Here is a 288,358-nt window from a genome sequence, read left to right as displayed (position 1 = left end):
GGATGCAGAGGTACAGGCGCTAGGAAGACAAAACACAAGTACAAACCAAACTCCTTTAGCAACCCTTCTTTTTCCAACCCAGCTGCACTCATTTTGGATTTAACTTCTCCACCATGTGCCTAGCAAATTCATCATTGTGAAATCTCATTACCCCACAAGATCCAGTCAGCCTTGATGCTCACACCTCCATAGTCCTCTCTGCTGTCTGAGGAAGGTGGAGCCATGAACTCCTCAACCTCCATTTAAGGAGAGGAGACCAGAGAAACATTTCCTCATTTCCCACTGGCTGGACACCTTGATTTCTTTGACTTTTCCATCATGCCATGTCCTAGCACTTATCACAACACCTAGCACATAGTTGGGGCTTAATATACATTTATTGACTCTTGACAATCAAGCTCTTAACCAGCTTGCATCACCACCACCACCACCTTTCTGACTAGTGCTCTGCTTCCTTCATCCTACAGCCTCACAGGAGCCAGGGAATTGTAATTTCTGGTCTATAGATGCCAAAAACTCACAGCTAACTTCCAGTTCTGTGGTGAGATCTTTAACCTCCTAGTCCAAGCAAGACCTCAAATGATGAAACTGCTAAAGTATGATGGGCTTAAAGCAAGATGACACCTCGTGGCATGTGTCTAACAAGAAAGGAACGTTAGTTGGAAAGCTGCTGCAGAGGAACACCTTTCTTCAAGCCCAGATGTGCCTTTCCTGGCACTAGTATCTCAGGGAAGCCTGCAACCATTCCTTTAAATCTGAAAGCTTCTGGTTGTCTGAGAACCCCTGGCATTGCCAGTGGTCAGCATCAGTCCCTTAGGTCCACTCTGGCGTAACAAGAAACCTGGCAGATGTTTCATGTAGCACTCTTCAGTTCATCTCTCCCCAGTGTGCTGCAATTAAGCAGCTCCTGTACATTACTCTGTGCTTCTTTCCCAGCACTTTCCCATATGTTCTCCATATGCTAGAAGGTTCACTGAGTGCTAACAGTACCTCAGTGCCCACCTGATTAGAGCATAGTCCCACTATGGCCTTACTCACCTGCCTGAAGACAAAGCCACATCCTTGAGTGCCATCAGCAGACTCTCCCCTTCTACATAGGCAAAGGACAAGTTGATGCAGCCTGAGGAAAAGAATCTCCTGTGAGCGTTCTCTTATTCTTCCCTAGACCAGAGAAGGAAGAGGATGGGATACAGGCTGCAAAGGGAGGGAGGCAGACCTGGATAGTGTTGCACTGGGTCCCCATTCATCACCACATCAGGAAGGTTGCTCATTATCTTTTCTACCAATCTTTCTGCTAGCAGGGAGATCCTCTTATGGTCATTCTGAAAAACACAGGAGAGTGTGACAGGGACATAAACTGTCAGGTCATATGAGATGTGCAAAGGAAGTTAGTGAAGAACACTACTATCCTGCTTTAAATATGGTGCTCAGAAATATCAGGCTCCTCCCTGGTCCAAGATGTTCAAAAAATAGTCCAAAAAGACCCAAAATGAAGAAAATGGTTCAGAATTACAAAACGCCAAAGCTGGGAGAGACCTCAGAGATCAGATTAGATAGTCCCAGCCCCCTCACTTTGAAGTCAGAAAGGTTCAGTGAGTCGTCCAAGGTTACCTAGCTATTCAGTGACAAAGCCAGCACAACAATCCATTTCTCCTTCCAAAAGAATAGATCCAGGAGCCCAAAGAAACTCCTTACTTAACAAAAATCCAGCACAAATGTCTGAGGGTCCTGGGGGGAGAAGAGGGGTACAATGGCAGGGCTGACTGAAACCCCACCATGTTTCAGTCATCTTTATCTATGCTCTCACTAAAGGTGCCTAATGCAGGGAGAGGAGCTTTCAGACTGGGAGCCATAGAATGAGGGTGAGAAGCAGCTAAGTGGCTCAGTGGATAGAGTGCCAGGTCTGCAGTCAGGAAGACTCATCTTCCTGAGTTCAAAGGCAGCCTCAGACACTTAGTAGCTGTGTGACCTTGGGCAAGTCACTTAACCCTGTTTGCCTCAGTTTTCTCGGCTGTAAAATTAGCTGGAGAAGGAAATGGCAAACCACTCCAGTATCTCTGACAAGAAAACCCCAAATGGGGTCATGAAGAGTTGGACACGACTCAAAAACAACTGAATGACAATAAAGCATGAGGGTGAAAGTGATGGGAGGGAGTTTCACTATACCTCCATCTCTTCTTGTGCCAGTTCACAGGCAGCCCCCATCCCAACCACTAAGGGAGTGGGCACTGTCCCAGAGCGCATGCCTCGCTCCTGGCCTCCGCCACTCTGCACGGCTTCCACACGCACTCGGGGCCGACGGCGGATATAGATTGCACCAACTCCTAAAGAACAAAAGGAAAGAGAGAAATTGGGTGAGAACAAATACTGACCTCAAAAATGGTGAAAAGCATCCTACTCTGATTATTTCTTTATTCAGTCTATTCTGCCCATACCACTGTACTCTATGCTTTCTGCTCAGTGTTTACAAATATAATTTATGTTGCCAATTAGACCATATGCTCCTTAAGGTAGTGACCATTTCTGATTTTCTCTTTTTTTAAACTTAGCACACAGTGGAGAGTGCTTTTTGTACATGTTAAATATTCTATCAATGATGCTGTCTAGGGTATAACACCAAACCAACAGGTAAATCATTCCAGAATGTGAAGTCAGACAAGACCTCATTTTCTGTCTCATGTCAGGTCTACAAGATATCTATGCAGTACAATGGCACAGAAAGTCCTATCGTAGGAATCAATTCCAGAGACACATTGGATTTTGGGTGCTTTTGAAGTAGAAACTAGGGGTATACCAGGTAAGCTGAGCCTCATCTGGGAGAAGAAGGGAAAGGCAGACTGTAAAATGTTTCAAATCCCAGCTGACAGCTGACCTAATACCATCCTACAGTCATTTCTTCTTGGGACAAATGTCAATAAAATGCCATGCTTCAAACAGACTCCCACTGTGAGGTTTATATAATGAGAGACGTCAGGATTTTCTGTACCTTTTGGGCCATAAATTTTATGACCACTGATGCTCATGAGATCAATTTTCATGTCATTCACATTGAGTGGGATTTTTCCAACTCCCTGGGCTGCATCCGTATGGAAATATACTTTTCGGGAACTGCAAATCCGTCCTAAGGAGACAGCAATAGGATACATGGTGGGTTGTTCACATGCCCTATGGCAGTATTATTCTGGCACCTTGGATCCCACAAAAAAGCAGGAAGTACGCCACCAGTCTCTAGGCCGGTAGCTCTGCTGCTGAATGACTGACTACCAACATTCTGCCATTCAAAGCTTTTGCTTCCTTGGCTTTTAATTTTCTTGAACAGAAATGAGAAAGAATGAGGGAAAAAAAAACAGAACCACTTAGGCAATGATTACCTCATTTTCTTATGAAAAACACCCCTTGAACATATACCACTTTCTCTGCATTTTTAGATTCCTAGAAGATACAGAGAAGCAATATCAATGATTCCATGTTATAGCTGTGCTTAAAGTCAAATGGTGTCTATAAAAGGGCTTCATGAAGAACCGGTCTACCAGCCAAGATGAGTGCCTGAAAGGAGGTCGGCTGCCCAGCTCCCACATACCTATTCCAGTAAAAATTCAAAAACCATACCAGGCTAAATAATAATCAGTAAATCCAATGAGAAAAAAGAGTATGTGACTTCTTCCACCCCAGAACTATAAAAAAAAGATAGCCATAAACCCACAGAAAATAGGAAAGGGGGTCACCAGCAAAGTCAGCACCAGCCCAGCCTAGGCAAACAAGGTGGTAGCCATTTAGCCTGAAAAGAAATATGTGTAACTTGTAAGGCTCTGTATCCTGAGATAGTAAGAATGGAGGCTCCCCTGGGAAAGCCCCAGGGTAGTCTAGACCCTTGAAGTAACTGTAAATAAGTAATTACCACTACGGTCCTAGAAGTGGTCAGATGTGGACACTCAGGGATTCTGAAGTTCCTAACACTGTCCTGAGATACCATAAAGAGACCTAAAAATTTAATGCTCAAAATCTAGAGGCTCACCCTAGATGGTGGAAGTCAGTGCAGAAACACACAGCAAGAACAAGGAGCACCGACCATTCCACTCAAAAGTGCAGCAGGGGGCAGAACCCAGCCCTGGGACAAAGCCCTGATTTAGGAACTTAGAAATAAATAAACCAGAGAAGATCCTAATAATGATAAAGAATTATTGTAGATCCAAGATCAACCTATAAGAACAAAGTAACTCTAAAACAACTGTAAGAAACTCAAAGGAAAAAATGGATTTTCTACAAGTACCACATGAATGTTTAGAAGAAATGAAGCCAGGGGCAGCTAGGTGGCGCAGTGGATAGAGCTCCAGCCTCCAAGTCAGGAGGACTTGAGTTCAAATGTGACCTCAGACACTTGACACCTACTAGCTGTGTGGCCCTGGGCAAGTCACTTAACCCTACTGCCTAGCCAAAAAGCAAAAAAAGCCAAAAAAAAAAAAAGAAAAAGAAAAAGAAAGAAATGAAGCCAAGAAATTTTTTTAAAAATCAAGCTATCAATTTTTTTAAATAGATTTTTATTGAGATTGTTTTTACATTGCCTAGTTTCCCCCATTTTCCTACTCCTCCTGCCTACCTCCCTGAAACATACCCCTTATAACAAATCATTAAAAAAATGAAGAGGAAAGACATGATCTGTTCTTGATGAAACCATTCTGTTTCTTTGTACTCACCTTTTCCTTTTCTAGGTATTCACTAACCATCTCTTTAATGATCCTTTAGAGAAATTTCCCAAGAATTACTTTCAGGCTCATTGTCATACAGTTTGCAGACTCTGTCTTTCTTCCTGCTTTTTTTGAAAACTGGGACATTTACTCTTTTGCTATCTTGGTATGTCTCCTGCTTTCCATGATTTTTAAATACACTGAAAGTGACTCAGGAATTGTATTTTCCAGTTCTTTTAGGACCCAAGGACAGAGTTCATTTGGGCTAGGTAACTTGAACTCATCAGCTAGGAGGTATAGTACATAGTGTTTTGGCCCTGGAGTCAGGAAGACCTGAGTTTACGTGAAACCTCAGGCACTTATTAGTGATGGGTCACTTAACCTCTGTTTGCCCAGTTCTTCCTCTGTAAAAATGGGATAAAAATAGCACCTCCCTCCTTCCCTTCTGGTTTCATGAGATAATAATTGTAAAGCATTTAGTACAGTGTCTGGTACATACTAGGTGCTATATAAATGTTAGCTATTATTATTATTATCAGGGAGAAGTGAGATATCTATTCCCTATTAGTCATTTTTGTCCTCTCCTTTTCAGTGCTAGGGCAACCTATCAATTGATACACACATATTAAGTGCCTACAATGTGCTAAGAGCTGGTGATACAAAATGAGGCAAAAGACAGTTCCTACCCCCAAGAAGCTCACAACCTAATAAAAGAGATAACAGGCAAGCAAATATGTACAAACAAACAAATAGGAAATAATTAACAGATCAAAGGCACTAAAATTAAGAGGGGTTGGGAAAGCCTTTTTGTAGAAGATGGGATTCTAGATGAGACTTAAAGAAAGCCAGGGAAGGTAGTAGGTAGGGATAAGGAAGGAGAACATTTCAGGCATGGGGGACAGCCAGAGAAATATCTAGAGCCAAAAGACAGAATGTCCTGTTTTTGGAACAGCCAGGAAGCCAGTGTCAATGGACTGAAGAGTAAGAATAAGACTGGAAAAATAGGAGAGGGCTAGGTCATGAAGGGCTTTGAACCCAAGTAAAGAATTTTGTATTTAATCTTATAGGTAACAGGGAGCCAGTGGAAAATGAAATAAAACCTATGGAAGAAAGATTTGGAAAGAAGATTAACAGCTTGGAACAAGAGGTACAAAACCTTAACCAAGAAAAAAAAATTCCCTGAAAATTAGAATAGAACAAATAGAAACTAATGACAACAAAACCAAAAGGGTGAAAAAAAAACTGAAGAAAATGTTATATATGTCAGCAAAAAACAATTTACTTTGAAAATAGATTTAGGAGATCTAGAAGTATCACTATACTATCTGAAAGCCATGACCACAAAAAGAGCCTACACATTGTATTTCAGGAAATCTTAAAACAAACTACCTGATCATGAAGGGGGAATTAAAAAGAATAAAAAGAAAAGCAAAGTAAAGCACTGGAAAACAAAGGGGTGCTTATCAATCAAGGAACAGCTGAACAAACTGTAGCCTATGAATGTAATGGAATATAATTACAATGTAAGAAATAATAGAAAAAAATGGTTTTAGAGAATCCTAGGAAGTGAACTAACTGATCCAAACTGACGTGAGCAAAACCCAGAGAACAATTTATACAAGGACAACACTATAATGAAAAACAACTTTGAAAGACTTATGAACTGTGATCAAAGCAATGACCATGTCTTCAGAGGATATAATGAAGCATGTTACCCAGTTCCTGACAGAGAAGTGATGTATCCAAGGTACAATAAGAGACATACACACATTTTTAGACATAGATACTGTGTAGATATACTTTACTTGACTATGCTATTTTTTATAAAGATTTCTTCTCCCCACTCTGTTTTCAATCGGTAGTAGAGGCTGGGTAGTGGTCAGGGCTAGCAATAGTGATACCAAAAAAAGAGGACCACTGAAACATTTAAAGACTGCATAGAAGTGAAAAAAAGGAAGTTTATGAAGGAAGCACAGACAAGCAAGAAAATTCTGAAAGTACCATGTTCAATTTATTGTATCTTCTTTAAGAAAGAAAACAGTATGAAATGGAGACTCACAGTTTTATACACAATCCTCTTTTTGTGTTCTGCTGTTTATGTGGGAAATGTTCATTTTTAAGAGGTACTTAAGGTCAGAATAAAAAAATTTTTTAAAAAGAACTGACTTAAAGGTAAAGGATTTGGAAAAGCAGAGGAACAATGAGTATTTTTTTATGCCCAACACCAAAGATGCCCGGCATCTGCCCATGACTAGTGTCTAATCAATGCTAATCTACTGTTCAGTTCAATGGAGTGGCTGGGCTTCCCCAATGCCTTGGGATAGAAGAATTCCGCCTCACCTTTAGAAATCCATACCAGACCATAGCAAGAAGTGCCTGTACTCTATGACAGGATACTAGATGGCTTTTTTCCTTCTAATGCCAGGGGGCTGGCTACCACTCCAGTGCTGCTGACCTTGGCAGGAAGCAGAACTTGAAACACTCACCAATGTCTTCAATAGGTTGCCTCACTCCAATTTCATTGTTCACAGTCATGACAGAAACAAGGCTGGTGTCTGGCTGGATTGCTGCCTCCAGGTCCTAAAGGGATAAAAAATGGGGTAGAGTGAAGGGGAGGAAGGGAAACTTGATCATACCTTTCCCTTTTCAGCATACAAGCATTCCTAGCCTTAGAAAATGTAATCTCCTCTGATTTTCATGGGACGCAAGCTGGCTGGTGAGCACTGATAGACAGCAGGACTATAAACTCCATAGAGTTGGGCACTATATCTAAATCAAATGTTATGAACAACAGCATCTATCAATCCATCAGCAAAAAATTAACTATCTGTTATGTGTACGGCCCACGACTAGGTGCCAGGGGAAGCATACCAAGAAGTCTAAGATGTATTTCTTGCCTTCTAGAATCTGACAGATCCATTAGGACAAAGGAACTATAGAGAATTTCACAGATGGAAAAGACAGCAGAGGCCATATAGTCCAACCCATTTTAGGAGGCAGGAAGCTGGGATTTGTGATTGTAATTTCAATGATGTAGGTAATTCCCGGTGAGAAAGCTCTTTCTACAAATTTGGATCAGCAACTGTTTTGCATGATTTCCTTGGAGAGATGATTGGGCCACTGAGAGGGTAAGTGATTTGCTCAGGGTCACACAGTCAGTGTATGTCTGAGGTGGGATTTGAACCCAGATCCTTCTGACCATGTCTGCTATTTATCCATTACCCCATTCTGCCTCTCTTGCACATGCCAGATATCCACATAGGATTCTCCTCAACAACATCCCCACACACAGTCATCAGGTTTTCCCTTTAAGAGTGATACTGAAGAGGAACCAACTGCCTTAGGAGGTATTACATTTTGGTATCTAACATGTTCTTTACACGTAAAGGGAAAACAATGAAAATTGGCAAATAATTGCCATGTAAGCAGCTGGAAATACATCATTAGAGGAAGAGGTCATATTAGGCAGAGGGGGAGAGAGAGGGCTTCATGGAAGGGGTAGGACCTATATTGGACTCAGAGGGGAAAATGCATCCTCAGCTTCAGAGCATGGAGGAAGATGTGCATGGAATGTTGGCAATACAAGTAGCAGACCAGCCCAGCCTCAGTGAATGGATCCTGTTGTAGAGGAACAGTGGGAGATAATGTTAGGAATCAGTTGCAGCTCCATTCTACTCCCTCTTCAGATTATGTTCTTTTCTGAGGGGCCTTCTCACCTTCAGATCAATGATTCCATTCTTCTGCACTGGGAGATAAGTGACCTTAAAGCCCTCAGCTTCCAGAGAACGACATGAGTCCAGCACACATTTGTGCTCTGTTTGTGTGGTGATCACATGCTTTTTCCGTAACTTGTAGAATCTGGCCACCCCCTAGAAGTTGGTGAGGAAGGGAGAAGATGCTTAGGCAGAGAACAATGTCTCTTATTCCTTTAGGGACTAGGGAAGGTACAAGAGGGCAACAGAAGAGAAGTTTTCACAGAGCCTTATCCATTGTGTGGCAGTTCCTAAGAATACACAGGACAGTTTCTTTACCTACCTCAACTAAGACAGTGGCATTTTGGATTACATTATTTTCAGACTTCCCAGGGTAAACTTTTCCTAAGTGCCAAAGGAATTTTTGTATTTCTTGCCCAAGTAGGAGGAAATAATTTTCATTTAGAGAAAAGCGTAGGTTGTTTTCAAATCTCCACTTTCGTGCTGTCATTTTAAGGTACCAAGAGGAGGATAAAGACAGGATTCTAGCTGCTTTAAAACCTATTTGAAACTTCCTGTCGAGGCCAAGGTCAAAGGAGATTGACATTGGCAGCAAAGCAACAAAAGGACAGTGTGTGTATGAGGTGGGAGGATGTGACAGGAATCTGTAATTTATTTTTGTTCCCCTGACATGACAGCAGTCACCCAGTCTTCTATTTGGTAGAGCCAAAGGGAGTATACACAGCTGACTAGTGAAAGGGGAATTTTGCTTGGATTAGGATTGCATTCACAGAAACCTACACCTAGGTCAAAGGAGTCATAGAAAAGATTAAACTAAAAATAACAGAGCTTGATTATGATTGAAAGGGAAAGAGGTAAAAGGGGTTGAAGAAAAAGTCTTAGGTTTGTGCAACCAGCCCCATAGGATAAGACCACTGGACCACGACCTGCACTTCATATGGAGGCACACACTTAAGGAAGGTGTGAAAACACTTGTAGGATTCTACCCTGGCCAGAAGCAACAATGGCAATGGGGAGAGGCAGGAAGGAGGAAGTTTTGCATTCATATACACCAGAATGGAGCTGCAGGAACAAGTGGTAGAGAAATGTATGAACACTGAACTGAAAAACTGGAAAAGGAAAGCACACACCCTCCTTTACTGTAGCATGCCACACAAACAAGTTATTATAATGTAGGCCAGATGGGGTTGGAGAGGCTCACTGCAGCTACTAGAACAAGAAGGTGTTAACCCAATCAAATGTCCACTGTATACTTCCTGGATTAAAATTCAAAGACTACAGAGAAAATATCTTCTCTCTTCAGAGAGAAGTCTTCTACCTATACTAGCAACTTCCTAAAACGTCTCATTGAACATTATGTTCTCTCAGCGTGAAGTTCCAAGATGTGAAATGGTTTGGGGAAGTGTTACAGAAGGTTACAAAATGGAGGTGAAGGCCATATTTGGGTACCAGAAGTGGGGAAGGTTGGGATGGGAACTTCTAAAGGCTGAGCTGTTACAGAGAAGTCATCTCAGATCAGAAAGGTACTGGCATGCTTAATCCCCCTGACCTTAGCTGTTGGTCTTCGATTCACTTTTGTACTGCTTTTTCCTTTGTCCCACTTCCCCATTTTACCTTAATTGCTATATTGTTGGATTCAGTGGCTCCACTAGTGAAGATAATCTCTCGGGGGTCAGACCCAATCAATGATGCCACTTGCTGTAAAGGAAGAAACAGTTACTTAACACTTGACATCAATGACAAAAAGTGACCACATTAGACAGAACTGGCAAAATCTAGCTCCTGGAAAGGAAAAGGATAGTACAGCAGAAAAGATCCCCCATCATATTGTGATCACTATTTCTATACTTCCTGGCATGGTTATAAATTTTGTTCTTAATAGGGTTAGAAAGAAGTACAGAGTATGTTTTAGGAATCTTTTTGGGCCCCTGTAACCATTTTCCCTTCAAGAAGACAAATATTCTCCCTCCAATCATAAAAAAGGCCCAAATTCACTTCTGTTGCCTGGATCCAAACTGCTCTAAGTTCTCACTCCCATCCCCCTTGATTCTCTTTATTCTTACCTGGCGTGCATGCTCCACAGCAGCCTCACTTTCCCAGCCATATGAATGAGTCCGAGAGTGCGGATTCCCATAGTAGTTGATCAGATAGGGGAGCATGGCATCCAATACTCGAGGATCCTAGATACAACATAGTCCAAATTAGAGTCACTCCAATAGAGCTTCTTTCCACTAGTTGCTTGTTCTCATGGTGTGCCAAGATGGTTTAGCAGAGATCTGACTCTTGGGTCAGCATGGGAAGTAGGAACAGGGAAACATTCCTTCCCCTTCCAGAGTAACCTTTAATCAGATCTTGCTTTAAATTATATTAACAATTAGATTTACATAGCACATCCAGTCATTTTGTTCTTAAAACAATCCTAAAAAGTATACATGGCAAGTATTATTACCCCTGTTTTACAAGTGAGAAAAGATCTACGTAGAGAAATAAGTTGCCCAATTTTGGGCATTGGCAAATGTTTCTATTATATCAATTACCTTTCATTTGTCCCTTACAGTTTCCACATTACTTTTATACCTATTGAGTTTCATGAAACTCAATATTTATTAAGACCTTACTAAGTACATGACACAATTTTAGGTGTTGAGCACCTAAAAACATTACCTGCCTTCAAAAAGCTTACATTCTAGTATGAACTGTTATTCTACCCAACCTACTCCCAGTCCCAGGAGCTCCAAAGGAGCACTGCCAAGCACTTCTTCAGAAGCTACAACACTTCAAAAGTTGCTGCAACCCAAGCTGCTGCCCACCATGGGAGTAGTGGCTTGCACATCCATGTAGAGAGGCCGAAACACTGTCTCCTCCGTGGGAGGAACCACATCTGAGAAGCCAGGTGGGTGAGGTGACTGGTCTAGCCCTGGAAAAAACAGAGGGAGAAGAGGGTCTTGTGTGAAGGCTGTTGGGAAGAGAAGGCGAAATCTAAGGGGAAAGGAGAGTCTGGCTGGCTGAAGGACGAGGGGAAGTCACAGGACATCTTCGGCACAGGAAATGGATATGGGAAAATGCATCTTCTGGAATAGAAGTTTTGACAGATTATGAAGTTGGCTTGAGGCTGAGCCCGTCTTTATTAGGTGGATAGTCTGAGTAGATGCGGGAAGGTCAAAATTGGTGGACTGGGGTGGGCTGAGGGTGTGGCTCAGGCAGGTGGTCCGCCTGAGAATGGAGGTGGGAAGGCATGGTCTGGATGGCAAAGCCTGTAAGAGGGGTGGTCTCAGGGCAAAGTGGGAGGATCTGGTTGTGGGGTGACTAGTGAAGAGGGTGTGAATGGTGAGGGTGGACTTGGCAGAGTTGGGAGGGGTCTGGGGTCGGCCAGGAAGGGTGGGGTCCGGCCTCTGGCCGAAAGTGGGGGCAGGTGGGTCTCGACTGAGTAGATCAAAGTCGAGGTCGGTTATCCAGCGAGGAACAAGAAACATCGCCACACTCGAGAAGGGCGTTAGGAAATGTATGTGAAGGTATGGGGGGGATTGGGGAAAATGGGGAGGTGGGGGGAGAAAGTCAATAGCCAATACCGCGCAAGCGCAGTCCCCGACGCGGAGGGGAGGGGCCCGCGATCCGGGTCGCCACTCTGCACGCAGCCCTCCACAGCATCTTCTCCACTGTCTCCCAGGGCCGGAAGTGACCTCTCACTTCCGTTTCATACGACCAGGAAGTTATTACTCACCGCCCCGGAAACGACACTAACCTCCCGCCTCCCGAGACGTAAAGCGGAGCGACTGAGGCCGAAAGCGAGGTGAGCTGCTGTTCGGGCTGGGCTGGGGGCGCTGCCAGAGACTGGGAAGGGGGACCACGGTGCGGGACCCGGAGTCCGCGTTCACCGCCGCTTGCCGGTCGAGTTCTCCCTTCCTGGGGGATGTGTGGACGGCGGCTGTAGTCCTGGCCTTGCCGAAGGCCCCGGCCCCTCCTTAGATCCAACCCTGCCCGTCTCTCCCCGCACAGATGCCAGTAGCCGTGGGTCCCTATGGACAGTCCCAGCCCACCTGCTTCGACCGAGTGAAGATGGGCTTCGTGATGGGCTGCGCCGTGGGCATGGCGGCCGGGGCGCTGTTCGGCACATTCTCGTGCCTCAGGTGAGGGCGGCCTTCGGCACCGTCCCGGGCTTCGTCTCTGATCCTTGGCTTGCACAGGCCGGCGGGTCGCATTCGGGGGGTTCCAGGAGCTGGAGGGGCCAAACTGGGGCGCGGGGGCGGCAGGTCGGCAGGCGCTGGGAGGGCGGTGTCGGGGCCTGGTGTGGCCGTAGCTTCGGGTCAAGGGGCAGGCTGAACTCCTAGGGAGGAGGCGCCTGGGGCCAGGAATGGGGAGAAGACGATAGGTCTGGAGTCCTTGAGCCTCTCCCTACTTAGCTCCATTCAGGCTTACTCCTCCAGGATCGGGATGCGGGGCCGGGAGCTGATGGGCGGAATTGGCAAAACCATGATGCAGAGCGGGGGTACCTTCGGAACGTTTATGGCCATCGGAATGGGCATCCGCTGCTGACCGCGGCGGCTCCAGCTCTCCTCACACCCCCTCGCACCTCCTTGTGTAATATAATAAAAGGCTTTGAGTACGTGCCAGTCTTTACTTTCGGGGTTTAGCGCCAGACTATTTCAAAAACGGGTCTTTCTTGTCGGCCTGGATTTATGTCGATAATCTCTGGCCGCTACCCACATGTAGGACAGAGCAACTCAAGATACTTCATTATTTCCGCCCACTCCCTCCATTTCACGGTTCCAAGTGGAAATTTAGACAAGATGGGGAAAGATTTGTGGTATTGTAAAGCAATGGCTTTGTGATTGGAGGACCTCCTGCTTGCTTAGCTGTTACCTTAGACAAGTCATTTCATTTGCCTGGGCCTCAGTTAATTATTTGTCAAAAGTGAATCATATAATTCCAGAGGTCTGAAAATAGCCAAAAAGTGATAGGAGGAATCTCGATCCTAAAATTATTTTTCAGTCATTGGCTGATGCATCCGAGGGAATCTCTAACCTATTTTCTGAAAGGCCCGTTAGCTTATGGAGAGTGCATATTAGCAAGTCCACACTTGTTGCTAGTTTTTATTTTTTAAGTCACTGCACAAAAAAAGGGAAAATTGCCAGGATATGATATAATAGCAAGGTATATGGAGATTTTTTTTTTTTTGGTTCTGTTGTGTATATGAAATCTTTAATGTTTTTTAATGATGGGCAAAATAAAAATGATACAATTTACTCAAGAACTTGAAATGGCCCAAGGGTGTGACAAGCTGGACAGAAAATGAAGTGATCTACAGAGTAGGTGAATAGTGTGGACTCAGAGGAAAAAATTAAAAGTGTGATATTGAAGTGGTACAATTTGAACAAATCACGTTTGTTAAAATGTAAAATATCGGGGCAGCTAGGTGGCACAGTGGATAGAGCACTGGCACTTAAGTCAGGAGGACCTGAGTTCAAATCTGACCTCAGACCAAACACTTGACACTTACTAGCTATGTGACCTTAGGCAAGTCACTTAACCCCAATTGCCTAAAAAAAAAAGGTAAAATACCAAACACTAGATCAAGCTTCTGAACTGGTATATGTAATTAAACTGATAGCATTTTTCATCGACTGAGATTTCTGAACCTGTTTTTCTTAGCCTTTCTAATGTTAAAAACAAAACAGTAGTGCTAATATTTAAAGTTCTCAAGTCTTGGGTGTCCAAAATGTAAATTCCAAAGAGAAAACCAAGTTTTTAGAGAAAATTGAGTTCACACTGAGAAACGCTAAAAGTGAAATGATGGCAGGACACGTAGGTGGAGATAATTGCTTAGGCATTTTGTAGAGATGTGTTCAGGAGAGAAGTCTTGCTTTGAAGGTACAGGTTTTTAAGCCCTTTAATAAGTATTGATGCCATGAGTCTTCCAGTTAAATCTGTGCCTACCTTGGAACCTTTTGAAGTCTGAAACTAGCCCACTAGAGTTCTCTTAATTTCTTCTATTCAGACCAAACTTAGCAGATAGTTCATTTGATAAGCACTGGGAGAAAGAAAAGCATCTGTGGTCTCATTGCTTGGAATGCAAGGTTCTTAAAAATTCGTGGGCATAGAAGCCATTCATTGGTCAAGATAGCTCCTTTGAAGGCAAAAGGTGCCAAGTTGCCTATTGTTTGTAACAAATGTGCCATAAGAAACGTATTGATAATTTCCTTTTTAAAAAGTTACTCCTTTTGAACTTTGGCACTATTGAGTAGTAGGTACTTGGCTTCAATCAAACTTCAGAGGGTAAGGATTTTTGTACTTGGGGAGTCAACAAATAAAACTGTGTTGAAGATGACATCAAGTCCCCAAGGCTGTGTGAATTTCTATTTACAACTTTACCAGTAGCTTACACCTAACTACACTCCCACAAAAGCACCTTTGGTATCAACGTACATTGTGTTGAACAGATTGTAAAGTTCTTGGCTATTAACAGGAAACCCTCTCTTAACTGAGACAGTACAGGAGGGGCCAATGTGGTAGGGTGTAAGAGCTCTAGATTACAGTGAGATTATGGGTTTAAATTCTACTTTCAGTTGCATAACCATATAAAAAAGTAAAAACCTATTAAGTTTCATCATAAGAAAGATGGAGGTTAACACCTCTAGTACTTCATAAGTCATGAAATATCTAAAGAGACACTAATGATTGTTGGGATTTTTAGAAAGGAATATATAGGAGGCAGCTAAGTGCTGCAGTGTATAGAGCACCAGTCCTGGAGTCAGGACCTCAGTTCAAATATGTCCTCAGACACAGAACACTTACTAGGTGTGGCTCTGCGCATGTCACTTAACTTCAAATTACCTCACCAAAAAGAAAGAAAAAAATGGAAAGGAATGTGTACTCCTCAGTCTCAATATACAAACATGGAAGATTTTATCCTACCAGTGTTAAATTTGTACAGAGGAAAATCCAATTGGGGTTGGAAAAACTGACTTGAAAGTGGACAACATAGCAAATAATATTTAACAGATGATGAATACAGATTTCAAAATTAAATCTAGAGGATCATGTAATCCAGCCCTCTTTATTTTACAGATGAGGAAACTGAAGCACCAAAAAGAAAACTGACATAACTGATTTTTGAGAGGCCAGATCTGGCTTCAAATCTAGTATTTTCCCCACTATATCACGCTGATTTGGTTAAAAAAACAAAAAACAAAAAAGCCCCACCATATCTTACTTTTATTTTTGACCATCAGAAAATATAAATTAAAATCACTCATGGCCTTTTAAAGAGAATTTTATTTTGAGTGGTTCTTACAAAGATTGTTGCAATATGAAAGTCATTTGTTTGATAGAAATATCAAGCTGTCTTGTCAAACACACTGAAGTAACCCAAAAATATATTTCAGAGCTCACAGAGCTTAAAAAGAGCAAAGATTATATGCAACCAGACAAAACCTATTTCTGCATTTCCTGTTTCCTGCTCAGACTGTGTTGCTTACCACACTATAATCTGTACATTTGAGGAAATGCAGGGATCATTTTGTTTGGAACCTTAGACACACCAGAACACACAATATTTACAAAGAAACTTTTACAGATACATTAATTGAAAAGTTACCATCAAGAAATTGAATTTTTGAATCTCCCTTTCTTGCCAATTGTTTATCATAATGAAAGGTGAATTACTGACCAAAGTCAGGACTCATTTAGTTGTCTGAATTTCCCATATACAGAACACTAAATAGGTATTCCAGAAACCATATTTCTGTTAAACCATTAGCCAAGTGTCAAAATTCATTTAGTGAAATGTAAAATGTAACTGCTGCATAAAAAGTTAGGCTTCTGAAACATTAAAAACGTCATTACATCCTTGTCTGCCTTTTACAGAAAGTACATTTGTCTAAGCTATTTCTCAATTCCTACAGATCACCTTAGTCAATGTTCTAAATGTACATTTACAAGGCAGAACAAGAAAACAGCTTTGTATACGGTGGAAATTGCTAGTTAGGGAGAATGAGCACACTGCATTCCTGCTATAACAGCTTTCTCTCCTCCAGGCTAGGTAACAGGAATTGCATACAAATGACAGTAGACCCTTTCCTTTTGTTTTACCTAAATAAAAGATAACTCAGGTTTGAATCCTCTTTAAAAAAAAAAAAAAAAGCTATGTACATAAGGGACTAAATTCTCCTTCATCGTCGAACGGGAACCAGTAGTTGTGTTGCTGTCATGGAATCAGGGAAAAGGTTGTGGTAAGTTGGAAGAGGTACATATGCAGCTGTAATCATTTTACCTGTTGAAGAAAAAAAAATTTAATGTTTTCATTTCTCTTCAACATTTTAGTTGTAACAAGTTACAAGAATTTTGGATAAGACTTACCAGCAAACCATCTTCCATGCAATGCATTTACTGCCGCAATGGCTGCAGCAATTGAGGGGCACTTCACATACACATTGCCCTGAAACCCAAGAAAGCCAATTATTATTAGAGTGCAGGCCCTCTATAGGCTTCTTCTAGATTAAGTCTGAAACCAATTGTATTCCTATCTGTGTGCATTTGCTTTTTATCCATTTCATTAGAGCTATGTAATAAACATGAGAAAGTAACTTTTCACCTAGATTCTTATACTTTGTGATGGCAGGAAGTGCTGCTGTCACTCTATTTAAGGGAAGGGAAAACAACTCCAGAGACATGAAAGTAAACCAAGTTTTATTAATTTCCAAAGCTATTAAGCATTTCATTGTGTGCAAGATGGGGTCCTGTCCCACCACAGCAGATAATACCTTATAAATCCAACTTTCTCAATTTGTCTATAATTTTCAAAAGTTGCTTTTGCAACATCAATTTATTTTCTGTTGGTACACTGTCTTTTCTGCAACTTTTAAGTTGCAAATCTAATTAAGCATCAAATACTTCAACAGCAGGAAGAAAACACTTTGCAAATTCCATCTCTATATAATATAATGATGACATCATTTGAGAATTAAAACATTCAGCAGAAACCTAACAATCACCAACAAGTATGCTGTCAATAAGTCATTTATGTATTAGGCACCTACTATGTATTAGGAACTCAGTACTGAGTTTTGGGAGATAAAAATACAAAAGACAGTCTTTGCTCTCTTCAGCTCACAATCTAATGGAGGAGACACAACATGCAAATACTAACTATACACAAACAATATGTCACACACAGGATTAAACTGGAAAAATCAGCAGAGAAAAGGCACTAGAATTAAGAATCTGGGAAAGACCTTCCTATAAGTGGGATTTTAGTTAGGACTCAGAAGGCAGGAGTATTCTCTTGGAATACTCAATGGTTAGTTAGAATGCCAATTAAGTTATTGCTACTGTTTACCCCATTCAGAGCAGAACATACCTGAGCTGAATTTTTATCAACATAAATATGGATGACTCCTCCATGTTTGTTACATTCTTCAATTACATCATCTTTAATCTCTGTATCCCAGCCAAGTTCATCTTCCCTGTAAAAGACAAAGGTCAAAATTATGATTTGTATAAATAAAGCTAAGGTTTCTGAAGCTATTACGTATGTCTAAGACAAATCAATTTCCTCCCAACAAATCCCACCTCTTTTATCGACAAGAAATATATTGAAAGCACTTAAGAGTAACCAGTATAATGTCCAAAATCCACATTCTTCCTAAATTTTTCTAGCAACTGTAAATGGTCAAAAATTCCAACAGTAATTTCATAATATAAAGATTGACCACAGGGAAAGAGAAAAATTTAAAAATTCAAACCACTGGTTAAATGCTATGTAAGTCTATGACAAATCTTTTTCTTTCATAGAATATACTCCAATTTCATGCTCTGAAATTCATAGAAGATGTGCTCTAAACATTGAAAACAAGACCAACAAATAAAATCGACAAAAGCAAGGATTTTAGATTTATAGATATTCTGCAAAAATTCATTGCTTACGTTTGAGGGTTAAACATATTGGAAAGCTGGAAACACTGTGTTGCAAGAGGCTGCACAGAAGCGGCTGCAGCTAGAGCTGTAACTACAGAGAAAAAAGAAGACAAGACTTTTGCTTTAAAATCCAGTAAGCTAGTCACAATTATCCACCAATTTTACACCTACTTTGTGACTCATTTTATCCAAAGTTATATTTATTTTGGGGAAAAAGTGATTCAATTTCTGAAAGACATTTGTGGTCTTGCCCAGCATGTATTACTTTAAAATGAAACTCATTTTCAGAAATATTTGAAAACAAAAATTCCAGATCAACAACCTGGAAAAGTTAAAGGAAAATATGGAGAAGAAATTGGGAAGCAATCCCTACGAGAAAGGTGGAAAATGTGATGGGGAAAGATAGGGACTATATTGAATGCTCCTAACCTAGGGTTTATCAAGTAAATGTTCAGTTTAAAAAAAGAAAATCTTACTTCCTGTTTCACTGTCATTAACTCTGTACAGGCCCCTAATAACTACCTGCCTGAAACCAACAATAGCAGCCTAATTGTTTCTGCTTATCCTCAATTAATTTACACCTGAGCCCCCTTCCCCCATGCACTGCTTCATATTGCCAGCAGATAAATATAATGCACCTGGCCACTTTTCTGGGTTCAAAACCCTTTCAGAGTTTCTTGTACTGCCACTGAATAAAATTCCAACTCTGTTTTGGTCTTGAACACCAGACTAATATCTAGCACCATGGAATCTCTAGATCAGTTAACTTTTATGTGTCATGAACTCCTGGATCAGTCTTTTGAAATTCTGGAATCATGTTTTCAAATATATACAATTAAAAACACATAGGAATAAAAAGAAAACTAATTATAATTAAGATTCACAAAATATTAAACAGACAAAATCACAGATAAGTTAAGAACCCCTGCTTTAGGTATTATCACACACAGTCCTTTATTCCAACTATTTCGAGTTCCACCAGAATAGATATTCATCTCAAACTATCTATTTGGCTTTCTAGGTTCCATTCCTCAGCTTACTTTCCCTTAGGTCTGGAACAAAATGCCTCTGGCTCCTGAAATTCTGCCTTTCTTAACAGCCCAGCTTAACGTTAAGACCTCCTTATTTTACCCAATCAGTGAGGATTCCTTTCCCCCAGTTCATGTACTGTTTTTTTCTTATGTCACTATGTATTAAAGAACTTTATGTTTCTCAACCCAGCTGGTATAAGCTGTTAATTCATTAAGATTGCAGACTGAAGCTTAAGATAAGCGGCCCACTACATACCATAACAGTGCCCATTACATATTAAGCACTAAGAAACTGAAAGAATTATTTCTAACTCAGAGGATGGAATGGTAGTCAACAATTTTTCTTTACATGTCTTGAAAACACAGAATCATGAAAACTATGGCTTCTGTCAGAGAAATGAGTGAAACCCAGTCTATTTTACTTGATAACACAATAAAATTCAGGAGAGTAACTGAACTTCACAGTATTGGCAAAAAGCAGACGGAAGAAAAGGCTGACTGGGTTGCATCTTCTGTTAGACACAGGAATTCCTATGCAATTCACTATGTTTAGCCTCAAAGATGAGGTATACCTCATCTCAGTTGTACACTACTTGGAGGCTCACTGGAGTCAGAGCAGAGCCTATCCTGAAGTCAAAGGGCCTTTCACCCACCAGGCCTTTAGACACTTGGAAAAAGGTTCCTGTAGGAGAGAGGGTAGAAGGACCACCATCAAAAAAGGACCATTTATTCACCCAAAGCCATGGTACCCAGGTTGCCAGTCAAGATGATATTTAAAATTTCAAATTATTATTCCAGTAAAATTTTGTATCAAACTATTTTATATGTCAAACAAAGATTAAAAAAAGTTGAAAACTTACCCTCACTCTGTTGGGAAAGTCTGGTTTGTAAATCTAAAAAAGAAGAAAAGATGATACTGGCTCAATGCAAGAATAATGAGAACCTCATAAATAGGATGAATTGAAGAAAATATCAACCGATATGCAAAAAGAAAGGTATATAAAAATCCTTTAAGAGGAACTAACAGCAAAACCTTTCTGGTTTATTCCAAATTAAACACTGAGGTCTTTATGTATCCAAGTGGATAATACCATTTGCAATTAATGGTTTAGGGTCACTATACTATTTATTTTGAGCCTCTTACCCAATCCTTCTCCTTATTCTCAGTGCTCTCAAACACCCACATAACAAATCCACACATACACAGAATCCACCTCAACAAGGAAATCCCAGTTTTTTGGGGGGTAAATGGGGAGGGTTACAGGTGATAGGGGGAAGGGTACCAAAAGAATAAAAATAAAAGCTAGATGAGTGAAGGAAACTAAATAATTTAACATAATTGACTACTACTTCATCTTTAACAGTATGATCCTCCCCCCCCAGAAAAACTTTAAAACATAGATCCTAATCGTATTTGTTAAATAATACTGGTGCCTTTTAAACACAATATCTTCAAGTAGTAGCATTGGTGACTCTTCAGGGACCTTTCTTTTTTTACCTTTACTCAGCCTATCCCTAATTATGCTTGCCATGGCACTTACAGGTATTCTTAGCCCAGATGGTGACAGTCACTAAAGAGATGGTTGCTGTATGCTGAGTAATCATAAATTAGTAGAAAGCACAGATTATGACTAGGTACTTTGCTCAGCATATAGAAAGTGCCACAAAAAGTAGATATCTGAATGTTGTCCAATGAGAATAAGAATTTTCTCAATCTACTTTGTAGTTTTCTACTGGAAAGTAAATGGTTGTCCCTAAACTACTCATTCAGGGGTAGACAGATGGAATTCTAAGAGGCAGACCTGTGTAACTCCAGGAATTCACACAGTGCCTTATGAAAAAGGTACAGGTTTGGTGAGACTAAAACATCAGACACTAAAAATATTCTTCAGAAAAGAAATTCTACTATTTCGGAGGTAGGTATATTTTATCTTTAAACTCCCTTGGCAACTATTGTATATTGAAAATGTTTTCAAGTAGGATAGAAAAATATACAGTATAGCATCTGGCTTTACAAGGCCCATGCCCTCAAGGGATCTGGTACCTCCCCCACCCCAGAAGAGATCACAGCCCATCCATATTCTGTGTCTGGTGACTGATTCTTATCCATGCCTTTACACATATCCTCAAAATTAGCTGTACTCTAGCCTTAACATGTGTAGATAATAGTGTAACATTTAAGCTATTATTTCTTACGACACATAGTAAATGCATTTAATACATTCTTGAATTAAAAAACCTAAAGGAATTCTAACTAAAAGATAAGGAACCACTTAAACGAATTCAAAGGAAGAAAGAAAATGATTTATAAAATGAGGTGGCATATGCTACACAACTGTTTCCAACGTGGTAAACTTATATGGTTTAAGAACATTAATGATAAGAAATGGCGAGAGGGGGAGAAATCACTTAATGGCTGGGCTTCAAGTTTCCTCAACTGTTTAAAAAAAGGGGGGGGGGCGGCAGAACGTTCCCATTCCAGCTCTTAATATATGACAGCTTGATGAAATGTGGGCTGATAGAGTGCATTTGTAGCTAACAGAACTAAAGTTATGTAGAAGTGATTAATGGATGTCACCTACAAGAACTCCTGCCTCTTTGGCACTAGGCTTTATCCTTGACCAATTCCTATTCAGACTTTAATCAATGAGAAAGACAAAGAGGTTCCATTCATGAAAGATGGTTTTAGTTAGTCCAGTATTAAAAAGATCCTGTATTAATTACCGCAATATTTAAGTTCATTTATTTTAAAGTTTGGGGAAGCAAGGTGGTGCAGTGGATTGGCCCTGGAGTCAGGAGGCCCTGAGGTCAAATCTGGTCTCTGTAGACCCTGGGCAAGTCACTTTCCAAAAAAAATCCCTAAAAAGTCCATTCTACATCCTTATGTTAATAATAGCTGCACTTTTTATGGCTCTGAGAAGCAGTTAAAGCATTAAAAAAAGACAAATCAGCAGGAAATTAAAGGAAAGCTAACTATTTGAAAGCATTCAAACAAAAAAATCTAGGCAAATAGTGCTAGTTGAATTAAAAAAACTCAAGAATTGAAAAATTAGAGATTTAATTCCTACCTGCTACAGCTCCAAATGCTAAAGATCCACTCATTTGCAGAGCCTGTTGTGCTGCTGGAGGAATCTGTAAACCTGTACCTATAAAAGAAGCAGTAGGTAATATTTATGTTAACCTTGTCTTTTAGAAAACAAAACAAACAACAACAAAAAAGCAAACAGTGGAGCTGCTATTCCCTCCCGAAGAAATAAGGTTTTTATAATTAAATATGTCTTGACTACAATTAGAATATCCTTCCTATTACAGCAACCACTTCTCAGCGAAAGTCCAAAGTATACAGCAAGGGCCTGCAGGTAACAACAGATTTCATTGTGATATTCCATTAACTTATAGCCATAAAGGTATTTAATTACTGATTCATGGTCTAGTTCATTTATAATCAAATATATAATTATTTGAAACAACTTGTGCCATTTTCTCTTACCACAGGATAGAATCAATAAAGAAGTGCTGTTAACCTTTAAGAGCCAGGGTTTATATGCTTCAGTTTCTGACAACAGTGCCCAGAACACAGCACCAGTAAATGCTTGCTCACTGATAGGTGATGTCCCCCTTACATCTTTTATACTCTTTTAGATCCTTGCAAGAAACTTACCTTCTGCAAGCCTTGCCATTAATTGGAGACGACCAGTTGTTCCCAAGTCAATTCCAGTCCGTTCCAGTTCATCACTATCCAAAAATGAACTGGCACTGGAAGCATCAGTACGCTCAGTGACATGACCAACTTTCATAGGTCTGCCTGCTAATTCAAATCCATTCAATTGTTCCAATGCCTTTTTGGCACATTCTGAATCTGAAAACTATAGAATTAAAATTGTTTTGTAAATTAATCTGTATATTTAAGTAAACAGGATGTTTAAAGCATATACATATAATACTAGAAATTGCTAACTTTTTTTTTTTTGAAAAGCACTTAAATTTATGATGTATTTGCAGTGAGGGAATATATTTTAAATGATCTCTGATCCCAGATTTTTACACTCTTTGAACTCCAAGAAGACTATGAGCACCACATCCTTTTGAAAAACAGAAACTCTGCAAAGGGATATAGCCCAATCCAGAATTCTCCACCACAGATGACAGCCTCTTCTCATGTGGAGGCACAGGATCAGGCCTCATATAATAAACCTACTGAGTCCCACTTTATCTCATAGGCATGCTTGGGGGAAAAGTGTGCCAATCAAATATTTCATAATTATCTTTCAAGGTATTAGGCCAACTCACTAAAAGAAATTCTAACAATCTTTTGGTAAATTTCCCCCTTAATGTTTTTTCTTTTTCTTTCTTTAAAGTGGTTTTCCACGCACTCAAATTCAATCTAACAAATATATATTAAATGCTTACTATTTGCGAGGTACTGTACTGAGGCTGGAACATACAGACCATGAAGCAGAGTAATATGAAATCAGGCTTAAAAGGCTGGTTGGAAAAATTAGGAGGCTATTATGATAGTTCCAAGAGAGGTGATGAGGACCTGACTAGAGTGGCGGCGGCTATGGGAGTGGAAAGAAAGGGAAAGCTGTGAAATGCTACAGAAATACAATCAATTGAACTTGGCAACTTATTAGATACTGTGTTAAGGGACTGGGGGAGAAGAAAGCGTTAAGAATGACATTGAGGTTAGGAATCCAGGTGACTGGGAGTACAGTGAAACCATCAATAAAAACAGAAGTTTGGAAGAAGTGCTTGGGAATGGGGGAGTGTACATGACGCTAAATGCTATTTGGAGCATGTTGAATTTAAGATATCAATGACACATCCCAGCAGAAATGTCTACCAGGCAGTTGGCTGCATGAAACTAGCATTTTGATGAGATATTAGAACTGGATATATAGATTTGGGAGTCATCTACAGCAAAATAACTGAACCCATGGGACAGATGAGACCACCAAGGGAAACCGTGTAGAGATCACCATGAGAGTATACAAGTAAAATCTCCTTATATTCAACTCCACAAAACATCCAAATTCTTTTGTCGTATTGGAATTTTGTTAGAACTGAATCACATTTCTAGCCTGCAGGACCTAGAGAAAAAAAAAATGAGTTGACACCCAGCCTCAGTATATCTCAATGGTTTTAAAAAAAAAAAAAAAGCAAACTGCAATTGTAAGAATGGAATTTAACTGGGAAAGAGCAGTGTTGTCACACATACAAAACCACTCTTTCCTTCTGCCTTGCAGATCTTTTTTTCATCAGTGGATGAGTTGGGTAGATCTTTGTTTACTATGTTTTAGGAATTTGAGATAAAATTAAATTGTCACAAGTAGAATCTTTCTTGAACATTTATAATGTTAATGACAATTAGCTTCAAGACTATTTTCTTGTTTCCAAAACAACCAGTACCAAAAATGTTATGGATAGGCTAAATTTGTAGAATGATGGAGTGGACATGAAATGTATTCACAAATTCAAGGAATATTAAACATTCAAATCTATTTAAGCAAAAATGTTGTTTTTAGCTTATGTATTTAAAGTACACTTCTATATAAATCCTGTAACACATTAGAAAGCTGTTTAATTTTAGGCAAGCCAATTTACCTTTTTGAGCCTAAATGTTTTCACTTGTAAACAAAAAACTGTTATAGAATATGTCTCTAAGCTAATTCTCAAAAAAACTGTGTAATCCCCAAGATTCCAAAAGGACAATCAAATCCAAATTCACACATTTGGGGGACAGGAGGAGTAAAACAGATTAAGACATTTTGAAAAATTCTTATCATACTAATTATTATTAATGAAATTATGTGTGTACGCCATGTTCAGTTATGTATGACACTTTATTTTCATTTAGGGCTCTGCAGGCAGTCAATGTAGTAAATCTTTCCCTGGCCATCGAGCAATTATCTCCAGAAATAAAAGTAAGTGAAATTGAATAAAGCAAATAAAATGTTCACTCATAATCAGATTTCAATCCAGGAAAGCTGGATTGAACTTCATGATAGGGTTGATGAACATAGGGTTACCTAAGTAAATGAAAAGAGCAATCAAAATTGTAGAAAGAATATTTAAAACCAGGAAACATGGATTTAGAGTAGGAAAGGGACCACAGAGACAATCTGTTCAACACATTCATTTTACAGATGAAGAAAATGAAGACCAAGGAGGTCACATTACTTCTCCAAGGCCACCCACTTAGTAAGTGGAAAAGCCAGGATTCAAGCCCAGATCCTGTTTCCAAATCCACCACTTTCCCCACTGTACCAGAATAAAAGACCTTTATATATTTAATTGCTTCCGAAGACCACCATATACTAAACTCCAAGAGGCCAAGATTGGATCTAAACTTTGTGTCCATAAAAGCCTAAAATCAATAAACTCTGCATATATTACATTTTTGTATTCTCTGTAATCATTTCTATTCATTATAATGCACCAATATATTCCCAATTAGCAACTCAATGCAACAAGCATTTATTAAAAGTCCACTATCAATAAATGTACAAGAATTTACTAAATGCTTATGTGTAGACAGTAGGCTAAGTGCCAGTAACAATACAAAGAGAAAAACAGTTTGCACTCCTTTAAATGTTGGGAAGAAACAAAATTATTTTCTAATATTTCAACTTAAACACTAGAAAATACTAAAGTAGTAGATATTCATATAGGATTTCCTCCTACTGCAAATCAATCAGTAATCAGGCTTTACTCTAAAATAAGACATCAACTTTAGACCCTGATATTGGCTAATATTAGAATAATCAAAACTTACCGTAATAAATCCATATCCCTTAGATCGACCAGTTTCACTATCCATCATCAGCTGGATGCTTTCAATCTGAAATTGGATCAGATAACTGACTGTAACACATGATGAAAGTTAGTGTTAACAGCTCAATGAAAATGTGTTAAAATACAGAATAAGGCTAATATTAAATAGAAACTCTAAAATTTTTTTTAAGAGGCATCCATGTTTAAACCAAATATCAGAAATTTCCAACACAGAGTCAAGTCTTTTCTATCACCTTCCTAATCAAATATATATCTTTTAAAACATTATCAAGTTTCTCTGATAAAGGATTCATTTTTCAAATATATAGGGAGCGGACCCAAATTTGTAAAAATAAGAACCACTCCCCAAGTGATAAGTGGTCAAAGAATATGAACAATTTTCAGAGAAAAAAAAATTAGAACTATTAAGTCACATAACATATGCTCTAAATAATAATGAGAAATTTAAATTAAAACTGTGTTGTAAGAAATGACAAAGGAGTGGTTTTGGAAAAAACATGGCAAGACCCATATGAGCTGATGCAAAGTGAAGTGAGCAGAACCAAGAAAACATTGCACATAATGGCAATACTTTAAGGATGATCAATTGTGAAAGACTTAGCTACTCTGATTAAGATAATTCCAAAGGACTGAGGATGAAAAACACTATCCATGTACAGGGACAACTGATGAATTCTGAGCACAGATTGAAGCATACTTTAAAAAAGTTTTTTCTTGTCCCCCTCCCCCTTTTGCAATGTAGCTATTAATATGGAAACATCTTTTGCATGACTTTGCATGAATAATATATTGCTTGCCTTTAAATGGGTGTGAAGCAGCTAAAGGGAAAGAATTTGGAACTCAAATTAAAATGAAAGTTAAAAGGACTTTCTATGGACAGTGCCATAATTTTTCTGTTCTGTGAGACCATTAATATTTCAATTTAAATTATTAATATTAAAGTCAGGAAATGCACAACAGGTCCTTGGGGTAAAGGATTCAGATTAAGTTACTCAGTTTAGATTAGAAGGACTGAGAATTTGAAAAAGAACTCACCCTGCCAAAAGGCTCAAAGATTCCACGAAGCATATCTTCAGTTATGTTAAAGTGTAATGATCCTACATAAAGCCTCATGGGTCCAGCACTTCCTTTCTGTAGGTTATTTGCCATTGCTGCTGCTCTATTCTTTTCTGCCTACACACAAATGAAAACCGACCATTAACAATGATTACAGGCAAAACACAGCAAAACTGAACATTCTGATGTTAAGATGATTCCAAAAATGTTAAGCGGTATTTCCTCAATCACATTCACGCCCATTTATCTAAATTTTATTTGGCTAAGAACCCATTATATACAAGGTAATCAAAGTTAACTACATTATTTTTTGGAGACTATATGCCCTGATCTGCTCATTGATAACCACGTTGCTCCTAACCCTAGTTCTTTTGCCTCAGTAACCCAAAACTGTAACTTACTAAGCAGAAAATGTTACACACATACACACTTAACAGTGAGTGTTAAATATATCAAAATCAAATGAGATATTTGTAAAGCACTCAACACAGTGCTTCCGTAGGAGGTACTATATAAATGTTTATTACTTTCCCTCTTTCCTAAATTGTCATCCAAAAAGGAATGTCTAAGACAAAACCTTCAACTTTTAATTTTGTCATAGATAATCTTAAATAGTGGAGTGTCATTTATAAAGTACATTCATATTTTTTGTGAAATAGGGTAAGTTCACTGTATTAAAACAGATTTTTAGGCAAAATAGAAATTAGCAACCTGACCTGATTTCATTGACGTTATTCTTTTTAAATAAAAGATGGACAATTAAACATGCTAGTGTTCTTATCTGTTAAGTAAGTTGTGTATAAGATATTAAGTATAATAGTATTAAAATCTCTACAAATTGCCCACTCCATAAGCATGTGATGATTTTAAAAATACTAAATATTGTGTTTCTGTGATGTAAGACTTCTTAATTAGTTAAGCCAACATTGACAATAAATTTATAATCATGGTAAACAAGGGAAGTGGCAGAGAAAAACTGTAAATAGACCATATCAAAACTCTAATAAAAATTCCCTAACTAGCAGAAAATTAAATTACCTGTGAGGCCTGTACAATGATAGGCACTCCTAAGACACGCTGGCCAGTTAATCCTATTGCTAGAGGCACTGAGCTAACATCAACAAACTCTACATAAGCAATTCCTTTGGATCTTCTGGAATTTCTATCAGAAATCATTCTTACATCACGGACCTGTAACAAAAATAGGTAGAAAAGTAAGCTTTATAAAACTAGAACATTGGAGTTAGTATTAATTCTATACCTTTACATTTGGGCAGAGAAAGGCATCCTATTTTCTTTCTTAGAAGAAATACTATGTTTAACATGCAAATATCCCCAGAGAGTTTATTTTAGCTGGAATGAAAAAAGAGTAGATAAGTGGTGAGGGAGAGTAAGGGTGACAGTAGCAATGGGGCCCAGGGCAGAAGTTGTTCTGCATTCTACTCAACTCAGATTATCAATTAGTTTTTACTTACTTAATACTATAATACAGGACACAGTGCCAGCCAAATGCTTGTTGATTTATCACAAAGGACTATTTCCATGTCCTGGCAGTGAGGTCATATGAACAATGCCTTAATAATTTGGTTCCAACAAATAATTCTCTAATAGTTCCCTTTTAAGCAGGGGTTTTTTAGTCTATTTTTTGTGTCAGGGCAGCCTGGGAAAGCCTATGAAACCCTTCTCACAGATTTTTAAATATTAAGATCCCTCAGTTTTAAAGCACAGTTTATATGGACAGACAACCAAAACATTAATATTGTTTCCTAAGAATCAAATGTATGTCCAATTCTTTTTTACAATCTCAAACTTCTTAATCACAAATACAAAATTCATTTATAATCTCAAAAATTTCCAACAAAAGCTTCACCCTTTCCATTTTTCAGGTACTGAACGTTTTTTGGGTGTCAGTTTGGTGCCATTCATCCTGAGGTCACATTATAGATCTAACCCCCTCACATTTTACAAGAGAAAACTCAAGCTCAAAGTAAGATTACTTGCCAAAAGTCAGAAAGGAATAATAAATGGCAGAGTTAAGATCTGAACCTAAGCTCTGACTCCAAATCATCTCTTCCTTTTACTATAGATTATGATGGGAAAATATGGTTTTCAACTATAATGAAATAACTTTGATATGCTGAACATAACATTACTAAGTTTACCTGAAATTTATTAAAATATTTATTTCTTCCTTATTATTCTTTTCCCCTCCACCACTTTTCCCTCCTAGACTTATCCTTGCTTCTAACCATTTGTAATAAACAAGATAATTACCTTTCCTACAGTAGAAAAAAACTCCTCCAGATCTCTTGGTCTAATTCTTGCTGCCAGCTGCATGCAGAACACAGTCCTAGCATCTCTTTCCTCTGGAGTAAGGTTGTCAATAGGTTCTCTGAAGAGAGAAACTAAGTTAATACCTGCTTAAATTCTAATCACAAAGTTAACAGAATTTTAGAATGTGAAGGAAAGGACCTTCAAGATAACTCTTAATAGTCTAATTCACTCAATTTATAAGCGGCCAAAGTGGTGAAATAATGTGTCCAAATTAGAAGTAAAACCAGGACTATAATTCAAACTCCTAATCTAGTGCTCTTTCCACTATAGCACACTGCCTGTTTCAGAATAAACTGGAAATTAAAAGTTCTTTATGCCTACAACTATCTCCACAAAGATACCAGTTGCATAAATCAAAATCCATGACAATAAAACCTCCCCAGATAATTTTTTCATTATCATCTAGGGAACGAAGCTTTTATTCCTATAATACCACCTAAGCAAGACTCATCCCAGTGTACATTCCCAAATACTATCAATATGGGTTGGCAAGCTTGTCAAAGCAGCTCAAATATATTTGGGGGTTGAGATGTCCAGTGAAAACCCTTAGGTTTCACCATATATAATTAGAAACTCAAGGTTTCTTCTAATATACTTCACTACAACCACCCTTTGAAAATGGGAGAGCTCTTCAATTTTTATAACTGAAGTTCTTTGAAGATGAATAAACATAGGATGGGGCAGGAGAACACTGTAGTGTATTTAGGTTTTAAAGAAATCTTTTCAAGGTCCTATTTTAAAACCTGCTTCCTAGCCCCAAAGAAGCAAATTAAAACAAAATAACGCATCTTTCTCAGATTAAGAGGAATATTCTGTCTTGGATTATCAACTGCCATTTACACAAGGAAGTGATGTCTAGGAATAAATGGGCATTCCTCTATACTGAGAGTCCTCTTCAAGGACACTGTAGCATTTAGCATTAAGAGGTATCATACCAAGTTTGAGAATTACACTAAACTTTTTTTTTAGATGATTGTAAAAACTATAGTGTAAAGCTTAAGCTGAAAAGAGCATATAAGCTACTCAAATGGGAAGAAAGTGAAGTATGGGGGAGGAATGATTAAAATAAGACTCAGCTATCAACAAACGAAAAGGCTCAAGAGTCACTGTAGGTGTGTTTCCTTGAAGTTAGCAACCAAATGTACTCTGGTGACTAAAAGGGCCAACAAAATACCAGGCATCATCAAGAATCATACTGGAAACAAAGTAGTAAAAATGAATGCCTGACCTTTTATAAAAAATCAGTCAATTTCCAGTATCTACCCCTGAAATGCTATTTTTAAATTCATAAAATGTAATCCTGATGACTGCACTTCAAACAAGACAAAGAATTGGCACAGCTGGAGAAGATCCAGAGAATAACTATCAGGATACAGGGATTAGAGGAATTTCTTTATGTAAATATAATTAAAATAGACATGACCATGAAGGGCATAGTAGGATAAAAGCTTTTCTGGCAAATCCAGAATTATATGGTATACACAAAAATTGGAATTAAATTATACAAAGTAGTTAAAAATAAAGTACTACTTTATATAATGAATAAAACTTCCGTAAGTTATCACAAGTCTTATTGTGAATACAAATTCCAATTGAGGGCATGGATAAATTCATGGATGATAAATGCCTAACAGATTTCTCAGTGAAGCAAAGAAAATTATGTGGATTATTTTTTTCAAGGTGGAAGGGTATGGGGAAGAGAATATAACCTTAACCTTCTGAGGATGTCATGGACGGACAGAACACTAGGTTGGATGGACAGTTGGTCTGATGAAGTCTGATACTTCTTATTTTACAGCAGCAAAGAGTCAATTAGGAAAACATCAAGTCTAAGAAAACAAATTAGTGGTCTGACTCTATCTCCTGTGTCACATTAAGCTAAATGCAGTATTAAATTTGAACTTTAATAATTTTCACAATATTGAGTTAACACATACCAATAGCAGTGCTATTGTTATGGGGACTTGTAGTTCATTAAAAGGAAAAGTTCTTTTTTAGATACACCATTAGCACAGTATAATTTTGGCCCTTTTTAGTTGCATAATTATTTTTATAAAGGGAAAAATGAAAGCTGTCAACAACTTGCTGGGATTTTGGGTATCTTAGTAAACATGGGCTACAAGAGTAAACTTGCAAAAACAGCAAGGTATTATGTGTATACCAAATTATTAAACACAGTTAAGTTTTTCAGTATCATAAATTGCCTAAGTTTTAGTAAGGCTGAAAGCTTGTGAGAAGATAAGAAATAGGGACAACAGCTACCTCACAGGGCTCTTGTCTTTTCTGAATGGACTTTTGCTTCTTGAGCGGCGTCTGCTGTAAAGTTAAAAGTTTCAGAAGTTACCCAAACAGGAACACCACACTAGTTACTTGAAAAACAATTTTTTTTAAAACAATTCATAAGTATGTTTAAAAACCTTAATTTGATGCTATGAGGCAACCCAATCTTTCCACGGATGGCACTGTTAAATTTTGGTCCGGAGCTATAAAGAAAAACACAAAGATTACAAAGGAACCCACTTATCTTAAAATAGTTATTAAAAACAAGTTCACAGATCCAGGTTAAGAACCCTTGCTGCTCTAGGAGATAATTTCTAGTATTCTGTGCCACAAAACTGTACAATGATCACCAATTTTTAATAAGAAAATGTTTTGTATTGCTCCCCTAACTCCAGGTTTGAGAAAAATTTCATCAACATCTGAAGAGGGGCTTTCATAGAGATTACTTTGCACTTTTATTTCAGGACATCAGTTTGGATTCAATGAATTTTTTTAAAAAAAGGCCTTTATCTTGAGAACATAATGAAGTGGTATGTTTGAGCTATTGCCTAGCTTAAAGTAATTTACTTTTACTTTTATTTTAAAAAACCAAACAAAACAAAACAAAACACCCCACCAAAGAAATAGCTGGTCTGTGTCAGAATTAACTATGGGGTGTTTAAAAGATCCTTTAAATAAATCTTAGCACCTAATTCACAGATGTCTCAAGTATAAATGTTACATGTTTAAAAGATTAAAAATATCTTTTAGTCAAGGGATAATAACCACTAGCCATTTTTCAGGGATGGGTGGTGGTGGTGTTGGAATTAAATCCATAAAATTCCATTATTTGTCCTTTCTACTTTAATAACATACCAAAAAATAAAGTATACAATTAAGATGGCTAAATCTCAGGTGGTAGATTTTCAATATTTCTACAATGTTCAATCATTAAAATGTAAAGCAAAACGAAACAAATTAGTAGTACTTTTCATTTTAATAGCCCTGCCCCATTATTTTAATGTGAACTTCTGCTAAGTAAATCTCATTTTACATGGATTTCTTATAATAGGAAAACAGTGGAAATATTTTTTGAACATAAACTATGTATTCAAAATAAAAATCTTTATAAAAACATACAATTAAATATTAGCAGTAATACCACATTGCACAAAAGTTTATTCAATCTCTATTATAATTTTATACTATTTGGAAAGTTGCTAAATAAAATGCTGAAGTTTAAAAAAAAAGCATATAGTGGCAGAACTTGTTTTTTTCAGATAGCAACGATACTGTCCTTTCATGCCCAGTTTATGTAGCAAATCATTACTTTTCAGTTTATAGCTACTATTTTTATAGGATTTACTGGGGCCCACAGACACCAATCCTTGAATTTTACGAAGACTGAAAAGAAGCCCAGAAAAGTAGTTATATCTTACAAGGGAGATTCACAGAGCTAATTAATATAGAGCCAGGTCTAGACGTTATGGGCTCTTCTTGATTTTCAGTTTTGTGTGAATAAGAGTTACATATATTGTTATTATAGTGGGAATTCCTTAAGAGTTAGCTATTTGGCTTTTACCTACTTTAATATGTCTTATTTTCCCAAACACTGAAAATCAATCAGCAAATCAGTTTTTATGTTGACCATTCTGTTTCCAAGTGCTTTGGCTTTAAACTTTTGTTCCATAACCTCACTGTAACATCAAACATGGCATTATATGCAAATTGTCATGTCATTATCAGGAAACCCAAACAGTAAGAAACACAGATTTTTCAAGATATGTGTAGAAAATGGGAAAAAAGGGTACCCTAAAATCCTTTCAGATTAATTAAAACTTTAGTCAAAGTAAATTCCATTGTGTATGTTCTCTTGTGTGACTTAATATTTGAAAGTAAGAAATATCAAGCAATATGAGTATTTACTAACTGAAGGATTTGTAATAGTTAACATACAGTCTTCTCAAAGATGAAAACATAAATACTGCTTAGAAAAAGTCCTTTGTCATTTGCTACATCTATTCCTGAAATTTTTTCTTTCTTGGTTTGGACCACAATGACATCTATTCATGAACTTGGTACATCATACATAGCACTTTGAGTCCACTGTCGATAGCCAGAAGTCCATTATGTAAAGTAGAATATAGTTTAAATAATGTTATTTTTACTAAGCTTTTGAGTTTTTTTCTTTTCTTTTTTTTAGGGGGGATGGGAAGACTGGAGCTATTTGATCTTGCTCAGGCTAAAAGTATGGTGACCAGTCATAAGCCCTTTCCTACTACTGAATGGTACAGGAGCTTTGACCTGCTTGCTTCATTTCTGACTTGGGCTGGTTTGTCCCTTTTTATGCAGCCTAGTTAGTGAGTTCTCCTACCCCTGGAGGTGCATAATTCTGGTGCTGTACTTTGTGCACACACCCAGTTAATTTAGTTCTGAAGTGAATCAGAACTCCTAAGTTCAAGTGATCCACCAACCTCATTCAGCCTTCCTGGTACCAGGGATTACAGGCATGAATCACCACACCTCGCCAAGTTTTTGGTATTTCATTTCACTACTTTTAGCTTTTGAATGTCATTAACCCTATGTTGCCTTTAAAAATCCGTTAGGATCCCTCAAATTTAAAGATATATTTCTTTTATCATTATTTTTAATAACCTGATTTTCAAAGAATTACACCAAGTAAAAGAATGAATCAAGAACATGATGTAATAAAATTCATAGGGATTACATACTAGGGACTTCGATAGCGGCCTCTGAATCGGCGTTCTCTACTTCTAGAACGACTTCGTCTTCGTTCTTTGCTTCGGCTACGTTTCCGTTCACGGCTTTTGCTCTTTTTCCTTTCCCGGTCTCTGCTTCGTTTCCGTTCCTTACTTTTGCTCCTCTTTCGGTCATGACTTCGACTTCTACTCTTGCTTTTTTTTCTCCTGAAAAGAAAAGATTACATTTATTTTGCAATTTCAAAATAAGTCTAATTTCCCTTTCTTTGGCTTCACTTATTTTACTTTTATAAAATTTCTTTGATATAAGTCACTCAAGAATAAACCTAAAAAAAAAAAAGAAAAAAAAAGCCTTCCCAAATAGAATCAACATTTTCCCCAAACCCTACTTCTACCTGCTACAAAACTGTGGCATCAAAAGTTTGCCATTAAATGACCTCTTATACTCCTACTCAATGCACCTGCTGATAGATAGAACTTCCTAGACCATGGCAGAAGAATGGAGATGGTTATGAGGTCCTCCACTGGTTAATACTTTAAGTGGCAGGGAAAATCAATTTCTTTCTTCAAGTCTTTAGTTGGTATACTGTCAACTCATATTCTAGGATAGGTTCAAAAGTGAATTTATCTAGTCAAATTTAGGCCAACCTATATGTAACTAGTGAACTTGACCTACTGCATATGAAGAAATATATTACCAAAACTAGTAATTAAAATTAAGAGTTGTAAATGCAGTTTAACCATTATTTAGATAGATGATAACACAAAAAACTCCCACTAAATATTGCCCTACATTTAACCTCACTCAACCCTTAGGACTTAAATGTCTCTTCTTTAAGATATGGGAAAAAAAAGTCCATAATCAAATTTATTTTTATTTTGCTTCGAGGATAACAAATAACTTACAAAGCACTCTGACAATATCCTAATGCATAATCAAATTCTTTTAACTGATATGCCTAGTTTGCTGGACTTAGTTAATTGTTACATGTAAGGATGTGTACTGAATTTATATTTTCTCTTGTGCTCACATCTTGGATGACCAAGACAGGAAGTGGTTAAATTCAGTTAATTGACCTGATAGGCAATTTAGGGTCCAATTTAAATAGATTGTCAGTGAAACACAGTAATACTGCTAACATCACTAAAAATTGCAAACTGATCATATGCTGCCCTTTCCTACAATAAACTCCCCATACGTACAACCCAGTTAATTTGCAGAATGAAGCATTTGTATTCCTCCCTAACCCACCCAAGTTCAATACCTAAAGGTAAGATATCCTTTCAACACCATTTCGGTAAGAAAAAGAAAGAAAAGAAGTCTTCTTTTCCCCTCTAAAGAAAGTCAATTTGCAGTGGCTGAAAGTTCAGGTATTCACTACTAGTGACATATTCTAGGCCCTTGTGTTATTTTGAAATGTAAACAATTTTTAATCCAGATGAAGAATTTTAAATGCAGAAAGTAGCATAGGAGCAATTACGATCTGCCTCAGAGATCCTGGAGGCAGGTCATCTGGGAATGCATTGAAAATAGAAAACGAAGACACCCACCTTCTGGAATCTTGAAACCCACACTCCAATCACAAGGAGATGTAGAGCTTTCCAAGGAGGCAGAAACTTTGTCTAAAATTTCAAGATAATCCACCTGACTGTCAGAAATTTATATGCTAGTAGCACATGTCAGAAAATTAGGCTACACTCATTATTTATATAGACGTCATCATAGTAATGCCCAAAAAGGCAACAGATAACATTCCAACTTTGTTGTCTGGAAAACCTGACACTGTTATCATATAGGTTGCTGAAGGATTTTTGAGAGTAAGAATCAAAACCTTTATTTTTACTCAACAGATAGGGCAGGTCAACTAAAAATAAGTAAATAAAGGCATGCCCCACAAATACTATGTAGATTTGGATGAAGGCATCTGCTCACTGATATCAGGCCATTAAACAGCTAAATGAAGTGGACAACCTCTTTATGTACTTGTCATTGGCCCCAAGACCAATTCAAAGAAAGGGCTGCTACCCCTTTCAACAGCTGCTTCAAAAGGTTCTTGTCCTCATGGCAGCTCGTCAGGTATAAAAGGTTGCACTGACTAGAATAGTAACATACTATACCAATTAGTTAACTGAATTATTTGAATAAAAGCTTAAGTATTTAAGTGTTTCTTTAGAAACCTAAATCAAATGAAAGAGATTGAAATTAAAATCTATGTAATAGGACAGACCTTGCTACACCTAATTCCAAGACAATACTTAAATTCTTATTTTAATTCTGTACAATCTTTTAAAGTAGGCCACTTGCTGGCTTAGGTTTTTGTTGAATAACGTCTGTCATAATGTCTATTAAAACCTGTACGTGAATTTGCCTTATTCCATATATAGGGAAATTTCAATTTTAAACATAACGCACACTGGTATTTGAAGCTTTTCTAAGGAAGGAAAATCATTTGTTCAAATTTTGTATAATACCTATACTAAGGTAGCCAAAATATTCCATTTTTGTTACCTTCATCTTTGTGCCCATCCTTTAACACCTTATCAAATATTTGTATAATGCATATTATGTCACATTGGCTCCACTGGCTATAAATGCATTAACCATACCTTTCCTTCAGATCAACTAAATATACTGATGTAAAGGTGTCCTATTATGTTTCTGGCTCTACACTTTACATGACCTTAAATATTTTAAGAATTAAAAACCTTTTCTCATTTAACAATATTTTTACATGATGCATCTATTTGAATGTAAGCTCCTTGAGGGTAGAGACGTGGTTGGTTTTTATCTTTTTACTTGCATAGAATATATTAGGTGTTTTATTTTTGTTAAACTGCTTCTGCTAAATTCAGAGTTATTCTTCAGAGTGAATTAAATCATATTCACTTAAATCCCCAACTTGCACATGTTTTTATTCCCACTGATATTACTGGCATCAACCTTGGTCAAAAAGGTCAGATTTAATTGCCATGTAATCAATAATTCAATGTCTTGATTATCCCAAATATGCATTTTGTGGTTCAAATTGCTTTACCAAAGAGAGAGAAATCAAACAAGTATGTATTTGGTCAAAATGCCTAGCATTTATTATTATCTGAACAAGACTAGAACATACACAATATCTTGGAATAATGGGCAAGTTACTTTTTTCAAATATACCCTTAAGAAGCAAATAACAGTAATATCTTCTTCCTGTTATCTTTTAGCTACAATTTAAGTGAGCTCCCTTGGTTTCTTGTTTACAAGCTTTTGTAATGGGGATAGCAATGTCAGAAAAATGGATCCCTGTGATTAGTCATCCATAATGATTATCTGCATCAGAAACCTTTGATACCATGTAATTTTAGTAGAGAAATATTTTATAAGCCATTAAATAATCTCACCCCACTTCAGTTTCTCATTTAAAACAACCCCTATATTAAAGCAAATTGTCTACTTGTCTTCTACACAAGCCTAGAAGGCTCTTTTCTGTTCTCTTTAAGCCACTTTAATAAGAGTTCTACCATATCCATTTATTTACTTCAAGTCAGGGTGTAAAACATTATCATAATGCTTGACTAAGTTTGGGATTAAGATGAAACAAGGTTTACATCTAAATCCAAAGAGATGCCAATAACAAGGAATACTGGGAACGTATGAAAACATTCACTCCTTTAAAGAATTACTGCCCACAACCAAACAAAGTTATTTCTTCATATCCATTTAGGATGTAGGTTGCTTTTCCTCTAACTGAAACATGATATTCAGGCACAAATTCTTCCCATTCAACTGCATTCTTAGATGTTTTTGCAGTTACAGAAATTGCCAATATCCCAAGGCTGTACATAAAACCCTTCAAGGCACATTGGAACCCTTTCTGAAACACCTGTTTGTTTCTGAGTACATAATTCAATATTAAGCTAACGGTAGTAAAACCCCACAAATAATAAACTAACTGTTCCTAATTTCGCTTTGTGACAACTGCATCCTAGAATTCCCAACTGACATTATGTAAAGGCAGGATATTCTATTTAAGTTACTCCCGTCTCTCTAATTCAATAGGGACTATAATAGGTTTTGGATATTATACAAAAATAAAATTTTCTGGTATAGTATATCCAGATAATAATAATGATCTATTTCATTAACAAATTAACACATCTATTTTATGGAAATTATATCTACCTACCTAACAGAGTTGTTGTAAGGATGCATGAGGTAGTGTATAGTGAAGAACTTTGAGCTCTTAGGAGGAAAAGAGCCAAAAAAAGAACCAAATGAGTATTTATAATCATTTTTGCAATATGTATTATATGCGTCATGACTACAATCAAAAATTTTTCAATATGACACATTTCAAACACTACCTGAAACACACATTTAATGCTGATATAAGACTTCTAAATAACAACACAGGCATTAGAGCCGAAGGGAACTTCAAGAAATTATTTGCTATGACCTCCTTTAAACAGGTCAGACTACCCAGTTTCTAACTGGAAGGGTGTGTGTCCAAAGCAGATGTATTACTTTGGGTTCTTCATATACCCACAGAAAACAAAATGCTTCAGGTGAAGAAACATAACTTGAGGAAGGGAGAAATTGCATTAAAACTTTGTATTGTGATTACAAAAGGGAGCTGAGCAACTTTCAACTATTTTTGGCTTTGACAATAGTATTATATGTATGATTTGGGGAACTTAAGTTCTTTCAGTGCCCTAGTTTCTCCTTTTAAGTTCTTAAAGCACATTTTGCTCTGCCATAAGGTTCAGAAAGATGATGTTGTGAAGATACAAGAACACAGGAGCAATAAATTTTTTAAAAAATAATAATAAAGACCAGCAAGTAGATGAAATCTCAAAAAACTGCCTATTAAACTTCGGTTAACAACAAAACACAAAGTAGGTCAAGTTCTAAAATAGGCAAAACCAAAAGGCTCCAGAAGGAAAAATTTCCTTTCTAAGGCTCCAAGTAAATAAAAGACACTATCAGTAAGTTCTTGCCTATTATCTTTAGGTTCCATGCTTTAAATAACAAAGTTTATCCCCCCTAAATCCCTTCCAAAAACTTACTTCTTGCTACGCTCTTCATGGCCGTTAGCACTGCTCAACTTGTTCTCATCCTAAGCAGGGTTGATAGAAGAACATCATGAGGACGAAGTGGAAACATTTCAAGTTGTCAAAGGGTAAAGGGAACAGGAATAAAAAAATACAAGACAATTTAAAAACTAATTACTTATTTATAGTTTAATTTGGAAAGCTATAAGAAGAATTTAGATGGGTATGTTTAACCACTTTGCTGTTTACATTTTAGGCATACAATAAAAAGCAAGAATTATGCTGTCCATATAAAACAATTTAAGCTTTAGGTATCTTTTACAAAGTTTAAATAAGTTATCCTATAGATTTATAGCACTGAAGTGGTTAAGTGGATAAATGTAATTTCTATAAAACATAAAGACTCATGTTTGAAGTTTTATTCCATGTACTATGTCCCTTTCATCAGTACCACGGCTATATTTCTGCCTAAGCCCCAAGTGGCCATGCTAGCAGCCAGCCACTATCGATTTCCTGTGACCGATGCCATTCCTGAGATCTTCGCCCATTTTCGTTGGAGGGTTGGGACTGTAAGAGCTTGATGCCACCTCTGTCACACATCTCGCCCTGAAGCAAACAGGGATTCACACTGCTTTAGTAATGTTGACTCCCAAGAACCCAAGAAAGTCATTAATAATCCACCAGTCCAGCCTAAACATTCCCTATTTCCATACCTGTTTTACATGGAAAAATATCCATGTTAAACTATGGGTAGCACAAAAATCTTAACATTACACATTATGAAAGTAGCTCTTTCAAGATTCTATGTTATTACTTAAAACTAAGTATACAGTGTTTACAGCTAATAAATACTCATCCACAATTGGTACCACATGGTCGAGCTACATACTCCAAAACAAATAGCGGTTTTATTTTTAAAAATCACACCAGTTTTATTTTAATTTTATTTACACCAGTTGTACTAAGAGTATAACTGCTAACTTATAAAGTCTACAGTTTGTGAAACCAGTGATAATGCATGCATATAGTTAACATTTTCACCACCATCTGGTGAAAGAATGAAAAGACAGTATAGTTTTGCTGCCATAGAGAAATGGGTCAAAAACTAGCTACTCTACATCATCCAAAACATTTTTAAAAAAAGATTTTGTGTGAAATATTATAGCAGGTCCTAATTAAGTTATTACAAAAGTGAGGACAGTACAAGTTTTAAAATAACACTGCACTGTGATACTGCCTCTTTAATTTGCTAAGAAATTTCTGTTCAGGGATCCAAGAATTTATCATGTGCTTTTAACTTAGTAGCTGATTGTAACCTGACCTGTTTTTAAGATTTTACTATCACCAGTCGTCTACACCAAAAAAATAAGATAAAAATACAAATCTCACTCATTACATGAGTTGAGAAAACTTTCCTCATTAAAATATTTACTTGCCACAGACTGGTAAATAAGATTATTCTTGGACCCCTGCTATTTTCCCAAACCACTGCATTCACCTTCTTGCTATACCAAACTGGAGCTGGTAATTCTTAGTCGAGTCATTTTACCTAGGGGACCACGGTACAGCGATAAGTCACTCAATTACTACCTTATGATTGACAGTTCACACTGGAATCAAAGGTGAATTCATGGGAGTAGAGGTGAGATATCGTTAGGCAAGTCTACAAAGAGAGATAGATGGGCATTTATTCATCACGCTGAAGTGAAACTACTGCACAATATTATTACATCAATAGCATATATTTACTTTGTAAGTTACATGTAATGCATCTCTGATAAGATAAATCATGAGGGCTCCGGGGATGTTAGTTTACATTTCAGCAGTAGTTTCATGAATAATGCTAAATTAAGGAATATATAAAACCTCACCGACATGTTTTTCTCACCTTCTTATAAGGAGCCTCAAGCATTGCTTCTATATCAATATCGTCTGCCATTCTTTCACAACACCTACAAAAAAAGCAAGGGCTTTTTCATTAAGCTTGCATTTTACTTGACTGAGTTGGTTTCGTTATTAAACTCTGGAAACAGTTCTTTCCCAACATCAGAAGTATCCTCAAGTTGTTTAGTAACCTAGTTACTTAATAACGCACTTCAATGCCGGGCAACAGGGATGCCTCGGTCAAGCAAACTGCCTGGGACAAGAACACAGAGAGGACTGACTGCCTCGCATGTCATAGATGCTTGGGGTGGGGGTGGGGTGGGTGGCCTACCTCACACTAGCCGGCCTACCTCACACAGGCCGAGGGCCGAAGGGGGAACCGTGGGCACCTACAAGTGGCTCACCAGCTTCAAGTAGGGACACCCAGGGCCAGTCCTTGCCGCTTGCCATATTAAGGGCTGAGGGAAACTCCCTTAGGAAGGGCGGGGGGCTCTGCCAGGGCCGCGCTCGTTCCGCGCCATGTTGAGAGGTCACGGCCACCCCAAGCGCCCCAGCCTAGGCCTACGATTCCCGGAGGCGGCTTGTCGACGTCCGCGCTGGGGCTTCCCTGCCTCGAGGCTTCAATGCAGACCCTAAAACTCCTCGCCAACCTGCCCGAAGGCGCGGCAACTTCCCCTTTGGCCCCCAGGCCTTTCCTTTAGCTCGGCTAACCCCTTTGGAGCTACCCCTCCCCCTCCTCCTTCCCCTTCGTGGCCACCCCGGCGGCTCGGCGCGGCCGCAGGGAATCCGAGTTCCCTCGGCCCCCGGGTGGGGCCGGATCCATGCCTGGAGAAAGAAAACGGTAATGAAAAGGAGGGTTTAGAGAGCTATCGCCGAGACCTCTTACCTGTGCGGGCTCTCGAGCAAGTGTGGTGCTCGCGTTTCGGGGAGGCGCTGCCGCCGGGGCTACTGTTAAGCCGCTGCGGCCTGGGCCCAGGCCGCGGTCCGTCCCGCCCGCCCAGCCCGAGTTTCGGGCGCAGAGGGCGGCAGGGCCGGAGCGGATCTAAAAGAGAATAATGGGATTAGAAGAGCCCGCGCGGGTGAAGCAGAGCGGCGGCTTGCGGCAAATCGGTATCCAACCGTGCGACAGTGACTGCAACTCCCTGAAATGGCGGCCGCTGCTTTCCCAGTCACACACACTCACGAACACACATATACACACACGCAAACACACACACAGACGGGGCCACACAGCGCCCCCAGCACGGGCTCTCGCGAGAAACTGCTCTGGCCAAAGCGCTGACCCATTGAAATATCGCGAGAATCTGCAGCGGCTAAAGAGCTGCTGCACAATCTCGCGCAAGAGTTGCGCCAGAGACGTGCCCACCCTCCTCCCTCTCTCTTCCCCTCCCCCTGGAAAGACAACTTCTAAATCCTCCCTCCCTCCCACCCACCCCAGCCTAGGAAGGGTGGAAATCTCGCGAGAACGGAAAGGCGCGACTAGTAGAAAGTCTGTTGGCTAGGCTGCAGTCAGTCTTTTTCGAGACCCCCCCCACAGCGAATGGTGTTTGCCGCTGCTGGGTTCCTCCTAGCTTGGTGGGGTGGGGGAGAGTTGAGGGGGGGAGTTCTTTCCCCGCTCCATCCCTGGCTCTCCAGATAACTGTCCAGGTTGCCATGTGGCCAAAGCTCCATGTGGTCATAAGCGAAAACGACCATTTTTCCCGTTAGCCAGTGAAATCCTCGGGGTGGGGGGAGGAAAGCAAGGCAGGAAGACTCCTGGGAAAGAAGAGTAACTGACTAGGGGAAAGGGGCGGGGGAAGGGCACGCGAGAACTGGGGCGGGGGGAAGGGGGCGCGGGAGAGCGGAAAGTGGCACGAGCAGCCTCTACCCTGCTTAGCTTTGTCACTAGTTTGTGGCACTTGGCGTCCGTCCAAGTCGGGTCCCTGGGGCTGGCGAAGACTGTGGTTGCTATTGTTCCTTTCGAGGGCCCCCGTAGGGCAGGGCGGCGGCGCACAGTACAGCAACAATCTTTCTGCTGCTCGGGAAGGAAGCTCCCCTAAGCTCTTTAAACATTACTCGGGAAGAATAAAGGCCTTGGCCGGTTGTATTACACCTGTGCCCCACCTCTCTTCCCTCCCCCACCCATACCAAGAGATTTTCCACTGGCCTTAAGTTAAATTCTGAGCCTCTAAGTGAAAACTTTAAAAAGAGCACCTCCTTATATATTTTCAGTTGGAAAGTAAGTTTGGCTTTACTCTTCAAAATAGAAAGCCTCCTCCCACCGAGTAGGGTTTAACTGCAGTTAATGTTTTGTGTAAATTCAGTGTTAGGGGAAGACTGGTAAGTTTTTGTAAAGGTAATGTATTTTGTACTCATTTCTATTGTAAATAACTCCCTTCCTTTATTCCTTTTCCTAAGAAATCCAGCTCCTTATTGGAAATAAGCTCCAGCTTTCTGGAGCAAAAGAGTGTAAAAGAAAGGAAAATAGCTTTTGCTAATTAGATATTTAAAACTGAATGTCACAGAGACATCTCAAACTCAATATTTCCCAAACAAAACTATCGTTCTCCTAAACCCAGATCTCTTCCAAATTATCCTTCCAGTGTCCCATAATGTCAGCATTTTCCTCGCTCCTTGTTCTGCATTCCAAGTATTGTCTAATCATGTACCTTCCAACTCTGCAACATCTCTGATTCTGTTTCCTTCCTAACATAGCCACCACCTCAGTTCAGACTCTCATCAGTGACTTCTGTCTGATTGTTGCAATGGCCTATTACTAAACCCAAACCACACAGCTTGCCATAATGATTTTCCTTGAGCACGGATCTAGTGTTCTAGTGTGTCACTTGACCATGTCACTGAACTACTCAAACTTCTGTGGTTCTTTTTTACCTCTATGATTAATATAAACTCTGCCTTTTAAATACTGCATTTCTATGAAAAAGCCAAAGTGGTCTCCCTGTACCTTATACTTAACGGCATTGCGGGTTCTTGGTGTGTCAAGTCTATAATGAATTCCTCTCTCACCTTCATAGAATCCCACCCTTCTTGGTAAAATCAGCTCATGCACTACAAAGCCTTTTCAATCAATCAACAAACACTAAGTGCTAACTATGGGCTAGGTACTGTGCTAAATACTGGAGTTGCTCAGTAAGGCAAAAACTGTCCCAGGCCTTGAGTTTACACAGATTGGTGAGAGACAATATATAAATAGGTATACTCATGATACATACTTTGTAGAGGATAAGAGGGGTGGCTGAAATTGGGGAAAGGGGATGAGGTATATAATCAAGAAGGCCTCCTGCAGAAGGTGGTATTTGAGCTGAATTTTGAAAGAAGCTTATCAAGAGGCAGAGGTGAGGAGGAAGACCATCCCAGGAATGGAGAGTCAGCCAGTCCCAAGGCAAAAAATGAAATATTTGAACAATGGCAAGTTGCTTGCATACTCCCATCTACTAATGCCAGTGTCCTCCCTCCCAAATTACCTCTTTATTTTATATTTATTTTGGACTTATTCTGTATATATTCTGCTTCTGTTTTATATATTACACACACACACACACACACACACACACACACACACACACACACACAAATGTTTTCTTCCCTCATAGTTCCATGAGAGTTGGAATTGTTTCTTTGTAGTTCCCATTGCCTATCACAGTTCCAGCCACATTATAGATACTTAATAAGTGCTATTTGATTGACTGCCAACTGTCTCTTTTTATCCTTAAAATAGATGCATAAATACAATCTAAAGGGCATCTGTTAATCCTATTTATTTTATGTAGGGCATCTTAACTCCATTTATTACATATATTATATATACATATAATAAAGAATAAAGTTCTTTACCCGAGGTCACACAATTAGTAGTAAGAAGTAAGAAGTAGAATTTAGTTTGGAACCCATTTTTTCTGACTCTAAATTCTTTACTTTTTTACCTATAAAACTTTTTCTGAAATTGTTAAGAACCCAGGTGGCTCAGAGTTGAGCCTTATGGTATTGGGTTAATATTATCTAGAGGAGGAAACAAATTTTTTGATTATATCAGCCTTAGTTTATAGTACCCTTAAATCACTTCTCAGTGTACTTAGAAGATCTTGGCAATTTGGAAAAACACTAAATTGATGAACGTGCCCTAAACAAAGACAAAAAAAAAAGCCCCAAATCTAAGATGCTTCTTGCTTAGTCCTTTGATTCTAAGTGTCAAAGGAAATAACATAAATTTGAACTTTCACTTTGTATATCATTACTCTTCAGATCACCTGGTTTCTGTGTCTCCAGTCCGTGCTTTCTTAGAAAGATATTTAATCATGCAGTTGGGAGGCTTTTGGGGTAATAGGAAGAATGTGAAGGTATTATGTTTTCTGGCCAACATTCTAGGCTCCTTAAAGTACAAACAATGGAACACATTACATTTTTAGAAGCCTAGATATGGGAGATTTTATAGAGTAAACTGAGTGAGGCACACAGTCAAAGAAAATATGAACTGGGGCAGTGAGGTGGCAGGAGTGAATAGCACGCTGGCCCTGGAGTCAGGAAGACCTGAGTTCAAATCTGTCCCCAGACACGTAACTCGCTAACTGTGTAACTCTGGACAAGTCACTTAACCCCAATTGCCTCACAAAAAAAAAAAAGGAAAATATGACCTTTTTGGGAGAAGATGTTAAGAATGGACTTGTTGCATTTGATCCCAGAGCTTGTAAGGTCTTTGGCCATAGGTTAAATTAATTAGAATAGGATTTTTCCTGTTTCCTCACCTTGAAGGCTGCATAACCTAGTTGAATATCTCCCATCACCCTGTTTCACCTTCTCCAGCAGTGTCCTTGGCTCTCTGTGGATGCCCCTTGCAAAACACACACACACACACACACACACACACACACACACACACACACACTGAATTGACTGAATTTCTTAGATTTCTTCTGGGTGCTGAAATTGCTACCTCACATTTCTGAAGGAATAACAGGAGCTAGTACAGGAGAAAGCGACAGGAAAAAAGGACATCTTTATCCTTATTTGATGATGATAAAATGGCTCACATTACATGTAAGCCATAATAAAAAGAAACCTGATAACTGATGTAGGAATTATTGCCATCACACAACATATGGACAAAGATTAGTTTTTATTTAACCTTAATATGATCCTACTGATAATGAATCTTAAGATGGCACTAAAAATAACTAATGTTTCTATATTTGTAAACATCTCATTTAATCCATATAGCCACGAGAGAAAAGTATTATCATTTCCATTTTGCACATGAGGAAACTGAGGCCTAGGCTTGTTAAAGAATTATTCATTGTTAATATGGCTAGTAAATGTCTTAGGGCAGAATTGGAATTCAGGTTTTCCTTACTTTAGGTCTTTTCTCTATCTACTATACCACCAAGCTGCCTAATTACTAAGTGCAGAAAGTAGGATCTGGATCTAAGGCACTCCCAACTCTTAAGTCCAGCACTTTTTCCCACACCACATATGAAATGCGATAAAGCATTTCAAAGAAAAGTCCTCTTAGGTAGACTGAACAGTAAGTATGAAATTCTCTGATTGTTACAGATCTTACAAAATGAAAGTCCTTTAACACAGCTCCGTTAAGAAGGGTGTGTACAAGATCTGTGTCTATAGGAGATTTTAAGTACCTAACTGAAAGTTAACTGTAAGCTAGTAAGGAGAAAAATATCCTCAGGATACTGCTCACACTGGAGCCCTTTGAGGCAAAATTTGATCACTGTGAGGAAGCAAAGGCAAACTACAAAGTAATTGACATACCTTCTTACCTCTCAAGGCAGCCATTCCACTTTTAGATAACTCTGATGGTTGGGAAGATTTTTTTTCTTATATCAAGCACATTCAGAGGAAAATTTAGGTCTGATGTAGGAAAGAAATGCCTAATAACTAGATATAAGGATGGGTTCCTGGGAGGAATAATGGGTTCATTCAAGTCCTTTAAGCAAAGACTGCATGACCACTTGTTGGGTATGACTTGGAAGAGATAATTGTTCAGTTTGGGTCAGAAGATACCTATGTCTAAAAAGATGAGTCTCATTAACTCAGAGTGAAGAAAGCAGAATTAGGAAAACAATATACACAATGACTACAACAATAATGTAAACAGGAAGAATAAAAGTAAATACAAAAGTGAACGCTGTAATTATAATGACCAAGCTTGTCACTAAAGAGGAAATGAGAAAATGTACTTCCTTTCCTTCTTTGCAGAAGTGGAGAACTATGGGTGTGGATCATTGTATATATTGTCAGACTTGGTTAACAAATTGGTTAGTTTTGTTGAAATGCTCCCTGCCTTTCTTTCTTTTCTAATTTTTGTTTTAAGAGATGGCTGTCTGGGTAAGCATTACAGCAGGAACATATTAAAAATGTAGGTGATGCAAAAACAAGAGATCAGTTTTTTAAAAAGATGGATCTTATAGAATCAATAACATTTGAGGACTTGGAGGAACCTTAGAGAACATGTATTTCAATTCTCTTAATTTATTAGGAACCCAAAGCTCAGAGTTAAATGACTTGTTCAAGGGCTTATAAACTAAGTGATCAGGTTCTACTTAAGTACCTGAATAAAATATCTAACTTAAAATATAATATTTTACTGTGCAGCAATTATAAAAACGTAAACTTAGGTTCACTGAGCTAGATACCTTCCTCTGAAATCTGTATACATTTCGTATTTAATGTTCTATATTCATGTTGCTTTCTCCCAATAATCTGTAAGCTCCTTTACGGAAGAGACCATTTTGTCTTAGTATTCCTAGCCTTTTGTGCACAGTTGAACTGAATTGGAAACAAAAGATAAAATTGATCTCTGTTCAAGAAACAGATCTGGGTTTTAGTTCCAGTTTTGTCATTTACTAGCTGGGTGAACATATATACATAGATACATACACATACATACATATACACACACACATATATAAAACTTCTCTGAGCCTCAGTTTTTTCATCTATAGAGTGGGGATGAGAATGCTGGAAACTGCTACTTCCCAGGGTGGGAGGAAAGTTTTGCTTTGTAAAATGTAAAGAACTATGGAGTTTTAATTATCTTTTTGTGCACTATTGGTTCCGTCTCCTAGTCCACATCCCTGGGCTGTAAGAACCTTCAGGAAGATTAATTGACACATCCTAGCCTCTTTGTTGCCTTTGGGTGATATCTTAATCATTGACTCAGAGTGACACATTCATGCCAGAATTGAGAACTGGGCAATATCTTAACACTGTACTCCCAACTACCTTCAGTTACACTTTCAGATACAAATTGGATCCTGTACAAACGGATGATCCTAGACTCTCATTTTACACCAGGAAGCAGCCAGTTGGAGTAGAAAATGTGCTGGACTTGAAGTCGGGAAGTCTCACTCTTACTAGCTGGTCAATTGTACGCAATCATAAACTTAACCTCTGTGAGTTTTCTCATTTGTGAAATAGAGACAGTGAAGCCAGGCATACTTTCTCAACAACGTTGTAGTGAGGTTTAAACGAAACAATGTATGTAAGTAGCATTTTGCAAAGCTTAAAGCGTATAGATTGTAGTTCCAATTACCTCGAAGATTCTTTATGAGGGTGGAACGAGATATTGGTGCCCACACATGCTAGAGCTGGAAGAGTTGAGACTTGGTTGACCAAAACGGGGATGATAATAATTTCATTTATTCACCACGGTGTTTTGAGGAAGGTACATTTTACAAAGCATTATTGCATAAATGTGGATTTTAGGGCCATTTGGATTTCAGAGCTTTATCATTCCGGTTCCAGTTGTCCGAATTGTGTGGTCTCTGATTCATGGATGCTTTTGCCCAAACTTCAGAGTGCTGTATCAGTGCCAATTATGCGTTGTTGTTTCAGGGCTTGACTTTTTTTTTTTTGGACATCCACTTTGAAAATTCTGTGGCGTCGAGTGGGATTCCGAAGTGAGCAGAGGAGGGTCTGGAGACCGTGCCGTCTCCATGGTAATTCTGGGAGTCGCCGATGCGGGTTCGGGGAAGGTGAGGCACTTAGCCGGGGAAAGTGAGGTGGGGGGAAGAGGGGTGGGGGGGGCGGGACTCCTCCAGGGGCGAAGGCGCGTGGGCCGAAGGAGCTGCGTCACGCTGTGGTGGCGGTGCTTGGGGTGGGGGGAGGGAAGGGAGGAGCGGAGAAAACGGGGGGGGGTAATGCTGGGCGCGCCCCTCGCAGATCACGTGACGCAGAGCACGCAGTCGCCTTCTGTCCGTTGGTCCTGGAGCGGCGCAGCCGGAGCGCGGCCGTGAGGTGAGCTCGCGGCGAGGTTGGGAGGCCCGGGCCACCAGCGGGGCGGGGGCGGGGGCCGGGGCCGGGGGGCGGGGGATGAGCCCTGGAACTCTGGTCCCGAGGCTACTCTGGCTTACTCCTCCGCTCGAACCCGCTGCCCACCCGCACCCAGGAGGCCAGGGGACTTCTGCCGAGAGCGTGGCGGGCGTGAGAGTGGCGCCCAATCTCCGGGGCGCCGGGGGGGACTGACGGCGGGCTCGGCCAATCGGCGCCACCCCGGTGGGGGCTGGTACGCGGCGCCGCGGGGAAAGGAGCGCGGAGCTGGCCGCGCGGGGAGGGGGACGACGGGCTGTGCTGGGCGGCTTCACTACCGCATCTGTTGTCTGCAGCCTCGGCTCTGGAAGATTCCCCCCTTTGCTCCACTCTGCCCTTTGGCGGGCAGTGCACCCCTTTTTGCTCCTTGAGGGAATGCACCCCCTTTACTCCTCCTCCCCATGGGGGAGTGCACTCCCTTTACTTGTCTCGTGGGAGGAGTGTGCCCCCCCTTTGCTCAGCCCTTTTCCCGTCGGGGAAGTGCTTCCCCCCCCTTTTGCTCACCTCTTTTCTCTATTGGAGAAGTGCGCCCCCCCCACCCTCGCTCACCTCTTTCTCATAGAGGAAGTGCTTCCCCCTCTTTTCTAAGCTCTTTTCAGCACGGCGAAGTGCGCCTCCCTTTTTACTTTACCCCCTTTTTGCTCAGCTCTTGCCCTCGGGGGAAAAATGCATCCCCCTCCATTTCTCAGCTCTTCCTCACGAGGGCAAAGTGTGCCTTTCCCCTTCCCCTTTGGGAGTACGTTCAGCCTCTGTGATGGACTCTTCTCACTGAGGCAGCACACTCCCATTCCTTGGCCCACGCTCCAAATGATTATGGGGAAATGCAAACAATCTCCCTCCCCCCACGATTTCCAAAGCTTTTTGTACAGAAGAAATAGGGCTTTCAGGCACCCGAGGGCCTTTTTCTGGATTCTACGCCCTTGTGCTTTGCTTCGCTTAGGCAGTTGAGATTGACCTCAGCTTTGCTGATCGCTGTGTTGCCTCCCCCACCGCTGCAGCTCCAGACCAGGGCCACCCACAGGATTTAGGTAACTGCCACTATACTGCCTGAGGTGGTCTGGAGTCAAGGACAAGCTGTTCTCCCAGTTTCAGATTCATTCAGAATTGAATCGTTTGGAGTTGGAAATAACCACTTGAGGTTCTTTCTCCGGGTTCTCTTCTTTCTTCTCCTTACCCACCTATGGCAGGAAATCATCCCTGTTTCCTTCAGGTGAAATCTTTTTTGACAGGAAATTCTTTTTGAACCACTGGTGGTAAGAAATCCCAGATTCTCTAGCTCAGCTTCGTGGCTCTTCTCCACGTTTCCTCTGCCCCTTCTCACCAGGAAGAAATCCCAGAAGTGCCATTTGGCGGCTGTTTTTCCAGTGTCACCCCTGGACAACTTCGGGATAACATTTCATGTTCTGCATTAGAGGAATATGAAGTATTGACTGTAAGGTGATTCCTTTGCCCTTTTCTGGCCACTTTGCCCGCATCCCCCTTTTCCCTATTAACATATGGTCTCTTCAGAGATAGTCAAAGTTTGCTGTATTTCGAATATTCCTCAAACTCTCTTAGTTTGAAATCCTCCCTCTCTTTCCCTACTTTCTCCCTCATCCCCCAATTGCTGGAGTTATAACTGCTTATGGGTAGTGACATTCTAGGGAATAGACAGTAACTTCTGGCCTCACTCCCTGTTGGGAGGCATTTGTGTGTCCAGAAGGAAAGGGAGATGTTGCCTTACTGTTGTCTGAAATTAGGCAGAATAGCATTTTCATTTGGAGGAGCATTCATGATAAAACTCCTCCCCCTCCCACATTATAAGAAACTCAGTATAAAAAACTTTAAATTAACCAGTATTTTCAGAATTAATATTCTGAAATGGCATAGTAATAAAATGTGGGTTTATATTATATATGTATGTTGCCCATATAACAATAAATTATAATAAATTGGAATTTTAAATCAGATCATTTACATCATTAGGGAAGAGGGGTGTTATATTTTAGTTATTTCTGAGCCATAACTGATAAGGTATTATGTATAAAAAGTATTTCTGGGTTCTTTCTCTTTAACTGACTTTAATCTATGAGTTGAGCCATTCTGTATTTCTTTTCTTTTATGGGTTGCTCTGGTCTTAAAGCATTTTACAGACAAAGACCAATTTTTTCTTTGTTAGATGTTAGGTAGCAGAGGTAAAGTATGATGGGAGTTAGCCATTGTCTTCTCTCCTTTTCTGACTTACCCACTTTTACTTAGTTGAAAAAAAAAGTCAGAAGTTCTCTAATCGTTTGCCATGAGTGCTGTCAGAATTTTAAAACATCTAAATATTTTCTTTTGTGTAATGAAGACAATTCCAACACAAATTATAATACGGTGACACTGTATGTCTTAATACATTTTATTATATTAATTCAATGTTAATAAAAATTATTCTTTGTCATAAGTTAAAAAATTTTGTGTATTTTTATTTCTCTAATAATGGATTTTGTGGAGGCTATCATCTTAGGAATAATGAACTATAGGGGACTATATTTGATTTCTCAACATTCTTCTGTGGGACATAGCACCATCACCTTTCCATGTTTGGCAGATGTACAGAGAGCATTTCCCAGGAAGGTCTTCTGAATTTGTGAGAAGTTGGCACAGAAATGAGGCCAATTGAAAAGAAAGGGAACTAGAAAGCTCCATATTGAAGGGCATTTGATATATTAACTTTCTAATGCTTACAGGAAAGTGACTTTTTTTTTAAAGCAGTTGGGGTTAAGTGACTTGCCTAGGGTCACACAGCTAGTAAGTGTCAAGTGTTTGGTCTGAGGTCGAATTTGAACTCAGGTCCTCCTGACTTAAGGGCCTGTGCTCTATCCACTGCGCCACCTAGCTGCCCCAAAATGCCTTTTTTTTTTTTTTTTTTAAAGGCAATTGGGGTTAAGTGACTTGCCCAGGGTTATGCAGCTAGTAAGTGTCAAGTGTTTGGTCTGAGGCTGGATTTGAACTCAGAACCTCCTGACTTAAGAGCTGGTGCTCTATCCACTGCACCACCTAGCTGCCCCCATTAAGTGACATTTCTTAAGAGGCACAGTGGAACCCTCCCCTCTTGATGAGAACATAGAGTTCAGAGTGAGAAAGAAAAGTAACACGGTCAGAGCCTGAAAGGCACCTTAGAGATTGTCTAGTAGAACCCCTTAATTACTGGTGAGGAAACTGACCCAGAGAAGGAAAAGGATAATGTGACAAGTTGTCTGTAAATCTGTTTGTTTTTTTCCATTGAAGAAATCTTAGTTCTTCCTTTTCCTACTTTCTACTGCTTCCCACTATTGTTGTGATCCTTTGTCAAAGACAATCTTACTCTGTGGCCTAATCTGTGTAAGACTGCTTGTCTGGAGCAGCCTTTCTCTGGACCATCAGTCTCACATGAGGCTGAGGTTAAAACTGTAGGAATCGTGGGAATTACCTTCCTTGGAGATACCATCTCATCTTTCTCCAACTAGTTAATATGACCTTAGGCTTTTTTACCCACTTACTCAGTAGTCTTACCACTCTTGGTAACTTCCATCTCTTTTCTGGTCAGTCTTTTCTTGATCCGTTCACATCCAACATAACTTTTTCCTTTCTCCATGTTCAATGTCTGTTGTCTGTGCCAGAGTCCTGTAGTTCCCTTACCCCCCTCCTCTATCAGTTCATGTACTCTATTAATTCAAAATTTGCTTAAAATTTTTCAAGAAAACTTTTATTTCAGACACTTTAGCCAGTACTTATATTCTTTTTCGCTTCGCTTTTAACAGTCATATATGGTATACACGGCATCCCAAACGTCTTAGGGGAGTTTTAAGCTACTGATGCTGTTCAAGCTTAAAACTGAAGTAATATTTTTGGGACCCCCATATAACAGCATTACCTACCCTCATTTGGACATGAAATACAAGTGTATTGATAAAATTTGATATATATATATATCTGGAAAACATGTATGTTGATATGAGGTCCTTGGCGAACTAGATTAAAAGGAGGGTGGTGAAATTTTACAACAAAATAAAGACTATTAAGCTTATTTTAATGCCAGAAATGTTTGCAGCATTAAAAATTTTGGTTCTCTGAACAATTTAATATTTAGTATTTTGGAGGAGGGAAATACTGTTAGTATTGACATTTTCTAATGGAGCATTAGGTTTTTCTACATATTTTGGGTGCTCTGATGTGTTATGTTTTCATACCTCTTTGAATAGTTAAAAAAATGTTTTCTCTGAATCATCCTCTTTCCCTTCCACTTAAGTTTTCTGCTTATGTTGGAGAAGCTTCCCTCAGGAAAACCTGTTTTGTCCTTGCCAAGGCAGATGAGTTAAAAGTTGCATCTATAGAGTTGCTTTTCTTTGGCTGTGGGGAAGGAGAGGGTGTGCAGATTGCCACAGTGCCCTTCCAAACCTGTGTGGAAAGTTGGAGCATAGAGCAAGTTGATTGGTTTTTCTTTCCTTGGAATCAAATGGGAAAGCCCATTTTCTGAAAATTAAAAAGAAAATCCTAAATCTGAACGCCACTTTTAGAGAAACAGTTAAATTGCTTTGCAAACAACTTTCCTGTCTTTTTGGCTAGAATGATCCGTCCAGCCACAAAGCCTGCAAAAATCCTGGCAAAAGGAGGAACTTCAGGGAACAGGCTGTGCTGGGCACACTGGGGGTGGATGCTTGAGAGGTTTTTGACTGCTTGGTTACTAACTCATAGAAATTTAGACTTATCAATTTTGATTCTTGTTGGCCCAAATACTGCATCTTGGGCAGGTTCAATTATACACTTTTTTTTCATGAATTATAGAAGTAATGAGCTTGTGAAACTTCATAAAATCTCAGGAGCCAGCTATGACTCATACTGAGTATAAACAGGGTGCTTGTGTGGAAGTAGGTGGAGACTGGAGGCCTCTAAGTGCTGAAAGATGCAGTTTTGCATGATAAATAAAATGTCCTATTTGGAGTCAGTAATATCAGGGTTGGAATCCTGACCCTGACATCTGTTATCTTTTTATCTGTGGGCAGGTATTTAATCTCCCTGATCCTCAGTTTCTTCATCTGTAAATGGGATTAATAATGTTTGTATTACCTGTCTTACAGAGTTGTGAGGATCATGTGAAATAATGTAGGTAAAGTATTTGGGAAACCTTAGATTGCTATATGCATATCAGCTTTATTATTAATAAAGAAGAGCAGAACCAAGAGAGAGAAGGGTGGCTTTAATTTTAAGCTGAGCTTGTATTATCAGAAACTCAATCCTGGATCCTGAAGTCTCACTTCCCAATAATAAAGATGAATGTGTGTCCCCCCCCCTCCCCAAAATGGCCCTACCTGCAAAATATGGAGAGTGACCCCCTCTTCTCCCTCTAATAGTTCATGGATTTGGTCTGGTTGTGGTTAATGAATGAATATTTTCCACGGATTGTGGAATAGCTTACTTTGCCTCAGAAGGATAAGTAAGTGCCTTCAGGGACCCAGAAATGAGTGATTGACATAGAGTAGGCCTGGTCTTGCTCCATTTGTCCCCTAATTTTTTTCCCTGCTTCTATGTACTTCCCTTTAGTGTTAGAAAAGGAAGAAATTTCCCAACTGTTTCACCAAGGTGCTATTGTTATTTGGGTAGGGTGGAGTAATTAGGTATACTTCTCTAGGTGCTACTGGTGCCTGAGCACCCAGTTTTCCACTTTCCTTTGGGAGGGGCCTAGTGCATTTTTTTTTGCAGGATAGTGGGGTTTTTTTTTTTTTTTTTTTTTTTTAGGCAATTGGGGTTAAGTGACTTGCTCAGGGTCACACAGCTAGTAAGTGTCAAGTGTTTGATCTGAGGCTGGATTTGAACTCAGGTCCTCCTGACCTCAGGGCCTGTGCTCTATCCACTGCATCACCTAGATGCCTCCTTACAAGGCATTTGTAAGAGTTGGTTCAAGAATAAATTTAATAGGAAACACTGACCAACTGTTTATTAAATATAGTTTTTGTACGTCTTTAAAAGGAGCAGAGTTTTTCTTTGAGGAGGCATTATAATTCATTTAAAAATACTGATGGCCGTAAGCATAATGGAAAGAGTACAGAGCTAGAATTAAGGAGACCAGGCTTCTCTAGTCCCATCTCTCACACTAACTTTGTGACCTTAGATAAGTTTATCACTTTAACTTTCTGGGCCTCTTGTTTCCTCATCTTTGAAGTGTGGAGGCAGGATTAGATGATTCAGTTCAATTCACCATGTATTTATTGAATACTTACTATGATGTAACCACTAGGAATACAAACATAAAAAACGAAACTATCCTTACCCTCATGGAACTTGAATTCTTTTGGGGGGGAGAACACAACATATATTTAGATACATAATATCTCATATATTAAATATAATACAAAGTAATTTTGGAGTAGAGAGTAAGCATTAATTACTGGGAATTCAGAAAAGGTCTTCTGAGCTATAGGAAGTGGTGCTGGAACTGTGCTCTGAAGGAAACTAGGGATTCTGGGAGATGTAGGTGAGAAGTGAAGGCCTTCCAGGCATGTGGGACAGATAACACAGGAAGCACAGGTATAGGAGAGGGGAGCCATGTCTGAGGAAGAGCAAGAATGCCAGTTTGGCTGGGAAGTAGAATGTATGAGAGTGAGTAAATATGTGATTATAGTATTTAAACATAAACTGAAGGGCTTTAAATGCCAAGCAAAGAAGTTTGTATTTTACCCTAGAGGCAATAGGGAGCCAATGAAACTTCTTGAGCAAGGGAGTTATGTAGTTAGACTTGCGAATTAGGACTATCAACTTGGTAGTTGTGTGAAGAGGGACAGATTGAAGATGAGGAGAGGTCACTTAGGAGGCTACTCTTTACCATCCACCATCTGGCATATGATGGTTGGGGGACTAGCCCAGTAGAATTTTGCCCTAAAAGATTTAACTCCTTCCCTGCAAATCCTATCCCGGGGCTCCTTTTGTCCTGATTCATGCCTGTCTCAGTTGCCCACTTCATCTAGGTCTGGCTTCAGTCAGGCTTCACTTCACTGTCTACCATCTCCCCTGAGCCATTTCTGTACTGCCATGAACTCAAGCTCCTTGTCCTCACCCCCCCCCCCTTGGGTTCTAGAACCATAATCAAATCAACTCTGTCATTGCTTCTGAAAGGATGTGTTAAATTGCTCCCCTATGGCTGCACTCAGCATCACTGTAGCTTTCTGAACCAAGATACCTCTCCCAGACACCTTTTCCTTATATAGTATGTGACATCTCCTTCATTAGAGTGTCAACTCCTTGAGAACAGAGACTACCTGTGCTTTTGTATTTGTATCTCCATTGCTTGGTATATAGTTAGTGTTTAATAATCTTTATTCTGCTAGATAGTTCAGGCAAGATGAAGGGCCTGAACAAGGGTGGTGGTTGTCATGGAGAGAAGTTAGATATGAGGGATGTTTGGAAGGTAGAATTGTTGGGACTTTGCATGTGATTCAGGATGATATTGATGATGTTAGCTAACCTTTATATAGAGATTACTATGAGCCAGCACTGTGAGAACTTCTTTACAATTATATCTCATTTGATTTTCACAACAACTCTGGAAGGTAGGTGCTATTATTATCCGCATTTTTACAGATGAAGAAACTGAGGCAAACAACGGTTAACTATCTTGCTCAGGGTTGCACAACTTGAAAGTGTTTGAGGCTTGATTTGAACTCAGTTCTTCCAGTGTCTAGGCCTGGAGCTCTATTCATTGGGCCACCTAAGTGAGTCTCTGGAGTGATAGTGCTGCCCTCAAAAGAAATGGAATATTATAATGGGGGTGGGGGGAGGGGGGGAGGTGTGGGTTTTACAGAGAAGGTGATGATTTTTGTTTTTGGTTAAGGCAAGTTTGAGATTCATCTATGTAACATGCAGGTAGAGAGAGGTCATCCAAGCAGAGGGTGATGTGGGATTGATGCTTAGATGACTGGAGACTTATCTGTGAAACTTTGGTATAGAGACAATAGTTGAATTCATAGGAGCTAGAGAAGTAGGCCTAGGATAGTACACTGGAGCCCACCCCTGTTGCTGGGACAGGACAAAGATGATGACATAGTAAAGGAAACTGAAAAGTCATAGTTAGTCCGGCAATAACAACTAGCATTGATATAGCACTTTAAATTTTGCAAAGCTTTACAAATATTACCCATTTGGTTCTTACAATAACCCTGGGAGATAGGTACGATTATCCACATTTTATAAATCAGAAAACTAAGCCACATGGGTGAAGTGACCTGCCCAGTGGTCACACAGCTCGTAAGGATCTGAGGCAGAATTTGAGCTTAGGTCTCCCTGACTCCAGGCCCAGCTTTCTGTCCACTGTACCACATCAGCTTAGGTAGAAGAATGGGGATGATATCTTAGTTCTCTTCCAGCTCTAATTGTATTTGATTCTAGACCTTTATGACATTTTCAAATTGTTTACCTCATCTTCTTCGAAGTACATGTTAGTTCTATTAAGTAATCTATTAAGGAAAATAAAACAACTCTAAATTAAGTGAGCTGTGAACTGCAAATATTTCAGGCACTGGTAACAGATGGAAATAACTTGAGGACACAGCCTCTTTTTGTTCCCACCCAGTGTAAGATCAGCTAGGAGAGGAAATTAGCCAGGTCCTAGGCAATATTGTCCTTGTCCTTCCTTCCTTTCTAGCTATCCCTATCCCCTTGAGGGCCCTTTTCTTTGCAAAACTTGAAAACTGAAGTCAGACTTTTTTTTATTAATTTCACTTTTGTGTAAATTAATTTCAGTTACTCTTAACCCTGCCAGCATTTGTTTTTTTTCTTTTTTAAATAGTATTTTATTTTTTTCCAATTACAAGCAAAGACAATTTTCAACATTCGTTTTTATATGATTTTGAGTTCCAAATTTTTCTTCCTACCTGCCTACCCTCCTACCTCCCCAAGATGGCAAGCAATCTGATATAGGTTATACATGTGGAATCAAGTAAAATATAGTTCAACAGTAGTCATATTGTGGAAGAAGAAATGTAACAAAAGAAAAACTACATAAAAAAAGAAAATGACAATAGTATGCTTTGATCAGACTTCATTAGTTCTTTCACTGGATGTGGATAGCATTTTCCATGATCTTTTGGAATTGTCTTGGATTATTGTATTGCTGAGAAGAGCTAATTCTGTTGCTGTTACTGTGTTCTGTTGTCACTGTGCTACTGTTGTCTCCTAGTTCTGCTCACTTCATGTAACTCTTTCCAGGTTTTTCTAAAATCCTCCTACTCATCACTTCTTGTAGGACAATAATATTCCATTATATTCATATATCACAACTTGTTCAGCTGTTCCCCAGTTGATGGACATCCCCTCAATTTCCAGCTTTTGCCTCCAGAAAAAGAGCTGCTATAAATATTTTTGTACATGTGGCTCCTTTTCCCTTTTTATGGTCTCTTTGGGATACAGACCTAGTGGTGGTATTGCTGGATCAAAGGGCATGTACAGTTTGATTGTTCTTTGGGCATATTTCCAAATTGTTCTCCCGATTGGTTGGATCAGTTCACAACTTCACCAGTGCATTAGTGTCCCAATGTTCCCACATCTTCTTCAACTTTTATCATTTTCCTTTTCTGTCATATTAACCAGTCTGATAAGTGTGAGATGGTAGCTCTTGCATTTCTCAAATCAATGGTGATTTAGAGTGTTTTTTCTTCATATGACTATAGATAGCTTTGATTTCTTCATCTGAAAACTACCTGTTCATATCTTTTGGCCACATATCAATTGGGGAATGATTTGTATTCTTATAAATTTGATTCATTTCTCTATATTTGAGAAATGAGATCTTTGTCAAAGGTACTTGCTAAAAAAAAATTATTTCCCAGCTTTCTGCTTTTCTTCTAATCTTGGTTGTGTTGGTTTTGTTGTGCAAAAAAACTTTTTAGTTTAATATAATCAAAATTTTCCATTTTGCATTTTGTAATACTCTCTATCTCTTGTTTAGTCATAAATTCTTCCCATCTCTATAGATCTGACAGGAAAACTACCTTGATTTCCTAATTTGCTTATGGTTATACCCTTTATGTCTAAATCATAATACACTTATCTTCTGATGGAGATATCATTCATGATGAATTTCAGAAATCATATGTAGCTATTTTTTGAAACCTTTAGATGAGGGATTAGTCAAAGTAGTTCAATTATGTATACATTTTATAGTAGACCAGACCTGTGGTTTCATTAACATGGGAAATTTCTTCTACTAATACAGATTGGCAACCAGTGTATATCAGTGTCAGGATTTGAACATAAGTTTTCCTGACACTGAGGGTGCTGTGGGACTCCTTTTACTCTGCTATGCTACCTGTCTTAAAATACACTTATTTTAATATCAATAAATTATCCACTTCTGACAAAATTAGATATTATTGAATGTGAAATTGTAATTTTTTTTTCATTTACAAAATATTGTGTTGTTGAGCAGACCATTGCCATTTTGAAAGTACAATTATAAAAATCATCAGTTTATATCATAGGAAATAAAAGAGTTTGCCCTTTTTTGGTCCATTATCAGATGAATTTGGGTGGCATTAGCATTTCTGTTTCAAACCTCTGATTGTAGAATGACAGGTTTTAGCACTCTTACCTCCCTCCACTCTCTGAAAAATGGAAAGGTTGTTAGGGGGAAAATGAGGCTCTAAAACCTCACTAGACAAAAGTCAGTTGGCCTTTTTTTGTTGTTGTTGTTGTATTAGGCAGTGGGGTTAAGTGACTTGCCCAGGGTCACACAGCTAGAAGTGTTATGTGTCTGAGACTGGATTTGAACTCAGGTCCTCCTGACTCTAGGGCCGGTTCTCTAACCACTGCGCCACCTAGCTGCCCTGTCAATTGGCCTTTTAGAGTGACTTGGCCTTGGGAGATAGAACGGTAATAATAGTAGTAGCTAACATTGTTGTGTAGGAATATAATGGAATGCTGTTGTGCTGTTGCGGAAATGATGAACAGGTGGATTTCAGAAAAAACCTGTGAAGACTTACATGAACTGATGCTGAGTGAAGTGAGCAGAACCAGGCAAGAGAAGATTGTACATGCGATCAATTATGATAGACTTAGCTCTTCTCAGCAATGCAATGATGTAACACAGTTCCGAAAGACTCATGATGGAAAATGCTCTCCACATCCAGAGAAAGAACTATAGAATCTGAATCTAGATCAAAACATACTATTTTCTTTTTGTTTTTTCTTTCTTGTGGTTTTTCCCTTTTGTTCTGATTTCTTCTTTCACAACATGACCAAGGTGGAAATATATTTAATATGATTGTACATATATAGCCTATATCATATTGCATGTCATCTTGGGGAGGGGGAAAAATTTGGAACCCAAAATCTTATAAAAGTGAAGGTTGAAAACTATAAATAGGGGCAGCTAGGTGGCACAGTGGATGGAACACCAGCCCTGAAGTCAGGAGGACCTGAGTTCAAATGTGGCCTCAGACCAAACACTTGATACTTGCTAGGTGTGTGACCCTGGGCAAGTCACTTAACCCCAATTGCCTAATAATAAATATAAAAATAGAATGTCCTTTGCTTTTAAAAAAAAGAAAACTATAAATAAAAAATAATAGCTAACATTTATATAGCACATACTATGTCCAGGCACTGTACTAATGTATGTAAGAGAAATAAATGGTATAGTCACAGAAAGAGAGCTTGTTAGGAAAGAAGGTAATGTTTGAATCTCGCTTTCAAATATTAGTTGTGTGACAGTGGGCAAAAGCCATAAGCCTGGTTTAGAACAACTTCAGGGTAGAGGACTAAGAGTAGGAAGATTATTGAGGGTAACTATGCCTATTAAACATCCAAGCTTGCCCTTTCATTAAAAGTAGACTGGCTAGTTTCAGATGACAGAATAAGTTGGTATTAATATTTCCCTTTATCAGCCATTGACACTTAACCAAAAAATATTATTGATATCTTCTTTTTTATATCACCTACATTTCCAACTTTACTCCTTCCTCATTCTCTCCTAAAAATAGTATTAACCCCCTCCCTTATAGTAAATAACCAATATATTGAGACTAAAATACTGACAAAATCTGATATTACATGAAGTGTTTCACACCCATGTTCCCTCATCTCTGCAAAGAAGGGTAGAGGGGCGTCTTCTCATTTTTCTTCTCTGAGGTCCAGCTTGGTCACTGTAATTTTACAGTATTTGATTTTGATTGTGTTGTTTTTATTGTTCCTTCCATTTCCGTCGTTGTCATTTAAATTGTTTTTCTGGTTTTGCTTTGCTGTATCAATTCATATTAGGCACTATTTACCTTGAATTTTTGTCTAGTGTTCCACAAGTTCTCTTCACATGAGGATATCAAAAGAACTTGTTCTTATCTTGCTTCCTAAACTAAGGAAGCTTTATGCCCAAGCTGACCTTCCAATTTTCTACAGACTTACAGACTCTATTACTTTGAGACTCTGTTGTTCCCAAAACACAGTGGAACCTGGTCTGTGGTTAGTTACACCTGTCAGCCTTGGAGCCATTAACTCTGTCTTCTTACCTCCACCCTTCCACCTCCTTTGCTCTAAGCATCTAGGGATGAAAAGGAATGCTTAGAACTGGGTAGATTTAATCCATATTCAGGGAGTACTCATCAAGAGTCTATTATGTGCAGAATGCTACTAAAGTAGCCTTTATCTTGCTGCCAAAATAATTTTTCCTTTGCATAGGTTTGGTCCTTCCTCTGCCTCCAAATCTTAAATGCTTATTGCTTACCAAACAAATTTAAAACTCCTCTGCTGGCATCCAAGGTCCTGGTGCTCAACCTTTCTTTCCAGCCTTATTTCACATTAATCTCCTCTGTGTATTCTCATACAAACAAATAACTTCTCTCCTAGCCTCTCTCTAAAAACAAAGCAACCCCAAACCTCTTAAACCTACACACCTGCTCTCTAACCCTTCGAATCAATATTTAGGCTATTTTCTATTTCCTCCTCTTCATCTAGTGAGTTCCTATCCTTTATTGAAGAGTTAAGTCAGCCTACAAAGTACAGAATAACATTTTATAAAAACCTTCCACTCAAAATAAATCTGTGACCTCACAGATTCAGGAAAAGGAGTTCCACCAAAGTAGATCATAACCTATGCATCTTTACCCTTCCAGTGCTCATGTGTTCATGTTCTATAAGTTTAACACAAGAAGCCTTCCTTCTTAATCTTGATATAGAAAGGGTGCCAGTGGAGCAGGCTGTCTGTCCACCTGCCATTCCTCGTTGCCACGTGATCAGCCCATTTTCTTTTCCTATCATATGGTTCCGTGATGATGTTTTTTATTCCTTCTCTTCAGCATTCCTTAATTGTTTCATGTTCCAGACTGCATAAATCCACCATTTGCCTTTTTGTCACTCTCTGTGTGATACTCATTTTTAATTCTGTGGAAACTGTTATATTTCGTCTTACTGCCATAAAGCTTGATCTAGCCTTTGCTTTCATGAGAAGTTTGGGGATTAGTAAATAAGTTGTAGTATCTTGAAGGTAATCAAACCTCTCTCTTCCTTTTTCATTCTGGGCTTATCTTATCCATCTAATGAAGGAATTCTTAAACTTTTTTGGGTCATAGACCCCCTTGGCAGTCTGGTGAAGATTATGGATGCCTCAGAATAATGTTTTTAAATGCATAAATACATAGGATTATGACGGGAACAAGATATATTGAAATACAGTTATAAAAATATAAAAAAAAGTTTATGGACCCTAGGTTAAGGATTCCTGATCTATACTATCTGTCCCATATGTACACACTGCAGGACCAGTTGTGTAGTACTTCTGTATTATACCTCTGTTATACTGGGTTTACATGTGTATTTATAGTACAGATGGTTGTCTATCTGAATGCATGTTGAAATCTAAGCGGTAGATAATTCTTTGTCCACTTGATCTTTCCTGTGTGAATGGACAGGTCAAACACCTTTGATTATAGTTGATTTCTAGGAAGTTCCGCTGTATTCTGGGGCTTAATGAATTCAGCACAGTATCATCCGCATACAGCATCTGGAGGACTTCACCATTGACCAAGAATGCATTTTTTACCAGAAATTTGTGCTAGGTCTTCTATATTGCATTGGCAAATGCATTTGGAGAGCATATGACTTCCTGTTTTATATCTCACCTGATGTTTAATATCAGAGAGTTAATAGTTAGGGTTATTTTGTTATATCTTTCAAGGAATCTTGAATGAATGATTTTGATGTATGGATAGTAGACAACTTATTTTAAAAACCTGTAAGGCAGCTTAAAGAAAAACAAATGCTTTTTCATGACCAATTAAAAAGTGACTCATAAAGATTTTGTATAGATGGGCGAGTAGTTAATAGGTCAGTAGTTATTGTTCATTTGGTTGCTTTAAGAAATTTTTTTGTACTGATACTTTTGTTTTTATATCACATATTTCCCACTCTCCTTCCTTTCTCAAAAATACCCATCTTACAGGCAGCTAGGTGGCGCAGTGGATAGAGCTCCAGCCTTGGAGTCAGGAGGACCTGAGTTCAAATTTGGCCGTAGACACTTGATACTTACTAGCTGTGTGACCCCAGGCAAGTCGCTTAACCCCATTGCCTAGCAAAAAAAAAAAAAAAAAAGAAAATACCCCTCCCAGAGATCTATTCCTTATAATAAAGAATAAAAAGGAGTAAAGAAAAAGTTCAGTAAATCTAGTTCACATATTGAAAAAGTCTGATATTATATGCAGGTCTAACAGCCTAATCCTCTACTGGTAAAGAAGCTAGGTCCTTCCTTTATTTCTATCTTAGGCCCAACTTTGGTCATGATAATTTAATAGTATCTAATTTTAATTTTTTTGATGTTATTCTTTCCATTTACATTATTTTAGTTACTGTATGTTTTCTAAGTTACACTTACTTCACTTTGCTACCATGGGAGTTCATGCCCTCATTACTATCTACCTGGATTATTGATACTGCCTTACACCTTTAGAAGACTTTCTCTCACAAAGCTGTGTGAATTTTTTTCTTTTGCGTAAATCTGGTCATATCACTGCTCAAAATTCTTCAGTAAATGTCAAACAAATTTGAAGTTGTCTGACATTAAAGGCCACCCACAACTTAGCAACACCTTACCTTCCCAACTTTAATTCATGTTTCTTCCTTTCATTCTTCAGTCAAATCCTTTTTCCCCACTAAAATGCAGAACAAGTGAAAAAACAACCAACTCACTGCTTTCTCATGTCTCAGCCTTTGCTAAGCCTGTTCTTTACAATATACATAATGGCTAAACAAGGGCTGGAAAGCCCTCTTTTCTTTTCTTGTATTGTTGAGGGTCAACTTTTCCTTTATTTTATAAAAATTTTTAATCATAAAACTTAATAACCACTTAAGACAAATAATCAATTATATACAAGGAATAACATCTTTTAATTCTTAATTGTGTTGATATTTTTTGTTTCTAAATTACCTTTGTTTTCTAATATAGTCCTCCCTCTTTTCCTGCCCATTGATCTATCCCTTGTAATATAGATTTTTTTTAAGAGGAGGAAAAAAGAGTTTCAGCCAAACTAATCCATATTAATCATATTTTATAGTAATGCAATATTTAAATAATAGATTTTTTTAAGGGATAGATTTAAGGCATGCATTCTTAGGATTTAACAAAATAGAACTAAATATTAACAAATGACAAAAAAGAAATATATTTTCTTTGTGACCCTTAACTGAGTCCTTCTCAAGCTATTCTGTCTTATGTTCTCTTATATATGTATGAGAACAACATACAGACTCATGTATCTAGATGTTCAGTCTTTTTTTCAGTCATGTCCAACTGTTTGTGACCCCATTTGGGTTTTTCTTGGCAAAGATGTTAGAGTGGTTTACCATTTCCTTCGGCAGCTCATTTTACAGATGAGGAAATTGAGTCAAACAAGGTTAAGTGACTTGCCCAGGGTCACACAGCTAGTGTCTGAGGCCACATTTGAACTCAGGAGGATGTCTTCTTGACTCTGGGCTCAGCGCCACCTAGGCGCCCCATGTATCTAGATACATATCTATATTTAGACATTCTGTCTCTTTCTCTCTCCCTCTCTCTCTCTCTCTCTCTCTCTCCCTGTCTCCCTCCCTTCCTCCCTGTCTCTCCCTCCCTCCCTTCCTCTCTCTCCCTCTCCCCTACCTTTCTTTTGAAGTCCAACTTGAATACTACATTCTTTAGGAAGTCTCCTTGATCCCACAGGTTGCTAATGAATGACCTCCCCTTTGAATCCTTGTATAGCACTTTGTTTTTTAATTGCTGACAATGAGAAACTTAGCTGATTTTTAAGTCCAACATTAGTCCAGTAGTTCCTAAGCTAAAAAGAAAGAGAGCAGAAGAGATTGATATTTGCTCAAGAGATGGTCATTAGTGAGGATAGTTGAGTGATAAAGAAGGAAAGAAGTGGTAAGGGAAGAGTGGCAGCTGATAAACATTGCAAATGGAAGGCTAGGGGAACCAGTTAGTAGGGGTTTGATAGAGTATCTAGGGTTAGAGAGAGCTAAATTCAAAAATTCTATTGCTTATTTTTTGTTTCTCTGTTACTTTCATTTCTGAATGTCTCTTCCTTCTCCCAACTAGTGAGCTATCCCTTGTAACAAAAAAGAGGGAGGGGAAAAAAAGGAGTTTGAGCAAAACTAACCAACATATGAATGGAATATGACAGTTTGGCAATGAGAGCAGTGTAGTGGAAATGATAGTGTCAGTATAGGGGAAAGAGTGCTGCATTTGGAATCAGAGCATCTGGATTTGAATGTTGACTTTGCCACTTTGCCACCTGTTTGACTTTGGACAAGTTATTTTATTTTTCTAAGCCTCAGTTTACTCAACTGTAAGATGAGGGGGTTGGACTAGATGATCTGTTCCTAAGGTCTCTTCCCACTCGAAAGCTAGGAGCGTATGCATTCTTCCACACCCATTCCTGCAAAGAAAGGAGAGAGGTGCATTTTGAAAAGGGAAGAAAGTGATAGAAAAAGAAATAGCTAACAAGTGAAATTCCATATACTTTCTGTATTTCTTGTTTTCCTGAAGCCTGTGTTTTGAATGTTGCCAGTTTGTGTTACTGTTGATATACTTTGAGTAGATTGTGAGATGTTTTCCTAAATATTTAATTGGCTTTTCAGGAGAAGAAAAGCAACCTTGTTGATGACCCAAAATGACAAAGCATCCACCAAACAGAAGAGGGATCAGCTTTGAGGTGGGAGCCCAGTTGGAGGCCCGTGACAGATTAAAAAACTGGTATTTTATCCTTTACTTTTATTTTTTTTTCTCTTAAAGTAAAAGGAGATTTGTATGACTAGGTTTTTCCAGAACTGTAGCCAGATCTCTTGCTTGAGTTGTGCTACCCAGTGATGTATAGAAAGACAAAAACAATTTTATTTCAATAGTCTTTTGTCCCCAGAGCTTTTGGTTCACAGATCACTTCAGTAGGGCAAAGAAGGAACTACTAAATCATTTATATCACAACCAGACCACTCCTGTATATCACGTCCAAGAATATCAACTTATTGGTTTCATTGAATGTCCTGTTCTTGTCTTTACCTCATTTGTCTTAAACTGAGTTCATTATCTTCTTCTCCCACACTCTCCCATTCTGATGTTCTCCATTTTTCTTGTTTCTTCAATGGGCAGAGGACAGACATCATCTATTTTTCATAGTATTTAAGTAAAGTAGAGCACTATGATAGGTATTTGTCAGAAGGGAGGATGCAGAGATGAGTAATGATGATGATGATGATGATAACAAACTCATTTACGTGCTGCTTTAAGGTTTGCAAAATGCTTTGCTCATAAAACAAACCTTATGAGGTAGAAAAGCATTATTATTTCTATTGAAATGAAAAAACTGAGGCTTTGATAGATTTAGTGACTAGGTATCATGGATGCCATATCTCAGCTCAGAAGTGTCTGATCCCAGATAGTTTGATGTCACATCTAGCATTCTATCTGGTACAGAATCAAAGCTTCGTAGTTGTTTGTTGTTTGATTGATTATACACTACCCTAGAACCCCTGCTCTTGTGGGTTTACATACTAATCAGGGAATACAACGCATGTATAACACATACACAAACAACTGTAATACAAAATGGAACAATTTGTAAGAGGGCGTACAAACAAAATACTCAAGAGTAGCATAACAGGTGCCCAAGGGAGTCACAACAAAGTGTACTTCAAGGACCTCAGAAGCACTGTAACCTCATATCTCCTTTACTGTTCTGTCAGATTTCCCTGACATCATTTTTTCAAGCTTTAGCCATCAACATTTCCATACTGTTGTTCCTTTTGTTCCTTGGTCTTCCTTCACTTTTATCCCAGGATCCAGACCTAGCTCAGGACATCTAGAAAGTCTTCCCTATTTTACTTAACCTTAACCCTCCTTGATGATGTGTTTTCTTTTGTTTTTCCTTGCTCTTAGATACCTGTTCCTATAGGAAACCTTGATTAACTAGCACCTAGAATTCTAGCATAGTAAGATATTCATAGGAGAAAGCAGATAAGTGAAAAGAATTGGAATTCTGATTTGGAATCAGAGGACCTAGGTTCTATTACAGCTCTGCTATTAACTACCTATGTGATGCTGAACATTGAACTTTCTCTCTCTGGGACTCAGTTGTTTCCTCTGTAAAATCAGAGCATTAAATTAGATGGTTTTTGCTGTGCTTCCATCCACAGCTCTATGATCCCACCTTGATGGGTCCATCAATGATGTCACCTTGATCTTCAGTGGTCATAATCTGAGGTCCACAAGATGGCAGTGTTTCTATTAGAAAATTAGAAATTAGATTAAGCTAATGATCTGGAAAAGAAAGTTGAGTTGGAACTAGGAATTTGAAGTAATTATGAATACCAGAATAAGAGCATATTGTGAGTCTTGATAAAAGTCAGAGAACACTAATTATTTTGCTGTTTAAAAAAAAAAAACTTAGAAGACTGATTTAGCCTCTCAGTAACTGATTTTACAATAAGGTAGCTTTGTTATACTGCATCTTCTATTGATGAAAAAGATGGAAGTAACTGGAAATCAAGTTAACACCAAGAGTATATTCAGCTGAGCAGATTCTAGGGTAAGTCCTATAAATACAAATCTATATTTTTAAATGAAGATAACAGAATTTCAGTTCAAAAGGAAAAACAGGCAAGCAGGACACCTTTGAAAGTACCATGTTGAATTTTTATATAAAAACACTGTTTTTATATAAATACACTATAGATTCAATCCAGTGTTATAAGAACACAATTCAGAATAAGAAAAAAAAAACTTAGGAACTGCTAGAAATATTCAAAAATGGAATGGTCTACTTTTGTGGGGTAGTTCCCTTATAATGGAGGTCTTACCAGAGGTTTGATGTGATTACTTATTCTTGGTGTGGTGGTTAGGATTTGTGATTTGGGTAGGGGTTAGAATAGTGACTTTAGGTTCCTTCGAGTTCTGAGACTATGATGCCATTAACTACATAGTATAATAATTGATCATAATGATGACTCTGAATCAACAAAAGGTTAAATGATCATCAGTGTTCTGTTTCCTATGACAAGGGAGTGATGACTATATTTTACTTTATTTTTAAAAGTTTTATTGATGCCTATTTTTTTTATATCATTTCTTAACAATATACCTTCTATAGAGGGAGCAGGAAATAAACATTCATATAGTGCCTACTATATGCCATATATTATGCTGTGTTTTTATAACTATTATCTCATTTGAACCTTACAACTCTGGGAGGTAGGTGCTATTATTGTTCCAATTTTACACTTGAGAAACTGAGGCAGACAGATTAAATGACTTTCCCCTGGTCATACAGCTAGTACATGTCAGAAACTGGATTTAAACTCCAGTCTTCTTGACTCCAGACTCAGCCACTATTTGCCTCAAGAACTCTTATAACTAAGAAAGCCTTTAGACAGAATCACCTGTCTCAGCAGCTGCATCTGACATTATTAGCAACATTTTACATTTGTAGTTCACCAGCTCTACTAAGAGGAAGAAAACATATTTCATCAGTGGTAAAAGGAATGGTTTTAGAGAAGACTTGGGAAGACTTATATGAACTGATTCAGTGTGAAGTGAGAACCAGAATAGTTTATAGGCTAACAACAATATTGTAGAGACAGACAACTTTGAAAGACTTCAGAACTCTGAGTGTTCCTGACTCCTGATGATAAAGCATGCTGCTTGTGTCCTGACAGAGAGTGGAGAGACTGCACATTGAGACATAACATTTTTTGGATGTGGCCGGTGCTGGAATTTCTTTTGCTTTATACACTCTCTCTATTGATATGTATATATGGATAGATGTATTTGTACAAAGGTTTTTTTTTTTCCCCCATTTTCTCTAGTGGGCAGGAGAGAAAGTAGATTTGTAGATTTGAAAAAGATTAAATTTGGGGGCACAAGGTGGCACAGTGTATAGAGCTCCAGCCTTGGAGTTAGGAGGACCTGAGTTCAAATGCGGCCTCAGACACATGACACTTACTAGATGTGTGACCCTGGGCAAGTCACTTAATCCCAATTGCCTCATCAAAAAAAAAAAAAAAGAAAAGAAAAAGATTAAATTTAATTTTTAAAATACATTTCATTATTGGTTCTTTGGAACCAAGATTAGTCATTCATTTTAATCTGAATTCTAATATATTTCAATATTCGTTTATATTACTGTGGTCATTATATATTTTGTTCTCTTGGTACCTTTTTTTTTCCCCCAGTGAGATCCATATAATTTCTTATGGTATATTGTATTGTTAGGGTGTATTATATTAATGTTCTACAATTTGTATAGCCATTCTTCAATCAATGGGCATCCACTTTGTTTTCCCCCTTTATGCACAAAAATTGATAAACTCTTCATACTCTTTGTCCAGGTGATCCCATTACTGTGCATATATTCCCAGGAGCTCCATTAAATAAAGGTCACCTTTCTTTCAAAACCAAATATGCATAGCAGTACTTTTTGTAGTAGCATCTAATAGAATAAATACTTTTTGATTTTGAATTTAACAAACACAAAAAAAAGAACATTTCCATATATAAAGGACAATAGAAAGAAAGAGGATTACATGTAAAAAATTCCAATCTCTATCATGTATAGCTTGCTTAAAAAAAAAAACAATTAATTCAACATGTCACTTTTTTTTTTGGTTTGTTTTTGCTAGGCAGTGGGGTTAAGTGACTTGCCCAGGGTCACACAGCTAGTAAGTGTCAAGTGTCTGATCTGAGATTACATTTGAACTCAGGTCTTCCTGACTCTAGGGCGGGTGCTTATCCACTTTGCCACCTAGCTGCCCCCAACATGTTATTTCAAAGCTATCCTGCTTCCATCGCTGGCCCCCAAATCATCCCTCCCTCAAAAAGAGAGAAAAACATAATCCTTGTAACAAACATAGTCAAATAAAACAAATCTATGTTTGTTATATCTAAAAATAGGTGTAATTCTTCACCTTGACTTGAGTCAGGAGATGGATGGGTAGCCTACTTTTTTATCCTTTCAAATAGTGGTTAGTCATTGTACTGATCAAAGTTATAAAGTCTTTCAGAGTTGTTTTTCTTTGCAACATTATCATTACTGGTTCTGACTTCACTCTGAATCATATCATACAAGTCTTCTCAGGTTTTTCTGAAACTATCATTTCTTACAGTGCAATAATATTCTATTACATTCATTTACAGTGACTGCTTTCCTGAAATCCCTTCAGCAATAATCATTTTCCTTTTTTTGTCACCTGTGCTAATCTGATAGGTGTGAGAGAGAACATTAATTTGCACATCTCTAATTATTAATGATTCGGAGCATTTTTTAACATGGCTGTTGATAATTTGGATTTCTTCCTTTGAGAACTGCCTGCTCATGTTCTTTGATTAATTTACCTGCTGGAGAATGATGGTCGTTTTTACATAATCAAATCAGGTCCTTTATTAGAACTTTATCAAAGAAACTTGTTTCACAATTTTTTCCCCCAGTTAATTGTTTTTCTTACCATTTTAACTATATCAATTCTGTTTTTGCACACCATTTCAGCTTTATCAAAATTGTCTGTTTTATCTTCTGTAATTCTGTCTATTCCTTATTATTTTCTGCCTTTCCTAATTTGTTTATGATATGACTGTATTTAAGTCATATATCCATTTGCAGCTCAACATGTTTCCAGTATATTTTAGAAAAATTTAAATCACAAAAGATTGAAACTGGTTTGTTCCTTTAAAGCTTTGACTTTGTTATTCAGAAAATTAAGTAAGGCAGGGGTTTGGGCCATGTCAGATTTGTGAGGTTTGTCATTCAGGATACTGAAGTGGCACATGGGGGTAGGTGAGCACACGTAGCCAGTTACAGATAGGGATGGGTTAGGGTTCCACTGAGTTCCAGTTATTACTACATTCTCCTTAACTTGCACAAATGCTGTCATTTTATTATATGTAGGTATTTTCTCCATAGTTAGAATATAAAACTCACTGCCTTGTGTTAATAAATATTTGTCAAATGAAGGAACTCTGGTTTTTTAATGCTCCTCTCTACCCTTCCAGTTTCTAGTCTAATATGGAGTTTTTTTGTTTTGTTTTTTACTGAATTTATGAGGCAACAGAATATTGCAGAAAAAGCAGACTTGGGGAAGACTTGGGTTTGACTTTCTGCTCTGATACAAGCTGTGTGACTTTGGGTAGCTCCTTTCCTTCTTTTAGCTTTACTTTTCTTCATTTGTGAGGGAAAACTACTTTGACTACCGACCTCACAGAGTTGTTAAGAATCAAATGAGACACTTTGTAACCTAAAATTGAGAGGGGGTGTGTGTGTGTGTGTGTGTGTGTGTGTGTGTGTGTGTGTGTGTGTGTGTGTGTGTGTGTGTGAGAGAGAGAGAGAGAGACAGAGAGAGAGAGAGAGAGAGATAGAGAGAGAGATTATTAGGCTTAGGAGCAATACATGCTCCTCTAAATGTAACTATGGCCAAAGGGCTATAAAACTGTGCATACCCTTTGCCCTAGCAATACCACTGCTACTAGGTCTGTGTCCCAAATGAGGTTTAAAAAAAAAAAACCAAAAAGGAAAAGGACCTGTATGTTCAAAAATATTTATAGCAGCTTTTTTTGTTCATGGCAAAGAATTGAAAATTGAGTGGATGCTTATCACGTGGGTAATGGCTGAACAAGTTGTGGTATGTGATTGGGATGGAATATTATTGTGCTATGGGAAATGATGAGCAGAATGCTCTTGGAAAAGCCTGGAGAGCCTTGCACGAGCTGATGCAAAGTGGAATGTAGTGTGTACAAAGTATTGGTAATATTGTGCAATGATCAACTGTGAATAACTTAGCTATTCTCAGCAATATAGTGATCCAAGATAACTCTGAACGACTTATGATGAAAAATGCTATCCATCCCCAGAGAAAGAACTGATGGTGTCTGAATACACATTGAAGCAAACTTTTTTTAACTTTATTTTTCTTGAGGTTTTTTTCTGTTTTATTTCAAAACATGATTATTATGGAAATGTTTTGCATGACTACATGTGTATAACCTATATCAAATTGCTTACCTTCTCAGTGGGGGGGGAGGAAGGGAGAGAATTTGAAACTTAAAAGTTTTACAAATGAATGTTAAAAATTGTTTTTGCATGTAACCGGGGAAAAGTAAAATACTAAATAAAAATTTTTAAAAAGCTAAAAAAATATAAAATTTTTGTACAACTCAAAGTTAAGGGGGAAAGAAGTTAACTGGGAAAAATTTGCATTAAACACTTGAAATAAAAATGTGACATTTAAGTTATAAGGAACTGACAAATCTTATTTTAAGTGAATTTTTAACCATCATGGAGAAATCTTTATTTTACTTATAAATATACATACACATATATACATCTGTTTTTACATTTATTTTCTCAATTACATGTGAATAAAATTTTTTAACATTCGTTTTTTAAAGTTTTGAGTTCCAGATTCTTTTCCTCCCCTTCTTGAGAAGGAAAGCAATTTGTTGTAGATCATATAGTTCAGTCATTAAAAACATTTCCATATTAACCATGTTGCAAAAGAAAACACAGACCAAAAAAACCCTAAATAATAAAGTAAAAGTGTGCTTCAATCTGTATTCAGACTCCATCAGTTCTTTGGAGATGGATAGTCCTTTGGAATTATCTTGGATCATTTTCTTGCTGAGAATAGCTAAGTCATTTACAGTTGATCATCTGTGATAGATGATTAATTGGACCCCTATTTTATTCCAGTCAGTATAATCAGTTTGATATGATTCCATAGGGGTAGTGATTATAAGTTCTGATATTAGGCCTCAGAGCTTTGAACTGCATATTGTAAGTTTACTTGCTTAATCATATAGGAAGCTAACTAGAGGACCTCTCCCATTATTTTTCCTTGTTAGGGTATCCAGGCCTAGTGTGACAGAGGTGACTCAATTACATGGAAAGTCCCCCAGCTATATTTGTTGCCCCTCCATCCCTTGTCATCCCTCTATTGCCCAAGTGACTCTGGTTGCCAGCCTGTGGCCTGCCCTTCTACCAACCTAAATTGGCCCTTGTAGATGTTTTGACATCTGCTCATCAGCCCAACTCCGTGAGCCTGCTCATTGACTTTGGTAGGACCTCCTGGAAAGTCAAGATAGGTCTGTTAAGGTCTGCTTGGTAGGCCGTTTGTCAGCCAGTGAGATTCTGTATTTTGTGTAGACCGTCTTGGAGAGTCATGGGCGAGGTTTATCCACCAATCAGAATCTGTATTTTTGGCCTGCTCTGCCTGTACTATCCAGGTACCAAGCACTATAAAACCAAGCCTCTGGAGAAAGGAAACATCTCAAGTCATTAGGAAGATCTCAGGTCTACTTGCCTACTTCATTAGAGGGGGCCATGGACCCTTTAATAAAGTGCCATTGGCTCAGAGCTCTGCCTTAGTGATTTTTCTTGCACCTTGGACAATTTTGAAAATCTTCACACATCATACAGTATTGCTGTTACTGTGTACAGTGGTTTTTCTGGTTCTGCTCATTTCACTTTGCATCAGTTCATGTAAGTCTTCCTAGTTTTCTCTGAAAGAATCTTGCTCATTATTTTTTATAGCACAATAGTATTCCATCACAATCCTCTACCACAGCTTGTTCAGTCATTCCCCAATTGGTGGGTATCCCCTCAATTTCCATTTCTTTGCCACTACAAAAGAGCTATTGTAAATGTTTTTGTATATATAGGTATTTTCCTTTTTCTTTGATCTCTTTGGGATATAGACCTAGTAGTGGTATTGCTGGGTCAAAGGGTGTGCACAGTTTTATAATCCTTTGGGCATAGTTCCAAATTGCTCTCCAAAAAGGCTGGATCAATTCAGTAGTATATATTTTGAATATTCTAATATTAAATAGTGTTCTATTACTTTAATTTTTAAAAATAAAGTTTTTTTTCTTTTGACTTAGGTATCCAGCTCATATACAGGAAATTGACTATGAAGAAGGGAAAGTACTCATCCATTTCAAACGTTGGAACCATCGTTATGATGAATGGTTCTGCTGGGACAGTCCTTATTTACGTCCATTAGAGAAAATACAGTTAAGGAAAGAAGGGTTACATGAGGAAGAAGGATCTTCTGTGAGTAGAAAATTATGCATTTTGTGAGCTTTCATTCCTGGAACATGCTAATTGCTAGCAAGTTGGCAGTATATGTTGACCCTTGGACTAGTCCAAATAACTTGCTAAAGACGCAATATCTCCTATATTCCTCTTTTTGATCCTGAGACTGTTGGCCACATTTTCCCCAAATTCAAATGTTGTGGTTGATAAAGTACATCAGATGGCCATTTGAGGTTCATGATGTGGAATATAGCTTCTAAAAAGTTTTAAACAAACTCTTGGCTGTCTATATTAGTAGGGAGGCAGGCACACCCTAAGTGTTTCACTTCTGTAGACAATTCTCAAAACTCATTTTAGCCAAAAGCTTTGGTCGTCTTCCTGAACTCTTGTCATGAGTCCTAACTGATATCATGGGTGATTGATTTTCACCTCTTTACTGTTGTTTTATTTTTCAGTTAGAAGTGAAATGACCATAAGGTGAAAGGCACTTATTTTATCCCTATTAAGTATTTTAAAATCCCTAACATTTTTATAATGCTTTGAATTTTCAAAGGCCTTTATTATTTCGTCTTATTGAGGTCACATTTTTGGGAAGGTATTATCTCCATATAATAGGTGAGGAAACTGAGGGACAGAGTGGTTATAACTTGCCTAAGGATAACATCGTTTAATAGCAGAGTAAGGACAAAAGCCCAAGTTTTTAGGTTCTTGGACCCATGTTCTTTTGCTGAAGACTTGTTTATACTATCATTTATTCATTCATTAATTATTTGTTGAGTGCCTATCATGAAAAAGTTCCTTTTTCTAGAGTCTTTTTTAGGAACATTACCAGACCTTGAGTAGATTTATATTGATTATGTTTATATTTCTAAATGCTAATGCAGTGCATAGAGCTGTACAGAAAAAAGTGAGAACAGTCTTTGAAACTATTATTGCAGTAATTAGTAATAGTATTATAAAGGTCCTGGGAATTATTCTTGTTATTAGCAGCAATAATAGCAGTGATGGTAAACTTTGAAGCAGTAAATTATCCATGGTGCTAGTGATATTTTAGGGAGTCAGCTTTGGGTTCTGTTTCTAGCTCTGTTTCCTGACTGGGCAAGGAATTTACACCCTCTTTTTCATTATCATCACTTAACAATGCAGTTGGAATTTCTGACCCATCTCTAACTTAAAAGGAGGTTTTAAGAATTGATAAGAGCATACATAGTTTTCACATTGAAAGGGACTTAAGTATCATCTTTTTACAGATGAGGATACTGGGGACCATAGAGGTTGCATAACTAGAGTTAGAGTCATACAACTAGGGTCAGAGTCCAGAGCTGGAATGCTGCGAAATGATTCATTTGGAGAAAAGGTATTATATAACTGGGGTTTCTTCTGTTAATGCTATTTCTCTCAAGCTGAAATAGATTGGCTGTCCTGAAGCTTTTAGACATATTTTACAAAGTTAAGATTAGAAGTGTAAAGTGATTATTTAAAAGCACTTAAGCAGTATTGTTGAAATGCTACACACTGATCAGTTGTGTTGGTAACAATCTCTTATTTTTGTAGGAATTTCATATAAATGAGCAGGTACTTGCTTGCTGGTCTGATTGTCGGTTTTACCCAGCCAAAGTCACTGCTGTTAACAAGGATGGTAAGATATAATTATTTGTTTTGCTGGTATGGTTGACTTTAAATTTCACTCTTTGGTTGAGGTATAAGGGAGTTAGAAAGAATAGAAATAGATTGTGATTCTCAGCAAACATTTACCTCCAAGATATCTCCTTTCCTTTTTCCCATCTCTAAAATACAGGTGGGTAAAAGAGGAAAGTGTGAGGAATATAAAGCCCTTTATCCCAGGTTAAACTCAAGCTTGAGAAGTGGATGAGATGGTTCGACTATTGCTGTTTAAGTGGGAAATTCATACATCTCCCTATGTAGCCAAAACAATTATAGGGCACTAAAAACAGTTTGGATTTAGGAGTCAGAAAACCTGGATTCCAGTCCTTGATGTCCCATAAACTCACTTGTGCTCTGGGGCAAATGATTTTTCTTAAGTTTTTCCTGTTTTACTGTTTCCTTTTGCAAAATGAGGGGATTGAATTGGATAATCTCCACTATCCCTTCACTCAATCAACAGATGTTTATTAAGCACATACTATGTGTTAGGCCCAAAATGAAAAGGTTCCTGGCCCTTAAGGATCTTACATTTTTGGAACTGATAACATGTTCATAAATAATATTTTGGGAGGAAAGACATGAGGATCTGGGGGGAATTAGGAAAGTCTTCATGGAAAATGTGTTCCCTGCCAGCTTGAATAATAAGTGTCCTATGATTTGTTACATTGGCCAGGTCCTCCTTCCTCAGAAGAATGGGACTGTACCAAACAGCTTTTAGTAGTTATTGAATTGTATGATTCTACCTTTGGGTTTAAGAAGCATGTAAACCAAGGAGAGCTACTATTACCCTTGTTTGAGGTAGACCATAGGATCATAGATTTAGAGCTAGAAGGGACCCTACAGGGCATTTAGTAGAATCCCTTCATTTTACAGGTAAGGAAAGTGAGGCACATAGTAGTTAAATGACTTACCTAGGGTCAAAGCTAATCATGTCTTCCTGATTCCAGGTCCAGTACCCTATCCACTGTGTCATACTGCTTAAGGTTTTGATGGGCAAATGCTTTGAAGCCACCCTTGCTGTCTAATTTTATCTAAAAATAATCCAAACTTGTTTTATAACTTTATGTATATATCACGTTAATCTAAATTCTGCCCTTATTATACTTTTAAAAAGACACACTTATCTAATTAGATGTATTATTCTTTCTTTAGCACAGTCTCCATTATTAAGCATCTTTTCCCTTTTCTTTTAATTATGTGTTTCAGAACAGTTTCACATTTAACAAAATGATGTTTTTACAGATGAAATTTGGATTTTAGTTTGCTATTGTATGAACTGATTGACTTTGGAGCAAGTCATTCTGGAACTCAGTTTCCCCCTTTGTAAAATTAGGACTTCAAATTAGATGACTTTTGAGGTCAACTCTAGCCCTAGCACAGTGATTCTTTTTTTTTTTTTTTTTTTTTGGAGGGGTTACAAATTTTCTCACTTCCACCCTCCCCATCCACCCTCATTGAAAAGGCAGGCAGATACGGGTTATAGATGTGTAGTCATGCAAAATACTTCCATAGTAATCCTGTTGTGAAAAACTAAGTATATTTCCCTTCATCCTATCCTAACCCCCATTTATTCTATTCTCTCTTTTGACCCTGTCCCTCCTCAGAAGTGTTTGCTTTTGATTATCCCCTCCCCCAATCTGCCCTCCTCTCTATCAACCCCCTATTCTCTTGTCCCCTTCCCCCCTTATTTTCCTGTAGGGTAAGATTGATTTCCATACCTCATTGTTCATGTTATTCCCTCCTTAAGTCAAATCCTATAAGAATAGGATTCACTCATTCCCTCTCACCTTCCCCCATTTCCCCTCCACTGTAAAAGCCTTTTCTTGTCTGTTTCATGTGAGATATTTTACCTCATTCTACTTCTCCCTTTCTCCTTCTCCCAGCATAATCCTCTTTCACCCCTTAATTTTATTTTCCAGATATCATCCCTTCATCTTCAACTCACCCTGTGCCCTCTATCTATCCATACATACATATATTTTTTTTCCCTCCCACTACCCTAATACTGACAAAGGACACATGAGTTACAAATATCATCTTTCCCTGCAGGAATGTAAACAGTTCAACCTTAATAAGTGTCTTATGATTTCTCTTTCCTGTTTACCTTTTTCATGTTTCACTTGGGTCTTGTATTTGAAGGTCAGATTTTCTATTCAGCTCTAGTCTTTTCCACAGGAATGCTTGAAAGTCCTCTATTTCATTGAATGACCATTTTTTACCCTGCAGAATTATACTCAGTTTTGCTGGGTAGGTGATGCTAGGTTGTAGTCCTAACTCATTTGCCCTCTGGAATATCATACTCCATGCCCTCTGGACCCTTAATGTAGAAGCTGCTAAATCTTGTGTTATCCTGATTGTGTTTCCACAATACTTGAATTGTTTCCTTCTGGCTGCTTGCAAAATCTTCTCCTTGACCCAGGAATTCTGGAATTTGGCTACAGCATTTCTAGGAGTTTTCCTTTGGGGATCTCTTTCAGGAGGTCATCAGTGGATTCTTTCAATTTGTATTTTGCCCTCTGGTTCTAAATTCTCAGGGCAGTTTTCCTTGATAATTTCCTGAAAGGTGATGTCTAGGTTCTTTTTTTGATCATGGCTTTCAGATAGTCCAATAATTTTTAAGTTCTCTCTCCTGGATCTATTTTCCAGGTCAGTTGTTTTTCCAATGAGATATTTCACATTCTCTTCTATTTTTTCATTCGTTTTGATTAGTGTTACAGTGCCTTGATTTCTCAAATTGTTACTAGCTTCCAATTTCTCCATTCTAGTTTTTAAGGAAGTATTTTCTTCAGTAAGCTTTTGGACTTCCTTTTCCATTTGGCCAATTTTGCTTTTTAGGGCATTCTTCTCCTCATTGGCTTTTTGGACCTCTTTTGCCATTTGAGTTAGGCTATTTTTTAAGGTGTTATTTTCTTCAGTATTTTTTTGGGTCTCCTTTAGCATCACTGTCAGTTTTTCCTCTACTTCTCTTACTTGCTTCTCAAAATCCTTTTTGAGCTCTTCCATGGCCTGGGACCAATTCGTATTTTTCTTGGAGGCTTTGGATGTAAGAGCTTTGACTTCATTGTCTTCTTCTGGTTGTATGTTTTGATCTTCTTGTCACCAAAGTAAGATAATATAGTCTGACTGTTTTTGCGCTGCTTGCTCATGATATCAGCCAATTACTTGAGTTATAGACTCTTTGTTAAGGTAGGAGTCTGTTTCCAGTGTGGAGAATGTACTGTCCCAAGCTTCAGGGGTTTTGTGCAACTGTTTTCAGAGATACTTCTAGGGGCCTGTACATTTTCAGTTCTTTGAAGGTGCTGTGATCAAGGGTGAGATGTTTACTCCTTTCCTGTCCTGTGCTCTGGTCTATGAGCACTCTTTTCTGTCTTGGAACTGTGAGGGGGGTTTCCTCTCCACAGCCTCTACAAGCTGCACCACGCCAGCGCTCCTTCTTGCCCCAAGACCGCCACCCAGAACTGTGACCCAGATCCAGGCATGGGCAAAGCAAGAGATTCCTGCCTCAGCACAGGCAAAGAGATCCTTGCAATCCTCCTGTGATCAGCCACTCGATTCCCCCTCAGTCTGTGGTCTGGAAGCTTAGGAGGCAGCCACAGCCAGCGCTTGGGACTTGAGACTGAGACCTGGTTTCTCTCTCACCAAAGTCACAGACTTTTCCCACTAACCTTCTAAGTTGTCTTTGGCGTTCGTGGGTTGAGAAGTCTGGAAACTGCCACAGCTGCCCGCGTGATTCAGTCCTCTGAGGCCTGCTCCAGGTTCACTGCAGCTTGTGCGCCCACGCCAAACTGCGCTCCTCTCCCCGCCTGGCGCGATGTACCTTTCTGATCAACTATTCAAGCTGTCTTTGGCTGGAAATTTGTTTCACTCTGTCTTTCTGTGAGTTCTGCTGCTTTAGAATTTGTTCAGAGCCATTTTTTATAGGTATTTGTCGGAGTTTGGGGGAGAGCTCAAGAAAGTCACTGCTTTTACTCCACCATCTTGGCTCTGCCCCTCACAGTGATTCTCAAAGTGTAGTCTGGTGACCTTTAGGGGGTCTCTGAGGTCAAAACTATTTATAAAATACTGCTAACATGTTTTAACTTCTAATATGGTAAATGTTGATAGATATAACCCACATAAACAAAAGCTCTTTGGGAAGTCCAGTAATTTTTAAGAGTATAAAGAATCCTGAGACCAAAAAGTGTGAGGACTGTTACCCTAACCACATAGAGGGGAGGTTTATAAAACATTTTATGATGGTGATGGTTCTCATTGTTAATAATTCATTTGAACCCATAATAATATATGATGCTATAAAATGGGTTAGTTTACTTTGTTTTCTAAGTTCTGATTTCTGCCAAATAGGTTTCCTTTAGATAACTTGTAAGACCTAACACAAATAGAGGAGACATTTGGCTTAGAATAGGCTGTTATGAAGGGCTATTGTCTGGAATCCTGTAAATTCATTAGTATCCTCCCAGTGAATGAGAGTGGGGAGGTCTCAGTAATGTTGGGGATTACTGGAAGGTGAATAGCCTTTTTATTGAGGGTCTTTACAGGGAAGTAAAGACATAGTAGGTGGGAAAACAGTATCTGGGGGCAGTTAGGTGTTTCAGTGGGTTGAACATTGGCCCTGGAGTCTGGAGGACCTGAATTCACATCACTTACTAGCTGTGTGACCCTGGGCAAGTCACTTAACCCTGATTGCCTCAAAATAGAACAGCAGCTGGGAAATAAGAAACAGAAATGTAATTTAGGGACCACATCTGGGGATGTTATTGGTAGTTTTTGGTTTTGACTTAGATAATGACTATTTAGACATCCTACTGAAAATAATTCTGTTAATTTGGGGAAATTTTGATTTAACAGGTGTGATTCAATTAATACATAACTAAACTTTGAAGTAGGTCAGTGACTATCTGGGGGTTGTATTTCTCTCTGTTACTGATTTAGACATTGTGCTACTGTGATTTAGTTTCATTTGTCACATGGGTATTACTTGACACTAACCATGAAAATGGGAGAAAAAATGGTCTTTAAGAGAAAATCACTATTTAAATACTCATCAGAAGTGGTGTGTTCTGACAGTAGTATCTGGAGGGAGAAGGTAAGGTGTGAGGCAGAGAATCTCAGCCTCACTCAGATTTTTCTTTGGAATGAATTCCTTGCCTTCCTGAGTTTGTGTAGGAAACTTGGTTCAGTATTAAAGGAAATTGGTACTTCCTAGGTTATATATCTCACTAGTTGGTAGGATGAGGCTGAGGAGCCGGCTTGGTTGAGTGGAGGGCCATCAGAAAGCTAGGCTTTGACCGGATCATCCACTGAAAGGCTACATCACTCTTGGAACATCTAAGGCTTTCCTAGCTACCTTATCTTGAAAAATACATGAAAACTTTCTAGGCTTGCTGTTTTATTGATATAGGGAAATAAACTTCTCTGTTTTACTATGTAGCTATAAAATTGAGTTGAAATCCCTTTCTTCCTTAGCAGTAGTGGGTTAATTTCATGGAGAGGTACGAATATCACTGGGCCAGGGAGGAGAAGACAGGAGTTTCATTTCTGGTCCTGTAGCTACTAGTCATAAGGCTGTGGCATAAGGCTATATCTCCTTTCTCTGGATCTCCGTTTCCCTATATGTAAAATAGGGATAAGAACATTGGACTTTAAAATTAAGGCAATCTGGGTTTGAGTAATAGATCCAGTGCTTCAGTTTTCTCACCTCTAAAATTGGATGGTAACACTCACACAACTCCTTATAGGGTTGTTTTGAGAAAAACATTACATAAGTGTGAGCTACTGTTATTGTCTCCCTCATAAGTAAGTTGTAGAAATGTGACCTGTGGTTAAGTTGTAGAAATGTGACCTGTGACTATTTTTAAAAATTCCCAGTAGCCTTGTTAGCATGGATGGGTAGTGTATTTTGGATAACTAGACAAGTGCTCTTTAGAGCCCTTCGATCAGGAAACCTTATATGGTTGATCTCTGACCCCTTTGTTTCTACTACCAGCCCCCTCTCCACAGGTGACAGGAAGGAAGTATGGTCACCAGTTGCTGTGCCACCTGTGCAGTTCAGCACTCTCCCATTCCCAATCCAGTAAATATTAATAGGTGCCTGTTGTGTGCAGCCCCTATGCTGGGCACTGTGTCAGTCACAAGACTCTGGGGAAATCTTAAATAGCTGCTTATCTGCTGCTGCAGATCATCATCTGTGGCGTTAGAGACAAACTGAGGACTCTTGTAGTAGCTTGATAAGTGTGGTTTCTTATTAAGCAGTTTTTCCACTTTGTAGTTGTTGCATTTGATTATACATTTGGAAATGGAGTAGTTGGAACTATCAACACTGTCTTGCCTGTGGACAAAAGATGAACTCATGTAGTATTAAGGTGAGGCTCTTCCCTTTTAAATGAGTGAATAATTTGTGGAACTAGAACTAGCTCCTCTTCTTACCTGAAAGCAGGAGGCAATACTGGGACGAGAATAACTCACTTAAAAGGAAAAGTGAAGGCAACCTGTTTGAAAGGTAGGATAAGTGTGCATTTGGAAAATATTTAGTTACTTGGGCCAGTGAATACGAGATCTTATGATTATAGGATTTAATTTTCTAGTTGAAACATCGACTCTTTCTTTGCTGTTAAACTGACTGTGACTTTCGGCCTAGTCCCTCTGGTTTTTAGTTGCCCTAGTTTCTTCCTCTGTAAAATGAAGGGTTGGACTTAATCAGAGGTTCTTAACCTACGATCCATGTACCTCCAAGGGATCCTTGGATAGATTTCAGGGGGTCTAAATTTGGAGAGGGGAAATTAATTCGTTATTTCCATATAATCGGTTTATTTTGTAATCCTGTGTATTTTATTTAAGACATTGCTCTGAAAAGAGGTCCATATACTTTACAAGACTGTCAAGGGAGTCCATCACACAAAATAAGAACGCCTGGCTAGACGATTTCCAAGATCCCTTTCAATTTTGTCATTCTGTGATGGATGGGCAGCCTGCTGTAGTGGAGAGAGTACTGGCATGCCAAGTCAGGGAGACTTGATGTAGAATCTTCTCCTCAGATTGTTGTTACCTGTGTAGTCACTTAATCTCTCAGAGCCTCAGTTTTTTTAATCAGTAAAATGGTGATAAAAGTAGCACCTTGTTTCATAGGATTGTTGTGAGGATTGCATGTATATAAAATACTTTGCAAAACTTAAAATTTTATGTAAATGTGAGCTATTGTTATAGTTCTATGAATGTTGATGAAAGTTGCTGATCTAGCCAGTCTAATGACCAGACATTTGTTTCCATGTTGCTTACTTGTCCATAGATTAATTTGTAATTGTACCTTCTGCCTATCCACCTTCTTGAATTACTGGGTGCATTATATTTGGGTTCATCCTTTGGCATCTTTGTAGTTGATCACTGGAAGTGTTTTAAACCCTGGCTCTGTATATATGCAAAAAGGTTTGAATTGAAAAAGAGTTCTGAGAACCTCAACCTTGTGGAATGCCAGGAGTATGTTTTATATGTTGGTGGTAATCTTTTTAATTTTGTCCTTATCCTAAGATCTATTACTCTAATTCTATATACCCAAGGAAGTGTGGAGGATAGTGAAGGACAAATTAATTTTTTATCATTGTTTGAAATTTCAATCCTTCTTGTTTCTTAATTCTTAAAAATCAGAGGAGAGTAAACTATTTGTGCACTACTACTATATAGATGTTGCTGTTCAGCCGTTTCAGTTGTGTCAGACTTTTTGTGACTCCTTTGGGGTTTTCTTGGCAAAGATACTACAGTAGTTTACTGTGTCCTTCTTCAGCTCATTTTACAGATGAGGAAACTGAAGCCAGCAAGATTAAGTACTTGCCCATGGTCAGACAGCTAGTAGTGTCTGAGGCCAGATTTGAACTCAGAAAGATGAGTCTTCCTGACTCTAGGCCTGGCACTGGGACACCTAGCTGCCTACTACATAGATAGTGAGGATAATTTTCCTTACTTTCCATTCAGACACAGAAACTGCCATCTCTTTGAAAAACAAACCCAAACAAATCCAAACTGCAAAATAGATCTCTGCAGAGCCAAAAGGCTTTAGCTATGATAAAATTGTCAATGGCTAAGTGGTATGTGGGATTTAGTAGGTTGCCCCCTAGTGGGTAAATAAAGTAATATATTAAAGTCAGTGTACTTAAGTAGAAGCTGCATTATTCAAGTATAAATTTACTCTGTGACCTTGAACAATTCATTTTTCAGCTGGGTTCCTGTTGCCTTCTATATAATGAGAGGATTAATCTTCTGTGAATGAGTAAAGTAACATGTGACTTAACTCCCTTTTCTGGGAACATTAAAAGTAAAAGACAGTTTTTGTTATTTAGGGAGTTTATAGTTACTTGGATTAAGAGTCTGCTAGGTGGTGTAGTGATAGAGTCAGGAAGACCTGAGTTCACATTTGCCCTTAAACCTGTGAGCTTTGTGACCTTGAGCAAGTCACTTAACCTCTGCCTGCCTCAGTTTTACTCATATTTAAAATGGTAATAGCACCTACCCCGCAGAGTTGTTGCAAGGATAAAATGAGATAATATTTGTAAAGTACTTTGTAAACCTTATAACTTTGTATAAATATTATTATTATTATGAGAAGGATTTGAAAAAAACTTCTATAAAAATTGAAGGGAACTGAATATTAGCAGTGTTGAGCTTCAGAGTTTTCATGTGTGTTTACATTAGGTCTGATTTCTATATGTGTCTTTTTATCCCCCCTCCTCCTTTTGTCCCTTTTTTCCTTTTGACCCCTTATAGTACTCTTGAATGGGCTTAGTTCTGAGATATATGGAGCTGTATGTTTAACATGGAAGAGATGATGGAAATATATAAATAATGTAAAGCGTCTATCAGTGGGTGACTTTCCTAAGGAAGAGTGGGCAGGATTGTGGTCAGGTTCTAATATTAGAAACCTCAAGAATTATAAAAATTTAGCTGCATATGTATTATTTATCTACGTGGACATGTTCAGATAAATTCCTCTTCACCTTAAACCACTTGAGACAAAAGTGGCATTTTAATTTTGAAAGCTCCTTTCAAATTCCCTTAGATGGGGACTTGTTTATTAAAGCAGGCAGGGGAATAGAAATCAACAGAGACTATTAATTCCACTATTTTTTTCTCTGTAAATTTTTACCCTCTACATGAAACTCTCATTTTTGAGTGATGTGTGTTATGTGGTGGTTGGGAGGTGGGGGCTATTTGTTTAAAAGGTAGGTTAAAGTTAGATGATGCCCTTCAGTTTTCTGGTGCCTTCTCCATGGGAAGAGTGGCAGGGAAGGGAATGGGGGTCTCGGATCATAGTTTTTTTTTTTTAAGGTTTACAAAGCACTTTGTTCACAAGATTGAGTGCAAAGGAGAGTAGAGTATAAAAAGTCTGAATAGGGCAACTGGAGTCACATCAAGGAGGGTCCTAAATGCCAGAGTAAAGGGCTTATATAAAGTTTTGAGTAGGGGTAGTTATAGACTTAAATCTTTCCAATATCATTTGGACAGATGTATAAAGAATGGATTGGAGAGGCAGAGAGAATGAAAGGATTAAAAAATAGTATTACAATAGCATAGGGAAGAGATTAAAAAGGAGGAAGGGGGAGGGCAGGGGAAGGAGAGGAGAAGGAGGGGTGATGGAAGGAAAAAGGGGAAAGGGAAGAACCATTAATTAAGTGCTTACTATTTGCCAGGCACTGTACTAAGTGCTTTACAGTTATCTCATTGCATCATATAGTTTTTAAGGTCATTGACAAACATTAATTTAACTGTTAGTACGCAGTGTGTGATCCTTGTTCACTGATATTCTGTCAAATATTGAAAGAACCAGAGGAAAGTCTTCATTATGTTGGGTGGATCTTCTGTAGAAGATTTCCTCTAAGATGTGGAAAAGAATCCTTCAGGATGAGAAGGCATGGTGAATTTGTAGTCTGCACCTATAGAGGGAATACACACCTAGATGAAATCGTGAAACTTTTGAAGAAATATTTGCTAATCATAAGAGGTTTTTTTTTTTTTATGGTTGTTGGTTGGTAATGCCTACTATATGCCAGGCAGTGTGCTAAGTTCTGAAGATACAGAAAATGGCAAAAGACAGTACCTGATTTCAAGGAGCTCACAGCCTATGAGGGAGACAGCATTAAAAACAACTGTGTTCAAGCACTCTCAGATCATGAAATGAAATTGTATAGAGGAAGAAGAGAAGAGAGTCCAGCACACAGTCCTGTGGTTGTACCAGGGTTAATAGACATGACCTGGACAGAAATCCAGCAAAGGAGACTGAGAAAGAGCAGTCAGATAGGTAGGGCGAGAATCAGGATAGTGTCACAGAAAACTTAGAGGTAGGAGATTATTAAGGAGAAGGTGATTAACAGTGTCAAAAGCTGTAGAACAGGCAAGAAGGATAAAGATTAAGAGGAGGTCATTAGATGTGACCAGTAAAAGATCGTCAGTAACTTTGGAAAGAGCAGTTTTGGTATTAGTTTGATATCAGAAACCACACTGTAGTGGAAGAAGAGACCGAGAGGAAAGGAATGGGACATTCTGGACTGTAAACAGCCTTTTCAAGAAGTTTGACCACAAAAGGGAGGAGAGATGAAGTGGTAGCTAGCAAGGATGGACTTATCAAGTGAGAGTTTTCTGAGGATGGGGGAGACATAGTCATGTTCATAGGCAGTAGGTAAGCAGCCAGCAGACAGGGAGAGATTGAAGATAAGTGAGAGTGGAGATGATAGAGAGGGCAGTCTGCTGGAAGAAACCAGGTGGAATGGGATTACTTGTGTGTGTAAAAGAGTTAGCCTTGGCAAGGAAAAGGACCTCCTCTTTGTGTGATACAGGAGTGAAGGAGGACTAGTTGCAGAAGCCATCAGGATGAAGAGGGCCAGTGAATGGCCTCAATTTTTTCGATGAAATATGAAGCAAGGGAACAGGGGAGCCATGGGAGGTTTAAGGAGGAATGAAAAGGTTTGGAAAAGCTGGTGTGGTGAGTGAGGTAGTGAGTTAATGAGGGAGGTATAAAAAAATTTCCATGCTGTAGTGAGGACCCAGTTGAAATTACGTAACATAAATTTGTAGTAGATTTAGTCAGCATGTTTTTGTGATTTTCTTCAGCTTCTTTCAGTGACACAGGAGTAGGAGTGAAGACAGCAGATGGTGGGAATAATCCAAAGCTGAGGCTTGGCAGGGCAAGATCAGCAGTAGCGTAAGGAGTCAAGAGGTTTGAGAAAAGAGGACAGTGTAGAGTTGATCTCATTTATTAAGGGTTCAAGATGGGGAGTACAACCAGTGCAGAGGTGATGGTCTGGGAAAAAGCTGAGGGTTTGAGGGATTGGAGGTCATGTTAAATTGAAAAACAGGGTTTGGGGTTGCAAGGCAGAGGGAGAGGTGGAATGACAAGAAACTGATTAGGTAAGGGAACCTTAGAGTTCACAAATATGGAAATAGTACATTTGTGGATGATGGTAAGATGAAGGGTATGATCATTGTGTATGACTTATGTGTAGCGAAGGAGTGGAAGAGTAGGTCATGTGAAATGAGTAAGTTGATGAACCATAAAGTTAGGGTGTTTGGCAGAATCAATATGCATGTTGAAGTCCCCTAGTATGAGAGTGGAGGCAACTAGGTGGCTCAGGGAATAGAACTCTGGGCTTGGAGTCATGAAGATCCGAGTTCAAATTTGGCCTCAGGCATTTATTAGGTGTGTGATCCTGGGCAAGCTACTTAACTCCGATTACCTTGCCAGAAAAAAAGGCTATGTAACTTACTTAGGGCACAAACTAAAAGTCAGCCTAGATTCAATTCCCCATGCTGTCTCACACTGCCCTGGCTCCCAGTCTTCTATGTTGGCACCTTTGGCTACTCAGACAGGAGCTCCTGGGCATACAGTGACATAGGGAAGCATGGAAATTGCCCAAGCTAGTAGGGGTCAAGTGTCTGAGGCTGGATTTGAACTCTGGTCCTTCTGACTCTAGGGCTGGTGCTATATCCACTGTGCCACCTAGCTACCACTATCATGTCGCCTCCCCCCCTTCCCCCCGAGGCACTTGAGGTTAAGTGACTTGCCCAGGGTCACACAGCTAGTAAGTGTCAAGTGTCTGGTCTGAGACGGGATTTGAACTCAGGTCTTCCTGACTTCAGGGCCTGTGCTCTATCCACTGCACCACCTAGCCACCCCCATGTAGCCTTTCTAAGCTTTAGTTTCCTTATGTGTAAAATGGGGGTAACCCATCTCATGAAATTCTTCTAACCTAAGGATGATAACTGACATTTATATAGTATATTAAAGCTCCCAGAGTACTTTACATTTGTAGATTATCTTATTTGATGCTTATAATGACCATCTGAGGTAAGTAACATAGGTATTGTTTATCCTTATTGTTACTAATAGAGTCATTATTGTTAATGAGAGAACAGGCATTAGACTCAGAGGATATGGATTAAAATTCTACCTGTGTGGTCTTGGACAAGTCACTCCCCTATTTGGGCTTTGGCTCTATCACTAGTAAAATGATGGAGCTGGATCAGATGCCCTGATGTCTCTCCCAGCTCTCAGTCCATTTTCTTTGGCCTATCTGTGAATGTCTGCTGGACTCTCACTGGCTTGAGCTAAGCCTTTGTGGGAGGAGCACTTCCTTTCTCAACTATCTCACAGGTGAATAGTGTCTATCTTTCAGAGGTTCTGGGCCTTTACTGTTGGAATGCAAGTGACATTTAGGTTAAATTGTGTTACAGTTAAGTAATTTCTTCGGTTGTAGCATTGATTTATTCTGGTTTGTGTATTAGTGCAACTAGAACATCCTTAGACTAAGTGCCCCTGAAATTTTCCATAGGAAAAATATCAATTTTTAGGGCCAGGTACTGAACCTGTTAGGAGAACCAAGTCTAAGAGGCTGAAATAGGAACGTATTTCTGTGCCTTCCTTCCTCTCTTGTCTACCACTACGTCTGAGGCTGTCTCCAGTCATCCTGATCTATTTATTGCCACTGGCTCCAAAGGAGAGAGTAAAGCTGGTGACTTTTCACAGCCCTGCCTCACTTAAATCCAGTTCACTTGCAAGTCATGACATCATCTTCCCAATGTTATGGTCCACTTTGAGAACGAAGGACAAACACCAACTTATTGTTAGTGTGGATTTCTCTAGAAATTTCTTCTTCCATTTGCCATTTGTGTATAAGGTCTTTTACAACTCTGTTTTTTAGGTAACTGCCTTGGCCTAGTCTTTGTCTGGGCAGCTTCCAAACTCTGTGACCTTATATTGGAAAAGGATGTGAATTGATGAAGACACAGAAGCATTAAGTGTATCCTACTTAAGATCTGAGAAGGTTCATTTTTAAAAGGAAAATTTTAATTTGATTTGTTTTTAAAAATATTACCTACATTTCCAACTGTATGCCTTCCCCTTCTAGCTAGCTGTTCCTTATAATAAAGAACAGAAAAGAGGGAGGGGAAAATTCAGCAAAACTAGTCGATATATCAAAAAAGTCTTATGTTGGATGTAGGTGTTCCACACTCCATACCCCCCATTTCTTCAGAGGCTAGGGAGAAGGTATCTTCTCATATCTTTTTGGAGAATGTTCCTTTAAAAAAAGTTTCTAAAATTAGTTTTGGCAAAGGGAACCAAATGTTGTTGTTGACAGACATTATAATTTTAGAGATATATTCCCAGGGGTTACATTTTTACAGCTTGTCAGATATCTACATGTAAAAGTATAGAACTGGGACTGCCATCTTCATTCTCAGGTGTCATTCTAGTCAGGTGCTAATGTGATGTCATTTTTTCATATATTCTCACATTCTATTTTATTTTACATGTTGCTTGGGAAACATTTTTCAGGTAAAAATTACCTAATTTCAACCCTCTCTTAATGTCAGGAATTTTCTAATTGGAAAACTTAACCAATGGTAAGTAAGAATCCATCTATTCTATCTGATTGGTAAATTTGGATCAGCACAGGGTAGGTTGTTTTTCACTTCCAGGTAGTATGGTTGGACAAAGCACCCGTGTGGCCTTGAATGAGTCATTTAATAGTTTTCTTTCCGATAAATGAAGAGATTGAACTACATGTCATAGATTCCTTCTAATTCTGACATTCTGTGATTCTTATGTAGAGGTGACAATGCACAAGACCTATTTCAGAGATGAATCTATCTAGAATGGAGTGTAGAGATCCTTGAGTGTTAGGTTGAGGCATTTGGACTTAGCCTGTTAAGTAAAAGGGAGGCACTGAATGTATGAAAAGCACTCACTATGAGCCAAACACTGTGCTCCTTGCTGGAGGTACAAATACAGAAATAAGGTAAATAATTCTTGCTCTAAAGAAGCTTATATCCTAATGAGGGAGACCACACGTGTAGGGCAGTGAAAAGCCAGGGAAGGGAATTTTAGTCTGGAAAGTCGCAAGCATCTTGAGTAAAGCTATGGTAGAGGAATTTACTAATATACCCTTTGCAGAGCAATGGCAATACTGATTTGATTGTTTCTCAGAGAAAGAGGTGGAGGGGAGTTTGGTGGCACGGGTGTGGCTGTCTGGGGCTAGTTGGAAATAGAGGAGAGCCATTGGAGTTGACACTCATTCACTCACCAGTCAGAACTGCTCAGCCCTCAGGGTAGAAGTTACAAAGCTGAAGGGTATTAAATAGGCCTGTGAAAGTTGAAGTAGCTCCTGTGTTCAAGGTAGTTTGAAGGGGGGAACAAGTGGGAAAGCTTGGAGTTATGAAACGTCCTCATAGTGGAAGGACAGATATGTAGTTCTGTTAAGTGTTTGCTTCGTTGCTTAAAGAGGCTCCCGGGGCTCATCATGCAGTAGGGCCAAACTTTGTGGGTACTTATATTTGTGTAGAGGCAGGATGTAAGGCATGCTGTGAGTTGTAGGATGGAAAATGTAGAAAATCACTGGGCTCATGCAGTAAACTTTGTTGAATTTGGCAGTATTGTAATGAAATAATTTATAAATTTGCTTTTAGGTGAGTATATACTTTCCACCTGAATCTGAAATATGCATGTACTAAATGGACTAGAGCTATGGATGTGAGTGAAGAGCATCTGACTAGAAGTTTTGACTCTTTAGTTATAAATATTATTGTATCATGGAGCATAATTTATGTATTCATCTAGTAATGCAGCTGTGTTATTATGAACAAGGCTTTCTTTTTTGTAGATATGTGGGTGAATAGATGAGATTTCTTTCATAATTTTTAAGAATTATGTTACATGGGGCTTCCCATAGACCTTTCAAAAGGATCTGTCTCCAGTTGTATATGTTCACAGTTCATTGTAGAATAAACAAGTGGACATTTGCCCTGTTTTCTTCTTTAAAATAAATTTTTCTGTATTTTTTTGATTTTTATATTACCTACATTTCCCCTTGTTTCCTATTTCTCAGAGAACTAACCCTTGTAATGATAAATTAAAAAGAGAAAAAAAGTTCAGCAAAACTACCTCATATATAAAAAACCTGAGATTATATGCAGTGTTCTAAACCCACGATCCCCCTACATTGGCAGAGAAGCACCAGTCCCATACTCTTTAAGTGTTTTCCAGTAAAAAGCTCAGGTGAATTTTTTTTTATTTTACTAAATCACAAGAGAAACAAATATGTACATGACATATGAATATATTTTTGTAAGATCTTTTTTTTTACATTCAGTTAGTACTTAAAGTATTTGTCCTGACAGATAAATGAACTCAAGCGCACAGTTGTAAGAGTTTAGTATTTCCCAAGTAATTTTTAATTCCTACAGATGATGTGTGATGGTAATTCTGTGTTTTTGAACATTGAAAAGTTGTTTCTGTAATTGAAATGCAAATGTTAAACTTATGATGTATTTTTGAATTTTAGGTACGTATACTGTGAAATTTTATGATGGAGTAATTCAGACTGTCAAACATATTCATGTCAAAGCTTTTTCCAAAGATCAGGTGAGAATCACAGTTTTGTGCTTTGCATGTAGTTTGAATAATTCCAATGTTTTAGTTACTTAAAAAAAATAAAGACATTGGCTTTGTTTTGATGATAGCAAAAATGTTTATCCTCTCATTCTGACACAGATTTCACAGTAAGAAAAGAAAGCATTTCTGAGTAAAATACTTGGTAATAGGTTTGATTTATAATTCTCTTTAACTCAGAGTCCTTAGGATGCAAACACATACTTAGTTGTCAACTTCTGCATTTCCTTGATCCTTTTTTTCTTTCCTTTCTCTTCACGTAGAGCCATTTTTATCCACTCTACTTGAGCAAGTGGCATGAGGAGACCTGAAGAACGTTTCTTTTTAGGTTGTTTTAGTGCCCTGGGACGATAGTTGTTATTTTCTTTGTTATCTCATTCTTGAGCCCAACAGGACTAATTCCTTCTCAAAACTATAGTTTGCTCTGGCCCTTTGGAATATTTTTTCCCTTTAAGTGAATTTTACACCCATTACCTAATGAAGCTTTTGGGGAGAAAAGAGAGGATTTAAAATATGGGTGATGACTTTTTTTTTCTAGAATTATAATTTTTATTGTTAATATTAATTGTTGAAATATTTTAAGACAGCCCAGGTTTTTAATGAACTTTATTAGTAAATTAGTAAAATTGTTTGTTAATTATCCAGTGAAGCTACTCACTTCTTTAGTGGTGAATCAGTATAATAGTTCTCAGTATTGAGTCTTATGGAGTCTTGTACTTTGATAATTAAATGCTTCTATTTGCCTTATAAGTTTAGTAAATGCTTCTCTAAATATGTTACATTATAAAAGGAAACAACTAATCTATTGAAAAGCGGACCATTAAAAAATTCTGGTGTTTCAACTAATTGTTCCTTTCTGTTTAATGATATAATCCAGAGGCACTAAATGGGACTCTGAGTTACAATTAAACCTCATTAATTCAGGTTCTTCTTATTTGGGATTTATAAAGCAAATAATTTTGTTGTGGGGCTTAAAATATACTTTTCTTTTAAGAAGAAAGTGGTTTGCTAAATTAATAACGAATCTCTTCATGTGATAAATGTAATTAATATTACTCTAATGTAAGCCCTGAACACACTCTGGAAGGTTTTCCTATACTTCCTAATAGGTTCATACCCCTGATCAGTTTGAATGACGGCCTTTCTTTCTCTTTTTCTTTTTTCTTTTTTTTTTTTTTGTTGCATGGCCTCCAAGGTACATGAATTCCTTTAGCTTTTCTGGCTTGAATTAAAAAGCAAAACAACACAAAAAGCCAATCCTTTAGTACTTTAATCAACTAAGACACAGCTTTACTAGTTAACCTGACTGGCTTAGGTAATTAAGGGAAACAAAAAAAAAATTAATTTTAAAAGTTTGGTTAAAAAGGTCACATAGTTGTAGAAATAACATTTTTTTGATCCTGTATAAGGAACCCTCACCCAAAATCTCATCCAGTGTGTTGGTGTTGCTTCTCTCATTTACCTCAGTTTTTGGGGTAGGTGTGCGATTGCCCGAGAGTCATTTGAATCCCTTGAAGACTAGGATTCCCTGGTACTTCTGCTCTGGATCTAGGGCCAGCTTGGCTTGGAAATAGATGGATAGAAAGGAAGAAAGATAGAAAGACAGAAAGACACAGAGAAAGAAAGAAAATTTATTATGTACTAACTCTGTGCCAAGCACTATGCTGAGGGGCACCTGTGGCAGGTTTCTTTTCAGGTCACTTCATGTGGATGTATGTCTATTTTGTCTGTGCACAGTTTTGGTACATTATAAGTATTTAAGTGATATTTATCTTATATTGTTATATTGAACTTTTCATCTAGTACATTAATTGATCCAAAATGGTATATTTTGTTCTCTCTTTTCCTTGTTCTTATTGGTTATAACGGTTTCAAAAAGAATGAGTAATAGTAAATAGTAAAATGAGGAATAGATTAGGAAAATCTTTTTTTTTTAAATTATTATTACCTCTGAAAGACTTTATTTACTGTAATGTTAATGTCTTACTTGAACCTTTGTCGTAGGAAATAGCCTCTTTTTCCCTTTCCCATGCCATCTCTGGTAGAATGATTTGATTCTTCCTTGCCCAGGGCTAAACTTGCTGTAGCCTTTTTGGCTAGGACAGTGGCATCTGCCTTGTCAGAGTCTTTGAGTTCTGTGATTCAGGTTCTCTGATGCTTGAGGATTTGTAGACTGATGGTCTTATATTATTTAGAATTCTTAGCCTGGATCTTTGTAATGAATTTTGTCTCCAGATTAGTTGTTATTTGGAATGAGGACTGACAGATGATTCCTTTCCCTTTGTTTTCTCTATGCTTTTCTTTCTAAGGTAGGGGCATTCAGAGAAAGTATTTTTGATATCAGAAATTTCAGAGACTATGGGTTCAGAGACTGTGTTTTTGTTGATAGATAGATATCCTTCAGAGATAATAACAGTCTGCCACTTAAAGGCAGAGATGAAAATTATCTTGGACACATAGCACAGGTCCTTGGTCCAATCATGACCTTTATCATACTCCATAGGCTCTTTCCTGGTAAAGGAGCTCGGCCAGAGAGTAGTGATGGTCGTTTAAATGCACTCCTTCACTTGGTAAGGATCGCTTTCAGGTGCCTCACAATTGACACATAGTAAAAGCACCAAGGAAGAGTTTGGGTACTGCATGCATATTTTCAGCCTCTCTGATGATGCTTCTAAAAACATGGACTGAATATAGATTTGTGTATTATTTTTAGTACTTAGCAATTTCTGCATAAGGTAGTAAATGCTTTACAGAATTGGAGAACTGGATTTCAGATGCATTACTTATCAGAAATATAGGAGTATGGCAAACTTTTTTTTTTTAAGTCTTGAAGATTTTTTTTTTTTGCAAGGCAATTGGGGTTAAGTGACTTGCCCAGGGTCACACTGCTAGTAAATGTTATGTGTCTGAGGTCAGATTTTAACTCAGGTCCTCCTGACTCCAGGGCTGGTGTTTATGAAGATGTTTTTAAGAACGGTATTTGAATGGTTCTTTTGAACAATTCAGTGTTAGATGGAGATAGAACAAATGTTATCTTATATTTATTTGTCTTTAAATCTTTGTAGAAGCCTTCCAATACAAGACTGTAAGTAATCACAAAAATATTTCTCACTGCTATTTTGCCTGTTTTAGAATATTGTGGGCAATGCCAGGCCTAAAGAAAAAGATAACGAAAGCTTTTCATCTCCTGATAACCGAGAGAAGTTTAAAGAGCAGAGAAAAGTGCCTGCTCATGCTAAGAAAGACAAAGATGACAAGACTTTAAAGGCTGAAAAGAGACCCAGACAGCCTGACAGAGAAGGAAAGTTAGTCAGTCCTGAAAAAGGGAAGGGGTCTGAAAAAGGTCTGCCGAAGAATGAGAAAGAAGACAAGGAGAATATTTCAGAAAATGACAGAGAATATTCTGGGGAGACCCAGGCAGACAAGAAGCCAGAGAATGACATTGTGAAGAATACACAGGAAAATCTAAGGGAGCCCAAAAGAAAGAGAGGCCGGCCCCCTTCCATACCTCCATCTGGTGAGTGCTGAAGAGCATGCGTGTGGTTGCAGAAACTCATGACTTTTTCTATAGGAAATGGTCTGTTTGTTGTGGGTGAAGTGAAGTTGTGGCAACTATGACACAATTATCACTGGCTTGGAAAAGTTGTTCTGTAATGTTCAGATGCTGTCTCTGTGATCATAAATGTGCAAACAGAGTTGAATTGTGCTGTTGTCCTTAAGCAGTGACATCGCAAGTCAACAGATTTTTTTTTTTTTGCAGCCCACATGCACAGTTGCATTTGGAACTGCAGTGATAGTTATACAGAAGAAATTTTCATGCAGACATAAACTATTTCAGCAAACTCAGATGTTTTTTGCTGTTGCATATTTGAGTAATTTCATTTGTGTCACCTTATTAGCAACTGCTGAAAGGAAACTCAAACTAAGTCAATTATTTATCAAAGAGAAGAGTTTTAAAATTAATTCAAAACAGTGTAAATATGATAAGAAAAGTTAGGTGTATGGGTCAGGATACATTGAAGGATGTAGTCGAGCTAGGAAGGAGGAGTGACATGAACTTTATAATCCAGGGGCAGTTTTCAAAGATGTTTTGGAAAACTGCGGAATAGTACAGTATTTAATCAATCCTTAAATTGTGTCTCTTTGTTCCTAGACAGAAGGTAATGTGCTATAGCAGAAAAGGATATCAAAACAGAAGTCAGTAAAACTGGGTTTGAGTTACAGCCCAAAACTTGCTGTGTGTGACCTGGACCTCAGTTTTCCCCCTCTGTAATATGATAGGGTGAATTCGATGACCTCTAAGGTCCTTTCTAGCTCGGTAATAGTCTATTCTGTATGGCAGTGTTTTTTGATGCAGTGTACAGATGATGTTAAGTAAAATTTTGTTACAACAGACTCTTAAGAGATTATTCAAATTATTTTGTTGCCTTGGAATTTGTTGTAGTAAAAATTGCTTGAATGAGTTCTGTTCAGTGAGGTTTGGGAGATCCTTGTTTTTGGTTGTAATGGATGTAATCTGTATTTGACTTTGGAATGTGTTTTTGTATACCCTTTTGAATAATCGTATGTTGTTTAGACATGTATGTGATCATGATGTTCACAAATCTAAAAAAAAAATTAACACTGTGAAATGAAATCACTTCTGAAGAACCAGGAAGTTATCTAGTTCTTCCATTCTGTTTCCTTATGCCCTACTTTATATGAGAGAAAGGGTGGAGAGGGGGAAGGGGGAAGAAAAGGAGGCTGAGAGGAACAAGGCACAAGCTTTGATGGATGAAAATCAGCTTTAGATGAGATTTCCTCCTCCTTCTCTAAGCTAGTTGTCTTCTTGGCTCTTAGCCTTCTCGAATAGGTAGAAATAATTAAGTATTTTTGCTTAAAAACAAACAGTAATATCAGTAACAGACATTGCTAAATTATGCCACTAAGAATTAAGAGAGCAAAGAATAATGAAAAATTCTTTGCCAAGAATAATGAAAAAATAACTAGAGAGTGTACCATAACAGCAAATTCAGTTGATCTTTATGGAATTATTTGTGGGACCCCATATGAAAATATACTCATATTTCTTATATTCATACCAGGTAACTTTAAGTTACCTGATTTTCCAGATAGGGTTTGAAGGCCATAATCACATGAAAAAGTCTAGGACTTAGACTTTATGATGTTGTCTATACAACATTTCTATTGTATACTCACAGTCAGTCATTTTACTGAGAGTTCCTATGAGAGTTTAGAAGACTTTGGGAAGTAGCCTGATAAAGTGGAAAGAACCTTGGCTTTGGAGTTAGAGGTTCAAATCCCAACTCTAGTACATTCTACCTGTGTTACCTTGGGCAAGCCATAGCTTTCTTGGGACTGGATTTTCTCATCTGTAAAATGAAGAGTTAGGACTAGAGAGCTTCTGAATGAGGGCTATTCTAGCCCTAGGTCTGTGATACTAAAGGATAGGAGAAATGGCTTTTTAAAAATCATTACATTAAGTCAGGTATTAATTTAGTTGGTTGTCATAGCACTTTGACACTTCAAAGGAAGTTAATTGTTTTGACATGTTTGACCTCCAAGGCTTAGGGGAACGTGAGTGTGAGTTGGGGTAATGAAGGTCTATAATAGGAGTAAAACATAAAAGAGAAGTGGAAAATCAAAATGCTACTTGATATTAGTCGTCTGCAATGTATCAGCAGCTCTTTTAAGGATAATAGCATTATGAATAGCTCCTTCTACCTTTATAAGAGGCAACAGCGAAGGAACAAGAAAAATTGAACTTGCTTTTCTTAGCTAAAGCAAACAAATTAGCTGGTTATAAGGTAATTTTCATAAAGAGATGTATGTCCTTGAATGTGTCAATGAAGTTGGCTCAGTTCTCCTTGTTTTTTAAAATTTGCTTTGATTTTGTAGAACCAAATTCCCAAACTTTGCAACCAATAACATTGGAATTAAGACGCCGGAAAATATCAAAAGGAACTGAAATCCCATTAAAGCGCCCCAGGCTTGAAAAAAATTCATGTGAGTATTTTGTGTGTGCATAAGAGAGAGAATCTTTAGGTTGGTTGATTAGAGCATGATTTTGATGAAGCTAAACTCACAACTTTTATCTTACATTACTCGATTGTCTTGCATATTTGAAGCTATTCCATGGTATGATGTGGGGCTAGGCTGGTGCAAACCCTTAATTGATGTTAGAAAAGTGAATATTCAACTATGTGCTATTTTGAGGGTGGATTAATAGCCTTGTATTTATACACAAAGGATAGTACATTTGATTTTGAATGTACCATGATATAAGTTTAATGACTTGCTAATATTTTTAGTCTCTCATTCTGAGCGAAATGCTGAATAAACCACATTATTGACTTTGGGAATTGTAACATAGAATTTGGGACTCTTGGGGAGTTTCCAAATAGATCTTAATAGCTAGGATTTGTGAATGACCCCCATTACATATATTTTCAGACTATAAAATCTTTATATAAGTAAAATTTTCCTTTGGCAACAAGACCACAACCTTTTAAAAAATATAAAATGGGAAAATGTTTTCTTTTGTGTACTGGAGTAAGATTCCATAAGCCTTTCTGTGAGATACTGAATAAGAAGTTAATCCAGCCAGAAAGTCAGTCTTAGCTTTGATATATCTATGTTAAAATTAATCACAACTAACTACAACTCTGTTAATGGTTTTTAGCTCAGGAAAAGCCAAAAACCTACCCAGAAAATAATGACAAAGACTTGACCAGGAGACGATCATCAAGGCTTTCTAATAGTGGAAGCCATGACATCCTAGATGCAGACTTGGTCATATCAAATGTGGGTGATAGTGCTGCTTCAGAAGATACTTTGCTTCTTGCCAAGGAATCAGAAGAAGGTAAGTATCTGTCTATAATGTACCAGTTTCCTGCTCTTCTGGTGGCTAATATGTATAAATTAAGGAAATGGAGTTTATCAAACCTTTTTATATGCCTTAAACAAATAAGAAATCCTCTTGAAATCAAATTCTTCAATGTGTTGCAGTGATTTCCCGATACATTATTCTTTACTAAATTGGTTGAGAGATTTTCTAAATGTTATAGTCAGGTTTCAATATCCTTATGGTAAGAGTTTCAGAAAGTTGGTTTAGAAATACATTATTGATGTGATTCTGCTACTCTGTAAAACAAACTTAGATTGTATTTCCTATTCTTTATTCTTCTATATTTTCATCCTCAGTGACTCAGTTTCTTGCTTTAGTTAGCTCCTCCTTCGTTTCCATTTAGGAATGATATCAGTCCTAAATATGTATTTATGTAATTTCAGCTTTGGTTTTTAACAACTTAATGCTCATTGTGAACGTTAATCTTTGTTAGAAAGTAACTGGCTGTCCTCATCATGTGTTGTCATGCAACTGCCTGTTCCATGATTTTTGTGTAATGTTTTTGACTGGCAAATGTATGGTTGCCAAGCTTTCATTTTTTTCTTTTAGGTCAGTTAGAATCTCCTGTCCAGTCTGATAAAAGCTCATCTGAACTAACACACCAGTACTTTGTGGATGGATTGGGGACTGCAGCATTTGATTTGAATTGCAATTCAATGGAAGACAAAGCTGTAGATGCTGAACTATCCTCTCCACTTGCTGAGTTGAAAGAGATTTCTGCTGTAACAGGTTCAGATTTAGCCCTGACAAATACAAGACTTGAATATCTTTTATTTATGATGAGTTACTGATAAGAGCTTTCTCATAATTAACTTCTAAAAGTACATATTTCTTTGCTTTTGCTTTGATTGCTTAATTAAAAAATTCTGCTTAACTTCTAAGAATGAATTTTCTCTTTCACATAATATATTTGAAGTTGCAAACAGTTTGCATGTGGTGGGGTTTACTTTCAAATAGTGATTGCAATTCAGCAGATTAATGCACTTAACAAAATTTTATTTGGGTATGAAACCAAAATACTTCTTTCCCTCTACACCCTTCCTTCTCCCAAATGTTGAAATATTCTAAAAATAATTGGACAAAACATTTTGAATTTTGTCTTTGTGTATTGTGTGAAGAAGGTTAAACAGTTGAAATAGAAAGAAAAGATGTTTATGTAAATTTGAGCATGTCTTGAACATATATTAAAGCCCCAGGTCCTACCGGGCAACCCTCTTTTCCAGCAGAACCCAACAGGGATATCTATTGTAGTAGAGTTAATATTACTCAAATGGAAAAATTCAAGGGAAAATATGTGATAGTGGATCCATCCCTACTTCAGAGTTTATTCCATCTGGAACCTAACTATGAACTGAGTTCCTGAGATGGTTTTGACTCTGCCTGGTGAGCCAATGAAAAAGATCTTGTGAGAAATATTTTTGCAGTCTCGATTTTTTTCAACATAATCTGAATTCTTCTGACTGCAGGCATGTTCACTGACTATCCCTCATGCATTGAATGTGTGTTTTCTCTCTGTCTATCTCTGTCTTTCTGCCTCTCAGTCTTCTATCTCCGTTTCTGTCTTTTACACACACACACACACACACACACACACACACACACCCCTCCCCCTCCATTTCTCCTTCTCTCCTCTCATTCCCCTTCTCCCTCTTCCTTTTCCTCTCTCTCCCTCTCCCTGTTCTGCTCCATCTATCACTTTGTCCCTCTCCACCTCCTGTTTTCTCTGGCTTCCTTCAGGTCCCAGCTAAAATTCCACCTTCTGTAGGAAGCCTTTCCTCTTAATTTTAGTGCCTTCCCTCTGTTGGTTATTTTCAATTTGGTACCCAGTATATAGCTTATTTTTACGTAATTGTTTGCATGTTGTTTTCTCCATTAGATTACGAACTCTTCAAGGGGATGGGATACCTTGTAACTCTCTTTGTATCCTCAGTACTTCAAACAGTGCCTAGCACATTTTTGTTGTTCAATCATATCCAACTCTTTGTGACCCCATTTGAGGTTTTCCTGTCAGAGATACTAGAGTGGTTTGCCATTTCCTTCTCCAGCTTATTTTACAGATGAGGAAACTGAGGCAAATAGGATTAAGTGACTTGCCCAGGATCACACAGCTAGGAAGTGTCTGAGGCCAAATTTGTTTCATTTATTTATTTATTCTTGCAAGGCAGTTGGGGTTAAGTGACTTGTCCAGGGTCACACAGCTAGTAAGTGTCAAGTGTCTGGTCTGAGGTAATATTTGAACTCAGGTCCTCCTGACTCAAGACCCGGTGCTCTATTCACAGCGTCACCTAGCTGCCCCACTGAGGCCAAATTTGAACTCAGGTCTTTCTGACTCCAGGCCAATGCTCTATCCACAAACAACACATTTCAAAAGATATTTTGGTGTAACAAGTTTTAAGGGCCTTAGACTTGTTGTATTTAATATATTCCATAGGCCTTTATAGCTGCTTATTAGGTTGTTTAATCAGTTTTTATTGGTTGATTAATTGTAACAGAGAATTTCACAAATAGACCCAGATGCATAGTTTAAAAATAAATCCGATAGAGTCTTTGGTAGATTATCTAGTTTGCTGGTATTTTTGAGAGGGACATTAGAAAACAGAGGAAGGCTGTGTGCAGTTATGGTCCCACAATTCAGGAGTAACAGTTAAAAAAAAGTCAGTAGATATTAAGAGCTTCTCATAATAACATAGCTGTCTGTTATACTATATATTCAGCAAGCCAGTTAAAACATTTTTTTAAAAAATCAATATCAGTCCCATTTTGCATTTATAATACTGTAAGACCCTGGATTATGAAATTAGGTTATTTATTTTAATGTCACAAAATAGTGTTTTGTACCAAATGTAATAGTATTTTCATAATATTGAATATGTGGGCCAATACTGTTTTTTTCCTCCAAAAGTTTAATTTCAAATATGAAGAATAATGTAACTCTTCAGTGGAATTTTATTCTATATAGACAGCGAAAGGTGAAATCTATTTAAAAAACCAAATTTTGAAAGCTGTTTTGCACTAAATACATTTTTAGACCTTTATAGCTGCTGTATAACTTGTATAAATGTGGTTTCATAAAAACTGCTTGAAAAAATTGACTTCTCCCCAATATTTATTATGTCGAGTAATGTGGTGCAGTAGATTTGGAATCAGAGGAGGGGTTTGAAACTTGCCTCTGCTGCTTACTCTCATTGTAACATTGGGCATGTCTTTTTAACTTTCAGGGCTCAGTTCCCTCAGCTGTAAATTGGAGGGTTAAATCAATCAGTAAACATTTAATAAGCTCTTACTATGTTCCAGGGACTGGGAATACAATGAATAAATAGGGACTAAACGAGACTGGGAATACAAATACAAAGGTGAGACAGTCCCTGGTCTTATGGGGCTTATCTTCTACTCGGGGATACAATATGTTCACAGAACATAAATATAGAATATATGTAAAATAAATAAAAGTGATGGGTGAGGTTAACTAACCAATGTGCTTAACAACTGGGGTAGTCAGAAAAGGACTCTTTAAGGAGGTAGCAATTGAGCTAAGCCTTGAAGGGAGCTTCCCAGAGGCAGAGTTTAGGAGGTAGAACATGTTGGAAATGGGGTGCAGCTTGTGCAAGGTATGGAGGCTGGACAGAGACTATTTGGTACTGGGGACTATAGCTAGGCCAGTTTGCCTGGAGCATAGGGTACATAAGGGAGAGGAATGTGTAGTCAGCCTGGAACGATAGGCCGGAGTCAGATTGTGAAGGGCCTTAAATGCCCAATGGAGGAGCTTACCTTTCATCCTAGAACCCATCCTAGAGAACCATGGAAGCTTTTTGAGCAGAGGGGTGACGTGGTTTGACCTCTGCTTTAGCAATGTCAATTTGATAGGTAGATGGGGGATAGAGAAGAAAGCAAAGAAATTGGATGCAAGGAGGCCAAAGTAGTAGACTATTTTAGCAATCTGGGTGAGGAAAGCTTGAATTATTTTGGTTGTACTATAAGTGGAGGGGAGGTGAATATGAGAGGTGTTGTGTTGGTAGAATTCCATAGAATTTGGCATCTGATTGGAAATAGGTGGTAAGAAGGAAGAGTTGAGTATGATTCCGTTGGTTGAGCACCCATAAGGGTGGGACCTAATAGTAATAGGGAAGAGGGTGAGTTTAAGTAGAAAAATAATGAATTCTGTTTTGGACATGGTGCATTTTAGCTGCCTTTGGGACATCCAGGTGGAGGTATCCAGTAGACAACTGGAGATGAGGGACTGGATTTCAGAAGAGAGAAAAGAGCTAGTTCTCTTTATCCTAGTTTCCTTTTGGCTTTCAATCTTTCAAAGTTGTCTTACCGTGAGGGACAGGACTCTTTCTTACTTGAGGATTTTATTCTACTCAGCTAGATGATGATCTGAGGTTTTCTCTTGTTTGCATCAGAGCTTTCTGCTTATCATATCCAAATAATTAAGAGTTGACTACTTACTGACATTTTTGAGGGGGAAGCATTAAAAGCAGGTGGGTCAATTAATTAATTTCAGTTTTGAACAAACCCAGGCATGTTGTTTCCCTATTTAGCTCACTTTACCTGTACTTTTATTCTATATTTATTGTGCTTTGTTAAGCACTTTATAAAAAGCACTTAGAAAAAAATGGTCCCCATTTGTAAATATCTTGAAGTCTGATTTTGGACAATGTAATTTGAGATAGATTTTAAAAAATGAAAAGACATGGATAGAGCAGACATATTATTTTAAAAGTTTATTGGCTTTATACTTTAGGGTCTACCCTCTCACCATTCTTTTAGTTGTTTCTGATATTACTTGGGTTTATGAAGATGACCAAAGATAGTTTGGGTAGGGGAAATTAAGGCAATAACATCTTATTTACCATTAATATTTTGATGTTTTCTATTTCTTAGAGTCTTAGGTTTGGGACTCCTTCGTCTTAATAATAGTAATTTATTTACACTTGTGTTACTGGAGTATGCAGAGTCCTGCCCATTTATACGTAGGCTAGATGGGCTGGGCCCAAGTTTTAGAAAATTATTTAAAGCCATTCAAAATCAACTAATGTAATTTGAGCTAATTTGAAAGAGGACTTAAATAATAGAAGTATCTGTTTACTTGTGGCTTGACTTAAGAGAAATTAACAAAAATAATAAATACATGAGAATTTTCTTATAAGCCAGTCTGGTTTTTAGAACTACTGAAAACTAGGTGAACTTGTTCCATTTTGGGCAAGGGTTTGTGTTGTTTGTGTTGTTTTGTTAAATTCATGTTGGAGTTAGTATCCCAAGTAGTCATTCATCTATTCCTCTCATAAATGGTGAGCTAAAATTGGGGACTATCCAGATGGTCCATCACAAGATAGATATCCTGTCTACACCTGAACAGGATTCCATACACTTGCTCTAAAGAATATAGATTAGATCGGCAAAGGAGGTAAGTGGGCACCTTGTGAAAAGAGAAATTACAAAGGACAGTCTGATTGTTTCCACTGTTTCCTTTAGAATGTTAAATGAAAGGCCTTTGGTAAATTGGGTACATTTATTTGGAAGATTTATGGGAAGACTTTGGCAAGCATTCTACAGCATGAGAAATATGTAGATCTTTTGCAATTCGTACCATTCAAGTAAGTACCCAAATAGATGAGATCACAGATCCATCAATATATTAATCATTACCATATCTGCCACAAAGTTAATATTTTTCTTTATAAAATTAAAATTTTGTTGATATCTTCTGTTTTTGTATCTTGTAATTTTTTTTCAGATCAAAAAGTTAAACCTTGTTTCTTAGTGCCTGTTTTGAGCTTATTTTCTGTATGCTTATTACATTTTGGGTATTTTGGAGAATACAAGCTTTGATGAGCACCTAGGTTTCCTTTTTTTAAAAAAAAATTAGTATCTTATTTTTTTTCCCAACTACATATAAAAACAATTTTTAACCTTTTTTTTTTTTTTTTTTTTTTTTTTTTTACAATTTTGAGTTCCAAATTCTCTCCCACTCTCCCTCCCTTCCCCACTCATTGAGAAGGTATTCAGTTTGATAAAGATTATACATATGCAATGATGCAAAACATATTTCCATGTTAATCATGTTGTGAAAGAAAACACAGACCAAAAAACTGCCCAATAACAACAAGAAAAATAAAGTAAAACAAAAACAAAAACCCATCTCTCTCTGAAGGTGGATCTCATTTTTCATCATTAGTCCTTCAGAACTATGTTAGCTCTTTATATTACTGAGAATAGGTAAGTCATTCACAGTTGATCATTGTATAGTATTGCTGTTTCTGTGTACAATGTTTTCCTGGTTCTGCTCACTTCACTTTGCATCAGTTCGTTTAAGTCTTTCCAGGTTTTTCTGAAGGCATTCTGCTCATCATTTCTTTTTTCTTTTTTTTTGCTTAGCAGTGGGGTTAAGTGACTTGCCCAGGGTCACACAGTTAGTAAGTGTTATGTGTCTGAGGCCGGATTTGAACTCAGGTCCTCCTGAATTCAGGGCTGGTGCTCTATCCACTGCGCCATCTAGCTGCCCTTGCTCATCATTTCTTGTAGCACAGTAGTATTCCATTACATTCATATACCACAACTTGTTCAGCCATTCCCCAATTGATAGGCATCCCCTCTGTTTCCAGTTCTTTGCCATCACAAAAAAAGAACTGCTATAAATATTTTTGTACAAATAGGTTCTTTTCTTTCTTTCTTTCTTTCTTTCTTTTTTTTTAAATCTCTTTGGGATACAGACCTAGTAGTGGTATTGCTGGGTCAAAGCATATGCAGAGATTCATAGCCAGTTGGGCATAGTTCCAAATTGCTCTCCAGAATGGTTTGATCAGTTCACAGTGCCACCAGCAGCAGCACCTTGGTTTTCAAGAAGCTTCTTGTCTTATTAAGGAACATAAATTTTCTGTACCAAAAAAACTAATACAAGGTGGAATGTGGTCAGTGTCAGAGAAGAGGCGCGTTCTCTCACTTGGTCCTCAGTGATCCTAGTGGGATGGTGTAAGTAATATCTCATTTTATAGATGAGGGAAACTGAGGCCTAGTGAGTTGAAGTGACTTGCTTGGAGTCACAAAGTTAGGAGGTGGCAGAGATTGGATGAGAATGTAGGTCTCCTGATTCTCGTTGCAATGGTTTTCTTCCTCTCCCCCTTGTGCCATTCTTAGCAGAATGAAAACCTATGTTTTATTAATAATGCTCCAAGGAATTTCTTGTTAATATAAATAAGACTTGTAAGATATTTAAGTCAAACTTTTTCAACAAGAACATACATACTTAAGTTATTGTAATGTTCGACATTGCTCTTGCTGCCACAACCTCCCCTTCTCCCCAACAAAACAAAACTTCATTCCCTATTAACTTCTTGGACCATGTTCTATCCTTGAGCAATTTCAGAATTTTCTGGTAACTCTCTTATTGCTGTCATAGATAGGCAGCTAGTTCCAAGTGGCTTAGTATATAGCTTTACTAATAGTTCAGTAACTTTGAGGAGCATCATGACATCCTGAAGAATGAGAGAGGATGTTTGGAACCTTGTTGTCCTCACTAATGTGACAAAGCAAGCTACCTGTCTTTTTGCAATAATAGCCCTCCCATTGACTTTCCTTTATACAGGATATTCCAAAAGTCATAGTGCAATTTTAAGCTTTAACAGCCCTGTATTTTCACATATATTCAGCTAGGAGTTTTCAGTTTTTTCATTTGCATTGATTGATTGGATTTTTTTCCTGTGTGAATTTGTCTTTGAGGAAGACAAAAACTTGTCTGCTTCAATCTAAAAGTCTGTGTCCTGAAATAACTTTATTATAACAGTGAAGGAAATGATATTTTCTTCTCTGGTGGATTTAACCAGCATTACATTAGGCTGCTCAATCTCATTCAACACTTGGTCTTAGCAGGCCTTCTTCATTTCCTGTTTGTCCCAGGAACAAAAATATATATATATATATATATATATATATATATATATATATATATATAAGTAGTTATTTTGTTGTCCATAGTACTTTTCCATAATACTAGCCTCAATGCTGAATTGTCTTTTTTTAAAATTAAATTTATTTATTTTTAGTTTTCAACATTCACTTTTATAAGATTTTGAGTGCTAAATTTTTTACCTTCTCTCCCCCTTCCCCAAGATGACATTCAGTCTGATATAGGCTATACATGTACAATCACATTAAACATGTTTCCACATTAGTAATGTGAAAAATGAATCAGAACAAAAGGAAAAAAATTACGAGAAAGAAAAAACAGAAATAGAGACAATAGTATGCTTTGATCTGCATTCACACTCCATAGTTCTTTCTCTGGATATGGATAGCATTTTCCATCATGTGTCTTTTGGAGATGTCTTAGATCCTTGCATTGCTGAGAAGAGCTAAGTCTATCAAAGTTGGTCATCGCACAATATTGCTGTTACTGTGTATAATGTTCTCCTGGTTCTGCTCACTTCACTCAGCATCAGTTCATGCAAGTCTTTCCAGATTTTTCTGAAATTCACCTGTTCATCATTTCTTATGGAACAATAGTATTTATTACATTCATATACTACAGCTTGTTCAAAAGCTGAATTGTCTTGTCTTTGCTGTGTTAAGTTTGAGTTGAAGATATTCAATTCAACAAACATAAGTAACTAATATATCCAGAGCTCTGTGGTACATGGCAAAGATAAGCACGACATTCTCTTTGACTCATTGAGCTTTTCATGGGAGGGAAGATACATCCTCGAGAAATACGAGGCATATTGTGATAATCCATTAGAAGTACAAACTTTTGTGAGAGTTGAAAGAACAGATTTTTTTTTTCATGGACTGATAGAGGAAACAGCTTTTGAAAGCTGAATATATGAAGGAAATAATGCAGATTGTGCCCTATTTTTAAATTATAACTTATTTTGTAACAATTTGACATGCCAAATTAATGAATAATGATAACTACAAAAGTTACTTAATAGAAAGACAATAGTCTTATTAAATATTTTAATATAATATTGCAGTTACATCTACAGTGTGTCTTTGGGAACCCAGCCATCCTGTATTTGGTAAAATCTCTTTGCAGCTTGATAGCCGTCTAATTGTCTCCAATTTTATGAAGAAACCAGCCTCAAGAGATAGTATAGTATTTTAGAATAGTGCATTCAACTGGTAGTCGGTGGACGTCAGGTTCAGTTTCTGACTCTGCCCCTGTCTGTGATGTCTCAGTCTCCTGTGTTACAAACATGGAACATATCCTCCAATTCTTAGATACCATGTGGTTTCTACAACCAGCACTTCAGTTAATTACATACTAGATGATCTTTGAAGTCTTTTTTAGCTTTCAAATGCTATGATTTCTATTGATTATTACTGTCGTTCTCCATTCTAGCTCTATCCAGGCCAATCCTGTATTATTGTTTTGCCTAGCTCTAGTTTTGGCCTTAGTCTTCCTTTCTTTATCTCATCTCTAGTCTCTTAAGAGCCCCACTTAGTTTCTGTTCCTTCCTTGTCCTTGCACCAAGCATTCCATAATACTGTTTTTAAAAAATTATTTTTTCAAATGAAGATCTTCTTCTCTCTCCCACCTCCTCCCTACTCCCAATTTGGAAAACAAGAAAAGCAAAATTCTCCATTACAAACACGTGTAGTAAAGCAAAACAGATTCCTGCATTGGCCACACACACATACACATACACATATACATATATACACACACATACACATATACATACATATATGTCTCAGTATGCACTCTTGAGTCCATCACCTCTCTATCAGGAGAAAGGCAGCCTATTTCATCATAAGTCCTCTGGAAATTAGGGAAAAAAATACTTAAAAATTGTAACTGAGGCCACTAATTTGTGTATTAATATTACATAATCAAAACAATGTTGATTGCTGCTGTTATAATTCTTTTTCTAGTTTTTTTTTAAACTTCATTCCCTCTTGGTTCTCCTTCCCATCTGACAGCACCTTTTTAGTTTTTACTGGCTTATCATACATATAACACTCCCCTAAATGTTGTTCTTTAAGTTTTGTCCTCTTCCCTTGTATCGCTGGATTATTAATTGGGTGACCTCATGAGTTCCCACGGGTTTATGGTCAGTAAAGTATGTTTTTAATTATTTTGCATAGTTTTAAGGTTTTTTTATGTGCTACTACATGGTTAGGTTTTATAAAGGTGCTATGCACAGCTAAGAAGTGTTCCTCTCTATTCTCATTCAGTAATTAGAGATCTGTAGTAACTAACTGTTCTAAAATTCTGTTCATGTCCTTAATTTCTTTCTTGTTCATCTTTTTCTTAGATTTGTGTAGGTCTGAAAGGGGTACATTGATGTGCTCCTTTATTACAGTTTTACTGGCTATTTTTTTCTATAATTAGATCAACTTTTTCTGTAAATATTTAGATACTATTCCTATGTATTTATGTTAAATATTGATATTAACTGTTTGTGATACCTTTAAGCATAATTTATTTTACCTCTTAATTTTTTAATTATGACTTTTTATTATTGCATTGTCTAAGATTATGATTTCTCCTTTTTTGAGTTTACCTGAAGCATAGTAGATTTTTTACAAAATCCTTATTTTGAGAGAAGCACTTTGTAATCTTTTTTTGGTATATTTTTCTAGGTAATTATTTTTTCAATTAACCTTCTTTACTAATCTACCTCTACCAATACTTGTGACCTTTACAATCCCAACTGAACAAATTAAGAAACAAAACAACTAAGTCCTTCAAAGCTGTATATTTTGGCAAAACAAATTCTACAATAGCTACGTCTGAAAAGTATGCCTTTTCCTTGCATTTTATGTTTGTCAGCTCTCTCGTTAGGACACGATTGGCATGTTTGCTCTTCATTCTGTTAAATTTAGTTTACGCTTCATTAATCAGAGTTCTGAAGTCTTTCAAAGTTTTTTTTTTCTCTACCGTGTTATCATTATATAGATATTGTTCTTCTAATTCTTCTTCTTTCACTTTACATTAGTTATTGAAGTCTTTCCAGTTTCTTCTGAAACTGTATGTTTCACCATTTCTTTTTTTAAAACTAATTTATTTTTAGTTTTCAACAATCACTTCCATAAGCTTTTGAGTTTTAAATTTTCTCCCCCTCCCTCCCCAAGACGGCATATAATCTAATATAGGCTCTACATGTACATTCCTATTAAACATATTTTAACATTAGTGATGTTGTAAGTAAGAATTAGAACCAATAGGAGGAACCACCAGAAAGAGGAAACAAAACACAACAGAAGAAAAAAAAAATAGCAAATAGTATACTTTGATCTGCATTCAAACTCTATAGTTCTTTCTTTGGATGTGGATAGCATTTTCCATCATGAGGCCTTTGGAGATGTTTTAGATCCTTGAATTGCTGAGAAGGTTTAAGTCTATCAATATTAGTCATTGCACAACATGACTATTACTGTGTATGACGTTTTCCTGGTTCTCCTCACTTCACTCAGCATCTGACCATACAAGTCTTTCCAGGATTTTCTGAAGTCTGCCTGTTCATCATTTCTTATAGCACAGTAGTATTCCATTGCATTCATATACCACAACTTGTTCAGCCATTCCCCAACTGATGGGCATCCTCTCAATTTCCAGTTCTTTGCCACCACAAAAAGAGCTGCTATAAATATTTTTGTACATGTGGGTCCTTTTCCCATTTGTATGATCTCTTTGGGATATAGCCCTAGAAGTGCTACTACTGGGTCAAAGAGTATGCACATGTTTATAGCCCTTTGGGCATAGTTCCAGATTGCTCTCCAGAATGGTTGGATCAGTTCACAACTCTACCAGTGATGCATAAATGCTCCAATTTTCCCACATCTTCTCCAACATTTATCATCGTCCTGTTTTGTCGTGTTGGCCAATCTGATAGGTGTGATGTGGTACCTCAGAATTGTTTTGATTTGCATTTGTCTCATCAGTAGTAACTTAGAGCATTTTTCATATGACTATAGACAGCTTTAATTTCTTCATCTGAAAACTGCCTATTCATATCCTTTGATGTTTCATCATTTTTATGGCACAGTAACATTCCATTATGTTCATGTGTGACAATTTGTTTAGCCATTCACCTGTAGGAGGATAACCCCTTTAGTTTCCAATTTTTGACTACCACAAAAATTAACTGCTATAAACGTTTTTGTACATCAAGGTCCTTTTCCTTATTCTTTTATTTTTGCGGAAAGGAAGCCAATAGTGGTATAGCTAGAACAAAGAGTATAGATGGGTTGTTAACACATTAATTTTTCACTATCTCCCCAAGTGATGGACACTTACTTTGTTTTCAGTTCATTGTTGCTATAAAAATGTTGCTGTGAATAGTTTGGTGTGTATGGGATGGTTTTGCCTCTCTTTATCCTTCTTTGGACATATGCCAAACAGTGAGATCTCGGGATTGAAGAGTTAGTACATTTTGGTCTTTAAGTGGTACCATCTTAAAGATCATTCTTGTGTGTGGGAGATGAGTACCTTCTGGCAGGAGAGCCCAAGGAAGCATTTCTCTGGATCCTTGGGTCAGTCAATGCTTTCTCCGTTGGCAGTGCTTTTTTGTTTTGATGATGGGCTGTGACGCTAGCTCTCTCAATTTGAGATATTATAAAATGTTACTGTCATGGCTGCTTATTTTCAGAGGCTGTGCCATACACAACTTCTAGTTAGTTTTGAAGAGCCAGTTTTGCTTTTTTTTTACCCACAAGTTTTTGCTTTTTGTGGGAAGTATTGACTCATTCAACAACATTTATTAAGTGCATGCTGTGTACCCAACACTGCTCCTAGGAAGTGATTTGAAGATATAAATAGCTGTCCTGCCGTGAAAAAGGCTACTCTCCTATGTGGAAACAACATGTGTATGTCCAAGTGAATACAAAAGAAATGTAAATGTAATATATCTGGAACACTACTGTGCTATAACAACTGAAATCATCAGGAAATGCCACCTTAAGCAGAATGTTTCTTGAAGGAGTCCAGGGGTTTCAAGATCAGAGGTGAGGAGGGGACAGCCTAAGGCTTGGAGGCAGTAGGTGGAATGTGGTGAAGGGACAATCATATGTAGGCCCATGGAGCTTCACAAAGAGTGTGTTGATGAGACTAACTCAGCCTGGCAAGATAGCCTGGACTTCAAATATCAGACAGCCACGTGACACCTAACAGAGTATCCACAGTGCTAGGAACTAGTGTATACTGCTATTTATTTAATAATGCAGTCAAGTAACACTGTGCCCTCAATTTAAGCATTCCAGTGACTTGAGTAATTAGTCATAACACAGTGTCCACTGTGTCTGTAATGTTTTGTCCTTATATCGTATAGGATACTGTTCCTAGAACCAAAAAGAGAGAAAGTCTTGTTTTCTTCTTCCCATGTAACACTCTCTTGAGGCATGCTGGGGGGGATGGTTTTACTATAATGTTTATTTTGGTTTCTCTATATGTTCTTTGCTGTTTATTTTTAGTTATTTTTTTTCCAGGGCGGTATTATATTTAAACACTTTAATTTTTACTGGAAAGCAACAGTGTAAAAAAGAAATTTTCCCAGTGACTCTGCTTTTCTTTGTGATCTTAAAACTTGTTTTTTCAGGAAGCCTTAATCCCAGATTTTCTTTGTTTTTTGTTACTGTTATTTTCTTAGAGGAATAGCTCATCCTCAGAGTTTGTTTATTTTAGCAGTCAATTACTGCTAGAAAGAGATGATGTTGAATAAAAGGTTTGTTATGCCTTAAGCAAAATGATATTATTCTTTTATTCTATTTCTTTGTTCTTGCATTTCTTCTTTATACTAATTTGCGCATTCTTTTAGCATTTTATGGATTGGTCTGGCTCTTGTGTGCCTCACATTGAACATGTTTGGAGCCTCCCTATTCTCCCTTGTGAAGGTGAACTAAAACAGTTTGAACATTATTCTCTGCCTTTTAATGTATCTGTTGTTGCGGGACTACGTTATAAATGATACTGAGTTTCTCTGTGATCCTGAGTGTCATTCCCAGTTTGAACATTTCAAGATTATTCTCTGCCTTTCAATGTATTTATTGTTGTGGCATGTGTTGGGACTGCTTAATAAGTGGTATTGACAGCAGTTTCTCTGTGACCTTGGGTGTCATTCTCATCCTGTTCAGGTCATTAACAGATAGTACTGAGTCAGAGCCCTGAGTTCTTAGAGACGGATGGCTCTGCTATAACTTCTGCGGTGTGTAGCTTTGCTTTTATCCCTAAAACTAATGAGTTTGCTAGATGAACATTCAAAGCTGAGTTTTTTCTTTGGGAAAGCACTTATTTGTTCTGTTTTTTCCCCAGTCATCTCATTATTTGATTTGCAGTGAATTCTGTTTAGTTGCTAATTTTGTCTTGGGGAGAAAAATGGAAAGCAATTTTTAGGTATTCTTTTCTTAGATTTTGTCTTTTAAACAAACCTCTGTCATGCTGTGATAATTTAAAGAAAAGCTTTCATCTTTAAATTATAATTATATTGTTCACATGTGATCTAGTGTTAGCTTTGAACCATTTAGAAGTAGAAATTATTCAAAAGAAAGATTTAAATGGAGAACTTTCTGTTTCAGTGAATTTGTTTTTAGAAAAGGAAATACTAGGGGTAGCTAGGTGGCGCAGTGGCCCTGAAGTCAGAAGGACCTGAGTTCAAATCCGGCCTCAGACCAAACACTTGACACTTACTAGCTGTGTGACCCTGGGCAAGTCACTTAACCCCAGTTGCCTTAAAAAAAAAAAAAGGGAAATACTAGAATTGCTAGAAACTTAATTGAACTCACTGTTTAAAAAAATAGAGGAAATCTTTTCATTTAGGGGAGAGAATGTGTGAGTGAGTGAGTGTGTGTGTGTGTGTTTATACAGGGAAGAGGGGCAGCTTGGTGGCATAATGGATAGAGTACTGGGCCTAGAGTCAGGAAGATCTGGGTTCAAATCCAGCCTCAAATGCTTATTGGCTCTGTGACCCTGGACAAGTCACTTAACTTCTGTTTGCCTTAGTTCCTCATTTTTAAAATGGGAATAATGAGGCTCAAATGAGATAATGTTTGTAAAACTTGCCTATCCCTCCCCTCTCTCAGATTGTTGGTGAAAAGCCAGTTTTATATATTCTTTGCCATGATAATCTGTAACATGTATAAGATACTTCCTCTTCTTGAGAAAAGGTTATGTATAAAATAAAGTTCTTACATGTTATGAATTATTCTTAGTATTTTATGTATCTTATCATAAATTTATAGTTTTACATTTACATTTTTGGAAATTTGAGTCATTTTATTTGTATGTATTTAATGAAACATTTTTTATATTTCTTAATGTTAGCTTAGTAATGCCAGATCATTTCACTTTAGTTTTACTTTAATACAGAAACAGTAGCTCCCAATAATTTGCTTCCAGAGAAGTGTTCATTATCTACATTCTACCATGGTTCCTAATTCAGATGAATCAGATTGTTTATTTTTCCTATTTCACATATAGTTCTACCATCTTAAAAATTCAGTACCAAAACTTAAATTTTATTTAACTCTACTTTAGTAGAGATCTTTTTGAAATTTCTTAGTATGCAAACATTTTCTTTTAATTAGTCTACAAAAGTGCTGCTGAGTCCATCCATCCCAGCCCAGAGTCAGAGTGATGGTAACTGCTGGCCCAGAACATCATTAAGAAATAGATGTAGAGGGGTAGCTAGGTGGCACAGTGGATAGAGCACGGGCCCTAAAGTCAGGAGTACCTGAGTTCAAATCTAGCCTCAGACCAAATACTTGACACTTACTGGCTGTATGACCCTGGGCAAGTCACTTAACCCCAATTGCCTTGGGAAAAAAAAAAAAAAGAAATAGGTGTAGGTTCAGCTTCTTGTTAATTCTTCCATTCTCGTAGCTGCCCTTTTTTTTTTTTTTTTAATCATTCTGGCCTCTCTTCCTTCATTGCTCGGCCAACACCTACCCCCCACCCCTTTCCTCCCATGGTTGCATCTGGTTGAAGGGCTCCCTTGGAAGTGCAGGCTGATTTGTTGTTTCACAGCTACACATGCTTAGTGTTGCATATCAAATGATGTTTTTTGCATGCATGTTCTTTTGTGTTTTGCCTGTCAGATGTCAGCTAATAAATATAGGATAAGCAACAGGGATCTTTGTTTTTATTCTTACAGTAACAAATACTTTTAAGAGAGATGAATTTGTTACTTCAAAAGCTCCTACTGTCGACCTAGACCACAAGTTTAGATGCACGTTCATGGACTGTTTAAAATTCTTCCGCAAAGCTAAACTCCTGCACTATCACATGAAATATTTTCATGGAGTGGAGAAGACACCAGAACCTGAGGAGAATTCAGTGAAGAGGCACGTCCAGACAAGAAGTTCTTTAGCGTCTGAAAAGTCCAGTCAAGATGGTCTTACCAGAAAGCGGATCACCTCTAGTTCCTTGCGTAAGTATCTGGGTACCATATTGATTAACAGAGAGTTCCTGATGCCCAATTCTTATTGACCATTTTTCTTTCTGCTGGTAGAAGTGGAAAGCATGCATTGAGGTCTTCTGCCTGTTTCTCTTATTGATTACCAGGGCAGTGACCACAGTATTAGAATTGCCAGCCAGCAGACTGTGGCCTGTTGAAAGCATTGCCTTCAGAAGCAAGAGGCCAGAGTTCTGTTCTGTTCTCCTCTGCTTCCTGTTTGGACCTCTCTTAGGCAACACATCTGTAAAATGGACATCCTATCTGACCCACTTGAATGAAACTGAAATCCTGGATAATCTCCAGTTCTGGGATCTATGATTTAGATAATTTAGTCAACTAAATTATTTAAATAAATAAATTTAAAAGCACTGAGCTTTCTGTGACCTGTGCTTTGCTTTTTCCACAAATATATTAAGTTTTTCATTGAGAAATCCCCCGTCAACCTTATAGTAAGCCTTTCTGCAGATTGTGTAAGTGCTTCCCAGGCTAACACAGTGCCTAATGTACATGTGCTTAGTGAAGCATGTGCAATTTTGTTTGTTGTAAATCCCTCCTGAAGCATTACCTACATGCCGCTATGAACTCTTTGCTGAAAAGTGTCTTCTCTGCTTCCATCGTGTTTCAGATGCTACAAGGACTGCTAGGATGAGGAATAATACAGCAGTGATCTGAGTCTTGCTCAGATTTCATGTATAGTTTTACTAAGGTGTCCTATTGGGTCTTTAATTCCCTGGAATTGCTGTAGACAAAATTCTCTGACAATATTGTTTTATTTAAAATGAGCTGCCAACTATTCTGAGAGTTCTCTAGTCGAGATACACACACACACATATATATATATATATATGTTTATATTTTAGCATCGATGACTCAGTTGTGGTTGCCTGACAGCCTGTGTAAGTTCTCAGAACCTTCTGAAATAGCCCAGGCAGTACCCCTGGGGGAGGATCTTCAGAGCCTGCTGGTGCTGCCCTTCCGCAGCTGCTCTGCCTTTGCCTTACCTTCTTCATCTTACCACTACTTTTCTCTTCTTTACTTTGTCTCCTCTAATCTCCATTCTTTGAGTCAGGTCAGATCAACCTCTGTAATGTTGCTGGGGTCTTGTGATCCTAATAGAATTTCTAAACACCTTATCTTGGACATATAAGCATTTGGAATAGTGTTCAGTTTGGTAGCATTTTCTGACTTTTTGGTTTAAAGTTGTTTAAATTTGATTAAAGATGGCCTTAGATTTATTTCTGTCTTTTATCATTATTGTAAGCTGATAAATTCTCTTAGAAATAAGTACATATTGCTTAGTTTAAAAAAAAAAAGATCGTTTGCTGAGTGATGTTGCTTGCTTTTTTGAAGGGAAGAGTAGCAACTCATTCCCATTTTATTAGTTGTGCCATCAGTTTTATACTGTATTCAGCACTAGTAGAGTCGCTTAGTGGTTGGGGGACTGACTTTGGAATCAGGAAAAACTGGCTTCAGGTCCTGCTTCTGACAGTAATATTTGTAAGTTTATGTACAAGTCACTTAAATTCTCCCTCCCCATGGCAATTCTCTTAAGAGTAAGTGACTAACAGTACTCTAATTTTCACTGGTGGACTGGGAGGGAGTTTTCTTCATTGACGAAATCACAGATCTGGAGGCTTCTCCTTCACCTTTTCAAAACCGACATATGCTACATAGAAATACGTATTAAATGACACAACTGTAGAACCCTTCCCACTCTTTACTTCCACCTAGTCTCCTTCCCTCACTGATCTTCATTTCCTCTTATGTAAAATAAAGTGTGCTCTTTATTTTTAAAGTTCTTTTTAGCTCAGTTCTCTTCCTCCTACTTCAGCCTCTGCCAGATCTAAATATAGATCCATCAATGAATGCATTTCTTGTTGATGAAACGCAATGTGGGCTTATATGTGAGAAGATATCTTAGGTGCTTGTAAAAGGCTCCTTGACCTGCTGGCTTTTCCTAGGGACTTTCTCACCTTAGACATTGAAATAAGGTGAATCTGGCAACTTAATGAAAGAAAGAGTTTAAAGGGAATAGGAGGCAGCATGATTTAAGTAAAAGAAGGAGGGCATGAAAAGCTTCTGGACTCATGAATGGGTAATTTTTTGGAAAATCACTTTACTTTTATCAGAAAACATTCAGAAATGAATAACAAAAGCAAGCTTTTTTCCCCTTCTTCTGAATATAATGCTTTTTGTGCTCTTGGGGTCTGGGAGGAAGAAAGGAAGTCAGTCTGGGTCAGGTTAGAGGACTAAGACTGCTTTGCTCCGGTGTTGAGGAATCTGGTTCTAGACTGTTTGCTGGAGGCAACGACAATTAAATCTTCCTTAGACTAAGTGGGCAAATTAAAAAAAAAAAAAAAAAAAGCCCACCTGTAATGGCTTTTAAACTCAGAGTGCCATGGACCTACTCCTGGAAGAGATAAGTGGGCAAATTAAAAAAAAAAAGCCCACCTGTAATGGCTTTTAAACTCAGAGTGCCATGGACCTACTCCTGGAAGAGACCTTAAAAGCCATAGAGGCCAACTCCCTCCTTTTAAAGATGAGGAAACTAAGGTCCAAAGAGATTGGCACTTGCCTGAGGTCTCAAAGGTCATTAGTGGCAGAGATGAGATTCAAACTAAAATCCTCTGAGGCCAAAACCAATGCTTTCACTAATGTTGACAGATATTTGAGGGAGAACAGTGTGGAGCCCACCCATGAGGCAGCAGTACAAAGCCAGCAGCATGCTGAGTAAGCTATAAAGGATGATATTGCATCCCGCCAGAATATTTGGCATCCTGACAGAAGCAACAAGGACTATCCTTTTGGGTAGGGTGGGATGTGGGGAGGGAGTAGTGCTGTTCTGGGAATATTCTAAACCTTGGAAATCACAACCCAAGAATAGTCTATCCTTTCTTTTCCTTGGATTGTAAAGCTTTACTTTGGAAGAATGAGGTCTGAGAGACCTGTGCCCGCCAGAAGAGATTTCTCTGGGCCATGTCCTGTTAGCGCTCATGGGCCTACATGGAAAGGTCTCACTGTGTAGCATAGGATAACAGACGATGACGACGACAACAACAACAAAACCCTACCTCATTAGGCCAACAGGTACTTCATGTAGTTGCTTTAGGTTGGGAACACTTAGGTAAACTATTCTTTTCTCATGGATAGGAGAGGGGTAAACTATCTCCCTACCTTTACATAGCTTGCTTCCTCCCTTTGGAAAAATTCAAGAACAATTAATGTATTACAAACCTTCCTTTACCTCTGAAAGAGAGAAAACAAATTAGCTACTTGTTAAATATTTGAGAGGAGTGATCATTTATTACCTGAATCCTCTTGAGAAGAGGGTGGGGCAGTGAGGCGGTGGGGCTTGGTAGGTCTTCGTAGGTCTTCAAGTAGCTGAAAAGCTGTCCTTGGGACATTGGAGCAGATTTGTTTTGTGTAGTTCTAGAGGTTATAGCTGGGTAAAAGTTATGGGGAGGTAGAGTTTAGCTCAATATGAGGAAGACTTTGTAACAGAGGAGGGGGTGGCTTTGTGGTACAGTATTTCTTCTGTCACTTGAGATAGCCAGCCCTTTGATGGCAGAGGCAGGGCTGTCACTGTAGGTGCTTCATAAATGTTTGTTAAATTGAATTGGTGTTGTAAAAGGAATTCATTCATTCATTGGTCAACTTTCAGATTCTATGATTCTCTGACAATAAAAGTATATGTTTGTTAACTTTGATCTTACACATTGGTCTCGTAACCAAAATTGCAGTGATTGTGGAAAAACAGGTCCTCTTATCCACTGTGATTGTAGAGGATTCTAGTCTTAGAGAAAATAGCACATGCCACTCTTAACTTCAGGATGGGCTGTACTTTTTTTCTTAATCCAACGTGAAAAATCCAGAGTGTGGCCTATGACCTATGTTATTTTTTAGTGTGTGCATACATAAATGTATTTCTTTTCCTTTTCAAAGAGATTCCATTTTAGAGGTGTGGATTAAATTCAGACGAGTGAGGTGAATGTATATTTATAAAATGATTGCCCAGTTTGTTTTGTAGGTATTTGAATAACCACCAGCTATCCCTGGAGTTAGCTAAGCCTTGCCTTTACTGGGTTGTTTCTGTACTATCTTGTGTTATTTTGTTTAAACAAAAGAGAATTATAATTTGAAACTATTAAAACATTGCATAAAATTCATATCCCATTTCAAGGAAATATAAAGATTATATAGTTTCTTTCATTGTGAAGGAATATAAAATATTAAATATTGAAATAAGTGGGCCAGGAGCTGAGGCTTAGATGCCTTTGTTTTACATGGAGAATTTTGTTGTAGTGATCTCTTTTCTGATGGAACACAGAACATGGCCTCAGTTTACCACATTGAGCTGTACTGTATTACCAAACACTTCCAGAAAAAAAAAGTTTTAAAACCAAGATGTGCTTTATTTTGTTTCCTTGGACAAGGGGGTCAGTTCTGGGGCAACAGGCCAAGTGGGGCACGCTAGGCCTCTGGACTTCCCCTGGTTGGGGTACAGCCTGATCTCTCCCATTCCCGCTCAGGTGGAGAACAGAGATCTTTGCAGCCTGGAAGGAAAGGAGAGATCAGCAGCCAAGTGGAAGCAACACCTCCATTCATGTAAGTTCACACACCTCATTGGTAGGATAATCACAAATTGGAAGAATCATAGAATCTCAGAGTTGGAAGGGGAGGGAAGGGACCTCAGAAATCATATAGTCTAGCATACTTATCTTGCAGGTGAGGTCCAGCAAGGGGAAATTCCACTTGCCCAGTGAAGGTCACATGGGAAGCTAATGTCAGAGATAAGACTAGAACCTAGGTTTCCTGGCTTCTGGCTTTGTATTCTTTTTGCTGCAACATAGTATCATCTCCAAGTTCATAAATTTTTTTTTTTTCCTACACTGAAGTTCCAGGACTTCCAGATATATAATAGGTCTATAGGAATTAAAGTTTCCGTTTATCAATCAGGCAGATGGCTTGGCCCTGGGGGGAAAACCTGGGTTTTCTATATGTTTAAATGACACACTTTTACCTCCTTTTCCTGTCTCCCCTTCACTCTTTGCCATCCCTCTCAATTTCCCCTCCTGCCTTATGCTGCCAATTAATACCTTAGATTAGACTATACCCCTTCCTAATTCAAAATTTGTGTTCCCCTTCCTCAGGGGAATGACTAATCTGATAAATCAAATAGCCTCTAAGGTATGAATGACCCAAAATTGCTTAAAGTGTATTTTGTTTTGGCTACTCCAAGGAATGCATTTCTAGTGGTAGAATTTCAGCCATTGGGGTAGGGGGCCCTTAGTTGGCCTCTCTCTCTCTCTCTCTCTCTCATTGTTACAATGTATGTGAACACTCATTAAACCTTACAAATAAGATGAGCCCTAAGCTGTTCTAACCATAGTAGGACCTTTTATTACAGCTCCTGTTTCATGGAAAGTTGGTTTCTTATTTTCAGGCTGAAAATTGGATTCATGGTAAAATGATTTTTTTTCTGTAGGACAATAGCTATAACACATAGGAAAAGTAGCTTTGGATGAGATCCTGCAGTCCAGAGTAGATTAACCAAATGAGAGCTGGAATACTTAAAGAGTGTGGATCTAATTGTTTTCTTCTTTTCATGCCTAGATGATGGCATAATAGAAGCACCTTTAATGGGAACTCAAATGCCCTCAGTTCTCAGGTGCTACTAACAAGGTCTATGACCTTAGGCAAATAGTTGCCATCATACAATTCTCATTTCTGTCATCTATAAAACAACAGGTTTGAATTGGGTAAATTCTAAGATTCTCTACTAGCTTTGACACTATATACTGTTATATATACATATACTGTAACATTTCTAATGTGTAATCCTGTTACATGAGGGTTATACCCATTTGGTTAGTCTTTGTCCTCCCCCTGCCCCCCCCCCCCCAGTCATTCATTTATTCCTTCATTTAAAAAAATTTGAGTTTCAAATTCTCTCCCTCCCTCCTGCCCCTCCCTAATTCATTGAGAAGGCAAGCAATATGTTACCTATTAAGCATGTGAAGTCATGCAAAACATATTTCCATATTAGCCAGGTTGCAAAAAACCTAAGAAAAATAAAATGAAAAAAAGTATGCTTCATTTGGCACTCAGAGTTTATGAGTTTTCTCTCTGGAGGTAGATAGCATTTTTCGTTACAAGTCTTTTAGAATTGTAGGATTTTGATTTTTCTTTAGTATTGTTTTTGCTTACTTGACTTAGCTAATTTTGACAAGAGTGATTAGATCAGGGCTTTTAAGGTTCAATTCAGCAATTTACCATATATTTATTAATTGCCTACTATATTCTAGGCCTGATATTCAGTGCTAGTAGAGATACAAAGATAAATATGAAATATTTCCTACCTTCAAGGGGCTTATAATCTGGTAGGGTTATACAACACATAATCATAGTACAAAATAAAGTTTAATTATGTAGAAGTATAAACCACATGCTGTTTGCATGATATGAGTAAAGATCATTTACAAATGGGCTGAGGTCAGAGAAAGCTTCATGGAGAAGGTATCATTTGAGCCTGGCCATGAGGGTTGAATAGGATTTCATTTTTTTCCAATGGTAGGAATCAGACTCAAGTATTTGTGACTTCACGGATGATTCCACTGTTGCAAAGACTTAGGTAGAAGAGTTAAAGCAACATATATTTTAATTACAGTTTCTCCATTTAAAAATAAATATTAATAATTCATCTGTGTGTTGTAAAGTACTTTATGTGCACTCTTACGCTTGAGGAATTAGTTCTTTTGGTGGATGTCCTATTACCAAGAATAGGCTCCATCTGTAGCTAAGCCACTTTGGAAGGTAGGTTTTCTCTTTCAAGCCATAAAAGTGCTTGTGTTGTAACACTGTATCTTTTCAGCAGGACTAAACAAACTTGTTTATACATGGGAACCTCATCATTCCCTGTTAGAATTTGGATGTGTTGATTTCTTGGGGGACTTTATAATGTGAAAGAGCATATTGTTTGATACTTGGTAAGTTCATAGAATTAGTACCCTGACTCCTTAGCTCATCATTTGTGGCTATTCAGTTTTTCTAAATTTTTTCTAAAATTCTAAAATTTTGTTTAGAAGTACTGGAGTTTTCTGGCTCTCCTTAACTTTAATTAAAAGCTTATACTGGGGAAATAGATCAACTTTTAAAAATAATTTTTTGAATGAAAATGACATATAGGTTGATGCCTTATTTCTCTTCCTGTTTTGTGGCTTTGGAAATTCATCATGGTTCTAGTATATGAATGATGTAGATTGTGTATCTTCTGGTTTTAAGTAGGGTAAACTTGAAACACAGAGCTGATATTTTTTTCAGGTTGCTGAATGAACTCCATTGCTTACATTTGGAGTTGCTGGTTCATTTTAAGTAATTCAATTAAGAACTGTTGTGATTCTCAGCTTTCTGAGCACAGGCCTTTTCCTACAATGGTGGGTTCTGAAATACTATCTTTATGTGATATCCTTGGTCACTACTTGGTAAAGATTGCAGATTTTTACAAGTAGTGTTTGGATTTACAAAGACTGTAAACAATCATGGGAAGATTGTGTTTGGAGTAACAGTAGTTCTCCCCAGACCAATATTTGTTTTTCTGGCTTCTCTCTTCAGACTCTGTTTTAACTTTGAGATTTTGCTTCATGTTTCTAGCAGTCCTTCTGATTGCCTGTATTTCCTGGTGTAGAACAAGAAGAAATTTGTAGATTGTAAAGTAGGAAACTGAAATAGCTTCTTCCTGTGTGTGTGTGTGTGTGTGTGTGTGTGTGTGTGTGTGTGTGTGTGCGCGCGAGCGCGTGCAAGTGACAAATGGAGTCATGAAACAGGATCACAGTCTCTTTTGGACATGGAGGCTTTCATCAGAGGAAAGGTACTTGCCAGTACAATTCAGATCTGTGACTCACACCTTCCAGGCTCTGTAGCTGGAGGTAGAGAGGCCTTTGTAGAAAGGAATTTTTCGATAAATCCACTTCTACATTGTGGGGCAAATTTGCAAGGTACTGAATAGAAAAAGTTTTCAGTGTTTGATGATTATGAGTGAGTACCAGTTGCTATCAAGTAGTGAATGATCATCGAAAGCAGGGTATTTAGGACAGTCAGTGGAAAGAGCTCTGGAGTCAGGAGCCCAGCTTTGAACCCTAGGTTCTCCTATTTAGTACCTGTGGGATCTTGAGTACATAACTAACTTCTCTGGCTCTCAATTCTTTATCCATAAAAAGACGTCTAAGTTTCCTGCCAGCTCAAAATCCTACAATTCTTTTTTTTTTTTTTAAAAAGTTCAAGTATTTGATTTGTAAGCCAAAATCCAACTCATTTACAAATACATGTAGTTAAAAAGAAATTTCCACATTGACCATTTCCAAAAATATTTGTCTCATTCTGCATTCTGAGACCTTCATCTCTCTATCAGGAGGTAAGTAGCATGTTTCATAATTAGTCTTCTGGAATCCTAGTTGATCATTATGCTGATAAAATCAGCACATTATTATTCCATCACATTTATGTGTCATAACTTGTTTATCCATTCCCTAATTTATGGGCAGCCCCTCAGATTCTCATTTTTTGCCACCTCAGAAAGAGCTATAAATATTTTTGTATATGCTTGGAGTTTATATTGCTTAGAACTCATCCCTCCCTTCATCTGTCCTTCCACAGATTGTCTCTTCTCCCTTTACCACTTTCTCTCCTGTTTCCCTGTTCAGTGAGATGTATCTTCTTTGCTCCTTTGACCAATTCAGGTGAGGGCTAGGTTCAAGTATCAGCCACTCCCTTCCCCCCCTCCTCCTTGTTTGTATAAATGTCTACTCCTTCACCCTGATTATTTGAGGTAATTGCCCCTAATCTTCCCTTCCCTTTCTCCATCACCTTACCCTGTGTATTCCTCTTCCCCTCCCTTTCCATTCTTCTCTTAAGATCATGAAGACTTAACAGAACCACGTTCAGACCTTCTGTCCATTAGACTCCCTTTATGACCTCTGATGATGATAGGGCATGCATCATCTGCTCATATTAGAATGTAACCAGTTTGTCATTGTTTAGCCTTTTATCCTTGTTCAATCATGTTTATCTTTTTATATTCTTTTAAACTGCTGTGTTTGAACATTAAAGTTTCTATAGAGCTCTGATCTATTCATCAGGAAAGCTTGAATGAAAGTACTTTATTTCTTTAAAGGTCAATTTTTTTTCTCTGTAGCATTATACTCAGTTTTTCTGGGAAAGTTATCCTTGACTGTAAATCCATATTCTTTGCCTTCTGGAATTTTGTATTTCAAGTTCTCAACTCCTTTATAGTGGTGGATGCCAAAACATGTGTGATCTTGACTGTGGCTTCTTGGTACTTGAATTCATTCTTTTTTGGCCGGTTGCAGTATTTTTTCTTTGTCCTGGAAGCTTTGGCTGTGATGTTCCAGGGAGTTTTAATTTGGGGCTTTTTTTCAGGAGGTGACCAGTAGATTATTTCAGTTTTGCCTTTTGGTTCTAAGAGATCTAAGTTTTCTTTTAAGATTTGTTGAAGTATGCTGTCTAGGTTCTTTTTTTTTTTTTTTTTTTTGGTCTTGATAATTGATTTTTTTTCACTTTTACTTCAAAGGAACTAAAACCAAAATACAAATAGCTTACTTTGGTTCTTTACTATAGAATACAGTCCCAGTTCCAGGTTCAAAACCCTATTCAGGCTCTAGTCCCAGGTACCCAGACTTATCAGGGCTTTCCTGTCAGGCTACAACATCACATCTAGAATCCTGGCTGCAAGAGTCATCATTGCTCCAACTCTCAAATCATCTACCTGGTATGGGAACATAGTAAGGGATTTGGTGAAGTAGGTAGGGTGTCTCCATGTTAAGCCATTTTAGCATGCTTGAAAGGTCCCATTATACGTTTACCCTTGTTTAAAAATGTGAATGAATGTATTTTGATTAACATAAGTCCTTGTCCTAAATTCAGAACAGTTCTCTAGTGGTCTCTGGGGAAGCAGAAGCAATTTCCATTCATTTGCTTCTCTGGTGTCATACACTCAAGTTGCAAAACAGGCAATGTTATGTTATATGATTGTATATACGATCCCACATTTACAAACAAAAATTTAATTTATACCCAAATAACAAGTTTTACAGATTCACAAAAGCAACGTTTCACAGAGTTTACCAGATATTTCTGCTTGCTTAGCCTTTGCCTTGCAGGGCCTTTCTTTACCCAAAAGTGAAAAAATAGGCAAAGAAAACTATCTTCCCATTTCACAGGAAAACCTGGTCCACACCTTAGGTGGAGCTCTCCCCACAGAGATTTGGGAGTTATTGTTGACTAGAGGCTTAAAATTTTCCTGGGTAGAAACTCTTCCAAGATTCCCTCAGGGCATTGGGCAATCCAAGGAGGGGGTCTAGGCAGTCTAACGGGGGTCTGGACGATATGTCCCTTTCTATATAGGACACAATTCTCTATGAGTCCCTCTATACCATAGGTGATTCCCACATAGGCAATCAAAAATGAAAAGTTTGCAAAATTCTCTATGAGTCCCTTTGTACCATAGGTGATTCCCGCATAGAGGTCTGGGCAAATTCTCTCTGGGTTCTTATTCCAAAGGACCAGAAATTCCCCAAGTGGATCCATGCTTCTGCTAGAATGAACCAAATGGAATTTCACACTCATACCTGGACAAAAAAGACAAGTAGGAGCAGTTGGAGAAGTAGCAAAGAAAGGCAGCTACTTGTGGATTTTAGGCACAAACATTCTATCTGAAGAAGATTGGGTTATTTTGCTTTCACAAAAGGCAAATAGTCTAGGTTGGTTTCAATGCTAAAGAACAATATAAATATTTTTACAAGATAGTAGCAGTCTTGTGATACTAGATTTCTCTTGTTCAGTCATTTCAGTTGTGTCCAATTCTTTGTGACCCCATTTGGGGTTTTCTTGGCAAAGATACTGTAGTGGTTTACAGCTTTTACAACTCATTTTACAGTTGAGGAAATTGAGGAAAACAGGGTTAAGTGACTTGCCCAGAATCACACAGCTAGTAAGTGTCTGAGGCCCAATTTGAACTCAGAAAGATGAGTCCTCCTGACTCCAGGCCCAGAGCTCTATGTACTTCACCACCCAGCTGCCCTTGCCAGATTTCTCACATTAAGCTTAATATACAGGACTCAGTAATACAGACTGTGTAACTGTTTTAATACTTGTATACAGAAGTGTCAGTCCTTAAATAGTCAGGCAATCAAAAATGAAAAGTTTGCAAAATTATGCCAGTGTAGCCGACTGGTAGTGTTCCCTCAAGGCATGTGCGCACACATAAATATGTGGATCCTCTAACTTATCTCCTCGTTGCTGTGACCATATCCTTTCCTCTTAAAATTTTTTTTAACTTCTCAGCTAGGACTGTGGTATATCATTTGGAATACTTGTCTCCTCCCAAGACATTAAAAAATAAAAATAAAAAGCAGCTCCTAAGAAGAATTAGGGTGCCTCCCTCATTTTACAGAGGAAGAAAGAGACTTAGTCAAGGTTACATAGTCAATTAGTGGAAGAGCTAGTGTTAGAAGCTAGGACTGCTCATTAGAAGTCTAATTCTAATTAGACTTAATTCCATCCCATTGGCCTCTCAGGAAGGCCTGATTTTCATTGCTGTTTTTTGGGTTTGCACGTTAGTTAACAGTGTAGCATTTTATTTTAGCAAAATGACATTTATTAAATGCTTATTGTGTGCCAGGTACTGTGCTAAACACTAGGTAAAAACGATTCCTGTCCTCAGGGAACTTACATTCCAATCAAGCAGTCAAGATGTGCACAATTCAGTGTATGCAAAGTGATGGAAGATAGCCTTATAGGGGAAGAGGCACTATCAGGTGGGAATGGGTATTGGAGGGGAGAGGAGGCAGGTCTGAGAAAGACCTCCTGCAAGAGATGGTACTTGAGCTGAGTCTTAAAGGGAGCCACTGCTTTTTTGAGACAGAGGTTAAGAGGAAGAACTTTGTAGACATGGGGGTAGCCAGTGCAAAGGCACGTAGATGAGAGAAGAGCTTCAGGCATGAGGAAGTGCAAGTAGGCCAGTCTGGCTGGACTCAAGAGTGTGTATAGTAGAATAATATCTCAGAAGCCTGGAAAGATAGGAAGAGGCTAAGCTGTAAAGACCTGCTCGAGTAAAGAGTTTATATTTAATCTTTGAAGTAATAGGGAGCCACTGAAATTCAGTGAGTAGGAGGTGACATTATTTGGACCTGTGTGTTAGAAAAATCACCTTAACAGCTGTGGATGGTTGGGGGAGGTGAGATAATTGAGGCAAGGAGGCTAGTTTGAAAGCTGTTTCAGTGGTCTGTCTGAGAGGTGATGAGGGCCTGAACTTGCTTGTATGAATGGAGAAAAGGAGAAAGTGATGTTGTGAAGGAAGAAATTTACAGGATTTGGCAGTGGATTGTGTATATGGGGTGAATGAAGAATTGAGAGTGACACTGAGGCTGCAAATTCAGGTGATCAGAAAGGAAGCTGATGCCCTTGACAGTAGAAGGAAAAAGGGATACGAATCAGAGAAGAAAGAACTGAAAGACTTGTCAGATTTAAAATAATGCTTAAAATTCTTTTCTCTCCTAGCTGTAAAAGACAAGGAAAAGAACAAAGAAAAGAAGTTCAGACAATATGTAAGATTAAAGTCGAAGAAAAAAAAGAAAAAGAAAAAGAAATCTAAGCCTGGTAATATTTTTCCTTTGTGGAAAAGTTGTTTGTAATTGAATATGGGGGCGGAATATGAGAGTGGGTTTTTTCTTAGTCCTCTCAAGTTTGGGCAGTGTATTCAAAGTTGCTGCCTAATCTCTGGAGGTGAGGAAGCACTTTGTCTTTGCCCCGATTTTGGGATGCTGTAATCTGATAAAATGAGTTTAAAAGTTAATCTCACCCCTTTCCCAAACCCTGCCCACATCACATTGCTGAATATTGAGGTGGTCCTCAATTCTGGTTGTAGAATGCAGAATAGATGAGATTTGCCTGTGTTAGTTTTGAGACCTGGTTAGTATTTGTAAGTTTATTCCTGATGAAATTCACATGAGTTGATCTAGATTTATGTTGACATAAAATGATGATAACCAAAATTTCCACATATTGCACTGTTTGTCTGCTAATTAGGTGAAAACTAGGGCTGGCTCTTGAGGGATTGATTCTTCTCACACTCCCGAAGTTATAGGGAGTTATTCTCAGGCAGGTTCAGCCACTCTTAAGAAGGACTGATCCTTTATAATGTGAAAAAAGGCTAATGGAAATATTTTGGAAGAAAATCTTTCTATGTAACTGATGTTTGCACCACAAAATTCTGTAGTTCACAAATTGTACTGTGTACTTGCTGCTTATTTAAATTCAATACAGGTCTATTTGTCCATGTAGCATCATTCACTCCTGATCTTGTTTTACTTACAGAATATTCTTGCAGTGAAGATGCTAGTGATGTTTCCCAAGAGTGTTCACCTCCCAAGCCGTTTGCTGTTACCAGATGTAGTTCCTCAAATAAATCTGGTATTTCCTTGAGTACATTGGTCCATAGCTCTGATTCTGGAAATCACCGAGAAAGAGGAAAAATACCTGGTAAGAATGAGCATATATGTCCCATTCATTTGACTTAGAAATATGAATAAAGGGGGGGTACCCTTATCCCAGTAGAGAGCCCAAACCTCTGAGCCATGTAAGTTTTTATAGGCAGCAACATGGAGGAAACTTTAAGGCTGCTCAGAATCCAAACTTAGAGAGGGTTTATTTCTTTAGAAGTAAAGACCTTTATTGGAGGTTGCTTGAACCCCCTGTTGACAGATATGTTTCTGTAGTAGGGAATTCTTCCAGAAAATGCTTCATCCATTTTCTAGCAAGGTGAGTCCTTTTCATTCTGAAATTGTGTGGTTCTGTAATGTCCACCACACTAAAATAGGTGACTGTGTGCTAAATTTAGCTTGCTTCATTGTTTATAATACCCCAACAACAAATTAATGTCATGGTTTGATTTTAGGAAATGGAAGGAAACTTTTGGCAGGGATTCCTTTAAAATAAGCCAATCCGTGAAACCATTTTCTTTCCTCCTCCACTCTTTGCTACTGCTAATTGTCCCACCTCTGCTTAATTGAATTTCTCTTTACTTCCTTCGAATTGAAACTTTTGTCTAAAGGTAATAGAAGCCACGTTATATTGTTACTTTGCCTACCAAATTTGGAAAGTAGAATAGCAAATGGTTAAATTTTTCTCTTTCGTCTGACCAGCTTATATAAGATGAGATCCAGGAGATACCAAGAAGACCTCCTGAGAAGCCACAGCCTGAGGTTGATAAATTCATCTAGGTGCTGTGACTTGAACAAAGGATATCAGTTCTTTATGATTATATTGACTTCTTTTAAATCATTTACCAACTGAAAGTACAGCAGTGTTGAGGATTATTCATACTAGTCCTCTCAGGGATAACAGAGAAAATGAAAACCTCTTAGGAGTGAAAACAAGACCCCTGCTGGCTGTCTTTTCCTCATGCATATGTATAAATATTATCTAAGCTTCCCCTGCTTTACAGGAAGTACAAAACTGAAGTAGGGGCCACCTTTTAAAAAGAAGTGTTAAGGGGAAGGTCGCTTGGCAGAAGATATGGGGAACTGTGGGTATGGAACATTGCATACCTTTTTACACTGGGTCAGAAGTAGCAGAAACGTGGTTTTGCTTGATATGGATTTAAAATTTTTTTTCTTTGTTACACAGGAAGACTGGGGGTTTGGAGGGAATGGTACATTCTAGAAATGACTTTGGTGTAAAAACAAAAGACATCAATAAAACTTTTTTAGAAAGAAAGAAAGAAAAGATCTCCATACTGTGAAAGTGGGAAATCTGTGATATTTAGGTAAATTTACCTGCAGACTTGTGAATGTAAGAAAGTCAACATGTAATAAGACCAATTAAAGATAAAACAAAAAAAAATTATAGTCACCCTTTGATTGTCCATGCTCCTGGCAGGAAGTATGGTTAATAAAAAATAAATAAAAATAATTTAAAAAAATAAAAGTATGGTTAATAAAAATCAGTAGGGATTTCTGTATTTGTAGCTCTTTTATAGTGTTAAGTTATATAATGGCTGTTAAATATTACACTTATATTAAAAAAACTAGTATTTTATAATTTTTTCATAAATCAGATTCTTTTTTTTTTTTTGCTTTTTGGTGAGGCAATCAGGGTTTAGTGACTTGCCCGGTGTCACACAGCTAGTAAATGTGAAGTGTCTGAGGCTGGATTTGCACTCAGGTCCTCGTGACTCCAAGGCCAGAGCTCTATCCACTGCGCCACCTAGCTGCCCCAATGAATCAGATTGTCAGAGCCTTACTGTGAACAGAACTCTGGTAGGTTGGAAGTGAATGAGGTGGGGGAGAGATTTGGAGTCACAAGAAAGAGAAAATACTTTATGGTACTGTGGACATGCGTACTTGCAGTTCAGAGACCTGGCTTGTTTTTATGTTAACATAAATCTAGATCAACTCTGGCTTGTTTGCTCTCCCAACTCACTAGCTGAGTGATCATAAACATTTTGTTTCACCTTTCTGAGTCTTGATTTTCTTCATCTGTAAGATGGGAATATATCTCAATTGTAGATCCTTTTATAGTCAGCTAGTTGATGCAGTAGAATGCTGGGCCTGGAGTCAGGAGGACCTGAGTTCAAATCTGGCCTCAGACACATAACACTTACTAGCGGTGTGACCCTGGGCAAGTCACTTAACCCCATTGATTAGCAAAAAAACAAAAAAACAAATTTGACTTCAGACACTTACATTAGCTGTGCAACCCTGGCCAAGTTGCTTCAATTTATTTAACTGTAAAATGAGGATCAGAATAGCACTTGCCTCATAAGGTTGTTCTGAGAATAAGAGGAAGTACTTATAAAGTGCTTCGCACAATGCCTTGTACACAGTAGGTGCTTTTATAGAACTGGTTTGTGGATAATATATGAGAATGTATATAAAGTGCTTTTATAACTGCAAAGTGATATAAAATTGTAAAATTATATTAATATAGTTGTAAAATATTAAGTATTCACTCTTTCATCCAAAGAACATATACTCAGCAGTTGCCATTTCTTTACCCACATGCCACAGAAGAAGATAATGTGAGTGACTCTTCTCCAGAGAGTTTTCTCTGGAGTGATGAGGACTGTAGCCATGATATTGATGTGACCACTAATCCAGATGATGATCCTGATGGAGAAGACAACTTTGACTTTGAAGTCGTTCGATGTATTTGTGAGGTCCAGGAAGAAAATGACTTTATGATTCAGGTATGTGGATGCAATTTTTTTTAAAAAATAAGGTTTGTAGTTATCCCACAGATCCTTTCCCCTCCCAGAGAGCCATCCCATATAACAAATAGTATTTTAGACAGGGGAAAAAAATCACCACAACTGATCTATACATCGAAAAAGTCTGAAAACATATGCCATGTGTAACACCTGTGGACTCCCCACCTCCACGGAGGGGTGGAGTGAGGGTGTCTTCTCATATCTTTTCGTTCAAGTCCTGTAGTGAGTGTTGGGGAATAAAACTGTAAGGAAGCTGACTCTACCCTGGAGGAATGTATATTTCACTGTAAATAGAGAGTTAGTGGTATAAAAGGCTCTCTTATGCTGGGCGTGGTGGGGCACACCTGTGATCTTTGCTACTGGGTAGGCTAGGACTGGTGGATCTCTTGAACTCAGGAGTTCTTAGCTGCAGTGCACCAAAGCCAGTCAGGGTTCTGGACTAAGCTCAGCATTACATGGTGAGCCCCAGAGCAGGGAACAAGGAGAGGGTTTGCTTTGTGATTATTCCCTCACTGCTAGCATCCTCCTCCTACGTTCCCTATCGCTGCCTGTTTCTATGTTGAATTTGAGGTATTTCTATAGAAATCTGTATGTATGTTTACGTTTGTCTGTGTGTATTCATTCTCAGTGTTATGTTTGTGTAGTCATTCAGCCCAACTTTGTTCAGTTCAGGTAGGAATTAGGTTCATCTGATACCCATTCTCCTCATCCAATTCTTTGTTTAGATATTACTCTTGGGGTATTCACCCCATTTATAAGAAATAGCACATTTCACCCCCTTCCTCTTCCTTTTAACCTCCTTTCTAATTTCCTTCTTCAAACCCGCAGAACAGAACCCTTTGAAGACTTTAAGGTTGTGGAGGGTTTGTTTCTTCTCCTGTTATTAAAATGTTAGTCCTTTGCTATACAACCCCTTCCAATTGTTGGAATAAATTTAACTTTCTAGGTTTCTTTGTACTCTTGTATTTGCATTTCAAAGTTTTTACTCAGCTCTGTTCTTTCCATTAGGAATGCTCAACAATTTTGTATTCCTTTAGAAGTTCAATTTTCCCACTGTAGGACTACACTTAGCTTTGCAGGATGAGTTATACTTGGTTGCAAGCTCATACCTTTTGATTTTGGAATACTCTAAGATATTCTGTTATGGAGAATAGAAGTTGCCAGGTCTTGTGGGATCCTGACTTTGGTTCCATGGTACTTGAACTCTTTCTGTCTCCTTATAGTATTTTTTCCTCTGATGTGGAAATTCTGGATTTTGCAATGATTTTCCTGGGACTTCTCCTTTTGGTTTTTCTCTCAGAAGGTGATTTTTGAATTTTTTTTTTTACTTTGTCCTCTGATTCTAATATATGGGGGGGGTTTCATATGTGATTTCTTGAAGATCGGGACCAGACCTTTTTTTTTTTTAAATCATGGTTTTCAAGGAGTCCATTGTTTCTGAAATATTCTTGACTTGTTTTTCAAGTTTTTATAGATTTCTCTATGTTTGTCAGTCTTTTGATTTTTGTTCTTAGTTATTCATTCTTCTTTCAGTTCTTTATGCCAGTTTTTAAAAAATCTCTTTATTTTTTCTAGTTATTCATTTTGTTCTTTTTAGAATTCAATTTTATTTTCAGTTCCAAATTTCCTTCCTCTCACTTCTCCCTTCTCACCTATAGAAGACAAAAAAAATTGTTACAAATATGTTTAATCAAGGAAAATACATTCCCTCATTAACCATGTCCCTTAACTCCCTAACCAACTCCCTACCCCCACCCCCATCTCCCACACACACCAAAGAAAGAAAGGAAGGAAGGAAATATGCCTTGATTTGCACTCTCAGTCCATCATCTCTCTATTGGAAAGTGGATAGCATGTTGGAGGTGTGGTTGGTCATTGCATTGATTAAATCTTTTAAGTTGTTTATTTTTGTAATATTGTTGTGAATGTATAAATTGTTCTTCTGGTTCTGCTCATTTCACTCTGAAATAATTTGAAAAAATAAGTTTTAAAAGGTTTTTCTGAAATCATCCCCTTTATCATTTCTTGTTACACAGTAGTATTACATCACATTCATATATTGTAACTTGTTCTTCCGTGGACAACCCCTTAATTTCTAATTCTTTGCTACCATGAAAAGTCTGGTATAAATATTTTTGTCCATATGGGTCCTTTTCCTCTTTCTTTGATCTCTTTAGTGTATTGATCAGTGGTGTCACTGAATCAAAGGATATACACAGTTTAATAGCTTTGGGGGCATAGTTCCATATTGTTTTCCAAAATTGTTGGACCACTTCAGAGCTCCAGCATTGGTGCATTAGAAGTACCTGTTTTCTCATAGCCAGATATTATTTGTCATTTCCCTTTTTCCATTTCCATTTCATTTCCATTTTTCCCTTTGTTAATCTGATGGACATATAGTGTCAAGTCAGAGTTATTTTAATTTGTATTTCTCTAGTTTTGAGTGATTTAGAGCATTTTTTCTTGTGGCTGTTAATAGCTCAGATCTCTTTCTTTGAAAATTATCTATTCATTTATCCTTTGATCAGAATGGTTCTTATAAATTTAATTCTCTATATAGTTTAGAAATGCAGCCTTTATCATAGAAACTTGCTGCAGAGATTTTCCCCCCAATTTCCTATTTCTCATCTAATTTAACTGCATTGTTTGTGCAAAACCTTTCTGTCAATTTTACTTCCTTTAATCTTCTCTATCTTTTATTTGATCATGAACTCCTTTCCTATCCATAGATCTAACAGGTGATTTCTTCCATGCTCCTTTAATTTGTTTATAATGTCATCCTTTATGTTTGAGTTATATACCATTTGGAAATTATTTTTATATGTACAGTGTGAGGTGTTGGTCTATACCTAGTTTCTGCCAGACTACTTTTTCATTTTTCTCAACAGTTTTTGTTGGGTGAGTTCTTACCTCAATAGTTGGGATCATTGAGTTTGTCAGATACTTGGTTACTATGCTTGTTTGCTTCTGTGCATTGTGCACCTAATCTCTGTTCCACTGATCAACTTCTCTGTTTCTTACCCAGTACCCAATTGTTTTTATGATTATAACTTTGTAGTATAGTATGAAATCTGATGCTGCTAGGCTTCCTTCCTCCCCACTTTTTTTTTTTCATTAATTCTCTTGATATTCTTGACCTTTGGTTACTCTAGATGAATTTTATTATTTTTTTCTATCTACGAAGTAAGCCTTTGGGTTGATTGCTATGGCACTGAATAAATTAATTAATTTAGGCAGCACTGTCATTTTTATTATATTGGCTTAGCCTACTCAAGAATGTTTTCTCCAGTTATTTTAAATGGAATTTCTCCTTTTATCTTTAAATGCTGAATTTTGTTGATCATATGCAGAAATACTAATGATTTGTGTGGGTTTATTTTATATCCTGAAATTTTGCTGAAGTTGTTAATTGTTTCATTTAATTTTTCAGTTGACCTTCTAGGGTTCTCTAAGTAAACCATTATATATCAGCTGCAAAAAAGTGATAGTTTTGGGCTTTTTTCTTTGCCTTTGCTTATTCTTTAAATTTCTTTTTCTTGTCTTATTATGCTATTACTAGCATTTCTAGTCCAGTATTGAATAATAAATAATGCTTTATTCCTAATCTCACTGGAAAGGCTTTTCAGCTTATGACCATTACAGATAATGCTAGCTTTTGGTTTTAGACGGATACTACTTATCATTTGAAGGAAATCTTTATTCCTCTTCGTGTGTGTGTGTGTGTGTGTGTGTGTGTGTGTGTGTGTGTGTGTGTGTGTGTGTGTGTGTGTGTGTGTGTGTGTGTGATGTTTAAACAGGAATGGCTGTTGTATTTTGTCAAAAGCTTTTTCTGCCGCTATAAATAATCATATGATTTTTGTTGTTTTTGTTAAAAGTGTGGTCTGTTATGCCTAGAGTTTTCCTGTGTTGAACTAGCCTAGCATTCTTGATATATATCCAACCTGATCATAGTGTATGATCTTTGTAATACATACCTTTATTCTCCTTACTAATATCTTATTTGACATTTTTACATCAGTATTCATTAGGGCCTATAGTTTCCTTTCTCTGTTTTGACTCTCCTTGGGTTAGTTAATCAAGACCATTTTGGGGTCATAGAAGGAATTTTGTTGGACCCCTGTTTTTACCTATATTAAAAATAGTTCATATAGTATTGATATTCTATAAATGTTTGTAGAATTTGCTTATAAATCTATATGGTCTTGGGATTTTTTTCTTTAGGAAATAGTTTATAGCTTGTTGAATTTGCTTTTCTAAAGTAGGGTTAAGTTCTTTATTTCATGTTCTGTTAATCTGGGCAATTTTTATTTTTGTAATCATTTCATTTAGATCATCAGTTTTATTGGCATATAGTTGGATGAAATAGATCTTATAATTGATTTTATTCTTCATTGGTTGTTAATTCGCTTTTTAAAGTTTTGATAATGATAATTTGATTTTCTTTCCTTGTTAATAGTTGCTTATATATTGTTTTGTTTGTTTTCAATAAACTACCTCCTAGTTTGTTTGTTTTTTTAATTTTTTGCTTTCAGTGTTCCTTAATCTCTCCTTTGATCTTTAGGATTTTTATTTTGGTGTTTAATTTTTCTGTTAAAAATTTTCTAATTAAAATAGATTAGAATAGTGACTTTTTCCTAATTTGTTGTTGTTTCTTGCCCAGTATATTGATCTGCTTTTTTTATTGATGAATATGTTTAGAGATATAAAAATTTCCCTACATACCGCTTTGGCAGTATTCCACAAATTGTAGTATGTTATCTCATTGTTGTCATTGTCTTTAATGAAATAATTGATTCTGTTATTTGTTCCTTAACATGCATATTCTTTTTTTTTTTTTTTTTTTAACTTTTTTGGTTAGGCAATGGAGTTAAGTGACTTGCCCAGGGTCACACAGCTAGTAAGTGTCAAGTGTTTGGTCTGAGACTGGATTTGAACTCAGGTCCTCCTGAATCCAGGGCTGGTGCTCTGTCCATTGTGCCACCTAGCTGCCCCTAACATACATATTCTTTAGGATTAAGTTATTTAGTTTCCATTTAATTTTTAATCTTTGATTCAAAAGTCCTTTATTGAATGTAATTTTTTTAGTAGATTGTTCTTTCACTTGTTTCAGTCATGTCTGACTCTTTTTGACCCCATTTGGGGTTTTCTTAGCAAAGATGCTGTAGTGGTTTCCCATCTTCTTCTCTAGCTCATTTTTTACAGATGAGGAACTGAGGCAAATACACATTAAGAGACTTGCCCAGAGTCACACAGCTAGTAAGTGTCTGAGGCCAATTTGAACTCAGGAAGATGAGTCTTTCTGACTCTAGTCCCACCACTCTATCCCCTATGCCACCTAGCTGCCCTATGGCATTATGATCAGTGAAAGACACACTCAGTATTTCTGCTTTTCTGCATTTATTTGTGAATTTTTTATGCCCTAAAATATGTTAATTTTTTGTGAAGAACCATGCCCAGCTGGGAAATGATGCATTCTTTTCATTCCCATTCATTATTCTTCAGAAGTCTATCATATCTAACTTCTAAAATTTCATTCCGGTGTTTAATTTATTTTTTTATGTTTTTGTTAGATTTATCTAGGTCTGAGAGGGGTAAATTGCAGTTTCCACAATGTTTCTCTGCTTCACATATCTGCTCCACTCCAGTTCAGCCTCCACACAGTTCCAAAGTGATTTTCTTAAGTCAGGTCTTACCCATATCACTTTTCTAGTTAGTCAGAACTTCACTCTTTGGAATTCAAAGCTCTTCCTGACTTCATACCAATTTGTTTTTCCAGCTTTATTACACATTACTCTCCTTCTGACACTCTATGTTCCAGTCATACTGACTTTATCATTATTCCTCATACATGACTCTCCATCTCCTATCTCCAGGATTTTGCACTGACTGTCCTTCATGCTTAGAATACCCTCCCTCCTCTTTTTTGCCTTTTAGCAAACCTGATTTCCATCAAAACTCAGCTCAAGTGCAGCCTTCTACATGAGGCCTTTTCTGATCCCCTTAGCTGCTATTGCATTTCCCCATTAAAAATTGCCTTGTATATGTTTTGTATATACCTGAATATGTACATTTTGTCTTCCCTCATAGAAGGTAAACATCTTTAGGATGGGAACTGTTACTTTTATCTTTATATCTTCTGTGCCTCAAATGGTGCTGGCACATTGTAGCACCTTAAATGCTTGTTGATTGATTCTATACCTTCAGAAACTACTTTTATTTACTTAATTTTACCTACTTATATTTAAAAGCTTTTTTTAAAAAAATCATCTCTTTAGTGATTCAGGTGCATTACTTGGATGCATTTGTATGCTTAAATACCTTCCTCACATCCCCTGATGTGTCTTTCCTAGGATTTCAGAGTTGGAAGAGAACTTAGAGAACAACTAGTCCTCTTCTCATGCAGTGCATGAACCGCTTCTTTGGGGATGTCGCATAGGTTATCATTTAACTTCTTGAACACCCCCACTGAGAGAAAGCCCCTTACTTTCATAAAGCAGTCCATTACAGTTTCTAAGACCTCTGTTTGCTAGAAAATTCTCCTTTCATTGAGCTGAAATTACCCCCTTCTGACTTTTCACCCATTAGTTCTAGCTCTATCTAAGCACAGATGTTTTGAATGATTTACTTATAGCTATAATGGAAGGATAAGCATTAGAGACTAATGAAATAAGCAGCCTTTCAGCAACACAAAACTGACCCTGGTATATTGCATTTTGACAATATTAGAAGAAAACTGAGATGCATTGCCCTGTGTGTCCCATATATGAAACTTTTTTGAAAGTCAATTAAATTTGTGATTTCAATTAAGTGTGATTAACATTATATCCAATAATATTGACACGAAACATTTACTTCTCCATTTATCTCATTCTTTGAGGCACACCAAAAGTCTCATCTCTTCCATAAAGTGTGTCTCTCAAACTTACTTTTATTACTCTCATTTCTGAACTCCTTTAAGCACTCAATTGTGCTTTACTTGTTTCATGTGTGTTTCTCCCTCTCTCTAATGAGGTCGTGAGTTCCTTAAGGGAGGCACTACTTTGTGTATACTTTGATATCCGTAATTAATGTTGAGCACATTGAAAACCTTTTATTGATTGATTTCTCTTCCCCTTCCCTCCCCCACCTTGGTTGACTGATCATTTTCCCTTAAAACATGAACAGAAATGAGAAGAACCTGTGTGAATGCTGTTAGACTAGCTGTGAAAGTCTTACTTGTTAATAAATAAGCCTATAGATTGTGTGAGGGAAAGGCTTCCCAGGTTGGTTGTCATTAGAATATATTTGACATCTCTGCAATCTGACTTTGTTGCTTAATTTCTGCAGTGTGAAGAATGTCAATGCTGGCAGCATGGAGTGTGCATGGGTTTGCTAGAAGACAACGTGCCTGAGAAATACACCTGCTATATTTGCCGAGATCCTCCAGGTATAGATTCCTAGGGTTACACATTCAGGATGATTTTCTCAATATTTGTCTGTATACGCAGTCTAGTTTTTGAGGAAGAAATTTCTCTGAGTGCTTGTAGTGAACTAAACTTTATTGGCATGAACCCTACTAATTAGTAATTTGTGATAAGTTGAAATTTATATTCGTTCAGTCATCACCTTAATCGAGAGTGAAAACTAATCTTGTGATCCAGATTCACACAAGGCCAGGAGAATGTCTACAAAACTTAGTCTTTGGGATGCCATAAACAAACACCACACACTCACATGTTTTTGAATAGTTAGAAAGTGACACATTTTGTTATTCATTTAAGGTGGCCATTGTGAATCATTACATCCACTTAGGCAAATCACTCTTGGATCTTTGGCTCTGAGTTTCCTTTTACAAAATGAGGGGTTTGGACTGACAGTATGATCTTTTAGGTTAATTCTTACTCCAGTAGCACATAGTCAGAACCTATTTAATGCTTTTTGAATTGAGGCCCTCCAAGACTCTTGTAGGCAATATTGTTGAATTTCTTCTTATTTTTGAAAGGAACAAAGAGTATTTCTTTGAAAGTGTTTTAAGTGTTTTCAGTAATCCAGTCAGTTGTTACCTCTACTTAGCCTAGATTAGTGAGCCTTTACTTTAAAACCAAAAGCTTAGATTGTTTACTTATAGAGTAAATAAATATAATTATTTACTGATGATTCATAATTTTACTTTGCATTCTTACCTTTTAACAAATTATTTAGCACTTCTTGATGCAAATTCCTGACTCCTCACATTCTTTTCATGTTTCTTAAACCCCTAAATCTGTTTTCTTAATGAAATAGGATGTGAACTAAACCTTTCTTCCACGTTATCGTCTTGCAGTAGTGTGAATTAATAATTATGGGAACAAACATAAAATTAAGAGAAAGTGTACTTAAAAATCAATAAATATAGTTCCTCAGGAACTAGTATGAAGGTAAACCTGAGCCTATTTTAATTGAGTAGAAAAGGCAACAGAACTTCTTTAAAAAATTTTTTCAATCAGCAAAAATCCATATTCTCACCTTCCTAACACAAACACTGATGGAGAGCTACTGATGGACCACAGAAAGGCCCTGGATGTTCCCGTTTGGCCCAGGTCCCTGGCATTTGCCTGACGCACTTGGCCTTTGCCAGTTAATAATCCTTTCAACTGTCCTTGCATTGTGGCTTTAACCCTGTCCCAATCTCCAATTCTCTGTTACCTCTAACCTAGCCCAGTCCTTCATTGTCAGGCTGCTTCTCACCCTTAATTCCATTTAGACCCCTTCTGTTACCTCCCAGTCACCCCAGACTACTTGTCCACTCCTAGATCACATCCAGATCTTCCCACAGTCTTTCTGTGTAAAAGGTCCATCTTTTCTCCATTAAATTACTTAGATTTTTAAAATCTGTCCCATCTCAACTGATGTTTTATGTTTCTGAAAGAAGGCTTGAGTCGAAATCTTTTGAGACAGGACCTGCGTCTTTTGCTCTTGAATTTTGGGGTTCTAAAATCTACTTATCCTAGCCTGACCTTCAGCTGCCTTTCAGACATTTCAAACTGCATATCCAGTAGACATCTTAAACTCAACATGTCTAAAAGTAAACTCATTTTCCTTCCTAAATCCTCACTGCCTCCTACTTTCTCTTTTACTTTAGAGGGCAACAGCATCCTCCCAGTCCCTCCATCTCACAACCTAGGTATCACACTAACTTCCTCATTACCTCTCACCCCTCCACCCATGTGTCCAATCTGTTGCTAAGGCCTGTCATTTTCACCATTGCACCACCACTCTGGTGCAAGTCCTCATCTCCTTGTGCCTACTACTGCAGAGACTGCTGGGTCTGACTGTCATAAGTCTTCCCCACTCCTATCCATCTTCCATTTGGCCATCAAAGTGATTTTCCTAAAGTGTAGATCTGACTATTTCATTCCTCTGCTCAACTACTCAACAAGTACAAAATCCCCTGTTTGGCATTTAAATCCCTTTATAACTTAGCCTCCTCCTATACTTTCCAGTCTTCTTACATCTTACTTACATCCTACTCCCCACCCTTTGATCCATTGACGCTGGCCTTGCTGTTCTACAAAAAAGACACTTAGATGTCTTGGCTCTGGGCGTATTCTCTGGCTATCTCCAGTGCCTGGCATGCTCTCCCTCCTCATCTTTATCTGCTGTGTTCCCTAGGTTCTTTTAAGTCCCACCTTCTACAGGAAGCCTTTCTCCAAACCTCTTAATTCTAGTGCCTTCTCTCTGTTGATTATTTCCTATTTATCTTCTGTATGGCTTGTTTGTACATATATATTTGCTTGTTGTCTCTCCCAATAGATTGTGAGCTCCTTGAGGATAAGGACTATCTTTTGCCTCTTTGTATCCTCAGTGCTTAGCATAATGCCTGGCATATTCCAGTAAGTTCTTAATAAATGATTTTTGACTGTCTAATTAGACTCTCTCTATGACCCCTGATGATGATAGGGTTCCTAGGGGACACATATCATCTCCGCATATTTGAATGTGAGCAGTGTGTCCTTTTAACTCCTATGTTAGAATGTCACAGTTTGTACACAGCTCTGGCCTTTTCATCAGGAATGCTTGGAAATCCTTTATTTAATGAAAGGTCTGTTTTTCCCCTTCAACATTATGCCCAGTTTTACTGAATAAATTATTCTTGGCTGTAAGCCCATATCTTTTGCCTTTTGGAATATCATATTCCAAATTCTCTACTTCTTTGTAATGGTGGCTGTTAAATCAAAAGTGATCCTGACTGTGACTCCTCACTACTTGAATTCTTTCTGGCTGTTTGCAGCATTTTTTCTTTTACCTGGAAGCTTTGTATTTTGGCAGTGATGTTTTTGGGAGTTTTCATTTTGGTATTTCTTTCACAAGATGACCAATTGATTATTTCTTTTTCTACTTTGTCCTTTGATTCTGATGGATCTGGACGGTTTTCTAGATTTTTTTTTTTGTGAGGGTGGAGTCATGGCATTTACAGAGTCCAATGATTCTTAAATTCTTTTCTCCTTGATCTGGTTTTCTAGATCGGTTATTTTTCCCATGAGAAACTTAACATTTTCCCTCTGTATTTTCAGTCTTTTGACTTGTTTTGATCTTTCTAATTGTCTCATGGAGTTACTGGCTTTTATTTGGTCCATTTTAATTTTCAGGGAGTCTGTTACCTAGTCAAGTTTATTGTACTTTTTATGCCAGGCTGTTAATTCCCTTTCTGTTCTTTCTTCTTTCTCATTTCTTTTCCACTTTTATCCTCAAGTGCTCCCATTTCATTGACAAAAACATTTTGACTTTTTTTTTTAACTCTTGCTTCATTTCTTCCAGAAATTCTCTTTGAATTTGTGCCTAAGCTATGGTTTCCCTTGAGCCTTTGCTTGTAGATGTTTTGGAGTTATTCTCTTCTTCCTGGTTTATATCATGAGCTTCCCTGTTAGTGGTATTAGTTTTTGTTTGTTCACTCTTCTAACTTACTTCTTGACTTCAGATTTGTTGTTAGGACCTGGTTCTGTGTACTTCTTAAGGGAAAGTCTGGGCTGGTTCTGGGTATAGAGTGTTGTGTTATATTTTACGATCTCAGGGACAGCTCAGTCTGGGGCCCTACAAGCTTTCAGTGCTCCCCAAATGGTCTAATCCTGGGTAAAATCTTATTGCTATCTCTCTGGTCTCAGCTCTGCCATTTCCTTACTTAGGTTTTGATCTGAACAACTGTGGACTGCTACTGGACTTGGATTCTATTAGGAAAACTGTTGTTCAGAGTCACAAAATTGTAGATTCCCTCCAGTCTGGAATTTCTGCCAGGCTGGCCTCAGATTCAGGGACTGAAACCCAGTTCTACTCCTGAAGTGTGAACCACACCCTGCTGTGGTTTCTGAACTTCATTTTTCTCAGAATATTGTCCAGGAACTCTGATTCCATTCTACTCTAGATCTGAGACCCCGAACTGGATAGTAGGCAACAAAGTTGTCACTTTTAAGCTGTCCTTGTCATAGTACCCTGATATGAGTCTGGGGCTGCCTTGGTATGGATCTAAGACTTTTTCTTGCCTTGGTGCCCAGCCTCTTCCTGGGCATTCGAGTGCTCTTTAAGGCATGCCCCTGACCAGACTCTGTCCCCAGTGTCTCTCTACCTATCTCCATATGTTGAGCAGGGTTGAACAAATGACTCACTGTGACTTTGTTCTGGATTTCCCCATCAGGATTCACTCTAGTGTATTACTTAGGTCTGTTTTGCAGAGTTTAGTGGAGAGGAACACATCTGCATTGCTTCCTGCTACTCCACCATCTTGGTTTCACCTCAAGCACCAAAACTTCTCTGCACTATCCATTTTGAATAAGTTTTTCAGGTCCATTTTAACAGGTATTTTGTCAATTTAAAAGCTAAAACAGTCCCATTCCAAACATTCTGCTTCCTTCCTGCCAGAAAAATGAAGATGTTCTTGGCAGTTAATTTGAAATGCTATTGCTTTTTCTAGTCTTGATCTCTGCCAAACACAGAATGAAGAATTAATACCTTTGGTGACCATTATTTATTGCTGAACACATTTTCTCTTGGTTAAAAAGAGAATTCTATACAGTAGAGTATAAGAACTTTGGGGCTGCTTTTGGCCTTTCTGGATAGTTGGTGACCCAGACATCATTCTTCTTGGGTTTGGGGCAGCTCCAAATTCAGAGAAGTCTGTGTTGAATGCAGATGTTTGTTGACATATTTGAAATTCCACCGTCTGCGTGGAAATGAACATACTTTGATAGATTTGTAATCTTATTGATGTGAGTACTCCACCCAGCAGTGTAAGCCATCCATTACAACTGTTGTCCTTATCCGGTACAAGAATTGGCTGTGTACTCATAAATTTTCTATGGGACGGGGGTTCCCTGTAGTGTACTGTGGACATTTTCTAGATCCACTGAAATTCTCTGGATACCAGTAGAGTACATGGGCTATTTATTGATTTTTCTAGCGACATAACTACGTAACTTTTTCAGTCATACATCTCTCTGATGACAATTTTTACATAGCTGCTTCTGTGAAGTTCTCCATGTAATAGCCATGTAATAGCTTAGCACACTTGTTGCGAGCTTCTTCATTGCCTTTAGGGTGAATTATAGTTTGAATTCTTTGAAAATTATGGTATTTGGTAGCTCATGGCCATATAGCATCAGTGGAAGAATATAGATGCTAAAAAGATGCACTTTTGTTTAACAGAATTGTGGTATTTCCTAAAAGCAATATGAGCCTCTTGTCCTATTCCTTTTAATTTGGGGGGCCCTACCCATTGCCTATTCACTGTGCCTGTCTTTAAGTTATATTTAGCGATGGACTGTCTCTATGGGTTTCCATCCAACTGCATATCACATTGGACAATAAGTCTTTTTCATCCATTTTGTTTTTAAAGTGTAAATAGTTAGTTGAACTCTTATCATGAATCAAGGATCTCATTTGATAGGCTCTGTAACATTCTAAAGTTTGATGTAACTTTCATTTTGTCATTTACAAATAGGAACATTTGGAGGACTTCATTATACATAATCTCTCTTTCATTTGGACATTGTGTAACAATGGAAAATAACTTTGGCAAGTGCTTATTTCCCTGCTTTATACTTTGCTTGATATTACTAATCAGAAGGTTGTTGAATAAAGTTATCTCTCTTTTGAAGAATCATGTATGATTTTGACATTCATTGGAAACAATTACACGTTGATAAATGAGAACCTGTAAGGTGGCATTTTGTTCTATATTTTAAAAATAATTGACAAATATAGTAGGACTCTGTAATCCTCAAAGGTCTCAATCAACTGAATATGTGAAGTCAGGCATTAAGCATTTGTTAAGTGCCAGCTGTGTTCCAGCCCCAGATACAAAGATGTGGTGATGTAAAGAAAGCCCAGAAGATAGTCCTTGGTGTTAAGGAGTTCACAGTCTAATGGAGCAAACAGAATGCAAACCAACTATGAACCAATCAGGTGTAACAAGATAAAGTGGAGATAATCAACAGAGGCAAGGCACTAGAATTGTAGGGTATCAAGAAAGGCTTCCTTTAGAAGGTGGGACTTTATCTGAAACTTGAAGCCAGGAAAACCAGGAGGTGGAGATGAAATGGGAAAGAAGAGTAGATAATGGGGCTAGCCAGGTAAAATGCCTCAAATTAGGCAATGGAATGTCTTTTTCTTTTTTTTCTCCTCTCATTCTATTTATTTCTCAATTACATGTAAAAGCAATTTTTAATATTTTTTAAAATTTGAACTCCAAATTCTTTCCCTCTCTGCCTCTCCTTCTCCTCCTTGAGAAGCCAAACAACTTGATACAGGTTATACCTATGCAGTTATACAAAATGTATTTCCTTATTAGCCATGTTACAAAAGATAACATAGAACAAGAAAAACAAAGAAAGTTTAAAAAGTATGCTTCAACCTTTATTCAGGCTGTCATCCATTCTCTCTCTGGAGGTGGATACATTTTTCATCATAAGTCCTTTGGAATTTTCTTGGATCATTGCATTACTGAGAATAGCTAAGTCATTCACAGTTGATCATCATACAGTATTGATGTTACTGTATACAATGTTCTCCTGGTTCTGCTCACGTCACTTTGCATCAGTTCATATAAGTCTTCACAGGTTTTTCTGAAGGCATACTGCTCATCATTTCTTACAGTATAATAGTATTCCATCATAATCATCTACCATAACTTGTTCAACCATTCCTCAGTTAATGGGTATCCCCTCAATTTCCAATTCTTTGCCACCACGAAAAGAGCTGCTACAGATATTTTTGTACCTCTAGGTCCTTCCCGCCGGCCCCCTTTTTAAAAAATCTCTTTGGGATATAGACCTAGTAGTGGTATTACTGGGTCAAAGAGTATGCAGAGTTTTATAGCTCTTTGGGCATAGTTCCACATTGCTCTCCAGAGTGGTTGGATCAGTTCACAACTCTGCCAGCAGTGCATTAGTGTCCCAATTTTCCCACATCTTCTCCAGCATTTGTCATTATCCTTTTCTATTGTATTAGCCAATCTGATAGGTGAGATGTGGTACCTCAGAGTTATTTCAGTTTGCATTTCTCTAATCAATAGTGATTTAGAGCTATCTAGAGTAATATAAAAAGTGCTCTAAAATCACTTTAGATTAGATGGAGTATCTTGATTGAGGAGCAACCAGGAGGTTTGATGTTACAGCATTGCACAAAATGTAAGAAGTGAGAGCAGAGTGTAAGAAGATTGGAAAGGTAGGAGGGGGCCAAATTATGAAGGACTTTGAATGCTAGAATTTTTTAATTTGATGCTGGAGGTGCTGAGGAACTACTGGAGGTGATAGGGAGCCACTGCAGATGATTGAAGAGGAGGGGTGATAGGGTTAAATTTAGGAAGATCACTTTCAGTGGAGGATCATCTGGCATGAATGGGCAGAGACTTGAGGCAGGAGATCGACCAGCCTGCGGTTGCAGTAGTCAAGGCACGAGGTGATGTTGGCCTTTAATGTAGTGGTAGTAGTAATGGAAGAGATAGGGAAGTATATGGGAAAGAGGTCAGACAAAATTGACAGGCCCTGGTAATAGATTGAATATGGGGTGTGAGGGAGAGTGGAGAGTTGAGGATGATCCCTAAGTAATGTGATATGACAGGGACAATAGTGATACACTCAATAGCAATAGGAAGTTAGGAAGAGTTTGGGTTAAATGATAATGAATGATAATGAATTCTGTTGAGTTTACATTCATGTGGAGTTTAAGATGTCTGCAGCATATCCAGTTCAAAATAACCAATAAACAGTTGGAAAGGCAAGATTGAAGGTCACACTGAGATTAAGGCTTTATGATTAGATCTGAGAATCATCAGCATAGAGATGATAGTTGAATCATGGGAGCTAATGAGATAACCAGTAGTATAAAGGAAGTATAGTATAAAGGGAGAAGAGAAGAAGGCCTAGGACAGAGGCCTGTGGTTGGCACCCGGGGTTAGCTGGAGTAACCAGGACAAAGGTCCAGCAAAACTATTGGTAGAGCTACGAACTGGTTTAACCGTTCTGGAAAGCAGTTTGGAACTATGTCCCATAAGCTATTAAACTGTGTATGCCTTTTGAACTAGTGATACTCTTACTAGGGCTGTACCCCAAAGAGGTCAAAGAAAAAGGAAAAAGACTTACATGGACCAAAAAAATATTTATAGCAGGGTTTTGTTTTTGTTTTTGTTTTTTTTGTCATGGCAAAGAATTGGGAACTAGGGAGTGGCCTATCAATTGAAGAATGGCTGAACAGGTTATGATTGAATGTGATGGAATGTTGTTGTGGTATAAGAAATGGTGAAAGAGATGGTTTCAGAGAAATCTGGGAAGACTTGTATGAACTCATGCAAAGTGAAGTGAACAGAACCAGTAGAACAGTTTATACAAGAACAACAAGGAACTTTGATCAACCCAGTGATCAACTACAATTCCAAAGTACTCATGATGATTTCCAGATAGAGAGCTGATGAACTTGAGTACAAATTAAAACCCCTCCCTTCTCTTCCTGTTCCCCTCCTGGTCCTCTCCCCTCCCCTTTTGCAATGAGCTTTGTTTTTCTTGCCTTCTCAGTTGGGTAGAGGAGGGAGAAGAAAGAGGGAGATTATTTATCACTGAAAATGTAATTTGAATTTCAGAAAAATCAAAGATCCAGCAAAAGAGACTGAAAAGGAGGAGTCAGGGAGGTTAGAGGAGAATCAGGACAATGTCACGTCTTGAAAACCTGGAGAGAAGAGATTGATGGACAGTGTCATATATTACAGAGAGGTCAAGAAGGATTGAGGAAAGGCCATTGGATTTGACAGTTAAGAGATCATTAATCACTTTGGAGACATTTCATTTGAATGATACAGGCTTTGCTGTAGAGTTAAGAAGAGAGTGAGAGCCAAGGAAGTGGAGGTACTGAGAATAGACAGCCTTCTCAAGGAATTTAGTCACAAAAAGCACAAGAAATATGGAACGGTAGTGGGGATAGAAGGATCAAGTGAAGGTTTATTTTGTGAGGATTGGAAAGGGGCCAATAAACAGGGAGAGATTGAACATAAGTAAGAAGATGGAGATGATGGAGGGAGCACTTTGTTGGAGGAAGTAGGATGGAATGCACAAAGAAGTGTTATACTTAGCAAGCATAGCAAGCCTTCTCTTCCTGTGATACTCGGGTGAAGCAGGACTAGTTGTAGAAGGCATCTGTGCATGAGGAGGAGAAAGCTCTTAGTGAATGGCCTTCATGTTTCCAGTGGACAGTGGAGGCAAGGGGACAGAAGAACCTTGGGAGGATTGAGGAGGGATGAAAAGGTTTGGAAAAGCTGGTGTGGGGTAGTGGGATAGTGAGTCAGCCAGGGAGGGAGGTATAAAAAAAATTGCATGACTGGAATGAGGGCTCAATTGAGATCATGTAACCTAAGTTTGTAGTGGCTCCAGGTGGCAGGATTTTCTTCATCTTCTCTCAGCAGCACATGAGCAGGAGTGAAAGGCAGCAGATGATGAGAGTGATCCTAGGTGGAAGCTTACAAGGGAAGATCAGTGAAAGGATAAGGTGTTTAGGGGCTTGAGAGAACCAAGGGGTCAAGGTAGGGAAGGGAGGAGAGTGCCACTGCAGAGTTGATGGCCTAGGAAGGAACTGAGGGGATTGAGGTATTGGAGATCACAGTGAGGGTGACAAACAGAGTTTGGGGTTGCAAGGCAGCAGATGAGGTGGAATGCCAAGCTTGTGATTAGATAAAGGAATTTCAGAATTCATGAACATGAAAGTTTTACATTGTAATAGCAACATTGAATGGTATGTCCATCTCTGTAGCTGAGGTGGTATGGAGGAGTAGGTCATGGGAATTGTGGAGAAGATTGTAGACCTACTAGAGAATACCATTTGTGAGATCCCTTCCCTTCCCTTCCCTTCCCTTCCCTTCCCTTCCCTTCCCTTCCCTTCCCTTCCCTTCCCTTCCCTTCCCTTCCCTTCCCTTCCCTTCTTTCCTTCGTCCAGGATACGTTCCATTCTTGTACGTAGAGGGTACATGTTGAATAAAGGCAGTAAAGTATGATGAGTAGTGCCTTGTACTTGGAGTCACAAAGACCAGATCCAGCTGTGACTCTTAGGAAGTGACTTTGCTGAGTCTCACTTTCCTCATCTGTAAAATTAAGGAGTTTGTTACCCAATTGAAATCTATTTTATGTTTTTGATTACCTTTCCAAAGGGTGGAATGATCATGGTTCTTATGTGATTTAATTTAAGAACCATTTGAATAATCATCTAATTTGTATACTAACATGAAACATAGGCAACTAGTTGATAAAATGGATAGAGTGCTGAACTGGAGCTAGGAAGCGAAAATTTCAAATCTGGCCTTAAGACACTTAATAGCTGTATGACCGTAGCAAGTCATTTAACCTCTGTCTGCCTCAGTTTCCTCCACTATAAAATGGAGATAATAATAGCACCTCCCTTATAGGGTTGATGTAAGAACCAGATGAGATAGTTCTAAAGCACTTTGCACAATGCCTGGAAAAAATAGGTATTCAATAAATGATTGTTCCCTTCCTCCTCGTTTAAAAAAAAATTAAGGAGTTTGCTTTTGACTTCCAAGGTCTTTTTCATCTCTGAATCTTAATTTTACTGTTCTTTGATTTGCATAAAGATTTTATAGAGTAAGAACAAAGACAAAATGGATTTGGTTGTTACTGATATTTTGGTTACCTTTTAAACTTCGAATAAAGATCATGATCTTTCCCCTAAGCATTTACGATATTGTTCACTCATCTGATAGCTTCAGAATTGTTGCTTTAATTCTTCCCGAAATTTGTCAATTTCAGCAAAGATATGCTCTGTATATACTTAGTATATATACAGATTCTAGCTTTTCTTTCTGCTTTGCTTACCTTAGTGCCATTTCTAATTTCTTATGTAGCACATTAGTGACTGTGATGCTAGAGTTAAATAGTTCAGTAGCTTCACCATCGCTGATGTATAAAAATGTATACACTGTTGATATAAGAATTTAAAAAAAAAATCATTACAGATCTTTTCACTTTTGACTGTGGTTTTCCCTCAAATTTTGACTTAAAAAATGCCCTTAGGATGATCTGACTTATTTGCGACTCTTCCCAAATTTTCATTAAATTTGTTCTCTCTATACTCACTCTCCCACCCCTCCCATGACTCCCATTGCCCCTTTATAAGGCAGAACTGCTGATAAGCTTCTACCATGTTTCTCTGGAAAAGTTTTATAAAGAAGTTAACTTCCTAAATTGCTATTGCCCTTGCCTACCGTGTCTTTTTGCTGTACAAAGATGAGATTTTAAAGTTCTTTTGATCTCCTTTGTTTTGTCAATTAATTTTACCCCTGGATAAACTTAGGGAAAGGTGATCATCTGTATTAGTTTCCATTTCTTATCTATTTCCTGTTTTAATAGCTTACCTAACAAGGTCAGGATGGATTTGCCTCAGTTGCAAGCTATCTCAATATTTTTATTTTTCAGTTTTTTATTTTTATCTCTAACAAATTTTTAGCCTGATTGATATATCATTGATTTGGAAATGATTCCCATGTTGGTAACCAGTCATATTCTTTCTTTAACAATATTTAGTTTGGGGGGGCAGCTAGGTGGCTCAGTGGATAGAGCACCAACCCTGGATTCAGGAGAACCTGAGTTCAAATCTGGCCTCAGACACATAACACTTATTAGCTGTGTGACCTTGGGCAAGTCACTTAACCCCATTGCCTAGCCAAAAAAAAAAAAGCAAAAAACCCCCCAATATTTAGTTTGGGCATCTAGATGGTGCAGTGAATAAGTTCTGGCCTTGGAGTCAGGAGGACCAGAGTTCAAATCTGACCCGAGACACTTGACACTTACTAGCTGTGTGACCCTGGGCAAGTCACTTAACCCTGATTACCTCACCAAAAGGCCAAAAAAAATTTTTTTGGGGGGGAGGCAGCTAGGTGGTGCAGTGGATAGAACACTGGCCCTAGAGTCAGGAGGACCTGAGTTCAAATCTGGCCTCAGACACATATTTATTTACTAGCTGTGTGACACTAGGGAAGTCATTTAACCCCATTGCCTAGACAAAAAAAAAGAAAGAAAGAACAATATTTAGTTTGAAGTTATTTCATGTTCCCCCATGTTCAGCACCATCAGCCTGATTAAAATATAATATTCACAATATGCAGGTGTGTTTTTTTATAGTCTATTGGAGTTTTGTCCCTTTCATTTCTTACTTCTATACCATGTTTTCCAACATTTTTCACCTTCCTTTCTGTCCAGTGATCATTAGTATCCACATGTATTTTGATTAAACTTGAAGAATCTTATTAACTTCTTTGTAGAATTTCTTCAACTTCTCATCTTCCAGATGATATTAACATATAAACTATAATTATTTTTGTGGCAATTGTATGCAAATTGTGATTTGTGCTGAATACAACAGTGAGATGATTAAATATCCTATGAAATAATGTTTCTTTTTGCTTTTGGACATTTTATTTGCTTTTCTAAACAAAATCTGTGATCTTTCTTTCCAAGCATCTGCTTCCTCTTTTTTTTTTTTTTTTTTTTTGGTGAGGCAGTTGGGGTTAAATGACTTGCCCAGAGTCACACAGTTAGTGAGTGTTGTGTGTTTGAGGGCAGATTTGAATTCAGGTCCTCCTGATTTTAGGGCTGGTGCTCTGTCCACTGCGCCACCTAGCTGCCCCTAGCATCAGCTTCTTATTGTCTTATTTCTTTTATAGCAAGAATATAAAGATTGGTGTATGATTAAGTTCCCTCAATAGTATGTCATTAAAAAGGTTTTCATATTTACAATGACAAAAATGAAATTAATTTAGATATTTAAAAATAATGTGATTCTTAGCAGTCTGCTCCCTTTTGTGACCCGCTACTTTTATTACAGAAATGGAATGGGCTTCTTCACCAAGAGCCTCTATAGTTGGAAAGAAGAGACATGTATGTTTATAAGAGTTGGGGGTATAGTCACATGGTGACAGCAAGGGATGACCTGCATACCCCATAGATGTCTGTGCCTGTGGGTAAAGGGTGGAGGGCGTGAGAAGGACCCCCTTTGGAAGACTTGTTTAAAGAACCTGGAGGAGTAGCAGATGGGATAGGGGGCAGTAGCTACATTGTGATCTGTATCATTGGAGGGAGTACTCATTCATTGCAATCACAGATCCATTGAAGTAGCAAAGAGTGTTTCCTAAGTGATTGAGTCAGAAAGAGTAGTCATGATTGCTGTTATTCACCTGAATAAAGGAATCCTATTAAGGAATTTTGATTTTGTGACTTCTTTTTGGGCGAAGCTCTTGACCAGTGTCACTTGATCTACTCTGCTCAGCTTCCTCAGCTTCTGTTACCATCTTAAACCCAGAGGTGCTGGGAAATATATCTTCCCAAAGCCAGTGTTAGAAGGTTTATTTGTGAATTATGCATAAACAGTGTTGTCTCCATCCCAGTCTGTGTCTCGGTATACCTCTAGTATTGGAAGTGTTACATTTTAATCACTCTTAATTCTTTCTTCAGGTCAGAGACCTGGTGTAAAGTACTGGTATGAGAAGGAATGGTTAAGTCATGGCCACATGCATGGTTTGGCATTTTTGGAAGATAACTATTCCCATCAGAATGCCAAGAAAATAGTTGCCACTCATCAGCTTCTTGGTGATGTGCAGAAGGTGATAGAAGTTCTACATGGGCTGCAGCTAAAGATGAGAATTTTACAGTAAGTGTAAAGTGGCTTTTTGAAAACATTTGAGTTGTCATGTACTGGAAGTGAAAAATGTTACAAAACTCTCAGAAAAAGAAGATATGTCTGTAAGAAGAACAACATTTTCCTCCTAACCTCTAATTTTAGAAATGAAATGGTCAGAGGGAGATAAATTGTGACTCTGCTATGTTTGGGTTGCTCTAGAAATAGGATGGGTACAGTTGTGAAGTAAGTATGGTTCCTATGACCTGGGTGGGAAGGTTTCATATTCAGTGAAATGACTTTCCCCCTTAATTTGTAATATCACACTCGATTCTAAATAATAGTTTTTTAAAAATTAGGTGTACTTATTAGACTGTAGAAGCTAGCATTCTTTTCCCCAACCATCTGGGAAGAAGACAAGTTCAAATCTGGCCTCAGAAACTTATTAGCTGTATGATCCTGGGAAAGTCACTTAAGCTCAGTCTGCCTCTGTTTCCTCCTTTGTCAAATGGGGATAATAATAGCACCTAGCTCCCAGGTTGTTGAGAGGGTAAAATGAAATAATATTTTGTAAAGTGCTTTTATTAAATTATAAATGCTTTTATTAAATGTTGTCTTTTCTCTGAAATGTCAAAAGACTTCTAATTTGAATATTTGGGTGATAATGATGAGTTAAAAAGCATACTAATATTTCCACTTTGTCATGATTATTCTCTTTGGAACCATGTATGTGAGGAAGTATAGGATAAGTGTGAAATGTAACCACTGGTATTTTGCATATTGCTGATAACTTGTCATTCCTTAGGCAGCTCGTAAGTGTCACAGACTTTGTATAATCAAGTAACAAAATTTTGTTAGGTGAATTTTTGTTTGGAAGGTCTCTCTTTTTGGACTAATGATTTCCTCTGTGATTTACTGATTGGATCATATATATATAGGCTCTTCTTCCAAGCTTGTATGTATGTAGTCTTCATGACATGGGATCCCTCTGAGTTACTCTAGAGAACTTTTCCTGATTATTTTCCCCTCAGGAGCAAAGAGCACCCTGATTTACAGCTGTGGTGTCAGCCCTGGAAGCAACACTCCAGGGATGAGAAGTCTCACCCCAAACATGTCCTTCACATTGAAGATAAGAAGAAGGAGGATGTGCCGAACTATAGAACTTTCAGTGGGACAGTAGAAAAAACACTGCCCTTTCCTTCCATGGAAGAGTCTTATATCACCAGTGAACACTGTTATCAAAAACCCCGAGCCTATTATCCTGCTGTAGAACAGAAGCTTGTGGTAGAGACAAGAGGGTCGGCTATGGACGATGGTGTTAACCCCATCCGGGAGAATGGGGATGATGTGCTATCAGAAAGGTTTGGGTGGGAGTTAGATCAAGAAAAAATCAAGTTGCAGAATGAATTGAGACATACTTACTCAAAGGTATGTTTGTATCTCTTGAATTTCCTCAATATATTTAATATTTGTGTCATATGAAATAACCTACTTTGTTCTCATGGTTAAAGTTTCCTCAGACCCAAACATTTGTTTTGTATTTGCTGGTGTTTAAATTGAGTATGAGGCCAGTATATGTGAGTGACATGGTCACGTAGAACATGAGAGCTGGAAGAGACTTCTGAGGCTGTCTGGATGGCAAGGGACTTATCTAAGGTCACATAACTAGTTTGTGACTAAACAAAGACTAGATGCTACTTCTCCTAAACTTGAGGCCAGAATTCATTCTACTGTATTACACTGCCCTATTTCCTTCTTCTTTATGGAGCCATACACAGCCATGACCATCACCAAGTGAAGAGTGCAAGAGAGGAGTGATGCTAGTGACTCTACCATGGGATAAATGTGGAGTGTTGTAGTAAGTTTACACCATTGTGGCAGCATTCCATCAACCAATACCCAATCATTTCTTAGGATAGATAATCTTTTGGAATAGAAAAGCAGCAGCACCCCACTCAGCCCTTCACCCCATTTACCTGTGGACACTTAATCCTGACCATGCTTTTTACTTTTGAAATTCAACTTTTAGAGTGTGAAAATGTTAACAGCATGACACTTTGTTCACAGCATGACACTTTTAGACACTCAAACAGCTAGTTGCTACCAAAGAACCAAGGATTTCATATTAGCATTATAAGTTAAGTCTAACTTTTATTAAATATATATTATATATTCATATATTATATATATTAAATATATAATTACATGTTTTGTAGAACTATTATGCTGTAAGTTCTGTGATGGCAGAGACCATGTTTTATTAATCTTTCTTTCCTCTGAACACCAAGCACATTCAGTAAATATTGGTTAAATAAAAATGTTATTATTTATTCAACCAAACACAGGGCAATGGTAGATTTAAGGTTATTCATTACGTAGGTGCAGGCTTTGCAAGGATTTCTTCTATCTAAAATTCATTAAGAATCCTGTTAAAGGAGAGTTCATGTTTTATGCGTGCCTTAGACTAGACAAACCCTGAAGGTCCTTCCAGCTCTAGAAGTCTGGATTGCAAAAAGACCTTTTGCTGACTTTTAAGCAACAGAAAGTCAGTCTCTCGCTTGTCCTTTCCCAAAAAGCTCCGAGGGTCGCAGAGGGAATAAGAAGCATCTCTCTAGGGTTCAGGGTCAGGACAGGTCATTTTTGTAATCTCTTCCCAGCTCCCTGGCCCATGGGTAAAGTCGCAGTGGCCAGAGTTCATTCTTGCTCTTTGAGGTGACCTGAACTGTCACAAGGGAACCAGGTTCTTTCTGCCTTAGGAAGGGGAACTCTTGTAAGAGAATCAAAAACTGTACCAGTATTTATTCATAGAATTCAAACTGGGCGTCCTTTTTCCAGCTTTTGAAACAAGTATTTGGGGAGAGAGGGATCAGGGCTTGTGAATGAGCCCTTCAGTAGTAACACTGTGTTGTCATTCTTCAGGTGAGGGAGTGTGCTTCTAAAAAGGCCCCCTCAGAGGAAGTCCCCACACTGAAGCTGTTGGAAAAAGACAGGGAGGGAGTAGTGAACGCTCACCTCCAGTGGCAGCTCAATTTGCTCACACACGTGGAATCTCTGCAGGATGAAGTCACACACAGGATGGATTCCATCGAGAAGGAGCTGGATGGTAAATCTCTCCTTTTTTCAGAGACCCCTGGGACACAGGCAGGGCTTTGATCTTGTTTTCAGACCCTTGTGCCTGCTCCTTCCCCTAAACAAACAGACCCGTCAGCTCCACGGGCTTCCTCTGCTCTTTCACATTGGGGAATTCTAGTACTATTTCCAGTTCATGGTGCCTCTTCACCTGTCTCAACAGCTTACTCAGCGTGATGTATTAAGTGCTTACTATGTGCCCGGCCCCACACAAAAGAAACAGCAATACTTGAAGTACTCAATGAATCCAAAGATTTCCTGAGGAATAATGCACGGTTCCTATGAGCCCAAAGAACTGGCCATAGAACTCGAGTTCCCCAATGTGGAAGGAAAGGATAAGAAAGAGCCTGTGGATCTTATGTATGTATGTTTGCTTGGGGAAAGAGCAGGAACATAGGCACTTAATACATCATGTTGAGTTGGGAACATGGAATCTTTAGGTCAGGAATATCAACGACTGAGGTTTTGAGTTATGTTCTAGCAAATCAGTGCTGTAAATGGTGAGACAGTGCCAACCTTCATGGAACACCTACTGAGTGACCTGTAAGTAACGGCATGGTGATGTAGGATGGCTCTGTATAAGTATTAAGAGGTTAACCGATTTGGGGCTATTAAGGAAAGCCTTCTTGGAGATTATTCTTGAACTGGGTTTTGAATGAAAGTGGCTTTCAGTTAATAGAGATAGGGCAGGAATGAGCTTGACAAAGAAATTCACCTGACTGGAATGGGGAGATAAATAAATTGAGGATCATGGAGAAAGATGGGCATGACCACTGTCCAAACAACGTTATAGTGTGTAGGAATTGGTCAAAGGAGGGAGTAGAATAAGGTTATGATTATCATGCAGTATTTTGTTAGGAAACCCAGGAATTTATCTCATGAAAGCTTAGCTCAAAAGATGGTGGACCAGGTTTATGAAGTACCTTGAATACTAAACTGAGGTGTTTGGGTTTTATTTTACCAGCTATTGAAAGCCACTGTAGGATTTTAAGCAGGGCAATAACGTGATGAAAATGGTAGCTGGGAAGACCAATGTGATCTTTTAGGACATATTGAAATAGGAGGTGGCATGACCAGACAGAAGGCGCTTTCTGTGATTTGAGAGTTAAAGTAATGAAGGTCAGGACTGGGGTTGTGAATTAGAAATGGAAAGTGATGAATGAATTGGATTTACATTTGAGAGCTGAAGAAGAGAATCAAAGAAGATGCTTAGAGGATTCTTTGGTATTTGAAGTTCCTTGATAATGCATTTTTTTGCGGGGGGGGCTAGGCAGTGGGGTTAAGTGACTTGCCCAGGGTCACACAACTAGTGAGTAGCATGTGTCTGAGGCTGGATTTGAACTCAGGTTCTCCTGAATCCAGGGCCAGTGCTCTATCCACTGCGCCACCTAGCTGCCCCTGACAATGTATATTTTTTAAAAAGGGTTTGATGTTGATGTGTCTTTGTATGGTTGTGGTCCTGGGATGTGATCTGAATTTCCCAAGTCACTGCTGTTATTTGTTATTCTGGGTTAAAAGGCCAATTACATTCTCCCTGAAGATCACTTTTGTTCTTCAGTTTGGTGCACTTGAGTTAATAATAGGAAAAAATGTTAGAACCCAGAATCTAGCAAGTAAATGGGAAAGAGATACATGGAAAAATTAATGTATTATGAAGCATAAACCTAGAATCCACAGATGACATTGATATTCCCATTTCCCTGAGGAAGGTACAAAAGGTAGAACATCAAACCCTGTGTAGGATTCAGCCCCTAAAATAGAGGAAAATCTTTTGCTGGTTTCCTGGATCCTTTGGATCAAGCTGATTTATTCTGTGCCGACGAAGTTTTGTGTTGACTCCACCAAAATAACCTTTCTTTTGAGCCACCTGGGAGGAGGTAGATCATATGAGTGACTTTCCTCCTTAGGTCTCATATTGCACTTTTATTTTGCAACTCTGTATATTATTTTATATTATTCTTGTTTGTGTTATCACTGTTTGTGTCTTATTCCCCTACTAGACTAAGAGCCCCACAAGGGCAAGGACCGCTGACTCAAATTTTTTCTCTTTGAGCATCTAGCATGCTTTTTTGTGTCCAGTAATACATATTTGATTGAATATGATGTTCTTCATTGCCTCCTGTGCCTTTCTGCTTTGATTACCTTCTAAGTGCAGCTACTTCTGGGGAGCAGCAGGGGAGGTATAACAGATAAATCTCCCTCCCCTGGCCCATAGGACATAAGGCAGGCTTGTTCATTTTAAAGTATAATGAGGCTTATTCATCAATTCATATTATTCAAGTACACTAAATCAGCTCTCTGGAACATCTGGGGAAAATTAAAAATGTGATTCCCTACTCTCAAGAAACTTTATGGTCTGGTATATCCATGTGAAAGGTACCAGAAGGCCCCATAAGTGAGAGGGTACAAATGACAGCAGTATGACACTGTAGTAGGAATGACATTGGAAAGGTACTGGATGTAAAAGCAGAATTGAAGTTCAAATACTTGGCTCTACTACTTGTAGTGCCTTCTATCACTCTGAACCTGCTAAATTTGAGAAATAGCATCATGTGGAAGATTTGACATTAAAGCATCTAGGTTTGAATCTGGATCTTCTCCTCCTTGCTTAAGTGAACAAGTTATCTAACCTTTCAAGCCTGTTTCCTGTGCTTTAAAATGAGGAATCTACTATAATCAGCCAGGGGCTTTTAACCTGTTTTTGCATTATGGACCCCTTTGGGGGTCTCTCCCCTCACGTACACAAACTCTTTTTCTGTATGTATGTGTATATAAATAGTTCAACTCCCTCATTTGAGAAGAGAGTCCATAGGTCCATTGACTTATGGACCCCCTTCTCAAAATAATGTTTAAAATGCATATAAAATACATAGGATTACAAAGGAAACTTTTGGGGATTTGGTGGTGATTATGGACCTTGGGTTAAAAAAAACCCTCTTGACTAGATGATCTGTGAGGCCCTATCTTTATATCTTGGGATCCTTGTGAGTTAGAGGCAGAGTGTTCTAGGAATTCAGTGGGTTGATTGCTCTGTGTTAGACTAGCTGGAGAAGACTTCTTTGAAATGGTGGAACTTGAGGAGGATGAGTAGAAATTGAATAGATGGAAAGGGAAAAGGAATTCTAAACAAGATGTCAAAAACAGAGACAGAAGTGGAAATGAGTACAGTTCAACCAAAGTTCAAGTGTCTTCTTTGTACAATGAACATGCTATGGGGGGGAATGGAGATGGCTGAGAATGCATATTAATGGAGCGTAAAACCAAAAAGTGGCATCATAGGTGGCACTGCTTATGGGCCAATGAGGTTTGGAGTTCTTGGTTACTCTCAAGGGACCTTGGAAACCAGATTAAGGAGTTTGGTGACCCCATACTGCCAGTTGCTTAATAAATGCTTGTTGATTTGAGTCACTTCTTCCATTAATCCCGACAGAAAATGTTCACATACCAAGTACAGAGTTCTGAGAAACATTTTAACATTCTTAAGGAAATGCTGAAGGCTAACCAGGTCTATCTCTTTGTCTTTTGTGCCCAGTTCTGGAGAGTTGGTTGGATTACACGGGAGAGCTGGAGCCACCAGAGCCATTAGCCAGACTCCCTCAGCTCAAGCATTGCATAAAGCAACTCCTGACGGACTTGGGAAAGGTGCAGCAGATTGCCCTTTGTTGTTCCACGTGAGACTGACCTGAGTACTGCCCATTCACCATCACCAGGATGTCTGGAGGTGGCTCTTTGTATATTTAAACAAAACTTGCATACTGAATGCATGGAACATGGATTGACTTCAGGGAATCCAGGCAGAGTGTGGTGGACGCAGGGCAGGCACCTTACTCATATCAAGGCTGCTGAAAGCAGGGTGTTCCAGTCTACACATGCTTCAAGAACAGGAAGGCAAAGAAGAAATGTTAAGATTTCCTCCTTACACACAAATTGTTAAATGAAAATAATTTTTTTTTTGCACAAACTTCACTTTAAATCGTGCCACTGATAAAGGAGTAAGAGCCAAAAATGTTTATTTGAAAATGGTTATAATTCCTATTCTGCAGTTTATTTAATTGACTTGTGTTTCAGATTGGATCACAATAGCCTTCCTGGTTGCTGTCTCAAATGGTATTTAATCAGTGGAAGTTTCAATTTTGAGCTTTGTGAGAATGTCCTTTTTATGACTTAACTGTTATATGGAGGTTAAATAGTACAGGCCCAAAGCCTGCACCAAGTACTCTAGATTGCTACAATAAATGACCATTTGGGCTGTATTCACCCCCTAGTAAATGATTATTTTAGTTCATCATGTCTTTAGCATGAATGACTTACTATATGGTACTCGGGAAAATCAACTTAGTCTGAGCTTGTTCTGTTCCCAACCCCAGGATGTGCCTGGGTTTTTGCTTGCATTAGGGCTAACAGGCTCCTTGGGGGGAGCTGGGGTCTCACTGCATGTGACCTATGTTAGGTATTCCAAACTGTAGCGAGGTCTGTAACCCAGGGCAGTATTTTCTACCCACCTTGTTAATATTTGATAGCTCCTATTCACTTTTGAAATGTAGATTTTTTTCCCCAAAGTTATAAACTTACTGTAAAGATTCGTTACAAAAAGAGGATGTGCTTTGGGGAGTCAGCTTATTTTATATACTGTAAAGACCTGGACCCTATGTACTGCTGTAAGCCTCCCCAGAGATTCATCTTTAATAGTATTTCCAGATACCCCACAATCCTTTTTTTTTAAATATACCACATTTTAATTTCCAGGTGTATCTTATTTTGTGAGATCAAGGTGATTATGCTGCCTAAATTTCAGGTACAGTGTCATTTAGTACCTTTGAGAATGATGTATTTGTGTTACTTTTGCAGCCATCAATAACAGTCCCCGTATCTTCTTGTGTTGCCTATGGTGCAGTGCAGGGGAATCCTCCTTGTGCTTTTAGATCTTTTCCACTGTTAGTTTTGCTCATGATTATACCACTTAAACATCAAAGCACACTTGTCCATTAGCATTTGACAGTTAATTAATGGTTTATGAATCTGTAATATTATATGCTGCAAATATTTACTATGTAAACTTGAAATAGTCAACATCTTAATAGGAATGGTAAGATCTGCGATGAACCTTTGGATTTAAGTCTTTGGGAAAGGTCCAGATTGTTTAACTTGGAAATGAGGGCCCTGGGGAAAGGATATTTCCTAATTCACAGTAAAATAAGTATGGTAGCCATACAGCAGAGAATCCCAGTGGCTATGACACTTTAAAGTTCATATGACTCTGCTTTAAGAAAAAAAAAGTCTTTCCCATCACTAATGCTGCTGTATGAAGAAATGCTTAGTATATTAATATTTAAATTAGAAGTAATTAACTGGACAGCTGTTTCACAACCAAGACAACTGAAAGGAAACAGAATGAACAGCTGTTCTCAGAGATTCCTTTTGCAAAGTTCCACCTGAATACCAAATGTGGGTAATCTAGAGGCCTCATTAGTAAGTTAACATTGAAGGTAGTTAATTGGGTTGAAACGGGTTAGATTTTTTTACAGAGCTGGGAACAGAAATGAAAAATTCCTGTTGAATTCTGCCAAGTGGCCATTTTTGTTTTATTCTGCTGGATAATTTTGAAAGGAAATAAAATTCCATTTCATTTAATTCAATTTGTCAAGTAGGATTTGTCTTCCTGAAAAGAGGCAATAAAAAAAGCAACAGGGATTTACTCAGCTGAAGACTTACAGTATGCCCCTTTTCAGGTTTCCTTTGGAAGAGGTTCTATTATGTTAGGATGGTACAGGGCTACTTAGGGCCTCCATCTCTGAATGCTGGACCAAGCTTAGTTAATCTAAAGTTGGAGCACTGGAAATAATTACTGCTGTTACCCTTAAGAAATGTTTAGTTGTTGTACATTACCTAAATTTGAATTTTGTCTCTCTGGATGAAGGCTATCCTACTAAAATTGCCTTGGCAGAAGCAGTTCTGGTTTGACTAAATTTTGTTTCTTTAAATCAGCGATGGGTGAATGCAAGGTAGAACCTTGATGAGATGAGCCAACATTGCACTGTGGAGATGTAACTGTTTGTTTACGCACTATTAGAATGGAGGGCACTGTATATAGAAGTTTTGCTTTGGAGCAATATTTACAAAACATGGAAACCTCTTTATCTGTGTTTGGAAAAAATAAATAGGTTTTTGTTGTTTTATGTATTAGTGCTTATTTATTATCCCACCACATAAATCCCTCAATAAAACACTATAGCTAACTACTGACATTTTCTGTAAAACAAGATTTTGCATATAGAATCCTAATGATCACATAAAAACCAGCCAATAAAATCATGGATCCTCCAAAATATGCCATACCCAAGTAAGAGATGGGTTGCTGTGAAGACAAAGTAACCTTACAACTTAATGCAGGAAATCAGTCTGAATCACAAAGGAAGACAAGAATCCTTTTCTGGTTAATAATTTAATGCTTTTTAAGAGGGTAAAAATGCCAGGAGCACCTGATGCTTGCCAGTGAAGTAAGGAAATACAGTGTCTGCAGAAGCACCAAACTGGCTATGATTACATTCTCTAGCTCCATATACTTTCAGCTGTGACATAAGCCAAATGTTACAGCATGTTTCCCAAAACTAAAACAAAAAAACGTAGCTATTAGCTTTAAATTAGTTATGTGTGAATATTTCAGACACACTCCAGAATAACTAGAAAAAAAAGGCACCAGCTAGGCACAACTGTACCAGAAGTGCCCACTGCTGATCCCAGTCACTGAAACAAATGTTGAAAATAGTTCACTAAGGCTGCCAGTCCTGGGGGTTCCACCAGCACTGGGGCACAAGCTCCCTAGGAATTCCACTCCAGGTAATAATGGCCAAGGGCAAGAAGCACATATTTCTCCATATTGTTGATGGCAGAGTGAAGGGCTGAAATAAAAACAAGTGGTTTGCGAGTTGTAATGAACAGGAAATCCATTACATTTGGCTCAGTGGGTAGTACCAACCCTGTCGGCTATCAAACCTCAACTATAGGTCAACTTCGTTTCTGCAATAATAATCTCTTACTGAACACTTAATGGATTGGGAAATTACCATACAGTCAGTATGAAGGCATTCTCAAACAGTGCACAAAAAGCCCCGATTCCAGTATCAATAGTGTACCCTAGGCCAACTCTTGGATCTCCCTGAGCCTGGTTACTTAAAGAGATATAATGCATGTAAAAGGCACTACTGAAAATAACACGAAAGGGACTGAGAATGAGCTTTTCATTCCTCCACAACAATTTGCTACAACAAAAGCCTTTACTATGAAATAAGGGCGCTAGATAGAAACTCTATGGTCCCTAGCAGGTCCTTTAACCTTTCACGAAAAATAACACTAATAGACATGGGACATCGATCAGGTCTCTGTACACGAGGTGCTCCAGCAGAAGGAATAGATGTCTACTTTCACAAGACACTGGGACTGAGCAGAGTTAACTAAAACGACCCACTGAAGAAGGGGGCACTCGGCAGTCTCCACCCTGGGTGCCCTCCCCCCAATTAGCTACATGGAAAAGGGATGGAGGCTCCCAGGGAGCAGAGAACCAAGAGTCGAAGGAAAGAGTCACAACAGGCCACGACTGCCAAAACCAGGTTTCATTAATGCGGTGGCGGGTGCGAACACAGACAAAACAACGGTAGCTCGGCGGCCCCCTGGAGGAGGGAAAAAGCTTCAAGCTCGGTACCGGGAGACCCAGTGCGGCCCCGGGGTCACCATCGCCGCCTGCGCGGCCGGCGGGGCCTCGGGCTCCCGCGTCAGCCCGTGATACGGACATCTCCACGGCGGCCTCGCCGGCGGGCCCGGATCTCCTCGGGCAGGATGGCCATGAGCTGCTCCTGCACCAGCATCTCCACGATCTGCTCCTTGGTTCGGACCTCGGGCCGCAGCCACTGGCGGGAGAGTTCGCGGAGCTGGCGGAACGCCTCGCGCGGCCCCGCCGCCTCGTGGTAGCGGAACTGCCGGAAGCGCTGGCGGAACGTCTCCGGGCCGGGCCGGGCCCCCGAGGGGCCGGGGGCTGGGGGCGAGGCCTCGAGGGCGGCGGGGGGCCGGACCGGGGACGGGGGCAAGGCGGCGGGGACTGCAGGGCCAGGGGGCGCCGCCGCGGCCTCTGGGGACTCCAGGCTAGCGGCAGGCTCCTCCAGCCTCACCGGCGAAGCTGCTTCTTTCTCCAGGGGCGCTGGGCTAGACCGGCCCATACTCGCCGGCTGGGCCGCCATCTCGACGGCTCCTGGCGTCACCCTTTGTTTCGCGACTTGGGGCTTCTCGGCGCCTGCGCTGAAGCCAGGAACCCACCGAACCTAGAAAGAGGAGAGGAAGCGCTTTGCGCCTGCGCCTGGGTCAGGCTTAGGGGACGGGGTAGAAAAGGGGCCTCGACAGTTCTGGGACGAGGAAGGCTCTCGTCGCAAGAAGGAGGTCGAGATGATAGCTGGGAAGGAGCCCCGAGGGCGCTTTACCTCCTCACGTCGGGATCCAGCAGCTGCAGAAACAGGATTTTAAACCCGGCGTCTGTGAAGCGTTTAACGGAAACGTGAAGGAAGCGGAAAACTGCGAAAGCGGAAGCAGCTTCTCTATGGTCGAACGCTCAATCGAACCTCCAGTTTGCACATCGCCCCCTGGCGGCAGAGGGACGCTCTAGGCGCGGAGCCAGGTGTGGGAAATTCAATTCAGCAAACAGCACATCTGGGAATAGTCAGTGTTGGAGGGGTTGTGGGAAAATAGAGGCGGGCGGGCACTGTTGGGGCTGGGAATGGGTACAGCCATTTAGGAAAGCAGTTTGGAATTATGAAGATAAACTATAATGTTTGACCCGGAGATTCCACAGTTAGACATATGTACTTTCAAGGAGATCATTGATAAGTACAAAGTACCCATATATACAAAGATATTAATAGTAGCACTTTTTGTGATAGCAAGGAATTGGAAACAAAGTACATGCTTATCGATTGAGGAATAGGTAAATAAATTAGGTACATGAATGTAATGGAATATTATTAGTCTCCTGTAAGAAATAATGAACATGACTAATACAGAGAAACAGGGAAAGATAATACGCAAAACGATGCCAAGTGAAGTAAGCAGAGCTAAGTAAACAATATATAGAACTAAAACAACCACACACAATCAAAAGTGAATGTGGCAAAATTACTAAAACCAGCATAATTCCAAAGAGCTATAAGAAGATAATCCCACCCCTTTGTAGAGGTGGGAGGTCTACTGCTCTACAAAGTACTCTCTTGATCAGTTATACTGATTTTTTTTCTTTAAAAATATTTGTTATATGAGATGGCTCTCTGAGGAGGGAAGGGGGAAATTATGGTGATTTTAAAAATAGCACAAAAGTTTTTTAAGAGCCTGCTGTGTGTATTTATGTTGAAATGAGAAGTTTTAATGATTTGAACAAAGAAAACATTTAGAATTCTATAGGATCTAGAGCTGAGATGGACCAGCATCTTTCTTTTATAGATAAAATACACCTAAAGAGAGAAAATAACTTGCCCAAGACCACAAAAGTAGTAACACTGAGCCAAAACAGGTCCTCAGTCTCCAAATATGGGGATTTTCCCATTTACTCACTTTGATCCAGACCCCACCCTCTTGCTACTTAGCCATTACATCTCCCAGTTTCCCATTTTCAGTCTTTCCCTATTGGCTGCCTTGCAAACATCCTCAATTCTTGCCTCCCCTTAAAAAAATTTCCTTGACAAAAGTATCCTCTTCATCCCATAACAATCAAGAAACATTTATTTGTTCCTTTTTTTTTGTTTGTTTGTTTTGGTGAGGCAATCAGGGTTAAGTGACTTGCCCAAAGTCACATAGCTAGTGAGTGTTATGTGTCTGAGGCTGGATTTGAACTCCTTCCTGACTCCAGGGCTGGTGTTCTATCCACTGCGCCACCTAGCTGCTCCCATTTATTTGTTCTTTGTGACAGGCATTTAGGCACTGAGACTACAAATCTGAAAGTAAAACAGCCCCTGCCCTCAAGGGGATACAATACAATATTAGAGAATGGTAGTGTGGGAAGGAAGTTTTGGATTCAGCAATTAGTCACAGGATTTGTTGATTGCAAACACAGGGCAGTAGATTGTCACTGTTTTTTCCAGTAGAAAAGGTAGTACTGAGCTAATTATTGTTCCCTAGACAGGAGGTGAAAAATGTGTGGGGATGGGGGAGGCATGATAGGGTTATGTGGAAGAATAGATGTTAAGGTTCCCCTTCTGGACGAGCTCTAGTGAATATCGGTCTAGGAGGCTGGTATTGGCTAGAAAATGCTAAGATAAAAATGGGTTGATGTAACTACCAATCCAGGCAGCTTTAGTTGCCCTGAGCAGTCTGAAAATTGAGTGAATTTACTGGGCTGGGAGGTTAAGCTCTGGGAAATTGCTAGAGTCATCACTACTTACTCATTCTTCAGCCCCTGGCATTCTAGTTTCTTATCTCACCAATCAACGGAAGCTTTTTTTTTTTTTTTCCCAAATATCACTAATGGCTTCTTAGTTGCTAAATTGATGTTCACAAAGAGCAGATTTCTTCACACCAGCCTTCAGACTTCGTGACTGGTTTTTTTGTAGCTTTTGACATTTGTCCACTCCTGTGTTCCTTTCTTCTTTGGCTTCTCCTTGCTCTCGCCTGATTCTTTTCCTACCTGTCCAACTGTTCCTTTGGAGTCTCCTCCGCTTCTTCTAGCTGGGGTCTTGTCGTTCCTCCCACACCTGAAGTCCTTGGTCAGTCCTCACCTCTTACCCAATTCTCCTTTGGGTGATCTCATCTGCATCTGTTTCAGTGATAGTTTCAGTGATCACCTCTATGCAGGTGACTCCCAAATATCCCCCGAAAACCTGTGGTCCAGAACCAAAGTTCTGGGTTTCTGCAGCCTGATTTTAATCACTGTGATTAGTGCTCCGCCTATGGTTTCTCCAGGTATTATAAGTATATATAGCACCTGTCTTGGTCTCTGCAAAAAAAAAAAAAAAAAAAAAAAAAGTGAAAAGACCTTCCACTCTCAAGCAAATGCTCAGTCTAGTAATACATACAATAGAAGAGGAGTTCTTGACCTTTCTTGATACTTCAGTCACTGAACATTTGTTTGTTTAGAGCCATTTTTTGTTTAGAGCCATTTTTTACAGTTATTTGGAGGGGTTTGGGGAAGAGTTCAAGCAAGTCATTGCTTTTACTATGCCATCTTGGCTGTCAATAAACATTTATTAAACATCTACAGGCGCAGTGCTAAGTACTGGAAATACAAAGAAAGGTAAAAGACATTCCTTGCCCTCAGAGAGCTTACAATGTAATGGGGTAAGGCTTATAAAAAGAAGCTGAAAAGAACCAGGGGCTGAGGGGAAAGGGAAGGAAAGGTTCTGGTGGCATGTTGAAGTCAGTATGATGAAGTCCTGTCTAGGAGATGAGTAGGAAATGATGAGTTTGCCACCCAGAGTGCCCTCCTTAAATGGAAGATTTGAGAAGAGCTCTAAGAGGTTCACCCTCCGACCTTTCCAATCAGAGGGAGGGTGGGGCCCTAGGGATTGGTACTGAGGAGGTGTGAGCTTCAGAGTTGCCGTGATCTTGCATGGAGATCCTGATGAAGTCCTTGGAAGCAGCCTGGTGGGAAAAGATAAGATGACTGCCCTGGATCTCCTTAAACAGAGGATCAAGGAGAAGCCCTCTGATGTCCATGCTCTACCCTTTCCAATCAGTCCGGTGAAACCTATGCACCTTTTCTCAGATAAATGTATACAGATGTATAAAATAAAACACCTAGGATTATAAAGAAAATCAATTATGTTGGAAAAATAATAAAAATTTTTTAAAAATTAGTTTACAGACCCCAGATTAATAAATAGATAATAGATTTCTTTTTTGGGGGGGAGGCTAGGCAATGGGGTTAAGTTACTTGCCCAGGGTCACACAGCTAGTAAGTGTTATGTGTCTAAGGTCACATTTGAACTCAGGTCCTCCTGAATCCAGGGACAGTACTCTATCCACTGTGCCACCTAGCTGCCCCTAGGTTTCTTTTCATTCAGCAGAAAATGCAAAAGGTGAAAGACTCACTCTAGTCCATAAACAGTCAACTCTTCTTTCTCTTCTGAGGAGCCCTAACTGCCCGAGGAGAGATTCTTAGTAGTACTACCCTGTGATTTCCCACTTCCTCAACTCCTGTCTTCCCACTCCAACCTCTACCCCTAACAAAAGGGAAAAACACTTGCAGATTTTATATATATTTATATCTAGAGATATAGATAGATATAGTTATATAAAATTTATGAATATATATATATATATCCCTGTAATGGGAAGAGTATGTGAGGAAGACCCTTAGCACATTGGATGCTTACAGGAAGGTATGGACTTGGATGGTTATAGCCTCCATTGTTGAATCAATACTCACAATGCTGATGTAAGAGGTCCATAGGCATATTGGAGTTTCTATCTAGCTTGGTGGATGGAGGGAGAGTTGACCTCAGTCAGGAAGCCCTCAATTCAAGCCCCATCTTGGACACATACTGGGGTAGGGGTGTGCTATAGCCAGCTTGAACTCGGCTAATGCTACAAATTAAGGCTTGATTTATTGTTTTGTTGATTATCCAGACTTATGAAGTGATGGAGAAAATGTTAATAATGCATTTTAAAATCAAAAGTGTGTCATGCATTTTCAGAAACATTTACCAGCACCCCCTGCACTGATTATTTGACCCCAGGCATGTCACTTAATTTCAATGCCCAAGACAATTCTCTAAGACTGTAAGTTACAGACGAATTGCCAATCTGTAATGGTAGAAGAAGACAGGGAGGTCACTGTGCCAATGAAACCACAGGTGTAGACCAAAAATGATTGTTATTGTGTATTTTGTTTTCTTGGCCACTTGGCTCTCCATGAGTTCATGCAAGTATTCTTATGTTTGACTATCATCTGGCTTTTTCAGGCTTATTACTTGTCTTCTTGAATTCTAGGGTCCAAACAAGTTGGCCTTCTGGCCGTTTCCCATACTTGCCATACTATCTCTCATCTCTGGACCTTGGTTGTAGGTCCCCTGTACACTCCCTCTTCATTTTTACCTCTTAGGATCTCTGGTTTCCTTCAAAGCTCAGCTCAAACACCACATCCTACAATGAAGCCTTTTCCCCAACCTGCTCTCCCTGACCCCTGCCACTAGTACCTCTTGAAATGATCTTATATTTATTTATATGTACTTATGTTGTATACATGTTGTCTCCAGTAATAGAATGTAAGTCTCTTTTTAATTTGGATGCCAACTAGCACAATGCCTGTCATATGGTAGGCACTTAACAAATGCTTATTGATGAAGGACAAACAAGAACATTTATCTTGTATCTTTGATCTTTTTCAATTTCTTGGATCTTTCTCAATAACCCCAGTAGAATAGAAATTTCTTGAGGGCAGAGAGAGTTTCATTTTTTGTCTCTGTATCTCCAGTGCCTAGCACAGAGTACGTGCTTAATTTTGAGAAACAGACTTCAAAGGTTGATTTATTGAAACTCCCTTTGCATAGTCATTCCTTTCTTTGTGCCTCAGTTTCCTCATATTTAAACTGGGGATAATAATGTCTGCAGCAACTTCTCTTCTGAAGCCTGATGATGGCTGGTGCACATGACTCTGGATCCTTGAAGGCTATATGATATGAGGGTCATGTAAACTGGGTTTAAGCTGGAAAGGCTTTGAGTCTGGGCCCAGTGGTCAACTGTACTCTTTGACTTCTTGTCTCAGGAATTCTTAGCTAAGTAAGACTCTTTTGCTAAGTTGACAGAAGAGGGAGTAGAATTTTTTTTGGTCACTTGAAAGTCTTCAAGAGTTGATATCTGTGTTGTTGGAGGGGGCATCCGTTTGAACATTACACTAATTACATTAGATTACCACTTTCAGAAGGATCTTTGTAAGAAATGCTTACCCCACTGAGCTGTGGGAATTATCTGTCATATGAATTGTGATGTGCAGAGTACTCTGGAAAAGTTAATGATAGAAATATCATTATTTAAATGGGGAAGATAACACCAGAATTTCTATTCTGCTTTAAGATTTGAAAAGTGTTTTCCTCAAAACAGATGCATCAGGTAGGAAATTGATAATTTTCCCTTTCTTTAAAAAAAAAGTTTTATTGATGTGATGTATTTCTACCTCACAAACTTACAGATTGCCGTTTTGAGAAAGATCTCTTGCTCATCTGTAGGGCGAGCCCCCCCCCCCCCCCCCGTCACTGAACAAAATAATAAAAGAAATCTATTTTCTCTCCCTCCCACTCCTCACTCCATTAAAAAAGAAAAAGAAAGAAAAATACATTTCCTGTAACAAATATACCTGTTTAAGCAAAACAAATTCCCTTTGTGGTAGTATACAAAAATATGCGTCTTAAGCCGCACCCTAAATCTCTCCTGGCTCTTGTCATGATGGGCACGTTGATCCTCTGCAATCAGGAACAATCATCGTATACTGATTGTAGATCTCTGATCTTTCCGCTCCCCTCCTCCCCTTTTGCAGATGAGGACACTGAGGCTGACCACAGAAGCTAAGAAACATCTGAGGCAGAATATGAAACCCAAAGGCTCCCAATTCCAAGCGTCAGGAACTCTACCCCTACATTGCACTGCGTCTTCAAAAACATTTTGCACTGCTTACTTCGGGAGCAGAGTTTAAACAATTTTGAAAATAACTAAGGCCATCTCGGCTATATGTAGGAAAGGGTGAGCCTGCGCATGCCCAGATCACCCAATGCCTTAACTCTGGCACGTGGTGAAAGAAAGAGGCGAGCTCTTTAGGCCAGTTTTAAAGACCTAGGTGTTAACAGCCAATCAGAAGAGGCTGTCCCCACCCACGTGTGAGGAAAGGCAGCATTGGTCCCTCCATGCTGGGCGACGTGGGCATGCCCAACAAGTCACTTGACACCGTGCAACTCTTGGAAAGTTGTTTACTGGGGGAAAATTAACCAACCTTAACTGTGGGAAAAAACCCCCTATGCTCTGTATTGTTTGAACAGATATTAAATCTAACCTGCATTCTCTCTTTTATATTCAGTTTTAGTTGTCTGTATGATGTCACCTATGTCTTGTTAGAGGAATATATGTTCAGGGAGGACCAGCACTTCAAGCCCTTTGCAGGGCTGCTCATTTGCCTTTGGTTTCCTCCTGCCACCCAACTCTCACCTGTGGCTCCAAGAAGCTGCAGCGTGTGGCCATACCCCGGTAAACCTCAACAGAGAGGCTAAAAAGCATGTGAAGACTTCCTCCGGTGGCATGGGTGGATGAGAACAATTTGTTCCAGCAGCCATGAGAGTGGCTGAAGCAGGTGCTGTGAGGTGTTTAGAGCCTGGTCAGACATCAAAGACTCAAGGTCATCCACTGCATCCGGGCCATCAAGGTTGTCTTGACTTTTGACTTGCCACTGGACTTCAGCACCTCTGGAAAAGAGAGTGAGGCTAACGACTTTGCAACTCTGCCTAACTTAAATCCAATTCATAAGCAAGCTACAACAAACAAGCTTGTTAGAGCAGATGTTTTCTTAATTGTTTGTATTACTTATAGTTTATTAGTAGCCAATTAGAATAAAGCTTTCATTTGATGTTGTTGCTTTCTATATGAAAGACGCCTTACTGTAAACCATAATTAGAGTTTGTCCTCAGGGTTGTCTCACTGTGTATTTCTGTTGCATTGCTTGCAAGTAAAAAAAATCCTGTGACTCTGTCATCTTAAAGAGTATTTCCATCAGGTATCACAATACCTCACAGGGTTGGTGTAAGAAAAATGCTATGTAGAGAATTACGAATCTCTGGTCTGGAGGGTCAGGAAACTTGGGTTGTGATCTCAGCTCTGCCATTAACTTAATGAGTAAAAGCTAGGCAAATCCCTTTTCTCCACTTTGGGCACCAGCTTCTTCACCTGTAAGATGAACAAGTTGATTGATGTCCAAGGATGAACCAAACTAAAATACTCACCACTAGATTGGCGCTAAGCTCTGTAGCTGTGATGATCTGTCACTAAATAGCTCCCTTTGTGACCTCATGAGGCTGCTTCCCTGGTGACTTTTTTGAAGGGTTGATAAGAGGTAGGGAGCTAGGGATAAAAGCTCCATCCTCAGGCTTTCTGGGGGCTATTTTTTGCAGATTTAATGGGAATGGGGAAGCAAAAGTTGGGTTCCATCTCTTGTGATGATGAATTTTTTCAATTTTTGTTTAGGAACACAAAAGAAGGCAAGAAGGAAAAACCCAAGGTATATCTAGGGGGACTTGGGAAGAGGAAAGTGGTAACACATTAAAGGTACTAGGAAGGCAAAGAAAAAGAGGTGCTATATGGGCTTTACATTTTCAAAAATGTATGTTGATATCTATTGCTTTTATATCACTTTAATTTCCCAATCAGAGATGTGTCTACAAGATTTGCAGGGTATACCCAGGCACATCCTAATGTTTCAAAAAAAAAATTACTTTGCATTTCAATTTAATTGTATGATAAGCTCTTTTAAAGCATGGATTGTTATATTATGCATAAGTATGATGACTAAGTTTAATTAAAATTTAGTTTCTTTAATTTGATTAATAAAAAGTAATATACCTTATGGTTGAGTAGTCAATAGTTTATCTTTAAAAAATAAATAAAACTGCCTGGGTGCACACTAATGGAATGTGCTGCACTCAGCCTATGTTCCCAATAAATCCCTCCCCCTTCCAGAAAGTCATCCTTTCTAACAAAGGCCTTTTGCCATTGACCTCCTCCCCACCTGAGTCTGAGACCTAGAGCATTCTGAATCAGGATTTCCAGAATCTAGGCCCTTAGTCCTTTAGGAAGTTAATCCACTCATCTTTGAAGCTTGAACCCTAGGGCCCAAATAAGCTAAGAGATGACTAAGTATGTGCAAACTAACTAGCCTACTCAACCCACTATCTTCTCCTAGTCTGGGTAACAGACCTGGCTAGCCCATGTAATAGATCATGCTCAGTTTCACATCCCATCTAGTCAGCTGTCCAAGTCATTTTTCCCCTCCTCTGTTTAGAGATATAGATGTACATATACATATATGCACATACACATACATCTTTTTATATATACACATACATATATATTTATATATGTGTATGTATGTAATATTTCAATCAACAAAAATTTGCTTTTTTCTCCTTTCCCAACCCCAAAGCCTTAATTGAGAACAAAAGAAAAACAAAATCCTGTTACCAACATATACAGTCAGGCAAAATAAATTTCTGCATTGTCCACATCCAAAAATAAATACATGTCTCATTCTGCATTCTGAGTCCTTTACTTTTCTATCAGGAGGTGGGTAGTATGTTTCATCATTAGACCTTTGAAATTGTGATTGGTCCTAATTCTGATCAGAATTCCTAATTCTTTCAAAGTTGTTTGTCTTTATCATTTTATTGTCTTTTATTAATTATTCTCCTGATTCTGTTTACTTCAATCTACTTAAATTCACACAAGTTTTCCCAGGGTTTTCTGAAACCATCCTCTTCATCATTTCCTGCAGCATAGTAGTATCCCACCACATTTATTTAACTTGTTCAGTCATTCTCCAATTGATGGGTACCCCGTCAAATTCCTATTCTTTGCCACTTCGAAAGTTATTATTTTTGTACATCCTTACTTAGAATTTCTTTTGATTAGGACTAAATCCTTCCCTTAATCTACCTTCCTTTTAATTCCCTTTTCCCTCCTTTTCCCTTTCTCTTCTATTTCCCTGTTGAATGAAATATATTTCTGTACCCAATTCTGTATGTGTCTATTCTTCCCTCCTTTGACCAGTTCAGACGAGAGGCAGAGTTGGCAAGTAATCATTCTCTCCACAAATGAGGAGAGTCTTTAAATGCCCAGGCTTGAACGCCAGGTTACATCTGTGAGGGGGAGTGTTGATCAAAGTGAATGCCCACGTCAATCCCATCCACATACATATTTATAACTATATCTTTTTGGGGGAAATGATTTTGGACCTATGATTTTGTCATTCCCACTGTGGAAACTAATTCCAACCAATGCAGCTCTGTTCAAGTCTCCTGCAACTTATAGGCTTAGAGAGTTGCTTGGGAGCACTGAAAGTCTAAAGGACTTACCTTGATCACCTAACTAGTATGGAGAAGCTGTCCTTGTAACCACTGTACCACTCTGCCTCTCCTGGAGAAAATATAGTTACAAATTTAAAAGTGTAGAGTAGGATTTTGTTTTTGTTTTTGTTTTTGTTTTTGGTTTTTTTTTTTTGTTTGTTTGTTTTTTTGTTACTAAATCTCCCTAGTTCACCCAGGCTAGCAGTGAAACTGGCCTGATTCCACCACTAATTGACAGAAGTTCTGATCAGTGCTCCATTTCTGACCTGGCAGAATGGCATCTTCCTAGGCAGACTGGTGGCTTCTCAATCCCAGGGGCTCACCATTTTGGTGCTGGACTTAGTATGGACACCCCAATGGGTTTTAGACTATTGCAGCTCAGAACTCTAGAGTTCAAGTGATCCACCAGCCTCAGCCTCCCCCATAGCAGGGATTCCAGGAGTGGTCCACCAGGTCTAGCTGAGTTTTATATTTACAGAGCACTTTAACTTCAAACATCTTCAGTCTGATCTGCATAACCATATTGGGAAGTAGATTGTGTAAGTATTATCATGCCCATCTTAGTAGATGAGGAAACTGGGGCTCAAAGAGACTGGGAAGCATACAGTGCGGAATCTTTGGAGGAGCCTTAGAGATCCTGCCCTCTCGTTTTACAGTTGAGGACCCGGAGGCTCAGAGAACAAAAAGGACTTGATCATAGTCTTACACTGAGTTGGTGCCAGTCAGAATTTGAACACAGGTGTCCTGACTCCCACTCTAGGACTCCTTCCACTTCACCAGGCAGCCTGTGAAGTCAGTCAGTGTTTGGTGACTGTCTGCTGCAAGGACTTCTTATTAGGTGTGATGTATATGTGTGCTTTGGAAGTGAGGGAGCTGTACAATGTATGCATCTGGGTCCTACGGTGAAAAATGCAGATGGCACCTGCCTTGAAGATGCTTAAAGTCTAGTAGAGGGCATGACCTAGTGGAAAGAGCAAGCACCGGGTCTCACTGAAGTCAAAGGACCTTGTTTCAAATATCAGCTCCGTTGTGACCTTGGGCAAATCACTTCTCTGGGCCTTAGTTAACTCACCTATAAAATCAGAGAGTTAACTAGATAACCTAGATGGGCCTTTTCAGTTCTCAATACCATGTAAGAGGGCACCCAGATGCTTGAAATGAAATCAGATTTCCAGACCTAGACAAATTACTATGGCAAGGATCTGAAAGAACTCTGATGTGATCATGGATCCCGTTGTTGTTACTTTTTGCAAAACCAGAGGGACATGATTGCTGCTTAAATATTTATCTATCTGTCTTTCTATCTATCTATCTATCTATCTATCTATCTATCTAATGTACTATCACATGGATTCAGAAATAGACTTGTTTTCTATGGTTCCTAAGGGTAAAACTAGGATCCATTTGGGTAGAAGTTATTCAATAAATAGAAGAACTTTCTAATAGTCTGAGCTGTCTAACTATGGGATGGACTATCTTGAGAAGTAGTGAGATCCCCATTACTTGTGGTGTCCAAGCAGACATCCAGGTACACTGTAGAAGGGATTTGTGCATTGAGTTTGAATACAGACCAGATGATCTCTGAAGTTTTTTGTTTGTTTAAGTACCTACTCTGTGAAGAGTCCTGTGCTGGGTGCTGCAGAAAATAGAAAGTTTCAGTAAGACTTGGTTTTTGCTCTAATGGTCCCTCTCCTTGCAGAGAGATAGCCATATAATAAATAATAATAATAAGTGATCACTTTATTACAGAGGTTCAAATAAAATGCTTTGTGAGGTTCAGTGTCTTCCAAAGGTAAAGTTTCATGGAGAAGGTGGGATTTGAGTTCTTGTGAAAAGATGAGTGGGAAGAAGGAGGTGAGAGGGGAGCCTTCCAGGCATAGGAAAGAAATAGTGTGAACAGAGACATGGTGGTGAGAGTCCTCTTTTGGCTATGGGGTTCTATGACTTCTGCTGTTAGTGAAAAGGGTAATTTGATAAACTCATTCTTATTACAGTATTACTGACTTAAGCTAGCTCTGACAAGGGTATTTGCACTTTGAAAGAGGCTACAAAGAGAGGGCCAAGTTTAATCCAAAAGATTGGAATTTACTCCAAAAGATAGAATTTCTGGCACTGTAACAGAGGGCAAGTTCCATTTAGTTTCCAAAAGGCAGGGAACCACATCTTCATCATGCCCAGTGTAACATCTTAGCGAGATTTGGTGGCCATGACAATGGATTTGTTCATAGTCTTTGTATCCCCAGTGCTTAGCACTCAATAAAAGTGATTTTCACAATCATTTGATAAAAGTTTAATAAACACTTAATAAAAGAGCTTAATAAAAATAAAATATGCTTAATAAAAGCCTATTGACTTGAAATGAATTGAATGCTGACATGACTGTTTTCCTCGTATTTCCTATGGGTTCTTATAGAAACAGTTTCATCACTTCATTAAGGAGATCATCATCATGATTCGAGTGTGCAAGAGATTTCGTGAAGGCCTTCGTGGATTCCGGGAGTGTGAAATCATGCAGACCACAGATGAAGGGGACCCCATCTTCTCTGCATGGAATGTAAGGGAAGGGCCCCTGGGATCTGTGCAGTTCTTTCCGCTCCCCTCCAATGTCACCCTCTCAAATAGGGGATAACCCCTGACCCTCAGTAGAGGCTGACTCCCAAAGGTCCTGCTAAGTGGGAATCCATTTCCCAAAGACACTTTGCCTTTAAGCATCATGATGCAGTTGGAAGGAGGACTGAATTTGGAATCAGAGGACATTGCTTCAAATCCTAGCCCTGTCATTTGTTGTTCTCTATGTGGCCTTGGACAAGTGACTTAACTTCTCTGGAAACTTCTCAGTTTCCTCATTTATAAAATGAGCATGTTGAGCTAGATGGCATCTGATGGCCCTTCCAGCTGTAAATGTATGGTCCTATGATAATCCTGGAAATACAAGTGGCCTGGGAAGTTTATAAGCAGTTGATCTGTTCCTAAGCAATTCCAATCCATTCCATCTCTAAAATCTACTTTCTAAAAAAGATTGTTATCTTTTTGGAAGAATAGGTGGAACATACACAGAAGCATCTTTTCAGCTTGATGTAAAAAAAAAAAATCTCACAATTAGAGCTATCCCAACAAATGTTATGTGTGTAGGAAGAAGGTCTACAAGACTAATAAAAGCAAGAATGTTGTGGTATGATCAGGTGAAAGTCATCTCTTAGGATGGAGTTAACAGTTGGTAAATAGAAGACACATGTATGTTTATAGACACATGTATGTTTATATTTTGTTGGGTTGAGTTAAATCTTGTATGTTCATTTTAAGAATTCTTTTCATTGCCTGTACCTATCAATGGAAGTTAAAATAAAAATTGTATTTCAAACAAAAACAATTAGAGCTATTGAAACGTGAAATAGATTACCATGGATAATGAGCCCCTAGTCACTGGAGGAATTGGGGGAAGGCTTGTATGACCACTTGCTGAGGACATCGGGGGAGGTTCCTGTTGAGATTTAGCCTTGATTTGATCATCTCTGAGGTTCCTTCCAGCCCTACTATTCCACAATTCTGTAAATGGAGCATAGGAGAGATTGATAGCCAAGGAGAAGCAATCATTGAGTCTAAACTTTTTTCACAGATGAAGAAATTTAGTACCCAGAGAAGTGCCTCACCTGAGTTCACATGTGTAGTGAGTAGCAGGGTCTAGATTTGAACGGAAGTTCTCTGGCTCTCAATTCAACGCTCACTATACCAGACTATAGCCACATATAGCTTGGGTCCTCCTGGTTAGGTGCTAATAACTGAAATAGGATTGGTTGAAATTACAACCTGAGACATTAAAGTTACATATCACATTAGCCAATATTTTAGTTGCCCCCCCAATAGTGGATCCAGGTATGTTTTTAGAATATTAGGTGCAATTTTGGATGTATTTTGTCTCACTAATTTTTTATGCCTCCACACAGGGAAACTTTGGGAATGTAAGCCTCTAGCTCCTTTTTTTTTCTAACCCAAAGGGTCTTTAGCTCCCTTGCAAGCACTCAGTCTAACAAGACATCAAATACAGGAATGAAGGACAAAATTTTGTTTTGTTTTTTTAAATATACAAAAAAGCCAGAATTGTACATGGAAACCATCGAATCAACTCTTCTCCCATTTCTGGAGGGCATCAAGCAACCTTCACTTCAAAGTAGGGAATCTACTTTCCCTTGGGACTGACACAATATTCATGACTCAGAGTACCAGAAAAAGGATAATATACAGGTTGTTCCTCAGCACAAACCTGCCATGCTAATATTTCTGGTACCAACAAGGATGAAGTCTGAAGGTTTGTTTCTTCCTTTTGTTGGCTCTGTGCCTCATCCTCCTTGGTGCATATGGTTCCCTTCTGTCTTCTCCCTCTAATATCTGCAAGGGCAAAGTCTGTAGGTTTGTCCTTCCCTTTCATGGCCCATAGTTAGCATGGTAAAATGTGAAAAGAGCTCAGAAGAATTTTCTCACTGTAGGCCAGAGCAGACTAAATTCAAAAAGCGAGAATGTGAAGTGATAATTCAAAAGAAAAGCTTAATGCCCCAGGGCTCTTCTGATTGGCTGGTTGACTGACCAGGTAGACTGTGGGTCTAAATATCAAAAGAATTAAGAGAGCACCTGGGAGTAGGCCCCTCTATCAAGGAGAAGGCCACAAAGAGCTGCAGATGGCAGCACATGGAGACCCAGTATGGAGCAATTTCTTCAGAAAGGTGATGGTGCTGCAGAGAGAATTTGTTTAGCAGAGTTCCAGCCTCACATCACCAGCCAGCAGAGATAACGGCACCTCCAAGTGGGAAGCAACAGCATCAGAAACAAAATGGTATTACAGAGCGGATGCTGGCTTAGGAGCTAGCATGAGTTGCCCCGGCTATGCATGTTCACTGATCATGTGTGTTTCTTATGTGTGCTCTCTTTTGCACAAGTGTGATAACCTGTGTGTACACAGGAAAGGGAATGTTCATTGTTGTTACTGTTATCATTATTTTGGTATTTTGCTATGCTATTAAATATTTCTCTAACCTAGTATTTTCTGGTTGGTCTGGTAAAAGAAAAATATGTAGGGGACTGTGAACTCTGTGGATGTTGACTCAAAGTTTGACTGGAAACTAGAAGTAGCTTTCAGGGGCCCATGATTGAAGGTGGCCTGGGCTACATTGGTAGTTTATTTGGTTTTCCTTTTTTAGGGGTACTCTACCTAGCTTTGTGAGGATACTTTTTTCCTTTTTTCTTTTTAATATTCATTTTCAAAAATTTTGAATTCCAATTTTTCTCCTTTCCTCCTTTTCCTCCCCCACCCTTTCAGAAGACAAGCTATATAACAATTATGCATGTGAAGTCATACAAAATGTATTTCCATATTAGCCATGTTGGGGGAAAAAGCAAAAAAAAAAAGCAAGCAAAACAAAGTGAAAAAAGTATGCTTCAATCTGAATTCAGAGTTCATCAGTTCTCTTTCTGGAGGTAGATAACATTTTTCATTATTATCTTAAACAGAGTAGCTGAGTCTGTCACAGTTGATCATCCTTACATAATTGCTGTTATTGTGTACAATATTCTCCTGGTTCTGCTCACTTCATTTTGCATCAGTTCATATGTTTTCTCAGGTTTTTCTGAAACCATACTGTTTGCCATTTCTTATAGTACAATAGTATTCCATCACAATCACATACCACAACTTGTTCAACCATTCCCCAATTGATGGGCATCCCTTTAGTTTCTAATTGTCTGCTATCACAAAAAGAACTGCTATAAATATTTTTGTACAAATAGGTCCTTTCCCCCTTTTGGGGGGATCTCTTTGGGATACAGACCTAGTAGTGGTATTGCTGGGTCAAAGGATATGCAGTTTTATCACTTTTTGGGCATAGTTCCAAATAGTTCTCCAGAATGATTAGAACAGTTCACAAATCCATCGAAGTGCATATTAGTGTCCCTATTTGTCCACATCCTCTCAGCATTTATCTTTCCTGTAAGGATATTTTTGAGATTTTCCTCCATCCCCCTTCTCTAGACTTTTATTGGACAGCCTGGTTTTTCAATGTGATTTTTTATAAAATCAGCCAATTGTTTTGGTCTAATTGTTATACCATTGTGTGCAAAGGGCATTGAAGTGATTTTAAAAAAAATACACATTTTTGGACTATTGCTGCACATTCCAGTTGGTACCCTTTCAGGGGAATTTACCAACACTGAAGGCTATTTGGTAGGAGTAACCACCTTTTGACTATCCTGATACTGTATGGCCTTTATAATATGGGTAGGACCCATTGGAAAATGAATGAATAAAAAACCACTAAGTATTTACTATGTGCAAATACCGTGCTAAGCACAAGGTATACAAATAGAAAAAAAGCAAAGACAGTTCCTGCTTGAGAACATGGAACTTCATGCTCCAATGGAAGAGATAAAACATATAAAAGCAGGAAACTGTAAGTCAGATAGAAAGATCCCATTATCATTGGGTGCATTGGCAAACTAAATAATAGTGTTATCTTTTTCTTTTCCTTTTTTCTTTTTTTTGTTGCATTTTGGTGAGGCAGTTGGAGTTAAGTGACTTGTCCAGGGTCACACAGCTATTACGTGTGAAGCGTCTGAGGTTGGATTTGAACTCAGGTACTCCTGACTCCTAGGCCAGGGCTCTATCCACTTTGCCACCTAGCTGCCCCGATCATGTTATCTTTAACACCATTTCTGCTGATATAATCATATCCATTTCTGATATCTAGCCATTTGATAGTGGCAAGGCCTTTGGTTGAGAGAACTTTCCATTTCATGGCAATGGCTGCTGAAGAAATGGGAGCTGCAGTCCCCATGAAAGCATTTGCTGGGTCACATCTTTCAAAGATTGCTTCCTGGATTGATGACTCTGAAGATGATAGACCTGCAGATGCTGCTGGATTACCAGTTGGTAGTGTTGTAAGTGCTTGATGACACCTTGTGAATTTTTTTCCTTTTTTCTCCTTTTCTTACTGGTTGCTTTAAAAAAACAAAAAACAAAACAACAACAACAAAAACTAGTCTGCTTATCAGTGCCCCCTTCTAAACTTCCTTCTGTTCTCTTCTGTATATTAAGAAAAAATATTTCAATGGCCCTCTTTTTTTTAGCATCCCTATTGATAAACTCTTTTTCCCTGAATTAGAACCTGAGAGGAATTTTGGTAATGAACAAGCGAATGAACAAGAAAAATAAATCCACTCAGTAGCCATCCAAAAGTGTATATTATTTTCTGCACTGTGTCCCTCACCTATCAAGCGATGAAGAACCCTGGTCCTCTGGAAACATGGTTTCATTGATTAGATCTCTTAGGTCTTTCAAAATTTTTCTTCATAATGTTGCTGTTCCTTGTATAAATTGTTTCTGAAATAATATATTTTGCTATATCTTATGGCCCAGTAATATTCCATTACATTCATATACCCCAATTTGGCCAACCATTTCCCTATTATATAAAATACAATTTAAAGCACCCCCTTAGATTTTAGCTCTTTTTTCTTTTTTTAATTCCTCCTTCAGGAACAGGAAGTTATGCTTATGACCATTGCTTCCCTGGTATTATCCTCACTCTTAACATTGCTCCCTCCCCATCCCTGCTTATTTTGCCATTATGTGACTAGACTAAACTAAACTTTTTGTGTGTGGTCAAACTCCTTTGTTTCAGATATGCATGAAGTTCATCTGGTGTCCACTCACCCCACCCTTTCATCTATGTTTGTATCCTTTTCTGTACACCAATTATGAGGAAGAGCAAGTTCCACCTCCTTCCTTTTTTCTGCATTACCATATTCCTTTTATCTTTCCTCCTTGTTTCCATTTTCAAACCCTTAGAAGAGAATCAATCTACCCCCAAGGCCTCTGTTTTACTAATTTGAACTCCCTCTATACCCTTTGGAGACATTAAGTTTCTGAAGGGACGTTTGTTTCTTCTGCTAGCATATATCATCATACAACCTCTTCCAATAAATTTACCTTTCTAGGTTTCTCTGATCTGAATTTTCTTATTTGTATTTCAAAATTCTTACTCAGCGTTGATCTTTTGATAATACTTGAAAGTCCTCTATTGCATTAAAGGTTATTGTATTATATATAAATATATATATATATATGACCACATGAAATATATATATAAAAGGATATATATATAAATATAAAGGAATATTATATTCTAAGATCTTCTCTCATTATCAGTAGAAGCTGCCAGGTCTTGTGCAATTGGCACTATAATTCTTTGATACTTGAACTGATTCTTTCTGCATACCGACAGTATTTTCTTTTATGTGAAAACTCTGGATTTCAGCTATGACGTTCCTGTGACTTTTCCTCTTGAGGTTTTATTCAGAAGGTGATTGTATCTTCACTTTGTCCTCTGGTTCACTAATAGATCTGTTCAATTTTCATTTATGATTTCTTGAAATACAGGTCCTAGGACTTTTAACAATTATGGTTTTCAGGGAGTCCAGAGATTCTTAAATTATCTTTCCTTGACCTATTTTCCTGGTCAGTAGTTTTTTTATATCAGATATCTTACATTTTCCTCAATTTTTCAATATTTTGATTTTGTTCTACTATTGTTTGACTCATAGAGTCATTGATATCTGTTTTAATTTTCAAAGAGTCTGTTACTTGGGTAAGATTTACCAGTTTCTCTTCTAAGTTATTTATTTTCCTTCCAATTCTTTCCTCAACAGCTTAAAAAAAAAAACACAACAAACTTTTGCTTTCTTTATGCTAGGTATTTTATGTGGTCCTTGTGGAAAGTTCATTTTTTTTATGTGTGTGTCTCTCTGCTTGTAGCTGTATAGCATATTCTTTCCTTCTTTTGGGCAATTTCTAGATTTGCAATTATTTTTTGGTTTGTTTTCTTTGGTTTACTCATTTCTTCAACCTTACTTCTTGAATTTGTGCTTTATGCCATAGCCAAACTCTACTCATAGTTGTGCTTTTGGGAAGGTGATCAGTCCTCTTTGGCTTTATTCTGGGATCCTTGGGGATCTGCACTGACCCCAACCTTCTGGAATTAAGTTTGCCTGCCCCATACCCCAAGTCTTTGAAGTTTAGAGTATTGGATCTTCAAGGTTCAGAGCACTGGATCTTCAGTCCCCTCTATGGAGTTTTAGGACTGATTGTTAGGGAATCTCATAGTCTGTGGGTTTGGGGAAGGGGAAAGGGAGTCTTGGTCTAAGCACCAATTCAATGTGCTAGTCATTCCCCAATACTATTCCCCTCATGTATATGTCCTTGAGACCAGAAGAGAGTCCAGTTTATTTCAGTCTATCCTGAAGAACCTAAAGGAGAGAAAAAGGAACCATGTATAAAACCCCTCTTCACAGAGAATCTAAAGCATTTGGGACCAGTGGTAAAAGGCAGACTGCTTCTGCATTCATGAAAAAGGACTTTTCTAGAGAGACCAAGTTCTCTGCTACAGATGTAGATTAAATGGCCACATTTGTATTAGACATGATGGAAAGGAAAATCTAGTGTTAATTTAACAGAAGGTGAATGGTTTTCTCATTTATAAAATAAAGGAATGGATGCAATAGTTTCTAAAATCCCTTTTAGCTCTAAATATATGATTCTATGAACTCTACTAGACCAGTATCAGAAGATGGAGATGGACATTGGGGAATGGATCTGCTTCAGTCCCTGAAGGCCCTAATCTCTGTCCCAGTCAATTCCTGGCCTTTTCCACTTGGAATCATATTACTCTGTATAGAAATGACAACAAGGATAGAAGATGCAAAATATTCTGCTGTGTTGGACCACATGAATATTTCCAAGTGAAAATGCTATTCTGTTTTTTGAAAGACAATTCGATACGTATTTTTACAGCTTATTCAGAGACTAAAGCCTCTGTGAATGGAGATAGACCACCAACCACATCTGGGTTATATGAGTGTGAGCTTGAAGTTCATTAGGGAATATGTGGTGTCAGGAAGGAGGCAGAAATTATGGTTCTGTGATGTCTAAACCCAGCAAAGACCTTTGAGATGTCATTATGATCGAAACTCTAGCCTGTTCAAAATACTATTAGATATTTCAGGCAACAGATTGGGACTCAACATCTGAACACCTTGATAATCTATGCTTCCTATGCTGAAGCTTATAAGAGAGGCCATGGGTGGCAGCAAGTATCAAAGAAATACCATCTAACTCAAGGTTGGGTCCAGGGAAGTTTACCTTTAGTCTAAGACACTCCAGTATCCAAGGAAAGGAAGGATCATAGGGGGCAAGAACTTAGCACCAGGACTATTGTGTTCTTTACTGAATGAGTTGGATATGGGTTAGATCCAGAAAGGCAATGCAGAAATTCCACCACAATAATCCCTGACCTTTTTGAAAGCAGTCACGGGAAAGATCTCCTCTCTGAGATGGAAGGTCCGAGGTACCATCACCAAAAGATTTGTTGATCAATAGTATCATCATGGAGTCTTTTAGTCTGGCTGCCTTACTGATGATGATTGGAGAAGATTGGAGAGATTCAGATGGGCATGGGTTATTAGGCTTTGAACAAGAACATTATGGTCCATCAGTGCACCATATTACAAGTTCAGGATGCTCTGTATTGACTTCTAAGTAGCCAATAGTTTTCAGTGCTGGATTTGTGCAGTAGGAACTATCACATCTCCATGCTAGGGGAAGATAAGGAAAAGACTATTTAATTTGACCAATTTGGACTGTGTGCTCCAAAGGATTTCTAGGGTTCTAACATTTTCCAATGGATTGTGGGTAAGGGGTAGATTGGGTAGATTCCTTAGTCAATTTGATGAGTTCATATGGTGGTGAGTCTGGGACTTTTGAAAGTAAACCCTGCCAGGGCATCTAGGTGGTGCAGAGGATAGAGCTCTGGTCTTGGAGTCAGGAGGACCTGAGTTCAAATCCAGCCTCAGACACTTGACATTTACTAGCTGTGTGACCTTGGACAAGTCACTTAATCCTGATTGCCTAGCCCCCCCCCCAAAAAGAAAGTAAGTATACCCTGCCTATGGGGTATAGACATGCTTACTGACACCTTAAGACGACAAAAAACTGAATAAATCTCTCTACCTAGGGCTTCCACAAGATGGGTTTAGATCTGCACTGTCTTTCTCCTGCTTTCTAGGAGATGAGTTTCAGTGATTGGGTTGTAACCTCAAGACCATTTGGCTGATTTGTGTTCTTGAGAGGATGGACTTTCTGATAGGAGCTAACTTTTGGACCATTACTTGTCTATAAAAGTGAGCTGGCAACTCTTATTAGCCCTTTTTGACTAGTCTCACTTTTCTTCTGGACAAATTTTGAGAGATCTGTGAGATCCTAAGAGACTTATGTCTGGGGTTGGAGATTGGGGAAAATGGTTCATGGCTGTGTAGGGGCAGAAATGTATGTGAACTGCATATGTGTTCATCCACAGCTTTGTTAGCATAGAGGATGGCAGAGAGGTCATGGAGACCTGAGAGTGCCTGCTTTCCCTGCCTGAGATGGCTGTAGCCAAGACAGTGGTAGACTATTCTGGAGGAGCATATGCTTCATATGCTCATCCATTTGGATGAAGGAACTTCATGGACAATGTTCCTGAACCCCAAACTCCTGTGTACAGGAAAAGGATTGTGATTACTTAGGCAGAGCACAATCCTAGAATCTAGCCTCCTAACAAGAAAAAAATCCAAACCAAATATTACCAAAATCAAAACTCAACAAGACAAATTGACGATGAACAAAAGAAATAAAAAGTATTATCAGAGACTATTATACTCAATTATCTTCTAGCAAACATGGGAAGTTAAAGGAAATAGATTACTTACAAAAATATAAAGTACACAAATTAACAAAACAAGACATAGAAATCTTAGACAATCCAATATGAGAAAGTGAAACTGAACAAGATATAAAGGAAATACCAAAGGAAAAAAAAAATCCTGATCCAAATGGATTTATGGGTGAATTGTATCAACTGTTTAAAGAACAATTTATTATCTGTGCTAAATTTTCTATTTGTGATCCCTTCCAACTCTAAATCTACAGATTATTTTATTATATTTCTAAATTATTTTATTTTAAAAGAAATTCTGAATTTCAACAAACATATTTTACTTTCAATTTCAATTTACTGCACACAGTAGGCACATGATACTTTCTTGTTGATTGATTTGTTGAGCTTACCTATCTTCCTGTTTTCTGCCTTGATTGACATGAATATAATCCCTATGGGGAAAAAAAAAGCTGCTCTTCTGTTCTGCAATGTTTTCTTTGCATCTTAGGCACCAAAGAGAGGCAAAAGTACTGAACTGGAGAGACTTCAGGGGTTCTACAATGAAGGGCAGAGGCCAGAGGAGGTCACACATAATTGTGAGCTGGTGGAATTTTAAAGGTCCAGAAAAAATGTTTTGTTCTCTCTGGATGACAGTATGGATCTGCTTCTTCTGTTCAGAAAGAGACAAAAAGAATGGGGATAGTGCTGGTTTGGGAGTCCTGGACTTTTCTAGGTTTAGCTCACTGAAATATCTTGCCATCAGATTTACCTATTGGACAACTAGGAGTATGTCCTAACTCAGAGGTTAACCGTTTTTATGTCATGGATTCCTTTGACAGTCTGGTGAAAGCTATGGCCCTCTTCTCAGAATACAATTTTTAAATGCATTAGATAAAATAAAAACATAGGATTACAAAGGAAACCAATTATATTGAAATAAAGATGTATTTTTTTTTCCCATTCACGTTCATGGACCCTTGGAAATCTATCCATGAAGGTCTGTGGACCTCAAGTTAAGAACCTCTTGTGTCTATAGGAGTGAAGAGATGAAATGAGGCAAGTGGGGTGCTCCAGGTTTTCCAATCTGCTTGACTTTGAAACTGAAAATTCTTGGTAGCCTTTTACCAAAAAACTTTTGTCTGTGTCTGTCTTGGTGGCTGGTATAAGATCAAAGAAGCAGCATTTAGAAAAACTGGTGGAGGGACTTGGAAATTCAGACTTCAATTTGATTTGGATGTTAACACAATTATTATTTTTTACTTTTGATTTCACTTTGGTAAATGTGTTTGGCCCAGAGGTTGAGTAAATGAATTCTTTAGGGCTATACCGAGAAGACAACCAAAATTGGGATCTCAAGTGGGTGTGGGCTGAGCCAATGTGATAAATAATGATTTCATCAATCAATCAATCAGCATATATTAAATACTTACTATGTGCCTGGTACTGTGCTAAGTGATTTACTATGCATAGAATGACTTTGTAAGCCTTAAGTGATGAACCTTGTGAATAAGGGAGAGACTGGGAAAGGGGAGTGGGTATCTACACATTCTCAGTCTGAAGAAAGCTGGGGTGACTCAGCTTTTGAACGCAGTCTCCTTGGGGTTTATCTCCAAATATGGTACCCTACAGCAGCTACTCCAGACACTGCACGTGCCTATTGGCCTGTGTGACACAAGTATTTCCTAGGACTATGGATTTAGAGCTGGAAGGGACCACAAACAGAAAGTAGTACACAACAGTTCTTGAAAGCTTTAACAACAAAGATAACCTTGTTTGATCACCGTCTGATTATCCATATCAAGTCCAATGTCAGAAGAATGAATCAGACAGAACACTGAAGAGTTGCTCTGCAAATTGACACTGGATTCACCAGATTCAACTGGATTCACAAGTGAATTCCGCCTTTTAAAAATAGGTAACTCATTATGTAGACATTTTGAAAAGATATGAAAATTTTAGGATATAGAAATTAAAAGATCTTTCCACAATATGATAAAAAAAGATCTATGTTCAAAACCATGAGTTAACTTTAACAGCTCTAAATCTATGATGATATAATGCAGAAACATCAGAATCATTCACATTAAAGACAGGTATTGAACCAGGAGGGCACCTGTTACTGCTCCTATTTAACATTGTTTTAGAAATCTTAGCAATAGCAATAAGAAATGAAAAAGAAAGTACAGGAATAGATGCTGGCAATGAAAGAGGTAAAATACACTGTTTTGTAGTCATGATAATTTACTTACCTAGAAAGCCCAGGTTGTTGTTGTTTAGTTTAGTTGTGTCTGACTCTTCCTGACCCCATTTGGGGTTTTCTTGGCAGAGATACCGGAGTGGTTTGCCATTTCCTTCTCCAGCTCATTTTACAGATGAGGAAACTGAGGCCAACAGGGTTAAGTGACTTCTGCAGGATCACACAGCTTGTAAGTGTCTGAGGCTGGATTTGAACTTAGGAAGATGAGTCTTCCTGACTGTAGGCCCAGTACTCCTTTAATGATGCTTAAAAAAAAAAAAACACAGTTACTTCCCAGTGAGCCTCCACACACACGCGCGCGTGCACGCGCACACACACACACACACACACACCTTGAACATAATCTTGTCACAAAGTACAATTAAATAAAACAAATAAGCCTCTTGGCCCATGCTTGACAATGTACGCTTCCTTCTGCCCCTATATTCCCCCACCTCTCTGATGAGAAGCATACTTAATTGTTAGTTCTCTGATGTCATGACTGTCTTTCTTTCTTTCTTTCTTTTTTTTTTTTTGTGGCTAGGCAATGGGGTTAAATGACTTGCGCAGGGTCACACTGCTAGTGTCAAATGTCTGAAGCCAGATTTGAACTAAGGTCCTCCTGACTCCAGGACCGGTATTCTATCCACTGTGCCACCTAGCTGCCCCATGACTACCTTTCAATGTTTTACTATGTAGTATAGTTGGATGTATAAATTGTCCTCCTAGTTTTGCCTACTTTGCATCAGCTCACACAAGTCTTCCTAGAGTTTCTCTGAGTTCCTCATATTCATCACTTCTTAAAGTACAATAATATTTAATTGCATTCATATACCACGTATACTACAACTCATACCCCAAATGATAAGTGTCCTTGCATTCCAGTTCTTTGCTACTAAAAAAAATGTACTTACATCTATATGTCTATGTCTGTAGCTACATCTACATTATGTCTTTTTTATCTCCTATCTAGAAAGTTTTCATACTTTCTGTCTTTGATCTTTTAGGATTATTGTTTTCCTTCAAGACTCAATTTAAGCATCACTTCCACATGAAGCCTTTCCTGATTTCCTAAGGAATAAATTGCAGCTATATGGCATAGTGGATAGATCACTGGGCTTCAAGTTAGAAATATTTGAGTTCATGATCCAACCATTCTGGAGAGCAATTTGGAATTTTATGCCCAAAGGGCAACCAAACTGTGCATATCCTTTGATCCTCCAATACCACTATTAGGTCTGTATCCCAAAGATCATCAAAAAGGGAAAAGAACCTATATGTGAAAAAATATTTATATAGCAGCCCTTTTCATGTTGGCACAATATAGGAAATTGAAGGGATGCCCATCAAGTGGGGAATGGCTGAACAAACTGTGGTATATAAATGTAATGGAATACTATTGTGCAATAAGAAATGATGAACAGGCAGATTTCAGAGAAACCTAGAAAGACTTGTACAAACTAACGCAAAGTGAAATGAGTAGAACCAGGGAAACATTGTACACAGTATCAGCAATATTGCGTGAGGATCAACTATGAGTGACTCAGCTCTTCTCAGCAACATAATGATCCAAGACGAGTACAAAGGACTCACGAAGGAAAATGCTGCCCACATCCAGATAGAGAACCGATGGACTCTGAATGCAGACCGAAGCATACTTTTTCATTTACTTTATTCTTTCTTGTGTTTTTTTTTCTTTTGGTCTGTTTCTTCTTCCACAACTGTGATGAATATGGAAATGTTTTACATGATAGCACATGTATAACCTAGATCAAACTGTTGCCTATCATTTTTCAAAGAGGGGAGGGAGGGGAGGGATGGAGGGAGAAAAATTTGGAACTCAAAATCTTGTAAAAATGAATGCTAAAAATTTTCTTGATATGTAATTGAGAGAAAAAATAAATTAATACTTAAAGCAAAAAAAAAAAAGAGAAAGAAATACTTGAATTTAGATCCAGCCTCAGACACTTACTAGCTGTGTGACTTTGGACAAATCACATAACCCATCTGCCTCAGTTGCCTCAACTGTAAAATGGGGATAAGAGCATCTACCTCAGTGCCTGGTACATAGTAGGTGCTTAATAAATGCATGTTCTTTCCCCATAGTTGTTGGTGCCTTCCCTACACAAAATTACTTTGGCTTTATTTTTGTACAGGTTTTGTATGTATCTACATAAGGCGGAAATTGTTTCTTTTTTGTCTTTGCATCTCCAGTCCTACATAGTAGGCACTTACTTAAATAGTTCTTGATTGATTGTGCCGCCTAGCTGCCTATGTTTCCACAGTCCCTCCAATATTCCATATCTTACTCTTAGTAACTTGAAGCATTCTTTCATTAATAGCATATATTTTTTCTTTATCAAATTCCTTTCATTTGGTGAGTATCCCTGCTCATATCATTTTCCTTCTACAGCTATTCCCTCAGGATCTTAGAGCATCCACTCAGTAGATCTGATACCGGAAAACCACTCCAGCATCTTTGCTAAGACCTTGCAAGGTGTCACAAAGAGTCATACATAACTAAAAAATGACTAAACAAAGGACAAAGGAAGGCGGAAACATAGGCACTTTAATGCTCCATTGGTTCCCACTTGGGAACTGACCCAACCAATCTGGAAAACAATTTGGAATTGTACTAAAAAAGTCTACACACAGTGCATAGATTTGACTCAGCAATACTCCTTCCAGATATATACCTCCCAATCAATCAAACTCTTAATCTCTAGAGTCATATACACATTCCTTTGTTTGACATTGAAAGTTCTTTATGACCTAATCCCAACTGATTATTCCAGCTTTATTTCACATTATTTTCTTTTATGCATACTATAGACCAGCCAAACTGGCCTTCTTTCTGTTCCTCATATGCAACACTCCATCTTTTGTCTCCCGGCCTTGCACTAGCTATCTGTCTCACATGCTTCAGATGCAGTCACTCCTCACCTTTGTGTCTTAGAATACCTAATTTCCTTCAAGGGTCAGCTCAAATACCATCTTTTACATGCTGCTTTCCTGATCCACCCCACGTCCTCACCCTACTAATGTCTTCTTCTCAAATTGTTGTGTATGAATTTACCCATATACACACATATTGTGTCTCCTAGATAGACTGTAAGCTCCTTGAGGGCAAGGGATGCTTCATTCTTGTTTTTGTCTTAGCATCTAGTATGATGTGTGGCACACAATAGGCATTTATCCTCCTTGATTGGTCGATATTCTTCATTGAGGTCTTTCTAATTTGCTTTCATCTCTGATTTGGTTTCTGTGTCCTATAATTAAGTGCATTGCTCAAGGATCCCTGGGGCTAATTTTGGTCTCTCTTTTTTATACAATTCTTCTTCTTCATGTGGTCTACCTCTACCTACCTAATTGTCTGGTTACGATCTGAGTACTTGGAACATTGTTTTGTTGCTCAGTGGCCATTTGTCATCCAGAGTCTTCTAATTTCTCAAACCAGCCTAGCATGGCTCATGCAATTCGTTCTTCCTGCATTTTTGATTCCTCCTCTCTATAGCAGTGTTTCCTCCTACCTTTGCACAGAACTGGGGACCTCCTTTTTCTTTGCATCGGTAGTAATTAGGAACTTAACATCAATGGCACTGAATTTTCAAGGCCTACAAGCTATCTTGCACCTGTAAACACAGAATTACAGTAAGGGAGAGAGAGTCCGTTTCCAAGGTGCTCAGAATGACAAAGTCAGATCCCCAGGACCCTTTAGTAAGTACCTATACTTGTCTGTGTCGAGCAGCTAGGTGGTGCAGTGGATAGAACGCTGGGCCTGGAATCAGGATGACTAACATCCCTGAGCTCAAATCTGGCCTCAGACTTACAAGTCACTTAACCCTGTTGGCCTCATTTTCCTCATCTGTAAAATGAACTGGAGGAGGAAATGGCAAACCACTTTAGTATCTTTGCCAAGGAAGAGGCAGACATGACTGAAAAATGACTGAACAACAACAAAATATTTCTCTATATCAGGCTGCTGCTCTTGTAGTATCTATGTGGTATATTCTTTCTGATCCCCAAAGAAAGTGCCAGGCTCCATGATTTCAGGCAGTTCAAACAAGAGAGAAGATGTTCTTTCTTCTTCCTAAGTTCTTCATTGATGTGCAGTGTTCAGGGCAACTCATATGGTAAGACCTTCCTTCTGGCCCTATGTATATCCAGGTGAGATCAGATGAAACATAACTCTGACAGCAGCTTTAAAGAGGAAAAGAAGTCACCAAAGAGGAGTAAGGTGGGGAAGAAAAAGGGCATGGTTAGTGGACTTTTAGACTGAATTTGTGTTATAAATGAATTAAAAGTAAAGGAATAACTCCTTCTTATTTGAATCAAATAGGGGATAATGATTATAACTTTCATTTCTATAGCGTAGTGCCATAACTAGGGGAGGGCAAATAGAGCTTGGCCTAAGAATACTGAAATTAAGAGGGTACCAATACAATTCTAGAAGGTGCTTCCTCCTCCCCACTCTAGGTAAAAACCTTAGGTGGATTTTTTGCTCTGCTTTTCCTTGCCCAATGCACAAAAACAAAGTGCTTTTTTTAAAAAATTTTTTGTAAGAAGTAATTTTATTTATTTATTTTAATTTATCAACAATCACTTCCATAAGCTTTTGAATTTTAAATTTTTCTCCCCCTCCATCCCTGCCTCCCTTCCTGAGATGTAGCTTAATCTGACATAGGCTATGCATATGCATTCCTATTAAACATATTTTCACATTAGTGATGTTGTAAGGAAGAATTAGAACCAATAGGTGGAACCACCAGAAAGAAAAAACAAAACAAAACAGAAGGAAAAAATAGCAAATAGTTTGCTTCAATCTGCATTCAAACTCCATAGTTCTTTCTTTGGATTTTCCATCATGAGACCTTTGGAGATGTCTTAGATCCTTGCATTGCTGAGAAGGACTGAGTCTATAATGTTAGTCATCGTACAACATGGCTGTTACTGTGTACAACGTTCTCCTGGTTATGCTCACTTCACTCAGCATCAGTCCATACAAGTCTTTCCAGGTTTTTCTGAAGTTCTCCTGCTCATCATTTGTTATAGCACAATAGTATTCCATTACATTCGTGTACCACAACTTGTTCAGTCATTCCCCAATTGATGGGCATTCCACCAATTTCTAATTCTTTGCCACCACAAAAAAAGTTGCTATAAATATTTTTCTATATGTGGGTCCTTTTCCCATTTTTATGATCTCTTTGGAATACAGCCTTAGAAGTGCTATTGCTGAGTCAAAGGATATGCACATTTTTATAACCCTTTGGGCATAGTTCCAAATTACTCTCCAGAATGGTTGGATCAGTTCACAACTCCATCACCAATACATTAGTGTTCCAATTTTCCCACGTCTTCTCCAACATTTATCATTTTCCTGTTTTGTCATGTTGGCCAATCTGATAGGTGTGATGTGTTACCTCAGAGTTGTTTTGATTTGCATTTCTCCAATCAATAGTGATTTAGAGCATTTTTTTCCATATGACTATAGATGGCTTTAATTTCTTCATCTGAGTACTGCCTGTTCGTATCCTTTGATCATTTATCAATTGGGGAATGGCTTGTATTCTTACAAATTTGACTTAATTCTCTATATATTTTAGAAATGAGGCCCTTATCAGAGACGCTGGCTGTAAAATTTTTTCCCAATTTTCTACTTTCCTTCTAATCTTGGTTACATTCGCTTTGTTTGTGCAAAAACTTTTCAATTTAATGTAATCAAAATTATCCATTTTGCATTTTATAATGCAAATAAACTGTTTCTCTTGTTTGGTCATGAATTCTTCTGTCCTCCATAAATCTGATAGGTGAATTATTCCTTGCTTTCCCAGTTTGCTTGTAGTATCACCCTTTATATTTAAATCATGACCCCATTTTGACTTTATTTTGGTATATGGTGTGAGATTTTGGTCTATGCCTAGTTTTTGCCATACTGTTTTTCAGTTTTCCCAGCAGTTTTTATCAAATAGTGAGTTCTTATCCCTGAAGCTGGGGTCTTTGGGTTGATAAAATAGTAGATTATTATAGTCATTGACTACTGTTTCTTGCATACCTAACTTATTCCACTGATCTACCACTCTACTTCTTAGCCAGTACCAAGTAGTTTTGATGATTGATGCTTTATAATACGATTTAAGATCTAGAACAGCTAGGCCACCTTCTTCTGCATTTCTTTTCGTTAGTACCCTTAATATTCTGATATTAGTACTCTGATATTCAAGTACCCTTGATAATTTTTTGGTAGTTTGATTGATATGGCACTGGATAATTAGTTTAGGTAGAATTGTCATTTTTATTATATTAGCTTGGCCTACCCATGAGCAGCTGATGTTTTTCCAATTATTTAGATCTGACTTTATTTGTGTGGAAAGTGTTTTGTAATTGTGTTCGTATAGTTCTTGGGTTTGTTTTGGTAGGTAGACTCCTAAATGTTTTATAATGTCTACAGCAACTTTAAATGAAATTTATCTTTCTCTCTCTTGCTGTTGGGCTTTGTTGGTAATATATAGAAATGCTGATGATTTATGTGGGTTTATTTTATAGCCTGCAACTTTGCTAAAGTTGTTTATTATTTTAAGTAGTTTTTTACTTGATTCTCTAGGATTCTCTAAGTATATCATCATATCATCTGCAAAGAGTGATAGCTTTGCTTCTTCTTTGCCTATTCTGATACCTTCAATTTATTTTTCTTCTTATTGCTAAAGCTAACATTTCCAGTACCATATTGAACAACAGTGGTGATAATGGACATCCTTGTTTCATTCCTGATCTTATTGGAAATGCTTCTAGCTTGTCCTCATTACATATGAGGCTTGCTGGAGGTTTTAGTTATATGCTACTTATTATTTAAAGGAAGACTCCATTTATTCCTATGCTCTGTAGTGTTTTTTAATAGGAATGGGTATTGTATTTTGTCAAAAACTTTTTCTACATCTATTGAGATGATCATGTGGTTTCTGTTAGTTTTGTTGTTGGTATGATCAATTATGATGATAGTTTTCCTAATATTGAACCAGCCCTGCATTCCTGGTATAAATCCTACTTGGTCATAGTGTATTATTCTTGTGATAATGTGCTGTAATTGATTTGCTAATTTTTATTTAAAATTTTTGCATCTAAATTCATTAGGGAAATTGGATTATAATTTTTCTTTCTCTGTTTTGACTCTTCCCAGTTTAGGTATCAGAACCATATTTGTATCATAGAAAGAATTTAGTAAGACTCCTTCTTTGGCTATTTTCCCAAATAGTCTATATAGTATTGGAATTAATTGTTCTTTAAATGTTTGATAGAAGAGGCAGCTAGGTGGCGCAGTGGATAGAGCACCGGCCCTGAAGTCAGGGGGACCTGAGTTCAAATCCGGCCTCAGACCAAACACTTTACACATACTAGCTGTGTGACTTTGGGCAAGTCACTTAACCCCGATTGCCTCACTAAAAAAAAAAAAAAAGTTTTATAGAATTCCCTTGTAAATCCATCTGGCCCTGGAGATTTTTTCCTAGGGAGTTCATCAATGGCTTCTTCAATTTCTTTTTCTGAGATGGGGTTATTTAAGTATTTTACTTCTTCTGTTAATCTGGGCTATTTATATTTTTGTAAATATTCATCCATTTCACTAAGATTGTCAAATTAATTGGTATACAGTTGGGCAAAATAGTTCCTAATTATTGTTTTAATTTCCTCTCCCTTGGTGGTGGATTCACCCTTTTCATTTTTGATACTGGTAATTTAGTTTTCTTCTTTTTTAAAAAAATTAAATTAACCAAAGGTTTATCTGTTTTATTGGTTTTTTCATAAAACCAACTCTTAGTTTTACTTATTAGTTCAATAGTTTTCTTAATTTCAATTTTATTAATCTCTTCTTTGGTTTTCAGTATTTCCAATTTGGTGTTTAGTTGAGGGTTTTTAATTTGTTCTTTTTCTAGTTTTTTTTTAGTTGTATGCCCAATTCATTGATCTCCTCTTTCTCTATTTTATTTATGTAAGGATTTAGAGATATAAAACTTTCTCTAAGAACTGCTTTTGCTGCATTCCATAAGTTTTAGTATGTTACCTCATTATTGTCATTCTTTTGAATGAAGTTATTGATTGTTTCTATGATCTGTTGTTTGACCCATTCATTTTTCAGGATTAGATTATTTAGTTTCCAATTATTTTTTAGTCTATCTTTCCATGGCCCTTTATTACATATAATTTTTATTGCATCATGATGTGAAAAAGATGCATTTAATATTTCTGCCTTTCTGCATTGGATTGTGAGGTTTTTATTCCTTAGTACATGGTCAATTTTTGTGGATATGCCATATACTGCTGAGAAAAAAGTATATTCCTTTCTATCCCCATCCAATTTTCTCCAGAAGTCTACCATACCTAACTTTTCTAAAATTTTATTCACCTCCTTAACTTTTTTCTTACTTATTTTGTGTTTAGATTTATCTAGTTCAGAGAGGGCAAGGTTGAGGTCCCCCACTAGTATAGTTTTGCTGTCTATTTATTCCTGTAACTCCCTGAACCTCTCCTCTAGGAATTTGGATGCTATACTATTTGGTGCATATATGTTTAGTAAAGATATTACTTCATTGTCTATGGTGCCTTTTAGCAAGATGTAGTTTCCTTCCTTATCTCTTTTGATAAGATCTATTTTTGCTTTTGCTTTGTCTGAGATCTGGATTGCTACCCCTGCTTTTTTTACTTCAGCTGAAGCATAATATATTCTACTCCAGGCGGCTTACCTGATGTTGGGCTAGAATCAGCAGCACTGGAACTCTAGGGGTAGGATTGGGTAGTCTATCCCCTGGAGGTTGCCTGCTCACCCTGGCCTTTCCATCCTTTCACTTTCTTTGGCTCCTTTCAGATGGATATTTCGCTGCTGTGGGATGTTTCTCCGCCTGGTGGGGGGAACTCTTGTAGTGCTTCCCAGAGTTTTGCTGAGGCACTGGGAGACTTAATTGCTGTAGAACACCGAGGCATGTGGTGGTTTTTTGAGCTGGTTTCCACTGGTTCCCTGGTCCTTACTGAGGCACTCGGGAGTCCTGCTGTTGGTGTTTGCCTGCTCCACCACTTGGGGTTCAGGATCTCCTCCTGGTACGCTGAGATGGGCTTTCCGCTAGCTTGCTGGGATGCCTCTCGTTCTGTACTGCTCCCCTTCCCCCAGTGTGAGAGGGGCCTTTCCCATTAATCTTTCAAGCTACCTGGGCTACCAGACTACTGCACTCCGTCTTCTGGTTCAGCTGTTCCAGGGTTTTTCCTGGGGTGATATTTTCTGGGCTTTCAGAGATTAATAAGGGATGGTGAGAGCAACTTACTTCTTACTCCACCATCTTGGCTCCTGGAAGCAGAAGTCCACAAAGTGTTTTTTTAAAAAATTGCTTGTGAAATAGGTCATGCAAGTGTTATTACTCCCATTTTATAAACATTTTACACTTTCACTCAAAGAGGTAAAGTAACTTGGCCAGAGTTACACAACCATTAAGAAGCAGAGTTAGGTCATTGTTGTAGTTGTGGTTTAGTTGTTTCAGTCCTGTCTGACTCTTTTTTACTCCATTTGGGGCTTTCTTGGCAGAGATACTAGAGTGGTTTGCCATTTCCTTCTCCAGCTCATTTTACAGATGAGGAAACTGAGGCCAACAGGGTTAAGTGACTTTTACAGCTATAAGTGTCTGAGGCCAGATCTGAACTCAGGAAGATGAGTCTTCCTGACTCTAGACCCAGTGCTCTATCCACTATGGCGCCACTGAGCTGCCCAGCAGGGTCAGGACTCAATCTCCAGACAGTCAATCCAGCTGAGTGGCCACTTCAGCACCTCTGGAGCACAAACTCATTAAAACGATGTTTCCTAAATGCAAGTCTTTGGATCAGAGAAAAATGTTGCCAGTCCACAAAACTTTTACTCCTTGCCTCTTTAAGTTCATGAACTTAAAATTTCATTCTCCTCAGTGTTCTTCTCACAACCATGAAGTTCCTGGTCGCTGTACCTAGAGGTACCCTAGGATCATCATAGATCCAGAGCTAGAAAGATCCACCCAATCCAACCCCTTCATTTTACAGATAGGGAAACTGAGGCCCAGGGAAGTAGAGTGACTTTTCCAACATAGTGACACAGAAGGAAGCACCAGAGATGAGACTGACTCTAGAGCGAGTGATTTTTCTAGTCTACTACAAACTGTACAGAGTGGGGAAGTTCCATAATAGAGAATTTATCTATTTTATTTGTTGAGGGAAACCACACCTTTGTGAGAGATTGCCTCTGATGGTAGTTGATCTGGTGTGGGCTTGAGTTACTGAAGGTCTTCCCCTTCCTTCCTAGTTTCATTATGTACATATTTGAGACTCAGGTCTCTTTCATCTGAAACTGGAGAGCATCTTTCTTTCACACTGGGGATGCTAAATGCAAACCCAAGGAAGTTACCAGCCTAGCTGAGGAGTGGGAGGGGAGAGAGAGAGACAGGGACAGAGACAGAGAAGGGGAGGGAGAAACAGAGACAGACAGAGATGGAGGGGAGGGAGAGAGACAGAAAGAGAGACAGAGGGTGGGGAGAGAGAGCAAGAGAGGGAGAGGGAGAAAGAGACAGACAGACAGACAGAAACAGAGAAACAGAGAGAGACAGGAACAGAGACAGAGACAGAGAGATAGAGGATCTTGAAGAACTCACAAAAGGATAGGCCTATTCTGTCTGTCCTGTCATTTATCATCCCAACCTCACCTGGAACTATCCTTTTCTCTCCTTTTCCCTTATTTTCCTCTCATCTCTCTCTTTCTTTCTTTTATTCCTCATCTGTAAGTTTCTAGACTCTAAATCTCTTAAGATGCCACCAGATTTTGATAGATGCCCTCTCCTTTTTTTAATCTCTCTCCTCTCATCCCCTGACTCTGTTCTCTATTCTGTTCTTTCCATTTGATCTATTTTCTCTAACTGCCTATTAGACATCTTGAACTGGATGTCCTGTAACAGACATCTTAAGCTCAACATGTCCAAAATTAAATTCATTATCTTCCTGGCCTGTCAATTTTATCTTTGAAACACGTCACCGATACCTTCTTTTCTCTGACACTGCCACCACTCTGGGGCAGGCTCCCATCTCCTCATGTCTGGCTTATTCTTGCTAGTTCGTCAGCCTGTCTCGTGTTTCCCCACTCCAATCCACCCTCCTTTCTGCCACAAAAGTGATTTTCCTAAGGTGTAGGTCTGACCATGTCATCCCCCTAACTTAATAAATTCCAGTGATTCCTTATCACTGCCAGGATTAAATACAAAATCCTCTGTTTGGTACTCAAAGCCTTTCATAATTTAGCCTCCTCCTACCTTTTTAGTCTTTTTACGCATTATACTCCCCAAACATCCCACGCACTGGCTCATCATTCCACTGATGCCAGCCTTGTTGCTGGTCCTCCAACACTATGCTCCATCTCAGCTCTGGGCATTTACTCTGCCTGGAATGCTCTACCTCCTCATCTCTGCCTCCTGGTTTTCCTGGCTTCCTTGTAGTCCCAGCTAAAATCACACCATCTACAGGAAGTCTTTTTCAATCCCTCTTAATTCTTGTGCTTTCCCTCTCTTGATTGTTTCCTGTTTATCACACACACACACACACACACACACACACACACACATATACACGTGCCTATGTGTATATACATATCTATATGTGTATGTATATATGTGTGCATGTGTGTATCTCTCTATCTTGTTTTTGTACATATTTGTTTGCTTGTTGTCTGCCTCTTATATTGTAAGTTCCCTGAGGGCAGGGACTATCTTTTGCCTCTTTCTGTATTCCCAGAGTTTAGCCCAGCGTCTGGCACTTAGTGTCGACACCTAATAAATGTTTATTGACTGTTTTCCTCCATTCTTTCCTCTCTTCTTTTTCTCTCATTCTTATTTTCTCCTTTCTGTCCTCTCATCCCTCTTTTCTATAGTTTCCTCCCCCTGGTGTGTGTTCTTGTCTCTGCTCTTTGCTTCTGTTTATCCTTATTTCCCCCTTCCCTCTCTGTTCTCTGATTTCTCCTTTCTGTTCTGTTGTCTGTTTCTTCCTCTCTTGTTCCCGTCACTTTCTTCTTTCCTCTATGTTCTGTTTTTCCCTCTTTCTCTCTTTTTTCTTTTTCCTTTTTTCCCCCTTATTTTTTCTTCCTCTGTTACCTCTGTTACACAGCAGCACCTCACCAGTGTCCGTGCCAATGAATAATGGTAAGCTGTAGAGGTTAGGCCAAAGTAGGTTGGGCCTAATGAAGAGCCCTGGGCTCTTCTTTTAACCAATAGTGATCCAGGGACTGGAGCCTGTGCTGAGAACAGGAACTTATCTCCCCTTCCCTCATCTTTTCCAGGAAAGCAAGCAGACCAAACTGACCTTCAACCACAACGAATTCTTCTTTGAGCAGGTATGGATGGCACAGACCTCTCACAGCCAGAAACCAATTTCTCATCTTTTTTTTTTTGGTAAGGCAAACAGGGTTAAGTGACTTACCCAGGGTCATACAGCTAGTAAGTGTCATGTGTCTGAGGCCGGATTTGAACTCAGGTGCTCCTGACTCCAAGGCTGGAACTTATCCACCGTGCCATCTAGCTGCCCCCAATTTCTTATCTTCATGGTGGGCTACTGGCTAGAGTCCTGACATGTAAGTTAGAAGCTTTCTGGGTTCTAATCCTAGCTATGCCGCTGACTTGCTGTGAAGGCCCTTCCTCTCCCTAGGCCTCAATTTCCTCATCTGTATGATTGGCCCTTTCACCTTTGATGTTCTATAATTCTAGGTTTCACCTTCCCTTCATGACCCAGCTTCTACCGTCACTTCACTGAGGTTGGAGAAGGAGAAAGGAGCTCCTTAATTTCTATGTCAGTTCTCTTTCCCAACTCCTCTCCTTATCTTCCCAAAACCATAAGCTGCTCTCTGAGGGGAAAAAAAAGGGAAGAGGAAAATCACTTCTGTTCTTTCTCTCCACCCCCCACTACAAGCCCTGACAGTTGTTGATTACTAACTTTGTGCTGGGTGTGTGGGGGGGGGAGGATACATGATAGGCTGTGGATGATGACCATGAAGTCTCTTGCCCTCATGAGCCCCTACATCAAGGGTGGGGAACCTGTGGCCTGGAGGCCACATGTGGCCCTCTAGGTCCTCAACTGTGGCCCTTTGACTGAATACAATCTTCACAGAACAAATCCTTTTATTAAGGTGTAATAACCCTGGTAAAAGGTAAAAGGTAAGAACCCTGAGGATGAAGTCTAACAGGGAGCTAAGACTCACACTGTGAGACAGTGGATGAGTGTCCATGCAGTATCAGCGCCACAGGAGGAACCCAAAGGAGAGAGCTCAGAGTGGACTGGAGTGCTCAGGATAGACCTAGAATATAAGATGGGAGGCATTCTAGAACAAAGAATATAGAGTGTTGCACTGAAGTGGACTCTAGAACTCAGAATACGTGGTATAAAAACCTAATAGTACTTCAGAGTCAATAGTGTTCATCAAATTAAGGAGGTAATTGAGATCCTATGATGGGGAAGGGTCTTCAAGTCATGAATTATTAGAGATTATCTATAAAGATGGGGACACAGTCTCACAGCAAGTTAGCGGCAGATGACATGAGTGTTTGAGCTGGGTCCTGATGGGGTGAATAGGATTTAGTTAGAAGCACAGGGGAGGGTGTTGCAGGCATTAAAGGAGAATAGTGTGAGCAAAAACACAGCTTTAGGAATACGTATGAGGAGATGGTGGAGGGATACCCCATCTCTACCTGCTGGAAGGGGCCAGGATACAAGAAATAGGCAGTACTAATGGATGGGAAGGTAAATCAAGTCAGGGAAGGGAAGGTGCTCTCTCAGGCCTGGCTTTGGGTCATGCCACCACTTGGGACTTTTCTTTCTAGGGACACTTCCCTCAAAGAGCTATTCAAATTACTCAGAAGAAGCCAGAGTGGAGAGACGAAAAAGAGGTCCGCAATCTCTGTAATTTTCTGCAGGTGTTGGAAAGCTTCTGGAATTACAGCCCGCAGCTCCAACTGCTGCTGGCCAAAGTCATCCGCTACAAACGGTCAGTGCCAGCTCCAGCTCCAGCCATCTTCTGCTTCTACGGAGGGACGGGCCTGCCAAGAAAGGGACACAGAGTTAGTGTTAAATATTTCCACTTGGGGCAAAACCATTTGGGAGCAGGGAGAACAGCTGGGAGGGAGAGCAATGACATTCAGAGGACAGTTCAGCCACATGGAAAATGGTTGACCCACCCCTTCATCCCTCGGAGGAGTTGGAGTGGTGGTGGCACATACTCTAATGGTGGGACCCTGTGTGTGTGGTCCAGGGGCAGTGATGATGTATGATAGTCTGGGTCAGTAGAGAACTAAAAGGCGTGATGATTCAGGATGTGGGAGGAAGTGTGCCCTTCTCCCACTATGTCAGGGCCCTGGGACAAAGCCCCATTTGCCTAGGTTTATCATGGCTCTGAAAGAAAAAGTTTCCTTAAAGTCAGAGCTGCAAATGCAAAGGGCTGCTTCAGAAAGGGCAATATTCACAAGAAAGGACTAAACCATTTCATCATTGGTTCATAAATCTACGAGGAACTGAGGCCATCTATGAATTCCAACTTCCTCATTTCACATAAGAGAAAACTGAGACTCAAGGAGGTTAAGTGACTCCCTCAAGGTTATACAGGTAGAGAAGGTCAGAGGTTGAATTTGAACCTAGGTTCTGTGCTGCCAAAATCAGGTTTCTTTCCCGTTTCTCAGCATAGTAGAATGCTGGTGTCAAACTCAAACAGAAATGGATCCCTGCATATTGACTTACAAAGCCACCAGGGAACATTATGGTGTGCTGTATTTTTATTTTGTTAAATATTTCCCATCAATATTTTGATCTGGTTCATGTTGCCCTTGAAAGTTTTGCAGCAGCTGTAGAGGGAATTCATCAGGCATGGATTTGGACTGGTGGACCCAGACAATGGCTTTACTCAGAGGTCCCTGGGACCATTTATTTCATGAGATTAAGAGAATGAGACACCAGACTTAATTGGTTATTTGTTCCAGGGTCTCACAGATTGGAACTTTTTAGCCAGGTGACCTCACCTCCCTAAATCTTAATTTCATCAGCCATAAATGGGTATAATATTTGTACTATCCATTTCTAAGGGTTGTTATGAAGAAAATGCTTTTCAAATTTTAAAGTATTATTGTTGTTCAGTCATTTTAGTCACGTCCAATTCTTCCTGACCCTATTTGGGGTTTTCTTGGCAAAGATAATGGAGTGGTCTGCCATTTCCTTCTCTAGCTCATTTTACAGATGAGGGACTGAGACAAACTGGGTTAAGTGACTTGCTCAGGGTAACACATGTGCTAAGTGTCTGAGGCCAGATTTGAACTTGAGTCTTCCTAACTCCAGACTTGGAGCCCTATCCACTGTATAACCTAGCTGCCCTAAAGTGTTATGAAAATGTGTTATTGTAAATATTATTATTATTAATAGATCTAAACTTAATCTCTTAATTCATTCAACGAACGGTTTATTCCATGTTTACCATGTGCAAGGCCGTATACAGAACACCTTTGGGGAGTCAGAAATGGATAAAGAGGACCCGGTTTCTGCTCCTGGCTCTGCCTGTGTGACCTTGGTCCTCCTCTGGGTCTCTGTTTCCTTTCTGTAAAACAAGGAGATTCAACTGGATAGCCTCTGACATGCTTTCTGGCTATAATGCTATCACCTTAGGCTCATAAGACATTTTTTTTTACCTTGCAAGAATTCACAGTCAAGTAGGGGGAATGAGATATCTACTAATCACTATATTACAAGGTTGACTGTGAACAAGCTTGTTGAGTGGTAAAGGCAATGAGTGTTTGAGTAATGCAGAATAGAGAGGGCTCATTTCCAGCCTTGGGCGCTCAGGGAAGATGAGAGAGAGGAGATAACATTTGAATTAGGTCTCTGAGTCATGGAAAATTTCATTCAATTCATTTAAAAAGACATTAAATGCCGACTATGTTAGACAGATCTTTGAGAGGAACCACAGTCAAACAACTAGAGAGTTGGTGTTGGAGCAAGAAAGATCCAGGTTTAAATCCTGTCTCTGACACAGCCTGGCTGTGTGACCTTGGGCAAAGTCACTTGAGCTTTCAGTGCTCTAGAGGTGTCATACATCTGGCCAGAGGCTACATACCCAAGTGTAGCCCAAACCAGATTAAAATGTAATTGGGAAACGTCTTTAACAAAAATACAATAGGACGTAGATAATGTTAATAACTGGTTTTCTAAGTCAAAATGTGCTTAGCAAGGATCTTTATATATGGTATAGTGGCCCCATTTCTTTGGGTTTAACACCACTAATCTAGACAACTCTCTAAGATTGTAAACTGCCAAGAAGGTGCTGATCTCTGTTGGGAGAGGTATTTTCCTCTGCTGGGAGTACTCTATACCAGTGAAATCCCGGGTCCTGTTTCTATCTATGTTAAGTATGTGGATTTAGAACTGGAAAGAATCTTAGAAGTCATTTAGTCCAACTCCCTTATTTTGCAGGTGAGGAAACTGAGGCCCAGTTAAGTGACTTGTTCAAGGTCACACACAGTGTCAGGGGCAAGGCTTGAACCTAGGTCTTCAGTCTCCAAATCTAGCTTTCTTCCCATGGTATCACAGGGCTCCTTATTGTTCAAGGCATTGCACTCAGAAGCAAACACTCACCTTGCATCAAGCCCCATGAACCAATTTAGAAATGGCAGCTTTAGACCTAGCCTAAAAATTCACTAAGCAGTGAGCTCCAGGGCCCCCCAGGCTAAGCAGAAGTAGCACCAGGAGCTGTCCAGGGCTGGGAGAACAATGCCAGAGAGAGGGAAGAAGAGTGTGAATATTTTACTTGACTCTTTCCAGGAGAAGATCTTCCAGATCTCACCATCAGGTTCCAGTCTCCACTGCTCCCCACATGATAGTCTGTATGCTTCTTCTTAGGTTCGGCCGCAGGCGTGTGATCTTTAAGAAGGGGCATAAGGGCAACAGTTTCTACTTCATCTACTTGGGGACAGTTGCTATGACTGCAGATGAAGATGGGAGCAGTGCCTTCCTAGATGCACACCCAGACTTGCTCTACAAGGGCTCATCTTTTGGAGTGAGTTGGTATCCTTCAGCCTCTCCCCTTAAGCCCGGCTGTTTGGTGGGGTTTGTGAGAATGGCATTCCCAGTTCCCCGAAAGGATGATATTCTCGGGAAATAGGCCCAGCTGGAGGGAAGTAAAGCAGGGTTGTGACAGAAAAAGTCCTAGGGCAGGGGTCCTTGGGCCAGCACATAAAGGTTGTGGTCCAGATTTGGCTGCAGGATGTTTACAGGAATTTGGGCTTTTAGAATCTCAGTTTCTCTTTACAATGGAGGCTGGATTAGAGCCACATGTTGCGTGATTCTGATCACTAAAATCTCTAGAAGGAAATTTGGAGGTTATCTGTTCCAACCAATTCATTCGACATTATTAATTTGTTTTACATATAGGAGTTTGAGTGCTATGGTAGAAAATGGATCTAGATCCAAATGACCTAAATTCAAATTCTGCCATTTACTTGTTCTGTGACCCCAGAGAAGCCACTTTATTTCTCTGAACAATAGTTTGTTTATATATATATTATATATATATGTGTATATATATATATAATATATATATATATTTTTTAGGCAATTGGGGTTAAGTGACTTGCCCAGAGTCACACAGCTAGTGTCAAGTGTTTGGTCTGAGGCCAGATTTGCAGGTCCTCCTGACTTCAGGACCAGTGCTCTATCCACAGCCACCTAACTTCCCCTTGAGCAATAGTTTTCACATCTGTAGAAAGAGGATTTTAATTGTTACAATCCCTTCCCTAGGATATGCAGGGACTCCATTCCACTTAAGGCCCTAGAGAAATGTGAGCTATCATGGACCTGACCATGTCACTTTCCTGCTCAAAAATTTTCTTTTACTCACAGTGTAAAGTTAATACTCTCCCACCTCATATTCAAGGACCTCTGTAGTCTGGTACCACCTGGTTTTCCAGTCTTATATTACTCCCTACTCTTTCAAGGATTTGCTTAACCACCCAAACTGGACTACTCTTTGTATTCCAAATGCCACCTCTGGGTCTCTCTCCCTTTTTCCTTTCTTTGCCTCTGTCTCTCTTTGTCTCTCTCTCTCCCCCCTCTTTTCTGTATATCTCTTTCAGTCTCTCTCACCCCCATATATCATTCCCAAATATTGTCATTTTTTTCTCTGCAACGTCTCTTGAAAATATTGGGTTGTTTACTCACAATACACCACCCTAGTAATCATCACTTCTTGCCTGGACCATTAAAACAGTCTCTTAATTGTCCTCTTGACCTCAAGCCATTCTCCATCCAGCTGCCAAAGTGATTTTCCTAAATGGTAAGTAACCACCATCACTCTCTTGCTCTGGAAATTTCAATGACCTCCAGGGTCAAATGTAAATTCCTTTTTTTTTTTTTAATTTATAGCAGTTCACAACCTGTTCTTTTGCTCCCTTTCCAGACTTTGTACATTTTCCTACCATCTACAACACTATGGGGCCTCCTTGCTCTTCCTCTTATATGACATGACATTTCCTGTCCCCCTGTCTCCATACTGGCTGTGTTCCATGCCAGGAGTGCTTTCCTTTCTGACCTTTGACTTTTAGAATCCCTGGTTTCCTCAAACTCAGTTCAAGTACCCCATCTTCCAGGAGATCTTTGGTGGTTCCTCCCTCCACTCCCATTAGCTGCTAGTGTCATAGTGTCTGCAGCTATCCTACATCTGCTCTGTATTCCTCTTATTTATTTATTAATTCATCTTATTTATATATGTTCTTTATTCATCTGATTTAGCTAGGTCATCTCACACATTAGAATATAAGCTCCTTGAGGGCAAGAACAGTTTTTGTTTTTGCTTTTACTTTCCTTTGTATCCCCAGTGCTTAGCACAGTGCCTGGCACATAAAATGTGCTAAATGAATACCTGTTGATCGACTGACTAATCTAGCAAAAGTGTGAAGAATGAATTGCAGTGCAAAGAGGTGGGAGGCAGGAAGAGAGATCTCCTTCTTTTATTCCCCACCTATAGGAGATGGCTTTGTTGACTGGAGCTGAGAGGTTCACCACTGTGGTCTGTATGGAGGACACTGAGTTATTGGTTGTGGACAAGGAGGATTTATTTGGTAATATGGTGGATGAGGAGATGAAGAAGGAATTTCAAACTCGGTTTAATTTCTTCAGGTAAATCAAGCATTGGCTCATTTAGTAGTTACAGAATACTGGCTTTGTGGAAGGCCATGGCTAGACTGTGAGGAAGAATGGGGAGCAGCGAGGAGAATGCTGTATGACCTTGGGCAGTCACTTTCAATTTCCTTATCTGAGGGGAGAAGGGCAGGGCTGCAAGTGGGAGGGGGAATTTAGCTAGAGGGCTGGAGGAAGCACATCTTAGGATGCCAGAAAGCAATTACATTTCAATATAGCTATCAAAAGATTTTTTAAAAACTGAATTTGTGGATCCTAGAGTATGAACTCATAAGTTCTCAAGAAATCCCTTCTAGCTCTAAATTTCTGATCCCATTACAACATGGATCCTGCCCTTGAGGCAAGGTTGATAAGGTCTCTAGTAGAAGAGGCAAGACAGCCAAATATTATCAGACAGCATAGGTTCAAGTACGACCACATGTTACAGATAAGAAGTACTCTAGGATATAGGGAGTTGCAGAGGCCAACGAAGCCTCTACGGAAGAAAGGAATCATCCAGGTAAGAAAAATGGAGGTACAATCATGCCAGGTATATTTTGGTTGGGGGACTGTGAGGAGGTCATGCTAGCTGGAGCTATGGGTTTCAGGGAAGGGGGTGAAATAACTTCCTAACATTATAGAGGGTGATTAGGGTTTTCTGCTTCCTGGAGCCAAGATGGCAGAGTAAGAACAACCAGCTCTCCCAGTGCCTCAGCAAAACTAAAGGAAGCAGTGCTCTAAGGGGCTCCAGGCAGATAAACATCCTGCAACATCCATCTGAAAGGAGCTGAAGAAAGCAAAAGGAAGGAAAGGCCCGGGTGAGCAGGAAATCTCCAGGGGCCATATTACCCAATCCTACCCCTAGAGTTCCAGTGTTGCTGATTCTAGCCTAATCCCAGGTAAGCTGCCAGAATCCTACAGCTTCCAACTGCCAACATCAGAGGCCTCAGCACACAAAGCCAGTGACCAGACCCTAGGCTCCCAACACAAGAAGCTTGGGTAAGTGCCCTGTGCTCCCCAGCAGGAGAGCTCAATCTCTTTAAAGGTCAGGAAATAAGCAAACATCATGAGCAAAAAGAAACGTATGAAAAATTCTTATTATGGGAACAGTGAAAATCAAAGGCAGAAATTCTGAAGAGGACAACATTGTCAACAAACCCACATTCAAAAGGGAATATGAATTGGTCTGAAGCCCAAAAAGCCTTCTTAGAAGAGCTCAGGAAGGATTTTAAAAGTCAAATGAAGAGGTAGAAGAAAAAATGGGAAAAGAAATGAGAGGTATGCAAGAGAAAATCAATAGCTTGCAAAAGTAAGTACAAAAATTAACTGTAGAAAACAAGTCCTTAAAAAATACAATTGGCCAACTGGAAAAAAGTACACTGAAGAAAACAAGTCCCTAAAAAATACAATTGGCCAACTAGAAGAAGTTGAAGAAAACAACTCCTTAAAAAGCATAATTGGCCAAATGGAGAAGGAAGTATAAAATCTAATAGAAGAAAACAATTTGTTAAAAATTAGAATTGGGCAAATGGAAGCTAATGACTCTATGAGAGAGTAAGAATCAGTCAAACAGATACAAAAGAATGAAAAAATAGATGAAAATGTAAAATACCTCATTGGTAAAACAACTGACTTGGAAAATTGATCCAGGAGAGACAGCTTAAAAATTGTTGTTCTACCTGAAAATCACGATAAACAAAAGAGCCTGGGACAGCATCTTTCAGGAAATCATCAAGGAAAACTGCCCTGAGGTCCTAGAACCAGAGGGTAAAATAGCCACAGAAAGCATCCACCAATCACCTCCTGAAAGAGATTCCAAATTGAAAAACGCCAAGGAATATAGTAGCCAAATTCCAAAATTACCAGGTCAAAGAAAAAATCCTGCAAGCAGACAATTTAAATATCATGGAACCACAGCCAGGATTACACAGGACCTTGTAGCTTCTACATTAAAAGATTGTAGAGCATGAAATGTGGTATTCCGTAAGTCAAAGGAGCTTGGATTACAACCAAGTATCAACTACTCAGTGAAAATGAGCATGATCTTTCAGGGGAGGAGATGGATATTCAATGAAATATAGGACTTCCAAACCTTCCTGATAAAAAGACCAGAACTCAACAGAAAATTTGATCTTCAAATACAAGACTCAAGAGAGACATAAAAAGGTAAATGGGATAGAAAGAAACAACATGTTATTAAAAGGGCAAACTGTTTACATCCCTACAAGGGAAGATGACACTTGTAACCCTTGAGAACTGAATTGTTATTACACCTTGTTAAAGAGGTATACATAAAGGAAATGGATATAAGTTGATTTTGATGTAATGATAAAAAAAATCTAATCAAGTGGGTTAAATGGATCCAAGTAAGTGGATTAATCTGATCTAACTAAAGAAATGTACTGAGAGAAAAGGAAAGGAAGAGGCAGACAAGGGTAAATTACATTACAGGAAAAGGCACAAAAACCCATTACAGGGAAAGAAGGGAGGGAGATGATTGGATTTGGCTCAAGGAGGGAATAACATAATCAGTTAGGTATAGAAATTTAACTTGCCCTATATGTAGTAGGAGGGAAAGGGGGGAAAGAAAAGGGAGGGGGAATAGAAGGGAGGGAAGAAGTAGTAAGGGTAAAGGGGAAGAAAAGGGAGGGGGCTAATAGAAGGGAGGCAGGACTGAAGGAGGTGGTGGTCAAAAGCAAAACACTAGTGAGGAGGGAAAAAGGAGAAAAGAGAAAAAAAGCATAAATGGGGGGAAAGGGATGGAGAGAATGATACAGATAGTAATCATAATTGGGAATGTAAATGGGGTGAACTCTCCCATAAAACAGAAGTGGATAGCAGAATGGATTAAAAACCATAATCCTACAATATGTTGTTCACAGGAAACACATTTGAAACAGAGGGTGATTAAACACTAGATCAGATCAAAGGGACAGAACCATGACTAGTATTTTTTTTCACTTGTGGCAAATGCGGGGGAAGGGTACAAGTGGGTTTGAAGATGGGGTGGGGAGTTTAGCTAGGGTGCAGAAGGAAGCATGTTTGAGATGCCAGGAAGTTTTTATGCTGCTGAATGTTCAGCTAAGGTGGGCAAGGATTGGGGGGTGGGTGGGATGGTGATGGATGGTTGGGAGCAAGGCCATGGGAAGGACAATGCTGCTTTTTAGATATTAATACCCTGGGAAAAGCTCTTATTGATCTACCTTAGTTATGTCTCTGGCAGGGAGGGGGATGGGGGTGGGGGAATGGGGGAGACAGGATGTCCCCCAAATCCTTGGCTCAGAAAAATAAATGGCCTTTAATATCCTTTCTCTTCAGGGAGCATTATCTCTTTAAGACATGGTCTTATGAGACCCTCTTAAAAGCGGCAAGTAATTGCAAAGTGGAGAAGTTCTCATATGGGCAGCTGATAGCTCGGAATGTGACGGATTCTGGCTTTATCATGTTTGTCACAGAGGTGAGAGTTGGATACAGAAAGGTCAAGGGTCTAGGGGAGAAAAAGGATGTGGAGGGTGACAGGCCACTTTGAAAGAGGGTGTGTGCTTTAGCACAAAAGAAATCTACATATGAAATACATATATACATACATATATATGTATATGTGTGTGTGTGTATAAAACATGTACATATAGTCTGAAGACTGAGAAACACAGTTCTTGCCATAATCAATTCTCTAATCCACTCACCACAATACCTTTCCTAAATCTCCTCGTCTCTCAAGCCTAGTCATGCTACCTTTAATCCCCATACTCTCTGCTGGGGACCTTAATTCATGCTTTTTACGCCCCCCCCCCCCACCATGAGGCCATTAGATGAGAACTCTCTTTTCTTCCCTTCTCCTAGTGTAACATCTCTCTGAGCCCTCCCCCCCATCTTCTCAACTCCAGCCTCTCACAAAGAAGGGACCCTTTTCCTTGACAAGGTCAACAACTCTTCATGCATGCCCTTGATCCCATCCCCCAAGTCTTCTCTGGCAGATTGTCCCACTATCATTCCCACTCTCTAGTCTTTCATCTTTCCCTATATACTGTCTCCTTTCCTGCTGCCTACAAACACCCCCATGTCTCCCTCATTCTTAGAAAACTCTCGCTTGATCCCACTGTCCCTGCTAGGTATCATTCTGTATTTATTTTCCCAGATAAACTCTCTGGAAAATCTGTACTCAGTGCCCCTACTTCCACTCCTCTCACTCTCTCCTAAACCTTCTGTAGTTTGCTTTTCCACCTCATCATTCAACTGAAACTGTTCTTGCCGAAGTTAACAACTGCCTTATCTAATGACCTTTTCTTCAGTTTTCATCCTTCTTGGCCTTTCTGCAGCATTGCAACCTTCATCACTTTCTCCTACCAGATACTCTTTCTTCTCTGGTCGTCTCTTCTACTTGTCTGACCACTCCTTGTCAGTCTTCTTTGCTGGTTCTTTGTTCTTTATTATATTCTGCGACATCCTTGGTGTCATCTTTAACTCTTTGCTCTCACTATGTATGCACTCAGTTGCCACTTTCCAATCATTTGTTTCTCTACATGCCTCAAATATGTCTTCTCTCTATTCACATAGCTGCCACCCTAGTTCAGGCTCTCATCACTTCTTTCCTGGTCCATTGCAAAGCCTTCCTCATTGGCCTCTGTGATAATTGTGATTTTTATACTATTTGATATCATAGTTATAATGATAGGATTCCAATATGGAGTCTTTCAGGTGAAGTCATCCTAACTGCCTATAAAGTATATAGACAAAGACAGCCAAGGTTGTACTTTTCCACTGCTCTGGTGTTAACCAAGGGTCAAGCAGTTAATGCTCACAGCTTCTAATCAGATAAAATTCCTGACCTATTGCAGCAGTCTGCACAAAAATGGATTGTAAGTTCCTGGAGGGCAAGGATTACTTTGAAAATCTTAAAACAGGGGCAGCTAGGTGGCACAGTGGATGGAGTATCAGCTCTGAGGGACCTGAGTTCAAATCCAGCCTCAGACACTTACTAGCTGTGTGACCCTGGGCAAGTCACTTAACCCTGATTGCCTCCAATAAAAAGAAGATCTTAAAGCATTATGCAAGTTTCAGTTATTATCATCTTCACATTTCTCACAGTTAAGTATAGTAAATTGCACATAGCAAGAGTTTAATGAATGCCTTATGAAGGAATAAATGAAAGTTGAGCAGAAAAAAACTGAAGCTGTGGATTATTGTTGTATTGGTATCATTTATCTTTATAGTCACAACTTAATATTCATAAATCCATTCGTTTTCTAAGACTTCAAGCCCGTAACAAGTCATGTAATCTCACTATTTGCCACTAGATGGTGGTCTTGTTCACACGGGTCAGCACTTAGACACACCTGATTCAATCCTGAGGACTTCTCAAAAATCACCCTTTTGACCCACTTCAAATTTGTCTCGAGGGCATCAGAATTTGACTTGTGGCCAAATTGTCGTCTTTACTACCGAAGGGGAAAAAAATGCTCTGCTCCTATGCAAACACTTAGTCTAAGGAGACAAAGAACATAGGACAGGCTTCATTTCACTCCATAGAAAATACAAAAAGCCAAGTAGTCTGGTAAATAGTCAAAGAAACTCTCCTTTTCTAGTGAGACCTTCCTCTCTAGGGATCTAGCCTATTCTAGACTTGAGGCAACACTGGACATATCTTGCATAACCAGTAGGTAGAAATATTAAGAATTGTTAGAGAATCAAGCAACTCTTTTATCTGACAATTCCCACCTTCCCAGTTCTTTAGGTTTACAGTAACACTTCCTCCCCCCCTCCCCCCGGGCCCTTCCTTATATCCCAGACATGCGTATTCTATATAATTCACAGTAACACTAAATGGTGAGGTGAAAGTGTTCCCTCCACACCATTGCTCTGTTTCATAATAATAATAATAATAATAATAATAACAATAACAAAAATTAAATAGCCTTTACTATGTTCCAGGCACTGTGCTAAATACAATAACTTACAATTATTATTTCATTCAATCCTCACAAAAGCCCTTCCAGACAGGTGCTATTATTATCCTCATTTTATAGATGAGGAAATGAGGCAAACAGAGATGAAGTGACTTGCCTAGGGTCACACAGCAAGTAATTGTCTGGGGTCTGATTAGAACACAGGTCTTCCTGACTCCAGGCCCAGAGGTCTATCCACCGTGGCCACCTGGCTTGTTTTGGCTTCTACTGTCTCTTAATCTTGGAAGCTGGGGTGGTCTAGGAACTCTATATGGTGTGAACACTCTTCTCTCCCACCATTTCTGGGGCTGAGGGGTGCCCTGAAGGTGCTGTGTTCCTATTCTCTCTTATGCTTTTTTCTCCAACAGCTCTCTCTTCTCTGTGTCTTCTGGTCCTACTTTTAAGGGTGTCGTTTAGATTTTAATTTCATCAGCCATGAGGGAGTGAAGGAGTGTTTCAGCTTGGAGATAGTACCGAGGTGGACTTAATTTGGAAATATTCAGGATAAAATTAATCCACAAAGAATTGTCAAGAGAATTTTGCACCTTTTTCAAGACATCTTCGATTCCATTAATGGGAAAAGGGAATATGTTGCAGTTAGGTTTCAAAATAGATAGAATGCCAGACCTGAAGTCAGGGAAACCTGAGTTCAGATCCAACCTCAGACACTTATTAGCTGTGTGAACCTGGGCAGGTCACTTAATCTGTCTGCCTCATTTTCCTTATCCGTACAATGGGGATAATAATAGCACCTACCTGGTAGGGTTACTGTGAGGATCAAATGAGATAATAATTGTGAAGCACTTAGTACAGTGCCTACACATGGTAAGTGTAAAGTGAAGCTATTATTATTATAGATGAAATTTCACCCTTTGAACCCAGGATAATTAATTCCTGGGTACAACCACTAAACTTCCTCCTTTTTTAAGGTAAAACTTTTCAGCTTTTAAAACTTATATCAATCAACCAAAAATACATTTATTTAATCTAAATAAATATTGATTTAATCAACAACCAATTATTAACCACTTACTATGTGCAAGGTTAGGCCCTAAGGCTACAAATGCAATGAATGAAACAATTCTTACTCCAAGAAGCTTACATCCTGAGGCAACTAAAACACACATAAATGTATACTAAGGACTAAATATAAAGAGAATAAATACGAATGAAAGTAAAGTAGTTAAATACAGGGTAACTTGAGAGAGGAGGCAGGAGGGCACTAGTACTTGAGGGGCTTAGGAAAGGCTTCATGTAGAGGTAAGACTTAAGCTGTATCTTGAAGAAAGAGAGTCTCTATGAGGAGGTGGAGGTGAGGAGGGTGTGCATTCCAGGCATGAGGAATAGAGAGTGCAAAGGTGTGGAGATGCGAGATGAACTAGATTGAAGATTAGCAGAGAGGGCGTAATGTCCAAAGAGGCTGGAAATATAGGTTGGGCAAGGTTGTGAAAGGCTTTACAAACTCTTATATTGAGTCTCCCTCCATCTGTTCTCCACATCAGTTGCTTTTCTAAAAAGATGATTCAGATTCTCTTCTATTTTTTCTAGTTTTATTACTTTTTGGTATCTTATAACGTCATTCGATTCTTTTTGCCCAGTTCTAGTTTTCAAGGAGTTATTTTCTTCCTTGAGATTTTGTATGTCTTTTTCCAATTGGTTAACTTTCTTTTCATAATTTTCTTGGATTGCTTTTATTTTTTTCCCTAATTTTTCCTCGATTTCTCTTATTTGATTTTTGAATTCCTTTTTAAGTTCTTCCAGGAGTTCTTTTTGGGCTTGTGACCATTTGACATTACTCCTTGGAGTAGGAGTGGCTTTTTTTTTTTTAACCTCACTATCTTCTTCTGAATATAAACTCAGATCTTCATAGCTATCTATGGTCAGGTTGTTTTACCTTTGCTTACTCATTTTTACTTTTAATTTGTTTTGTTTTATTTTTATCAGCTTATTATTATTATTGAGTTTTAATCCTGAGTTGAGGGTAATGTTGCCCTAGGGCTCAGGTCCTCCTTCCTGCTGTTTTCTGAATTCTGTCTTGGGGCTCAACCTCACGGACTCCTGCCCTAAGCCACAGTTAGGTTCCCCTAGCCATGCTGTCCCAAAAAATGTTCTTGCTCCCTGTGGTACCACACTCATCGGGTGTGTGATTGCCTCCTCACCCACAGCCACAGCAGGGGATCACATCTGGCCAGCACCTCTTGGGCTGGTCTCCAAAGCAGTGCGGATGTGAGCAGGGGGGCTGTCCTTCAATCTCTCCCCACTCAGCCATCTTCTGCTCCTTAGATGAAAGTTTGTGAGGTGAAAGTTCCTGAGGTGAAATTTTTTGTGAATGAGGTGAAAGTTGAAGCAAAGCTTCCCTGAGGCCTAGTCTGATTTCTGACAGAGCTACTCTCCAGGGCCTGCTGGTTATTGACCCAGCTGAGTTGGCCTGGAGGTGTCTGCACTTCATTCAGGCCAAACCTCAGCCCCTGGACGGGAGGTCCTATCTTTCTTCCTTTTTTTTTTTTTTTTTTTTTTTTGGCTAGGCAATGGGGTTAAGTGATTTGCCCAGGGTCACACAGCTAGTAAGTGTTATATGTCTGAGGCCAGATTTGAACTCAGGTCTTCCTGACTCCAGGGCCGGTACTCTATCCACTGTACCACCCAGCTGTCCGATCCTATATTTCTTGAAGTCCTCTCAAGTTGTCTTAGGAGTACAACTGCTTTACCCCTTTATCTTTGCTGTTTTATGTTCATTTCGTGGTGATTTTCTGTGTGTTTGCAGAGGAAATCTGGAAAGCCTGGAAATTGCTAACCTACTCTGCCCTCTTCCCAGAATGCCCCTACTTCAAGAGTTTATGTTAAATTGTAGAAGCAATGGAGAAGTCACTGGAGTTACTGGAACTTACTGAATAGGGAAGTGACACGGTCAGATTTAAGAAGAGGAAAAATGACTTTGGCAGCATAGACTAAAGTAGGGACAGACTTGAGGCAGGTGTACCAGTTAGGAGGCTGTTGCCATAAATAAGGCAAGAGGAAGTGATAAGAACCTGAACTAAGTAAGGTTGGTGGTTGTGTCAGTAGAGAAAGGAGGGCAAGTGTGCAGAAGATATGGAGATGGAAATGCCTGAGATTTGGCAATTGATTAGATATTTGGAGTGAGGGAGATTGATGAGAGGGAATGGAATAAGCATTTATTAATCACCTATTATGTGCTAGGTACTCTGCTCAGTGCTTTACAAACATCTCATTTGATGATGATCTCATTTGAGAGTGAGGAGTCAAGGTCAAAGCTAAGGGAACAAATCTGGGGAGACCAAGAGGAAAGATGGGGGGCCCTTGGCAGAAATTGAGAAGTTTAGAAGAGAGGAGGGTTTGAGGGAAAAGATAACGAGATCTGTGTAGGAATGTTGAGTTGGAAATCTCTCTAGGACATCTAGTTCGAAATGTCCATTAAGGAACTGGTGATGCTGGACTGAAACTCAGGGGAGAGATTGTGGTTGGAGATAATAGACCTGGGAGGTATTTTCATAAGAACGACAGTTAAATCCACAGGAGCTAATGAAGTCACCAAGAGAGAGTAGAGAGAGAGAAAGAAAAGAAGCCTAGGACAGAAGCTTGGGGGGCATCATGTTAGGGGGCACGACCTCCATGATGAACCAGCAAAGAAGGTGGAAAAGTTGTCATTAGACTGGTAGTAGGAGAACCAGGAGGAAACAATACCATGAAAACTCAGAGAAGAGAGTACCCAGGAGCAAAGGGTGGTCGAGAATGTCAAATGCAGCAGAGAGGTCAAGAAGGACGAGTACTTCAGGCACACTAGTCTGCATCCCAGTTCTGCCCATTCCTGGGGAAGGCTCCACAGTCCCAGAGAGCTAAGAGGTCAACAGTGATATTGTCCTTTTTTCTGAATACTTTTCTTACTAACTTAAACCTCTTCAAATATTTTCCAGAAGGGATAACATCCTTTCAATGGTGTGCTCATGGTCCATATGCTACCCCCAAATCAACAATCCTTTGTGAAGATCCAGTCAGGCCTCCAAAATTGGGCAATCTTTGTGCTTAAACTCATGCCTAAAATATAATTGCCCAACATTCACCTAGGCTCATATTTGCCTTAATACTTATGAGAACATTGTCTATGATCAGTCATGTCTAATGCTTAAAACAGAGACCTTATACAACTAAGCAACAATATACAAAACACACTATAATAACAGAGGGAACAACACAAAATAACTAATGAAAATAAAGTAAAAAATAAAATCACAGCAATGACAAACTGAAAAAAAAGGTTAAAAAATTATCTGCTATTGAAAATTGCTTGGAGATGTTGTCGAGCACAGAGGTTTCTTCATTTGGAACTGTAATTATGCTTTTCCCAGTATCCCTAGGGAAACCCCAAGTTGTGACCTGCGACCCAGAGCTGCAGTTCTAGGTTCACATGAATTAGGTTTAATCCAGATCCTTCTTACAAATCACTCTCTCTGTTCTTCAGTACCTCTGAGTTCCTCTAGGATAAGGATTCTTATCTTAACCTGGGACCAATGAACTTATTTTTAAAACATTTTCATAACTTCATTTCAATGTAATTGGTTTCCTCTGCAGTTCTAAAATACTAACTATTAAAACACTTAATACTAAAATAAAATAAATTTTAAAATAAAAATAAAATAAAAACATAGATTTCACTAGACTGCCAAAGGGGTCCAGGACACACAAAAAGTTAAGAACCCCTGCTTAATGCTAAAATATGAAATACTTAATACTAAAATATCAAATATTAAAATAAAATACTTTATTTTATGCACTTAAAAACATTATCCTGAAGTGTCCAAAGACTTCACCAGACTGCTAAAGGGGTCCAGGACACAGAAAATGTTAAGAGCCCCTTGTCTAAGATAAAATACAAACTCCTCAGTATGGAATTTAAAGCCTTCTGCAGTCTGGCTCTTAGTTCCCTCTCTTTCTTTCTTTTTTTTTTTTTTGGCTAGGCAATGCCCAGTGTCACACAGCTAGTAAGTGTCAAATGTCTGAGGCCAGATTTAAACTCAGATCCTCCTGACTCCAGGGCCGGCGCTCTATCCACTGCGCCACCTAGCTGCCCATCCTATTTCCCTCTTTAGACTAATTTCATTCTACTCTCCTGTCTGTCTCCATTTTAGTCAAACTACCCTATTAACTTAGAGGCTCCCTGTACATAGCATTCTTTTGCCTACCCTTTGCACAGGAACATCTGGGAGGGGGGCTCTCCCTCCTGCCCTGTCTCTCTCAGGTTCCTTATTTTCCCTCAAAGCACAGCTCATTTGCTACCTCTCACAACAATGCTCTCCTGCTTCTGATTGAAAGGCAAGACTCAAAGACTATTCCGTGTCAGCTTGGCTGGAGGTCTCTGTTGGAGAGGCGCAGGGATCTGCTTGGCCCTGTTGACACTTGGAGATATTTAACGTTTTTATCAATGACTTGCATAAAGGCATAAATGGCATGGTCATCAAATCTGCAGATGCCATAAAGCTGGGAAGGACAGCTCACCCAGTAGTTGGCTTTGTCAGAATCCAAAAAGGTCTTGACAGGCTAGAACTTTGGGCTTGAGTCTAATAAGATGTAATTTAATAAGGACAGATGTAAAGTTTTCCACTTGAGGGTCAAGTTGACAGATCTTAATGTTGACATGTAACACCTCTGTGCCCTCCTCACCACTCACATAGCAGTCAGTCCGGTTTTGTCTGTCCTATTGCAGTAACCTCTTATTTTGGTCTCCTGTCTCAAGCATCTTTCCCCCCTCTAAGCCATCCTCCACACAGCTGACAAAATGATTTTACTAAAGTGCACATTTGATCTTGTCAACACCCTACTCAGTAAAATTCATTTATTTATTCCCTCCAGGAACAAATATAAACAACTTTGGCATTTAAATCTCTTTACAACCCAGGCCCTTCTTACCATTTTCAGTTTTCTTACAATTGCTCCCTCCATGTACTCTGGGATGTAGTTATAATGGCCTGTTTACTCTTCCTCAAAAACATTACCCATGTCCATGCATTTGCACTGGCAGTCCTGACATGCACTCTCTCCTCCCCTTTGTCTCTTAGAATTGATGATTTCCTTCAAAACTCAGCTCAAGTGCAGCCTTCTACATGAGGGAAGCCTTTCCTGATCCCTCCAGCTGCTAGTGTCTTTCCCCTCCCTAACTTTCCTTGTATTTATATACCTAGAAATAGATGTGCATGGGTTCTCCCTCCCACCTTAAAAAGTAGGCTCTGCAGAACAGGGACTGTTTTATCTCCTTTTCTCTGCCTGGCACATGGTAGACACCTAAATACTTGTTAATTGGTTGGCTATCTTTTTAGTCACATTACAGGGCTTTGCATATAGTAAGGGCTTATAAATATTTGTTGAATGACTAAACTTTTGCCCTCCCTCTTGGAACATTAGAATTTGGCTTGTGTCCAGTTTCCCTTTATAAGGATGATGGTCCCAACTCCCATAAAGCACAGACACAGACACACAGACACAGACACAGACACAGACACACACACACACACACACACACACACACACACAGATACACACACACACAGAGTTCTAAAATGTAGAATAAACTTTTATTTAATCTGATAGAAAATGTATAACACAAAGCACTTGTATCAGAGCCCATTAGACAAGTAAGTTTTCCATGCCAGTGCAGGGACATAATAATGATAATAATAATAACAGCTAGCATTTATATAGCACATTAAAGCTTACAAATCAATTTACAAGTATTATCTCATTTGATCCTCACCAAAACCCTGGGAGGTAGGTGCTGTTATTATCCCCATTTTACAGATGAAAACTCAGAATGGGTTTATAAATAAACCTGGATGGTGACATCCTGATAAGAAACATATCTATGACTCCTACACTCTGTAAGGGCAGGGCCTGCATGATAAACTTTAAAGCATTTGAGCAATTATTGACACTTTTGGGTCTTCCCCAGATCAGAACACAGTGAATTGCAACCAGTAAGTTTTAAAAGTTTTTTTTAGAAAAGTTTTTTTTATGTCTTCTGTTTTTACACCAGTCATTTCCTTAAACCACTGAACTCTCCCATACACAAAGGAAAACATTTAAATAAATCCAACAACTATCCACCTCCAGATAGAGAATTGATAGTCTCCAAGTGCAGAATGAAGCTTGCTTTTTCCTTTATTTATTTTTCTTGCCTTCTCCCCCGCCCCTGAACATGGCCAATTCTGAAATATGTTTTGCATGACTATATAAGTATAATGGGTAACATATTTCTTGCCTTCTCAATGTGTGGGGAAGGGTTGGAGGGAGGAAGAACATTTGGAACTGAAAATAAAAATTAAATGAAAAAATACCAACAGACATAGCAACCATATCTAACAGAATTTACCACACTGGGCAACCCCTACCTCTATACCGAGAACAGCAGGGAGATTAGTCATTGTAATTAATCAATGTTTTAGTGTTGCTTTTATTTATCACATTGTAGCCATTGTGTATATAACTTTCCTGGTTCTGCTTGCTTCATCTTCCATCAGTTCATAGAAGTCTTCTTGTATTCTCTGAATTCTTTATATTTGGTGGATTGCTGTTGTTTTCTTTAAGTGATACAACATTGAATTACATTCATAGGCCACGGTTTGTTCAATCATTCCCCAATGGACAGGCAAGTATTTTGATGCCTGTTTTTTCATTACCAAAAAGTGCTGCTATAAAGGTTTGGGTCCACCTGGGCCTTCCTTTCCACCTTGTCAGCCATTTCTTAAGCACCTGTTATGTCTTAGCCACGTGTCTAAGCATTGGGGATATAGAAAAAGGCAAAATACAGTCCCAGCTCTCCAGATCACAGTTTAGTGGTGGAGACAACATGCAAACAATTATGTATAAACAAGCTACATACAGGATAAATAAACAGAGGAAGGCATAGAATTAAGGGGGATCAGGAAAGTCTTCCTACAGAAGGTGGGATTTTAGTTGGGCTTAAAGGAAGCCAGGGAAGGCAGGAGATGGAGATGGGGAAGGAGAACATTCCAGGCTTGGGGGGGCAACCAGGGAAAATGTCCAAGGTGGAGAGAATATTTTGTTTGAGGAACAGCTGGGAGGCCAATGTCAATGGATCCCAGAATACCTGGGGAGAGGGGAGGAAGCAAGGTATAACAAAATTGAAAAGACAGGGAAGAGCCAGGTTATGAAGGGCTTTGAATGCCAAACAGAGCATTTTGTATTTGATTCTGGAGGGAGGCGGGGAGTGACATGGTCAGACTTGAACCATAGGAAGATCTGTCTGCTAGCTGAGCAGAGGGTAGACTGGAGTGGGGAGAGATGTGAGGCAGGCAGACCCACCACAGGCTATTATTTCAATAGTCCAGGTAGGAGGGCATATTTGAGAGATGTTAAAAAGGTAAAATCGACAGGCCTTAGTGACAGATATGGAGGGGTGACAGTGAAGAGAGGAGGCTGACATCTAGTATGTGACTGTGAGGGGACTGGAGGATAGTAGTGCCCTCAACAATAATAGGAAAGGGGGCAGCTACCGGCCGTGACATCAGGAGGACCTGAGTTCAAATCCTGCCTCAGACCAAACACTTGACACTTACTAGCTGTGTGACCCTGGGCAAGTCACTTAACCCCAATTGCCTAAAAATAAAAAGAAATAAAAACAATAATAGGAAAGTTAGGAGGACCTTAGTGTTTGGGTGGGGGAGGATGATAATGAGTTCAGTTCTGAATATGTTGAGTTTAAGATGTCTATGGTACATCTAGCTTGAGATGTCCAATATGTAGTTGAATACTGGAGGTCAGCACAAAGATTTGGGCTGGATAAGTAGATCCCTGAATTGTTAGCATAGAGATGGTCATTTCATCCATGGGAACTGATGGGATTATAGTATAGAAGAATAAGAGAATAAATAGTATAGAAGAATAAGAGAAGAGAGCCCAGGACAGGTCCCTTTGGGACATCCACAGTTAAGGGGCATGACTTGGATGACGATCCAGCGAAAGAGACTAAGAAGGAGCAGGCAGATAGGTAGGAGGAGAGCAGGAGAGGAATAACATCCTGAAAACATAGAGAGAAGGAAGCACCAAGGAGAAGAGCAATTGGCAATGTCAAAGGCTGCAGAGAAGCCAAGAAGGATGAGGACCGAGAAAAGGCCATTGAGATTACTGGCAATTGAGACATCACTGGCACCTTTGGAGAGAACACTTTGAGTTGGATGGTGAGGCCCGAGGTCAGATTGCAGAGACTTAAGAAGAAAAGGGGAGGAAAAGAAGTAGAGACTCCTATTCCAGAAGGTCTTCCCAAAGAGTTTAACCACAAAAGGCAAGAGAGATATGGGACAATAGTTGGCAGAGATGGATATATTTATCAAATTAGAGTTTTTAAGGATGAGGGAGATATGATATGTGTGTAAGGAAGTAGGAAAGCAGCCAGTAGAAGAGTAGAAATTGAAGATAGGCAAAAGAGTGGGGGTGATAGAGAGGACAATCTGCTGAGAAGGTGGGGTAAGGGGGAGTCACGAGAGGTTTGAGGGGAGGTGAGAAGATTTGGAAGAAAAGCTGCTATGGTGAGTGGGGTGGTGAATTAATAGGCAGCAGGTATAAAAGGGTTGCTTTTGTTGGATAGACTGAACTTTTGCCTTCGCTCTCAGAACATCAGAATCTGGCTTGTGTCTAGTCTTCCCCTAAAAGGAAGAGGGTCCCTAATGTCCATACAAGCACACGCACGCACACACGCATGCACGTGCACACACACAGTACTAAAATGTAGAACAGACTTTATTTAATCTGATGGAAAATGCAAAGCACAAAGAACTTGCGTCATTTGAGGTTATGTAACATAAATTTGTAATGGATCCAGTCATTACGGTTTCATGATTTTCTCCAGCTTCATTCATCAGCACATGTGTAGGAACAAAGGCATCACATAGTGGGATTCATCCCAGGCTGAGGTTTGGCAGTGCGTGATCACTGATATGATAAGGGGTCAAGGAACTTGAGAGACGAAAATAGGCATTGCATATTCCAGTCTGGCCTCTTTGCTGCTCTCTATGTGTGCCATTCCATCTCCCACCACCAGGGCTTTGCACAGGGTATACCCCATTCCTGGAATGCTCTCCCTCCTCACTTGTGCCTCCCTAGCTCCTTCCAGGGATCTAAGGGTCATCTTCTACAAAAGGCTTTTCCTGATCCTCCTTCACCCTGACCCCCAGTTGATAGTCTTCTCCCCCACCTTTGGATTACTTTGTCTTTACTTTGAAAGTATTTGGTAGTTACCTAATCTGTGTATATACTATTGTCCCACTAGTAGAACATAAGCTCCTTGAGGGCAAAATTGTTTTGTTTTTGTCTTTGTAACTGTAGCACCTAGCTCAGTGTCTGGCATATCATTAATCAATATTTATTGGATTGAAATTTAAGTTACCTGCTCATATTCACAACTTTATATTAATAACATCTACTCATTCATCCCAGAAGAAATAAACTCTTTGAGGATAGATATCCTCAGCACCTGGCCTGGTGCCTCACCTGTAATAGGCATTTAACAAAAGCTCCATGAATTGAGTTGAGTTCTCCAAACCAGTGGCCTCCAAACATTTTTTAATCACACACTCTTACAAGTAAAAAAGATTTTAAGCTTGCACTCACAATGTGTGTTCATTAACTTATTTATAAATTCTATATGCAGGTACTATGATACTAATAATGATGTATATTCTTAAACACACAAAAGCAGACATTCAGAATGAGATAGAGAATAATACTTGACCCTAGAATCAATAGAGAGCCACCGAAGTTTATTGAGAAGGGCAGTAACATGATCAGACCTAGGCTTTAGGAAAATTACTTTGTCAGCTGTATGTGGAAGATAGATTTGAGTGCAGAGATAAAGCAGGTAAGCCAATTAGTTGCCAAATCTTGTTGATTCTGTCTCCACATATCCTCTCTGTTGGACGTCATCATCCTTTGCCTGGCCTTTTCAGTAGCGTCCTAATTGGCTATGAGGGATGCAGAAGAATGACTCATCAAGAATATCATCAGGTTATGAGCCCAGGTGACCGGAAGGATGGTGGTATCTGACAACAGTAGGAATTTTCTGCTGAGGGGTAGGTTTGAGAGTAATGATTACATTATGGGATCCTTAACAGATTATAGATCATCCATGCCAATGCCTCTCACTCTGTCCCATCTAAAACAAAAAGGAGGGAGATAGGGCTCTTATTCATAGATCAGTACCCTGGAGGGGATGAGGGGAGGGGGTCGGAGAGGAAGCAAGGACTAGAGTGAGGAATTTTCCCAGTGGCCCCAGGTGCAGTAAGTGGGTGCCAGGATAATGCTCATGCTATGACCGCCTGGGGACGGGATTCAGAAGGGAAGAGGTTGGGAGCTTGCATTGCGGGAGGAGGGGAAGGGGGATCTGGTGTTGGTGTCACAGTTGTTTGCGAGACAGATCCCACGATTGGCTATTGTGGGTTCCGCTGTCGGGCGACCGTCGCCCTGGAGACCCCAGACCCCCACTTTGGAGACTCTGCCGTAAGCCTTCCAGAGTCTTTGCCACTAGATGGCGCCCTGGTGGTTCTGAAGCCTGTGGATTTCATTGGGAAGCACAGTGACGGTTCCCTTTGAGTCCCATAAAGAAATGACCAAAAAAAGCACTTCCTGTATGACATTCTGTGGGGGAGACAACTGTTATCATCTCCATTTTACAGAAGAAGAAATTGTGGCTCAGAGAAATGAAATGATTTCCCTATGGATACACAGTTTTTGTTTGTCCTTCATTCTTAGTTAGGATTGGAACCCAAGTCTTCTGGCTTTAAACTCAATCCCCTTTCCCCCATGCTGTGCTGCATCTCCAATGGTATAAAACTATTTCCTATTTTGAATCTTTTAAAAAAAATAATATTTCATTTTCTCCTCAATTACATGTAAGAACATATTTAACATTCATTTTTTAAAAAAATTGAGTTCCAAATTCTATCCCTTCTTCCCTCCCCTTCCCCCTCCTTGAGACAGTAAGGAATCTGATACAGGTTATGTGATGTAGGTTACATGTGCAATCATGTAAAACATATTTCCATATTAGTCATGTTGTGGAAGAAAACTCAAACAAAAAAATAAAAGAAGGAAGGTGAAAAATAGTATGCTGTGGTCTGTATTCAGATTCTATCAGTTCTTTCTCTGGAGATGGATAGAATTTTTCATTATGAGTCCTTTGGGATTGTCTTGGATTATTGCACTGCTAAGAATAGCTAAATCATTCACAGTTGTTCATTGTACAGTATTGCTATCACTGTGTGCAATGTTCTCCCAGTTCTGCTCATTTCACTCTGCATCCGTTCATGTGAGTTTCCAGGTTTTTCTGAAATCATTCTGCTTGTCATTTCTTATAGCAACTGCTTATAATAATATTCCATTACAATCATATACCTCCTATTTTGAATCTTGAAATGTGCCCTTTGAAAACTCAGTTCCTGGGTCCCTTCCAAAGTGACCTGATATCTAAGCTCATCACCAGAACTAGATGGGCCCAGGTCTCTGGAATTCACCTTACCATTTTCCTTGACACATTTAGGGCCTGTGTGATGTCATCCGGCTGTTGGATCTTTCGACTTGTCCCTCCTACTACAAGTGGATATGGCAGCTGCCGACGCCATTGGAACACAGCCTTCTGGACACTCGGAACTTTGGTAGAGTCATAGAATTGTTAGCTGTGGCTAGGGTGCCCCTGGGCTTCCAAAATCTGACAATGAATAGGCTTAGCAGAAATAAACTCTAGCCTCCTGCCTCGGGCATGGTAGAGTCAGAGAATATTGACAATGAAAGCCCTTAGAGACCATCACAATCAAACCTCTCACAGAACCAGAGTTGTAGAATCTCAGAGCTGTCTGGGACTTCAAATACCATCTAATCCAATCTGTCTTTGACCAAGAATTCAATTTCACAACATTCCCAACCCAGAGATCATTTAACCTTTCCTTGAAGGTTTTCAGGGAGAGGGGAACCCAGTGCCTCCTGAACCATCCCTTTTCACTTTATGGAATTCTCTCTTTTACAGATGGGGAAACTGAGACCCAGAGATAGGTTGATATTTCTCCCAAGGTCACACAGTGAATTAAGGCAAAACCAGAATTAGAACCCAAGTCACTCAACTTCTATTTAACAATTTCTTTCCAACTGTTGTTCTTTTGAGGGGGGTACACAGGAGATATGATCTGTTATATCTATGTTCTTCATTTAAAGCCCTTTACAATTCTATTTCTTGCCTTACATTTCTAGGCTTCTTTCACACTCCTCTTTTTCATGTACTTAACATTCCAGTCAAATTGCCCACCTTGCTATTCCTTGGACTTTGCATGGCAACCAGTGGCACCTCCATGCTTTTGAACAAACTGTCCTTCATGTCTGGAAGGTACTCCTTCCTTCCCTCCATTTCTTTTTTTCTTCTCTTTTTTTTTTTCAGGCAATTGGGATTAAGGGACTTGCCCAGGGTCACACAGCTAGTGAGTGTCAAGTGTTTGGTCTGAGGACGGATTTGAACTCAGATCCTCCCGACTTCAGGGCTTGTGCTCTATCCACTGAGCCACCTAGCTGCCCCCTTCCCTCCACTTCTTAAACGCTTCTTCAAGACAAGTGGTACCTCCCACAGGAAACCTTTTATGACCCCTGCCCCCAATTGCTAGTGTCCTCCTCCCCAAATTGCTTTGTATGTGCTTTGCACTTATTTATATACATGCAATTACCCCCCAGGAGAGTATAAGCTTCTCTTGGTTGTCTCCAACCTCTCACAGAGTTCCTGACCCATAATAAATTCTCCTTTAATTGAGTTTCATTCACCATGTCTGGTTCTCATTCCCTGATTAATTTTTTCTGATCCTTTCATAACTTCTTGGTTCCCTCTCTGGTGACTGAGAGGTAGGATTGTATAGTGGCAAGACATCTGAGCCTCTGTTTCCCCAACTGCAAAATGAAGGGATTGTGCTACACACTCTCTATTATCCCTCTTGATTTGACCCAGAGCCTATACTGTATTTATGAGGGCACTGCATTTCCTCTTGTTCTCTTTTAGAGACAGGTAGAACCTCAAAGCTATATTCTCAGAAGAGCTCTCTCCAGATTAGTTTGGGCCCAGTATTCATTAGCAGCCTCTTCTAGAAATCTGACCAGTTTAGACCATCCCTTCTCCCTTGTAGCTTCCCCCTTGATACATAAACATTCACAGACAAACAGACCTTCTAGTTGGAAATGCAAGAAATGGGACTGGTGCCCGAGGCCCTGACCCAAAAGAGACGCATACACTCACACATAAGAAGAGCAGGGCAGAGAGAGAGTTCTTTAGGATATGAAGTCTTGCACAATCCCCCTTGCCATATGTACGGAGAATCAGTAATCAACAATAATTCCACAGTAGGGCTGTGAAGGGGCCCATTAGAAAATCTCTGAGGCTGATTTTTATCAGCCTCATTGCTTCCGGGTAGGGGCGAGGAATGATCTGCCATTTCTCTCCTGTTGTACACACAGGCAGCTGTTTACAGCTTTTCACATCTGTGACTGAACCCCCTGAGGTTTCTATGCTGAACTACGCTCATCTTCAACTTTAAAGGCCCCCCAGCCTATGGGTGAATGGGACTGAGTCCCAGAATCCCTGATGGCCCTTGCAATGGAGGAAGAGCTATATCTTCCTCCTAAGGTCTTTCTTTGGGTGAATAAGGCCAAGCTTTGGGGGAATCATTAAGCATTTCTCGTGATTTCAACACTCAGGGACCCTTTTTCTTTGTCTTTTCCTTAAAATGATTTTTCCAAATTATAACCTAAATGTCAGCAAAAACCAAATAACCCAAATACCCCTACTCTTACTCTTTAGCCATATCTGTAACAAAAAATTAATTAATAACTGTAACAGTGTCATCAGAGAGATGTATTAGGGTTACTGAAGCATTTTTTTTTTTTTTGGTTAGGCAATTGGGATTAAGTGACTTTCCCAGGGTCACACAGCTAGTAAGTGTCAAGGTCTGAGGTCAGATTTGAACTCAGGTCCTCCTGACCTCAGGGCTGGTGTTCTAAACACTGCACCACCTAGCTATCCCCATGAAGCATTTTTTTTTTTAAAAGCACAGAAAAGAACAGAAGGAAAATCAAAGGAGACGTAGATGAGCAGGTCAACTTTGAAAGTAATATCATCATAATCATCATTGCTAACACTTATATAGCACTTATTATGTACCAGGCATTGTGCTAAGCACTTTACAATCATTATCTCATTTGATCCTCACAACAACTTTGGGAGGTAAGTGCTTTTATTATACCCATTTTACAGATAAAGAAACTGAAGCAAACAAAGGTTAAGTGACTTGCCCAGGGGATCACACAGCTAATAAATGTTTCAGGTTACATTTGAACTCAGGTCTTCCTTACTGCAGACACAGTGTGCTATTCACCATGCCACCTAGCTGCACCTCCCCACTCCCACATTCACATGTTAAATTTATTATATACTAAAAGGAAAAGCAAGCTTATACATAATGGAGATTCAGGGTTTCATGCACAATCCTCTTTATCTGATTTACTTTGTATATGGAAATTTTGGTTCTATTTGGTGTTAAGGTCAGAATAAAGAAAAATTAAAAGAACAAAAATAAAAAGAGAGGTGTTGGGTCAAAGAATAACAAAAAGATGAACTCTATTGTTGCCTCCCAGTGGGGGGAAAGAGAGAGAGGGACAGAGAGGCCTCTAGCAGGTTGGGTGAACAAACCATGTGGAGGATGCCCAGGAGGACATGGACAAGAGTTGAACAGAATTAGTAGGAAGGATGAGTTGCAATCAGCACCAGAGGAGGGAATATGCCTTTTGATGAAAATGGCAATCTGTCAAAGCATCAAAGTATTTATAATAGCTTATTTTCTTCATGTCTCCTTCCCATTTCTGTGCTTGTCTTTTTAAATAGAAAGATTTTTTTTTAACACTTAAAAATTTTAAACTTAACAGTCTTAATGGAAACCCACTCATGCTTTACTTAGAGAAATCTGGTTTTCTCTAACAGAAAGCTCTCCCCGGAAAAGATTTAAAGATTTTCAGCTCAAATCCTTCCCAGTAATGGACTTCAGTAATCTGAAAATGGCACATCTGGAGAAGATTAGGCAGGAAGAAAAATCTTACAGTTCCAAAGACGATCAACACAATTCAACTGGCTTCAAATCCTTGAAATCACAGGACAAGTGAGTAGGGTTTGGGAGATGAGGAAGCTCCAGGCTCAGAGTAGGGGAGGACATGAAATTGTTAGGTCTTTCTTGGGGGAGACAGCTTTTAGTTAGGAAAAGGTGGGAAGTTCCACCTCATCAAAGACGCATCCAGTCCTACAGTCTCAGAGTTAGAAGGGACCTGTGTGAGATCCCATCCAATTGCCCGGCTGCCACTGGTGCCCTCATTACAACAGCGTCTCTGACCTGGGATTTAGCATGTACTATTGAAGTATTGTCCTTGGAACACCATCAGGAGATAATGAACTGGGTGCTGGGGAAATAGAGACTTGCCAATTCAATTAAACATACACTTATTAAATGCCTTTTATGTGCAAAGCACTATGTTAGGTGCTAGGGATATAACACCAAAGTGAAAAATAGTCCAGTTCTCAAGGAAGACCCATCTATTGGCAGGTATATTGTACTGAGTTGGGGTAGGGGTTACAACATTTACACAGATAAGTAAAAACAATACAACCTAAGGCAGGAGAGAAAACTGACACTGAAGGTAATCAGGAAAGGCTTCTCATGGGAAATGACACCTTATCTGAGTGTTGAAGGAGATCAAGAATTCAAAGGAGTAGAGGTTGAGGCAGATGCATTCCAAGTACAGGGACAGCCCTTAAAATGATGTTGTAAGTGTGAGATGGAACACCAAGTTCAGTTAGATGACCATTTTGACTGGAAAGAGTCTGGGAAGGAAAAGGATTCCCCTGCTCTCCCATTTAATTGACTTTTCTTGTTATTCTAGCTACACTGATTTTGTTCACATAAAAACTTTCCATTTTATGTAATCGGAATTGTCTCTTTTATCTTTTATGATCATCTCTATTATTTTGCTTAAGAATTCCTTCCATAGTCATAGTTGTGCTAGTTATGTCCATCTATTCTCTGATTTTTAAAATGATGTGACCTTTTATATTTAGACTGCAGATCCATTCAGAACTTATTATGGTGTATGACGTAAGATGCTGATATAAACTTAATTTCTCTCAAACTGCTTTCCAATTTTTCAAGAAATTTTTGTTGATTTAGGAGTATTTTCCCTACTAGTTTGTGTTCTTGGTTTTATTAAACACTAGGCGTCTATGTTAAATTGCTTGCCTAGTCTGTTCCACTGATCAAATTTTCTATTTTTTGAAACAGAACCAATAGTTTTGGTGATTACTTTTTTATAGTATAGTTTGACATCTGGTCATACCAGGTCCCCTTCATTTCTACCTTCCCCCCCCCTTGAGATGCATAATCTTTTGTTCCTTCTGATGAATTTTTTCATTATTTTATCTAGTTCTAAAAAGCAAACTTTTGGTAGTTTAATTGGTTTGGCACTAAATCTGTAAATCAATTTAGCTAGCATCATCATTTTTCTTATATAGGTATGGCTAAACCATGAAATAGAAGAATCTCTTCAATTATTTGCCTTCCTTTCTTTTTATAAAGAAGGGTATTATTTTTGTAATAGTAGTCATAGAAAACCCAACTATGTCTTAGTGATTTCAGGTACCGTTAAGCCATTTTTATTCTGGCATTTCCAGTTTAAAGATGATTTTCTTTGACAAAGAAAACAAGCGAAAAATAAGAATCATGTAGTTCAGCCTTCTCTGTATCATCGTATTATCAGTGCCTTGGGCAGCAGGCTCCTATCTTTTCTTGGATCCTCCTCTTTCCCTCAGGGATAGCTTAAAAACTGTCCTAGTGGAGAATAGTGATTGTTTATGCTGCCAAACATGGTTGATGTGTTGGCTAATTTTACTGAACTGCATTTTTTGCCTTTCTATTTGATTTTTGTTCCAAGGAACAGCTTGCTGTATGTGAGAGTAGGGAGAGATTATATTTGAAAATTATTGTGATTATTTGAAAATTAATGTGATATGAAAACAAAAGATATCAACAAAAAAGGAGATGAGAAGTTTTTTGTCTTTATCACTCTTCATCACAGCTCATTCTTCATGTCATTAGGATTTCTGACATCCTTATAGGACTTACCTTTCTTTTGTATTTATCCTCTATTACCCGCCCTTGCTTCCTTCTTTTAAAATTTTTATTGATATCTTTTATTTTTTACATGTCCTTTTAAAGCATAAGTTGGAGTCAGAGTGCAGACTAATGCATACATATGTGTGTGTATGTACGTATGTATAGAGCGAGGGAGAGATGAACAATCCATTTCTCCATTTCTGGGCTCTAGGCATTTTCTCTGCTCTCTCCCATGGCTGGAATGCTCTCCCTCCTCCACTCCAACTACTGACCTCCCTGACTTAAAGTCCCAACTAAAATTGCACCTTCTACAGGAAGCCTTCCCTAACTCCTCTTAATTCTATTGCTTTCCCTCTTTTAATTATTTCCTACTTATCCTGTTTATAACTTACTTTGTACATATTTGCTTGCATGCTGTCTCTTCCGTTAGACTGTAAGCTCCTTGAGGGCAGGAACTGTCTTTTGGCTCTTTTTGTATTCCCAGCACCTAGAACTATACATGGCACATAGTAGGCATGGAATCAATGTTTTGAATTGAATTGAAAGGTGGGAATTTGTTTTGCTTGATTATTTATGCTTATAAAGAAGGGTTTTGTTTTTCTTGCTTTTTCAGAAGGGGGTGAGAGAAAAGGTGGATTTTTGCTAGAAAAAAATTAATAAAAACAATAAATTAGAAGTTGGTGAGTTCCCTGTGTATCCACATTGATCCTTTTTATTGACCTGCCCTTTTCCTCCCCACCAAAATCGTTTATGTGTATGTCTTTAGAGTTTCTTCTTTTATTTTTTTCTCATCTCTCTAGGTCTAACATTCTCTGTGGAATTTTAAGATATGATATCTGACCTATCACTTCCTCAACCCTTTAAAATCTGATCTCCAAAAATCAAGAGTACATTTCAGATTATATCTAGTTTTCCTGGTCTCTATCACAGATTCCAGAATGGATTGAGTCACTTTCCCTCAAGGTTCCTATCATCTCTACTTCAGTTACCAGTGCTTTGTCAGAGTTGGGTTCAGAATGATGGCTCCTCTGGTTACTTTCTCTACGTTTTTAAGGATGAAATTGTCATCAAGCAAGCTAAGAGATTATTATCTGCTTACCTTTTGCCAGAGAGAGAGAGAGAGAGAGAGAGAGAGAGAGAGGGAGAGAGAGAGAGAGAAAGAAAGAGAAAGAGAGAGAGAGAGAAAGAGAAAGAGACAGAGATAGAGATAGAGAGAGAGAGAGAGAAAGAGAGAGACAGAGAAAGAGAGAGAAAAAGAGAGAGAGAGAGAAAGAGAGAGAGAAAGAGAAAGAGAGATCCAACAGATAACCAGATAATTAGTCTCCCATCGCTACTATATCATACCTTTGTGATAGGCTTGTGACCTGTTTCCTAAACTTATGTCTTTCCTCTGTCAGAATTTGCTAACTATATTCCTGTGACAAGATCACTAATCAACAGTAGCTCCCTCCTTCCATTGTTCTGAAATTCTGATAGATTGTAAGCTACTTGAGGGCAAGACTGTTTCATTTTTTTTTATCCTCTTTCAGAAAGATCCCCAGAAGCAGCTAGGTGGCCAAGTGGATAGAGCATTGGTCCTGAAGTCAGGACCACCTGAGCTCAAATCTGGAATCAGCCACTTATTAGCTACGTTACTCTAGGCAAATCACTTAAGCTTTGTTTGCCTCAGTTTCCACATCTGTAAAATAGGAAAAATAATAGCATTTAGATTTCAGGGTTATTGTAAGGATCAAATGAAATAGTATTTGTAAAATGCTTACTTAGCATAGTGCATGGCACGTAGTAGGTGCTCAATAAGTGCTTGTTTCCTTCCCTTCCTTTCCAGAGTCTTACAGCTAAGTGTCTGAGGCTGATTCCAAGCCCAATGCTCTATCCACTGTGTCACCTAGCTGCCCTGGAGTTAGGAAGAGCTGAGTTCAAATCATAGCACTTGGTACATAGCTGCCTAATAAACACTTGTTGATGCTATACCTAATGTTCTCCATTATCCTTTCTTCTACTAGTTCCTGGATTCCCTATATGTGTATATTTTCCTAATATAAAATGCTATTCTACCCCCCTTCTTTTCTCTATTCTGTTCCTTTTGAATAAGGAAGGGCAAGCTGGGGACCCTTCCTAGAGGCATATTCCAGTTACAGTTCCCATTCTACCATGTATGATGGATACCCATGAGGTCAAATTTGCCTCCTTATGTTATGATTTCTAGTTTGCTTTGCTTGTCACCAATACTTTGTGCATCGGTGAACAGACATTTGAGGCCATAGGTTTTATTTCTGTCTCTTCCCTTGAATTTTGTCTCCTGGGAATTTCTGGGCATCTCTACTGTTATTCTTCCTACCTTGTAATTATATTCAATTGTATTTATCTGTACTAGACATACGTAGGCATTTTTCTTCCCTCTTTCCTTTTTAGTTTAAAGCCCTTTTAATTCAATTTGCAAAACTCAGGGAACACACATGCACACACACACACACACACACACACACACACACAGAGCCCTCATGAGGTGTATTCCATTCCTGGACAACATCCCATACTTCCTACATCTTAAACTGTCATCCAGAAGTCTCTTCTTTTTAAGAAGTTGGTGTCTGAGGACAGCTATTGGATTTCTGGAGCCAGCATCAGTGGTTTGCTTCCCAAATCTTATCAATTTTGTCTTAAGCCCTTGTCTTCATTTGGCATCAGGGTTAAAAACACCTCCTTGTGCCTAAAAGGTCTTCATTTTCTTGCTCAGAATTGCCCATTCGTTAACAGTTCTTCCTGCATTGCTCCTGGTAGTATCATGTTTCCATGTGAATCTCCAGAAGTAATCTTTGTAGGTAGTAATCTTTGTGTTTGATAATCCAGGTAATAATCTTTGTGTTTGATAATCCAAGCAGTAATCTTTGTGTTTGATAAGCCTTGGGAGATTTTCCTGATCCAATTGTCCAGGAAAAAATTTTTTTTCCTATCACATCATGGCTACCTTTTCTTTATCTGAGGAAATTAAAGGAGAATTTTGGAGAACAATTCAGAATTTTCTCGTACATGTTTACAAGGATATTGTTTTCCCCACTTACAGACTAGGAAAATGAAACACACCAAGGAGAAGTGACTCCATGACTTCTGGATTTTTATTGTTGAGGGACAAAGTGATAGAGTTAAAGGCAATGAGTTACAGTGGGAAAGAAGTGGGGGAATGTGGAGTCAGCTGAGCCTTTAGTTTGAATCCTGGCTCCAAAACTTACTAGTTGTGTGACCTTGGGTAAATCACTTCATCTTTTAGAGCTTCAATTTCCTATTCTACAAAATGGAAATAAAAATGCTTATAATGGCAACTGTATTGGACGGTTGTGAGGAAAGCACTTTGGAACCTTAAGGCAATTGATCAATCAATCGACAAGCTTTTATTACATGTCAGGCACTGTGCTAGGAGTTAGGAAATGGGAATTATGATTATTATAACAATGACTTCACTCTAATCTTCTCCTGATGACTCATCATTGCATACACGTGACCCCAGGTTCTTGAAAGCTGTAATAACTGGCTAGCATTTATAAAGAGCTTTTAAGATTTGCAAAACACTGTATGTAAGTTATCTCATTTGATTCCAACAACACCACAAGGCAGGTCTTATTATTTTCTCCATTTTACAGATGAGGAAACTGAGCTTGAGTGAGGCTAGGTGACTCACCCAGAATCATGGCAGCTAGTAAATGTCTGAGGCAAGATTTGAACTCAGCTCTTCCTGACTCCAGGGCAGCTGGGTGACACAGTGGACAGATCATTGGGCTTGGAATCAGCCTCAGACACTTAGCTGTATGACCCTGGAAAAGTCACTTAACCTTGTTTGCCTCAGTTTCCTCATGTGTAAAATGAGCTGGAGAAAGCAATAGCAAACCTCTCCAGTATCTCTGCCAAGAAAGCCCCATTACGGGGTCGTGAAGAGTTGGACATTACTGAAATGACTGAACGACTTCCTGATGCCAGGTCCAATGTGCCACCTAGCCATGCCAATGGAGCATTGCATTGAATATAAGCCATATGAACTTATCCTTGTTCTCTTCTGCTGACAGAATGGCAGAATCTATGTCACTTTTGTCTTTGTAATCCTAGCTCCTGAATAAATGATTATTGATCTTTTGATGATTAATAATTTGTTGCTGTTGTTGTTCAGTCCTTTCAGTCTTGTCTGACTTTTTATGACCCCATTTGGGGTTTTCTTGGCAGAGATACTGGAGAGGTTTGTGATTTCTTTCTCAAGTTCATTTTACAGATGAGGAAACTGAGGCAAAGAAGGTTAAGTGACTTGCTCAGGGTCACACAAGTAGTAAGTGTCTGAGGCTGGATCTGAACTCAGGAAGACAAGTCTTCCCGATTCCAGGCCTAGCACTCTTATCCATTCACCATCTAGTAGCCCTGATGATTAATAATAATTATTACTCCTTTGGTTAAATTTTTAAAAATTGCCCTCAAGGAACTTACGTTCTGCAATAGAATGCAAAATTTGCATAGTGAAATACAAGGTAATTTGAGTAGACACTTCTAACTCTGAGTACTATGAAGCAAGAAACACAGCTCTGTTTCCTCGGGCTATGCATGGAAATGGATTCTTTATGGTGAACTCAGTCTGCTAACTCTGGGTAAGTGGGAATTCTCCTGGAAGCAGGGGAGGGTGAGTGATTAATAAAGATTTCTTAATAAATACTTGTTGATTGAGTCCCCTAAGGTTCTCACCTCCTTCTGGGACATCGTAGGGGGACATTCAGGTTTCAGTGATGCTGATCTCTCACGAGAGGTTCCCTGAATCCTTCTATTTTTAGATGCTTCAGGATCGGCGCTAACTCTTGTCCCATCTCTTGCCCCATGGTGATGACGCAGTTCGGACCACTCCCAAAGGATGCTGTGGTGGGCGTCTATGTGAAGGTTCACCGCCTGGAGCCAGGCGACATTCTGGTGAAGTATTTACCAAAGTCCTTGGGTCCAGCTACCGGTAACACGGCGCTGTTTATAATTGTAAATTATGGAACCTGACAGACAGCAGAGCCCCGCACTGTGGAAAGCGCACTGGATTTAGTCGCTGGGCTAGGTTTCAAGATCCAGCTTGCTAATTAGGCGTGTGACCTCAGAAGCCACCTTCCCATTCTAAGCCTCAGCTTTTTTCATCTGTAAAATCTTAATAATAATAACAATACTTTTCACACTGCCCACTTCACAGGGTTTTTATGAGAAAAGATGCTTTGCAAACTTTATGAAATGCTCTATAAATGTAAATTATTATTATTATTATTACACATCTGAATGAGCTATGTCCCCTTCGAAGTTCCCCCCTCTGCCTGCTAGGAAGCCACACCCTCAGGAGGACTCCCGCAGTCAGAGAATTCTGTTGTTTGTGATTTGGGGTGACAATCTCTCTTTCTCTAGGGCCTGCACCAACACTTCGTGCCTGACAATTTACAGGATAAGCGAAATATGATATTGGTGAGCCGAGGAGCCACACTTATTCGCATGAAAAAGGACATGTTTGATGGATTCGTGGATGCTGAGACCAAAGGAAAAGTGAAAGAATTGCAGATTGCCTATCCCAGGTCAGTGTTGGGAATGGATTGTGACAACCCATGAAGTCATCCTGGGGACCAGCAAGATATGTTGTTGTTATTCAGTCATTTTCAGTTGCGTCCTATTCTTTGTGACATCTTTTTGGGGTTTTCTTGGCAGAGATATTGTAGTGGTTTGCCATTTCCTTGTCTAGCTCATTTAACAGATAAGGAAACTGAGGCCAACAGGGTTAAGTGACTTGCCCAGGGTCACCCAGCCAGTAAGTATCTGAGGCTGCATTTGAATTCAGGTCTTCCTGACTCCAGGCCCAGTGCTCTATCCACTGTTCTACCTAGCTGTCCCATGAAGTGCTACAGATAAATATGTGAGTTATTAACTTTCTGAAAACGTGACCCAGAACAGGTACAGTCTTTTAACAAAGGTGTAACTATTAGACCTTGGGAATCATTTGCTTGCTTTCTCTCTCAGCCTGTTTCTTCATCTGTAAAATGAGGAGTTTTGATTAGATAAATTAATCAATCAAGTACTTATTAAGGGTTGTGCTTAGGTGCTGGGGATACAAAGAAAAAAATGAACTAGTTCCTACTCTTGAAGAATTTGAAGTCTATTGAGGGAAATACATATTTATTTATATAACTATTCACAAAATATATCCAAAATAAATATAAGGTAATTTAGTGGAGGGAGAAGGAAGAAAACAAGCATTTATTAAATGCCTATTACTATATGTCAGGCACTGTGCTTTACAAATATTATTTCATTTGATCTTCATAACAACCCTGGGAGGTATTATCACCCCCATTTTGCAGTTGCAAGAACTGAGGCAGACAGAACTTGTAACTTGTAAGTAACTTGGCCAGGGTAACATAGTTATTAAATGTCTTAGGCTGGATTTGAACTCAGATCTTCTCAACACTAAGGGGCAGCTAGATGGCAAAGTAGATAGACTGCTGGGTCTGGAGTCAAGAAGATTCAATTTCCCGAGTTCAAGTCTGGCCTCAGATACTGACCCTGGACAAGTCACTTCACCCTATTTGCCTCAGTTTTCTTGTCTGTAAAGTGAGCCGGAGAAGGAAATGGCAACCCATTCCAGTATCTTTGCCAAGAAAACCCCAAATGGGGTCATAAAGAGTCAGGCATGACTGAACACACACACACACACACACACACACACACACACACACGCTTCTTGACTCTAGGCCCTATGGTCTATACTGCAATACTTAGCTACATCAGGCTTATTTTGGGGGGAGGAGGGGTTGGAAATCAGGAAAGACCTCATGTAGGAGATAGTGTTTGAATTGAGCTTTGAAGGAAATTGAATTTGAAAGAATTTGAAGAGGCAGAAATCAAGAGGGAATACATTCCAGCCATGAGGGACTGCCAGTACAAGAGCACAAAATTGAGAGAAGAAGTGTTATGCATGAGAACTAGCAAAAAGAGCAGTTTGGTTGGAATTTAGAATGTCTTAAAGGGAATAATTTATAAGAAAGCTGGAAAGGTCAGTTGGAATCAGGTTGTAAATAACTTTGAAAATAGAACAGTTTGTATTTCATCCTAGAGGTAATAGTGGACCACTGGAGTTTATTGAGTAGGGGAGTGACCTGGTCATACCTCTGCTTTAGGAAAATCACTTGGGTAGCTGTATGGAGGATAGATCAAGGAAGGGAGAGACCTAAAGCAGGAGGATCAGTTTGGCAGCTATTACTGTCAAAAAGGTGATGTGATAAAGTAGGGTAATGGCTATGAAAGTAGAGAGGAAACAAATACAGGAAATGTTAAGGGATATAGAATCAACAAGACTTGGCAACTGGTTTGATATATCAGGGATGAGGCTGAAGTTGTGAACCTGGGTGACTGGAAAGATGCTGGTACTCCAGACAGAAACAGCAAAGTTTGGAAGAAGGTGGGATTTTGAGGGGAGGAAATAATGAGTTTCGTTTTGGACTTAGTGGAATTTGAGATGTCTATGGGACATCCAGTTCTAAACATCCATATATATATATATATATATATATATATATATATATATGTATGAATCATGTACAAAGAGATGAAAATTAAACCCATAGGAGCTGATGAAGTGAGGGAGAGAGGAGGTAAGAGGAGAGATAGAGAGAAAGAGAGAGAGAGAGAGAGAGTATAGAGTGAAAAGAGAAGACAACGGAGGGTAGAGCCTTGGGATACGGTTCCGCTTAGGGAGTGTGATCTAAGTGATCCAACTAAAGAGACTGAGGAGAAGTCAGTCAAGTAGGAAGAGAACCAAGGGAGAATATTGTAAGGAAACAAAACCAAAACCCAGAGAGGATAATATCCAGGAGGAGAGGGTAGTCACCAGTGTTAAATGCTGCATTCTGGAGGATGAGGATGGATAAAAGATCATTAGGTTTGTTAATGAAGAGATCGCTGGCAACTTCGGAAAGAGTATTTTTCAATTGAGTTATGAGTTTGGAAGCCAGATTGCAAGAGACAGGGAATTGAGTGAGTGGGTGGAGAAGAAATAGAGGCACTAAGGATAGAGGCAGCTTTTCCTAGTTTGGCTGTGAAAGGACTGAGAACCCAGGATGAGCTCAGGGGAGATGGTATGTTCAAGTGAGAAGCTGACCATCTAACTCTAAAATTCCATGATTTGGTGACGAGAGGACCTAAATGCTCTATAAATCCAGCTCTGGACCCTTTCCTAAGCTCCAGGCCCAATCAATTAATGTATTTATTAGGTGCTACTATATGCCTAGCACTGTGTTTATTGCTGGGGTTAGAAGACAAACATTAAACAGTCCCTGCCCTCAAGGAGCTAACATTCTAAAGTAGGAGGCTAGAGTTTTCCAGAGTTTTTTTTTTTTTCACATTACTTACCTTCATGCAGTCTACATTTTGGTCAAAATGTCTTACTTCAGCAATTCTCAAACTTTTTGGTCTCAAGATTTGTTGTTGTTCTTTCGCTTTTCGGTTCTGTCCAACTCGTCATGATTCCATTTGGGGTTTTCTTGGCAAAGATATTGGAGTGGTTTGCCATTTCCTTCTCCAGTTCATTTTTTTTTTTACAGATGAGGTAATCGAGGCAAATAGGGTTAAGTGAGTTGCCCAGGGTCACACAGCAAGCTGGTAAGTATCTGAGGCCAGATTTGAACCCAAGGGACTTGAGTTTTCCTGACTTCAGGCCCAGCACTTTATTCACTGTGCCACCTAGCTGCCCCTAGACCCTTTTATCCTCTTAAAAGATCCCAAAGAGTTTTTGCTTATGTGGGTTACATCTATTGATGTTTACCCTATTAAAAGTTAAAACTGACAGAAATTTAAAATACTTATTAATTCATTAAAAACAATTAAAAAACCCACTACATGTTAACAATAACTTTTTATGAAAATATATTTTCCAAAACAATAAAATTTAGTGAGAACAATGGCATTGTACATATTTTTGCAAATCTCTTTCATGTCTGGCTTAATAGCAGACAGTTGGATTGTCCTATCTGCTTCTGGGTTCAATCTGTTACAATATGTTGTCTGGAAGTATATAAAGAAAATCTGGCCTCACATAGACATGTAGTAGAAAAGGGAGAAGTATTTTAATAGGAAAATAACATCTTAGTACTGCTAAGAAAATAATTTTGACCTCAAAGACTCATTGAAGGGTCTGGGAATCCCCAGGGATCCTGAGACCACACTTTGAGAATGCAACCTACCCGCCATGTTTCCTGAAGTTGGAATTCACAGATTCACAAAATTTGGAAGTTGGAAGGAACTTCAGTTGCTCTCTAGTCCAATCTATACCCCAACTATTACATATTTGACAAATGGTCATTTATCTTTGCTTGAAGACCTCCAACAAGGGGGAATCCACACTTCTCAAGGCAGCCCAAATAATAACTAATAACCCTAATAATAATAATAATAACTGATAGTCCAAATTTATAGAATAACAGCATTCAGGTCAGAGAGCAGCTATCCTCTTCATTTTATAAAGGAATCAAACTACAGGTACCATTCCAAAATATAAAACACTTCTATATAATATTTTCCTAAATCACAACATTAAAAAAACCCTTAGAAATATGACATTAACTTAAAAATCTCATGTACTTAAAACATAAGCACAAAACAAAACTTATACCTGGTTCAATAATATTCACCCAATGGAATGCATCTCCAAATCATTTTACACAGAAAAACCATTCCAATAACCTATGAAATTTGGGACTCTAAGTTATTATTTCCAATTTACTCTGTATCTAGCTTGTTTAATTATTGTTTTCCTTATTCAATTTTGAGCTTTTGCTTCTTTTTTTGTATCCAGTACAGTGCCTGTCACACAGTAGGCATCTTTAATAAATGTTTAGTGAATTACTGACTAGTTGCATTCAGAATATAGAGCAGGTACTACTTCTGCTCTCTAAGCTACAAAGAATGTGTGGTACCAGCAGTTGCCATTCAGAGCCCAAGTCAACTCTGCTGCAAATAATAATTGTCCCCAATTAATTTATCAAACCCAATATAAACCCAAATTTTAAATTGTTCTATTTTAAAGGTTGCTACATGATTCTTGCTACTTTTCTACATCCACAAGAATACCAGAACTTGTGAAATTAAACTTGGAAATCATTAGCAATAACTAACTCCAAGTCCCTAAGGAAGAAATATGCATTTCTTCAAGTCGAGTTCACAGTTTTGCAGGCATGCCAATCTCACTATTCTCTTATTTCAATGGGATCTTGCAAAACTTACACTGCCAATCTCTGTAATCCTGAAATTTTATTTTTCCTCTGCTGTTTTCCTAACTTGGTCCTTGCTGGAGATTCTGATACTGGCAAAAATGAGGACTTTGTCACGGTTTCCATTGAAGTAAAAACTTCCTAGTTCTATTTCCTACCTTTAGGGAATCTGAAACTGACTTAACTCACCTGACTTCTAAATGAATTAATACCACTATATGCAGTTGAAATGTCAGATTTTTTTTTTTTGCTTTTCAGAGCACCTTTACACACTTCTCACTGCCTTTTAATCAAGCCTCAAACCAACACTGTGTCAGTATAAAAACTATCTCTAATTTCTTTTTTATTTTAGTTACTGATCCTGATTAACCCAGACTGATCTTTGCAAATTTTAGAACTGCATCTCTTTGCATTGACTCAGTATTTCACTTTCTAAGGCTATTAATTTCGTAACCTCAAACTTCGATGCTTTCAAATAATTTTTCAAATGGTTTTGAGATTGAGTTTCCTTTTTTTCTCCATTGCATCTTTTGCAAATTAGCAAAATTTTCTCATGGCTCTCAAATTCATGGTAAATTCATCTTTTGATCAGAGTTGAAACTTCCAGGTTTATAGAGAATTTCTCATTTTGCCTGGTAAAACACTTCCAATTTAGTTTCTTATTTAAAAACTTGCAAATGTACAGTCTATCCTAATTCCTTTTAAGTTATTTTGCTTCCTAATTTGCCTAGGCAATTATATTCTGCCAAATCATTGAGAAGCTCATAGTGGTCAGGCAAACTCTGACCAGCTCCTAAAATGAAATTTTGCCTTTTTTCCCCAAATTATTTCACTCACCTTTTCTGAGGCAAATTTTCCCTTACTTAAGATGGTTTTAACAAAAGAATCTAATATTCAAGCATTTATAACAGAGAGAGAGAGAGAGAAAGAGAGAGAAGATATTTTAACTGGCATAGTCCCCTATGCCCTCCGACATGGTTTTCTATCCCAAGATGATTTGAGGTAATATTTGTAGGAATTGTGAATACGAAAAAAAATCACAATATGTAAAAAAAATACAGTTTGTTGAATAACCAAGCCATGGTCCCATCCCTCTTGGATCACCCATTCCCCCACTCCTGGAGTAAAACAAAGGGACTTCCTCCCTGCAATAGATATTGATATTCTTTCCCATTGGAGAAAGATGGTCATGACTTCAATCACTTCAGGTGTTTGGGGAATGAGTGATGTTCACAAGAGCAGAGTTAACTCTTTGTTGAAAAAAAAAAAAGAAATACCATGAAATCCATTTCCCTTTTTGGCTTTGATCTATTACCCACTTTTCCAAGGGCTTTTTCTGGGAATGTAGAAGGGGCTTTCGAGAAAAATATTATTTCTTAATATTTCAGTTTTACTCAAGAGGAAGTTTTTAATATGCCTCAGTCCTGGCTGCCTCGAATAAAGCATGTATGTTGTGTCTTCCTTTGATCTCCTTATGGGTAAATGCTGGGACTTAGTAAGGAGCAAGCTAGCCACAAAGAATTTTAGAATGGAGCTAAAAATCTCTCAGAATCATAGATTAGAGTCAGAAGGGACCTCAGAGATAATTTGGTTCTACTTCCTCTTTTTATAGTTGAGGAAAATGAGGACCAGAGGGGTAAAGTCACTCACTCAAGGTCACACTGGTAGTAAATGGCCAACCCAACCATGGTTGAATCAGTGAAAAGTAATAAATGGCCAATCCAACCACAGTTGGGTCAGACTCCAGGTTGAGCACACTTCACACTAACCTGCCAATGGGAACCCTTAGTGGTCTCAGGTCCCAAATTCCTGATGAACTCTAGACCTATTATTCCTGTATAAAAAGAGCTGCACAGGTAGACTCTGTCCTATTCCCTCCTTCTCCCATCCTCCCCCACCCTTTTTTACGAGCTCAACACACATCACTTGCTATTGGCTGGATCATCAGGGTTCAAGGACTGTCCAGTACTCTAGGATAGATCACAAAGTGGGGTCAGTTCCATTTCCAAGAATATGGTGACCAAGAAAGTTCATTCTGCCATCTCTAAGGTACCTAACTGTCAAACAAAATGCTCTCTTGTTGGATGACTCATTTGCTTCAGGTAAAAAGGGCATCCCAGGACCATGATCACCTTTTAAAATGTCTCAAATGAGATAATATTTGTAAAGCACTTAGCATAGTGCCTGGCACATAGTAGGCACTTCATAAATGCTTATTCTCTCCCTCCCTATTGCCATGTGCATCTGCTTGTGGTCCTCTATGACTTGCAGATCTCTGCTCTTTTCCAAGTTGATCTCATACTTAAGCTTTTTCTATTCTGTCTTCTCTACAATTATACACATGAATCTCTTGGGAAAGTGCTGGTTTGGGGGGGAGAGGGCTCCCTAGGTAAATCCTGATGCTTGTTTGCTATTGCTTCCAAATGGGGCATCCCCTTCTTCACCTTTCAGCTGCTAGTCCAAATTTCTCTTCAGTTCTAGGTGGGACTCTACTCCCCTCCCCACTCCTGAACCCTGTTAGCTTTTTGGCCAGACTTCTAGCTTCCAGCATCCTCTTGCCCCATGAAGAGAAGGAGATGAATGAAGGTGGGTCCCTAGAGTTCTGAGTTGTGTCCTACCAAATAGCTCCCCTGCTTGCTGTGCAACCCAGAGTGTCTACCAGCTGTCCTTACAAAGGTTTTGTGTCTCCCTTTTAGTGATGATACTATATGCCAGAAGATCTTGAGAGAAAATTCGTGGAACATTTTCCGGAAGGACCTACTGAAACTCTTGACAAAATTTCCTCCCTATGAGATGTTCACTGCATTCCGGACCCAAAAAAAGTGTCTCTATTCACCTTTGTCTGGGGTTCTGGACCTGAAGAGTTTAGGGAAGGAACCAAAAGTCTCATACCCTATCTTTAATGCAAAAGAAGATGTTCCAAAAAAGCTTCTTCCCCCCCTGAGAGTGGTGGACAGCATCTCTGCTCCCAGGTACCGACTGAAGGAACTTATGCCTAAATATAAGAGTTCTGGCACTTTCCTCTGAAGCTAAGGAAATCAAGACAGCAGCAGCATTGCTGAAGGTGGGCGCCAAAGCCCTCTGCATGGGCTTCCACAAGCAGGACAGAGGTCTGGAAAGGCCATGGAGACTTGTGCCGTTGAACCAAACAATTATTGGGTGTTGGCCAGCACAAACATTCATAACTATTGTCATGCCTCTTTCTTCAATTATCAGAGCCAGGGTATACAAAAAGGGCCCTGCCTCTAGCTTACCCTTAGTTGGAAATTCTCCAGTACCTTTATGCAGTTTTCATGCCTGGTTTCGTAGCAGACAGAAGTTGAAGAGGAAGAAAAAGAAATGGCCTTGGCTTTGGAAGAGATCTTAGATGTCCAACGTTGAGAGGCAGGGCCAGGATTGGAAACCAGGTCTTCCAATTCCAAAACCAGTTCCTCTTCCTTGTGGGAGATCCCTTCTGCACACTGACACAAAAGGGAAAAAAAAGGAAAGATAATTGAGGCAAAAGAGGGTATTTTTAGGGAATGTTTCTTATCTTAAAGCTACTTGACTTTTTCTCTAAAATGTGGGATATAATTATGGTCATCACACTGTCTTCTGCCCTGGCCAGGTCCTACCTGGAGTATATTATATTCAGTTCTGGCACCACATTGTAGGAAAAAGCATTGATATAAGAGGAGGAAAAAATGATGAAACTGTCCTCTGAGTATGGGATGAAGGAACTGGGCTATAGATTATAGATGATTGATTTAGAACTCGAAGGAGCCTTAGAAACCATTAAGTCCAACCTCTCATTTTACAATTGAGGAAACTGAGGCACGGTGAGGATAAGTGACTTTGCTCAGAGTTACACAACTAGTAAATATTTGAGGCAAGATTTGAACCCAGGTCTTCTTAACTCCAAGTCTAGTACTCTCTCCACTGTGCCACCTTGATATCAGTGATTAGAAAGAGGATGGTTAACTTACAGAAGGGAAGGTTTAGGAGGTGAGGAAGATAATGATGGCTGTCTTTAAGTATTTGAAGGGTTGTCCTACAGTACCAGAGTACAGAATTAGGAACAGTGGGGGAAATTGTAGTGAGGTAGATTTCTGTTCAACGTAAGGAAGAACATCTCCAGAACTGACCGTCTTAGAGCAAGTCAACCCCCCATAGTTAGGATGTTCAAAAGTTCAAAAGTGTTCAAAGGTTGAATGACCCTCCCCAGAGTTTTCCCATAAAGGAGATTCCTTCAATTAATGGGAGGCGAGGTTGTGGAAAAAGCGCTAACTCAAGAATTCAGAGGACCTCTCATCTCTGACACTTCACCTCCCTGTGCTTGAGTTTCTTCATCTGTACAATGAGGGGACTGGACTCGGTGGTCTCTGAAATCCTTTCCCAGTCTGGATCTCTGTCATCACGATCCTTCTAATGGTCTTCGAAGTTGTGAGAGTCTGGGCCATCCTCTCTCTTCTCATTCCCTCTCCTGGGAGCTCATTGGGGAAAAATCTGAGGGAAAAAATCCAGAAGTGAAGAAAGACAGAGCTATAGTTTGGACGTGATCAAAGGTCTGGAAAACAACTCTTGCGTTCAGGGTGGGGTATGGGGTGCCTGCGTCTAAGCAGTAGCTGTGTTGGTCCCTGATGATGGTGGGGAAGCCAGGGAGCTGAGGAGGAGGACCCAGGATGGGGACCTTTGTGCAGCTTTTGGGATACAAATGGGGAGATATTTCTCTTTCTGCTCACAAGCCCACAAGATCTGAGAGCTGGGAGGGACCTCAGCGGCAGTCTAGGCCAAGCCATCCACGAAAGGAATCTTGACTATGACGTCCCCACCAAGGGATCACCCTGCCTCTGCTTGAAGACCTCCAAGGAGCTAGTGATCTTTCCAAGCATCCCCCTCCATTTTTGCAGTTCTAGTTGTTATGTATTTTCTCACAACAAGCCTGAAATCGCTTCTTTATAGCTTCCACCCATTGCTTCTGGTTGTCCTTTGGGATCGAGCAGAGCAAATTTAATCCTTCCTTCCCCAGGACGGCCCCTCACTTACTTGAAAAGAGCTCCTATGTGCCCCTTGGGTCCTCTCTTATCCAAGCTTGAACACCCCCTATTCCTTCCACCTATTCTCCAGCAAAATTGATTCTTAGGGCAGAAGGGCAAGGAGGCCTGGAGAAATAGGGGATTGAGAGGAAGGGGAAATGGAACAATTAAGCACCTACAACATGTGAAGCACTGTGCTAAGCACTTTACACACATCTCATTTGGGAACTCATATGATGTCAATAAAAAGTCTTGACTTAGGAGTCAGGAGATCTGACTTAAAAGAATGGTAATGAGCTCAGTAGTGAGCCATAGTTTCCAGGAGGGGCTCATGCCCATTGCCTTCTCTGGTCCACACAGGAAGCCTGGGAGGTCCACAAAGTAGGTCTGACGGCAGTGAACACATTTCTATGGCATGTGAAGTTTTACAAAATGTTTTTCTCACAAACAATTCCAAGAAGTAGAAAGAGTATTATCATGCTCATTTTACAAGTGAGGAAACAGGTTCATCAAGATGAAGTCTCTTGCCCTAGGTCATCTGCCTAGTAATTGTCTAAATGGGGTGGGGCTGGGGACTCAAATCTAGGTCTTTTAGTTCTTAAGACCAAGGCCTACTGCACCATGCTGCCTTAAATCCAGCTTGCTTATTGCAGTGTCTAACCTGACATTCGCCATCCCTCCAATGAGCAGACACCACAGGCCTTTTTTCACACCAACTGTTGCCTAGCAAGTCTTGTCTATCCTGTACCTGTATAATTGATTTTTTTAAACCCAGGGCTAGGTCTTAACAATTATCTCCATGAATTTTTTGTATTAGATTATTATACTATTAATACTAAATTCTTCATTTTAGAAACATTTTTATTTATCATTATTCTAATCCAAGCATCATTCTTAGAGTACCCGCAGTTTCAAGATTCTACTGACGCTACAAGGCTGTGACCAAGTGTTACTGAGTATTAGGCATCACAGTATGGTAGAGAGGGCACTGGAATTAGAGACAGGAAGACTTGGGTTCAAAAGCCACTGCAGGTGTTGTGTGACCCTGGGTAGGTCCCTTAGCCCCTCTAAATCTGTTTCCTAATCTATAAAATGAAGATAACAGCAGCTACCTCACAGGACTATTGTGAAGATCAAATGAGATAATATATGGTAAGTACATTTGGCAAACTTTGAAGAATTATATAAATGTCAGATGCTATTATTATTACCAAATCCATGCCAACTCAGTCCTCTTATGTCCTCTCATATAGCATGCCAAGAACAAATTCTTCATCTTGCATGAATCTGTTTGGAGAACTGGTCAGGGTCCTCCTTTAGTCTTTCTATGGGGAGAAAGCCTTCTTTAATAGCCCCTCACAGGATCTTCGCCTCTTAGAGGAGGGCATCCAGTCCTACCTTCTCCTCTAAAACACCCTGGCAGATTGTCCTTCAGCCTGGGACCCAACATCTCCATTGATAAAGGCTATGCTATCTCCCTAGGCAGTCCATTCCATTGTTTGTCAGCTCTAGTTAACAAGCTTTTTACCTGATTTGATCTTTAGCCTAAATCTGCTTGCCTGTGGTGTCTACTCATTGACCTTAATTCTATCCTCTTGAGTATCACACAGAACAAGCCTAATCTCTCTTCCACATCACAATCCTTCAGGTGCTTGATGACTGCAAATATGTCCTAGCTAAGTCTTTTGTTCTCCGGAGTAAATATCCTTAGTTCCTTTACCTGATCCTATGACATATGATCCCTAAACTAATCATCTTTGCTGCCCTCTGGATGTGCTCTAGCCCAGCTGATGCCCTTCCAAAAGCGGTCACAAAATTCAGGGGATTGGTTGACTGCCATATACTCCAGATGGGATCTGAACAGGTGATCAATCCAAAATCACAGATTTGGAGTTGGAATTGACCTTAAAGATCACCTAGTCTAGCCCTCCCATTTTCCAGATAAGAACATTGAGCCTGAGAAAAGTCAAGTGCTCAAGGTCATAGCCTTAGTGTGTAGTAAAGGTGACAGAGTGATGTCGTTTACCTTGTTCTGAATACTATGAATCTACTAACACATCCTAGAGTTGAATCATCTTTTTTTTTTTTTTTATCACCAAATCATCATGTTGTTGCATGGAACATATACTCATTCAAACCCCCAGGTCTTTTTTCACACCAACCGCTGCCTAGCAAGTTGTGTCCATTTTGGACAGGCACAGGCTTGTATAATTGATTTTTTTTAACCCAGGGCTAGGTCTTGACAATTATCCCCATGAAATATTTGTATTAGATTATTAAAGAAAATATTAATACTAGGTTCTTCACTTTAAGTACAAGCCTGCCAAAGATATTTTTATTTACCACTATTCTAATCCAAGCATTGATCTTAGAGGGAGAAATACCTAAACTGACAAGAGTTCTCTCATGCCTTAGGACATGTCTCTTCAACACAAGACATTCTGAAGTGACACTTTTTAGGATTTTTGAACAAGGAAATTCAACATAATAAAACACAGCTATACAACTCAGGGTAAGGGAGCAGTTAACATTTTGCTCCATCATTCTAGGACAATAACTTTCATCTTTGAGAATCATTTTGCTAATGCGGTCATCCTCCATATGGACCAGAATATACCATTATCCCTCCATGATCATTCCTCTCAAGGTCTCTCTCCTCCCCAGCTGATCACAGGTGACCTGAAGTAATCAAAAGGACTTCTTCTTTCTTTTAGGTGTATCATTGTAGTCATCTCTTCAGGGAGCTAGGAAAGAGGCCACTACTCTTAGATGGATCTGTTAAAGGCCCCTTGCCCTTGTCCTTGTCTGGTCACTGCCCTAATTACTTTAAAGGAGTCTTCTTTCCTGGGTGACCATGGATAGGGGAGCAGGACACTCACTGTTTTCTGGGTTTTTTTTTTTTAGGCAATTGGGGTTAAGTGACTTGCTCAGGGTCACACAGCTAGTAAGTGTCAAGTGTTTGGTCTGAGGTCGGATTTGAACTCAGGTCCTCCTGACTCCAAGGCTGTAGTTCTATCCACTGTCCCACCTAGCTGCCAACACTCACCGTTTTCAAAATAATAAAGACTAGCGATGGTTTCTCTTTCAGATTAACCCAAAATCTCCAGGTGAGGATACTTTAAAATGTTTTCTTAATATTTCTAAATGAGAGACCAGGGAAGAGAGCTTTGTCTGCTACCACATGATTCTAGTCATTGAGTTTTTTTTTATCTACAGTCCAATATGCCAGCGTTTCCCTGGATACCTACCCCTATTCTTAAGTTTTTTTGTCATCTATAAACTAGTTAAGCAGACCATCTATGTGTTTCAAGAAGGCTGGAGAACTATTTATTTAGCAATTAACAAAGTGGTGATTGTTGTTGTTCAGTCATGTCTGACTCTTCATGACCCTACTTGGGGTTTTCTTGGCAAAGATACTGGAGTGGTTTGCCATTTCCTTCTCCAGCTCATTTTACAGGTGAGGAAACTGAGGCAAATGGGGTTAAGTGAATTGTCTAGTGTCTCATAACTATAAGTATCTGAGGCCAGATTTGAACTCAGGAAGTTGAGTCTTCCTGACTCCAGGCCCAGCATTCTATCCATTGTTACCTAGCTGCCCAACAGGGACTACCCCCTCAACCCCTGATGATATGTAGTCTGAGTGATGAAGTTGCTGTGACCATGGGAGGTGCCTTGTATTCTAGCAAGGTGTGTTCTCTTGTTGCAATCCCTTGTTCATGAGTGAGTAGACAGTTCTCTACCCATGAGCCTTCCAGGAAATGGTCTCTAGGAGCTGGACCTGAGAACAAGCATTTAGTGGAGTTGCTGCCTTGGCAGAAAGTCCTTGTGAAGGCAGAGAGCCCACACTTGAAGTCAATATATTCAAGGTTAGTTGTCTGATGATTATATTTGCTGCAAGGAATAATGTGACTTTTTTTTCAGATGACCAGGTAAATTTGGATAGGAAGGACTTTCTCTTGGCTTCCTGTCTAATCAATGTATATGTATCCAAATCTTCAGCTGTAGTTTTATGCTTAAGGCTGTACTTTGTTGTTGTTCAATTGTTTCAGCCATGTCTGACTCTTCATGGCCCCATCTGGGGTTTTCTTGGCAAAGACACTGGAGTGGTTTGCCATTTCCTTCTCCAGCTCATTTAATAGATGAGAAAACTGAGGCAAACAGGGTTAAGTGACCTGCCTAGAGTTACACAGCTAGTAAGTGTCTGAGACCAGATTTGAACTCAGAAAGTTGAGTCTTCCAGACTCCAGGCTTGGCACTCTATCCACTGTACCACCTCATTGCCCATAAGGTTATACTTATTGTATTATAAATTCTTTGACGTTATTGAATAAATACTAGGAGCCAGCATGGATTCACTGAGAATAAGTCATATTGATTTCATTTCCTTTTTTGACAAGATAGTTAGACTGGAATATCAGGGGAATACTATAAACATAGTACTTAACCTCTCAATTTCTTCATTTATAAAATGGGAATAATAATCATTGTACTAATCTTTTTAAACAAAAAATTTTGAAGACTTTTTTAATGTAGATATCACTTCCTGATGAGTACCCTTCGCCATAGAACTACCCTTATAACAAAGAGTTAGTTAATCAAAAAGTAGATAGTTAGGGCAGCTAGGTGGTGCAGTGGATAGAGCTCCGGCCTTAGAGTCAGGAAAACCTGAGTTCAAATCCGGCCTCAGACAATTGACACTTAACTAGCTGTGTGACCTTGGGCAAGTCACTTAACCCCAATTGCCTAGCCAAAAAAAAAAGCAGATAGTTAAGCAAAACAGACCAACACATTGGCCATATCTGACAACATGTGTTTTGTTCTGCATGACCTCTGTGTTGAGAGGAGGGAGGTGTGTTTCACCACTAGTTTTCTGTAGTCAAGAGTGGTCATCATACTGATCAGAGTTCTGATTCTTTGTTTTCTTTACATTATTGTGATCATTGTGTGACTTGTTGCCTTGGGTATGCTAACAGCTCTACATCAGTTTATACAAATCTTCCCATATTTCTCTGAATTTTTCATATTTGTATTTCTTATCATGTAAAATATTTATTATATTCATCTATCACAACTTGTCCATTCATTCTTTGATTGATGGTTGCTCACTTTGCACAAAAAGTGTTGCTGTAAATGTTTTGGTGTATATGAGATCTTTGTCTCTGTCTTTGACCTGCTTGGGTTATGCCTGATAATGACATAGTAGCTGCATCAAAGGGATGTACAACCCACTTGTCTTTTCTAGTAAGGTTCAAAATTGTTTTCTAGAGCAATTCATGATTCCTTAGAGTGTTTTGGTGTGCTTGTCTTCTCATTGGTCCAGCAACACTGACAACTTTTACATTTTGTTATCTTTGCCAGTCCCCATGGATTTGGGGCTCAGAGTTGTTTCAATTTTCATGTCTCTTCTAGGTAGTTATTTGGTACATTATTTTATATGTATGAATGAATGAGTGAAAAAAGATTTATTGAAGTGTTATTACATGCCAAACACTGCACTAAGTGTTGGAGAAATAATGATCAGAGTGAAGATAGTCCCAGCCCTTGAAGAGATGACATTCTAATAGGAGAAGGAAGACAACACATAAGATGGAGTGGTGACAAAGTTTGGAAAGCTATGGTAATGGTGAGTCAAATCATAGGGAAATAAATTGACATGCCCTTCTCAGCAGCACTATCAGTTTTGATTTAAATATGGTTCTTATGCCCAAAAGGTTACAAAAACTGTGCATACCCTTTGATCTAGCAATACCACTACTAGGTCTATCTCCCAAAGAGATCAGAAAAATGAGAAAAGGACCCACAGGTACAAGAATATTTATGGCAGCTCTTTTTGTGTAAATTGAGGGTATGTCCATCAATTAGGCAATGACTGAACAAGTTGTGGCATATGAATGTAATGAAATACTACTGTGCTGTATGAAATGATGAGCAGGTAGACTTCAGAAAAACCTGGAAAGACTTGTATGGTCTGATGCTGAGTGAAATGAACAGAACCAGGAGAACATTGTACACAGTAATAGCCACACTGCGTGATGAATTACCTTGATAGACTTAGCTCTTCTCAGCAATGCTAGGATCTAAGACAAGTCCAAAAGACTCATGATGGAAAAAGCCATCCATATCCAGAGAAAGAACTTTGGAGTCTGAATGCAGATGGAAGCATACTATGTGTTCTCCTTTTCTTTTGTTGTTTTGTTTTGTTTTTGTTTCTTCTTTCTTGTGTTTCCTCCTGTTAGTTCTAATTCTTCTTCACATCATGACTAATGTGAGAACATGTTTAATATATAAGTATAAGTAGAGTCTATCTCAGATTGCATGCTGTCTTGGGAAGGCCTCGAGAGGAGAAGGTGGGGGAGAAAATTCAAAACTCAAAGTCTTATGAAAGTGAATGTTGGGGCAGCTAGGTGGCACAGTGGATAGAGCTCTGGCCTTGGAGTCAGGAGGACTTGAGTTCAAATCTGACTTCAGACACTTGACACTTACTAGCTGGGTGACCCTGGGCAAGTCACTTAACTCCAACTGCCTCACCAAAAAAAAAAAAAAAAAAAAGGAAGTGAATGTTGAAAACTAAAAAATAAATTATTTAAAAAAAGAAATGTCCTAGAAATATAGTTTAGATTTCTTTTTTTGAAAATTACCTGTTCAGATTCTTTGACAACTTCATCATTCGGAGTATATGTGTATGTGTGTGTATACACACACACACACACAGACACACACATATATAAATACACATAAACACATATATTTTAGACATACACACATATAACATATACCTATATAGCATTATATATTATACATATAAGCATATATTTGTTATGTATCATATAAATTTATTATATAATATACACATATGTGTACAATACACTGTTTAATATATGTGTATATAACATATGTATATATAACACATGTGTATAATATATTGTATATTATATATACATGTATATATACACATGTGCAATGTATATGTAAATATAAGTATGTGTGTATGTGCTTATGTGTGTATCAATTCCCTCTATATCTTGGCTATCAGACTTTTATCAGAGATATTTTAAGAGGCAGCTAGGTGGTGCAGTGGATAGAGTGTGGGCCTGGAATCAGGAAGACCTGAGTTTAAATTTGACCTCAGACGTAAGTCACATAATCCTGTTTGCCTTAGTTTCTTCACATGTAAAAATGAGCTGGTGAAGGAAATGGCAAATCACTCCAAAATTTTTGCCAAGAAAAGCCCAAATGGAGTCACAAAAAGTTAGACATGACTGAATAACAACATTTTATGAGGTTCCCTCCCCCATCTACAACTTCTCTTTTTATTCTAGCTAAACTGATTTTATTTGTGCAATATTTTTTAATTGAAGTGTCTATTTTTTATAACATCTATCCCTTGTTTGTTTAAGAATTTTCCCCCAGCCATAGCTGTAAAAGATATTTTTTTATCATTCTTTCTTTCCCTCTTTTTTTCATGATATGACCTTTTATATTCTGTTTATTGTAGAATTACGTAAAATTTGTTGGTGTAAACCTAATTTGTGCAAAATTAATTTCCAGTTTTCCAGAAGTTCTTGTTGAATAGAGAAAATTTGTCCTAGTAATTTATGGTCTTAGATTTATTCAACATGAGGCTATTTTGTCTGATCACTTCTGAATCTTGCTTACCTACTCCATTCCACTGTACGTGTGTGTGTGTGTGTGTATAACATATATATGTGTGTATGTATTTGTGTATATACATTATAACTGTATAATTTTGATGACTGCTGCTTTATAATATAGCTTTGAGATCTGGTAATGTCAGGCCCTTTTTATTCCTGCTCTTTTTTCATTATTTTCTTTGAGATTTTTGACTTTTTGTTTCTCTAGGTGAGTTGGATTATTTATTTTTTCTAGTTCTATGAATTAATCCCTTGGTAATTTGATTGGTATGGTACTAAAGCTGTAAATGAATTTAGATAGTATAATTATTTTTTACCACCTTGGCATGGATCTACCCAGACATTGAAATCTCTGTAATTATTTGTTTTCCTTCATTTCTGAAAAAGTGACATAATTGTATTCATACAGATTCTTAGCAGGTTTTGGTAGATTAACTTTCATTTATTTAGTGAATTTTTTAGTTTTTTCTAATCAATTTTTCCTGTCTTCTTTCGTAGGGTTTTGTTAATATTTTATGGAAAGGTTAATGATCTTCATGGGTTTATTTTATGTCCTGCTCCTTTACACAGGTTATTGGTTTGATTAATTTTTTCACTGACTCTCTGAGATTATCTAAATAAACCATCATACAGTATGCAAATAGAGGTAATTTTGCTTCCTGTTAGCCAGTGCTATTCCTTTAATGTCTTTCTTCTATATTATTACTATAACTGACATTTTTAGAACTCTAATAAAAAAATAGCAACAAGGAAAATCCATGCTTTACCCTTGATCTTATTGGGAAGGCTTCTTCTCTGTTACAAAAATGCTAATTCTTTATTTTAAATAGGTTCTATTTATTATATGATGGGAAGGTCCATTTATTTTTAGGCTAGGAAAGTTCTTTGCAAACTGTAAAATGGTATAGAACATGAGCTTAAAAAAGACAATATGACAAAGGCAGGCAGAAAAGTTGATGTGACGTTAGACTGTGTGGATAGGAGTCAGGGCAATTAGAGTCCTACCGTCCTCTATCAAGATCAGACCCCACCTGGGATACTGGGTGCTGCATTTGGAAGGGACATTGACTTAGCAGAATATGTCCAAGGGAAAGCAACCAAGATAAGGAAGGGATATGAAGAAACTGTCTCCTGATTGGGTGCAAAAGAAAATCTTAGGAGAGATGTTATCATTATTTTTAATAGCTTAAGGGGTATCATGGGACATTAGACTTATTTTGGATCTAAAGGGGAGAACCAAGGCCAATGGATAGAAATTGTTGTTTGGTCATTTTTTCAATCGTGTTTGACTCTTTGTGACCTCATTTGGGGCTTTTTTAGCAAAGATACCAGAGTGGTTTGCCATTTCCTTCTCCGGTTCATTTGACAGATGAGGAAATTGAGACAAACAGGGTGAAGTGACTTGCCCAGGGTCACACAGCTAGTAAGTGTCTGAGATTGGATTTGAACTCAGTAACATGAGTCTGCCTGACTTCAGGCCCAATGCTCTGTGCATTATAGCGCCACCTAGCTGTCCAAATTATAGGGAAACAGATTTTTGGCTCAGCCTAAGAAAGAATTTTCTAACAATCAACAATGGAATGAGTTGCCATGAGAAATAACGAGTAGTGAATTTTCCATTGCTGGAGAGTTTAATCAGAGGCCAAAAGACCATTGAGAAAGGCAGTATGATTAGATTTGGAGCTGTACGTGAATCCTAACTCTATTACTTATTTAGAAGCAACTAGGTGGCATATATAGTGGGCAGAATGCTAGGCTTGGCGTCAAATCTGACTTCAGACACTTACTAGGTGTGTGACCCTGGGCAAGTCATTTAAACTCTGCCTGCTTCAGTTTCCTCTTCTGTACATGTATTCATTTATTCATTCCTCATCCATAAAATGTACTACCCAGGGTTGTTGTAAAGATCAAATGGGTTAATAATTGTAAAGCGTTAGCCAATGTTTAGCACATGATAAGTGCTATGGAAATGTTAGCAATAATAATAATTTATTATTATTATCTGTGTGACCCTGGTCAGTCACTTCATATCTCTGGGCTTTAATTTCCTCATTTATAAAATATAAAGGTTAGATTAGATGACCTGTAAGGTCTATTTTAGCTCTAAATTTAAAAGATTATTGGGATGTTTTAGAAGGGATTCCTGTAAAAGAATAGGGATGACCTCTGAGGTCTAGAATTACAGCTCTGAAATTCTAGAAGTCTTATTCATGTTGTTTCTGCTTTTGGAAAAGTCTGCCCCAATAGGTCACAGAGGATACCAAGCTTTGATGCTAGCGAACTGGGGGGAAGGGATAATTCATCAATGTCAGGGATGTACAAATTCCATCTCATCTCTCCAGTCCCTGCTTCCCAACATGTTGGAAAACTTGTTTGTTGTCCAGGCAGGAATTTAATGAAGCCGTGATCACCTCAGTAATCTCCACACAACATAGTTACTTTCCAGGGCCCAGGATGAAGGTTCCTTGTTGAATGAAAACAGTCTCCTTCATTGCGAATTACTAAGTATTTCCTACCTAGATAACTGATTTCCCCAACAAAATCTCCTGGAAAAAAAACCAAAAAACCCAAACTGTGAAATGCAATTTTCTTCCCAGGATGAATCAGAGATCCTGGGCCTGACTATGTATATGTAAATAAGAGTCATCACACACTGGGAAAAGCTGCTCATTCCCCAAAAGCCTCTCCCAGCCAGCCTTCAGGGCTGCAGCTTTGGGAAAATAAAAGTCACTTTGGAAAATAAACATGGGTAAGCTGCTGCCAGGACTGGCTATATAGAATGGCAGAGGGGGAAGGGCCCTAACAAATCAGACCGTCTCAGAGCCATAACTAGGAAATGGTGTCCAGGCTTAGTCATAAGGTGCCAACTTTGGGGTAATAGAGTCAGGTAGCTGCTTTTTCCCCTCTACATCCCAGTGTTTCCTGATCTTCATTAGGCCCTATTCCAGGAGGGACCAGGAGGCACAAGGAAGGTTATGTCTCACTGCTGATCCCCATTTCCCTTCCTTTCTAGGAGTTCTCTGTAGGACTGCAACCTAGGTAGATAGACAATAGAAGTCTTAGGATCAGCATCACTGACTTTAGAGGTCATTTAGTTCAACACCTTCATTTTACAAATGGGGAAACTGAGGCCTCAGAGTTTGTGCTATTTGCCTAAGGTCACATAGATCATAGGATTATAGGATTATAGATTCAGAGCTGGAAGGAACCTGAGGTCATTTACAATCCATTTTAGAGATGAGAAATCTGAGGCCTAGGATGGTGAAATTGAATAGACAAAGGTAAGTGGCAGAGCCTGAGATTTGAATCTGTCCCAAATCTAGTATTATCGCAACTGTGCCACATGGTTCAGTCCAGGACAACTCTCCCATTCTACAGATGGAAAAGCTGAGGTCCTGACAGGAGAAATGACTTGGCCTAGATTACTCACTGAGTCAGCGGCACAGCCAAGTCTCCTGACTTTAGACCAGGTCTCTCTCATCCACACTATCCTGTCCTGCCAACGATGAATGACACAGCAGGACACCTGAAGATGCTTCCAAGGATTGCTTAAATAAGTGAACAGAAGGTAGATTTGACAGCAGTGACTTATTGGATAGCCTTGAGGGTCCTGATTTCTTTCCCGGAGTCCACAAGGGAGTCAAGAGCAAGTTGGCTTTCCCAGGGCTTGGTCATGAGAGTTTTGGATGAGTTTTGCATTCACATTCTGGTGGCCTTATGGCATTCTTTTAGAATCAGTGACGTGGCAAAACATATGGATGACTTTCCTCCTACCTCTGGGGAAACATCCCAGGATACTTTTCCTACAAGTCCCAGAGCAGCAAGCCAAGATGAGGCCAAATCTGTGTGTGTTTCAGTCTGTTTAAAAAGCCTAGTTTCACTTTTTACACAAATAAAGTCAGATCTAAATAACTGGAAAATACCAGTTGCTCATGAATAGGCCAAGTTAATATAATAAAAATGACAATCCTACCTAAGCTAATTTACTTATTCAGTGCCATACCAATCAAACTACCAAAAAAACTATTTCATAGGGCTAGAAAAAGCAATAACAAAATTCATCTGGAAGAACAAAAGGTCCAGAATATCAAGGGAACTAATGAAAAGAAATGCAAGGGAAGGTAGCATAGCTATACCAGATCTTAAATAGTATTATAAAGCAGCAATTATCAAAACTACTTGGTACTGGCTAAGAAATAGAGTGGTGGATCAGTGGAATAAGTTAGGTAAGCAAGACACAACAGTCAATGACTATAGTAATCTGCTATTTGATAAATCCAAAGACTCCAACTTCTGGGATAAGAACTCACTATTTAACGAATACTGCTGGGAAGCCTGGAAAATAGTATGGCAGAAACTAGGCATAGACCAACATCTTATACCCTATACCAAGATAAAGTCAAAATGAGTATATGATTTAGATATAAAGACTGATACTATATGCAAACTAGGAGAGCAAGAAATAGTTTACCTGTCAGATCTATGGAGAAGGGAAGAATTTATGACCAAACAAGAGATACAGAACATGATGAAATGCAAAATGGATGATTTTGATTACAATAAATTAATAAGTTTTTGCACAAACAAAGCCAGTGCAACCAAGATTAGAAGGGAAACAGAAAACTGGGAAACAATTTTTACAACCAGCGTCTCTGATAAAAGGCCTCATTTCTAAAATATATAGACAAATGAGTCGAATTTTATAAGAATGCAAGTACCCAATTGATAAATGGTCAAAGGATATGAACAGGCAGTTTTCAGAGGAAGAAATTGAAGCTATCTATAGTCATATGAAAAAATGCTCTAAATCACCATTGATTAGAGAAATGCAAATTAAAACGACTCTGAAGCACCATATAACATCTACCAGATTGGCTAACGTGACAAAACAGGAAAATGATAAGTGTTGGAGAAGATATGGAAAAATTGGAACACTAACGCATTGTTGGTGGAATTGTGAACTGATCCGACCATTCTGGAGAGCAATTTGGAGCTATGCCCAAAGGGCTACAAAATTGTGCATACCCTTTGACCCAGCAATACCACTTCTAGGTTTATATCCCAAAGAGATCATAAAAATGGGAAAAGGACCCACATGTACAAAAATATTTATAGCAGCTCTTTTTGTGGTGGCAAAGAACTGGAAATTGAGAGGATGCCCATCAATTAGGAAATGGCTGAACAAGTTGTGGTATATGAATGTAATGAAATACTACTGTGCTGAAAGAAATGATGAGTAGGAGGACTTAAAGAAAAACCTGGAAAGACTTATATGAACTGATGCTGAGCTAAATGAGCAGAACCAAAAAAACATTGTACACAGTAACAGCCACATTGTGTGATGACTGACCTTGATAGACTTAGCTCTTCTCAGCAATACAAGGATCTAAGACAAGTCCAAAAGACTCATGATGGAAAAAAAGTCATCCATGTCCAGAGAAAGAAGCTTGGAGTCTGAATGCAGATGGAAATACGCTATTTGCTCTCCTTTTCTTTTGTTGTTTTATTTTGTTTCTTCTTTCTTGTGGTTCCTCTCATTAGTTTTAATTCTTTATTGTCATGACTAAAGTGAAAAATATGCTTAATATGAATGTATAAGTAGAGCCTATATCAGATTGCCTGCTGTCTTGGGGAGGGGGGCGGAGAGGATGGGAGAGAAAATTTAAAACTCAAAATCTTATGGAAGTGAATGTTGAAAACTAAAAATAAATAAATTAATTACAAAAAAAAAAAAAAGCCCAATTTGCTGTAATTGATGGGAATCTGAAATAGGTTCCACAGCCTAGCAATCCCAGGAGGTTGGATTTCTATTTCTAGGTCTCATGTACAGGGGACCAAAATGGGGAACCTTCAAAATTTGCCTCTGAACATTAGCTCCCCTTCTCTAAGGGCCTCTTATTCCCCTTCTAGTGGTGCACTTCCCTTTTGGATCTCCTCTCAATGGAGAGATTCACACTGTAGATTTTGGGGACACCCCATGGCTTCACCAAATGCACGAAGGGTTGTGATGGGAAGGAGAGACTGGTTTTTTTTTTTTTTCTTAATCCCAGAGGGCAGAATTACTGGAATAGCAATAGGAAGAAGTTTGGGAGTCAAATTTCAGTCTGCCATAACAGTACTAATAACTCATATTTATATAGTACTTTCATGGTTACTTCATTATGGGTCCGTGATCTCATTAATGTGAGTACTCCCTTCATTGGAACATATTACAGCCCATCTAAGCTATCTCAGCCTCATTTTTGCCCACATCTTTCCGTAAGTCCTCCATGGTGTATCTACCTGAAGCACTGTATGAATACCTTCCTCTACTTTTAAAAAATGGTCCATTGATATTCCTCTAGTACAGGTATGATACCATATCGCTCCACTGAGGAAGAAGTTTCAGTGACTCCCAGTTGCTTTTGGGAGAAAATACAGTCAGGTTCACGCCTGGAATGCCCTTCCTCTTAACCTCTGCCTTTTAAGACTCAAGGGTCACTTCCTAGAAGAGGCCTTTCCTTCTCCTTAGTCATTAGGCTCCCTCCCCCAATTCCCTTGTATTTATTTCCTATATTGCTTGTATTTAGAGAGGAGGTATGATATTCTTTAAGAATTAGACAGTCTGAATTCAATTCAACAAACATTTTAGTAAGCACTTACTCCATGACTGGCACTGTGCAAAGAGCTGGGACAATGTGGAATAGTGATAGAGAGCTGGCTTCAGATTCAGGAAGATCAGAGTTTGAGTTTCATATCTGATACCTAATAGCTGTGTGACCTTGGACAAGTCGCTTGATTTCTCAGTGTTCTAAGAAATTTTCTAAGACAATAAATTTCAGAGAAGGTATTGGCCTCCATGGGTAGAGGGAGTTTCCTCATCTGGGAGTTCCCTGTACCTACGAAATAAAATAGCTAGTCACTATATATTTTGTAATTACTTATCTATATATAAATTATATTCCCTTCCCCCCTCAGTAGAATGTAAACTCCTTGAGGGCAAGGACTCCATAATTTTTGTCATCCTAGTCCCAGAACCTAATAGAGTGCCTGACATGTAATAGCTGCTTCATAAATGCTTCTTAATGTGAATTGAATTCATGGAGACTCTCAAAAAAAGATCTGGTCACACATGATCTTGATGCTATTTTCTATACCATTTATAGGATTTAGAACCACAAAGGACCTGAGAAATCATCTAGACCATCCTTCTAATTTTACAATTGAAGAAACTGAGGCATAGGGAGGCACAGTGACTTAGTACCTAACATCGCACAGGCAACAAGTAATAGAGATGGAATTTGAACCCAGGTCCTTTGCATTTTTATCTCTTCTTCATTTTTCTCTCTTTCACTACAGAAATCCAACCCAGTGGTCTCAGTTTTCTCCTCCTGAGCTACGCAAAACAGATCTACTCTTTTCACATAACAGCCCTTCTGAAGATAGATATTCTAATGACAATAATAGCTAACATTTATGTAGCATTTACTATGTTGCCAAGTGCTTTATAATTATTATTTCATTTGCCCCTCACAACAACCCTGGGAGGTAGGTGTTATCATTATCCCCATTCTGCAGATGAGGAAACTGAGACAAAGAGAGGTTAAATGACTTGCCCAGGGTCACACAGCTAGTAAATATCTGAGGCTGAATTTGAACTCGGGTCTTCCTGGCTCCAGGCCCCCTATTCTATCCACTAGTGCCATTAGCTGCCTATCATGCCCTTTCTACTCCAGGCTAAATACCTTCAGTAAAGGAAGGCATAGGAGACATAATTATTAAATTAATGGATGGCATAAAACTAGAAGTGATAACTCATGTGTTAGATGACAAAGTTAGGATGTTTAAAGATTCCACTGGCTGGAATAATGGACTGAATCTAATAGGAATAAATCTGATGCCCTGCACCACCGTTCAAATAAATATACTATGCTTCTGCTGGCTGGAAGGAAGAGGGATGACCAGACAGTGATTAATGTGAAAAAAGAGACAGAGTTCTCTTTAGACCACAAGCACAATATAGGGCAGCAGTGAGATTTTCATGCTGCATTCATAGAAATAGAGCATTCATTTTGCTTGACTATGCATATTTGTTAATTGAAAAAAAAAGTTAAAAAAAGATAAAAGTTAAAGAAGGAAATAGAGAACCCAACATACTTCCCTCCCTTTGCTGGACAGGAGAAAAACAATGGTGGAATTCTGCATATTCTATTAGATTCAATTGGTGTGTGTTGGTTAATTTTTGTGTTTTTTACTTCACTGCTTTTTTTTTCCTTCTTATTTTTTGTTGCTGCTATTTGTCCTTCATTCTCGAAGAGGACCATGACATCAGGGAGGTGATGCCATGACTTGCAAGTGAATTGGATTTAAGTGAGGGAGGGCTGTGCAAAGTTCCCAGCCTCACTTTCTCCTTTGGAAACATCTGGGTCCAATGGCCAGATATGGATCAGAACAAATGGAGATGGCCCAGGATGCAGTGGGAGAGCGTGGCCTTTTCAAGCTAAGGTCTTTAACAATTCTCAGTTTGACCGAGGCAGTGCCCATTCAGTGATTAAGGCTTAATAAAAAAAGAGGCAGAGAATGGCTTCCTTAAAAAAAAACAGAACAGAACAAAACAATCTGGAAGAGGAAGACCCTCGGGGTATCTGGCCAAAACAAAAACAATTTCTATTTATGTTCATTCTGTTAAAAGGGTTGGCTCCATGTTTAGGTGAAGGGAGAGAGATATATTCAGAAATTAAAGTAATATAAAAACAAAAGGTATCAATAAATTTTGAAAAAAGCCACGTAGCCTTATTTCCATTACTTCTCAAGCATAAATCATTTTTGGTGATATACTTAGTACTGCTTACATTAATCATTTGTCTTTCCATTTTCCCATGGGTCACAAATGCTTATGGTTATGAAGTGCTTTCATATCCACATTTCATTCATTCTTATTAGAAATTCTATGCAGGCTACAGGACAGGCTTTTTGGTCCTCATTTTACAAATGAGGAAACTGAGGCTCAGAGAGAGACCAGAGAGTAGACTGGTTACACATCTAAGTCATGCAATTAGAAAGGGGTGTAGCCCTGACCAGAATCTAGGCCTCTTGACTTCCAGGTCAGGGCTCTATCCACCCCACGCTCTTTTTGTTATCCATTTTGTTAGAGATGCACTGGGCCTCTTGGGCACAGGTTACTTTATAAGTTCCCAAGGAGAAACCTGGAAAGAGATCTTTGTTAGGCAGCCCAGAAGGTTGGTTCTGCCTCCCCAGTTGCAGCCGCAGAGACCATGTAATGAACATAGAAACTACAACATCATCAAAACTTCAGTAAGTCAATCATCTATTAAGCACTTATTATTGTTATTAGCATTTATTAAGCATTTATTATGTGCCAAGTGCTGGGAATATAAATACAAATAGAAAAAAAGACAGTCTTTGCCTTCAAGAAGTTTGCACTCTGAGGAAAGACAACACATAAAAGGAAGCTGAAAGGTGGGGTGGTCCCTGCAGGGAGTGGGGGAAACTGGGTAGAGGAAATCAGGGCAAAGTCCAGAGAGGAATGAGACATGACTTTCTTTGATGTTTCACAGAGTGAATATTTCACCCAAGGTCCCTACATGAGGAATCTCTAATCTGGGTCCTTCATGAATTATCCTAAAATTTAAATCAGCCAATCAATCAATTAACATACATTTATTAAGCACAGACTATGTGAGAAGCAGAGGATAGAGAACCAGCTTGGATTCAAAGCTCTCAGTGCTTTGCCAGTGGTGTCAAATAGAAACAGGATCCCTGGTGGATCCTTAGATAACTTAGAAAACCACAAATTAACATTATCTATGTTGTATTTTTTTAGTTTTAAGTATTTCCCAATTATGTTTTTTTTGTTTGTTTTGTTTTTTGGTGAGGCAATTGGGGTTAAGTGATTTGCCTAGTGTCACACAGCTAGTAAGCATCATGTGTCTGAGGCTGGATTTGAACTCAGGTCCTCCTTACTCCAGAGCTCTATCCACTTTGCCACCTTGCTGCCCCTCCCAATTACATTTTAATCTCGTTTGGCCTCACTTGGCAGTTTGCAAACAGCTTTTAGACACAGGGGAGTTTGACACATCTCAGGTAACTCTCTAAGACTTTCTAAATTGCCTAGAAAGTGCTGAACTGCACTGGCAGAGAAAGTTTTCTCACCTGGGAATTTCCTATACTAATGAAATCATAGGTTCAATCTTTATCCTTCCTCTGTGCCAGACACAGTACTAAGTACTAGGTACTAGGGTTACAAAGACAAATGTAAAATACTTCCTGCCCTCAAAAAACTTCAATAGAGGACCAAACATGAGCCCTCTTTTATGAATTGTTTCCTCCAATTAAAACGTGAGCTCCTCAGAGCAAAGACTTGACTCAATTTTCTATTTGTATCCCTAGGGCTTAGCACAGTGCTTGGCACATAAGTGCTTAATAAATCAATAATTAAGTCCTTTTCTATTCCATTCCAAACCAAATTTAGACAATACTGAATCCTTCCCTCCTTCCTTCCTTCCTACCTTCCTCCCTTTCTTCCCTTCTTCCTCCCTCTTTCCTTTTTTTTTTAAGATGCACAACCTCCTTTACCCTTCACTGCCCCCCCCCAGCCCCGTTCTCTTTCCAGCTCTAAATCTATGATCTTATGTCTAGAAATAGACATTGCCAGGAAGTTTTCTCGAGTCTAAGTCAAACCATTTATGCTATAGTTGAGATATTTCTTTTTCTTTTTAACTGCTTGGAGATAGAGACTAGATAATCACCAATCATCCAATAGTATTACCCCATTTTTTTTTGGCCTAAAGATTTCCCCAGACTGTCCCAAGTTGCCTATCTACAGTTCTGCCTAATCTTACCCTAAGAAAGAGGGCTGGTGAAGATTGGAGAGGCAAGGTGGTGTACTTGATGAAGAATTAGACCTTTAATCGGGAAGACCTGGGTTCATTTCCTACCTCTGAAACTTGCCAGCTAGCTATGTGACCAGGAGCAAGCTGCTTTCCCTCTAGTCTGCTCATCTATTAAATAGGGATAATAACACTAGTAGTACCTACTTCATGGCCATTCAGTCATTTAGCATTTATTAAGTGCCTGTTATGTGCCAGGCACTGTGCTAAGTGCTAGGGATACAAAGAGAGGCAAAAAAAACAGTCTCTGCTCTCAGGGAGCTTACAAACTAATGAAGGAGAAAAAATGCAAATAACTACACACAAACAAGACTCATATGGGATAAACTGGGGGCAGTTTCAGAGGGAATGCACTAAGATTAAAGAGAACTGGGAAAGACTTCTTGTGGAAAGCGGAATTTTAGCTGAGACTTGAAGGAATCCAGGAAACATAGAAGGTGGAGATGAGAAGAGAGAGAGAGAGAGTCTGGTCTAGAGAGTCTGCTTTGCTAGATCTTCATCCAGGGCAAGCTGGATAATCGTGGGTATTCCCCAAGGTTCTGCCCTGGGTCCTTTTCTTCATCTGTACTATTTTACTGGGTGATCTCATTAGCTTCCATGGTTTATTATGATCTCGATGCCGATGACTCTGGGATCTACTTGTCCAGCATTCACAGGATTCTTGTGAATATCAAATTAAATAATATGCATAAACTGCTTTGCCAACTTTGAGATGTTATATAAATGTCTGTTATTATAATTATGATTATTCCCTAGGCTCAGAAGAGGAAAAGGTCTCCCCCTGGTTTCCGTCCATGCTCTATTCTCAGTCTGGGATCAGACCCAGAGAATTCCTGGGAAAATGTTTGACCCCCTCCTCCCTCCCATCTTCCCCAGCATCCTGTGTGGATTGTGGGATCAGAGAAATAGCAAAGGGTCCCAGACAAGGCTAATCTGAATTTGAAATTTTGTCCCAGGCCTACAAGGATCAAATAAGCGGCAGGACCCATCTAAGTCTTTTTATGTTCCATGAACAATTGATAGTAAATCCTTAAAGGAATGGCCAGTCTGATAAGGCTAAAATGCAGCCTGGAATGGTAAAAAGAACACTAGCAAGAGGAATCAGACAGATTAAGAAGCTAGGAGCCAGGATGTAAGCTTAGGTCAGCTAGATAGTACAATGGCTATAGTACTGGACCTGGAGTCAGGAAGATCTGAGTTCAAACCCAGCTTCACACTTCCTAGCTATGTGATCTTGGGCAAGTCACTTAATCTCTGTGCCTCAATTTCCTCATCTGTAAAATGGAGATAATAAGAACACCTACATCTCAGAGTTGTTGGGAGGATCAAATGAGATAATATTTGTAAAGCACTTAGCAGAGTGCCTGGAAAATAGCAGGTACTTAATAAATGCTTCTTCCTTTTTCTTCATGAACCAGGTATTGGGCTAGATAGCTTGGGATCAGGGTTCTCTAGCATCTGTCTCCCCTAGGCAATTCCTAGAGCTCAGTACACTGTTCTGGCAGAGGATCACTTGGTGCACCACTGGGTTTTCTTTGAGGTTTCAGTCTACCTTAGCATAGGAACCCAGCATGATTGAAGAAAAAGAAAAATAAGGAGATTAATCTTTTTTTATCTTGTGCACCCATTTGGCAGTGTGGTAAACCCTCTGGACCTTTGTCAGAATAATATCTTTGTAGTTATTACTGTTCAGTTGTTTCAGCCATGTCTGACTCTTTGTAACCCCATTTAGGGATTTCTTGGCAAAGATACTGGAACGATTTGCCATTTCCTTCTCCAGCTCATTTTACAGATGAGGAAACTGAGGTAAGCAGGGTTAAGTGACTTGCTAGTAAGTGTCTGAGGTTAGATTTGAACTCATACTCATGAAGATGCGTCTTCCTGACTCCAGGCCCAGCACTATCCATTGTGCCACCTATCTGCCCTGGAGTAAGCTAAGCACTTTCAAATAGGATCTCATTTGATTCTCACAACAACCTTGGGAGGTAGATGCTATTATCATCCCCATTTTACAGATGGGGAAACTGAGGTTCGATGACTTTGCCCAGAATCGTATAGCTAGTAAGTGTCTGCTGTCAGATTTGAATGCAGGTCTTCTGACTCCAGGTCAAGCACTCTATCCACTGTACCACCTCGCTTCTTAGCTTCTTTCTAGACTCAAATTAACTGCTTCCTTCTGCAAAAGGCCTTTCCCAGTCTCTACCCCAACCCTGACCGTTATAGTACTAGTGTCTACCTTCTTTAGATTACTCTAATCCACTTTGTATAAATTTTGTATGTTCATTTTATTTGCACATTGTTGATGGTTTTGGCAGTCATGCTTGTAATGAGAGTGATGATGGAGATTATGACTATAATGGCGTGACGACAATGATTTTGATGACAGTGATGGTGATAATGGTGTTGATGGGAGTGATGGTGGTAATGGTTGTGATGATGGGGGTAATATTGGAGGTGATGATAATGGTAATGATGGTGATGATGGTAATAAACAGAATAAAGGCCAGGGATGTAGATGAAGTCTTAAACTACACACAATTTTCTTCTAACACTGGTCACATGGGTGTTTCATATTCCAGCACATTTAATGAGATAAGTAATTTCCATGAGCCTAATAAGCATCTTTTGGGGGGGCAGAACAAGACAGAAAAATAATATGTTTAGAGGAAAAGGTCTTGACTTGGGGTCCAAGAACTTGGTTTTTAAAAATATTTTGATAACTGTATTTTAATAGAATTGGTTTTCTTTGTAATTTTATGTATTTATTTTACACATTTATAAAGACATTACTGGGCAGCTAGGTGGTGCGGAAGGTAGAGCACTGGGCCTAGAGTCTGAAAGATCTGAGTTCAAATGTAAGCTCAGACACTAGCTAGCCCTAGCACCCTGAGCAAGTCACTTAACCCTGCCTCAGTTTCCTCATCTGTAAAATGAGCTGGAGAAGGAAATGGCAAACCACTCCGGTATCTTTGCCAAGAAAATTCTAAATGTGGTCATGAAGAGTCAGACAAGACTGAAAGGACTAAATGACAACAAAAGAAGGGAGATAGGGGAAAAAGAGAAGGAGTTGAGGAGGCAGAGCATTCCAGACATCATCTGTCATCATCATCATAGCCAGTATTTATATAAGGTTTGCAAAGCAAAATAGGATCTCATTTTATCCTTACCCTGGGAGGTAGGTGCTATTATTGCCCCCATTGTATAGCTGAGAAAACTGAGGTACACAGAGATTAAGTGATCACCTGCTTAGGAAGTATCTGAAGCAAGATTTGAACTCAGGTCTTCCTAACTCTAGGTCTAGCTTTCTATCCCCTATGCCACTTAGCTGCATGGAGATGGGAACAGGCCAGTGTAGCTACATCACAGAGTATGTAGAAGAGTAAGGCAGGAGACAGGAAAGGCAGGAAGGGGACAGATTATGAAGAGCTTTAAAGACAAACAAAGAACTTTATAGATTATCCTGGAGGTTTTAGGGATGGTGCAGGTCAGTAAATAGAGGGTGGGGTGTTACATGGTCAGACTATACTTTAGAATAATTATCTTGGCAGCCAAGTAGAGGATGTATTGGGACAGGAAGAGGCTTGAGGGAAGGAGACTCTTCAGAAGGTTATTGCTGTAGTTCAGTAAAAGGTGACAAGAACCTGAACTAGGGTTGTAGCTGCATGAGTAGAGAGAAAGTGGTATATATGAGTGATGTTTTGCACATAGAAACGATTCAATTTGTCAATGGATTGGATGTGTGGGGTGAGAAAGAATGAGTCAGCAAGAATGTCACTGAGGTGGTGAGCCTGGGCATCAGGGAGGACAGTCATGCCCTGAATGGTAATAGGAAAGTTCTTAAGTGGGTAAGGTTTGAGACGAAAGATAATGAGTATTCTTTTGGGCTTGCTGAGTTTGAAATGCTTATAAAATATTCAGTTCAAGATGTTTAAGAGGCAATTAGAGATGGGACTGTGATTCAGCAGAGGGTTAGATGTATAGATCTGAGAGTCATCTCAGATGTCATTTTCATGCACAGAGATGATCATCAATCCCAGGGGAGCAGATATGATGACCAAATAAGGTAGCATAGAGTTAAAAGAAAAGGGGGCCCAAGACACCCACAGTTAATGGGCATGATATGGATGAAGAACCAGCCTGAAATGGAGTATGGTCCCATTTCATAGGAGGAAAGTCAGGAGACAGCAATGACATGAAAACCTGAAGAAGAGAGGGTATCCAGGAGGAAAAGCTGATTGACAATGTCAAAGGCTGCCCAGAGGCCCAGGAGGATCAAGATAGAGAAAAGGCCATTAGATTTGGCAATGAAGAGATCACTGGTAACTTTAGAGAGAGAGCCAGATTGCAGAGGGTTTAGAAAAGAGTGAAGAAGAAATAATTGTTGTTGTTCAGTCATTTTTCAGTCATGTCTGACTTTTTGTGACCCCATTTGGGGCTTTCTTGGCAAAGATACTGGAGTGGTTTGTCATTTCCTTCTCCAGATCATTTTACAGATAAGGAAACTGAGGCAAACAGGGTGAAGTGACTTGCCAAAGGTCACACAGCTAGTAAGTGTCTGAGGCTAGATTTGAATTCATGAAGATGAGTTCCTGATTCCAAGCCCAGTGGAGGCACGATAATAGGCAACTTCCTCTAGATGTTTATCCATAAAAGAAAGGAAAGATAACAGAACGATAGCTCATGGGCATAGTAGGATCTAGTGAGGGTTTTTTTTTTTTTTTAAGGAGCCTTGGATGTGTTTGTAGGCAAAAGAGAAGCCAGTAAATAGAGACTGAAGATTAGATGGAAAGGGGGAAGTGAGAGTTGGGGCAATTTATTGAAAAGAGGAAGGGGTAAGATCAAGGGTTTATTTGGGGGAGGAAAGAGAAGGGTCATCTCTTCATCTGAGATAGGGAGGGAGATAGCCCAATATTGTGAAATGAGGAAGGGAGAAAAGGGTGCTCTTGGTGAAAGGCCTTGATTTTTTCTGTGAATTATGTATGAGGTGAGGTCCTCAGCTGAAGAGGTGAGGGGAGCTGGTATTGTGGATGGCTTGAGGAGAGATGAGAATGTTTGGAACAGCTGTTGTGGAAGATGGGAGATAGAATCAATTAGGGAGGAATGGAATATTTACCTTGCTGCAGTGAGGGCCCAATTTAAGATTAGATAACAAACATGTAGTGGGTCCAGACAATACGGTATTGTAATAGCCTCCAGCTCTGTTCAGTGGCAGGTAAGTAGGAGCAAAGGAGGCAGGTAGTGGTAATAATCCAGGGTTGGGCTTGACAAGACAGTATCAGCAATCAGACAAGGGCAAGGGAATCAAGGACATTATTGTAGAGTTGAGTTGGTTCACCAAGGAGTTGATATAGGGAGGAGAGTGTAGCCCATGCAAGGGTGAAAAAAACTGGGAAAGAATTGAGGGGCGGATGGAATAGAGGTCACAATGAGGATAAAGAAGAGGATTAGGAATCAAAAGGCATAGGAGAAAATGGAATGATAAAAAATTAGAAGATAAATTTTGGAGTTCATGAACATGGGTAAAGAACATTTATGAGTGATGGTAAGGTCAAGTATGTGGGTCAAAGGAGTCATCTGTGTATAGCTGAGGTAGAATGGAGAAACTCATCATGGGAACTGTGGAAATGGAAAGTGAGGGCATAGCACTATGTATATTAAAGTCCCCGAGTGAAAGTGTTGGAATTGGGGAGGAGAAAAAGACTGTGAGCCAGGCATTGAATTCACTGAGGAAGGAAGGAAGGAAGGAAGGAAGAAGAAAGTCTTAGAGTTGGGGGAGGAGTCTATGGGTAAGTCCTGGGGATCTGGATAGCAGATACTTGCATATTGTGGAGGAGAAGTTGTTTAGCAAGGGTGGTTGAGGAAAAGTTCAGCCTTTGGGCCCCATCAGCCTCCTTCATCCTTCATCAGATAGTGAACCCTAGGCCCTGAGCTCCCATTTCTACAGGAGAGGCCTTACTCTGAGGTGTCCTGGGCCTATTTCTTAGGACCTTCCCTTACCCTGGTTTTTCCCCATAAAGCAGCTGAAAGGAGGGCAGGGAAGAAGAAGCCGTAATTGATATCAGATGCTAGAAAGAGCAAAGAGTCTATCCCAGGTACTGACATACACTCTCTCAATCCCCCACAACAGTTCCAATCCTCCTCCTCTCCCTGGTAAAGAAGATCAGATAAGTCCCATCCTGGGTCAGTCCTGGCTCCCCTCCCCCTGCTATCTCCCCAGTCCTCAGCCTGTCATTCCCACCAGCTTGCCTTCTTACTGCTGCCATGGAGACCACCCTGTGCTGTGGCTGCTCTGAGAGGACAAGGGGGATGGCACTAGGGTGATAATTCTCTGACCAGGGACCTCTCAGCCTTGCCCTTCCTGCTTTTAGCAACGAAGTCTGGCACTGGAGGATAAACAGGGAACCTTTCCTTCCCTTGGCTTGCTGATAGATGTATGAGCGCGCTTCAGCCTCAATGGGATTCTGGGCTCCTCTTCCAGTTGCTAGAAACCCTCTGCCTGTCACATGCTCCAGACACACAGTGCCCAGCCCAGTCTGCAGCTTAGCCAACAATTCTGCTGCTGCCCAACTGAGCTGATAGTCTAGAGCTGGTTGACTGTGGACAAGATAGGACAGGACAGGACAGCCTTTCTGACTGATGATGGTATGGTTTTTCATCTGACCATCTGACTGACTGTTGGTCTAACTCGTGGTCTGACTGAGTGTTGAGCCATATGACTGATCTATCTGACTAAGGGTCAGCTCTCTCATTGTCCAGCTATCTAACTACCTGAGGCTATCCATCCATCCCTCTAACGAATGATCCAGCTGACTATCGGACCTTCTGTTCAACTCTCTGTTTAACCATCTGTGTGACCGAGTCTGACCAACTGTCCAGGTGTCTATCTGATTGTCAGATTAATGGAATAACTAATGCTCTGTCTGACCACAAGTCAGATGTACCATTGAATAGTAAAGGATCCACTTAACCAGCGACCCATACCTGAGATGCAATGGATTTGAATAGCCTCAGCAAAACACCTGGGTTTAAGGGGATTCCTGAGAACAGCTTTGCTTGTTTTAATCTGCCAGGGACTCTGGATGGAAGTTTGTGAGGTGGGCTCATTCGACAGAGGTATATGAGGCAGGAGGCTAGAACTGTTCTCAGGATCTGGGGCCTGAGACTGAGGTCAGGACCCAGAAGTAGATATTGGGTAAGGATGAAATAGGCAGCAAATAGTCACAATTGCATCCAGGAGTGTTTCCTTGGGGCCACAGAGACTAAGGGTGAGGAGCAAAGTGCAATCATCTGTGTTTGTGGATGGGTGGGGGGGAATCTTTAAAGACCTCCTGGATCTAAAATCCAAACTCACAGAATGTCTCAGTTGGAAGAGACCTTAGAACACAAAATGTAGCAACTGGGACAGAATGTCAGCACCAGAAGGGCCCTTCAATTTAAGTCAACAAACATTAAACGTCTACAAAGTATAAGGGACCCTGCTAGGCACTGGGAATACAACAAAAAAGATAAAGCAGTCCTGCCCTCAAGAAGCTCTCATTCTGCCAGGAACATGTATACAACACGTATACAACACGTATACAAGAAAATAAATATAGAGATTCTAGAAAGCAATTTCAAGAGGGAGAGAGTACTAAGAGTTGGTGAATCAGGAATGGCTTCATGAAGGAGATGCCACCTGAGCTGTGCTTTGAAGGAAGCTAGGGATTCTTTGAAGAAGACATGGGGACCACTTGGGAGATGGAATGTCATATACGGATAACAGCTAGCTGGCCAGTAGAACTGGAATGGAGGCTGTGTGAGCGGAATAGTATCAAATAGAATTGGAAAGGTAAGTGGGAGCTACATTGTGTATTGAATATTAGGCAGAAGGGTATGTATATATATATATATATATATATATATACATACATATTTTATTTTTTTCCCCCAGAAGCAATAGGGAGCCATTGAAAATTTTTGGAGTAAGGAGGTAACATGGTCAGATCTGTGCTTTAGAAATATCAAATTGGCAGTTGTGGATGGATTAGAGAAGAGAGAGACTGGAAGCAAGGAGACCAATTAGTAGGCTCTTGCAATAATCCTAATGAAGGGTGATGAGGGCCCAAGCTAGGGTATAAGTGCAGAGAAGGGGAAGGCTATGGGATGTTGTAGAGGTAGAATTAGCAAGACTTGACAACTGATGGGATATGGTGTTTGAGGGAAAGGAAAGGATTATGGGTAACTTGAAGAATTTCGGAGCAGGAAAGATTATAACAACATAGTATGTCAGAACTGAAAAACCTTAGAGCCCATGAAGTCCAAATATCTTGTTTTATAGATGGTTACAGAGGGGCAAGGGACTTGCTGGAGGTCACCAGGGGAGTTAGTGACACCTAGGATTCCATAATGAAGGATTAGCCTGAGAGGGGAAGGGAACAAAGGAGTTTGGGGTAGTTGGGATAGATCTGCAGGTTGAGAGACAGGACTGGAACACTGGTTAGAGATGCTCAGGGAGTTGAGGGGAACGGGGTTCACAGTGAATGACATTTTCTGAGCAAATAAGTGGTAACTACACACCTCTTTTGTTCTTTATTGAAAGTCTTCCTAAAATGCCTAATGCCAATTTCCTACCAGTTCATGGACAGTCCACAGTAGGATCTGGTCATAGGATCTTCTGCTAAATGTGAATTCTCCCTACCCAGGCCGGGGATGGAGATGGTTTAGAGAACTGGGTGAAAGGTGACCCAAACCTGTGAGTTGGAGTTAACAAAATCCTTGATCTCAACCTGTTCTTCTCTCATCTGCCTCTTTCTCTTTAAAACTGAAGACGAAAAAAGGATTCCAGGTAATTAGGGACGTATTGAGTTGGGTTCTGGGCAACTGAGACCTAGATGAGTGGAATTTTGGGTAATCAAGAAAGCCAAAGTCAAAGTGGATCACCACTGGATCCCAGAGGTCACACTTTGCTAAATCTGTAAACATTCTTTAAAGCTCTACCCCAGCGGTACCCTCTCTAGGAAGCTTTCTCTGATCCTCTTGGTTATTAATGGTCTTCTTTTTTGGACCTCTCATAGTACTTTTTTGCACCTCTCTTAAAATATTATATATTATGATTACCTGTTTTCATCTCACACCCCTTAATAGACCATAAAACTTCACAAAGGCAGGGATTGTGTCTTTTTTAGACTTTGTGTTTTCCCCAGCATCTAGCATAGTATTTTGTTCTTGATAAAAGTTTGTCAGATGAATAAACAAGTGAATGGATGAATGAATAAATGTCTGAGTGAATAAATAGATCAACAAATAAACAAATGAAGAATGAATGGAAGAAAACTTGGAAGACATAAACTAGGAAGTGAAGCCAGTCCAATGTCAGTAAGGGCTAAGAGGTCTTGGGCAGACGACTTCAGTCAATCAAGTAAATTCTTTATTTCTCTTTTGAGATCAATAGACCTTATTTTCTTTATGCCGAAAAACGTTTATCTTTCCGTTTTAATATCTAGTTTGAGAGCTGTTTTCTACTGTTCCCTCATCTCAGCTTCCTGTCCTGGATTTGACCCAAACATACTGTGAGGAGATAAATGGGGTGTTCAGGGAGAACTAGCACCTCTGGCACGAGGGCTTGCCAAGCCCTTTTCAGGATTGCTTATCCACTTTTGTCACCCAACTCTCACCTGTGGCACCAAGAAGCTGGAGCACTAAGCCAGGTTGAAGGCAACTGATACGTCTTAAACTTGTTGGTAAGTTAGGAGGAGGTCTACCCCAAGCATGTGAAGACTTCTCTAGGAGGAATGGGTGGATGAGAACAATTTGTTCCAAAGGCCATGAAGGCAGCTGAAGTAGGTGCTGTAGAGTGCTTAGAATCTGCTCAGACATGGAAGATGGCAAGGCCACCTACTGCATCCTGAACCATTGCAGGCATCTTGATTTTTGTTTTGCCACTGGACTGTGATGACTCTGAAAGAGAGAGTAAGGCTGATGACTTTGTTTAACTTGGCCTCACTTAAATCTAATTCACATACAAGTCAAGATGTCACCCTATGATATCATTGGTCCTCTTCAAAAACAAAGGGTGAACAACAACAATCGATCAATGAAGGCTTCCTTGAAGGGAGTTTGAAAGGAGGTGAGAGCATAAAACAAAATTTTTGAGTTTTCCTTTTCATTGACCCTGCTTTTGATACCCTGATAGATTAACCTAGGGAAATCATACTGCCCATATTAATTGGTATCATAACTCTTAGATAAATGGAGTATTTAAGAAGTCTTAGTGCAGCTTTAAGCTGTTAAATCCATTAAAATTTAAAATTCTCAAAGACTTTTAGGACAACTATATAGCCTAGACAGATACCCATCACAAAGCCACTCCAATTTTTGTCAAGACACAATTTGGGTCAACATCTATTCAAAACTATAGTTCACAAGCCTCCACTATTTTTTGTTATGAGACCAAATTGGAGGATTCATTATTAATCCAAAATAAAACACATTTTGTTAAACAGAATAGCAAGTTAATATGGAGTGAAATATCCCTCCCTGCCCTCCCCCTCCAACAGGGTTACTTTCTCACCCATTCTAAAGTCACCCTGAGAGAGAGAATACTCATAGGATACAAGGACAGCCAGGGCAACTCATGTTCTTGGTGCAGGAGTGTTCTAGACCCAGCTTGTATCTGCTCAGAATTAAATTTTCAGTGTGAATGTTTACACTTTGGAAATTGGCAAATACTAAAAAACAGGTCTTGATTTATTGTTTGTTTTTTTAATTGTCGAGACAAGAAAGTGATGGAGAAAATGTTAATAAAATGTTGAACTTAAAGCTATGTCACTATTAAACATTTATCAACACACCGCTGTTCCTGGGGTAGCCTCTAAAGCTATCTCATCTTCTCTACAGAGCTGCTGATGTCATCTGTTGGGCTGCTTACTCAGATGAACTGTGAGCTGCGAGTTTCATTCCATGAGCTTCTTTCTCTGCTGTGCTGCCATCTGCTGGTTCTCTAATGAGCTGTTACTGCCAGCTTTTGAGTCAGCTGAAATACAAGGGCTATGCAATCCACTTTCCCCAGGGGAATGGCACAGTTTAAAAATCCTAACCCATAGGCTCAATTCATTCTTGAGCACGGCCTGGGGCCGCAGCTTTCTCCTGAGCTTCAGGCCCACAGACTGAGGGGGAATCCAGTGGTTGATCAGAGGGGGATTTCAGGGATCTCTTTGCCAGTGCTGAGGCAGGAATCTCTTGCTTTACCTGTGCTTGGATGTGGGTCACGGTTCTGAGGGGCGGTCCTGGGGCGAGGAGGAGTGCTGGTGCAGTGGAGCTTGTTGTGGTGGTGGAGAGGAAACACCTCGCCCCTTATCATACCACCTTGGAAGAACTGAAAATTTACAGGTCCCTAGAAATACCTCTGAAAACAGCTGTACAAACCCCCGAAGCTTGGGACAGTACACTTTTCACATTGGAAGCAGACTTTTACCTTAACAAAGAGTTTAAAACTCAAGTAATTGGCCGGGATCATGAGTAAGCAGCGCAAAAAGAGTCAGACTATATTATTTTACTTTGGTGACAAAGAAGATCAAAACATACAACCAGAAAAAGACAATGAAGCCAAAGCTCCTATATCCAAAGCCTCCAAGAAAAATACAAATCAGTCCCAGGCCTTGGAAGAGCTCAAAAGGGATTTTGAGAAGCAAGTAAGAGAAGTAGAGGAAAAACTGAGAGTGATGCAAGAAAATCATGAGAAACAAGTCAACAGCTTGCTAAAGGAGACCCAAAAAAATACTGAAGAAAATAACACCTTAAAAAATAGCCTAACCCAAATGGCAAAAGAGGTCCAAAAAGCCAATGAGGAGAAGAATGCCCTAAAAAGCAAAATTGACCAAATGGAAAAGGAAGTGCAAAAGCTTACTGAAGAAAACACTTCCTTAAAAATTAGAATAGAGCAATTGGAAGCTAGTGACTTTATGAGAAATCAAGACAAATCCAAAAGAATGAAAAATTAGAAAACAATGTGAAATATCTCATTGCAAAAACAACTGACCTGGAAAATAGATCCAGGAGAGAGAATTTAAAAATTATTGGACTTTCTGAAAGTCATGATCAAAAAAAGAGCCTAGACATCATCTTTCAAGAAATTATCAAGGAAAACTGTCCTGATATTTTAGAACCAGAGGGCAAATAGAAATGGAAAGAATCTACCGATCTCCTCCTGAAAGAGATCCCCAAAGGAAAACTCCTAGGAATATTGTAGCCAAATTCCAGAGTTTCCAGGTGAAGGAGAAAATATTACAAGCAGCCAGAAAGAAATAATTCAAGTATTGTGGAAACACAATCAGGATAACACAAGATTTAGCTGCTTCTACATTAAGGGACTGCAGGGTACAGAATATAATATTCCAGAGAGCAAAGGAGATAGGATTACAACCAAGAATCACCTACCCAGCAAAACTGAGTATAATCCTGCAGGGGAAAAAATGGTCATTCAGTGAAATAGAGGACTTTCAAGCATTCTTGATGAAAAGACCTGAGTTGAATAGAGAATTTGATTTTCAAATACAAGACTCGAGTGGAACATGAAGAGGTAAACAGGAAAGAGAAAATCATAAGAGACTTATTAAGGTTGAACTGTTTACATTCCTGCATGGAAAGATGATATTTGTAACTCATGAGACCTTTGTCAGTATTAGGGTAGTTGGAGTGGAAAAAATTATATGGATGTATATATAGATATAGATAGATAGATAGAGGGCACAGGGTGAGTTGAAAATGAAGGGGTCATATCTGGAGAATAAAATTAAGGGGTAAGAGAGGAATATACTAGAAGAAGGAGAAAGGAAGAGGTAGAACGAGGTAAATTATCCCACAAAAAAAAAACAGAAAAGAAAAGGCTCTTACAGTGGAGGGGAAACAGGGGAAGGTGAGAGGGAATGAGTGAATCTTATTCTCATAGGATTTGACTTAAGGAGGGAATAACATACACACTCAATTGTGTATGGAAATCTGTCTTACCCTACAGGAAAATGGGGGGGGGGGGAAAGGGGACAAGAGAGTAGGGGAATGATAGAGAGGAGGGCAGATTGGGAAAGGGAGTAATCAGAAGCAAATACTTCTGAGGAGGGACAGGGTCAAAAGAAAGAATAGAATAAATGGATGGGTGGGATAGGATTAAGGGAAATAGAGTTAGTTTTTCACAGCATGTCTACTATGGAAGTATTTTGCATAACTGCACATATATAACCTATATCTAGTTGCTTGCCTTATCAATGAGGGTAGGTGGGGAGGGAGGAAGGGAGAAAATTTGGAACCCAAAGTTTTAAAAACACATGTTTGAAAAAAAATGTTTTCACATGCAACTGGGAAATAAGAAATACAGGAAATGGGGTACAGAAATCCATCCTGCCCTACAGGAAAATTGAAGGGGAAGGGGATAAGAGAAGTGGGGGAGAGACAGAAGGGAAGGCAGACTAGGGGAAGGGGTATTCAGAATGCATGCCATCTTGGGGTGGAGGGAGGGGCGAGATGGGGTGAAAATTTAGAAGTCAAAATCTTATGGAAGTAAATGTTGAAAACAAAAAAATAAATAAAAATTACCATTAAAAAAAATGAGCTGGAGAAGAAAATGGCAAACTACTCCAGTGTCTTTGCCAAGAAAATTCCAAATGGGATCACAAAAATCAGACACAACAAAAACATTTGTCTCTGTGACCACTCCACCAGGCCTGTTTACTATTTAGATTGGAGTGAGAAAATTCCTTTCAATTCCTATCATTCTGGCTACTAGCATAGGGTCATTCAAGTTACTGTGAAGCTTTACTTATCAATGCTGGAGGACTGGGGTAAAACTAGAGTCCCTTGTCTTACGTTGCTGTCAAAATTAAAGTTTTCCCTAGAGAACCATGGTACCACAATGATTGGGGGACCATATAGAGGGTCTGGGCTAGGAGTTCTTAACTCTTTTTTATCATAGACTCTTTTGGTAGTCTGGTCAAGTCTATAGACTGCTTCTCAGAACAATGTTTTTAATGCATAAAATACAGAGGACAAAGGAAACAAACTATTTTGAAATAGTCATCAAATAGTTATTTAATAAGGTTCATGGACCCCAGGTTAAGAACCCCTAATCTAGGCCAACTCCTTCATTTTGCATATGGGGAAACTGAGACCCAGCTTGGAGAAGTAACTTTCCCAAATTCACACAATGAGAAGCCCAGTCAGACCTGGTGTATGACCATACTGTGGAGCTGAGTTTTTTCCTCTTCTCTCAGTCCTCCTGGGGCTCACATAATGAAGTCAGTAATGCTGCTTAGTATTAGGGGAGAGGGAGGAGAAACAAAGGCCCTGGAGGATTCCTAAATGCCACGCTTTGGAGGAAGAATCTCTTGTTTCTCCTTTTAGAACATTTTCCCCTCTCTCCTTCTTTCTTCCCTCCCTCAGTGAGGCCTTCTCTTAGCAAAGGTCTTAGGATCCTTCAATGCCACCTGAGTATGTGAGTCAGTTCCCCTCTTCCTCTCCCAAAGTTTAGTTACATCCCTTAGGGTCATAGGATTTAGAACTGGGAGGGACCCTAGAGATCATTTCAGCTAAACACTAGTTATACAAATGAGGAAACTGAGGTGCAAAGATGGGAAGAATTCTCTAAAAATGAAACGGGCTGCCTCAGTAAGTAATGATTTCTCTATCACCGGAGGTCTTCAAGCAGAGACTAGTGACCATTTATCAAATAAATATGTTGTAGAGCAGATTCTTGTTCAGACATGGGTTGGTCTGGATGACCTCTGAGGTACCTACCTTCTAGTTCTCAGACTTTATGCCACTGCGACCTGCCTTGGGTGACAGAGCAGGTCAAAGACAAAAACAAGACTAATGGATCACAGAATTTAGAGCCAGAAGAGTTCTTGGAGATCATTTAGGCAAACCCACCTAATTTTACAAGCAGGGAAACTGAGACTTAAAGAGGGGCAGTGAGTTGCTTAAGGTCACACAGGTGTCAAGTGGCAGAGCTGGGGTTCGAATCCAGTCTCCTGCCTCCTATTTTGGGACTTTTTCCACTATACAACCTATGAAGGCTGATGTAAAAAGATTGGGATGTCATCTGGGTAAGCCAAGGACCAAAACCATAGACTGGAACCAGAGAATATCAGAGCTGGAAGGGACTTTAGAGATGAGGAAACTGAGGTCCTGAGAGAAAAGGGAACTTGTCAGTCATATGACTTGTAAATGTGACGGCCAGGACTCAAATCCAGGTCAGCCTGGGGCAGGGGGTGGGGTGGGGAAGAAAGAAGCAGTTCCAAGCTATCTTCTCTAACCACTGGGCGTCATTCCCAGCCTTGGACTGTGGCCCTAGGGGTGTGGTGAAACCGAGTCCTGTTGCTGTTCACCTTGGGAGGCCTCCTAGGAATGTCTGCCTGGGCTCCAGACAGTGGCCCTTTGTGGAGGGAGGGAGGAGCAGGTCTGGAAGGGGCTGAGTGTGAGACACACCCCCTGCTCAGTACAGGTCATTCTCCATCTGAGATGGCTTGAATGTGAATGGGAGCCCTAGGCTGTCCAGAGGGAAGATATGGGAGGGTCCAACCAAGAAGTAGGCAAGATGATGTATTTGAGAACAGCTCTTCCCCTCTCCTGCCCAGAAAAAGATGAAATGAGGGCTCAAGGTACCCCAGAGATGTCGACTGAGCATCTATATAGGGAAGGCATATCAGGACAGACTGTCCCTTTTCCACAGCTCCCTTCCCAACCCAAACAGCAACAATGCCAGGGCTGTGTTAGGTCTTTTCTGCCCTGTCCCACACCCAAGGGAGGCTGCTGCCCCCTTTCCTGGCCTGAGAGAACCTTTTATAGAAACTCTGGGCCTTGGAAGATCCAAGATCTTGAAAGATATCAGGACTGGGCTTTCATCTCTTCAAGGATAGCAGTGGTGTAGTATTTTGGAGAGAGTACTGGCTTTGGAGTTAAGGGTAACACAATTCAGTGGTGGTGGGCTAGTTGACCTTTGATCCCTCTCAGTTCTAAATGTATGGTCCCATGATGTGGATTCGAACTGCAGCTGTGTCACTTACTGGTTAATCTCACAGTGAGGGTCCTCAACTATTCCATACTGGTAATGGATACATGGCTGTTCACAGGGGCATGTAAGCTCTCACGAAAGACCTTTGAAGACCAAACAGGTATTGTTCCTGGCTGAACAGGGAGGGGTGAACTGGGCCTACCTTTGCCTTGCTATGGGTCTGAGGGAAGTTGTCTAAGGAGTCTAGTTAGCCTGTATCAGCTACAGGAAGGACCTGGCTCCAGTCCTAAAACCATGACAATCTCAATCCTTTTCTGAAGCATCTCCAGGGGAGACTCTGCAGCATCCTTTAAAAAAGAAAGAAAGAAAGAAATGTTCCTCCCTTCCCCAGAGATCTACCTCTCAAAACAAAGAATTTGTTTTAAAGAGAAAGAGAAGCAGTTCTAGAAAACTATCAACATTATCAACAGAGACAGCATATACGATGTTTTGTACCCATAGTTTCCCACCTCTGCAAAGAAGGAAAGGAGGTACATTTTCCTCTTTTGGGGTGCCAAACTTGACTAATATAATTACATAAGATTCATTCAGTTTTGCTTTTCCCCTCTTGTTCTTTCCATTTATGTCGTTGAAGTCATTGTTGTCCTGATTTGCTTACCTCACTTTGCACCCATTCATATAAGTCCTCCAACACTTCCCTATATTCTTCATAATCATTGTTTCTTATAGTACAGTAATATTCCATTATGCTAATGTAACAAAATCTCTTTAGCCAGTCCCCAACTGATGGACAAATAACATTGTTTCCAGTTCTTTGCTGTGAGACAAAGTTTGCAGCCTTCTTTGGAAACAGATAAAGGTTCTCTTAGCATAGACTTTAAGGAGTCAGGAAATTCTCTTTGCTGTCTAATCTAAATCCCCCTCTCTCCTGCTTAATTCTCCCCCCTCAGTGCAGTGTCATCTGAAGCCTAGTGAGTACTGCTATTCACATAATCACTAAGTACTCCCACCCCAATTCTGCCCCACCCCCAATTGCATCTGTAAAACACTTTTAAGGTCATTTAAGCCCTTTCATATCTATCTCATGCAGTTCTAATACTGAGCCTTACCTACTAACCCTTCCAGCTCTGACACTGACTTACTAGCTATATAACTTTGGGCAACCTCTCTGGGCCTCAGTTTCCCATCTGACAACCTTCATAGATTATACAGTGAGAAAAATTCTGAACTGGGAGCCAGGAGAATAGGCTCAAACCTTGGTTCTGCCATTTGCTACCTCTGTGACTTTAGACAACTCATTTCACCTCTCTGGGTATCAGTTTCCCAACTATAAAATTGGGGGGGGGGAGGTGTTTGGACTAATAGATCTTTAAGAACTTCTTCTAGCTTTAAATTATGTGTTAGTCTTCTTATTTTACAAATGGGAAAACCAAGGCCCAGCAAAGGAAAGTTACTTGTCTGGGTTCACAAAGCTCCACCCTAGACTTTGGATATCTGTTGGTGGAGAAGGCTGGATTTGGAGTCACACAACTTGGGTTTGAACTTGCACCACTCTGAGGGAAGTCTTTCTCTTCCCCTAACTCAGTTCTGGCTCTGAATCCATTTTTTCCCACTCCTCTAAAATGAGTTTAGTACCACCTGGGAGGTAACTAAGTATGTCACTAACCCGACCATGCTCTTTCTATTATGCTTTCAGGCTCAGGACTAGGGCAGAGGGTAGAAACAAATACTGGGTGGAAGGGCTAGGGATTAATTTGGGTGAAGTCTCCTAGGAAGCAGTTTCCCTTGCCTTATTTCTTATTAAGGGGCATTAAATGCTATTTCTTTTTGTCTGTTGGACAGCTTTGGCTTATCCCAGTATCCAAAGGGAGACACTATGATTATAAGCAGGGGGAAGAGAGGGGAGTCTGCTCTTCCCCCTTCCCCAGGTGTGACCCGAAGAATCAATTTTTCAAGGCAGGAATACACAGATAAATAGGATGATGCTTCTCACCTCAAGCAGCTTTTAATCTAGCCTAAAGGGGGAAAGATATACCCAAATAACTGTTAGTTGGTTATAGGATCATAGCTCTAGAATCGGAAAGGTACAAAAGGCTCACCTAGTCCAAACCCCTTATTTTACAGATGAAGAAACCAAGACCAATGTAGGTTAAGTTAGGTGTCTTGTCTAAGGTCATACAGGTAGTTTCAGAGGCAGGATTTGAACCCAGATCTTCCAGAATACTTTTGCTACTATAGGATATTGCTGATAGAAGGAAGAGTGAGGTAAATGCAAAGAAGAGGTGCTGTGGAGAATTTGAGCTGGGAGAGACTGATTTTTACCGGGAGGTCCAAGGCAGACTTCATAGAAGAGGTGGCACTTATGGATTCACTTGGCCTTGAAGTAAAGGAAGGATTTCAGTAACTGCAGATGAAGAGGGAGCCTGTTTCAACCTGATCCAATAAGCCTTTACTAAGCACCTACTATATGAAAGGCACTGAACTAGACACTGGGGTTATAGTGAGAAAACAAACAGTTCCTGCCCTCAAGGGATTTACATTCTACTGGTTCCAGGCATGGAAGACAGATGGAGACATGGCAAGGTGGAATGAACCAGAATCACCAGGAATCTCAGAGTTGGAAGGGATCTCAGAGGTTAGTCCAACCTGTACTTGACTGAGAATCTATTACAACATTCCAGTGAGGGTCCATCATCCAGCTAGAAGTCTTCCTGTAAGAGGAAGCCCATTTTCTCCTAAAGCAGCCCATTCCACTTTGGGCTAGTTTTTGTCACTTGGAAAATTTCCTCTAGATCAAGCTGAAATCTACCTACCTGCAGCTTCTACTCATTCCTCCTATTTCTAACCTCTCCCCACCCCTCCTACCCCACAACAAGCAGAATGGGTCTAATCCCTCTTTCACCCAAAGATCCATCAAATCATCAAATATTTGAAGACGGCTATGCTGTCCCCACTTGTCTTGATAAATAGCTCCAGTTGCTTTAGCCAAACCTCAATAAGCATGATCTGCAGACACACAGGTAGATTACATAGATAATAAGATTAAGGGGAAAGAGCCCTGTGCTGAAAATGGGGAGACCCGCCTTCTAATTCAGGCTCCAATACCACTTTGCTGTAAGATCTTTTTAAAGCCCCTTTCCTTTTCTGGACCTCAGTTTGCCCAACTGTAAAATGAGAGGTTTGGATTCAATGGTCTCTGGAATGCTACTGGAAGGCACCTTTGGGGAATTCCCAGGCCTGTGACAGGCAAGAAGGGTGGGATGTGGGGATGGGATGGGAGACGTCGTGGAGGGGATGGTGGTGGGGGGAACGTGGGGAGGAGCCCAGAGAAGAAAGACCTGGGAATTCACAGACAGGTCCACAGCCCGGAGCCAGGCCACTGCCAGTGTAGACTTTAGTGGATTTGTGGAAGGCCTGGTCCCGGATTGTGAACTCGTGGGGGCAAGGAGCTACCTAGTACCGGCCACAAGCCAGAGCTGGGGATCCCCCGGGCTTTACCCAAGAAGGGGCGGGGCAAGTCCAGCAGGATCCCCCCTCCCCGAGAAAGGGGGGCGCGGCAGAAAAGGAGGGAGGGGCCCACTGGGGCCGAATCTCTGGCTCTCTTTATCTCGCAGCCGGAAGCCTAGGACGGCCCTGCGTTCCTAGCCCAGGTAAGCTAGGAGGAGCGCCTAGGGATCAGGGCTTAGGACCCTCAGCTCTTGAAGGGCGCAGGCAGCTCCCCAGCTGGTCCTCCGGCCCCATCCACTCCCCCTGACTCAGGGCCAGGGCCCGGCCCCGCCGCCGCAGTTTCTCGGCGCCTGCGCTCGTCTACCCGGTTCTCAGGGGGGAGGGTCTGGGGCGGGGCCGCGGGGGAGGGGGACCGGGGGTGTGCGCGGCGGGCGGGGCAGAGGGCCTGTGTGTGTGGGGGGGGGCCCCGCTGCGCACCGACGGGGCGGGCCATTTCTGCGCAGCGCAGGCGAGGCTGGGAGCCCCGGAGCCTGGGTCCCTTCGGCCCGAGTCGCTGCGGGAGCGTCGCTGTCCCGGACGCTGGACAGCCCAAGGCTGGACCGCGGACAGGTCAGCTTCCCCACCCCCACCCTTCGCCTCCCCCGGGGCGTCTCCCTGCACCCTCCTTCTTAAGACACAACGAGGGGCGGCCCTGGCTCCACTGGGGGGGAGGGGGCGATGCGCGCCGCAGAGATGGGGGGGTGACAGGCCTGGACCCAAACCCTAGGATTGGGGGGCTGCGCCCTCCCGAAGCCCAGACCCCGTTCTTTCAGAACCAGCGGGTGTGTGTGCGTGTGTGATTGTGTGTGACAGCTTGTGTCTGTGTTTCCGTGTGTATGTATGTGGCTTTGTCTCCGCACCGATGGGCGGTGTATGTGTTGCGAGGGGGGATCGGTGAGAGGTTGGGGGGCTCGGAGGTTATGGGGCTATGGGTGTGAGGAACGTTGTAGGGGAGGGGGAAGGGGGGAGAGGCTAGAAGGTTTCAGAAGCGCAATGGTTGTCTGAGGTGGTTGGGGTTTCGTAGAGGATTTGAGAGATTGGGGGCTTTGGGGAAAGGCATTGGGAGGGCGGTGGCTGTGGGGGGAGGTTGGGAACTGTGTGTGTCTGGAGGTTTGGGGAGGCTTTGGGGTAGGCAGCCGCAGGGCCCCTCTGGGAGACCCAGCCGACGGTTCCAGTGGGGGTGGGCGTTGGAGGTATGAGTGGGCTGTATATATGGGAAGGTTTAGCGGGCTTGGCGGCTTGAGAATTTGGGGGCTTGTGTGGGAGGGGCTGGTGGAGGTGGCTGCAGAGCCCACTCTGGGAGACCCCGCATACGCTCGGGGGCGGGGATTACCGGCGCAAGCTTTGGGCCAGGTGCTGGCCGGGTCTGGGGGAAATCATTTATGTGGGTGGGGTAGGGTAGGGTGACGAAAGGGGGGGGCTTTCCTACCCCTACACCTGCGGGGGCTCCACCCACGGAGGGGCCCCGCCTCTCCTCCAGAGCAGGTGATTACTGGTTGCCCCCTCCCCCAGAAGGGGCAAGAACTGGGATTTTGGGTTAGGGGACTCCTCTAGCTCTTGGCCCCAGGCCGGGTTCTAGTTCTGGGGCTGCGGTCACCTTTCCTGGTCCTAATGAGACTCGCCCTCTTAAAGGGCCAGTGTTCTCATTCCTCCTATCCCCAGAATCCCTTCCCTGCCCTTTTCCACGCTGAAGGGGATGAGAGTGGTGTATCTTTGTATGCATGTGTCTTTGTGCCTAAGTATATATCTGTATATGGTAGATCTTTGTTGTAGTGCCAGTATCAAGGAGTGGGGTGACATCTGCGTGTATAGGTCTATGTAAAGGGAGGCATTTTGCCTCTTATTGGCCACAATTGTGCTGAGTTGGCCTCAGGTTAGGGAAGGTTCCTGGGAAGAATTTAGGACCCAGGCTTCTTTTCTTCTACATTATTGGGGTTCTTGAGGCTGCTAGAATGGAATTCTTCTCTAGATGAAGGACTTGTGTTCACTCATGTGTTTGTGATAACTTGTATGCTTCTGTAAGCATTTAAATGTTGATCTGGACAAGGAGGTACTCGGAAGGAAGAGAACAAAACTCCATGGATGAGCATTAAGCAGGGCCTGGTGACCTTTCCTATATGTTATGCTTTCCTAGGATAACAGGTTCCTAGATTTAGAGCAGGAAGTGACCTTAGTCCATTTAATCCAACCCCTTTCTTTTATAGTTGAAGAAACTGAGGCACAAAAAGGTTAAGGGGATAATGATTTGGGCACTAGTCCTAGCTCTGCTATCAAGTAAGTTTTTGACCTTGAGCAAATCTTTTTTCCCTTCTGAGTCTTACTTTCCCCATCTGTAAGATGAGAGGGTTTGAACTCAGTGGTCTCTAAAGATCTTCCCAGTTCAGACACTGGATTGCTTTGTTTCCCAAAGGAGTATGTGTTGTGAGTTTCCAGTTGTGATCTATTTCTGGGTGTAGGTTGTGATCATGGCATGTATATGTCAGGATAGCTCAGTTACCTCAACTAATAAAGTTCCTGAAGTCATATTTGGGCCCTTTTCACTCTCCCTGAACCCCTGAAATTTATTGTGGGCTGAGTGTCTGGGGTGGCTTGACTTGAGCCCTGGGCAGAATTGGCTTTTCCTTCTGAGTCTCAAGCAAACTTTCCATTGCTCAAATTCTATCTGCTTCATGAAATCTGGACCATTCCACATAGAAGTAAGCACTTCAGAAGTAACTAGCCCTTAGGTCATGTCTTGTGTGATGAGAGGTTTCTGGAGGCTGTACACCTCTTGAACTTCTCACTAGCTCCTAGCATTGGGCTGAACACACAAGAGCAGAGAGAGATAATACACATCTGCAGATTAGCAGATGATAGGGAGTTAGGATAGAGAGGTGAGGCATTGCACAGCAGAGTCAGAGTCTAAAAAAGATTGACAGGTTAGACCAGGAGTTCTTAACCTGGGGTCTGTGAACTTTTTTTTTTAATACTTTCATAACTGTATTTCAATATAATTGACTTCCTTTACAATCCTGTGTGTTTTACTTTATGT

General features: G+C 39.3%; 7 protein-coding genes across 22 annotated transcripts in view; 4 read left to right on the top strand and 3 right to left on the bottom strand.

The window, feature by feature from the left end:
- NFS1 (NFS1 cysteine desulfurase) overlaps positions 1 to 12,074 on the bottom strand; it is a 14,772-nt gene extending 2,698 nt beyond the window's left edge. The window contains exons 1-11 of the mRNA XM_027867262.1: positions 11,968 to 12,074; positions 11,209 to 11,315; positions 10,462 to 10,578; positions 10,013 to 10,096; positions 8,402 to 8,554; positions 7,172 to 7,265; positions 2,987 to 3,121; positions 2,167 to 2,324; positions 1,217 to 1,322; positions 1,039 to 1,120; positions 1 to 19 (exon numbers count right to left, since the gene is read on the bottom strand). The exon at positions 1 to 19 is cut by the window's left edge and continues 65 nt beyond it. Coding sequence (XP_027723063.1) covers positions 1 to 19; positions 1,039 to 1,120; positions 1,217 to 1,322; positions 2,167 to 2,324; positions 2,987 to 3,121; positions 7,172 to 7,265; positions 8,402 to 8,554; positions 10,013 to 10,096; positions 10,462 to 10,578; positions 11,209 to 11,315; positions 11,968 to 12,046 — 1,134 coding nt within the window. The 5' untranslated portion in view covers positions 12,047 to 12,074. The remainder of the gene's footprint in view (positions 20 to 1,038; positions 1,121 to 1,216; positions 1,323 to 2,166; positions 2,325 to 2,986; positions 3,122 to 7,171; positions 7,266 to 8,401; positions 8,555 to 10,012; positions 10,097 to 10,461; positions 10,579 to 11,208; positions 11,316 to 11,967) is intronic.
- Positions 12,075 to 12,085: 11 nt separating this feature from the next.
- ROMO1 (reactive oxygen species modulator 1) lies at positions 12,086 to 13,003 on the top strand. 2 transcript variants are annotated; one of them, XM_027867263.1, is made up of 3 exons: positions 12,086 to 12,188; positions 12,395 to 12,525; positions 12,799 to 13,003. In XM_027867263.1, exons 2-3 carry the CDS (start codon positions 12,395 to 12,397, stop codon positions 12,929 to 12,931), a joined length of 264 nt encoding a protein of 87 aa, XP_027723064.1. In that variant the 5' UTR covers positions 12,086 to 12,188; the 3' UTR covers positions 12,932 to 13,003. The 2 variants fall into 2 exon arrangements, with proteins under 2 accessions (XP_027723064.1, XP_027723065.1); XM_027867264.1 differs by having other exon boundaries at positions 12,091 to 12,188; positions 12,823 to 13,003.
- Positions 13,004 to 15,652: 2,649 nt separating this feature from the next.
- Positions 15,653 to 42,415, bottom strand: RBM39 (RNA binding motif protein 39). 3 transcript variants are annotated; one of them, XM_027867052.1, is made up of 17 exons: positions 42,310 to 42,415; positions 41,428 to 41,491; positions 39,555 to 39,604; positions 34,518 to 34,712; positions 31,944 to 32,009; positions 31,789 to 31,842; positions 29,467 to 29,584; positions 28,231 to 28,383; positions 27,172 to 27,309; positions 26,117 to 26,182; positions 23,003 to 23,207; positions 22,410 to 22,487; positions 20,202 to 20,234; positions 18,320 to 18,401; positions 17,754 to 17,859; positions 16,754 to 16,832; positions 15,653 to 16,667 (listed from the first exon to the last, which is right to left on the bottom strand). In XM_027867052.1, the coding sequence occupies exons 2-17, from the start codon at positions 41,476 to 41,478 to the stop codon at positions 16,567 to 16,569; spliced, it is 1,575 nt and encodes a 524-aa protein (XP_027722853.1). In that variant the 5' UTR covers positions 41,479 to 41,491; positions 42,310 to 42,415; the 3' UTR covers positions 15,653 to 16,566. The 3 variants fall into 3 exon arrangements, with proteins under 3 accessions (XP_027722853.1, XP_027722854.1, XP_027722855.1); XM_027867053.1 differs by having other exon boundaries at positions 31,789 to 31,839; XM_027867054.1 differs by lacking the exons at positions 15,653 to 16,667; positions 16,754 to 16,832; positions 17,754 to 17,859; positions 18,320 to 18,401 and adding an exon at positions 19,676 to 20,023.
- Positions 42,416 to 49,594: 7,179 nt separating this feature from the next.
- On the top strand, positions 49,595 to 162,861 carry PHF20 (PHD finger protein 20). Of its 2 annotated transcripts, none has more exons than XM_027867044.1 (18): positions 49,595 to 49,670; positions 66,834 to 66,948; positions 75,112 to 75,283; positions 76,820 to 76,904; positions 92,752 to 92,831; positions 95,991 to 96,375; positions 98,757 to 98,864; positions 99,541 to 99,720; positions 100,315 to 100,494; positions 115,851 to 116,126; positions 128,727 to 128,825; positions 129,543 to 129,707; positions 132,239 to 132,414; positions 139,762 to 139,861; positions 153,390 to 153,585; positions 154,584 to 154,980; positions 156,472 to 156,655; positions 160,214 to 162,861. In XM_027867044.1, exons 2-18 carry the CDS (start codon positions 66,866 to 66,868, stop codon positions 160,354 to 160,356), a joined length of 3,009 nt encoding a protein of 1,002 aa, XP_027722845.1. In that variant the 5' UTR covers positions 49,595 to 49,670; positions 66,834 to 66,865; the 3' UTR covers positions 160,357 to 162,861. The 2 variants fall into 2 exon arrangements, with proteins under 2 accessions (XP_027722845.1, XP_027722844.1); XM_027867043.1 differs by having other exon boundaries at positions 132,236 to 132,414.
- A 1,493-nt stretch (positions 162,862 to 164,354) lies between these two features.
- On the bottom strand, positions 164,355 to 165,241 carry SCAND1 (SCAN domain containing 1). Its single transcript, XM_027867047.1, has 2 exons — positions 165,150 to 165,241; positions 164,355 to 164,993 (listed from the first exon to the last, which is right to left on the bottom strand). The coding sequence occupies exon 2, from the start codon at positions 164,910 to 164,912 to the stop codon at positions 164,451 to 164,453; it is 462 nt and encodes a 153-aa protein (XP_027722848.1). The 5' UTR covers positions 164,913 to 164,993; positions 165,150 to 165,241; the 3' UTR covers positions 164,355 to 164,450.
- A 7,566-nt stretch (positions 165,242 to 172,807) lies between these two features.
- CNBD2 (cyclic nucleotide binding domain containing 2) lies at positions 172,808 to 245,333 on the top strand. The gene is given in 13 exon segments (XM_027867045.1): positions 172,808 to 172,922; positions 172,925 to 172,956; positions 177,163 to 177,303; positions 201,046 to 201,099; positions 202,580 to 202,743; positions 205,635 to 205,791; positions 207,757 to 207,908; positions 211,227 to 211,365; positions 226,413 to 226,527; positions 229,878 to 230,052; positions 236,859 to 236,991; positions 237,460 to 237,623; positions 245,003 to 245,333. Coding segments are annotated over 13 exon segments (1,872 nt in total).
- Positions 245,334 to 285,438: 40,105 nt separating this feature from the next.
- Positions 285,439 to 288,358, top strand: part of EPB41L1 (erythrocyte membrane protein band 4.1 like 1) — a 106,818-nt gene continuing 103,898 nt past the window's right edge. For 10 of the 12 annotated variants that reach the window (XM_027867198.1, XM_027867193.1, XM_027867189.1 and 7 more), the window contains exon 1: positions 285,824 to 285,897. The gene's annotated coding sequence lies outside the window, so the exon portion shown is untranslated. Of the gene's footprint in view, positions 285,492 to 285,823; positions 285,898 to 288,358 lie in introns of those variants that run through there. The other 2 variants (XM_027867186.1, XM_027867195.1) reach the window with 2 other exon arrangements.

The sequence above is a fragment of the Vombatus ursinus genome, unplaced genomic scaffold, assembly GCF_900497805.2.
Source record: "Vombatus ursinus unplaced genomic scaffold, bare-nosed wombat genome assembly UNPS02014785.1, whole genome shotgun sequence".
Lineage (NCBI taxonomy): Eukaryota > Metazoa > Chordata > Mammalia > Diprotodontia > Vombatidae > Vombatus > Vombatus ursinus.
The sequence above is the reverse complement of the archived record's forward strand: the minus strand, read 5'-3'. Positions and strand labels throughout refer to the sequence as shown.

Excerpts from the sequence above, each read along its gene's own strand:
- ROMO1 (XM_027867263.1), top strand. The coding sequence starts at position 12,395 with ATGCCAGTAGCCGTGGGTCCCTATGGACAGTCCCAGCCCACCTGCTTC. Across the intron at positions 12,526-12,798 it reads GGCACATTCTCGTGCCTCAG|CTCCATTCAGGCTTACTCCT; the intron begins GTGAGGGCGGCC and ends CTCCCTACTTAG.
- RBM39 (XM_027867052.1), bottom strand. The coding sequence starts at position 41,478 with ATGGCAGACGATATTGATATAGAAGCAATGCTTGAGGCTCCTTATAAG. Across the intron at positions 39,605-41,427 it reads TTGAGGCTCCTTATAAGAAG|GATGAGAACAAGTTGAGCAG; the intron begins GTGAGAAAAACA and ends AACCCTGCTTAG. Across the intron at positions 18,402-20,201 it reads ACTTTCCCAACAGAGTGAGG|TTACAGCTCTAGCTGCAGCC; the intron begins GTAAGTTTTCAA and ends TTTTCTCTGTAG.
- PHF20 (XM_027867043.1), top strand. The coding sequence starts at position 66,866 with ATGACAAAGCATCCACCAAACAGAAGAGGGATCAGCTTTGAGGTGGGA. Across the intron at positions 153,586-154,583 it reads CTAAAGATGAGAATTTTACA|GAGCAAAGAGCACCCTGATT; the intron begins GTAAGTGTAAAG and ends TTTTCCCCTCAG. Across the intron at positions 156,656-160,213 it reads CATCGAGAAGGAGCTGGATG|TTCTGGAGAGTTGGTTGGAT; the intron begins GTAAATCTCTCC and ends TTTTGTGCCCAG.
- SCAND1 (XM_027867047.1), bottom strand. The coding sequence starts at position 164,912 with ATGGCGGCCCAGCCGGCGAGTATGGGCCGGTCTAGCCCAGCGCCCCTG.